The following is a 273,750-nucleotide window of genomic DNA, read 5'->3' as shown; positions in this document are numbered from 1 at the left end:
ACATGGTACCGACTTCGAAGGTGGCCTCCTCTGTTCTGTCCTGTTTCCCGAGTCCCCTCTGCAGAAGCAGTTTCTGTTGACCTCTTGTGATGCTTTCAGATGTCATTCAAAACCTGGAAATACAGCAAGCAGATGGCTGCATGTCCTTCTCAAGTCAGACTGAGGCATTATGTAACAGGCCCATCTCAGGGCTCCCTAATTCTCTAGGCCAGCAGTTCTCAAGAGTATAGTCTGTTGACTCCTGGGCGGTCTCCAAGATCAAAGTAATAAATGTGGTTATTTGCTTTTTCACTGTACAGACATTTGCAATGATGGTACAAAAGCAACAGTGGGTAACACTGCTGGTCTTAGCAGGAATCAACGTTGGTGGTTGTATGTACTCGGGCTGCCATAACAAAGTACCACAGACTGGGTGGCTTAAACAACAGGAATTAGTTTTCCCACAGTTCTGGAGTCTGGAGTCAGGGTTGGTGTCTGGTAAGACCTCTCTTCCTGACTCGGATGCGGCTGAAATGCTGCTGTCTGCACACGCAGCCTTTCTTCTGTGTGTATTCAGGGACACTGTACCTGTGAGTGTGTAAAAGATCCATTCTAAGCAGGACAGACCAATGGATATTGGTGTGACAAAGTAGGAAACATCTATTGATATGTTTTAAATTCCATATTGCACCTAACCTCTAAGAAACTACTACTAGCCGAATTTGGGTGTAGTTTCAAAGAATAATAAAGTTATTTGAAAAGACAATAAAAACAGTCCTCTCATTTCCAGCCGCTGACTGTGAGCTGGGCTTTCTTCATATACATCAATCCCAAGATATCGCTGCAGGGTTCTGGGCAGCAGATGTCAGATCCTGCTGTCTTCTCTTCAGCCAGACGCTGAAGAGATTGAAAACTGTAAAACTATGCTACTCTTTTCACTAAACTTTTCTTGCTTTGAAGAACATTATTTTTTCATAAAAATGTTAACATGTAATGCTTTTCATAGATTAAAAATGAATAATTTAAAATTTTGTTTTAATTTCCAATATGGTAACTATCAATAAGCATAACCCACATGAAGACTACCGGAGTCTTCAGTAGGTTTTAACAGCATAAATGGGTCCTGAGTCTAAAAAGTTTCAGAACCACTTCTCTAGGGCAATTTGAGTTTGAGTTTATTTACAATTCCTTAGAATCCATACACCATGAAGATATATGTTGTTAACTTATAGATCTGAGTCGTTGAGATGCGAGTCATTTCCTATCTACTAGAAAAGGTAACCTTCGGTTTTACCATCATGTAGGACACCAGCTAGCTTTGTATCCAACCCAACAACCTGGCTGTTTTCTCAGTAAGGACCCAGTTCCTCCCAATGCTGCGAACCAGCTTTATCACGTCACTGGTGACTTCGTTAATTAAACTGTTGAATAAAATCTTTGACAGTTTTTAACTTTTGTACTTGGACAACACGTGGGACAGGTGTATGTACACTATGCACACGCAGGTTTCCCAATGATGGCACACCAGACTGTTGCGCACCTTTTCCACGCAGCACTCGGGCACGTACGCACTCTAAGTTCTTCCTTCTACTTACGACGCCACCTTGCATTTCACCCACTGTCTGTCGTTAACGGGACACATGCCACCCGCACGCACGCACGTTCCTCCTCCCACCCATCAGCGCAAGGCTCGCGCGGTCGCGCTGGGAAACCAGGGATCGGGACACCCGGGCGGTAGCGCGACCCACAGACCACATAACAGGACCGGGCCACGTGGTGCTGCGTCCGCCGCACTCTTCCGCCCGTTTCCAACATGGCCACGAGGCGCCCTCAGTCGCGCAGCCCCTGGCCCTCTGGCGTCTAGGAGCCACTTCGGGGCCCAAGTGCACTCCTCCGCGAGGGAGCCCGGGAACAGGCGGGGCGGCGGGGGAGGGGCCAGCGGCGAGACCGCCCAAGCGCAGCGCAGCCGCCGGGGCCGAGCGAGCGCGGACCGGAAGTTTCGCGGGTGCGCCCGCGGCGGGGCCGTTACCGCGGCGCGCCGGAAGTGGCCGTGGGCCGGCGTCCGGGCCGCGCCTGCAGTGAGCGAGCTGTCCTCCTGCCGGCGACGCCATGGAGCCCGGGGCGGCCGAGCTGTACGACCAGGCCCTGCTGGGCATCCTGCAGCACGTGGGCAACGTCCAGGACTTCCTGCGCGTGCTCTTCGGCTTCCTCTACCGCAAGACCGACTTCTACCGCCTGCTGCGCCACCCGTCCGACCGCATGGGCTTCCCGCCGGGGGCCGCGCAGGCGCTGGTGCTACAGGTGACGCGCGCCGGGCGGGCGGGCGGGGTGTGGGGCGGGCGGTGGGAGCCCCGCCTCCGGGCGCCCGGATCCCCGGGAATTGCCGACCCTTGCGAGTCCGCCCTTCGCTCCGCTCCCGGCCTCAGTTCCCCCTCTGGCGCTTCCCCGGACTCTCCTCCTGGGGCCGGGGCTGCGAGTAAGCAGAGACGCTGGTCGCATATCAAGTTGCTCCTGTGTGGGAGCAGGACTGGCTCTCGACAGCCTGGCTGACACAGGGCGCACTTGGGTGTCAGAAGTAGCACACCCCCGCTCAGGGCCAGCTTGGCTTTCGCAGCCCAGGACCCCTGGAGGTGCCAGGGACTGCCAGTCAGGGAATGAAAACGAGCACCTTGACTCCCCAAACCACAGACTGGAGGAGGAAGGGAGACTGTGGCGATTGATGGGTGTGGTCCCCTTGTTGGAAATGGGTCAAAGACAGCACATTGGAGCGTACATCTGTATATCCCAGGTTACGTTTATTGTATATTTGAGGTCCCGTGAACCCTCCCTGAACCTGACTAGGTACCTTGGAGTGTAGTAAGCAAGTCCTTGCTGCTCCTGTTTACACTCAGCTGAAACAGGCAGAGGTGCACTGTGGTTTGGGTGTTTAAGTAATGGTCTCTCCTTGTGACACTTGTTATAGTTAAGAAGGAAAAGCACAGGCAGTAACAACTGTGCAAGGCCAATTGTGTGACAGCCATGGAAGGAAAGGAATAGAAAGGATGGTTTGGAAGTCAGAAAGGGGAGGTGGGACTGTGATGGGATGAAAGTGGGTCTTCAGTTGAGCATTGAGCCTTTTGGTAGGAACCTGAGAAAATTGAAACGCAGGTGGTACCTCCCACAGTCCCCTAGCACTTTACAGTTTATACAGTGCTTTCGAATGTGACCTGAAGTCTTGCTGCAACCTGTGAGTTGCTCAGGAATTTCCCTGGTGCCTGAGGAAGAAACCAAAGCTCACAATGTTTTAGTAACTAAAGATAATACAGTGTAATGAGGGGTGGAGTTGAGTGTCAGTGTCAGAACTGAAGGCTCTTCCTCATCCTTCCAGTGGCCTTGCGCCATCTGACTGAGGGTTCCTAGCAGGCCCTGTAACAGTTTGCTAGTTTCGTGGATATTCCTGTGAAGTAGATGCGGTTGATTTTTTTGGCAGGTGAGGGTGCTAGCTCAGCAAGGCTAGGTGATTGACCAGACTTGTAGAGCTGGAACTCAAAACTTCGTTTTTGTGATTCCAGATGTTTCTGCTCCATTATTTAACCATTCCACGCATGGTAGGGTGGGAATGCTGGGATGTAGGGTGAGTGCAGCTTGCAGAAAGGATGTGGAAGAGAAAGAAGCAGTTATTACGGCGGGGGTTTTACAGGCCAGGACGCTATCTTACTTAATGCTAACACAACCTGAAAGGCTGGGCTTTGCCCTTGTTTTACAGATGAACCGACAGGTAACTCATTTATCTGGTATCTATATGTAAACCTACTATGTTCACGGTTAAGACTTGGTGACCAGTTTAAGTGGAGGTGAGAGCAGAGCAGGACAGGGCAGGGATGAATCAGAGATGACCCAAGGTTTCAAACTTGGGTGGGTGGAGTAACGATAATGCATTAACTGTACTGTCACTTGAGTTTGGGGAAAAGCCTAGTTTTACACAAGTTAATTTGAAGTCGTAGACAGAAGCCCCTGCCCCCAGGCTATTGGGTTTGGGACTGGACCTCGGGGAGCCAGAGACCTGAGTGGTCTGAGGGAGCGAAGAGCTGAAGGTGGAGGGTCGGGAAGGGAGAGGAGAAGCAGGAAGCTGTAGAGTGGGAGGGGGTGGGGTAGTAAGTGTCACAGAAACTGAGGGGACAGTTTCCAGCAGAGGGTGGAGAGGGGTTCCGTTTCTGGAAGTGGTTCCCACCCGTTAATATTGCCCAGGAAGTTTACCAAAGCAGACATTCCCTGGGTGTCTTGGTTGGAGGGTCAGGGTGACTCCTGGGAGCTGTCCCTTAACTGCAGGGGCGTGTGGCAGGACATCTGTGAAGCCGGGTTCAGCACCGCACAGTTTTGTTGTGGGTGGGACACCAAGGTACTGAGTGAGGACAAGTTTCCACTTATAAAACAGCTAAACCGTGGGATGAAACGCACAGCTTAGGGTGGTAGTCAGTGCTATTGTGACAGCATGCCACGTGACAGGTCATGGCAGTGGTCGTGGGGATCACCGAGGGTCCAGCTGTCAGTCGCTGCGTATATAGCTGAAATGAATAGGACGCTGTCACCTGTGCCTCAAAAAGAAAGAAAAGATGCCGGGTCAGAGCTAGGGACTTGGTACCACTCAGTGTCACCTGCCAGTGGTATTGGATGGCCTCCTGACCTCACTGTGCTCGTCAGCCCCTGACTTGATGGCAAAAGAGTACTTCCTGTGGCCACCCCACCTGAGAGGAGGTGCTTGGGGTCTCTTCAGACCACAGGCAAAGGGGGTGTGGATGGGAGTGTTGGGGTGCTCCATTCGGGAACTCAAAAGCGTTCCCTGATAATTTGGGGGGTGGCGTAAAACTGGTCAGACTTTTCCTCCTAATTCTGAGGGCTTGCACAGCCTGCATGCGCAGCCAAAGGCCCCTTATCAGGAAAGATGCAGGCGAAAAGTGCGTTTCTCTCCGTGATATGTTAGTGTGTTCTAAGAAAATAGTTCAGAATGACATTTTTGTTTGTTTTCGTTGATGCTGTTTATCTGGAAGTCTCTGGCCAGCCTGCGTGGGAGAAGCCCGCCCAAGAGAGTCAGGAAAACTGGCTCCATTTGTCCCTCACGGAGCTCGTGGGGAGATCTTGGGCCAGTAACTCTCCCCTGTCAGTTGAGAAGGTTGGTTGGAGGTCATAGGTGGCTCTTCCGGCCCTGTGGTCCGCGATTCTAGAATGAGTGAGAGCTGGGGGTGCTGGTGAGCAGAGGCAGGGCTGCCGTGGGACCATCAGGCAGGGTCCGCGGGGTCCCGGCTGTTAGAGGAGCCCTGCTGTTGCTGTTTTTGTGGAGTTAAGATGAAGGTCTGGGGTGTCACGAGCATGAGCAGCTCCAAGGGCAGAGGGTCAGGGTTACAAATGAGGTTTCGGAAGGAGGAGCAGGTCGGCATCGTCTCCTGTCTTCAGCCTCAGGCCTTTGTCTCCCCGCTGCGTCTATCAGTGGTTTCCTCTCTCAATGCAGGACCTCTGGCAGGCAGCTGCCCTCGGAGCCCGACTCCATTGCCTTTGAAACAGTAGTGTTCCTTTTCTCGGCACTGTCATGGGTCTTGAGAGACTTTGCCAAACATTTGGCGTGGCTCGGTGTGTTCGTACCTTCTTCAGTCTGTCCTCTGCTCGGTGCACAGGACACGATTATTTAATGTCAGGGTATGTCCTGCCCTTTGGAAATGGACTCCTGCCCACTGGTAAAACATTTGTGGTTTTTCTTTTATCATAAGACAACTTTTTTTAAGAGCAGTTTTAGGTTTACAGCAAAATTGAGGGGAAGGCCCAGAGTCCCCACAGCCCCTCCCACATGTAGCCCCCCCCAGAGTCATGACCTTTGATACAGTTGATGAACCCACACTGACATGTCATTGTCACCCCAACCAGCAGCTTTAGAGTCACTCTGGGTTGTGTACGTTCTGTGGGTTTGGACAAACGTATTGTGTCACGTGTCCATCATTACAGTGTCACACAGAGTGGTTTCACTGCCTTGGCGTCCTCCATGCTCCCCCATTCATTTCTCCCTCCCCCCTAAACGCTGATCCTTTTACTGTCTCTATAGTTTTGCATTTTACAGAATGTCACATAGTTGGAACCATTACAGTGTGCAGCCTTTTCAGACTGGCTTCTGTCATTTAGTAACATGCACTTGAGGTTCCTGCGTGTCTTTCCGTGGCTGACAGCTCGTCTCTGTAGTGCTGTTAACGTCCTTCTGTCTGGATGGGCAGTTTGTCCACCCACCCACTGAAGGACATCTCTGCTCCTAGTTTGGAGAGTAGTGAATAAAGCTGCTCTAAACATTCGTGTGTGGGGTTTTGTGTGGGGTTAGTGTTCAGTGCTATTGGCAAATACCAAGGGGCACGGTCGCTGGGTAACTGGCAGGTCTGCTCCCACCGTGCTCCTAGGTGAGGTCTCCCAGCCTCCTGCCTTCAGCAGCCACAGGGACTTTTTCTTGAGGACCTCGCCTCTGGAGGCTGTGGTTTCCCGAGGAACACGGGCCTGCCTTTCGTTGAAGGTCTGACCAGACCCCTTCCTTCCAGGAAACCCCTCCATGTTTCTCTCATCAGCAATGCTCGCTTGCCTCATTGTGAAGGCCTGGTGGGTGTGACCTCAGCCTCTGCCGTCAGGTCGTCATGTGTGGGTCTGTCCTGGCTGCACTTCCAGGGTTATGTGTGCCCTTGGACATGTTTGGGCTATGTTTCATGTGCACTTCCTGGGGGTACAGTCCCAGCACTTTTATGGGCGTGACTGTGTCCCAGGAGAGACGGAGGCAGGGCTGGTTTACCTTCTGCGTTTGGAGAGGGTGGGAGCTGTCAGTAGGAGGCCGTGCTTTGCGCACTGCCAGCACATCCTAGAGGTTTGTTGGGCTGAACTCCCAGCCTTCGGAGACCCAGGCCGCCGAGCCAGAGAGGCCGCTGCCAGCCGCGCACGGTGCCTGCTGCCGTCCTGCGAGTGAACTTCAGCTCCATCTCCTCTGCCATCTGCCGTCTGAGCTGTGGGCCTGAGCAGCGCTCAGTACCTGGGCAGCGAGTGCTTTGCACGGCCGCGCAGCTGGATGGCAGCTGGACAGACAGGCTGAGGGTGATGGCGGCAGGGCCGTTCAGTCTTGCATCGTGAGGCGACAAGTGGGGCTTCTGCGGCCGTGGCTTGTGAGGCCTCCCTGGTCGGGCTGGAACTCCCGCAGGAGGGGACACTGCCTGGCAGCGGTCGGCCCAGCCGAGTGCGTGTCCCTCCGGCCGGCGGCGGTGCTGTCCCCCTTGCTGCCGTGCCTTCTTACTGCGTGTTGCTGCACCCGCCCTTTTGTGGTGCATTCTGGGAGGTGAGCTCATTGGTGCGTGGCTGTTTGATTTCAGGTGTTCAGAACCTTTGACCACATGGCCCGTCAGGACGATGACAAGAGGAGGAAAGAGTTGGAGGAGAAGACGAGGCGGGAGGACGAGGCAGCTGCAGAGCAGGAGCTGGAGGCTGGCCCCACTGCGGACGCGGACACGGACCCCGCCGGCCCCGAGCAGGAGGAGGCGGAGCCACCGGGCGCAGACGCGGGCGCTGTGGAGGCCCCGAGGGAGCCCCCAGCCCGCCCCAAGTAAGAGCTGCTGCTTTCTCGCTGGGCCCGGCAGCAGTGGGTGTGAGTGGGCCTCCCTGGTACAATGCCGACCTGGCTCAGCGTTGCCTGAGCTCTTCTTGTGTGCAGCCACGTGACAAGGCTTTGTGGCACAGGGTGGCAGGCCAGTGGCCTCAGTGCCCTTTTTCTCCTGGTCGGGTCAGGCCAGGCCTGCCTGTCACACAGCCTTGAATACCTGCCATTGGGAGACTTGCCCCAGTCCTGTTGCCGCCCTTCCTGCGGGGGCATGTGCCCACGGTCCTCTCCGCCTCAGGGACCCCTGGAGAGGCCGTCTGATATGGGGGACTGCGCACCCAGAGCCCGTAGACACTGCCACCTGGGAAGTGTCTTCCCTTGGGCGAGCCATGTCACCTTCCCGCGTCTACTGTGAAGCGGAGGTGGTCACAGCATCTCCCCCATGGGTTTTGGGGTGACAGTGAACCTGGCCGAGAGCTGAGTGCCCATCCGGTCAGGCTCGGAGCCGTGCTCGTGCTCCTCACTCTCCAGCTTCATCTCCTGTCCGGGGTGGGGGTGAGGGTAGGGGGGGCAGCCCACGGTCCTTGTGTATGAGTGTTGGCGTCGGAAAGGCAGTGCTCCTCTTGGCCGGCAGGTGTCGCTGTAGCTGGACTGGGCTGCCTCTGGCTTTGCCTTTATAATCACGAACAGAATTTCTTTAAAAAGAAGAGAAAAGGAAGAAGGTAGCACCGAGAGTAATTGTGTTGTGGAACAAGTGTTTCTTCCCTGGGAGCTGGGCCTGGATGAGGGACACAGTGCTCCCGCACTGACCTACTCAGTGGCTGTGTGACCTGGGTGCAGCCCGGCTGTCCCTCTGCCGCCCAGGGAAGGGGCCCACAGAGCCGCGGAGGCTGTCAGACTCGCGGCTGCGCCGGCCCATCTGGGAAAGACCGGGGAACAAGGCTGCTTAGGAAGCTGCTCCCTGCTGTCCCCCCCTAAAGTCCCAGTCAGAGGTAGGGCCAGAGCTGTTGGGAGCTGAGGCGGTAGGCGGCGGGCTCAGTGAGCTAGATGGGGTTCCAGGAAGGGCAGCCACTCCTAGTGCCATTAGGACTGACACCACCAGCTTCTAGGTGAGTGAGTGTTTTCTGTAACACTAAAGAAGCGTGACTTTTATGCCAGCTTATTTTTTTCCATTGAAAAACGGGTATGCATCTCACAGAGGATGAATTAGGAAGAATCTAAACACAACGCGAGAGCAGACAGAATATATCGAGCCTGCGTGTTCTCATCACCAGCCCGTACCAGCTGCCTCTCCCCCACGTTGTTTCATCAGTGTTTAAACTTCCAGCTTTCACTTAATAGCCTAATGAACAAACCATAAGAGGTTTGTTTACATCTACAAATAAGGCTCCACTACACATCGCTTGTTGTTGACCCTCAATTTCTCTCCTTTTCTTTCCTCAAAATTGATCTGTCAGAAAACTCAAGTTGTTTGTGGGCTGAGTCCCTGCGCTCATGACTGCTGACTTGTCGTGGGGCAGTGACTGACTGACAGCGGGTTTAGGGTGTACGCTGTGGAAAGCTGCAGTGTGTAATGGGAGTGAGTCTCCCTAAGGACAACCACTGCCTGTGTTTTCTTCTGGAAAATGTTTCATATTGTATGTATTTTTCTTGCTGCATGTGCTGCGCCCTCTGTGTGGACTGTTAGTCCGTGCTGGGTCCGCTTCCGACAGGGACGGTCTTCCTGTGGCCAGCGCCCTCCTCCTGGTGGGCGTGGTGGCGCTGTGCCCAGGGGTGGGTTGCAGTCAGGTCTGGCCCACGCCCGAGCTGGAGGGGAGCAGGTGCTCTGCCTGCAATTCTGGGCTTTAAAATGCTGATTCCTGGGCCCGCCCCAGGAGAGCCGATTCTCCTGGCCTCGGTGCGGCCGTGGGAGGGTCTTCAGAAGCTTTCCAGGTGACCGACTGTAGCTGAGCCATGTCTTGATGGCCTCAGAGCTTTCCACCATGTGGTGTCACTTCATGTGGTGTCACTTCTCATGAGCCCCTGTGGGGAGTGTAATGGGGTTGTCCCCAGTCTGCTGCTGTCACAGTGGTGCTGCTGTGGGAGTGGCACGTGTGCTTCTCGGAACATGTGCTCGGATATCTGCTGGACCTGTTCCAAGACAAGGATTGCTGGGGCAGGGGTCTGGCAGTGTCGTTTGGTGGCAGTGGCTAACTTGGCCCCAGACAGCCCGGCAGTCTGAGCCATCCAGGTGCCCGCTGGCATCCCTGACCCACTTCTTGGCTGTTGTTAAAACACTGTCGCCTCGTTGGTTATATTTGAAATGCCGCTCACTGTGTGTATGTTGGAGTCCGACTGGCTTTGTGATGTTTCTGTGTTTTTCCTTTTTGTTCTGTGTGTTCGCAGATACTAAAGCATTTGTGCCATTTGTCTCTGTGTGCCATTCTTTCCCATAATGCATCTGACACCTGAGGACAAAGGCTTCATCTCCCCTCCCCCAGGCTTTTCTTGAACATTAATTTTTCCAAATGAAAATTCTGTTGAAACTTTCACTGGGAATACATTAAGTTCATGTTTGGAGTTAGAGAAAATTGGTATCTTCACATCCTCGAGTCTTTCTGTCCAAGAATGCGATGACTTACTTTTTCGAGGCTGGTATGTTCTGTAGAATTTGAACGTTTGTACGTTTGTGTTTGATAGGGCCGGCACACCAATACCAAATTCTCTTCCTGGTTCCTAGTAGTTCCTCAGTTGATTTTCTGAGGTTTTCTAGAAATAGAGGCTATTTAGTATTTATCATACAGTTTTAGTAACTACATTTAGTAGTAAACTACATCCATTTTTAACATGCAGAATCTTGAGTATGTAACTGCATGTATTCTCCCCGTCAAGCTCGGTGCCTTGAGCTCCTGGAAGGGTGGAGCTGACAGCTGAGGAGGGAGGGGTGAGGAGGGGTGGGATTTGCCAGCCTTGGCCACAGGGGGTCTGAGAAGTGGAGGAGCCAGTGGGTGGAGTCCCAGAGGCAGCCTGTGTCCGCAGGTGAGCATTTGCAGCCATGGACTGGATGAGCTCACCTAGGCCGGGCTGCAAATGGGGAAGAGGCCCAAAGATTGAGAGCTGGGGTGTCTGACTGCCCAGGGGGCCGGGAGAGCAGGGCACGTGAGTGAGGGGGTGCAGCCCGGAGCACGTCACCAGGGCAGGAAGCCCGCTGCATCACACTTGCCGCTGTAGCGCTCTCGGCCCGTCCCCCCGCCGCCCCTGGGCTCTGCCTCTGGCCCCTGGGTGGCGGCCCCCTCCAGCCTGTCCGTCCTTGTGTCTTTTCCTCCCTGCCGGTTCCTTCCCCAGGAGTCAGGAGCAGGTCGATTGGCAGGAAGTGATGGAGGGCAGAGCTGAGTCCATCTCGCCCATGTCCCGGTGCCGGGAGCATGCCTGGCATGCAGTGGCAGTGAGTAACCAGCTGAACAAAAGTGACTAGTTAAAAGTCACGTTCAAGGATGACAGACCTTTGAGTTTAACGTAGCTGACCATGCCCTTATCCAGGAGCGCTGAGCTTTCTTGCACCTTCTGACTCTAAGGTCTTCGCACTGTTGGCTGTCGCCTTTCATGGCACCTCAGTGTTCTTTACGCTGCCTCGTGGTCTCCCCTCTCTGTGCTGAGAGGTTGGCACTTGGGCGCCCGAGGCTGTGAGCATTGCTGTGAGGGAGCTGCAGGAACCCCGAGTCCCACGTCTCTTTAGGGAGCAGTGAGCTCACGCGGCAATGGGCTCCTGAGAAGCCCCGCGGGGGGTGAGGGTGGGGGCTGAGTCACCGGCCGACCTGGGGCTGGGGCCTCAAGCACAGCGGCTTCCTCTCCGGGTTTGCTTTGGGGACCCTGGCATGGGTCGTCCGGGGTGTCTGCTTGCTTGTGAGCTGAGGGTCAGACATGGAAGCGTGCGTGCTGAAGGTCAGGTGTGAGGCTTTGATGCTCGATGGAGTGGAACCTGTGATGTCTGTTTACTTTGTGGGCTTTAAAAGACTTCCCGTTTTAGATAACTCAGATCTACAAAAGGGAGTCGCAAAAATCATTCCGAGAATGCCCAGCGTCCCCGGCTGCACCCAGAGGGCCTTCCTCCCGGCCCTGCGTCTGTTTCACCTCTCACGACCTTGACACTTACCGTGCCGACCTTCTTGGTAGACTGTCACTCAGTGTGTCTCGTGTGTCTGGCTTCTCGCTGAGGTTCTGTCCCCTCTGTAACTGCTCAGTGTCTTGGGGGGGGGGGACACTGAGACTACCGGCATCTGCTTCTTGTGCTTGCGCAGTGACCTTATCTACGTCATGCACTCGGGCGGGGGGGGGGGCGCCCCTCCCCACACTCCCTGGGCTGTGCTGTGAGAGATGCACCCTCACTCATTCTGCATGCAAGTGTGTGTGTGTCGGTGCTCAGTTACGACCCACCATCCTGTCCTGTCATTCGGTGTCCCTTCAAGGGAACATGTCCTGTGACATCGGCACCATTCCCCAAGCACTTCTCTGCGTTCTGGTGGCCCAGGCTGCTCCTGTCTCCCGCATGTGGCCGTCCTGCCTGAACAGCCTTGGCTCTGGCTGGAGAGCCGTCTGAGCCAGGAGCCAGCTGTGCTGTCATTTTGGCGTGTCACCTGCCAGGCCTGTTGGAAGCCCGTGTCCCCTGCAGCTGTTTTCATTGTCCCCTTTTCTCTCCTGCCTTCCCCTTTGGAGTCAGACACCCTGGTTGAGATGCCAGCTCTGGCACTACTCAGCTGTGTGAGAGGTCATGGCTCTCAGAGGGGGCTGCGGGGTCAGTGAGTGCTGAGTGATGGGTACAGGTGAGCGTTTCTGGGGTGTGTGGACCTGCTGTGGGGCCCGACAGGTGTCATTCAGGATGGCCTGTGCAGCCTCTGCTTCCCCCACGCTGCTCACCAGAGCTGGGTGGGGATGGGCGTGGGCAGTCCAGGCCTGTGGTGGCCTGAGCTGTTCAGGATCTGGGGGAACCTCTGTGCTGACTGCTCCGTGGGGGGGATGGCTCGCAGCAGGCACAGCCTGGGGGCCGGCGAGGGGCCATTTGGAAGGAGACTAGCCGGTGCCCCTCAGGTTTGCGCTGTGGTGGCCCCGAGCCTGGACGCTGGACAGAATCTCCTCCTCGTGCAGAGGTGCAGTGTTCCTGGCCCTGCAGGGGCGGGAGACAGGTCTGGGCCAGCCCCTGTGAGGCTCTGCCCTGGCCAGAGTCCTGTGCAGGCCGGCGGGCTCCCCAGACCTCCCCGTCTGCTGCTGTCAGCCATGCAGTGAGCGCGCAGGTGCGACTAGCTGTGACCTACAAACACTGGAGCGTTTTCTGGGGAGGGCTGAACAGTGGAGGGGGAGCGTCATTCCAGGTGCCTATGTTCCCCAGGGGGACAGACTTCCAGGTCATTTCCTCTCATTTCTGAAGGTGCCCACGGCATGGCAGGACGGGTGTTGCACAGAGCGGGTATAGCGACACCTCCCCTGCTCCCTGAGGCCTTGGGGCTCCCTGTGCTCACACTGGGCACCGTGGTGCAGCCTCCCCAAGGGCCTGTCCATTCCATGACAAGCAGGGTGTCTGTCCATTAGCGGTTTCTATCTGGGCATCTTTCTGGAGACGTGGTCAGTGGGGGATTCTAGGTGTCAGTTACATGGGTGTCCATCTGTCACAGGTCATCACACAGTGGGCATGCTGATGACACAAGAGGGCTGCGTTCATTTAGTCACTGTGACTAGAGCCCTGGGAATTATGCCTTTTCTGTGCCATTTCACAGCAATTCATGAAATGTTTGTGAGCAAAATGTGTCTAGATCTCTGCCCAAGTTACCTGAATGTCCGTCAGGGACACGGGTCATGTTCACTTCTCCCAGTGTCATGCACCTTCTGGAAGATTCCTGTTTCGGAGTGACGGACACCACCCAACGTGCTCTGTGCTTCTGGAAAACCCCAGGGTCGTCTGCCTGCCCAGCTGACCGGCCTGAGCACGGCGCTGTTGGCTGTCAGCGGTTCCCATGGTCACCTGCTCATCACACATGTGGTCCTGGGCTTGGGCGACTGCAGAGCAGGGTGGCAGTGCCCCAGGAGCTGCCACGTCACCGCTGTCTGCTGGTGGTTGCGAGGCTTCCCTCCTCGGTGCCCTCCATCTCGTTGCTGGGCTGAGGGCGTGGCAGGTTGCGTTCACGGCTGGTGCTGCTGGCCCAGCAGTGCTCACAGGCTTCGTTCCCGGGTTCCAGTGACGTCACTGGTGCCTGCCCTCTGCTCGCACTGGCTGGAGGGGCCGTTGCGGGGGCCGGGGGCTGACACAGAGACTGTGAACAGGAGGCGTGTTCTCAGCCTGCCCTGTTCTGTCACAGCTGCCATTCCTGACAGCCTGCCACGGACAAGAACAGAGAGTACTGTCTGCAGAGACCGGGGCTGCAGCAGCCTTAGCACCTCCCTGGAGTGTCATTACTGCCTGTTGCTTTGGCCGTTCCCTGCTGGGCGTGCCTCCCAGGTTGAGCTGTGGTCCAGCGCGCAGACGGCCACACTCTGACCAAGGCCCCGCTGTGTCCTGGAAGCTCTCCGTCGGCACGAGTGTGAGCGTGCACATGTGGAGTCGTGCAGGCAGGTGGCGCCCAGCGGTCACAGCTGGGCCTGAGCAGTCCAGCCACGTGTACAAATCAGGGCTGAGGCCAGACCACCTGAGCCTGAGGTGGGTGCTACGTGTCACCCACTGCCTGTCAGTTCCCCGAGTGAGGGCTGTGTCCCCATGGCACCAGTAGCTGGCTTTGGGGACCTGGGGCAGGAAGTCCTCTATGACTTGATGTGGGTGACGTGCTTCGTGGGACCGGCAGGTTGGCGATGAAGACACGGGGCCTGATTCCCCACCAATCGTGTGACTTGTGCTGGAAGTCCTGCCGGGAACTATTATGCAGGAGGACTCGTTGGAATGACTGAGCCAGAGTCCTAAGGCCGCCGTTTCGTCACTGTGGGGGAGGTGTGGCCAGCACCGTGCGCCCACACATGCAGACTGTTGTGAAATACACCTTGGCACTGGTGGAAAGCCCTCCGCTCGCTAATGTTTGCCCCAAAGCAGCAGGAGCAGGAAGTGATGACCCTCCAGATAAAGCAGGTGGGCAAACATCGCCAGGATCTGCTGTGCCGGGCTGTGAGCGCTGCAGCCAGCGGGGAAATTACACAGAGGGAAAAGGCCCTTCCATTTGCTTTTCAAAATTGGGGGGTTGGGGAAATAGGGGCAATGGGGAGGAGGAGAGAACGCAGACGCAGAATTTGACCAGAAAATGTTCAGGCCGCCAAGTGTTCAGTGGCATGTCCTCGTTGCAGCCCTGGCTGACTTTCTGCCTCTGCTGCCGATTGTAGAAATGGCTTCTGTGCCGCAAATACTAGCTCTGGTCCCTCCTCCCTGGAGCCGCCCCACACGCAAGCATTACATTGAGTTTAGGTTTTAACCATCGGTCTTTTCCTCTGATGGGACGCATCTGGTTATTGCTTCTCTACCTTGATATAGTAAAGATACTTCCCCGGAAAAATGTAAAGTACAGTGTGCTTTTCTCATTTAGGTTTAGTTTTGTGCATTGGCCCCGTTTGTCGGGCAGCCCTCCTCTCCCCGTTGCCACCCTGGTCAGGACTGGGGCAGTTTGCTACCTGAGTGCCTGCTATCTGCAGGGGCTGTGTCCCCTCCCCTCGTTTTTCTTCCCCCTCACAATCCTCGTGGCCATTCTTGACGTTCCGTTTGGTCTCCATTTAATTCTGGGCTTGTGTCTTTCCTGGACTTCCCCTCCCCCTGCTGCCGTCTGGAGGCTGTCCCGCGCTGCCCCTGCCCAGGGCGGGATGGAGGCGGCCAGTCCCAGGTGCCCTGCCTGTCCCGAGCCTCCTCCAGTGGCAGGAGTGGCAGTGGCCCAGTGGCAGGAGCCCCTCTCATTGCAGATGTTTTATTGATTAAAACTGATTTCAGAAGATTTTCTTTTTTTACTTAAAAATATTCTCTTTAAAAGATGCCAAATAAAACAAAACAGCTAACCCCCAAATTTCCAAAACTACGTAAGTTAATTTGAAGCCCAGCTGGTAAATATTTCAGGCTTTGCAGCCCGCTTGTCCTGGAGCCAAGAGCAGCTGGAGATGCTTTATAAATGGATCGCCGCTGCTGTGTTCCAATAAAGCTTTATTTACACAACGGGCTGGGCTGTATTGGCCAACCCCTGGCCCACAGTGTTTCAGGCAGTACCTTAGTAACACTTCTAGAACAGAACAGGTAAGCCTTACATCCACTTGAAAACAGTCGGCTTTCTCAGCCCTCAATACAGAGCCATTCCTTCCGGCTCAAGACCTTTTATCACCTCGAGCTCCCCGGTGACCTGGCCTGGTCCCCTGGTCTGCTTGCCACACTGCCTCTTGCAGTGCTGGTCAGCGTGCTGCTGGCGCAGTGACCACACTGCCCCTGCCCAGGTTTCTCCTTCCCAAAGCCCCTCACGCTGGCAGTGCAGGCAGCCTGGCACTGACAGATGACACTTTGCACCTTTCTGCTTGGGCTAGGCGCACATATTTCCCAGCTGGTGGTAGACTGACGGCGGCCCGAGCCTCCACCAACTCCTGTCCCTGGGCCCAGGGAAGGCCCACCACCCCTTTCGTTCCCTCCTTTCCCGTTTTTCCCATTTTTACTTTTATTGATCTCTCTGTTCAGATGTTGAACTTTGTCAAACCCTGGTCATCTGAAGCAGGATTTGAACTTTACTTATCAAGGCTGTTTTGTTTTCTGATGTCAGTGTCAGAGATACAGACCGGGTGGCTTCAGAGCCACCTGCTGTGTCCCAAGGTGCGTGTGGCAGGCCCAGAAACCACAGTGGGCCTTGCTGATAAGACACGGTGTCACACTCACCTCGTGTAGGACAGTCTCAGAGGTTCCATGAGGCCACAGCCTGTGAGTCACAAGTGTGATGTGAGGTGGGTCTTTCAAAGTGAGAGTGGGGGGGCCCTGATAGGATGGGGTGAGGACAGCGGCGTTGGTGGCACTGAAGCTGGCTGGGCGTGGAGGTCAGTCGACGCCAGTGGCGCAGTTGAGCGTTCTTTGGGGAAGCTGCTGGCTAGGGAGGGTAGGGGACGGGAGCGGGGGCGTGGATGTAGCTTCCGGCACGTGCCTGCTGAGTGGGGTTCTGTTTCACCTCGACTGGACCTCCTGGCCGTGTGCGGCTGTCCCTGGTAGGCAGACACTGCACTTCTGAGTGCTGGTTTCTCTGCGCTTATAGTTCAATTCGAAAGTCAGCTGGGCATAACTTTTCTGATTTTGAATGACTAGGAATAGAAAATTGAGTTAGAGGCTAAGAATTCAGCATGCTTCAATGGATATATTTATGGACTAGATTATCTAATTTTTGTTTTAAAATGTATATTTCACATTTATGTATTTGCAAAAATTGGAATGCCTCTTTTCCTTGTTAAAATAATTAACATGATTTAAGAAAAAGTCTCAGTATAACAGTTCCACTTTTAGTTGATTAAAGAGTTTGTAGTAAATATCGGCTGACCATCTGATGCAGATTCTCTAAGGTGCCCCTAAATTTGGATTAACACCCATCAAACTACTTCATGGTCATATTATGAGACTCCAAGTACTTTGCCTCATTTATTTGATGTAAATACAGTATTATCTCATAGTTTTAACTACAAAATTAATTTTAAAACATTGAAAGGAAGTTTTCACAGTGTACTTGTTATGAGACTTTTTTGTTAAACCAAGCCTTCCTGTTGGTTGGTGGACAGTCTCCTGGTGGAGCTGGGCCAGTGCACATGGTGACCACGGCCAGTCCTGTCCTCGGTTGGCCCTTCTGTGTCCCTCAACTGGACTTTGTATTTAGACAAAATTCTGGGATGACTGGTCAAGAGAAGAGACTACACAGGAAACCAAGGCTGAGTGCAGAGGGAGTAATAACTCCAAAAAAGAGAGATTAAAAATTTAGGAGAGAGCATTGTTAACACTTTTTTCTTTCTTTTTTTTTTTTTAAGATTTTATTGTGGAAGGGGGAACAGTGTGTACTTCCAGGACTTTTTTTCCAAGTCAAGTTGTTGTCCTTTCAATCTTAGTTGTGGAGGGTGCCGTTCAGCTACAAGTTGTTGTCCTTTCAGTCTTAGTTGTGGAGGGCGCAGCTCAGCTCCAGGTCCAGTTGCTGTTGTTCAATGTTAGTTGCAGGGGGCGCAGCCCACCATCCCTTGTGGGAGTCAAACTGGCAACCTTGAGGTTGAGAGCCCACTGGCCCATGTGGGAATCGAACCGGCAGCCTTAGGAGTTAGGAGCATGGAGCTCCAACTGCCTGAGCCACCGGGCCGGCCCCTGGAGAGAGAATTCTTGGCAGAAGGACGCACGAGTCCCCTCCAAGCTCGGGAAGGGGAGAACCTTTAAGGACCTGAGACACTTAATTATAGTGATAATCTAGCATCTTGAAGAAAGTAGGGAGACAATTTGTAATCCAGGGGAAGACCTTTGTAAACTACAACACCAACAAAGAATTCTTATCAAAAATACACAGAGCACTTATCTGAACCAGGTGAAGGACAGACGAGTGATCAGGGGTCTCAGGAATGAGTCCTGTGGCCAGTGAGCACTGACACGCAGGGGAATGTGACAGGGCCAAGCTGCCTGCTCACTCATGGTGTTTAATTGGCAAATGGCACGATGGAGCTGAGCTGCTGGGCGTCTTTGGAAGTCGGGGTCTGCCTGTCTCTTAGTATGGGCCCTGACTCACCACCCACCCAGCAGGTCCTCTCCTGGGTATGGCGCCAAAACAAGCTCTTCCAATTTCAGATGACAGAGGAGGGGACAGCCTGTCGAATGCCACCAGCTCCCCTGCTTCCTCCCATAACGTTGTGTGATTATTGTTTCAGCTCTCTCCCTACCCCAACTTCGCTTGTGTGTCTTTTTTGTTTGTTTTTTTATTTTTTTATTTTTTTAATTGGAGAATACTGGGGAACAGTGTGTTTCTCCAGGGCCCATCAGCTCCAAGTGGTCATCCTTCAATCTAGTTGTGGAGGGTGCAGCTCAGCTCCAAGTCCAGTTGCCATTTAGTTGCAGGGGGCACAGCCCACCATCCCATGTGGGAATTGAACTGGCAACCTTGTTGTTGAGAGCTCGCGCTCTAACCAACACAGCCATCCAACCAGCCCTCTGGCAGCTTGTTGCTTTCAGTCTAGTTGTGGAGGGCTCACCTTACTGACCCATGTGGGAATCAAACCAGCAACCGTGTTTTTCAGAGCTTGTGCTCTAACGAACTGAGCCATCTGGCCGCCCCTGTGTGTCTGTTTTTGACAAATCCCAGAAATCACAACATTTCACCCATCTTCAAACTTAATGTAATGACCACAGCCTCCAAATCCATCGTCCCTTTGTCATCTAGGGCCCAGTGTGAGTTCAGCTTTTCCTGATTGTCTCAGATTGTCTTTACAGTTGCTTTTCACGTTGCCGATAGGGCATTGGCTGTTGTGTCTTCTTCTTTGGAATAACCCCCTTCTTTTTTCTACGCGTCTTACTTGTAAAGAAACTTAGAACTTCAGCTGCTGTCATTTCCAAACTCTGGACTTGGCTGCTGGCATGTTGACGGCGGGGATGAACGTGGTCCCTGCCCGTCCTGCTCCCTGTAGGTGGTGGTCGGATGGGGATGGCGTGGATGTGGTGCCGCTGCAGAGGCGCCTACTCCAGGTCATTCCGTGTGCAGACTCATGTCCCATTGTGGTTGCAGATGGTGATTTTTTCACCCTGTTAGATCTTTTTCATGTATTATCTGGAACCCTCATAGAGGAACTTGGCTTTCCCGAAATTCTGGTTCCCGCAGAACCATTTTACTTACTAATTTTCAGATTGAGTTGGATGCTGGTCACCAACTTTTATGGCACATGTGCTACTGCACTTTATCTCCAACTTTAGCTTCCCGGCGGGCCTGTCTAGCTGGCTGCCCGGAGTGCGGGGTTCCCTGGGCTGTCGGCTGTCCTCCCCTGAGCTGACGGCCGGCTTGAGCAGAGGGACGCGGCGTGGCCTAGGGGAGAGCGCAGCAGCGACAGGCACCACTGACGGGCAGCTTTTATCCGCGAGGCTCTTGGCCAGGGCACTAGCCTTGCTACTAAGCTCCATGAGGACCACAGGAGCTACGCTTTTCCTGCCACGAGGGAGCTGCTCTCGGGCGCGCCTGCAGGTCTCCCCTTTGTCCCGCCCCTGGGGTTTCCCGGGAGGCCGAGTGGGTCAGAAGTCGGGCTCAGAGATGCAAATGCACGCGAGACTAGGCAGCACTTTCAGAAGAGCGGGAGACCCGTGTGTGCCCCATGTGCGTGTCATGCTGCCATCTGACCTCTGGTTCTTTCTCAGGGGACAGGAGCAGTTCCAGAGGAACCCCGACAGCTACAACGGTGCTGTGCGCGAGAACTACACCTGGTCGCAGGACTACACAGACCTGGAGCTCAAGGTGCCGGTGCCCGAGCACGTGGTGAAGGGCAGGCAGGTAACCGGGCTCTTCCCGCCGCTCGCACCGCTCTCCTCCGCACGGCTGTCGCCCGTCTTCTCCCTCCCAGGTCCCCCCTCCGCCAACACCACCTGCCGGTTGAAGCCCGTCAGGTCAGGAGTGGGGCGCGCCCGGCCGGCCCCGCCAGCTTCCTGTGCTGTGTGCATAGTGCCTGAGCTGCGTCCTAATTGCAGTGTTCTCAACTCCTGTATGACATTTCTTGTCCACGGAAGACACAACCAGTGGGCAAGGCTGCTTCACTGCAGGAGAAGTGTGGTCCCCAGGGCAGAGCAGAGACCTGCAGTTCTGTGCTCAGCTAAGCTGGCCTCTGATCAGGAGGCCATGTCCCGTGGGGGCTGTCACATTTACAGCAGGAGTGGACCTCCAGCTCACTCAAATCCTTTAGTGGGACGGAGCCAAGTCCTGGGGAACCCCGCTGAGAATGACATGATTTGTAGGTAGTTGTAAACAGGTGGGCTTCACTGTAAAGAAAAAGATCCTCGTGCAGTGTGTGAAGTGGCCTGTCGGCTTGTTGTGTCCTCAGTGTAGAACACTGGTTGTGCCACAAACTGTCCACACTTCGTCCTCCTGAGGACCTACAGCCAAGGGAGTAATCTGTCGTATTTTACGGGTGAGACGTTGAGGCCTCAGAAGTCACTCGGTCATCCGGGCTGCCGTGGCTCTTCAGCACACGTGCCAGCCTTGTGCCTGGACAGGGCGCTGTCCAAGTGAGGCGTGGTGGGTGATGGCTGAGTGAACTGGTGAAGCATGGTTCGGTTCCAGGAGTCTGCTCCCTGCGCCCCACTCCTCCCTCAAAGTGAGTACTGCTGCTCCTGTAGAAAGGCCCCGGGCACGCGACACGCAGGTTGGGCTGCATTTATGTTTTCTGATATCATCACCGCGTCATGTGGCAGCAGCTCCTGCTGGTCTGGGTACCTGTGCAGATCCAGGCTGGGCGGCCTTCGAGCCTCGCTGGTCCCCATCTTGAGGTTCCGAGCACAGGTCCCTTGCTGGCTCCCGGGCTGCCCCTGAGACAGGCCTGCCATGTGCAGCAGTGAGGTGGGACCGCCATCAGCACCACGGCTCCCTCCTTCCTCCCTCCCTTCCTCCCCCTCCCCCATCCCAGGATACGTGCCAGGGCTCGGATCCCTGGTCGCTGGACTTCAGGATCCAGTTGGACCAGGTAACTAGTGGTCATCCCCTGGGAATCGCTCCTGCTGACCATGTCCCTGCCAGTCCTGGTAGGCCGTGGTGGGGCACGTTGGTCTTCCTGCCGGGCTGCTTTGTCCAGCATCTATTAGGGTGACTGAGGGTCAGAAGTTGATTTCCACTTCATTTTTGGTTTGATTGACTTGTATGCAGGTGAATAAATTATGAAAAGTGTTGGTGACCATACTTCATACTTCATTACTGGCTGAAAAACTTGTGGCTTCCTGGTCTGTCTTCCAACTTTTCCAGGAGCTTCTGGAGCTCTCTCTAAGGACTCCATTAAAACCAGCCTAAAGCCAGCAGGAGACCCAAGTAACCTGATAGCTCTCTGTACTTGCCACAGCCACCCAGGAAAGCTGCCCAGTGAACACGGTGTGTTCCACGTACACGCCAGTGATCAGGGTGTCGGTGCCATGATCCTGCTCCGCCACAGGCAGTGTGTCCTAAGGGTCCCGACTTTAGTCCCATTGCACGCAGGGATGGCTGTCACGTGCCTCTCAAATGCATTTGCGACTGACGGCTGGAATGGTGTGCCCACTTCCACGGCAGCCCACCGCGGCACACAGCAGCCTGTGGCAGCTCACGCCGACCTCCGGCTGCTCATGGCAGCCCAGCTCCAGGGAGAGCTGTTGTTCACAATCTAAGCTGTAGAGGGCGCAGCTCACTGGCCCATGTGGGAATCGAACCGGTGACCTCGGCGTTAGGAGCACGGCGCTCCAACCACCTGAGTCACCGGGCAGCCCCAGGTTTTCTTTGTTTTTTAAAGGTTTTTATTAAGGTATAGTATTACATAATTTTCAGGGGTACTCCATAGTTATTCAACATTTATACACCTGAAGAAGTGATCACCATGATGAGTCCAGCAACCATCTGACACCGTCCCACGCTGTCACAGTATTATTGACCAAATTCCCCACGCTGTATGTTACATCCCCACGATTGATTTGTTTTATACCTGGAAATTTGAACCTCTTATTCCCGTTCCCCTTTTCCTCCCCATTTTTAAATTTTCAATTACAGTTGACATTCAGTATTGTTGTATATTAATTTCAGGTGTACAGCATAGTGGTTAGACATTTATGTAATTTACATGGTTGAATTTTTCTGTTTTTCCTTCAATAGTGTTCTTGTCCCATGGCATTCTTTTTATACTGTAATCTTCTAAGAATTCACAGTCTCTCCATTTCTTAGTGATCTAAGTGTTTCAGTCATACCTCCCTTTTTTAAAATTTGGGGAGGACTTTATTTTGCATCTCTTGGCTTTTGCTGGTCTAAGGTTTTTCTGAGTTGTCACCTTCGTTCTGGACTGGCTCCTTTGCAGCTGTCCCCTGAGGTAGCTGTCACACAGCTACCTGTCAGCAGTGTTTATTTTGGGTTTTTTCCTTGGCATCTGGTGATTGCAGCTGCTCAGTGGGTGGGCTCGCTTGCTCTGGGCTATTGGTAGCTCTTCCTGGAGGGGTGCAGGTGGGAGACACTGCCTGTTGGCGGACGGGTCCTGGCCCCCTTCTCCAGCTGCAGCCTTGCCTCTCCTTTACTCACTGATTTCTGTCGAAATGGACTTGCCTCTCAAGTGTAGTGGGGGACAGATAAGGGGAGACTGCTCTGGTGGACCTCAAGAAAGAACTTCTCAAAACTGAGCTGTGGTCTGAAGCACTAGTGGTGTGGGTAGGTCTGCCTCGGGAGCCTGGAGCAGGGGTCATGATGTAGATGTTGGTGTGATGGCTGACATCAGCTGTAAGAGTGACATCTCATTGAACCATAGGATTTTAATGCTGGAAAATTGAGGCCCAGAGATTTTTAGTCTAACCTCTCATTTTGCAGATGAGAAATCTCTTCGAGATGCAAAGTGATGAGGCCCCGGCCCCCATCCCCGCCCTGCTTGATCAGTCCTCTTTTGAGTGGAAAATGTCATATTGTTACAGAAGTCATGAGTGGATGACATTGAGTGGCAAGTGAAGTAATTTCCTCCTCAGTGTTCTCCTTCCTCTGAGAGATTGTGGGTGGTCGTTGCTGACTGGGGAGGTCCTGTGTCTGGCTGGTGGGCTCCCGGCCGTGAACTTTTGCTGCCTTATAGTTCACTTTGATCTTTTTACCCCATTAGAGAGCTTTGTCTAAATCCTAATGGTTTCTAGTTTAATTGTTATGGAAGTGAACTCATGGAAGGTCCCATCTCATGTGTCAGCAGCTGCATCCTAACAGAGTAGGGGTTTTATCACTTGAAAGTGACCTTCTGTCGTATTTGATGAGGTAGCAGCACTCCCAGGTGCAGCTCAGAAGGAACAGGTAGAACTTGAAACTGAACAAAATCAGGGAGATAGAATTGAGGCCGAAAACGGCACTAATGTTGATTTTTAAAAACTGTAATTTTAAGAAAGTGGTCTAGGGGCCGGCACGGTGGCTCAGGTGGTTAGAGCTCCATGTTCCTAACTCCAAAGGCTGCCGGTTCGATTCCCACATGGGCCAGTGGGCTCTCAACCCAATCACAAGGTTGCCAGTTCGATTCCTCGAATCCCACAAGGGATGGTGGGCAGCGCCCCCTGCAACTAAGATTGAACATGGCACCTTGAGCTGAGCTGCCACTGAGCTCCCGGATGGCTCAGTTGGTTGGAGCGCATCCTCTCAACCACAAGGTTGCTGGTTCAACTCCCGCAAGGGATGGTGGGCTGCGCCCCCTGCAACTAGCAACGGCAACTGGACCTGGAGCCGAGCTGCGCCCTCCACAACTAAGACTGAAAGGACAGCAACTTGACTTGGAAAAAAAAGTCCTGGAAGTACACACTGTTCCCCAATAAAGTCCTGTTCCCCTTCCCCAATAAAATCTTTAAAAAAAAAAAAAAGCAAAAAAAACCCGAAAGTGGTCTAGCGTGTCCTCACCATCTGCTACTGTCATATGTGGATAAGGACGGTTGGGGTGTGTTGGGGGGGTGTTCTGGGTTTGAGCCAGTTGCTACGTTTAATTACAGACGTGGTCAGTATAAATGGCTTGTAAATGTGGGTGTGTTCCTGGGGCATTTCCACACACAGTGCATTCACGGGTGTGTTTGACCTTATTTCCCGTGCAGAAGGGAACACAGCTTGCTGGCATGGTTCTTGGTCCTAGAGGGGCCTCATCAGCACATCAGGGTGACGGGCGCTGGCCCCCAACAGGACCTCTCCCTGCTCCTGAGCTCTTTCCCAGGGTGTCTGGACTTCTGCTCCTGCATTGGCACCACCGTGCTGTCCTTCGCTGGTGTCTCAGCACTTGTCATGTGGGATGAGGCCATCTCTGTGCTCCCCGTGCACCCACGTGCTCCCCAGTCTTTTCTGCTATGCCCATATGTGGGCATGTTTTCAGTTCTCATGGAATGTATTGGTGTGGGTCCTGCTCCATGGTTCACCTTGGGAGGAGTTTGCTAAACTGTATTCCAAAGTGCTTGCACCGTTTCACATATCCAGCAAAAATATGTGAGGTTCCTTTCTCCACATCCTAACATCTGCTGGGTCTGTTTTTGTTTCGTTTTGCTTTTTGTTGCCACCCTGATGACTGTCAGGTGCTGTCTCACTGCTTTTGGTTTGCGTTTCCCTGATGACTGATGATGCTGAGTGTCTTTCATGTACTTACTGGCTACCTGTGTATCTTCTTTTTTTTCTTTCCCCTCCCGCCTCCCAGCCCCCCACTCCCCCACTCCAGTTCAAGCCGTTGTTTCTCAGTCTAATTGTGTAGGCCGCAGCTCCCTGGCCCATGCTGGTATTATGAGCCTTGTGCTCTCCCCAGCTGAGGAAGTCGGTCACCGGTCGTTGGTCAGCCGCTCATGGCAGCTCTCACTGGCTGCTGGCCATTCACACTGGCTGCCGCCCGCTCACGCTGGCTACCAGCCCGCTCATGGCAGCACACAGCAGCCCACGCCCACCTCTGGCTGCTCACGGCAGCCCAGCTCCAGGGAGAGCTGTTGTTCGCAATCTTAGCTGTAGAGGGCGCAGCTCACTGGCCCCTGTGGGAATCAAACTGGGACCTCAGTGCTCCAACTACCTGAGCCACCAGGCTGGCCCTTGTATATCTTCTTGGAGAAATGTCTATTCAAGTCCTTTGCCCATTTTAAAATTGGGTTGTTTGTCTTTTTATTGTTGAGTTATTATGTTCTTTTAAACTCTTGATCTTATTATACCTTTATTAGCTAAATATTCTGCAAATATTTTCTCACAGTTTGTGAATTATCATTTCACTTTCTTGAGAAATAGTGTCTTTTGAAGAACAAAAGTTAATTTTTATAAAGTTTAATATAGTTATTTATTATTCATATATCTCTCTCTGTTTTTGGTTGCTTGTGCTTTTGGTGTCATCTACAAAACCATTGCTTCTCCAATGTCATGAAGATTTACATGAGATGTACTTAGGTTGTGTTTTCTGTTTACTTTCACTGGGTCTTTGTTTCTTCATGTGGGTTCAGGTTACCATCTAGTCGCCTTTTATTTCTACCTGATTGGCTCCCTTAAGTATTCTTATAGGGCTTATGGGAGAACATACAGACCTGTGAAGGATGAATTCTCTCTAATGAATTGTCTGGGAATGCCTTAATTTTGCCTTCATTTTTTTTTTTTTTCTCAAGGATGGGGAATTTATTCAGATAACGTTTAAGGATTCATGTATGCTACATTAGGATAATAAGAATTAAAGGCAGAAATCTCACTTGGCCTTCATGTTTGAAGAATAGAGTTGTTGGATGCAGAATTCTTGGCTGACTGACTGTTCCCTTTATTTTAGCCTTGTGAATACTTCATCCCACTGCCTTTTAGCCTTCATGGTTTCTCATGACAAATTAGCTGTTACTCTTGAATATTTCTTGTGTGTGGCATGTTGCTTTCCTCTTCCTCCTTTCAAGATTCTCTCTTTGTCTTTGACCATTTTGACCCCTTGATTTTGATGCATCTAGCTAGGACTTAATTTCTTCGAGTATATTCTACTTGGAGTTCCTATTGCTTCTTGGATCTCTAGATTAATATTTTTGGCCAAATTTGGAAAGTTTTCACCCATGGTGGTTTAAAATATTTTCTGCTCTTTCTTCCTCTCCTTCTGTGACTCCCATTGTGCGTGTGGTGGTATGTTTAGTGACGTCCCTCAGGTCTCTGAAGCTCTGGGTTTGTGCTTCTTATATAAGGTTGAAATAATAAATAAAATTGAAATAAGAAATAAGGTTGAAATAAGAAAATATTCAGTCTCTTCCTCAGACTGAATAATCTTAATTGTCCTATCTTCCAGTTTGAAGATTCTTCTAACTGCCTAAATCTGCTTAGAAGAGACCCTCTAGTGGATTTTTAACTAATTTTTTCCTTTTGAATTTCAGACTTTGCCTTTGGTTCTTTAAAAAAATTATATCCATCACTCTATTGCTCTTCTCTCCTTACGAGTATTATTCACATACTTCCCTTTAGTTTGCACGTGGTTTTCTTCAGCTCTTTGAGCATATTTACAACAGCTGATCTATAGACTTTCCACTAAGTCCATGTCTGGGCTTCCTCGGGGACAGATTTTATTGATTGCCTTTTCCCTGGTGCATGGGCTGTCTTTTCTTGCTTCTTTGTGAGTCTTGTAATTTTTTGTTGAAAACTGGGCATTTTAAATAACAGTGTCACAACTCTGGAAATCAGAGATTCCCTTCTCCCCATGGTTTGTTGTTTGGGGACTTGATGTAATTGTTCTTGTTTGTTTAGTGACTTTTCTGAACTAACTCTCTGAAGTCCGTGTTTTTTATTGTGTGTGGCCAGTGACGTCTCTGCATGGGCAGCTTAGTGGTTGGCTAATGATTGGACAGAGATGACTGGTTGGAACCGGTAAATCTCTTTGTCAAGAGGCTCCATGTCCACATTGGGGCGTGCCTTTAACGCTTGGCCTTCCAGCACAGAATTCTGCCATAGCCTTCACCACCTGCTCATGCAGAGTGTGAGTCAGCCAGTGGTGAGAGCTTAGGGCCTTCGCATGCTTTCTCTGAGCATGTGCCCTCTACACTCCCAGGAATATTCCTTTACACTCCCAGGAATATTTCCAAGTGCTTCAGCATCCCCATGGACACGTTCCCCAGCTTTTCCTTTCATTTGCCTCCATTGTCATCCATGACCTCAGTCAGCTGCACAGTTAAAACACTTGCCTGTAATTGTTTTCAGCCCGCCCTGGAAAAAGGCTTTTCTGAGTCTGCTCAAAAACAGACAGCCTTGCAAGTGGGGTCTCCCTGGGAACTGTCATATAGTCAGATAATGGTAGTTTTTTGGAACGAAGCTTTGAAAGAGTTCCATCTCCATACACTCCCTCTGGTGGCTGCCAGGTGGCACCAGGAACGTGGGCTGCCGAGAGGCTGGAGAGTGAGGATGGGTCTAGGGCAAGTAAAATGTCACAAAGCTCGCGGTTCTGGCCAAGACACAGTTTTTTTTCTTGCATAAATGCTCCCTGGGTTCCTGCAAACCTTTGGTTAGTTTCCAGAGTTCAGAAAAAGTGGATAATTGACCATTTTTGCAGTGTTCTTGTTGCTGTTTTAGAAGTCCTTACTCTACCATTTTCACTAACCCCTTTGGATGAGGAATTTCTTGTGTAGTTTTGGTTTTCTGGAGTTCCTTGCTGCCTTTCTTCGTCTCTTGTCAAAGATAGTATGCTTTTGTCCTACCCTCAGAATTACCTAGGCTCTCCTCCATGCTTTGCATCGTGTAGCAGTCACTCTCTTCCTGAGGATCCCTCTCTTGAAAGCCCGCTCACTGCTAACTCCGCTCTGTCCTGTTTATTCCTGGTTCTGTGGTATGGCTTCCATCCTGGGACGTCTGTCACTGCACTAGGTTAAGATCCCTGCTTTGTGGATCCCTATTGGATCTTCCTCTTCCCCCCTACCCCCGGCTTTGTTGAGATATAACTGACGTATAACATTGTATTAGTTTAAGGTGTACAATGTTGTGAAATGATCACCACAATAGTTTAGTTATAAGTTTTTTCTTATGATGAGATCTTTTAAGATTTACTCTTTTAGCAACTTTCAAATATACAGTGCAGCATGGTTAAGTAAGTCACACCCCAGGGCTGACTCATCTTATGACCAGAAGTTTGTACCCTTGACTCCTTTCACCCAGGATCTTCCTCTGTTTGAGTTTTTATTCTCATTTTGTTGTAATATAGTCTCACGTAACTTGCTCAAAATGATATGTGGTAAATACAGAGTTCTCGAGTGTCTTAACCTGTAGCTATTTTAACCTTCCACTTGTTTCATAGTTTGGGTGTGTGTAGAAATTCTAACGAAAAAATCCTCCCCTCAGAAGGTTGAAGGCTCTTACACCCAGTGTTACTGATCCTACAGACTCGTCCATTCAGGTTCTTGGTAAGTAAACTTTTTTACTTCTCTTTGGAACTTTTCAGACCTTTTTAAAATGCTTGGTGCTATGAAATTTCACACGTTTGTATAATTCATCTTTCACTCTGCTTATCTCTCAGTGGGTCCTTTTTGTCTGAAGACACATTTTTCTTACGCCCTGGCAATTGTCTTGTCCCCGTCCTAGATTCCGGATGCCACATTCATTGCCTGGACTGGTCTTTGTCTCTACCTAGATTTCTTTGATTTTACCTTCCAGCTTTTATATGGAAAATTTTATTGCTGGCACTGCATTTTAAGTGTTTTTTTCCTGTCTGATTCTATTTTCATGTGTTTTCTGGCTCCACCGGTGCCCCATCTTCTCAGGTCTATTGAAGGTGCACACTGGAAACATTTCAGAATATCCTTCCTTCCTAGTTAGCTCTGCAGTTTTTGTTTCATTTTCTTTACCTCAGTCTGTCTTTTCATGTTGCTGGTTTTCTTCAGAGGACACACTCCTTAGTTCCCTATCAGGTTTTTTATCGACAAGTGTGTTTTCCTCATTCTTGTGAGTACAGGCCGGTGATGACTTTCTCTGTTCTGAGTCTGGGGTCTGCTCCTCCCGGCGCCGCTGAGAGCTGAGGGTCGCTGGGCCGGCCTTGCTTCGCTGCGTGTGGGAGCTGGGCACCCAACCGGGGCCCTCAGGCTGCTGGTCACTTTGTTTGGAGCACGGCCAGCAGTGGGTTCCCGTCCCTTTCATTGGCACAGCTGTCCCGAACTGACTCAGCTGCTCCCCCTCAGGGGCCTTCTGTGCCTGCTGTCAGCTGGAAGCCCCATGAGGCCGTCCCTGTACTGTCCTGGCCTTTTCTCCTCTGGCTGTGTTCCTGTCACCTCTGGGTCACAGAGGTCAGGAGACGGCCACCTGTTCCCAGAGCGTCTCCTGGTGTTGTGAACCGGACCGCCAGGAGTTATCCCCTAGCTGGCTTCGCCTTGGAGCGTTGGTCCTTCCCATGTTCAGCTTGCCCGCATTGGGAGTGACTGACTCCCGCACGGCTGGCTGGGAGAGTTGGGCTTGTTAAAAAGAGCTTGCTCTTGGTTGAGCCTCCGCCTGCTGGCCAGGCGTGTGCTGCACACCCCCGGCCGCAGCTGGGGACACTGGTTGGCCCACGATGGTCTGGATCCTGCGGGCGTGGGGGTGAAGCTGGGCTGTGGCCCTGGCCTTGCAGAACCAGCCAAGTAAACAGTTAATCCTCCCGGAAGCTGGGTGTGTGTGGAGCCTGTGTGGACGCAGTGACATGGTCACTTACTCTGGGCAGCAGTTTTGTCCCCTCCTCTCCTCCCTCACGTCACAGCTCAGGAGAGTCGTCTCCCCCATGTCCATCTTGCTTATGGGATATTTAAGGCATCACAGAATCAGGTGCCACTGACAAATGAAAGCTTGGATCTGAAAGTCCTGTGACTTAGAGGCTTTCTTTTCAAGCTGTTTGTAAGCATTTAATGAGCAAGTGGCCTCGGGCCGTTAGAAAGGCCAGGTCCCCCTGCGGTGGCCCTCGCTTCACACACACATTATGCAAATATTATTATGAAAAGACTTCTACGTTATAAAACACAAGGATTTCAGAATTTAAAAATAGGAAGTGAAACAAATAGAAATAGGAGTCCTGTGTGCTTTCCTTGTCCTGTTACTGACCCAGTGACTCGTGGGCACACCGGCTTCGGCGCCTGCGGCCAGGTCCACACAGGACAGAACCCGTGCCCAGCAGCCCCCCAGTGTGCTTACAGAGACCAGGGAGAGGGCACCGCAGCGCGAAGTCCCAGAGAAGGGACGGAGCTGGGCTTGTGGAGTGGGTTTCCCAGGGAGCTGACAGAACCGAGCACCCGGCTCCTAGGGAAGGCTGAGCCTCAGAGGCGGCCCGGGCTCCTGCAAGGTGGCAGGTGGGACGGGTGCCTGCCTGCCCCTGGGGCTTGGTCTCTGGGACTGCAGAGGGCCTTGTGGAAAAGCAGCACTGGCACATGTCTGCGTCCCGCATGTCAGCCAGTCTCGTTACTTAGTGTGACCCTGTGCCGATTTTCTTGTTCCGAATGCCTGGTGACTCGAGGATGTCTTGCGTCTTGTCCTGTGGTCCTTGGCCAGGTGCCTTGGGAACCATCATCCCCTCCCGTTTCAGAGCGTACCTAGGTCACCACCTTCACACATGAAATGATTCTCTTCTGCTCTGTCGCAGGTCTCAGTGGCCCTTGGCAGCAGCTCCATCCGGGTGGCCGTGATGGAGGAAAATGGGGAGCGTGTCCTGATGGAGGGGAAGTTCACCCACAAGGTCAACACCGAGGGCTCTGTCTGGAGCCTGGAGCCCGGGAAGTGCATTCTGGTGAGTGCAGGCGGATGGCAGACCCGGGGGAGGGGCTTGGCCCTGCGCTTGGGGACCCCAGCCCGTGAGCTGTGGAGACCTCGCTGTTTACAAGCCGAAGGTTCCATGTGTTCCTGATTTGATGACTGCTGGTGACGTGTGGGGCCGCGCAGCTGGGTGACACTGTGCTGTGGTGTGTGGAGAGTGTATGGAACAGCTGCCGAGCCCGTGCAGCCCCGGGGGCAGAGCGTGGCGCGAGGTCGCCAGGCCTGGCTGTGTCTCGCTGTAACACCGCAAGACCTCCACTCCCGATACTGTATTCGGTGGCAGGCCCTGTGCTGGGCACCCGGTGATTGTGGGCGGAAAGGGCCCCCAGATGTCCTCGCCAGACCCCGGGACCTGCGATGGGTCTTGGCTGCAGATGTGACAAGTGCAGGTGCTCTAATGGACAGCGCATCCTGGGTTACCCAGGTGGCTCGCAGTCAGGGATGAGTGTCGAGAAAGAGATGCAGATTTGAGACAGGAGATCTGAGGAATGAAGTGAAGTGGAGGCAGGGGTTGGGGACACGTGGCCACAGCGCTGTCCCCTGGAACCTCCGGAGGGAGCACGGCCCTGCGTCACTGTGGTCTGGGACTCTGGCCTCCAGACTGTGGGAACAGATGTCTTGTTTGAAGCCCCGCGTGCAGTGTTGTATAACGGCGGCCCCGGGACATGGTACAGGCCTCACCTGGCAGGGTCTGTGGGGGCCTGTGGGACAAGGGTGGTGACTCAGGTGGCTGTCACCTCCCCAGAGTCCTTGGTCCTTGGAACCTCTGCCGCTCACTCTCAGCCGCCCCTGCTGAGCTGTGGACCCGCGTCAGCCACGCCAAGCAGGCTTTCAGTGCCAGCAGGGGCGGCAGCTAAAACCGGGTTGCAGCTCTCCCCTCCCTCCCTCCCTCCCTCCCTCCCTCCCTCCCTCCCTCCTCCTTTCCTTCCTCTCACATGCGAGTGTGTTAAACGCGGCCTCCTGGTTCCCAGCCTCCCCCGTGTGCCTTCATGCCAGAACCTGCGTTGGCTTCCGTCCTTGTTGGTTCCTCCACACAAAGCTGGCACCCTCAGCTCGTGGACGCTCTCTGGTCAAGGTGAAGCTGGTCCCCACTGATGACAGGCTCACAGGTCACTTAGAATTGGCACGGTGGCCACAGACTGTCACAGGCCTTGGCCTGCCTGCAGCTCCCTCAGGAGCATGAGTTGCTGTCCAGGCTATGCCCCCATCCCCTGGATGGTTCCTTCAGATGATTTTCTTAAGTTACAGGCTGACTGTAGCCCTTGGCCATTGGCCACGGGCTATCCCCGAAGGTGCCACAACTCGGTGGTGTCACCAGCCCCCTGTGTGCCCGCCAGCCCTGAGCCTGTTCATTTTTCCACTCCTGCTGACTTGTGTGCCCCCTTCACTCGTTCCTGGCGGTTTTCTAGTGAGCATGTGCGTTTCTCTATGAGGCTCACTGTCTTTGTTCCCTCTCGCTGGTGGCCTGGAGGCCACTGGCCCTGGGAGGCATGTCCTGTATCACTTGCCACCTTCTTCACCAATGCAGGTTGGATGGTGTTAGCATGTTGATGACAGCCCAGAGCTCTGGGTGGAAGGGAGTCCCTGGCATGGAGCGAGCCCCTGGCCCTCGGTGCCCACGCCTCCGAGACCCTCACGTTTCTCACTGTGCCCAGACCCTTGGCATCGTCCCTAGCCCTGGGTCCCAGCAGGGAAGAGCACAAGTTTGGAATTATGAGGGTGGTCGCCCGAGGCAGCACATTCTAGAGTGTTGTAGAGAAGTGGCCCAGGGAACAGAAGGGATGTGCCGGAAGAAGCGTGGGCAGGCCGCTCTTGCAGACGGTGTGCGCCCTCCCCGTGCTGCCGTGGCCATTGGGACACCTCCTGCCTTCCAGCCTGGTTTGTCTGGCTCCTGCAGTGACCTAATGTTTAAGCTTAAGAAAAGAGTTGGCAACACCAAACACCGGCTTGCTCGTCCACTGCTGCCTTGGGTGCGTCCCGAGAGGCCAGTGGTCAGATGGGTCCACTCCATCCCCCCAGCATGGGTGGGGCTGAGCGGGTTCCCTGATCTTGTCCCCTCCACAAAGTACCACCCACGACTCACGCAGGTCCCCTTGGCCCAACCTGACCCCCGGGACACTGGCTCCTTGAATAGAAACGAGGCTCCATGACTTCCAGGACGGGGAGTCACCGGCTGGGGTATTCGTTCTCATTCATGTTGAGTTCAAAGTTTCCATGAGGACGTTCTGGGAAAACTTCAGTCAGCGGCCTGGGGATTCCCCCGAGAAACCGCATCTCCTCCTGGGACCAGATGAAAGGAGCCTGGAGGAAGGCAAAAGAAGGAGGGCGTGTGTCACCAGGTCCCTGAGCACCACATAATTAGGGACAGGCATGACGGATGGCCTACGAGATGCTAGGCATCCAGGCATCGGTGCTGAGGGTAATGGGCTCCGTCGCGGAGCAGCAGGCCCTTGCTGGCTAGTGCACGGCACCTGCTGGGGCCAGAAGCAGCGTTCCCCACCATCGCCGCTGGGGCGGATGGGATCGGGCAGGAACACCCCGTGGACGCCGCCAGGTGACATGTGCCTGCAGGTGGGCCACCCAGGAGGAGCGCAGCACCACCTGTGCAGGGTTATGTTGGGGTGCTTCCCTGAGTTTAATCGTGGAGGAAACACCGGACAAACCCCAAGGGCAGAACAGTCTGGAAAAACAAAACAATAGAAGACAGAGTCTGTAGAATGTTCCAGACGAAAGGGGACGGGACCACACACACACAGGCGGCCTGGACTGGCTTCTGAGTGGGAAGGAGGCGAGCACAGTCATTAAAGTGCTTCCGTGTCGTCGGGGGGCGGAGCTCATCGAGTATTAGGGGTGAAGGGCCGAGGTGGTTCAGAAACAATGCCGGCTTCGCACCGTGTGCTGCACACTCACGCGGTGACGTGTGCACAGACAGTAGAGTGAGGCTGTGTGGGTCTAGGGAAGGGGTGTTTGTGCTGGAACAAGTCTAGTGACTTAAAGTTTGGAATTACTCCAAATGAAATGTTTTCAAGAATGAGATTGCAAAACAAACAAACGCACGCAAGGATGCCCAACATCACGTGTTGAGATGTAAGTTAAGACCCTAGCGATGTGTCACTTGACGCTAGAAAGAGCCGACAGTACCAGGTGCTGGCACCACTGCAGGTGGGAGCGCGGAATGGCGACCAGGGTGACGGAGCCATGAGGTCAGACACGCCGAGCGTGGGCCCAGCTGGGCGCCGACCAAGCACCGTCTGCAGGCACGTGGCACGGGGTCAACCTCCCTGTCGGGAGCAGAGCGGGCACGCAAGGCTGCAGCCACATGATTCCATCAGCGACAGGCCATGTGGACAGGACCAGCAAGAAGGCAAATGAGCGTCCGGCAAGGGGGCAGGGTGCCTGGGAGGGGCCTGAGCGGCTTGAGGACGCCAGGATGTGCACACGCAGGGGTGGATGGGTGCACTGTGTGCAAACTGCCTCCACCGCCCGGCCTGGAAGAAGCCACAGCGTTAAAGAGCCCAAAGCAAATGTTAAACCATCAGCCGACTTCATCAGAATCGTCTCTAGACCGGGACCCTTGAGCTTCATTCCCAGGACGTTTCCCCCGTGTCCTCCGAGCATTGTGTCCACACTGTTCAGCCTGATGTGGTGTCCCCATGAGTGTCACCTGCGTCCCCGTGTCCTCCGTCCAGCCAGTAACCCTTTCCTCAGAGGGAGTCACCTCCCTGCCCTCCTGCACGACGGGTCTCATCCCGTCAGAGTGGGGCCAGTGCGAGGGGACCGCATGCCAAGACGCCCAGTGAGCCCAGCTGCTGGCCGCCGACCACGGCAGGATGCGGCCTGGGTGCCGCCCGTGTGGTCCTGGATCAGGTGCCCTTGGCACCAACTTCAGGCAAAGCCCCAGTGTTCTGCTCCTGTCCCCACCTCTGAGTTCTTCTGTACCCCGAGCCCCCTCCCCAGGCTGTGCCGTGAGACTGGGTTTGGGCACTCCCCCTGGCCGGGAGGTGAGCCATGTGTGGTGGTCGCAGGACTGGAGGAGCCTGGCTGGGACGAAAGCAGGAAGGCGCCTGGGCATCGGGGGCGGGGGGCTCACTATGGGCTGAGCGGGCGGTGCCCGGGTCCCAGGCCCTGAGTGGGTGGGAGACGGGTGCTGGGCTTGGAAGCAGTCAAGGTGGTCTGCTCTGCAGGGGCTGTTGGAAGGATGTTGAAAAAGGCACGCTTGGGGTTGAGCCCCGTGGCAGCTCGGGGAGACTGTGATGGGGACCAGGAGTGGGCGGCGGGTGGCTCAGAGGTCTGGTCAGAGTGGGCGGGGATCCTGGCGGCGGAATGGGTGTGGGGTGACACACAAGGGAGGATCCCCAGGCGCGCCCAGATTGTAGTCCTGGGGCGTCAGAGCCAGGGCTCCGTGCTGCGCACTGACCCGTGTCTGCCTGTGCCCAGGTGAGCCTGAACAAGGCGGGGGAGTACTGGTGGAGCGCCGTGCTGGAGGGCGAGGAGCCCATCGACATCGACCAGATCAACAAGGAGCGCTCCATGGCCACCGTGGACGAGGAGGAACACGCCGTCCTGGACAGGCTCACCTTCGACTACCACCAGAAGCTGCAGGGCAAGCCGCAGAGCCACGAGCTGGTATGGCTGGGGCTGCAGTGGAGTGGGGGCCTGTGTGGGGTCTGGACGGCCTGTGAGGGAGTGGGCAGAGTGTTGGGGGCATGGGGTACGATGGGGAACCTCGCTGCAGGGCAAGACTACCGGCTGGGTCCTGACGTGGGCAGCTCCAGCCTGGTCAGCTGGTCACAGCCGGGAGAGGGCAGTGGTTTCACACCTGGACAGAGAGGCGCCTGTGTACACAACCCCAGTTGCACGGCGTGGGTTTCCCGCTCGCAGGGGCCCTGCCCCAGGCCCAGCACAGGTCGGACCCCGAGGACCAATGAGCAGGAAATCCTTCTGAGTCTCTGTGGATCGTCAGAGGCCTGAGAAGTCCGTGTGGCCAGAGGGAGGCTGTGGTGTCAGCAGGAGGTCGGTGACAGGAGAGGAGGTTCTCGCCTGAGCAGCGCAGGGAAAGGACTAGTTGGATGAGTGCAGGTGTCTCCCATATCTGTGGGGGCACATTCCAGGACCCCAGTGATTGCCTGAAACCGTGGACAGTACTGCCCCTGTTCTGCTGCACATTCAGCTTCTCGCTTACAGGAAGCACCTTAGGGCTTCTCGTTGGCAGCTCTGACTCGCCAGCATCACGGCTCTTGCACTTTGGGGCCATTATTCAGTAAAATAATGAACAGAGGTACCGTGACAGTCGATCTGATCACCGAGACGGCTGCCACGTGACTGCCGGGCAGGGAGCGTGCAGTGTGGAGACGCTGGACAAAGGGACATTCACGTCCCGGGCAGGAGGGAGGACAGCTTGAGATTTCATCATGCTGCTGACAATGGCGCACGATTTCAAACTTACAAATCGTTTCTTTCTGGACTTTTTCATTTAACATTTTTGGACTACGGTTGACCACAAGTAACAAACCACAGAAGACAGAACCTCAGATGAGTGTACATGACTCGATTCTTCCTTCCATTTTAATAAGTGGACTCGGGGAAGAAAGGACTGCTTTGCTCAGCTTGATTTTGGGTTTCCCATGAGCCGCAGTGGGGGGAGTTGCTGGGCACTGTGATTTTGTTCCTCAAACACAGGACCCCCCACCCCTAACGCTGGTCCGATTCTTGGGGGTCTCGTGCGGCTCCTGCAGCCTGGCCGATGAGTGCCCTAGGCCCACCGCCTGGGGGCCTGCAGGGCTGGCCTCCCTGTCCTCACTGCACGCAGGTCGGGTCGCGTTGGCCGGGCTCCTCTCACAGTATGAGCTCCGGGCCCTAGCAGCTGGGGCTTGAACCGTGAGCTGGCTCCAGCCCCTGTCCTCCCTCCCTGTGTGTCTGAATCTTCTCTTGGTCCAGCTCCTTGACCCACCAGGGCTGACAGGACGGGGCTGGGTTGAGGTCGGGTGTCGGGAGGGCCTCGGCCTGAGTTTAGGCTGCGCCGCATTTGCCCATGGCCACTGGACGAAGAGCAGTCTCAGCGCAGGCCCGATGGGAACGGGCCTCGTGCAGCCATTGGGGGTGCCCGTCCAGAAGTGGGTGGGCACGGAGCCCTGAGGCCCATGCAGGGAGCAGGAGGCTCCTGATGCGGAAGGATGTGAAGAGGACCTGGGAAATGCTGTGCTTTGGGTGGAAGTCGTTCTGGAGGACTTGCCGTGCACGTGCCAACAGCATGCTGACCTGGCTGAGCTCGGCGCCCCGCAGACACGAGTCTAGGACGGGTGGTGCACGTGGCCCAGGATCCTGGGTGGCCAGGGATCTCCTGCCCTTGTTCCCTCGCTGGAGAGGTGACTCCGGTGGACTGTGCTGAGGGCCTGGCCCTGTGGCAGCACTGCTGCCTGGTCCTCATGGGCTTCTTGGGGATTCCAGAAGGAGCCTACACAAAGGTGGCCCCCCCGCCTGGCGGTCCACGTGGACTGTCCTCCCCACGGTCCGGGGGGCAGCATGGCCTGGGAGCAGATTTGGGTCTCAGAGGAGATAGCGGCAGGAGAGAAGCCACAGGCGTTGTGACACTTAGTGGCGCTGAGGGCTGCACAGCCACGGATGTTTCAACCAGAGTTCTGTTCCCTGGAGGAAAGTGGGCCCCCAGGGAAAGGAAATTGGGCCACGGGTCCGCCTCAGATGGGGGCTGTGGGGAGGTGGGCGGCCTGAGGAATAGGTGGTGGCGATGATGCTGCGTCGTTTCCTGAGGGGCAGGGGCAGGACCCGTGGGGTCACGGGTGAGGGCTGCCCTTAGAATGCGAGTGACAAGGGCAGTGCCACCCGGGGACGCTGCCTGCTGGGGCTGCGGCTGTGAGTGACAGCAAGTGTGCTCAGGTGGGGTGCAGAGTGGTGGCAGGCCCAGGAGGACGATGTAGATGGAGGCCTGGCCCTCGTCCCCCCTGCCGGACACCGGCCTCTGCTGGCAGCAGATCGCCATGGGTGTCGTCTGTGCCACGCGAGCCTGGTGATGCCTGGACCCTGCGTGCCCATCGCCTTTTGGACAGCGGGAACTTTCCCTGCATTCAGTGTGTGGGTCCTAGCCCTGCGCTGGCTCTCTCCCTCGTTTCTTGGGGTCACAAGGAGGGGTGTGGCTCCAGCTGGGGTGTTCACAGAGGAGGGAGCCTACAGCTCAGGGCAGTACCTCCCTTGGGTGCAGTGTCCTGCAGTCCCCTGGCACAGTCCACACTGCCCAGGCCTCTACTGCTCTGGAGACCGCATCTCCCCGACGGGCCACCCTGGCTCCGGGACTGGCGGCTCCACAGCGGGATCTCCTGAGGTCTCCCTCTGAGTCATGGCCCAGGTCACCCTGGATTATCTGAGTGTACAGGCCTCGATGCCACCAGCCTCCTCCCTGGGCCATTGGAGTTTGGGCAGAAATCCTGGGTGAGAAGGGACAGCAGCCCTGCCATGAAGGTGGCCTGAGCTTTGCTGGTGACAAGATGGAGGTGGGATCCATGCGGGGAGCCTGTGTCACGTGTCTGCAGTCACCCCAGGCGGGTCCTCTGGAGGAGGAAGGAGTCCTGCTCAGACGTGCAGGCCTGGTGATTGGGCTTAATCTCTGTGTTTTCTGTTGTAGAAAGTCCATGAGATGCTGAAGAAGGGGTGGGACGCTGAAGGCTCTCCCTTCCGAGGCCAGCGGTTCGACCCGGCCATGTTCAACATCTCCCCGGGGGCCGTGCAGTTCTAGTGACGAGGAGAGGACGCCCTCGCCGTGCCCCTCCTGCTGGGACTCGCTGTCTGGTGGCCTTCCCTTCCCTTCTTTCAAGGGCGAGCGGCCTCCCCTGCCCGGTGTCTGCAGACTGTTCCAGAGCAGGGTGGGCCGCACGGGGTGCCCAGGACACCCGTCCCAGCAGGCGCAGCGGGGGCCTGCTGCCCATCCGCCTGCCCGCCGTCATGTGTGCGCTGCTTGCTGTTCTTGTGCTGGGCGGCGGGGGTGGGTATGCACGGCGGGGCGACCCCTGGCGGTGGGGCCTCTCGGCCTGACCTTGCTGCGTGGTCACTGCAATCTCACTCGTTGGTAATGTCTAGTGTCATGGACCAGCCGAAACCAAGGTCCTCAGTGGTTCTGGATGTTGGGAGAAAGTCTTGTGGCCACAGGCACAGCAGGACCTCTGACCTCTGACCTGCAGCCCTGCCTCCGCCCCCAGCGCTTTCCTCTTCTCAGACCTGGTTGTTGTCAAAGTGAGCTGGGCTGGGTGCCCTCGGGAGACCACGTGCGCCGGCAGCCCCTGGGTCATTCATGGAGGAGCCCGACCACACCACGGCGCTCCCAGCTCTGCTCCCAGCTGGGGCCTGCAACCTGGGCACCCATGTCCACATGGCGCGGCCCGCTGGGCTGCAGAACGAGGAACCTGTATGGCAGATGGTCCTTCCAGAGGCTTCCACCTCCAGCTGCATGGGTGGGCTGGCTCATCATTGTCACGTAGGCAGGCTGCTCGCCAGCTGGCTTCCCTGGGTCCCTGGAAAGCTTTTGGTCACTGTGATGTCATCATGGGAGCATGGACACCAGGTGGCTGGTGAGCGCGTCACGAGGGGCACGCGCCACGTCTAGTCAGGCGTCACCGAGCTGGTCCTGGGCCTTTCGGGGACCCCTGTCAGGGCCCCAGGCCTCATGTGTGCATCTGGTCTCCTTGTCCCGTCCCTTTGGGGGTCTCCCAGAGTGGCAAGGTGGGGTGCGGTGCCTGACCTCAGCGATTTGGGAAAACTTCAAGAGCTGTGGACTCTGGTCAACCGTCTTTTTGCCCGATTTTATTTTAAGTGTCGTATCTCTGCCTGCCCCGCCGGCTGTGACAGTGGCTCAAAGGTCTCTGGGAATAGCCGGTGGTCTCGGTCACGCGCCTGATGACGCTGCCCTGGGGTCTCACGGGCACCGTCTGCCGGTCGCTGCCGCTGCTTCTGCCCTGTTTTCTCTCTGCAGACGCAGCAGCAACAGATTGGCCCCTGAGCTCCGCCCGAGGATAGCGGGCGCCCGCCTGCGAAGCCGCCCGTCTGCGTGTGGGTTTGCAATAAATCTGTATTTAAGCGCTCTGCGTCTGTGACTTGTGCTGCCGAGACGCTCTCCGTGGGGTCGTTCCCGAGTTCCTAAGTCCGTCCCTAGCTCCGCACGCTGGCGGAGCCCACAGCTCCCAGAGACGGCTGTAGCCGTAGGGCTGGTGTCCATCCCCAGCAGGCGAGCGCAGAGGCCTGACGCCTCCACCCAGGGCCTCTGCACCCCGTGGGGGAGGCACCATAGGGCCGGGCGGGCCACAGGACAGGAGGACGCGACCTGTTGGCTGCTCCTGCAGACCCTCCAGGAGCCAGAGCAAGCTTGGCGTCCTCGTCCCGACTCGCACTCGCCTCCACCAGACCTTCACTTGATGCAGTTACTGGAGACCCTGACAGACAGCCCGCTCTCCTGCACGGACCCCACCCCTGAAGGGACTGTCCTGGGCCTGCTCCCTTCCCGTCTCTAGGCAGGAGGGTGACCTGGCCACACCTTCAAAATGTTACTGTGGTCAATACACGTAACAGAACTCACCATCCTTGCCGCATTCAGGTGTCCAGCCTGGTGGCATTCGGCACGTTCACGCTGATATGCAGCCATCATCCCATCAGCCCCACACCTTTTTACTCCCAAGTGAAACACACAACCATTAAGGAGTTTTTCATTCTCTGCTGGCACTGAAAACAAGCTCTTACAGAAGTTGTGGGTTCTGGGCTCCCTCGGAAGGGTGGAGCCAGGCAGTGCTGGGTGCGTCATCACTGCGTGCTGTCACTGTGCGCTGCCCCCCATAGCTCCCCCGCTCTGGGTCGTGAGGGCGGCAGGAAGAGGGCACTGTGCGGCGTACCCCCAGCCAGCAGCAGCCAGCCTGGACTGACCAGCCTGGACTGGGGCTGGAGGCAGAGCTGGGAGCCACAGATCCCTGAGGGACAAAATAGCTGGCCTGGTGGTGTAGAGAAGGGTGGGGCGTCCTGGGAGAGGGGACAGGCCAGGAGGGGTCCAGGGGCAGGGAGGTGCATGGGGCACAGGGCCAGGTGAAGGGCGTGGACAGAGTGCTGGTCGCTGGAAGGAGAGAGGCCCTCTGGAGCTCTGTGATTTGGACCCTGCACAGCGGAAGGGCTGGGCAGAGGCGGGCAGGAGGCGTGTTGGCAGGGAGGGCCCGCTGTGCACACGACAGAGGCCCAGAGCTCAGCTTTGGGTGCTTTCTGGTCTTAGGCCTCTGTCCACCCAGGTTGGACGGGGAGACATCAGGGTGAAAGGGTTGGGGGTATGGCAAGCGGAATAGTGCTCCCCAGAACCTGTGAGGGTCACCTTCCACGGTAAAGGGACTGCAAATGGGATTCAGTGAAGGAGCTTGAGATGAGGTGGTCCTGGGCTATCCCGGGGGAACCCCCATGTCACCAGGGTCCTCATAAGGGAAGCATGAGGGTCAGAGTGACAGAAGGAGTTGTGACTGTGAACCAGAGATTGGAGCTCCGAGCTTTGAAGATGGAGATGGAGCCGCGAGCCGCGGGATGCGAGCGCCTCTGGAGGCAGGAGAAGGCAGGCAGCGGGTTTGCACCTCGATTGCGGACTTTGACCTGCAGGTCAGAGAGCAGATGCTTGGGTGTTTTAAGTGACAGGCTACGCCGTTGGTTAGAGCAGCCCCAAAACTGCCCTGGGCCTCGGGGGCACAGGTGATGGAGGAGTTGCCTGATGGCAGTTACTTATGAGAAGTGACAATTAAATTCGCGAACTCATCCTAGAAAAAGTGCTGGAATATCCCTACGGTCACCTCCGAAGCACTCCCCTTGGGAAGCTCTGCACCGACACCAGTGCCTAGTCCACCCTTCAAAGCAATTTTGGAACTTTGTGGAATGGCCATCAGAGCTGTCATCGTATTACCCTTGATGTCCTGCATGGCATCAAAATGTCTTCCTTTCAGTATTTCGTTTATCTTTGGGTAAAGAAAGAAGTCATTGCGGGCCACATCAGGTGAGTAGGGAGAGTGTTCCAAAACCTTGGCTAAAAACTCCCTCACAGACAGTGCCGTGTGAGCTGGTGCATTGTCGTGATGCAAGAGCCGTGATTGTTGGCAAAAAGTTCAGGTCGTCTAACTTTTTCATGCATCCTTTTCAGCACTTCCAAATAGTAAACTCGGTTAATTGTTTGTCGAGTTGGTACAAATTCATAATGAATAATCCTTTGATACCAAAAAAAGGTTCGCAACAACATTGCAACAAGTTCATGAACTTGTCAAATCTTGTATGGCCAGCATAAGCCAGCGTGGTGATATGGTCCTCTGTACCTCTCACTGACACACCAGCTGACCCAGCCCTGGGTCCAGACCTGACCACCCTGCCCCTCCATCCCTGTGTGGCCTTGGTGAGTTCCTTCAGTGCTAGCCTTCAGTTACACTGAGCTTGGAGAACCCCCAAATTGAGCTTCCATCAGTGGGGTTCTGGCAGGAAAGGTGCCACGTGCCATTGGGTTCTGGAGGTTTGGTGGGTCAAAGGGGACTGAGTAGAGTCTGTGTTAAGGGGGCTTCTCGGGCTGCAGTCACAGAGGGCCCAACTGCTTGTCCTGCCCTCTTGCTGGCTGACCCCTTGGGTGCTGTGTACGTGGGTGAGCCTGGAGGGTACAGAGTGTGGAGCCGGGTTCGAGAAGCCCCACAGAGAGCCTGGGCTGACTTCCCCTTTGAACAAACAGTTCTAGACACGTCTCTGGCCTTGACTTTTATCTTCTTTTGAAGCTTTGAGGAGTGCTCTGTGTTCCCTGCGTGCAACTTCCCCGAGTGGTTGCAGGACATCAAAACCGGGGAATGGACGTGGTCCATTCCACTGACTAATATTAGAGTGCCCCCAGTGGGTGTGCGTGCACGTGTACGTGTAGCTCTGCTACCTGTTGGGTCGCCACGGGCTCTCTAGCCCCCTGCCCCTGACCCCTGGGAAGCACCAGTCTTTTCTGTCTAGTGTTGACGAGCCGTGCGTGTCTGTGCACACCGGCGTTTTCACTCATTAAGCTGCTCGGGGATCCAGCAGTTCTCTCCTGGATGCTGGTCTGCAGTCTGTTTAACCATCCACCATTGGGGGACATCTGGGCAGGCTCCATGTTTCCTGTCGCCGGGAGAGCCCTATGAGCGTTCTTGCCATGTTTTGTGTGAGCGTGCATCTTTGTTTCCTTGGGGTAATACCCAAGAGTTCACTCGCTGGCTCACATGTGTAAGTGCATGTTTAACTGTGTTAAGAAACAGACTGGCTTCCCGGGTGGCTGCACCATGTCACCGTCCCACCAGCAACAGAGGAGATTTGGGTCCTTCATGTCCCCAGCACCTGGTGCTGTGATAGGCAGGATGAGTGTCCCCTGTGCTTCTCAGAACTTGTCCGCAAGACGAGTGAGCGGCAGCAGGTTACAGGTGGGAGGCAGGAGTTAGTTGGTCCCAAGGTAGGATGATTCCAGATGAGCCGGACTGGCCAGGGTAATCACAGGGTCCTTTAGATGTGGAGTGGGAGCGGAGGCCTAGTGTCCCGAGTGCTGCCCTGCGGGAGCCCGACCAGCCATGGCTGCCTGCAAAGGTGGAAAACGCCAGGAACGGGATCCTCCCCACAATGTCCGACTGATTCCAGCCCCATAGGAGCTACCTTGGGCTGCTGACCTCTGGCTGTGACACAATAACTGTTGTTTTGAGCGGCTAAATGTGTGATAATGTGTTACAGCAGTAGGAAATGAACACAGACGTGTCAGTATTTGAGCTTGAACCATTCTGATGTGTGTGCTGGTATCGCAGCATGACTGAATCTGCATTTCCCCGATGGCTGACTGGATAGCCTTCTCAAGCGCATGCGCTATCCTTCTATCTCTCTGGTGAGGTGCTTGTCAAGACTTTGGCCCATTTCCTAATTGGACTGATTGTTTTAATGTTAAGTTTAAATTGTTTTTACATATTCTGCATAAAAGTTGGATATGTGATTTGCAAATGTTGTCTCCCAGTCTTTAATTAATCTTTTCATCCTTTAATATAGTCTTTCTCAGAGCAAAAGTTTTTAATATCAGTGAGGTCCAATTTATAATTTTCTTGTACGAATTATACGTCAGTGTGAAGTCTAAAATATCTTTGCCTAGTTCTAGGTCTCAAAGATTTTCTCCAATATTTTCTAGAAGTTTTATAGTTTATGTTTTACATTTGAGCTCATAATCCTTTTTGAGTTAATTTTTGTATAAAGTACCAGGTTTAGGTTTTTTTGTTTGTTTGTTTTGCCTATGGATGTCCAATTGCTCCAGCACCACCTATTAAAAAGGCTCCTTCGTCAAAGATTAATTGGACATATTTGTGCGGATGTTTTTCTGAGTTCTTGGTTCTATTCCTGGATCTCTTTGTCTACCCCTCCACCAAGACCACACTCTCTGGTCAGTGTGGCTGTATGATCAGCCTTGACATTGTGAATGTTATTCTTCTTCATAATTGTTTGGTTATTCTGGGGTCTTTCCCTGTTCATATAAATTTTAGAATAAGCCTGTCTATCTACAAAAAAAAAAAAAATCTTCTTAGATTTTGGTGAGAATGACATTAACCTATAGATCAACTTAGGAAGAACTGACATCTTTCTTTTGTCGAGTCTTCCAGTCAATGAACATGGTATGTCTCTCCAAGTATTTAGAGCTCTTTGTCAGCATTCTGTAATTTTCCTCATAGATTCTGTACATGTTTTGTTAGATTTGTACCTAAGTATTTTATGTTCTTTGGGTCAATTGTCAGTGCTATTGCATCTTTTATTTTGGTGTCCTTTTATTCATTGTCAGCATATAGAAATGACTTTTGTTGATCTTGTATCCTGTGACCTTACTAAACTCATTTATTAGTTCTAGGAGATTTTTGTTGTGTTTTTTTGCTTTGTTTTGTAAACTCCTTGGGATTTTATTTTCTATGTTGTCAGTCATGTTGTCTGCAAATAAAGACAGTTTTATTTCTTTCTTTCCAATATGGATGGCTTTTATTTATTTTTATTTCCTTATTGCAGTGGGTAGAACTTCCAGCACTATGCTGAGTAAGAGTGGTGAGAGCAGACTTCCTTCACTTGTTCCAGAACTTAGAAAATGTCCAGTTTTCACCATTAAGTGTGCTCACAGCTTAAGATTTTTGGTAGATGCTCTTTTTGAAATTTACCTCTGTTCTTAGTGTGGTGATAGTTTTATCATGAATGAGTTTAGATTTTTGTCAAATGCTTTTTCTGCATAAATTTATGTGATAATATGCTTTAGCTTGCTGATACGGTATGTTACAATGATTGATTTTTCAAATACTGAACCAGCCTTGCATTCCTGGAATAAATCCCATTGGATCTGCACATTGCTGGATTCAATTTGCTAATATTTTGTTGAGGATTTTTTGTTACAGTTCCTAAGGGAATAGTCTGTGGTTTTCGTGTGTCCATGTGCATGTGTGCTCTTTTTCGGGTTTGGTATCAGGGTGATTCCTGGCCTCATAAATGGAGTTAGGAAGTGTTTTTTCCTTTCATATTTTATAGAAGAGATTATGTAAAATTGGTGCTGATTCTTAAGTCATCTGGATTTAGAGATTTCTCTTGCTTAAATTTTTAAATGAAAATTCCAATTACTTTAATGGTTATATGACTATTCAGATTATCTATGTCATCTTGCCTGAGTTTTGGTAGTTTGTATTTTGAGAAATTGGTCCAGTTCTAAATTGTCAAATGTGTAAGTGTAAAAGTGTTCATAGCATCCTCTCATTATCCTTTCAATGGCTACAGGATCTGTTGTGATATCCCTTGTTTCATTCCTGATACTGGTGATTTGTGTCTTCTCTCTTTTCATCTTTGTCAATCTTGATAGAGTTTTATTAATTTTATTGATTTTTCTTTTTGAAAAACCAGCTTTTTGTTTCAGTAATTTTCTCTATAGTTTTCATGTTTCATTTTATTTTGTTGATTTCTGCTCTTTTGTATTTCCTTCTACTTCCTTTGGGTTTATTTTGCTCTTTTTCTTGTTTCTTGAGGTAGAAACTTAGGTAATTGATTCACAATCTTTCCTCTTTTCTCACACTTTTTTTTTTTTTTTTTAAAAGAAGGGCACAGCTCACAGTGGGCCATGTGGGGATCAAACTGGCAACCTTGGTGTTATTAGCACCACGCTCTAACCAACTGAGCTAACTGGCCACCCCGGTCTTTCCTCTTTTCTAATCTAATACTGTAAATTTCCCTCTCATGCACTGCTTTAGGTGCTTGATTATTTTATTCATTCAGTTCTATATATCTTATAAATTCTCTTTTCAGAAGTGTGTTGCTAAATTTCCAAGCAAGATTTTCCTGTTGGCTTTTCTCATAGATATGTATTTTAATTCCATTACAGTCAGAAGGTATACTCTGTGATTTTAGTTATTTTAAATCTGTTAAGGTTTGTTTTATGACTCAAGATACGGTCTGTCTTGGTGAATGGCAATGGGCACTTGCAAAGAATGTGCATTCTGCTGTTGCTGGGAAGAGAGAGTTGTAGGGATATTAATTCGATCCTGTTGGCTGATAGTGTTATTCAGTTCTTGTGTATCCTTGTCCTTTCTCACTTTAGTAGTTTTATCAGTTGCTGAGAGTGGGGTTCTTGAAGTTTCCAACTTTTATTCCAACTTTAATTCTTGAAGTTTTCAATTTTGTCTATTTCTCCTTCAGCTCCACCATTTTTCCTTCATGCACTTTGAAGCACTGTTTTTTGGTACATACATTTAGGGTTGCTGTACCTGTTTGGTAGATTGACCTTTTTATCACTATGTAATGTCCATCTCTATCCCTAGTAATTTTCGTTGCTCTGAAGTCTACTTGATCTCAGCTTAATTAGCCACTCCTACTATATTAATATAAATAATAAAGTAATTTTTTATTAACGTTTACATGATATTTCTTTTCCCATCCTTTTACTCTCATTCTGCTTTGATGTGAGTTCCTTGTAGACAGCATACAGTTGGGTTATGTTTTTTATCTGTTCTGCCATCCTGTCTTTTAATTGGTATAGTTAGACAATATACATTTAAATGAACGACTGATACATTAGGCTTTAGTCTCCATTTTATTACTTGCTTTCTGTTAGTTCCCTTTGTTTCTCATTCTTCTGTTTCTTTTTCCTTGCCTTTTTTTGGATTTCTTGAATGTTTTTTATAACTCCACTTTGATTTTTTTTTAAGGATATCATCTTAAGTAGTTTTTACTGGATGCTCTACATATTTCTATATACATGTGTAACACATCACAGCCTCCCAATATTGACAGCTTCTCACTTTGAGTGAGTGTAGAAACCTTACTCCTGTTAATGTCCCTGTATGCTCCCAGGTTCTAAAATATAATTGTTGTTAGTATTTCTTCTACATTGAGGACCACATCAAGTGGTGTAGCAGTTTTTGCTGAATAAAGAAATTAATGAAGTGAAGTAGTCTGTTACGCTCACCTTCGTTTTTACCTTTTCCATTGCTCTTTCTGTTTGTAGTTTTCTTTATCCGTTCTTTAAAAATAGGTCTGATAGCAGCAAGTTCTCTTTGTTTTTTTTTCATTTGGGAATAACTTTATTTACCCTGCACTCCTGAAGGATTGTTTCACTGGATATGGAGTTTCCAATTGACAACTCTTTTCTTTCAGTGCTTGAAAAATATTGTGCCACTCACTTCCAAATGCCATGGTTTCAGATGAGAAATCTGCTGTCATTTGAATGGTGTTTCTCTATAGAAATGTGTCATTTCTCTCTGGCTTTTTTAAAGATTTTTTTCTTGTTTGTCTTCAGTTTTCAGTAGTTTAATTGTGATGTGTCTTGGTGTGGTTCTCTTTAGGGTTTTACTCTTTGGAGTTTGTTCTGCTTCTTGAATCTATAGATTTATGTCTTTTGTTAAAAGTGGGATGTTTACAGATGTTATTTCTTTAATTTTCCAGCCCCACATTCTTTCTCCCAGCCTCTGGGACCCCAGTGGTATGAGTGTTGGATCTTATGCATGTTCCATAGGTCTCGGAGGCTCTGTTCTTTTTGTTTTTTGGTCTATTTCCTCTGTTATTCAGAATGAGTAAATTCTATTGATCTGTCTTCAACTTTACTGACTTACCTCTGTCATGTCCACTATGCTCCTGAGCTCATCTGGCAGGGCTTTGAATGTGGTTCATTTATTTTTCAGTTCTATAATGTTTATTTTATAGAAAACATTTATTTTCTTAAAAGAAACATAAAACTTCTTTGCTGATTTTCTATTTCTTCATTTGTTTCAAGAGGTTTTGCAGTGGCTAATTGAAGCATGTTTATGACGACTGCTTTAAGATCCTCCTCAGGTAATTCTGACACCTGATATATCTTGGCATTGGTATCGGTTCATTGTCTTTTCTCATTCAAGTTGTGGTTTTCCTGGTTCTTGGCATGAAGCAGGAATTTTGATTGTATCCTGGATATTTTGGTTGTTAGGTTAGGAGAGTCATAATCCTATTTATTTTAGCAAGTAGTCACCTTTCTTAGCTTCAACATATAGGTTCTGGCCTGCTTTTGTGGGTTGTGGCTCCAGTGTTTAGTTTTCAGTGTCCTTGCATGGTGGCATGGCCTGCACGGGAGGCGTGCTCCCACTGTGCCTGGGCTCATGGTACTGGGTGGAGGCAGGGAGACAGGCTCCATGGTGCTGCATCTGCTGGGGTGCACAGAGCACTGGCCCTGTCCTGTCGGCCTCCCTGATCCCGTTCTTTGGACCAAACGCCGCATTTCCTGTTGTCTGTCTGTCTGTCTGTCGATGCCAGTGGCAGTGTGGGCTGCAAGCCTTTGCCCAGCCCCGGGGTCTGTGGAGATAAAGAGTCCAGGGGCACATGGCATGTCTGCCTTCGTTCCAGCTTTCAGAGTCCTTTTAGGGAGTCTGTTGGATTATCCAGGGAGGGGGAATAGGAAAAGTGAGTCTATGCCATCCTGTTCCCGAACTGGAAGTCTAGTTCTGGGAGGTTTCACCGTCACAGTATTTTCTCTGTAGAACCATGATGGCTCCTACATGATGACTTGGCAGATGGCAGCCCACACGGGCAGCACTGGGGCTTCAGGCTGCCGGACCTTCTGATCGCTGTGTCCAGACTTCTCGCAGCTATCAAAGCCCGCTGCATGCCCGCCCACACAGAATAGGGACCCTCGGCCTCCGTCTGATGGGGCACAAAGTGCCACGGGCTGCTGCAGCACAGCACAGAAAGTGCAAAGGCTCTGACGTGGAGAAAGAGGGTGAGGAACAGGAAAGAGGCAGTGAGGGCAGGACATGCTGCCCTGGGCTGCCATTCCTGTCTGCAGGCTCTGAGGACCCTGTCCCCATCCCCAGGGCTCAGAGAAGGAAAGGCAGAGCCGGCATGGGGCCAGGAGGAGCACTGGGGGTGGGGTCCCCATTTTCTTAGCCTTTCAGCCCTGGGGATAAAAATAGCAGTTTGCAAAGTCAGCTGCTAATCTTGTTGCTGCGTAAACTCCAACCCAGAACTGCCATCTTGTGCTGACATTGGCTGAGCGGCCTTTCTGGGGAACCTTTCTCAGCCTTAGGCCCGGATCTCAGAGGACGCTCAGAGAGAGGGGGTTCTGCCCATGAGGGGACAGCCTGGCTATTATCCTCTTGCCAGCCATGCAGAATGGGACACGTGTCACTGTGGAGGGCCGCTGGCCCCTGGAGGAGTCCAGGCTCCACGGAGGATGTGTGTAGAGGCAGCACTCAGGGCCGGAGTCCTCCTGCCAGGACCTGGCGGGGTGACTGGGTGCAGGAGGACACCACGGTGAGGAGCCCTGGGGAGTCCGTCCCAGGCAGAGGTCCTAAGGCCTGAGGGACGGGGCAGACAGATGACCTGGACCCCATTGAAGGAACCTTCTGGGGAGAGTGCTCCCACCCCTGCTTGTCAGCGAGGCCTCTGCAGGGTCTGACCCCTGAAATGGTCAGGGTGGAGGTGAGCAAGCAGGGGCTGCCTGGAGCCCCAGGGGACTGAGTCCTGGGGGCGGGGGTGGGGTGCCAAGGCTGAGCTCCAAGCCCCAGACGGAAAGGCTGGGAACTGCTGACATGGCCTCAGCGAACACAGGTGTCTTGATGACAGAGCGTGATGCCAGGGCAGGTGTGAAGTGGACAGACGGCCACAGAATCCCGCTGAGGGTCTTCAAGGGCTGAGACAAGGGAATGCAGGGCCAGCCGGGCCCCTCGGTCCCTGGGCTCAACCCGGGTCCTGTGGCTGGTTTGGGGACCTCCTCTCTGAGCCTGCTTTTGCACCCAGACTCCTGCACTGCTTCCTCTGGACCCCCTCTCTGCTGGGAGGCAGGGAGCGAGAGAGGGCTCGGCCCTAGGGGCCTGGCAGGGGCAGGCTGAGCAACCCAGGCCAAGGCCACCCAGGGTTCACACAACAGTGGCACCAGCCAGACTGGCTCTGGGCCTCAGTCACACTGAGGAGGCTGGGGTATCTCCAGGGACTATGTATGCTGCCTGTCAGCCAGCCCTCACCCACTGCTGGCTGCCTTCTCCTTTCTGGCCTGTTTTCAACATCCTTTGCCCAGGATGGCCACCCAGGTCACCTCTCTAGTGCCCCTGCTTACAGTGAGGCAGGAGGATGTTGGCGCCCCTGTCCCAAACCACCTCCCCATAAATGCAGGAAGGCCATGGGCTCCCTGTGGACTCTGTCCCCAGGGGCTGCTCTGTACAGACAACTTCCCACCCACAAAGAGGCCTCAGGCAACCACCAGGGCAAATCTGGGTCCTAGAGAAGTCGCCCACGAGTACACATGCTCACACCACCCCAGATGGGACCCAAGGTGGGCTGGTCAGCAAAAGCCCGCACCCAGCCCAGGCTGGCCTGGCAGCAGGAGGACACCCAGACACCTTGCCAGGGGGCGGCCGGGGCCTGGCACCTCCCTCCACATGGAGCAGAGCTGGGCCTTGGCCTCACCCAGGGACCCTTTGGGCCCCCATGCTCCTGCCTCCCTCGGGGCTCCTCCATCTATCCCCAGGCACAGAGGTAGGTGCTGGGCTCCTGTCTGTGGCCTGCTTCACTCTTGTCACTGATTTGCCAGAATTAAGGAGCTGACAGCAGTGTTTGGGCTTGGGGCCAAAGTGGGAGAGAAGATGACGGCAGCAGGCCATTTATTACCTAAAGTGTGACACGAGGAGAAAGAATCTGGGCTGGGCTGTGCTTGATTTAGAACATTACCCTGGGGCAACCACGGGGGGTGGGGGGCAGTGTGTTTGCTCCCCTGGAAGCAGGAGGCGGGGCCGCCAGGCCTGTCCCTGTCCCACGGGCCACCAGCTGTTCTTTTTGTTGGTTTTAATAACAGCTTTATTGAGCATAAGATTCACCCTTTTAAAGTGTACAATTCAGTGATTTTTAGTGTATTCACAGCATTATGCAACCATCACCATTAAGTTTAGAATATTTTCATCACCCCAAAAAGAAGCCTTATACCCATTTACATTCACTCCCCATTCCCCCTCATGCCTAGGCCTCGTGAACCACGAGTCTACTTCCTGTCTCTATGAATGTGCTTGTTTCATAGGATGAAGTTGGACCTCTTCCTCACACCATATACAAAAATTAAAATGGATCAACAACTGAAATAGAAGACCTAAAGCATAAAACTCTTAGAAGAAAGCGTAGATCTTCATAACTTTGGATTAGATAATAGCTTCTTAGATATGACACCCAAAGCACAAGCAACCAAAAGAAAAAAATAAAATGGGCTTTATTAAAATTAAAAATTTTGTGCATCAAAAGACATTATCAAGAAAGTGAAAATACAGCTTACAGAGTAGAAGAAAGTAAGGCTTTAGTCTCCAGAATGCAGAAAGAACTACAACTCCACAACAGAAAGATAGTCCACCTAAAATACGGGCACGGGATTCAGCACACCTTTCTGCAGAGAGATGCACAGATGTCCAATGAGCTCCTGAAAGGAGCCCAGTATCACAGACAATAAGGAGATGCAACAGTCACAGTAGGAGGTGTTTCTCACATACTAGGATGGATGTAACTGTCTGTTTAAAACAGGAAGGTAAGTGTTGGCAAGGATGTGGGAAAATTGGTACTTTTGTGTATTGCTGGTGGGGATGAAAAATGGGACAGGTGCTGTGGAAATCAGTCTGGCAGGTGCTCAGAAGGTTAAACACAGAACTGTCATATGACCCAGCAGTTCCACTCCTAGGTATATAGACCCAAATGAATCGGAAACATGCTCCAAACAGACACTTGCATATCTTTGTTCACAGTAGCCTAAAGGTGGAAGTAACTGAAATGTCCACCAACTAAAAAACAGATAAACAAAATGAGGCCTATGCATGCAATGGAATATCATTCAGCTATAAAAAGGAGTGAATTTCTGACACACTACAGTATGGATGAACTTCGAAAACACTATGCTCAGGAAATAAGCCAGACATAACAGGACAAATACTGTGTAATTGCATTTATCTGAAATACCTAGAATAGGAAAATTCAGAGACAGGAAGCAGATCGAAGGTTGCTAGGGGCTGGAGTGTGGGTGGATGGGGGTTATGGCTTCACACTTACAGAGCTTCTGTTTTGGGGGGACAGTTTTGGAAATAGGTAGTAGTGATGGTTACACAAGATTGTGAATGTACTTACTGTCACTGCATTGTACACTTAAAGATGGTTGAAATGGCAAATTTTATGTTACATATATTTTATCACAATAAAAATTTCAATTTTTTTCTATGTATTTTGGCTGCAGGGGATAGAAAGATTGCCAGAACATGTTAACTTACCCCTCTAAGCCCCAGTTTCCACATCTGTAAAATGGGAATAGACACATTACCTCTCTCATGAGTTTGCTGTAAAAATCAAATAACGCATGTAACTAATACTTAGCACAACGTCTGGCACATAATATGGGCGCCATAATGTGGAGATGTCATCATTAGTTTTAATATTTTTACTTTGTCCAGACATATCCAATTTTATGCCATCTATAAAACAATCCTTCCTTGAGTTTCCACTTCCAGCTACGGTGGCCAGACCTCTGCCCCCACTGAGAACAATGAGAAAACCCAGATGAGAAAAAAAAGTGGTTTGAAGGCATCAGTAAGCTGCAGCCAACCAGGAACTGAGGAGCTGTGTTTCCCAAGAGAAAAGAACTGGAGAGAGGTAAGCCGATACTCTGCACACCAAAAAAAAATACCTGACCCCTCCAGGTATTTACCAATTCTTGACTTAGAGAGAGAGGCTAGAAAGCTGACCATAGGGTGACTACTGCTCAGAGGCTGGAAGCACAAAATTCCATTTCCCCTAAAGCATCTGTGTCTATGTTAATACACATGGTGAGAAAGTCAATGGAAAGTGAGTGGAGTTTTCAACAATCTCATGGCTATGAAGAAACAGGAATGGGAGTTCAGCATCGGAGGGTGGGGTGGGACTAGGGGCTGCACCCTAGGAATGGGCCTGAACTAAAGATAGGATGAGACGTAGGACTGCAATCCTGCCTCACGTTATTTGAGTTGCGATAGTCTGCCCACCCTCTAGCTGCCCCCAGAGGATAAGGTGAGCCCTCTCTGGACAAAGGCAATAGAATCCAGAGCCTCTCTGTTGTCATGGACAATGTCTGTTACACAAAATTTTCTGGGGTCAAGAGACTGGAGAAAGAGGCTGACAACTCCACCATTTCATTAAGAGTTGATTAAGGGAACTCACACACGCAGTATCTTGGGTGGTGGCAAGACGACGTGGACGTCCTCTGTACCTTCCATCCTCCCCCCCAACACTGTGTTTTTTAGCTAAAAGCAGTGAGTCTACATGCTGGGAAGGAATGTGTGTTTAAGGGGCCAGGGACTGCCAGGTACTGAGTCTTTGGCACCAGAGCCAGTTAAGAGACAGATAATATCAAGGGTGTGTCTCGCTGCAGAGTTCTTGTGTACATTCCCACATGGGTGGGTGGAAGTCAAGATGGTGGAATAGCTTCAAGACGAGTCAGCTCTGCCTGCACAGTGTCCAACACTCAATTATAAGTTACTAGACATACCAAGAAAAAATCAGGAAAAATCTTCATGACACAGATATTGGAATTATCAGCTCAGACTTTAACTGTTACTAATATTTTAAAGAAAATAGATAAGGTGAAGAATTTCACTTGAGAAAAAAATATATAAATTCTAGAGCTGAAAACACAATGATTGATATTTAGAATACAATTGATGTGTTTAAGATGGAACACAGAAAAGAGGATTAGTGGAAGTAGATTGATAGGATTAGTAAAAGATAGGACAGTTAAAACTGTCCATGCTGATACACAAAGATGGAGAACAGATAGAAAACACAGGCGCGTGTAAGACACACATAGGGCACACTGAAAAGTTCTAAAATATGTACAACTGGACTGAAAGAGAAAAAAATGGAGCAGAAGTAACATTAGACATAAAGATTGATAATTTTAAAAACAAATGAATGCTACCAGTCTACAGACTCAAGACACTCACTGAACCCCAAGCAGTATAAATGCAAGATAATCTTAAAAGGAGCCAGAGCAAAACGGAGCGATGACAGAGTAACTTCAATGGAGTAACAATCAGACATAGCAGACTTTTCAACACAAATGAATAATCAGAACGCAATAAAGTAACATTTTTGAGGTTCTGGAAAAAACTGCCAACCTATTAGGTTGGTGCAAAAATAATTGAGGTTTTTGCAATTTTTAACCTTTTAAACCGCAATTACTTTTGCACCAACCTAATAGAATATTATAGAATTTGGTAGCAAAAATATCCTTCAAAAGTAAAGGTGAAATGAAAGCATCTCTCTAAAAAAAAAAGTAAAAAGTAAAAAATGAGAGTCTTCATTGAGGCAGAATACCTGCACTAAAACAAAACAAAACAATACAAAAAGTACAAGAAGTTCTTTCTAAGCCCAGATAGAAACATGGCAATAAAGAGCAATGGATGGAAAGGGTGAATCTAAATGAATATTGACTCTCTAAAACATTAAATAATGCCTTCTGTGGTTTAAAATATATGTAAAAATAAAAGCTATGACAATAATAAAAGAAATGGAAAGCATGAAAATGGAAATAGAGTGTTTTTAAGGTCTGGGAAGGGGTAAAAAAAAAAAAGGGTAGTAATTTATGGTAGAACCTAACAAGTAAAGGGTGCTTGTTGCCATCAAGTGTAACTTTGAATAGCAAAAGAGTGTAAATAGTAAATAGTAAAATAGTAGTAAAGGAATGCATAACTACCAGTCTGTTAGATGGGGGAATGGAATGATGAAAAAAACTTAATCCTCCCCCCAAAAAGGCAAGAAAGGAAAGGATTAAAAGAATATAAAACAGGTGGGATAAATAGAAAACAAAAATCACCAAGTAGGTATACACTTAATACTTCAGGAAATATCTGAAATGTAAATGGACTAAATACTGCAACTATCAGACTGAGAAAGACAATCCAAACAAAACAAAAAATTAAACTGTGTCGCTACAAGAGGCACATCTTAAATGTAAGGATGCAGAGAAGTTGACAATAAAGAGATGGAAAAATATAAAGCAGGAGTGGCATGGGTCGCAAAGAGCACTGTCAGGCTCGGTTCACTAGGACTCACAGGACCCAGAAGAGTGGTTATATTCACAATTACGGAAGGAGATAGACTAAAATCAGCAAAGGGAAAGGGAAAATCCCAGGCGAAACCAGGCACCAGCTTCTGGGTGCCTCCACCCAGTGAAGCTGTATGGGACACGCTTAATTCTCCCAACCATAATATGTGATGACACAAATGAGGCACTGCCAACCTAGGAGTCACCTGAGCCTGGGTGTCAAGGGCTTTCACTGGGAGTCAGTCGCACTGTCTGCTCGACTAACCTTAGCTACTCAGTCTCCAGTCCCCAGAGGTCAAACTGAAAGAGCAGAGCCCAGGGCCTCAGACCGTCCACGACAGGCGTTCATGACGAGCCGTTAGCATCAGCTGTCCGGTCGTATCCATCAGCTGGGGCCGCCATGACTAATACCACAGGCTGGTGGCTTACACAATAGACACTTACTTTCTCACAGTTCTGGAGGCTGGAAGACCAGAATGTCAGCAGGTTTGCTTTCTCCGGAGGCCTCTCTCCAGGCTTCTCGCTGTGTCCTCACATGGCCTTTTCTCTGTGTGTGTGCATCCCTGGTATCCCCTCTGTGTGTCCTTATAAAGACATTAGTAAGATTGGATTAGGGCTCATCCAAGTGGCCTCACTTTAACTTAATCACCTCTTTAAAGGCTCAGTCTCTAAATACAGTCACATTCTGAGGGCCTGGGGATTAAGGTTTCAACATATGGATGGGGGGGGAGGGTGCAGTTAAGTTCAAAACATCGGTCAAAGTGACACAGCAGGGCCCAAGGCCTCAGGCGTACAAAAACACTTTTTGTAGGCAGGATATTCCGAGGGCTCAGAGGCTATTTCCCAGAAGCCAGTCAAGGGTCAGCCATGTCATGGAATTGGTAGAGTTTGGGCAAACCAAGTGTGATGTGTTAATCCTTCACTGCACACCATGCAAGCACTAACCAAAAGAAAGCTAATGTAGCTATACTATCAGGAGATAAAATAAACATTAAGAAAATAAGGATAACGAGAGATAAAGAGGGACATAATGATAAAAGGGTATATTCAGTAGAAATATACAAAAGTTTTAAATGTTGTATAAACCTAACAACACAACTTCAAAATATATATGGTAAAATGACAACACTAAAATGAGAAATAAAAAATTGGCAACTATAATGAAAGACTTTAACCTGCCTCCTTTAATGTCTTTGAGAACAAGCAGACAAAGCACATACACACACACACACACACACACCTCATTAAGGGGAAGATCTGAATAATTTGATTAACAAATGACATATTTGACATATATAGAATATGATACCGAATAATGACAAAATACACACAATTTCCCAGTGCATATGGAACATTACAAAACTTGATCATATGGTTGAGCCATAAGTTTTAACACATTTTAAAGGTTTAAAATTATTCAAATTATGTCCTAGGAGTAGAAGGGAACTTTCTTATTATGTTAAAGAGTATCTACAAATAACTTTCTTAATCATGAGATATTGAAAACTTTCCCCTTGAGATTTGGAATGAGACAAGGTTATTCAGATTCACCACTACCACTCATCATTGTATTGGCGAGTGTAGCCAGTGTAAAAGGCAAGTAGCGAAAGATCTAAAGTTTGAAAAGGAAGAAATAAAATAGTCATTACTTACAGATGAAATTATTGCGTACATAAAACACCCAAAAGAATGTCAGGCAACTTGTAAAAACTTAATATGTGAAATTAGCAAGTTTCCTGGCTATAATGTCACTATTTTAAAAATTGTATTTGTATATACCAGTAACAGAAATATTTTGAGAATTAGTATGTACAATAGAATTTTTAAAACATTAAAAAACTAGTAATAATCTAACAAAAGGCACGTGAAACCTGTATGCAGGAAATTATGAACTTTATTGAGATAAAGAAAACCTAAATAAATGGGAGGCTATACGTAAATTTGAAGATCTAATTGGCTTTATTACACGATTCGTGAATTGGGCATCCTCTCACCCAGCCAGCAGGGATACTCCCAGGTGTTGCACGAGATGGAAGGCTTTACAGAAAGGAGGGTGGGACCAGGAAATCACCAGCAAGAGGAAAACGAAACTTCACTGGAGGAAAGTAAGACTTCAGGTGATGATGGCTTCTAATTGGCTGAGCTGTGGAGTTTCCATTGGCTGGGATTGTTGCTGGGCAATAGGAAAACCTTGTTACCTCCCGGGGGAAGGAAGTCCTAGCACTTCCTCTTTGGGAGTGTGTTGTGGTCTGTTGGGTAGAAGGAAACCTTCTTATTAAAGAGTATCTACAAATAACCTTCTTCATCATGAGTAATTGAAAACTTACCCCTTGAGGTTAACTGAGTGGAGTGGTAGGGTGTGAGAGCTCCCTCTACAAGCCTTCTCCACTGCAGCTTTAGTTGAGATCCCTTTATGTTCACGGATGTCTCTCGTGTTTGTGGATTGGAAGACTCACTAAGGAAATGATTTCAGTTCTCTGCACCCTGAGCTATACAAGTATTTAATGCACGTCATTTCCCCAAAATAGTGGCAGGTGTGTGTGTGTGTGTGAAGTTGACAAGCTGATTCTAAAATATATTTGAAATTGCAAAGAACCAGGAGCAGACGAATTGGAGGAGGGAAGGAGCCACAGCTACAGAGCTGGAGGACATGTGCTACAGTCAGTGTGCAGGTGGGTTTGCTCAAGGACAGAAAGAACCGAGTCCAGGAACAGGCCCCCACGTCTGGGACAGAGCTAACGCTTGCTTGTAAACTGTGATTAAGAACAGTCTTTTCCAAAATTATCGCTGTGTGAATTGAACACACACACACACACACCCCTAATTCATAAGGATTATACAGCTAATTCTGAGGGATAAACAATAAAGCTATAGAAAAAACATAGGAGAATATCTTCAGCAGCTTGGGGGAAGGCAGTAATTTCTTAAATATAATATAAAAAGCACATGCCATTGAAGAAAAAACTTGATAATTTGATCACATTGAAATTAAGAATTTATATTTGTAAAAAGACATTATTAATAATGTGAAATAAGGTGAAAAAGCAAAAGCTGCTTTCAGTGCATATATGTGAGAGAGGCTCTGATCCAGAATATATAAAGAACTTCTACAAATCAATAAGGTAGAGACAACCAACCAGTAGCAAAATGGGGAGAGACGTGAGCTGCACTTCCCAAAGAGGGCCGTCCAAACTGTCCACAAGCACACGAGAAGGCACTCATCACCTCGAGGGATCAGGGGACGGAGGTTAAGGCCAAAGTAACCCCCACACCCACCTGAACAGCCCCAAGTCTTAGCACTCCAGGTCTGCACAGCTGGACTGCAATCAGCACTTCTGTATCTGTAGGTGGGAATGTCACTTGGTACAGCCACCATGGAAACCTGCAGTGGCCATTAGAGGTGAGCACACACCAATGACCCCGGAATTCCACATCGTTGCCATCAGTAGTGCCCACATGTGTCCACCGAGGTGACCGAGGGCGCTTACGGCATGATGGACACACAATGGCACAGCCCCCCCGACCAGAGCGGGCACAGCTGTGGAGACGTTGCTGTCCTGCACTCAGGTATCAGACCTAACACTGAGGGGAACCAGATACAAAGGAGGAAATGCTTCACAGGCCCAGTTCTTTTGACGTCACAAGCAGGCCCTGCTGCTCTGGGTCGGCGGAGGTGACAGTGGCCGCCACGGTGGGGTGGCCCGCGCTGGTGCTGGGTGAGGGGACGTCCACTGCATTTGCACACATGTGACCTCTGCTCTTTCCTGTGTATGACACCTCGAGGAGTGGTGATTGGAACCTGTCCTCTGGCCTTTGCTTCCCGCTTCTGCCCTCTCTCCCTCCTCCGGTCCCAATGAAGCTGCTGCTTTCTAAATGTTTTCTTTTGAAGGAGTCTGAAATTTACAGAAAAGTTGCAAAATAGTCCACAGGTCTCCTATATACTCTTGAACCGAATTCCCCGGTTGTTAACATTGCACCACATCTGCCTTACAGGTCTTTCTGTCTCCATCCTGATTTTCTCTGGCTCACTGGATAATCAGCTGGAGGTGTGGTCCCACGTTATCCCTTCGTGTCCTTGTGCCTCTCCCAGGTAAACACAGCGCAACTGTCAAAACCAGGAACTGAATCTTGCTGCAGTGTCACCATGGAAACCACAGACCCCAGGCGAGGTTTGCGGGCTGCTTTCAGGACACCCTGCAGGCTCAGTGTCCCGTCCACCCTGATGCACTTGGCGCGTGTGCTCAGTGGCGCTGGCCGAGTGAACGCGGCTCCCAGCCACCCCCTGCCTTTCGCCACTTGACGTTTTTTGCAGAGTTCTGGTCCACGGCTTTGTGAGGGTCTCTTCCGTTTTACCTGCGTTTCCTCATGGGTGATGCACAGGTGACCCTGTAATGCTGATTTGTTCCCCCCCTGGTGAGGTTCCTTCTGCCACGTGGCTCAGATGGCGCCTGCCTGGTCTGCACCATGCTCTCCGTCTGTCCTGCAGACCTGGGCTTTCCTCTGTGTCACCCCCTGACCCGAAGGACGTCCAAGCCTGCATTGTGGGTCTTCTGTCACTTCTCAGTTTCATTTGTGGGAATGTCTTCCTTTCAACCTTGTTTCTTAAGGGCATTTTTACTGCGTAAGTATTTGGGGGGTTGACAGCTTTTTTCCTTCCAAACTTTGCTGATGTCATGTTTTACTGTTTCAGGTGTGCAGACGTTATAATGCTTAAGTTGCTTTCTTGAACATAATGTGTCTTTTTATATTTATCCTGACTGGTGTTTGGTGAGATTATTGGATATGTAAATTGATGTTTTCCATCAAGTTAGGGGAGTTTTTGGCCATTGTGTCTTCAAATATTTATTCTGCCTCAATTTCATGCCCTTTCTTCTGAGACTCTGATTATACGTGTGCAAGACACTCTACAGCTGGTCCCAGGTCTCTGAGGCTCTCTCATTTCCCTTCCTCCTTTTCACACTCATTCTTCAGATTACAGCGTGTCGATTGATCTGCCTTTATACATATATATATATATATAATCTTTCATTTTGGGGCTGAGATTTTGATCCATTCACTGATTAAAACCATAGCTTTCTTTAATTCTTTGAGCATATTTATAATACTGGCCTTACAGTCTGCCAAGTCCGACACCTGGGTCATTTGGGGTTCGCTATCTCAGTGTCTGCTTTTGCCTTGCCTGGGGGGGAGGGATGTCACATTTTTCGGTTTCTTTGTATACCTAGTGGGTTTTCTTAACTGCATGCTGGACATTGTGGCTAATATATTAAGCAACTCTGGATCCTGTTACTTTCCTCTGAAGGACTCTTGTTTCTGTGGCAGGTCAGTCCCTACCTGATGACCGGGAGTTGTCTGGGTTTGTTTTGTGTGTTGTTGCACCTCCCGGAAAATCGAGGCACCCCTCTACTGCAGCTCGACCCCGTCCTGCCCTGTGTATGTGCAGCCTGGTGTCAGCAGGGACCCACAGGTCCCCACGCATGGGTCTTGGCACGCTGCACACAGCTCCCTCTTCTCTGCTGCCCCTTGTCAGGCATATGTGACCTCTGTGCACAGCCAGGAGTTGTCCCCTGGCGAGAGCGGAGCGACTGTAAGTTGCCCTTTCGGGGCCCCCAGTCCAGTACTGTCTGACAACAGTCGTCTCATACACAGTGTCCAGGTTTATGGTTCCTTACACGGGAGGGCTGGTCTGGTGCCAGCTGATCTGTAATATCTACAAGTGGAAGCCTCAGAGGAGAAGGCGATGCTCGTCCCCACTCCAGGCCCAATGCCCTCCTGACTCCTGTGCCCAGGGACCCTACTCTGCTGGATGCCCCCACCTGGGGCTTCCAGATGCCCGCATCCTGCTGGGTCACCTTGTGCTTGCTCCTTAGCTCCGTGGTTACCCTGCCCCAGACCATCTACTCGAGGTTGGCTCCCCCTAGACAGGCCACTTCTCTCCTCCTGGTGATCTTCACTAGGCTGTGGCTTCCACTCCTTCTTGGTGGCTCGGTCTGTGCTGTGAGGTCTCATCTCTGCTCTAGGTGCAGGTCTGTCTCCCCTGAGCTGCAGGTGTTGGCGCCTGGGAGCCCTGCACAGCCCTGAGCAGGACAAACGTCTTCCCCAAAACTGGACCCCTCATGTCTCCTCTGCCCTGAGGCCCTAAGCAGGGGTGCCCACCACATCCTTATTCCAAACCACTCCCCCAAGTGGAGCCCTCTGGGCCCTGCCAATATAGCAGCATCAATAGCCCAAAAGATGTGCAGTTTGTGGGTGTGGGGGTGGAAAGGTCAGGGTGGGGTGGGGCTGGGAAAGGGAGGAGGCCCAGGGAAGCCCGGGTCCTGCAGTCGCCAGCGACCCAGGAGAATGCCCTGGGTGCCTGAGGGCTGTGAGAAGGGAGCGGCCGTTGTCCCCAGGCTCAGGACCTGCCGTGGTGTGAGGGGCAGCCTGCCTTATAGCCTGCATGAGCCACTGCCCTGCACACACTGACCACTGCAAGGGTTGAGCTGACGACAAGCCCATCCAGTCGCCCCTGCCCCTGTGAGGGAGCCACTCCTGTGACTGTCCTGTGTCTGAGCCCCAAAGCAGAGATTGTGGCCCAGGTGGGGACAGGAGGCTGTGCCAGCTGTGCGAGGCTTCTGCCCCTACGGGAAAGACCAGCCCCGCTGAGGCTTGCAGTAGCCAAGGCGCCTTGGCTGGGGCCTGGGTGGGACAGCCTGGCAGGGACCAGCCACTATGCAGGGCTCAGGGGGCACCCACTGTGCTCAGGCCCCTGAGTGGAGGAGAGCCCAGAAACTGGGAGATTCTGAACATGGGGCAGCTCAGAGGAGGCCGAGGGGTCGCAGGAGGCTGGATGGGTGCATGGCATCCCCAGGGGAGTCTGAAGGGTCAGGTCCCCTCTCCTGAGACCCGCCACCTCCGTTGCCAGGGGGGGAGCTCAGAGGAGGCCGAGGGGTCGCAGGAGGCTGGATGGGTGCATGGCGTCCCCAGGGGAGTCTGAAGGGTCAGGTCCCCTCTCCTGAGACCCGCCACCTCCGTTGCCAGTGGGGGAGCTCAGAGGAGGCCGAGGGGTCGCAGGAGGCTGGATGGGTGCATGGCATCCCCAGGGGAGTCTGAAGGGTCAGGTCCCCTCTCCTGAGACCCGCCACCTCCGTTGCCAGTGGGGGAGCTCAGAGGAGGCCGAGGGGTAGCAGGAGGCTGGATGGGTGCATGGCATCCCCAGGGGAGTCTGAAGGGTCAGGTCCCCTCTCCTGAGACCCGCCACCTCCGTTGCCAGTGGGGGAGCTCAGAGGCGGCCGCGGGGGAGCAGGAGGCTGGATGGGTGCATGGCATCCCCAGGGGAGTCTGAAGGGTCAGGTCCCCTCTCCTGAGACCCGCCACCTCCGTTGCCAGTGGGGGAGCTCAGAGGAGGCCGAGGGGTCGCAGGAGGCTGGATGGGTGCATGGCGTCCCCAGGGGAGTCTGAAGGGTCAGGTCCCCTCTCCTGAGACCCGCCACCTCCGTTGCCAGTGGGGGAGCTCAGAGGCAGAGGCTCATGACCTTGATGTTCTGTTTCCCTCGTGTGGACCCCTGTGCAGGTGTCCTGCACACCCCCCTGGCTGGCCTGTCGGGGTTTGGGGGGCCAGGCACAGGGCTGGCCTCCCACCCCCTCATGGAGCCCAACGTCCCCCTTCGCAGGGCATGAAGTGACATCGTCCCTCGTGCAGGAGGGCCCGGGCAGGCTGCAGTGTCCCCTAGTTACGCGCTGTGTGCACATGGCGTGTCTGGCTCCCCCACACACGAGGCTCTTGTCTCCATGCAGCCCCCCCCCGCCCCCACTCACATTCCCGGCGTCACATGCCGGCATCTCCATCCCCTCCTCCGTGTATCTGCCAGGCCAGTCCCCGGCGGGGGCGATTTGGGTTGTTTCCAGTTTTCTCGGTTATAAATAGCACCACTGTGCATGTCTTTATTACAAATCCTTCTTTCCTCCAAAATCCTGAGTAGCTGAGTCCCGGGGGGCACCCAGGGCCCAGCAAGCTCATCCTACAAACCCTTCTTGCTTCCTGGCGCGTCCTACCACTGGCGACTGGTGACGGTCACACTGCAGGACGGCAGCTCCTTCCAGGTTCCCAGGCACGAACTGAACCAGCACCAAAGGCAAAGCTCTGTGTTTTCTGAGGTTGTGCCCCCCAGGCTCATGAAGGGCCCCAGAGGTGCCCTGCGGCCTCGGCCGATCCCCTTGTCAGGCTGGGGGATTTGTTTCCCCTTCTTTTTCCATCATTCTCCTTGACTTTTCTTAATAGTACAACTATAAGAAGTGAAAACATTCTTATTGTGTGAAGTTCACCACAGGTTTTACACTTCTTCTGTGGCATTTTACTTGTTTTGAGTCAATATGAGTAATTTATATTTTCCCAGAAAAATATCCATTTCACATTCGTTCTTCTATTTACTGGTAAAATAGTGCACATTGCGCTCTTTGATAATTTCCTCCTTTTTGTACCTACGTCCTAGGCTTGTTATTGACCAGCCTTGTCAAAGATTTGTCTGTTTTACTGTCTAAACTTTTTTTCAAAGAGCTAGCTTTTGGTATTACTGACTAGCTGGGCTGTCGAGCGTTTCCATTGCATTAATTTCTGGCCTCATCAGGGCATCCCTTTACTTTCTTGGGCTGTCTTGTCACTCTCCTCCAGCTTCTCCAGCTGCGAGCGAGTGGGCTCCCGTCTGGCTGTTTTCTCAGAGGCCTGCGGGGCCCTGGCTTCACCCATGTGTTTATAGGTTTCATTTTCGTAGTTTCCATAGTTTGTAATTTTAATTTCCTGCTGAGTGGATGTATTTGGCTTCCTGTACTTATTTATTTTTAATTTTATTGCACTGTTGTCACTGATTCCTGCTTTTTTATAATTTTCGAGATTTCCTGTGTGTCCTAAGGCTTGGCCAATCGCTGACACTGAGAAGAACATGCATTCTCCATGTGATGCCAGCGTCAGCGTACATTTCAGTGATTTTTAAAGCTGAGGTGTAATTTACACACATAATTACACATAACTGACATGTAAATTGCATTTGCATAAACATGCCCTGTTTTTAAGTTTGCTCAGGTGTTGACAAATTAATACACTTGTGTAACCACAAGAAAATGTAGAGATTCTACCATCCCCGAACCCCTGGGGCTGCTCCACGTCAGCGCCCGCCCCCACGGACCTCTGCAGGGGCAGCCTCCTTTCTGCTGCGCCCCATGGATTGGTCCTAGGGGTGTGTAGAAGTGGGGTGTGTTCTCTGTGTCTTCCTTCTTTCATTCAGCTCGGTCTGAGAGGTTCACGTGTGTTGCAATGGGCAGCAGCAGATCCTACACTGATCTGTGTTCCTGTTCATGGGCGTCCGCGGGGCTTCCAGTCTCAACTACTATGAATAGAGCTACTGTAGACATTTTTTACAAATTTCTTTTTTTTAAACATATGTTTTTAGTTTTTTGGGTAAATACCTAAAAAAGGTATTAGTAAGTCATAGTGTAGGTACTTGTTTAGCTTTATAAGAAACTGTCAACAATTCTCCCCATTTGTGCACCTTTTGTTTTACAGTGTTTTCATCTGTTAACAATAGTAAACCCTAACTTAGCTCTTGTCACAACACAGAGACTCCTAATAGGGTGAGAATTAGAACCAGGCTGGCGTGGTGCTTTCTGTTCTACTGGCCTCAGCAGACACTGGCTCCTTAGGGTCATTACCAGAGAGCGGGTGAGGCACATGGCATGGGTGAGGCAGGGAGGCCACCGTGAACCCAACACGCATTCTGTCCCTTATTCAGTGATAGAGCTCACATGTTGGGTCAAGACCTTTTCCTCAGCACCTTGGAGCTAAGTGAAGTCTTGATTAGATTCTGGCCGATGGGTGTCAGGGGAGGGTCATGTGGCCAGAAGCTGATGAGTGCCCACAGTCCATCCTCCTTTTCGCTATCCGACTCCTAGGGACCTGGACGCAATGGCTGGGTCTCTATGTTGGAACACTAGGAAGAGAGCCAGCCCTGGCAGCAGAGGTGCCCCCTCTGGGTGCTTGGGGGCAGGGAAGTCCTTGGCTGATACACACAGGTCCTCTGTGTCTGCGATGGGAACCCCAGGCCTATAGCCACTTCAGCACGCATGCCCTGTGTGCTTACGGGTAGGAGGTGAGCAGGTGGGCACAGGAGGGGCCTGAGTGCAGGTCTCCTGACTCACACCAAGATGCAGTTTCCACAACAAAACCCTGGCGTCCATGGTGAAGGAGGTACAATCTGGGAGTGGCTCCCCGGCCCCTCCTAGCTATTTGGGACACTGGTGTCATGCTGCCTGAACAGCCCTGGTCGAGGGAGACAATTGTGTGAGCCCAATACAAGGTCGGCGGAGAGATGGGTTGGGACAAAGCCTGGACTTCTGGGGCCCAGCGTCACAGGCATCTCCAGAAGAATGGTGGTGACACCAACCAGGAGGGATGCGATGGAGTTGGACCAGAACAGGCCACTGGCCTGGGGCTTGGGGAGGGGGTCCCAGTCAACCAGAGGCCGGGGAGGGGTTCAGGAGAGGTGGCAGGAGCAGGGCTGAGCCCCTGCCCGCGAGCGGGCCCAGCAGGGACGCCTGTACGCTGAGCGTATGGTCTTTTGCATACAGTGCTGCCCACCTTGGGCTTGGATTCCTAGTGAAAAAGAGGAGGTCTGCAGGTCTGTCCCCTCATGTCCTTCATGCCGGACACTCGCTGTGTCCCAGGCTAACTGGTTAGCTTTGTCACTTTGTTTGTTAGTGTTTAGGTGGCTCAGACTCCCTTGGGGGACTCAGGTACCAAGCAGAACGCGCAGATGAACAAATGATAGAGCATGGCGGTGCCTTGCAGGCCCTCTCTTCCCCCCTTCTTCTTTCCCAACACACCAGCCAGCTCCAGCCACAGAGCCCTTGCATCATGGCTGCTTCTGCCTGCAGTGCCCTTCCCCTATCCTAGTGTCTCTGTCATTCAGATCTCAGCTTAAATGTCACCTCCTCAGAGGGGCTTCCCCTGGCACGTACTCTGAAGTTATCACCCTGTCACTCTCCAGCAAATCACTACTCAGTGTTTTTACATTTGTTTCTTGTTGGTCTTCGGCATGAGCCCACCTCATTCCCAAGTGTGACTCGGTGCTGGGCAGAGCCAGGCACAAATGGCACACAGTAACCACATGAACAAGGCCAGTAGTCACCCTTGAGCAGACACAGTGGCTAAAGGTAGCAGATATAAAGTCAGGCAGATCTGGGTGCCAATACTGGTTTTGTCACAAACTGGCTTTGTGACCTGAGCCCAGTTACAGTCTTTCTGTGCCTCAGTTTCCTCATTTGTAAAAGGAGGCTAACGATAGCCCCTATCTTGCAAGGTTGCTATAACGTTTACATGAGGTGGTGGGTGTTAGACCTTCAGATTTTCCAGTATGTAGTGAGTACATTGTAAATTATAGCTTGGCCACCATCACCTTCGCTGTCACCTCCATCACCACCATTATCACCCCATCACCACCACATCACCACCACCATCACCACCACCACCACCACCACCACCATCACCACCACCACCACCACCACCACCACCACCATCACCACCACCACCACCACCACCACCACCATCACCACCACCACCACCACCACCACCATCACCACCATCACCATCACCACCATCATCACCACCACACCACCATCACCATCACCACCACCATCACCACCACCACCACCATCACCATCACCACCATCACCACCACATCACCACCACCATCACCTCCACCACCACCACCACCATCACCACCATCACCACCATCACCATCATCATCACCATCACTACCAAATCGTCCTCCCACATGTTTGCCACAGCATCCTGCATGGGCTGCCACATCATGGGCCAGGTGATTGGACATGGATGACTGGGATCTTTGTGCTCTAGGGAACTGCAGCATGCTCGTCCAGGCAGATGACTGTGCCTGAGAGAGGTGGTGGCAGTGACATCCCTCCCATAACAGCAGCCCCTGGGGGTGAGGGGACAGAGGATGCCATGGCTTTCCTTGGGGGACTGAGCCCCAGTGCAGCACTTTTGGCTCTGCAGATGTGATGCTCGTTGCCATGGGGACCATCCTAACAATAACCTCCCAGAACTGAGAGCTGATATTCCCCACACCCGCCCCAGCTGCCACCTGGGAGGGAGAGCCCTCCTCACTGATGAAAGCCAGCTAGAAAGGATAAGGGGGGAGGCGGAGATGACATGGGGGTGCGGGTGGAAGAGGTCCCTTCCAAAAGGAGGGATGGGAAGCAAAACCCAGATGAGAGGCCTTCTGGGCAGCCCCAGAAAGAGTTATGGCTGGCAGCCCCTCACTCTTCTAGCTTTTCCACTCTGCGGGGGAGGAGCCCTCTGGGCCTGGAGGTGGGGAGCGAGTTGCTCTGTGAGTGGGGTGAGGGGCTGGGCTGTGTAGGACTGTCAGGGTCTCTGGAGGCTCAGCCGTTCCCCATAATGGTGCTCTGCCCTCAAGGTTGCTCTGCGTCGCACCTTTAATGTTTCAGCCCAGGGGAGGGACTGCGCAGGGAACTTCAGGTCCTAACAGGAGAAAAGGGGGCTCAAACTGCACCCCTTTGGTGACCCTGACTTCTTGTATAACCTTGGACCTGGGCAGCCTCCTCACCCAGGGAAAGGGACCTCAAAACAAAGCACCCAGAGTGCTGCTGTGGAAGCCATGCATGTGTGTTACTGTGTGTATGTGTGAGTGTGCGAGTGTGTGAAAATAAGACGAGGCGTTGTAGAGCAGTGGGGTTTCAGTCCCAAGCATGTTCTAGCTGTGTCACCTCTCTCTCTTTCTCCCTTCTAATAAAATGGGTATAGTAATAGTATAACCCTCCTAGGATTGTTTGAGGATTAAATAAGATAATTCATGTAGAATCAGGTAAGCAAATCAGCGTCGTCATGCCTTTAATGTCACTTCATCATGGCATGGACTCGCGCTGGTACGAGTGTGTGACCTTGGCAGCACCCAGAGTCTACTTGTAGCCTGGAGAGAGACTGATTTGCCCAGGGGTGCAATTTTGTTTTGTTTGCTCTTTGCATTCTATTGTGAGCTCAGAACCACGCAGATGGCCCAGCATGTTGGGGGAGAGGCTCCTGCGGGGTTGAACACAACCCCAGAGCAAGCCTCTGCTGGTCTGTGAGGGGCCTCACAGGAAAGGTGGGTATCGTCTGTCAGGACAGCTGAGGGCTCTGGTCCCAGCACCGTGGCATGGCAGTGGTCTCCCATCCTGCCAACCCTGCTGCAATCAAGGCCATGCCCCCAAAGGCCCCTCACTGCCCCCAGTCAGGACTCACCCGATTATCCTTGGCCTCTGTCTTCTGGGTGCAAATTGGGTCTGCAAAAGCACGCAGAACCTGGACTGGTCCCACCTGGTCTGCTAATCTGTCCGATATCCATGTGCCAAAGGCAACTTGGTGGAGCAGGCCCTGGCTGCCTCCACCCCAGAATCCCTTCGATGTGATCTTTTATCCAGGAAACATTTATTGTGGCCTCTGGGGCCAGCCCTGGACTGGCCACCAAGGTGAGTGATGAGCAGGAGCAGGGCAGGCCAAGTGCCCACCACTGGGAGCCTACCTGCCGTGCTGTCAGTGGCTCACGTCAGGGCAGCCAGGCAACCCAAGTCCAGAGCTAGCTGAAAATTTCCTTCCTCAGGGCCAGTCCAGGATGGGCCCTGGCCCCGGCCGCTCAGGGAGTGTGGGGGTACCAGATCCCGGTGGGTCCTCTTCTGGATCTGAAGTCCCCATTCTAGGCGGCAGCCTGGGCGTGGCCCTGGGGGAGATTCTTCTGTGGAAAATTGGGGTCAGCCAGCTTCTCCTGCCAGCCCTCGTGCTCCCTCCTCCTCCTCCCCCAGGATGGACCCTCTTCTATCAGACCAGAGGAGGTGGGGGTCAGGCAGGTGGATGACGCCTGGCACAGGGGAGAATGTGTCCTCCTACCCCAGCAGGGGCTCAGGACACGAGTTCCCCTGACTCAAGGACCCTGGGCCTGAACTCCAACCGCCCCCTTGCTGGGACCTCTAGTGCAGACACCCCAGCACCCAAGGCTAGGAGGAGTGAGGGAGGGAGCGTTTGGGACCATGGGCAGGGGGCAGCCTCCAACCTTTCACCTCCCACCCCCAGGATCTCCAGTGCGCACTCTGGTTTGGGGGTGACAGGACCATGCGGTGTGCGGACGGGTCAGTACAGAGTCTCCTCCCAGGGGTGTGAGGGATGAATCCTGTGGAACGTAGCACACGTGCCCCCATCCCCTGTGCGCCCAGTGCCCTCTCGCAGTCCTGGGCAAGGTGGGCCTTAAGGCGAGAGGGGGTTGGATTCACTGTGTGGTCTCGTTTGTGTGCGCGCGCGCAGAGGGTCGCCAGCAGACGCAGCCGGCTGTGGTTCTGTGCGTGGCCCTGAGCTCCAAGGACTTGTGTTCAGGGCACATGTGTGTGTGCGCGCGCGCGCGCGCGTGCGTGTGCAGGGCGCGGGTGCGGATGAGGGCGCGGGTGCGGGGCTCGCGCAGGGGGCGGCAGGCGGGATAGGCACGGCAGGCTCGGCGGTGACAGCAGCGCCCGCGCTCCCCGCGCGTAGGTGTGCAGCGCGCTCCTGGCGGGCACGGAGCGCGCAGATCTCGCGTGCGCTCGCAGCCCAGCTTGGCCCCCTCCTGGCGCTGCGAGCCGAGGTGTCGCCCGCGTCCGCGTCGCCGTGCCCGCGAGCGGGAGCCGGAGTCGCCGCCGCCCGAGCGCAGCAGAGCGCACGCCGAGCCCGTCCGTCTCCGCCATGGCCACCACGGTGACCTGCACCCGCTTCACTGACGAGTACCAGCTCTACGAGGATATTGGCAAGTAAGAGCCGCGGCGCGTGCGTGCGGGGCCGGGACCCCGGACACCCGGACCTCCGCGCCGCCAGCTCCGGGCGCACTGCGGCCCGGCGCGCCCCCGGCTCCCACCGGCTCCGGGCCCGGAACGCACCGGCTCCGAGGCCCGGACCCCTGGGCTCCTGGCCAGGTCGCCGGACCTCCGCGTGCTCGGCCCTGCCTGGTCCTGCTCAGCGAGGTCGCCCAGCCAGAAGCCCCGGCTCGGGACGTGGGGATCAGTGCGGCGGGGGCGGCAGCAGGTGTCCCCCGAGCGCCCCGCAGACGTGACGCATTTGGCGGCGGGAGGTCAGAGAGGAGGGGCGCGCCTGGGCAGCTCTGGGTCCTGGAGCGTGAGGGAGGGGGCAGCCGGGGCCGAGGGTCATCCCTGGTGTGGGCCGTGCTGTCCCCACCCCCACTGAGCGGCTGGGCGCGGGGGCGGCAGGACCTGCTTGGGCGCCTGCTCCTCCTCGTGGCTCCATCCGCGCGGGTGTCGTGGGGCGGGGGTGCTCGCTGCGCTTTGGGCCGCGTGAGAACAACCTATGCCGCGGGTCCCCCAGGGAATCTGTTCTGGGGGATTTTCCCGAGATCCTTCCGGAAGGAGGAGTCTGGAGAGCTGGAAACCGAGGTCAGGGAACTGGGGTTAGGTCACTGGGCTGGAGATAAGGCGGTCAGGTGGGGAGCCTGCGGGGGCTCCTGATTTCAGAGTCCTAGAGGTAGGTGGGGGCCGGTGGGGAGGTGTTTGAAGGCTCCTTTCAGGTAAGGCCACATCTGGGAACAGGTGGCTCCCGGCTCTACTCGCCAATGTGAAGGGTGTAGGGCCTGAGCCCTGGCTTTGCGGGGGGGGTTGCATCACGAAGCCCGTCAGGCGCTTCTCTGTGGCCGGGGCTGCTGGCGCCGTGAATCGGGGGGCTTTACCCCAGCCTGCTGCCAATGAGCCCCGTCCTCCTCCATCGTCCTCCATCCCAGCTGCGGAGGTTTCCTCTTACACACCCAGCGGCGGATCCTTTCTTTCTCTTTCTAAACAAATGTCTGTGTTGACACCTTGTTTGGGGTGCATGCTGACCATTGATGATTGTGGGTGCGGAGTTGGGAGGAGGCTGGGGTGCAAATACCCAGGCCTAGGGGCTGCGGGGTGACCTGCAGGGGCCCATGGTGGGGCCAAGGCTGGGCGGCGTACCCACAAACTCCCTGCCCTTGAGTGGGGTTGGTTGGGTGTCGGGCCCCAAGGCGGCTGGACCTGGAAACAGAGCAGAGGTAAGGGCAGGGTCTGCTTTCCCCGGTTCCCACCCACGACACCAGCTGGGGGCGGCAGTGGGAGGAAGGGCATCCCTTCCAGGGGACTTCACATTGTTCTTCACCCTCAGGGCTGCCTCTCTGTGAGCCCCCATTTCCTTGCTGGATGACCCTGGCTTCACATTCCTGTGAAGCTCTGGTCCCAGCAGTGAGTGCTGAGCATGGCAGCTGCCACCCACAGCCACACTGGGAAGTGGGGTCCTTGGGGCTGTCCTGGGGAGCCAGAGCGGGTGGCAGCCCCCACAGTGCAGGTGCACCCCTACCCCGGCCTGAGTGGGTGAAGAGGCCTAGTGTGTGTGTGGGGGGAGGGGCAGGGCCTGAGAGGAAGGGAGGGGAACAGGGATTCAGCTAGGCCTGGAGCCCTTTGTGGAGCGCCCCCAGGTGTGAGGCTCAGCCCTGCTGGGTGACTGCAGGAACTGGGCATTCAGCCACCCCACCCAGGGCTGGGGTCCTCAGTGGCCATGTTGGCTGGTTGTTGACAGTGCCTGGCCTCCCAGAGACACAGTTGGTGTTGCTTCCTGGCCCAGGTGGATGTGTCCAAGTTTATTTAAAGCTGCAGCCCCTGGCACCAGTCAGATGACGCTGAGCGCCCTGCCTGGGAAGGCCAGGCCACTGGCCCACAGCTGCCCCTGTGACGTGGCTGCCAGCTTCTCCGGTCTCCCTCATCCCTTTCTCTACCCCCGCCAACTGCCAGGCATTGTCCACTGGGGCCTGGACTACAGGGTCCGAGGGCCAAAGGAGCTGTTTTCTGGGGCCCTGCCTTTGTCCGGCTGGGCCGGGCTGACGTGACCCATGTCCTGGGTTAAGAGCCACCTCGAGCTGGGGGTCCCCAGACAGGACAGAGCTGGGTAGGACACTCAGCCCAGCACAGAGCCTCCCGCAGTGTGGTTTTAATGTGATTTCTCTTGATTTTAATCTGGGTGGATTTTTAATTTTATTTTTTAAATTTATTGGGGTGACAATTGTTAGTAAAATTACATAGATTTCAGGTGTGCAATTCTGTATCACATCATCCATAAATCACACTGTGTGTTCACCACCCAGAGTCAGCTCCCCTTCCATCACCATACATTTGATCCCCCTCACCCTCATCCCCCACCCCCCAACCCCCTTACCCTCTGGTAACCACCAAATTATGTTCCCCATGGGTGGATTTTTAAAATTGAGAACACTTCCCGGAGTAGTGTGTCTGTTCTGCCCAGAACTTAAAACTGTCCCTCCTCGATTGCCCTTTTGGCTTTAAGTTGTTTTTATAAGTTATAAGCCGTGAAGCATCACAGATCAGTGTGAAGCGCCATTTCCTCCAGCTGCTGTCATGCTCGTGGCGTTTGTCCTCCTTTTTTGGTTAATTTACACACAGATGGAAGTGTCCATAACTAATATATAGGATTCTTGGTGTGTTTTCTTTTAACTTTACGTAAAAATCCTGAAGCTTGTGTTTTCACTCAGCTCCGTGTTGTCGGCACCTGTGTGAGGTGACACGCTTGTGCATAGTGGCCGTGACGCGGACAGGTTGTACCACCCGATGGCAGCTTAGGTTGCTCCCCGCTGGACACCTCCAGCCCCGGCCTGTGTGCTGGGCACCAGTGGGCCGTGTCCTCGCGCGCTCCTGGGTCCCTGTGTGCCCAGGCCCCTTGGTCTTGTGCAGAGGTGTTTGTGCTCAGTCTCCCGCGCCTTCTACTTTTGGGGTGATCTCCATTAAACTATGGGTGCTCTACATAGAAGAGAGCTGTTCCCAGGAGGTTCTGAATGTAGTTCAGGGTCCCCTCCCCTTGGGGCATGTGGCCCCCCAATGACCTGGAAGGAACATGCCACTTTGAACCTGTGATTTTATTGGATTCCACTTGACCAGGAAGTCCCCACCGCCTGCGTGTAACAGACACAGACCCGCTGCCCAGGGAGGGTGGGCCACCTGTGTCAGCAGTACCCCAATGTCCAGTCCAGGGCACCCCCATCCCTCCCAGCTCCCCCAATCTCAAGAGGCCAGAGCTGACCTTGGTGTGTCCTTGGCTCCGTCTAATGTGCCCCAGTGGCGGAGAGCAGGCCCTCACTGGCCAGTAAGTGTGCTGTCACTTTGCCAGTGGCTGGCTAGGTGGCTGATAAACTTGGGACATTCCGAGCAGGTGAGGTGCTGAGCCCCTGGGCTGTGGGTGCCTGGAGAAAGGGTTTGGGTGGAGGAGGAACCATCCCATTTGCTCCCTCCCACCCACTAGCACTTCCTGCCACAAGGCCTTTGCTCATTCCTCTGGCTGCTCAGCGAGGTCACATTCAGGTCTCAGCACCCGGTCCCCTCCCTGGGCACCCTGTCCCCCTCTGTCTTCCCCGACACTGGGCAGCCTCTGACACAAAGGCTTGGCTTGGGGCCCCTGCCTTCAGCTCTGTCCCCTCCAGCACCATCTCTGCACGTTTGAATGAGGGGGGGCGGGGTGACAGGCCCCTGCGGCTGCGACTGGATTGTGATGCAGGTATTCAGACGCACTCGCAGGCTGAGCTGCTGCAGCGTGCACACCACGGTGGTGCCGGCTTATTACTATCGAATGGTATTTTTATACCATAACCTACTTTGTTGAGAGCTAAGAATATATCTTGTGCTTGGCCTCGGTGTTCTTTCTCCTTGGGTGGCAGTCGCTAGCAGTTAAATGCCGCTCATTATATTAGCTTGGTCTGCAATCATCGCCCCTTGATGGAAGAGGTGGTTAGGCCCTGACACGCCCTCCAGGACCAGGACCGAGGCCACAGGGGCCAGGGTTTGCTGCAGGCAGTCGACTCTGGAATCCATCTCTGCTCCTCCCAGGAGCTCCTGACCTTACTTTTCTGAGTTTTAAAACTGCTGCTGTTCCACGCTGACACGTGCCGCCTGTGGTCCACTCTGACCCTCAGCTCCTCAGGGTCTCACCTGCCTTAGTGCTGTTCATGTTGTGCTTTTCCATCACAAAGCGCTGCCCTGTGGCTCCCTCACCTCATCTCTCCATGGCAGTGAGCACTCGGCCCCCATGTGGGACCAGCGAGGCTTGACATTTTAGTTTATTAATTAAACAAACTACAAGGACAATGTTGTCTCATAAAAAAAGCAACACACACGTATGTGTGGTAAACTTGACTTTTACACTCACGTTTCCTCGCTCCCCAGAGGACCCTGGACTGTGATTTAATGTCAGTGTACGCTACCTATTTGTACACAAATACGTGTGCACGTCTAACACACACGACTAAAAACGCAGACAGAATCACCATATACAGACTCTGTGATTTGTTTGCCCCCAGCCTTCTTCATGACCATCCCTCCACATCTGTCCTTTCTTACAGCCAAAGCCTGCCAGCAAGCTCAGAAGCAGGGAGATGTGTGTATATGTGGTGGCCATGTTTTAAAAACCAAATTGGGGACCCATCCTCTGACAGACGTGTCAGAAGAAGGAGAGGGCCCCGTGTGTGCGATGGGGCCCCCGGGTCATCTGGGGGGCAGGACTGGTATATGAGCGACTGGGCCGCGTGTTCCTGGCGGGGCCACAGGGACGGCACAGAGATCTTGTTCAAAAAGCCCGACACTGTGTTCCTCTCTCTTCTGGTTTGGGGGATCCCTCCAGAGTAAGAGAGAGAGAGATGCAATGTCGGATCTTCTTTCTTCTGCTGAAAATAAAGTTCTAACAGAGATGGTTCCCTTAGTGAGTCCACACAGCTGCCTGGAATCTAAGCGCTTTAGAGGACAGACCAAGCCGAGGTGACAGGAGCAGTTCTGATCCTTAGACACATCTCATCCTCCCTGAGGCCACCTGGTCCAAGAAAGGTGGCCTTTCTGGAGATTTGAGATGTATTTTCAAAAATTTGGTTCCCTGTCTCTGACGAAAATTGGATCTGATTTGATGATTTGTAAAGCATCTTTACGGCAGCACGTCACTAGTAGTCAGTGCAGAAACATGCCCCCGTCACATTGTAGTATCACGTAGGGATGTGTATTTTATTCGTGTAAAGCTCTGGGTCTGTTTAAAACAAAAACAGCCGCTTCTGTCAGAGTGCTGTTGCTAGCTGCCCCGCCTCTGGGTGGCCTTGCCTCCCAGGTCGGAGGGTCACTGGCTTTTGCATTGGCACATGATCCTGGAAGAACTGAAGTTAGGATTCTCTGTTAAGCCACATACAAGCTTTTGTTGAATTCTGGAGCAGATTGGTGATAGCCGGGCAAAGTGTAAGGACATCCTATGAGGATGCATAAAGCGCTGCTGTGTGGGGCAGGGTGAGAAGCACCGGGCGCCCAGCTGCGGAGCAGACAGTGAGGCCCGGGCAGCCAGGCGCTGACCTTCATGAGCCTGTCCATCTTCTGACGCAATGCCCCGGGGTGTCCAGCTGTCCACATTGGTTTCTAGTATCTTGAAAAAGTAAAAAGAAACAGGTGAAAAGAACTTTAATAATGCATGTGTTTAACCCAGTATATCTAAAATATTATTTCAACATGTAATCAATACAAAAGTTATTGTTAAGCTATTTTATGTTTAAAAAAATATTATGTCTTTGACATTTGTTGTGTATTTTACACTTACTGCACATTGTGGTTCTGTGGCTACATGTGGTCACTGTGCTGGACAGAGCTGGTCTAGACCTTCAAGGTCATTCCTAATATTATCGTGATTTTGCAGTTTTCCTGGTGTCTTTGGCTCTTCTGCAGACTCCTTCATTCGCTCAGCTAGTCTGCCCTCACACTTACCACTTGCCCGGCTTTTCCTAGGCACTGGGGAGCCAGGGTGAGCGAAGTGGAGGGTGCCTGCACTCGTGGGCCTCACGATGGGAGGCGGTGTGAACACTGAGAAGCCCATGTGTGAGGGGGACGCACCAGCACCTCTGCTCCAGGAGTAACTGCGGCAGCTCCGGAGGCTGCAGTGGTGAGAAGGGCAGTGAGGCTACAATGCAGCTGGGAAGCCTCAAATTGCTGAACTCAGAGTGAAAGAAGGGGACATTGTAACTGACCTTTCAGAAATAAAAGGGTGATAAGGTAGTTCTGTGAACAACTGAGCACCAAGAAGTTAGAAAACGTACATGAAACAGTCACATTCTTAGAGAGACACAAATGACTGAAATTGACTCAAAAAGAAATAGAAAATCTGAATAGACCTACAACAACTAAAGAGAGTCATTAATAAATGTAAAAGTTTTAAATGCCCCAGAAAGAAAGCCCCAGGCTTAGATCACGTCACTGGTAAACGCTATCAAACATTTAAAGAATTAATACCAGCCCTTCACAAAGTCTTCCAAAACCTAGAATAGGAGAGAGTTCTTCTCAACTCATTCTATGAAGCCAGTGTTACCCTGATACCAAAACCAGACAAAGACATCAGAAGAAAGAAAACTACAGACCGAGGTCCCTGATGAATACAGATGCAACGTCCTCCACAAAATACCAGCGAAACGAATCCAGCAGCGTGTGACCACGGCTATACGTTATGACAAGTAGGATTCACCCAGGAGTGAAAGGGGGGTTCAGTATATCAGATTCACACAATGGAACACATCATGTTAACAGAATAAACGAAGAACAAGCCGGAGGAGTCACACTTCCCGACTTCACAACTAAGTGGACAGAAGACAGAGGGGAGCAGCTGGCACGAGCGTGGGCAGTGCAGCCGAGCTGGACACCTGAGCCAGTGGACTCGGAGAGTCTGGAACAGAACCCTACATCGGTGGTCAGTGGTTTTTGACAGGGGTGACAAGACACTTCAGTGGGGAAGGAATAAAGGTCCACTCATCCAATGCACAGTGGGGGATCCACAAGCAAAGCAAATGAAGTTGGAACCCTCTCTAACACTGAATATAAAAGTGACCTCAAAATGGGTCATAGACCTAATTGTAGGAGCTAACACTGTAAAATTCTTAGAAGAAACATGACTAATTTGGATTTGGCCGTGGTTTCTTAGATACGACACTAAAAGCACAAGCAACAAACGAGAAATAGATACATCGGACTTCATCACAATTAAAATATTGTGCTTCAAGGGAAGCCATCAGGAAAGGGGACAGACAGCCTGCAGAGTAGGAGGAAATACTTGCAAATCACAATCTGATGAGAAACTTGTATGTAGAACATTTTAAGCACTTACTATTAACAGTAAAAAGACATAAATGACCCAATTAAAAATGGGCAAAGAACCTGAGCAGATGTTTCTACAAAGAAGTTACAAGGTGCTCAGCGTCCTTAGTCATCAGGGAAACGCACATCAAAGTCACGGGAGGCCACTTCAGGCCCACTGGGATGGCGACAGTAAAACCATGACTGCTCGTGAGGACATGGTGTGGAGACCCTCATCCTGTGCTGAGGGGGTGGGATGGTGCAGTGCTGTGGGGGCGGTTTGCCAGTTCCTCAGTGTCCCTTCCTAGACGTGTCCCTAAGAGAGGGACACAGATGTTCGCACAGCACTTCTCACAGCGGCGACACCCACACAGCGAAAAGGTGGACACACCCACATGGCCATCAACTGACACGTGGATAAAGAAAACATGTCGTGTCCGTGCAATGGGACATTTCAGGCATGAAAACACGTGAAGTACCACCAAGCAGGAGACGCAGCAGCGTGGAGCTCAGTGACAGGCCAGGCACAAAAGCCGCGTGTTGCATGACTCCATCCACACGGGGCGTCTGGGACCCCAGAGAGCCTGGGCTCAGCAGGCAGAGAGGGTGGGGAGTGACTGCTGCTGGGCAGAGGTGTGTTTTTGGGGTGAAGAAAATCTTGCAAACTTAGACGGTGGCGATGGACACAGTGAGAACCACTGAGCGGCCTTACGTAGGTGAACTGTTTGGCATGGGAATTACATCTCACCGCAGATGTTTAAAATAAATGAAACCTGTGTAGCAAAAGCCAAACCTCTAGGACCTGGATCTCAGGTTCGAATGCCGAGAAGTGACTTTAACAGAAGTGAGCTCTCGGCTGCAGCGTCCCCTCACCTTTGCTGAGGAGCAGATGTGTCACCAGAACTTGGCCTCGTGGTGCCTGAGGACAGGCTCCAGAGCATGTCCCCTGGCTCACTTCATCGCAGCCACAGCCTTCGCTCTGTCCCACGCTGGGGCATCTGTCACCACGCAAGGAAGAAGCTGAGAGCCTCCTGCGAGCTGGAGGGTGGAGGCTGGTGTGGAACAGATAGCGGGGGGGTGTGCACATGTGTGCATGCGTGTGTGTGTGTGTGTGTGTGTGTGTGTGTGTGAGAGAGAGAGAGAGAGAAAGGCTGGAAGCTGAGACCCGCCCCTCACCCCCACCCCCAGGCTCCAGCCTGCCTCTTATCCCCCAAATCTCGGTATTTCGGACACCACGGCCGGGGAATCTTGGGTCCAGCAGGGTCTCAGAGCAGAGGGAGGGCATGACTCCTGAAGGAACCACACGGGGCAGGCGGCCTCCTCTCCTGGCTCTGCTGGGCCAGGTGCTGGAGGGTGAGGTTCACTGGGAGCAGGGAAGGTGAGTCCCCAGTGGGTGTGGTGACAGATGCGGGTGGTGGGGGAGGACATGTTGTCAGCAGGATTGGCAGTGACGGGAAGGGCTGGAGTGGGGCCCATGGGGGCGCCCAAACTCCAGGCTCCATCATTCCAGAACCTCTGGCCGCCTCCTTCACGTCCTCAGCTGGGGTTCTCTCCCTTCTTTGTCCCTCTTCTCTCTCTGCCCCTTCTCCAGGTTCGGGTACCCCCGTTGTTCCAGTGTGGGTGGGCCTCAGGGACCCTCGCCTGTCCTCGTCCCATCCTTGGAGGGTCTCAGGTCTGAGTGGAGCCCTGGTGGCAGCAGGGAGAGGTGTAGGGCGCAGACTGTGGTGGCCTGAGATGGGCTGCGTGTTTTCTTCACACTATAATTCTCTGATCGACACGCATGAACACTGATCTGCAGAGCTGCACGTGTGACGCCTGCCAGGCGGTCCATCTGGTGGGGTGTCATCCAGGCACTTGCCAGTGTGGTGACCAATGGGCGACCCCTCACTTTGTTGGGTGGACACCTTCGGGCAGAGGACTTGGGCGGCTGGGTCTGTCCCCTCCAGTTCCCTCCTCTCCTATCTCCCTCACTTAAAGGGTCCTTAGGGGTCTGTCCAGATGCCGTCTTGGGGACCAGTCCTTCCCCGCCTGCTCGTCCTCAGTGGCTCCTCAGAAGGGAGCGCTGGGCTTTGAGGCCCCTGCAGTCGCAGACATCGCCACTGATTTGCAGCAGGTGACCCTCCCTCTGGGCTGAGCCATCCTGATTCCGGTCACCTGTGCCCGGAGACTTCAGTGCTGTCCCATCTCAGGGCACGTGGGGTCTTCGGCCTCTGTCCCCACTGGGGCATCAGCCAAGGCCTCTGCCCGGGCACTGTCAAGGAGACAATGTGGCCTGAGCCCAGTTGCTTTCTCTGTGCAGTGGGGGCGGTGAGGCGGGTCCTTCCCAGCAGTGGAGGGGGTGGGCAAGTGTGTGACTATGGTGATGGTGGGTTATACCGCAGGGGCCGTCTCTCAGAGCTTCATCATCGTAGGGCCAGCCCCACAGTGTGTGGGGGGAGGGCACAGCCCTGTGCCGCCCCTCCTGCGGCCCCTCCCAGGGGCTGCGCCTTTCCCTGCACTGTCACTGGGGCAGGGCCAAGAGGGACCAGTAAGGAGGACACAGCTCAGAACCGATGGCGCCCCCAGTTCTCCCAGCTCGTCCATCGATGGACAGGCCGCCTTCCTGTGCTCAGACTGAGCAGAGAGCCCGGGGCTGTGGGCCGGGCAGCCCCGCCTGTGCCCAGCCCATCACAGCGGCTTGCTCCTCTTAGTTCGTGGGTTCCTGTCTGGTACTGTGGATTTTTTTTCTCTCTAAATTTCTCTTGTCAATAGAGGTCCAAGTTTGATATGTCACATGATACTAAAGGAGCGCTTGAAAAACACGATTTTAAAGGCAGGTACCAGTTTCTTTCATCCTTAATGACTTCCCAGAGATAGGGCTGCCAACCTGACCCCGACGGACATTTTTGGTGGCAAAATGTACGTAACCTCGGTTTACTGTCTGGACCATTTTAGCTTTGTGGTCTCACGTCCACCCCCACCGTTGTGCAGCCACCCCCATCGTCCATCCCCGGAACTTTCTCATTGTCCCAAATTGACACTCTGTCCCCATCAGACTCCAACTCCCCACACCCCAGCCCTGTCTCTGCATTGAGTCCTGGGGACTGTGCACACGTGGACGCACAGTGTCCTTGTCCTTCTGTGGTGGGCTCGTTGTGCTCAGTGCCGTGTCCCGGTCCACCCTCACTCAGCAGGTGTCAGACTCCCTTCCTGCTTCGGGCTGAGCCATAGGACATTGCATGGATGGACACGTTGTGTCTCCCCACTCACGTGCCAATGGACCCTGGCTTGCTCTCACCTTTTGGCTCCTGGAACAGTGCTTCAGTGAACATGGGTGTGCAAAGGACACTTTTAAAGGACACAGTTGTGGTTTGCCCCCGCAGGCCACAACTTCTCAGCACCAGCCTTGTGGCTGTGTGGTTGTAGTTCCCCCCGGAAAGCAGGAGGACTGGGTCAGTGGCTTTTTGGGGCCCCCGTGTCTCTGTGTGTTGTTTCTGTGGAAGCCACACTTCCTTCACCTGAGACCTCACAGCGCTGAGGTGTCTGTGAGCTGACCACAGTGACGTCCACATTCCTGGGGATAAGACTGAAGAAGGACAAGTGCTCATGGCTCTGAAACAAACAGAAACTAACCCCTAGAACTTGCATGGACACACACCTGGCAGGAAGAAAAAAGCGAGGCCACAGAGACCATCAGGTTCATCCCGGGGCACTGCTGTCTGGCTGTCAGGTCTGTCTGTGTGCACAAGGTGGGCCAGCCGCCTCCTCTGTGGGCTGCGGGGACTGACCAGTCCCCTCCCAGCTGGTGACTGCCTGGCACTGATGAGGGGGCGCCGTCCCTCACAGGCGGCAGGGAGTGACTCTGTGTGGGTCCAGCCGTCCTGTTCCTGCTGACTCGGCTTTGGGATGCCACACTAACAACGAGGGACACAGGCTGCTTTCCAGGGCGCATCAGCCCTTCCCACCTTGCAGGGACCATCCCAGGTGTGCAGACGTGGAGCTGGGTCAGTCACCACCCAGGGTGGCACTGAGCATTCTGGGAGGGGGTGCAGGAGGGTGGGCCTGTCTCTGTGGGTCCCGGGCTCAGGTTCTGGGGGCTATCTTGAGAGCACAGTGGCCTAGATGTGACACCAGTGTCCCCAGGCCAGGCGGCCTTGGTCTGAGGCGGCCGGGCAGGTGTGAGTGGCTCCTTGTGGGAGCCTCCCACTCTGGGGAGAATTGAGCCCCTGCAGTGAGGCCCTCCACTTGTGGGCCTGGCCTGGTGGTGCCTCTGTGGGACAGCGTGCAGCATAGAGGGGAGGCTGGACAGTGCACTGGAGGCATGAGCCTGTGGGGAGAGCAGGGCGGGGCCGGGCCAGCCCCTACACTGCCCCTGGCGCCTTTGCTGAACCCTCCTGGGCCCCCGGCCTGGCATCGATGAGGGCAGCTGGCCTTGGGGAGAAGCGGGGTGGGGCTCACGTGCACCACTCCCCAGACACCCCTGTGCAGAGGCACCGGGCGGGGGGTGGGGGGCAAGGCCCACGGGCAGCTCCCAGAATCCCCAGACAGGGTAACACCTCCACAGACGCAGTTCTGTCATCTTCATAATGAAGGTGACGTGATTTCTTCCCATACTCTCATTTTTAACAATATAAAAGTGTTCACAGTTATTTGTCAGGAAGGTACTTGGTGCTCCCTGTTGGAGCACGAGTAAGATGGATGTCCTGAGTGCCCCAGCTGGTCAGAGCGAGGGCAGGGCAGGCGTCCAGGACGGGCCAGGACCCTGTCTGAGCCAGCTCTTCCCCACGGAAAGCAGATTAAAAAGTCAGCAACGGTTCTGGGAATGGCTGTCACTGGTCTCTGGTCATTCAGATGAAGTGACTTCTGCTGGGATGGGCCAGGAAGGGCTGCCCAGGAAATGTGCTTCACACTGCGGTGCCTGGGGTCTCGTGAAGACCTCGTGTGCGGGGCTGGTGACCGCAGGGGCATCTTCTCTGCCTCTCACCCCACCCTGTGCACTGATCCTGGGCTAGCGGTCACCTGCGTCCCCTGGCACAGCCAGGCCTCACCCTTGGGACACAGGCAGGGTTTGGGGGCCCTGCCTCCCCCTTCTCAGCAGTCTCCCTCCCACCCTGCTCCTCCCACAGGATGTGACATCAGTGTCACACAGGGGCATTCGAGGGAGAAGTATGGGCACCCTCTCTCAGGTGACAGTTGGGGCGAGGGGTGGAGGGGCACACATACAGCTGCCACCTGCAGGCAGGTATGGGGGACACTCTGGCTGTGTCTGTGACGGGCTGGGTCCTGGGGACAGAGAGGAGTGTCCAGGTTCACTGTCCAGACAGAACAGAACCCACCTTGCTCCTCGCCTTGTGGGCAGGGCCTCCGGGCTACACGTGACAAAGGGCTGACTCCTCACATACAAAGAGCTCTGACAAGCTGATAAGAAAATAGCCGCAGGGGCCAGCCAGGTTGGGGCTCCATGCTCCTAATTCCAAAGGCTGCCCGTTCGATTCCCACATGGGCCAGTGGGCTCTCAACCTCAAGGTTGCCAGTTCAATTCCTCAAGTCTCGCAAGGGATGGTGGGCAGCACCCCCTGCAACTAAGATTGAACACAGCACCTCGAGCTGAGCTGCCTCCCGGATGGCTCAGTTGGTTGGAGCGTGTGCTCTCAACCACAAGGTTGCCGGGTTCGACTCCAGCAAGGGATGGTGGGCTGCGCCCCCTGCAACTAAGTTTGAACACAGCACCTCGAGCTGAGCTGCCTCCCGGATGGCTCAGTTGGTTGGAGCGTGTGCTCTCAACCACAAGGTTGCCGGGTTCGACTCCAGCAAGGGATGGTGGGCTGCGCCCCCTGCAACTAGAAAATGGCAACTGGACCTGGAGCTGAGCTGCACCCTCCCCAACTAAGACTGAAAGGACAACAACTTGACTTGGATAAAAGTCCTGGAAATACACACTGTTCCCCAATAAAGTCCTGTACCCCTTCCCCAATAAAAAAAAAAAATGTTCGTGGCAACACTTTAAAAAAAAAAAAAAGCCACAGATCCAAGAGAGATATGGGGAGCTCCGTGAGCCTGTTCACGGACAGGAGATGGAAATTCAGCTGTGAAAATGCAAAGACCACAGATGAACTAGAGCCACCACTGCCCCGTCCCCAAGCTCACCTGGCTTCAGACACTTGGATGGCTCTTCCCGGTGGCCCAGATGCTGATGAGGCCACACAGCCGGTCTCCTGCCCCTCCTTCCTGCAGCCGGTGAACTGAGGCCCTGGGAGTGGGTGGCCCTGGACGGGCCTGAGACCTGTGCATGGGCAGAGGGAATTCCAGATGTGCCTGCTCCTCCTCCGGGCAGAGCTGTCCAAGTGCAGGAGGCCCACTGGTCGTCCTCCAAAGGGCCCGGGGGCCTTAGTGCTCCCATCCAGGCTCTGCAGAGGCCACCACAGCCTGCACTCCGGCCTGGTGGCAGGAGGAGGTGCCAGGCACCGAGGGGTCCAGGGTGGTGCTGGCACTCTCCAGCCCCATCCCACGTCTGTCCTCATCGAGGTCTTTGTGTAATGTCAACCTGCCGTTCGGGTCACCACCATGGCTTCTGGGGGATGGGGCCCAGTGTGGTTGTTGCCGAGGTTTCCTGCAGAATGTGGGTCACCCGAGAGAAAGGGGGAGAAGAAGAGAGACAGAGAGCAACACGGAACTGGGGCGGGGTGTGAAGCACATAGGCCTGTCAGCCTGACCCCCCAGGAGCCAGGGGTGGCGTGTGTCCACTGGTCAGGCCGGATGGAAGTGAGCCCTCAGCAGGGCTAGCCCTGCCCTCGGCCCCTCCTGCCCTCCTGCCAAGGGTGTCCCCTCTCCTCTGTCCTGTCCTCAGGGGCAGCTGGACTGCCTGTCCCGAGAAGGTCTTTGTCCTGCTCAGGACCTCGTCCACCCTCTGCCCCATCACAGTGTGTGTGTGTGGGAACTGGTGACATTTGGGGTGTGCAGAAGGAGGCCACACTGTTCCCTGGTGTATTCCCTATCTAGTGGGAACTGGTAAGTGTTAACAACTGGGGCGGAGGGAGTGCTGACAGATGGTGCTTGCACTTCCCTGTGGTGTAAATACAACCCCCCCATGGCCAACCTGCCTGAAAATTTTGTTCTCTAGCTGGTATGAGCTGGCCTGTGCGCCAGACCAGGGGGACCGCGGCCTGGCCCCTTCTCTCTGCACTGCAGTGGGACCCTCCTCCTCAGCTTGGCTGGAGAGCTGAGGGAGGAGACATTGCAAACGGGGGCAGCCATCCTCACGGTGGCTGGGCGCTGTGGGCCTCAGTGAAGCTCTGACACCTGCAGTGATGCAGTCCTCGGTCATGGGGGAGTTTTGAGGTTTCAGTGTAAGTTTAATACGTCCGTTCTTCTTACGGCATTTGCTTTTCTGCATGGGGTTCAGCTCTCATCATGAAGATACTTTGTGTTTTCTTGCTACTTAAAAAACAACAACAATGCACTTGATTTGTTAGGGCTATTTTATGTTTACAGAAAAATTGGACAGAAAGTAGCGAGTTGCCCTATTCCAGCTCCCAACCTGCCCCAGTGCCCTTCACTGTTACATCTGGTGTCTGGGTGTGGTTACAGTGGCGGCCAATATTGCTACCTTGTCACCGACGGAAGCCCACTGTTTCCATGGGATCCTCTTTATGTTGTGTGGTTCACACCACAGGCTCACAAAGGCCACTTTTGCATTTGCAGCATTTCAGATCCCGCTGCTGCCTGTACATCCCTCCTCCCGGAGTCACAGACAACCCCTGACCTTCTCACTGTCTCCATGGTTTGCCTTTTCCAGAATGTCACACAGGTGGAACCATACAGCATGCAGCTGTTCCAGACTAGCTTTTGTCACTTACTTATATGCATTTAAGGTTCCTCTGTGTCTTTTCATGGCTGAGAGCTCATTTCTTTTTATCACTGAATAATGTTCCATTGTCTGGATGGACAGTTTATCCACCCACCCACTGAAGGACGTCTCAGTTGCTCCAAGTTTTGGCAATGGTGAATAAAGCTGCTGTGCTTACAAGTGGCACATTTTGATGGGGACACGTTTTCAGCTCCTTTGGGTAAATACCAAGGAGCACGATTGCTGGGTCGATGAACGATTACAGTGAGCTTAGTTTTGTAAGAAACCGCTACGCCGTCTTCCGAAATGGCCGCACCACCTGCACCCACCAGCCCTGAGTGGGAGCTGCTGGTGCCCACGTCCTCCCGGCAGGTGGTGTCGTCAGCATCTGGATTTTGGCCAGTCTAATGGGTGAGCAGTGGTACCTCGTTGCTGCTTTAATTCATTTCCGTGGTGACATGTACTGTGGAGCATCTTTTCATTGCTTATGGTCTTTAGCCCATTTTAAATTGGGTTTTTTATTTTCTTATTGTGAATTTTAATGGTTCTTTTTGTATTCTGGATACAAGTCCACTAGTAGATGTGTGTTTTGCAGACATTTTCTCCCATCTGTGGCTTGTCTTCTGGTTCTCTTACCCCATCTTCACGGAGCGGAAGTTTTTGTTCTAATGAAGCCCAGCTTATCAATTATTCTGTGGATCCTGCCTTTGGTGTTGTATCAGAAAAAGTCACTGCCGAAACTCAAGGTTACCTAGCGTTCCTCCTAGGTGTTTTGTAGGTCTTTTTAGTTTTTGTTTTACATTTAGAGCTGTGACCTGTTTTGAGTTGATTTTTGCGAAAGATGTAAGGTCTGTGTCTACATTATTTTTTTTTTTTCATCTAGATGTCCAGTAGTTCCTGTACTGCCTTTGTTTGGGCAGCTATAGCCAAAATGCCATAAACAAGGCAGTTTATAAACAACAGACATTTATTTCTCACAGTTCCAGAGGTTGGAAGGCCAAGGTCAACGCTCTGGCAGATTCAGTGTCTGATGAGCCCGCTTCCTGGATGGAGGTCTTTTCCCTGTGTCCTCGCCTGGTGGAAGGGGCAGAGAGATCTCTTGGGGTCTCTTTAAATAGGCATTAGTCCCATTAATGAGGGCTCTGTCCCCACAACCTCATCACATCCCAAAGGCCCCACCTCTTAATACCATCACCTTGGTGGTTAGGATTCCAACTTAGGAACTTTGGGGGACACACACATTTAGTCCATAGCAAGCACCGTTTGTTGAAAAGACCATCTTTGCTCCATTGACTTGCCTCTGCTCCTTTGTCAAAGGTCAGTTGACTGTACTTGTGGGGTCTGTTCCTGGGTCTCTATTCTGTCCCACTGATCTGTTTGTCTGTTTCGTCACCAGCACCACACTGTCTTGATCATCACAGCTTCATAGTCAGTCTTGACGTCGGGCAGTGTCAGCCCCCGACTTCGTTCTTCTCCTATATTGTGTTGGCTCTTCTGGGTCTTTTGCCTCCACACCAACTTTAGAATTAGTTTGTCGATAGTCGCACAGTAACCTCCTGGAATTTTGATTGAGATGACATTGAATCTGTAGATAAGTTGGGAAAAACTGACATTTTGACCATATTGAGTCTTCCTGTCCATGAACATGGAATATCTGTCCATTTATTTAGTTTTGATTTTGTTCATCAGAGTTTTCCCCATATAGGTCTTGTGCATATTTTGTTACCTAAGTATTTCATTGTTGCTGCTAATATAAATGGTGTGTTTTTAAGTTCCAGTTCCACTGGTTCATTGCTGGTTTATAGGAAAGTGGTTGACTTTCGTGTATTAATCTTGTATTCTGCAACCTTGCTGTCATAGCTCATTAGTTCCAGGAGTTCTTGTTGTTGATGATTCTTTGGGACTTTCTACATAGATAATCATATCATTTGCGAAGAAAGACACTTGTATTTCTTGCTTCCTGATCTGTGTACTTTTTCTTTTCTAATACCATCAGCTAGGACTTCCAGTGTGATGTGGTGAGAGGGGAAATCCTTGCCTTGTTCTGACCTTAGAAGAAAAGCATCTACTTTCTCACCAAAAGTGTGATGTTGGTTGAAGGTGTCTTTGTAGATGTTTGCTGGGGACTGAATTGCGTCCCCCCACAATGTAAGGTTGAAGGCTTACCTGCCACAGGGACTGTGTTTGGTGATAGGCTCTTCAGGACGTAATTAAGGTTAAATGAGCTCATGAGTGTGGGGCCTGATCTGATAGGATTAGTGTCCTTATAGCAAGAGCTACCAGAGGTCACTGCTCTGTCCCCACGTACCCCCACTGAAGAAAGGCCAGGTCAGCACGTAGTGAGATGGTGGCCACCAAGTCAAGAGAAGAGAGCTCACGTGAGGAACCACCCTGCCGGACTGTGGTGTCGGACATCCTGCCTCCAGAACAGTGAGAAAATCCATTTCTGTTGCTTAAGCCCCAGGCCGTGATGTTTTGTTACAACAGCCAGAGCTGAGTAACACCGGGCTCTTTATCAACTTGGGAACGTTCCCCTCCATTCCTAGTTGACTGAAGGTTTTTGTCATGAATGGGTTTGGATTTTGTCAAAAGGTTTTTTTGCATCTTTTGATATGATCGTATGGTTTTCTTTTAAGTCAGTTGATGTGACGATCACGTGAATTGGATTTCAAATGTCAAGCCGGGCGGCCTTGCTCACCTGTGCATATTGACGTCCATATCCCATGAAGGTGCACAGTGTATTTTGTCAGAAGCCTCATTTGGGCACAAATCACCCCACGCTGCTTGCCTGGTTCCATCTGCTCCCAGTGTTGTCAGAAATGTAAAGAAAACATCTCTGAAATTACATTCTTGGCTTGTCTGGGAGGACAGTTGCAGGACCTCACAGCACATGTGATTAGGGGAGGCGTCCCGGAGGGGAGGGCTGTCTGGGGGGGCTCGGGTGTCCTGTTCAAAGGGGCGGAGAGACGAGGACGCTCTGCCGGTGTTTCCTCTGTCTGAGATGCGCCCACAGGACTCCCCGGCAGTGGCTGCTGTCGTGTGTGGGTGGGTGGGTGTCCTCAGGGGGCCTGTGGACGTCCCGTGGGTGAGCCGTCTCTGTCCCGCCCTCTCCACGTGGTTCTTTGCTGAAGGATTCAGTCTCTCAGAGGACGTCTGTTGCTGTCTCCAGTGGGTCACATGGGGTTTCAGAGGGACATCCGTACTGAGGCCTTAGACGAGAAGGCCCTTGGCCCTAATGAGACTTTTTAGAATAGAGATTTTGTGGTCAGATAACTAGGGAGAGGCTGTGCCTCGTGCTCCCTATTTGGAAATTTATGGCACAGATGACTGTATGAAAGGCCCTGAGAAATCCCGCAGTAAAGAAGGAAGGACAGAGGAAAGGAAGACAGTTTCACTTTCTGGTTCCCAAACTTGCCCACAGAACCCCTTCGCACCTAACATCTGTTACTATTCTGTGGAACTAATACTTCAGGAACATCGTTTGGGAAAAGAGTGCTGCTCCTTAAGGCACAGCTGGGGGTCAGCATGTGTTGTGGGTCAAAACTCGTGGGATGGAATCCCAACCCCAGGACCTCAGGATGGGAGCTGATCTGGAAAGAGGGTAGCTACAGACGTAATTAGTCAGGATGAGGTTTAGGGCGGGCCTCATTGAGTGTGGCTGTGTCCTTACAAAAAGGGCATTTGGGCAGAGACAGGGAGAACGCAATGTGAGAGTGAAGGCAAAGACGGGGTACTGCTTCTAGACGCCAGGGAACATCGAGGGATGCTGGCAAAGCCCCAGAAGCTGGAGAGAGGCCTGGAACAGATTCTCCCTTGTGACCTCAGAAGAAACCAGCCCTGCCAGCACCTTGATGTTGGTTCTCTGGCCTCCAGAGCTGGGAGATGATCATGTCTCTTATTTAAGCCACTCGGCCTGTGGGGCTTTGCTACAGTGGCCCCAGGACACTAGCATAGCGCAGGCTCAGAGGTTGGGGTTGGGGGCTGCCGGGGTCCCCAGGGAGGACCTGGGAATGGCCAGGGTGGGATGCTAGGCAGTGGTGAGAGCAGGCACCCACCGCTGATGGCGTCAGTTGTAAGTCACCCAGCAATTGTGCCTTTGGAATGAAAGTCTATGGAAAGAGCTGAGCTCACAGCGGCCGTTTCTGAGAAGGGCAACTGGAAACACCCCCGATACCTGCCATCGAGGAAGCACTCAGCCAGCCATGGAAGGATGCTTTCTGCGTGAAGTGCTGTTAAATGCGAAAGATGACACACAAAGACACAAAGCAGGATTTGCACGTGGATGGGGAGTGCCAGGTGCTGGCAAAGACGGCAGGAACCTGGGTGCTCACCAATGGAATTAAAGGTTCTCTGGTGCTGTCTCTAGTTGGGCCATCTCAGACCCTGTTTCTGGAACCCAGGCTGTTTGGGGACATGGTCCCCTGAGCTCCTGTGCCACCATCCGTCCGTGGGTGATGGGCAGCTGTCCCTCCCTGGGACCTGTGGCTCCCACCAGCACAGCCGCCCACCATCAGGGCAGCACGCTCTCCTTCCCTGTGCATGGACGGCCCCCGATTGTTCAGCAGTCAAGTGTGTCCGCCACTGAGCTGCAGGGGCAGCTGGCAGCCCAAGTGGGGTTGGAGACGTTGGAGGTGCGACCACAGAAGAAGGAGCTCCCTCGGTCACGCCTGTCAGGACCTTCCCGGTGCAGCATGTCCCACGCAGAAGCCGGCAGCCCCAGTCCCAGGTGCAGGGTCCTGAGAGCAGTGTCACACTTGCTGGCCGCTGCCCCCTGTAGGCGGTGCCTGGCTGTGCAAAGGGGAGTGGGGTGGGAGCCTCACCACACCAGCCTGTGGGTGGGCCAGTCACCGCCTCACTGGCTGCTCCACACTGAGGTGTGCTGTTGGCGCTGCCTGGCCCTGCATCCCCACAGCGATGAGATTCAGTCCCCAAACGCTGCCTGTGACAGGAGGGCGAGGCCCGCAGGTGACCCTGTGACAGGAGGTATGCAGGTGCCCACAGGCAGACTGGGGGTGGGGGTGGGGGTAGCTCTTTCTAGAACTTTCCGTTAGGCCAGGCAGCAGGACAAGCAGAAGCCTTAGGGGGGCTTCTGAGGGTGCTCACCCACCCCTGGCAGGAGCTGGCCTGCGTCCAAGACCAGGGCCTGTCCACCCCGGGCTTCCCGTGAGCCCATTGCTGAGCGTGTCTGCCAGATGCCGGCGCTGTGCCTCCCCCATCCTCATTCCCTCCAGCATCTGGCTCTGCCCTCGTCACCCACACTTACCCGGCTCCCCAGCCCCGGAGGAGAATGCAAGATCTGCCGTGGAGCAGTGGGCAGCCCGGGGTAGGTGTCTGCAGAGCCATCCGGCCAGGCTCTGAGTCGGCTTATTTATGCGCACGCAGCCGCAGCCAGCCCACTGCCACTGACTCCTTTACTCACCCGTCTGGGTCCCTCCTCGTTCCGCTCCGGGCACTAGCGCACTTTTGGGGCCTCTTGGAGCCGTGCACTGCACCTGCCATGCTGTAAGTTCCCCATAAATGGGCAGGCTGGACCTTCCAGCTGAGGATCAGACGAGCCCTGAGGTCGCATTCTGGCCCCAGAAGACCTGACCATCCAGCGACGCCTGTGGAGCCCGTGCTAGGATATCCCAGGCATTTGGGGGCCGGAGCGTGACAGATGGCACCCCAGACCCATAAATGTGGTCCTCTCCACTGTGCTGGGGGTGGGGGGTACAGACCAGACCAAACTCTGAACCGGAGTAGCACAAAACGTGTGGCCTCCGCTCACTACAGTCTCACCAAAGTTCCAAGCTCATGTGTGAAAAGTACCATCTTTTCTTTATGTTTTCACTTCAATAAAATAGAGTATTTTGAGAACGTAGCCCATGTGCCTAGTGAGAAAACCACACAGGGCAGAGGAGGTGTGTTGGATAGAGTGCGCCCCCATGTTCAGCCCCAGCCGGCCGCTGCGCGTTCCCCACTGACTCTGGAAAAGGGAAGACACAGCTCTAAGAACAACCATTGATCTTAACGCCCTGGGTCGTTAAGAAAATGTTGAATGACATTTAGTGCAACGTATCTTTTTTCCAAGGAAGTGACTAGTACATTTTACTGAACTTCTGTCTCCAAACAGTATTATAGCAAGAAAGTGTTTCCTACTTAAGACGCTGACTGCTTTTCTGTCACCCCGAGCCCTGAGTGTCTCGGCTGTGCGGGCAGCTGGAGGCTGTGTCCTGATGGGACCTCTGGGGACAGAAGACAGAGCAGGGGCGTGTGCTCAGCTGAGCAGCCCCTGCGCCCTCGCCCAGCTTCCTGGCTAGACTAAGACCCTCCTGAGATATTTCCTGTTCTGGCCTCGTCTTGCGTGTGCTGGGTCTGATGTTCTTGGAAATGATCTGAAATCAAATGACACCCATGCCCTGCGCCCTGTCCCTCCTCTTGGGGGTCAGTGCTTGTGAGCAAGGCCTGGGCAGTGGTACCCCACTCTCGTGTCTTTCCTTCTCTTGGCCCTGGAGTGGGGGCATAACCCTCCGGCTGCTCCCTCGGAAGCTCTGGCTATGGGACTTGCAGTGTCCACTCTGAGGGGCAGTGGAGGTGGGGGTGGGTGGACCCACTGTTTTGGCTTTGCAGCCCCTCCGTCCCTGCCCCCTCCCACTGCCTTCAGTGATTCGCTGGGTCTCCTGGGCCTGGCACCAGGGGGCATACTCAGAGGCTGCGCTCAGGCCCTCGGTCCAGCTGACCCACAGGGACACAGGGCCAGTGGTCTCGCTGGAGCAAGCGCACCAAGGAGGTGGAGGGCAGGGCCTGGCAGGAGCGTGCTGTGCGGCCTCAGAGCTCTGCTTGTGCTGTGGGAGGGCCAGTCGGGCTGGTGCTGAGCGGGGCGGCCGAGCTGTTTGGGGAGGGCCCTGTCCTCCCTCAGGCCTCTGCCCAGGGCCTGCCGTGCACAGCGACTTAATGAGCTCTCTCTCTGTCCCCATTTGACCCCCAGGGGGGCTTTCTCTGTGGTCCGACGCTGTGTCAAGCTTTGCACCGGCCATGAGTACGCAGCCAAGATCATCAACACCAAGAAGCTGTCAGCCAGAGGTAGGGGGGCTGTGCACAGTGGGCGGGGTGGGGCGGCACCCAGGGCGCAGGGTTGTGGCTGCCCTGGGACCTGAATGTGGCAGGAGAGACAGGGACCCCCTCTCAGAGCTGGGGTCGCAGCTTTGCACTAATTTGGGAGCCTCCCTGGGGTTGGGGGGACAGAGGCCTAGTGGCCAGATCCTGCCGTCTGTCAGTAGCCTGTGGACCGGAGGGCTTTGGGTGACAGGTGACACTGCAGGGTTTTCTCACTCAGCCCCATGCTGTGTGGGAGGCTCGTGGGCCTGCAGGGGGAGCAGGTGCTGGCCTGAGGGGGGCCTGGGCACGTGTGGGGACGGAGCGGGAGGGACATGGGGCAGGGCACGTGAGTGAGTGACGGTGACACGTGGTGGAAGTGCTGTCCTGAGCGGGGGACAGCAGAGGGGCGTAGGGGCCGGGATTTGGGAGGCGGTGGGGCAGGGTCCCCAGGGTGGGTGCGGAGGGTGGGCCATCTCAGCGAGGAGCCAGTGCTGTGGGGGTTCCATGTGTCCTCTGTGCCCAGGGCTCGGCAGGAGTGGCCAAGCTAAGCCCCTGGCCTGGTGAGGTCCTGTGCCCCCGGTGCCCGTGAGCTAATTGAGAGGCCTGGTGCAGGCATCCGGACCCCTCCCTCATCAGTGCTGGGAACATGTCTGTCTGTGGGAGGTCTGAGGTCTGCAGTTACAGCACAGCGACCCCACCCAGCAACTCACTGAGCTGTGTGCCGGCACCTGCTGTGTAGCCAGCAGGCCTCAGGCTGAGTTTCCAGGGGCCACACTCCTGTACCAGCCCAGGTCGAGGGCTGCTGGTGCTGTGGCAGGGTCAGTCCTCGTCCTCCTGCTGCTTCCTCCTGTGTATATGACATTTCGGGTGCTGTGGGGCCTGTGGGCTGGGCTGGGCTGCCCGTGTGACCCCCAGGCCAGTCTCTGGGGCCTGGACTCCACCAGCCCTGGGGCATGTGCTGACCCAGGATCGCTCACTGAAGCCCACTGTGTACAGCAGTGCCACCAGCGGCTGTTCCCTGACAGTGGGTGGCCCGCACTGGTGGGACAGGTATTAGATGTTTTGGGGGGGGAGGGTGCGTGCACACATATGGCATCAGGAGGAACTTTCCGTCTCATTCCGTAGGCTTGTGCCAGGCCCCAGGAGGAGACAGCCCACCCTCCCAGTTGCCCAGGTGCCCAGGTCAGTGAGGGAGCCCCTCACTCATCCAGCCCCTCCCACGTCAACGTGGTGGGGAGCAAGCACTCCAACCCCGAGTGCAGTGGGAGCCCAGGGGAGGGTCTTGAAGGATGAATAGGAGTTCATAGACGTGAAGCAGGAACCACCTGGGTACGTTTCTGCGGAATCACACCCCACTTACACCCCTATGTGTTCTACCAGTTGGGGCAGTCAGAGCAGTGGACGTCTGAAGTTGCAGGCGTGTTCCCTGTCACCACCTGTCCTTCCTTCTGCCCCCGAGCAACCACCTGCCCGCTGCCTCTGAGTCCTGAGGACACCACACGAAGGTGCGGTGCACACCTGGGGCTCTGCCCAGCCCTGTTCCAGCCTGTTTCCTTGCTGGGCACAGCCTGGGCCACTCTGGAGTAGAAGCCAGCACCCTGAGGTCTCCATGCTGTCCAGCCCTGTGAGGTCTTTGGCATTTTGTTTTCCTGCTTACTTCCTTGTTACAGAAAGTCTCACATGTCCCTAAATACGAGAAAAATGACAGAATGAGCCCCCCACCCAGCTTCAACAGTTATCATCCTGCCCCCATCCCACCCCATATCTTGCAGGGGATCCCAGACCACCTGTCACTTCGCCCAGGCTGTTCAGCATGTTTCTCTAACAGAAAAGGTTCCAAAAACAATCCGTCGCCCCGCCTCAACAGTGTCCTGGGGGCCTCCCAACCCTTCCCCCTTTCCTAGCCTAGGTGGCAGCAGGAGGGCGAGGGGAGGGTCTGCGAACCCCACCTGTCAGCCCTGTGCTGAGCGTGGGCCAGGGATGGGCAGCCTGCCTGGTGGCTTTGGTCTCGTCACCACACAGCCCTGACTCTGCCCTGCTGGGTGGCCTTGTTACTTAGCACCCTGTGCCTTGGTTTCCCCAGCAGTCACATAGGGATGAAGCTATGTGAGGGGCGCTGTGAGGTGCGAGATGCTGCCCGAGACTGCCCCCCCACCTGGCTCCCAGTCCCAGGTCAGGACTCTGGCCTGCCCAGCCTGCAATGCCCAGGATCCCGCCTCCAGGAACTGGCTAGGGTCCCCCACCTAGCTTGGAAACCCCCAGGCCCTGAAGGCATTTCTCCACTGCTCCTTGTGACCACACGCAGCCTGGCAGTTGACTCTACAGCTCCCCAGCTCGAGCCCAGAGCCTGTGGCGGCTGCCCCTCCGTAAACATCTTCTGGAGCTGAGAAAGTAAAACCTGTTCTTAGCTGGCCCTGCCCCCCCACTTCCCCACCCACCCCAGGACTTGGCCTCTTCCTGTTCTTCACACCCCAGGCCCCTGGACATGCTTGTCCCCAACTTTGTATCTGCTGAGCTCCTGCTGATGACACGGCCTCAGAGGGGTCTCCCGGCCTCCAGTGGGAATCTGCAAGCCCAGCACCCGGTCTCTCCAGCAGACCCCCAGGCCATGCGGGCGCGGACTTCATCTGTGTCGTTCACACTGGGTCTCCCACACCTGCCCAGGGCCTGGCAGGTGCTGAGCTCTCCATAAATGCTTTCAGAAGATGAGTGTGGTGCGCAGGTGCAGTCTGTGCTGGAGGCAGGTTAGTGTCCCAGGTGTGAGGCCCAGTGGGCAGTGGGAGGAGGGCGTCTGGGAGGGGGTTTGCTGCCAGGAGGCCCCTGGTCTCTGGACACCTGGGCATCAGGGAGACCCACCTTCAGGAGCGTTTCTGTGGTTAAGGTGCCGGGGGCTCATGAAGCAGGAGGGGGGGCCTGGAACTTCCCGCTCCTCCCTGAGGCCTGGCAGTCACCTGCAGCCTGCACCTGTCCCACGGGGTCAGACATAGTTCCAGCAGAGAACGTGTCCTGAGCCAGGGCTCCCAGCCTGGCTGCCTCTGGGGCATGCACCAGACCAGCTGCTTCCCCAGGAAGCCATTTCAGAGGCCTGCCCCAGCTATGTCCTGGGAGATGGGGACCAGGGTGCTGGGTGCCCTCAATAGAGGGAGAGTGGGGAAGTGGCCTCCCTCCAGCGGCCAGAGGGGACGCTGTCCCCGCCACACCTTCTTTTGCACCCATTACTTGAATCCAGTACAACTGGAGGAGACTCACCCCAGCAGGGAGCTGTGGTCTACCCACCCCCAGGCCGAGGAGACAGCCTTGGTCCTTCCAGGCTTTGGATGGTCGGGCAGTGGCCAGAGGAGCACACACGAGTAGCACCAGGGACAGAAAACTGCCTGCCCCGTCACTGGCAGCTCTTGGTCCGAGAGGACACTGCCCATCATCTCCAGCTTGTGCCAGAGGCTGTGCGAGTGAGATTTTTAAATTTTAATAATTAAGTAGAGGATTGTGAGACATTCAGAATCTGCGAATGTACTGAATAATTAGAGATTATTAAACCACTGTTCACAAAAGCAGAGGAAAATTAACTGGGATAAGATTTCTGGGCGCCTGGGTCTGCCAAGCATTTCTTGTTCTCGCTGCCCACCCCCAGCTCATTGTTGGCACTAAGCAGCTGTTTGGAGGCGATTTCTTGCCTCTGTGAGCTGGGTCAGTGCTCACTGGCTGAGTGCCCAGAAAGCAGGTGTCACACAAGGGACCCACAGCCAGTGGCCGCACATGGGGGGCCTGCAGGGGACCTGGGACCCGACCCTCACAGCCTCACGTCTTCACGTTGCTTCTCAGGGACCCCCACGCCCGCAGACGTCCACAGCCCGGGAAACCAAGTTCCACAGAAACAGAGACGCTCAGCCACAGTCCCAGGGCAGAGCCTGGGCCTCAGGCCCCGGACCTGACTCAGCTGGGGAGGGCTGAGGGTCCGTCAGGTGTGGGGCTGACCTGGGGGCTGGGGGGCAGTCCCCACAGATGGGGGTGACCTTACAGTGCAGGCTGACCTCACGGGTGTGGAGACTGAGAGGGCCGGTGAGAGGATCTGGGAGGGTCCCACCCCCCAAGGCTGATGCCCAGCTCACCCCAAGCCCCCTTCCTGGGCCACGCCCTCCCCAGGGCCTGTGTGGTCCTTTCTGCCTGGGGGGGACGGCGGCACCCCTGCCTGAAGTCGTGATGGGACGGAGCTTCGTGCCACCTCTGGGGTCGGGCTGAGCCTGCCCCCTCCGACACCTGCCGGGTTTGCGCAGCGGAAGGGGCACCACTGCTTCCTGTCGGCCCACGACCCACAGCCCGCTCCGGAGGAAAGCGCCGGGAATCGCGCTGTATTGCGGGGCGGCTGAGCATGCGCGGTGGGCACCTTTCCCCGCCCCTCCCCGCCCCTCCCCTCCTCCCCTGCTCAGAACCCCTTCCCACCTCGACCCCCCCCACTTCTACTCTCCCCTCCTCTGCTCAGAACCACCCCCTCCTCTCCTCTCCCCAGCTGGGGGACACCTCCCAATTCCCTCCTCCCCTCCCCTCCCCTTCTCTGACACCCCCTCCCCATCTGGGCACCCCATCTCCTCCACTCCTTGGCGCCTTCCGGGCAGCTCCTAGCACCCCGTGGGCGAATCCAGGCTTCAGTATAAACACGCACCAACATCAGATAAGCAATAATTTTTTAGAAAATGTCCCAGACCCCCAACCAAATTTTTATCGTCCCTGCCCTCAAGTCAGGGCTCCAGGGGACCCTGCGCAGTGGGAGGGGTCTCCCTAGGGACTTGGAGGTGTGAGGGCGTGTGGGCCCCTAATCCTAACCCAATGCCAGGGTCAGCCTTTCATGGATGCGACCCCTCTCAGATTCTGTTGCCAGCAGTTCGGTTTATGAGGAGTTGGGGAGTGCTCTCTGTGCAGGTGGGGAGGGAGTAAGAAGGGGAGCTGGGGGCCTGGGGCGGGACCCCCATTCCCATCCCAGGGAGAGGAGGGGGGCACCTTGCCAGATTTAGCAGCTAAATTGGAAGTTCAGAGAGACAATGAAAAAGATTTGAATACAAATATGTCCCAAACTGCAAAAGACACACTCATATTAGTAAATTATTTGTCGTTCAGGTGAATTTGGGACATACTTATACCAAAAAAATTCTTGTTGCTTGTCTGAAATTCCAATTAACCGGACGATTTGTGTTTTATCATGTTTCTAAGCAATTCATCCACCAGGTGCATGAGGACGACGCTGGGGGCAAGGGAGGTGACTTTGCAGTGACCGAGGGTGGGTGCCTGTCCCCAGAGGGGGATGTGCTCAGCTTGCTTGAACAGTTCCTTGCTAGGGAGAACTGAGGCCACCACTTGGGGACAGGCGGGCAGTGTACCTGGCTTGCCTGGTGAGCAGGGACGTCATCCTGGAGCCCACAGCTAGGCCACTGGAGGCACATCTTACAGAACCTCTATTACAGGACTGACATCACTAGATGCCACCAAGCTGAGCTGTGCCTGTGTTGGGCGATGCTCTGAGCCTGTAGAGGGGCTGGGAAGGCCTGTGTTCCCTTAGAGGACCACCTGAATGGCCACGGACCCCATGGAGAGAAGGCTCTGGGGACCCAGCTGCCACGTGGCCTGTGGTGGTCCAGCTGGTCCCCATGTACCTGGCAAGTAGCCCAGAGGGCTCAGCACCAGGCGTGGCAAGGGGCAGGGCGCCGGCGACCTCACTGTGTGCCTGGCGGCTGGTCAGTGCCCCTCCGCCCCCCTGAGCCCTTTCTTTGTTCCAGCGAAGTGGAGAAAGGACAGACGTCTTGCGGGTGGTGTAGGGCCAGGTGACACAGGAGCTGTGATCGCTCTTGTCTTTTGAAGCAAAACACACGTAGGAGCGTTTGCATCATTGGCATCAATGCTGGTGCCCAGCCAGGGGCTGCAGTGTGATTGGACGTTCCGGGGACCCCAGAGCCGGACAGGGTGCCCCAGGCCCGAGGTATGCTGTGGGGAGCAGGCTGGAGTCAGGCACTCTGTTCACCCGAGGCTCAGGCAGTCCGCCCTCCCATGGCCCAGCTCACAGCCCTGTCTCCCCACGCCCACCTGTCCCCTGTATGAAAGCTGGGGATGACAATAACAGCTCGACCTCGTGGGGAGCCCTTGGCTGCTCAGAGCCAGGGCTGCAAACTGCAGCCACTAGTCCAGGTGGACCCACGATCGCCTCTGTGCTCAGAGTAGAGGGACCACAGCATTGCGCGGCACCCCAGACAGTGGCCCCGTGGCCAGGCTGCGTGCAGACCCTGCACTGCCCCTGGGGTCCAGCAGGCTTGTCCCACATTTTCCAGCCCTGTGAGCCTGCCAGGCCAGGAGTGAGGGCCATGGGACCCCACTGGGCGACTCCTTCCTGAAAGCCAGATTCTTCCTGCAGCCGGTCACCCTGTGCCCAGATGGGGCACAGGGACAGGATGAGCCACCTCTGTCTGCCCTGCCGCTCCCTCCCCCATCCAGCCTACCCCTTTCCTGGGACCTAAAGGGCAGGATTGCACAGGGGGCCATGGACTCGTCAGCCTGGTGTGAAGGTCCCATGTTCTATCAGGCTCTGACCAGTGGCCGCAAAGGGCTGCCAGACTGGGTTCCCATGCTCAGTCCCTAGGGGCTCGGTGACGTGGGGTCGTAAGTTAAGGAGTTGGTGCTGACAGTGCTTAGCTTTTGCCAGAGTGGCAGAAGTCAGAGGAGGAAGCCGCAAAAAAAGCACGGGTAGCAGAGCAGGTGCGGGCGGACATGGGGGCTCCTCTCTGCGGTGGCCTCTCTGGCAACCCTCCACCCTTTCACAGGTGGGAAGCTGAGACTCATAAAGGAGGCTCCATTCAGCGTCCCACTTGCAGTGTCCCCATGGCCCTGAGGCCCACACACAAGCCGTCCCCCAGCTTGATGTTGGGTGGGGTTTGCTGCCGATTTAGCCTAGAGGAATCAGGAGCCTGGGCAGGCCCAGCCCTGCAGAGCCAACAACTGGACACCCCAGACTGGACGTGGGAACTGGCTCCCCTGAACACCGCTCCTCCGAGGTGGTCAGCGTCAGCATCGGGCCTCCTTCTCCCCAGGGGGACTCTGTCTCTGGTTGGCGCATGGCCCCCAGGCTCTGACCACAATGACAAGTGAAGCAGCACGGACAGGGTGCTTCCAGCCCCCCACCCCCAAGACCACAGCCCAAGGGCTGGCCAGCACTGCTCACCCTTCCTTGTGGGTACCCTTCAGTGTAGAAGTGGGCGGTGACCCCAGGGCAGGGGCCTGACCCCAACATGACGGTCAGATCCCCACCAGCTCTGTGACCCGGAGCTGCTGGGTTTGGTGGGCGCTCTGGGCAGCAGCCACAGTGGCCCATGACCACATCCAGTCCCCTGCTGTCCCTGTGTCCTCCAGGCATGGTGGGGAGTGGAGGAAGTGGGGAGACCCTCCTGCTGGCAGGTCCCCAGGGGCCTGTGGTGTCCAGCAGCTGCGCCGGGAGGAGAGAGTATTCCTGAAACATGGTGCTGCACAGGTTTCTTATTCGAGAGGTGGCCTCACTTGTCCCTGGCTGAGCCTGGGGAGCGGGGACGGGGGAGCCTCCTGTCTTCCCCTCCCATCCCCCCTCCGCCCCCACCCAGCGCCTTGAGCTGTCCTCCTGCCTGTGACAGCACTGCTGCTGCTTGATAGCTGGCAAGGGGCCAGACACCCACCCACGTCTCTCCCGTCCCTCTTCCCCCCCCCCCTCCGCACAACACTGCTGCCAGGCAGCGTGTGGGAGCTGGGAGGGCAGGGGTGAGCGATGGTGTGGGCACCAGACGGGTCACCCCTGGGGGTCCAGCCTCCAGGAGTCCTGGCCTGAGGACTCCCCCTGGCACTGCCTCCCTCAGTGTGTGCAGTGCCCAGACTCTCCTCTCCCGCCTCTCCTGCCACCCTCACAGCTTTCTCTTCATTCTTGACTCAGCTCAGGGTGCCCCCACCTGGGGGACCTACACAGAAACATGCCCCTTCCCCCAGTGACGGGTTGGGCCACAGCACAGTGACAACCCCCAGCAGGGGCATGCAGGGCTCCACTGGGGCCACCTCCCGGGTCCCCTGCCCCGATCCTGTGGGCCCACACCTCGGGGCACCTAGAGTGAAGAGATCATGGTGGAATTACCCAGCAAAGCTGGCAGGCCTGGAGTTGCCGCAGGAGCTGCAGGTGGAGCGCAGGATGGAGGGGTTCAGGGGGTCACCCGGCCTGTGGGGACGCTGCTGGGGAATCTTAGGTCCAGTGTAGCTGGAGTTTCTGAGTAAAGCTGTTGTGTTTGATAAGCATTTTTACGGGTATGAATGATGGGGTGTTTTATATGTGGGTGTTTCTATGGCAGGAAAAGTAAACAGCTTGTTTTATGCTTTCACCAGCCCCCCTGGCAGGAGCAGGTGTGTAAGTGTGTCACGTGCGTGTCACATGCGTGTATGCAAGATTCGTCCAGACCTCTGGCTTCCGTGTGGGCCATGTACACTAAGACTTATCTGCATGTGGGGCGTGGGATTGTAACGTGCCAAGCATTTAAGAGGTGCCTAATTCCCTTTTGGGGTCTTTCTCCCCACGAACAGCAAATCCCTCCAAAACCCCACTCTCTGTCCCTGCTGAGTGTCCGACAGGCAGCATCAGGGTCGCTGACTCCGCTGTTCTGGGGCTCACAGCACTGCCACACCCTGTGACCCAGGACCTGTGTCTCCTGGTCCCCTGGACCCCGGCAGTGCTGCCTCAGGTCTGCAGATGAGAAGGGCGGGGGGCCTCTCTTTGGCCTGTGCCCTCACTCCCTACCCCCACTTGTATGCACATCCTGTTTCAGAGGTGGCCCTCAGACCCCTCCGTGGAAAACTTGAGGTGGCAGATGCAGTCCTGGAGTCAGCACACGCCTGGGGTGACGCAGGCGGGTCTGACACGTACCCGCCAGGGAGAGGGGAGCCAACACCGTCTGGGAATAGCACACAGCGGGTGTCGGGCGGGGTGGATTCTCGGGGTCCACAACCTGTACAGGTGTTTACGGGTCCTATGACATGACCACCGTGACCGTGGCAGCGAGGCCATGAGTGGGCAGGCGCCTGGTCCTCGGAGTCCCTGGGTGTCGCGGCCACACCGCCAGGAGGGCCCTTTTGACCTTATGGCTGGGCTTAAGGCCAGCCTGATCAGTCGGCCGCTGCAGCTCCCACAGCCCTGGCAGGTGCCTGTGGAACCCCTCCTGCAGTAGCTCACTGCCTGCCCAGACAGGGCATCACTGCGCTGGCCATGGCAGGCTCTGGCCACGCGGGAGGACTTTTGGGACCTCCCGCAGGAGGAGGTGCAGCGCTGGGGTCCCGCGGCTCTGACGGGCTCTGGGCAGGGTGGACAGCATTCTGGCCATGCCCTCTGTCTCCCGAGTGCAGCAGGTCCCAGGTGGGCCTGCAGGTCCGAGGGTGTGTTTGGGGTCGCAGCCCATGCCGCGTCCTGCTGCCTACCAGCTGATGATTTAGAGCTGGGACACACTTCATGTGAACTGGGCTGGGTTAACTTCAACTGACAACCATGTCCGTCACGGCGTTTATGGTTTTGGAATTTCAGAACTAACCTCTGACTTTGGGCGAAGTCATAAGATGTTGGTGGGGTTGGGAAGCTGGGTTCTTCCTCCCACGCCACGCGCCTGTCCCAGGATGGGCCTCTCCCCCCAACCCCTCCTGTCCCTCCGAGGTCATGTAATGACCTTATTCCTAATTTCAGGGCTCATGTCACCATAGCAGGTTTCACAACATACCCTCACATAGCTTCACAATGTGCCCATTGGAGACAGGATCCAACTATTTTTTAAAAACATTTTGCCTAATTATAAAAGTAACACAAGATCATTGTCAAAGTTGGGGAAAAAATACAAAGAATAAAATAAAACGACCCGTAAGTCTGCCCCCGCCCCCGGAGTGAAGCACTGTTACCATGGAGATGGGACATGCGCAGAGCGGTGCCCCTGTGCTGGACAGACAGGTGACGGCGGGAGGGCCAGTGAAGCCCTGGCGGGGTGGACACCGGCGCCCTTCTGCCCCACACAAATAATTTATCTCCCCAAACACACTCAGGAGCAGGTGGAGGCCTCTGGATGGGGCTCTGCCCTCGGTGACAGATTTCAATAATAAAATACAGTCCTTTAAGTTATGTGCTTTTCCAAGACAGGCTCCCACATGCATTTTTCTCCTGGTTTTTATTTATGACGGAAATCAGGCAATTTTTCTCAAGAAAACCACCCCCGTACCGTCCTGGCTCCCTCTGACCCCAGCCTCACTCTGGCCCCGTCCACGCACAGGCGGGCGTCCCAGCTGCCACCCACATGGGGGAATCAGCGATGACATTGCTGGGACAGTTGGCAAAATTGGGATATGGGCTGTAGGTTGGGTTCGAGTGTCCTATCTGCCTAGGGTGACTGCACTGAGAATGTCCTTGTCATTGCGACCCACCAAGCAGCCCCCTGGACAAAGGCCGAGGCGTGTGTGTGTGTGTGGCAGGAGAGCGACTGCACAAAAGTGCTGCCCGAGTACCGCGCTGCTCTTGCAGCTTTGTCTGTTTGAAACACGTTCAGAACAATATTTAAAAACACTACGATAGAGAAAAACTGCCCTGTGATGCCCCCACGCTGCACCTCTGAGGGAGGGGCAGGCAGGATGTGAGACACCGGGCTCTGCCGCCTCTGGAGTTGGGCCTCATGTAGACGGACCGCCCCCTCCAGTTGTGTTCGTGTTGGGAAAGCAGACCCACGCTGTGTTCGGTGGCGACTGCCGGCTGTTATCTGTCCTGGCGGGGAGCCTAGGCTGTTTCCGGTGCCGTGTCTGCTGCTGCCCTGGCTCCCACCACAGCCGGACGCGACAACGCCACGCCACACCGCGCCGCCCTGCGGTTTGCTGCGTGGGGTGTGCAGGTGCAGCGCGAAGGCCAGAGCTCTCCCAGTGCCAGGGCGGCGCCAGGTGAGCAGCGCAGGAGGAGGGCCAGCCACCCGGACGCCCCCGGCGTCCCCGGAGCCGGTCCTGCCCAGGTCTGACTTCCCCGCTCAGGAAAGGGACATGCGTGTTTGCAAGTAGATGTACGTTCAGGACTGCGACCCGCCCAGCCCGCCAGCGCACACATGTGCGTGCGTGGGGTGTGTGTGCGCGCGTGTCTGCGTGCCCGTGGGGGCGTCTGCGTGCGTCTGCGTGTGTGTGAGTGCGGCCTGTGGCTCTCCCTGCGAGCCGCTCTTCCCACTCGGCTTCCGTGGGTGTCGGGCGATGCGCACAGTTTGATGGGCGTGTCCTGTTGTGTGCGTAGAGCCGCGTTTACTTCTGCGCGCGGGTCAGTGGAAACGCGGGCTCTTTCAGGTTTTTGCTATTACAGTGTCCATTAGCTTTTAAAGTCCTCCTGGCACTCGGTTTCAAATACTACATTTTTCGCTGATAATCGCTTAGTCCTTGGGCGCCCTGTGGAACGGAGGCCCTGCGCCCGGGGGCGAGACCTTCGTCCTCCTCCTGCCACCGCTGCATAAACACCGCCCAACTCGGCCCCGGTCTGTGGATTTGTGCGTGGGGTGGGGGTTCAGGTCCCAGCCCTTTCCTAGATGGCCAGCCACGGTCCACCTGAGGCCCGTGCTGACAAAACAGCCACCTCTGAGAACAAATGAGGCGTCAGCAGAAGCTCCGGAGTGTGGAGTTAGCATGAGCGAGTGAAGGACTAAACCGGTGCTGCTGTCAATTCTGCGTAATACAAAGCAGCTCGTCCTCCTGAACCACCTGGGGAGACTCTGCCCCGACTCAGCTGACCTTCCCCTTCCCTTGTGGGCCTCGCTCCCAACGGCTTCCTGCCCCAGCTCTGCTCCCGGGGCCCTGGACACGTCCCCTCTGCAGGTTGTTAGCAGGTGAAAGCTGCAGGTGGCGGTGGGTCCCCCTGGCTGAGTCTCGTGATTGGCGACCTGCCAGCATACGGTGACCTGGGTGGCGCTGCGCATGGGGGGTGATGGGCTGCTGGGGCAAGAGGTAACGCCTGTCCCTTTCTGTCCCCAGATCACCAGAAGCTGGAGAGAGAGGCTCGAATCTGCCGCCTTCTGAAGCACTCCAACATCGGTGAGTGGGTGGGCAGGGGGGGCCCTTCCCAGGAACGGCAGCCTGTCCCTTCCAGAGATGCCAGCGCCTTCCTTTCCCTCTGCATTGAAGTCCCGCCCTCCTCCTGGAGGGGTCGTTGGGGTCAGCAGCCCCTGCCGGAGACCAAGGCCGGGCTGCCAAAGTGGGTACCTACTCACCACCCCATAACTCTAAGCTGTGACTTTCCTAGAAACATTCAGGAGCCTGCACATCCTGTGGCTCTAGAAAAGCCACAAGATGCTCAATTACAAAGAAAAAAAGTTGGAAACTGAGGACAACACCAGGCGCGGCCCTGGCCTGAAGTCAGAGGTCTGGTTCTGCAGAACCTCTGCCATCCCCACCAGGCCAGGCCCCCAGAACTGCAGTCTGGGGGGGTCACACCGGTCAGCTGCCCCTCAGGGACGAGCACAGCCTCAGGAGCCAGGCCATGGCCTCGGGGTGTGACCGCCCTGCCCGGTGGGTCCCTTCTTTCTGAACCCCCAGAGCAAGTCTGTGTGTGGTACAGTGTAGCTGCTGCTTGGACCCCAGGCCATGCTGACCCCTCTGGGCCTCCCTGCGGGCCCTTTGCCCCTGCAGCTCTGTGTTGGTCCCTACCTGCCACCCTGTGGAGTGTAGCACGCACGTGTCCTCCACCCCTGGTCCCTCAAAGGACTTCTGGGCATTGCCTATGCTGGGACGCAGCCAGGAGGCCTGAGGGGACACAGCCCTCGGCACCAGGGAGCATCTCCCACCAAAGAGCCAGTTGTGCCAGAAGGGGCCAGGACTGTTTCAAACGAATGTCAGGCAATACTGAGTGGCTGGTTTGGGAGCCCTTGTCCCTCTGGCGGTGCCCCTCCAGGACCCTGGGTCCTCTCCTGCTGTCCCGGCCCAGACCCCAGACGATGCAGGCAGAGGGCGGGGAGGCCAGTCTCCTGTGTGCTGGGTACCTGGGGCTGTTCCAGCCCTTGGGCCTGGGCCCACGCCTTCTTAATCTCAAGGCTGAGTCTGTTGGCGTCACTAGCGTGAAAATTCCTGACCTGCCCCCAGAAAGCCTGACTCAGTCCTGGGGGCCCAAGAATCTGAGTCTTGCCTGTGCTCCTGGTATTCTGGCACAGGATCCACAGGCACCCAGCCCCCACTTCACTGGCTGGGGGATGTTCTAACAGACGGTCGGCTCCAATCTGACCTCTTCCACCAGGCGCCTGCTGACCCTCCTCCCCTGTGTCCCCTGAGCACCAACCAGGTGGGCCCCATTCTGAGCTATTTCAGGCGAAGACCCAGGTGTTCCTTGAGTTGGTGTTTTTGGACAGTTCTTTAACAAGACGCCTCCTGCCCGACCTGGATGCTTAGTGTGGTTCTGGGTCAGTCCTCATCGGTCCCTCAAGTCTTTGTATCGGCTTCATTCCAGAGCACAGGAGAGATAGAGGAGACTGTGGGGTTCAGACGGAATGTTCCAGAACGTGGGGGGAGGACGAGACTGGGTTCAGACAGAACATTCTTTGTGAATTCTGAGGAGTGGATAGCAGTGAGACCTCTAGGGGGATGTGAGGGGAGCCACTCGCTCTGTGACTGGTGTCCGCCCAGCCCCACCTCTGAACAGAAGTGCTCCTGGGCCCCCCTTCTGGTCCTGGCTGACTCAGGAAGCAGTTGTGTTCAGGGTGAGGGGAGTGGAAGACTCTCAGTTCCACTTTCTGCAAAGTGGGACGTCCTTGGAGGAACCGAGATGACACCCGTGGAGAGCAGGGCGTAGCTGCCAAGCCCCCTCTTTTGCCAGGTGACTTGCTTGGGTCGGCGGGCACAGACCTGGCTTTAGAGCCCGGCCTCCTCACTCACAGCTGCTGGACTCTGAGACTCAGCCTCCTTATTTTGAGGGTGTGAATGCCCCCCACGTCCTGGGCTGTTTCATGAGTGTGTTGTGTGCATGGGCCCCACTTGGCTTATCCGCCAGCCGTTGTTGGCATCTGGCTTTCTCGGTCTGCTGGCTGCTGTGACGGGTGCAGTCTTGCACATGCTGTCCAGGTGTGTGAATCCCGCCCCACGCCCTGGGTGTGTGGCCAGCACCGGAGCTGCTGGGCCATGTGCTGGCTCTGTTAGCTTTTGAAGGAACCACCATGCCTTTTTCTGATCTAGTCGGGTCACCATCCTGCCTCATTTGAAGGCCACACACGGGTAGCAGAGAGTCAGGCTCTTACAGGAGGAACAGCAGAAGCTTTGGGTGCATTTCATAACCAAGGGTCGGCACGGGGTGTCTGCTGGGCTGAGCTGTTACGTTGGGAGTGGGGTACACGGACTGAGCCCAAGTGGCAGCTGCACAGGCAGAGCCTCCCATCCCAGTGGTTTAGTTTCTCTTCAGAGACCAGGTGGGACCTGGGCAGAGGAGGCAGCCATGTGGCCCTCCGTCTGCAGTGCCTCGTGTGGGTACATGGTGGGTCAGGCTGGGCCTTCCTGGGCGTCAGGGCAGGCATGACCCACAGGGGCCCTTCCTGCACATCCGTGTTACATCCGAGTGCCCAAGAGACCTCAGGTGGCACCTTCGCAGCCTCCAGAATTCCCACCACAGGGTCGTCTGCAGCGGCGGCAGCAGTGGGCAGGGCAGCCTCAGCCCTCGCCTCACTGTGCTCTGTAATCCTGTAACCGGGGCTCAAGACGTTGCCGCTCAGCATGCTAGCAAGCCCCAAACCTGCCTTGCTGCCTCCAGGGGCCCTGGGGTGACAGAAATTAAGCAGAGCAGGGCAGACAGAATCTTCCATAGCCTTGTTAAATTGGGCCCAACACCCCGTGGGACCAAGCAGAGCCATAAGCCTCGATTCAGAGCGGCCCCCCCAGCCCCCCAGCCACCTCCCAGCCTCTCCCTCAGCCCCCCGTCAGCCCCCCACCCCCCAGCCTCCCCTCTGCACACCAACCCTCTCTCCCCCAGCCTGGATCAGGGATGGTGTATCCCCACCTCCTGGTTTCTGGGACTGGACCTGCCCGTCCTCACTGGGTGGTTCACCCATGAGCTGGGCAGGTGGGCACCACGAAGGACGGTGGCCCTGGAAGACCAGTGTGGGAGGGGGAGAGGACAGAGGTTTCCAGCCATCCATCCCACAGCTCTGACCGCAGCTGGTCATTTGTCACCTCATTGGGACCTGGCCTCCCGATGGGGTCCAAGAGGGACCCCTGCCCGCATAGCCCCTGGCACAGGCCCTCGAGGTGCTGTGGCCCCAGCAGAGTGGGGGTGTCCCTAGGCGCCCTCTCCCCATCCTGTGCTGTGCCACGTCCTCACCCAGGGCTTCCCCACTGGCCTCTTGCAGGACTGGGCCACACTATTTGCATGCCACCCGCACATTATTTACTTAGTTTTTATTTAAATAGATCCTGTGACGATTCATTCTTTACTTAGCTCTGTCTGTGAAATCGTGGGTCTGATGTGCTAGGTAGGTTTTTTCTAAACCATTCAAATAATATGCAACTATCTTTTAAATGTTAAAAATATATTTTTTTAAATGTGTCCATGTGCACAGGGCCTCAAGTCCCACGCAGACCCCAGTGTCTTCCTTGGCGAGGACGGGGGCCCGCTGTCTGCCAGCAGGTGCTGCCTGGGGGCCCGACCCCTGTCACCTGCACTCTGGGGTCAGGACCACCAGGAAGGAGGCTCTCAGCACCCCAGCTTACGGACCCAGGGAGTTGGGTTCCCTGCACAGGAGGAGGGGCCCACAGGAGTGTCCCTGGGTGGGTGCTGCCTGCCACACTTTGGCCCGAGGTCAGGGGTCACTGCAGCCAGATTGGGGGTACTGGCACTGGGCGGCTGGGCCCTGGGAGGAGGAGGGCACTGGAGCCAGAGGGGCCGGCTGCCCCGTGTGCCCTCCGTTGGGGTCTTAGCCCTGGTGTGCACTGCCGCTCGACCCCTCTGGGCACCAGCCTCCTCACCTGCAAGCGCTCAGGATGTTTGGCACCCATGCCGGCCGCTCCGGACACGAAGGGCAGAGTCCGCTCCCAGAGTGGACGTCTACTGTTCAGGGCTGGACGTCTCCAGCTCAGGGAAGGAGGCGCTGGGCTTGTCTGCTTTGTGCTGAGGTCGAGTCCCCCCCACCCCCCGCCCCCCAGCTGTTCACTCACCTGTCACCCAGAAAGCAGCAGCTGATGACTCTGGGCGGGCGTGGTTCCAGGCTGGGGACGAGAGGAGACAGACTAGGCCCAGGCCAAGAGGAGCGGGTGTGTGGCTCCGCTGCCGTTGTGCTGACTCTCAGGTCCGAGGCTTTGGAAGTGATGCCTCAGGGGGCGGGGGGGTCCCCGCTAGGGGTCCTGCCCCTCAGCCTGTCCCTGCTGTGCTCCGGTGCACGGAGGCTCCTCGTGGTTCCTTTCCGGGGCCTGGTGTGTGAACCGTGGTGCCCTGGGTCTCGCTCTGGCAGAGCAAAGGGGTGTCTGGACGCCCCATGGACATCTGCCTGGGATGTGCTGGCCTGCAGCCCGCCCACCAGGACCCCTGCCCTGGCTGTGGGAAGCCCAGGCCCCTGGCAGGCCGGACTCCCCGGGAGCTCGCCCAGCTGCCCGCGTCCCAGGCTTACGGTGTCTTCTGTCCCCACAGTACGCCTGCATGACAGCATCTCCGAGGAAGGCTTCCACTACCTGGTCTTCGATCTGTAAGTGCTTGGCTTGGGCCTGGGGGGTCCGTGGTGGGCAGTCCCCTGATTCCGGGTCAGCTTGCCCAGCTGCCCCGCCGAGCCCCTCCCTCCCTGTTTGCTGTGTGGGTCCACAGGCCAAGCTGGGCCCTCTGCGCCTCCAGAACATGCTGGAGGCCGTGGGGAGAGGAAGGGGAGGACCCAGGAGCAGGTCACCGGCCTCCCTCCCTCTCTCCCCCTCAGTGTCCTCATCACAGCGGGACTGGGGCGCCACTGGCTGGCACGAGCGTGTGCGTGCCTATGATAGCATGTGTGTATGTGTGCACACGTGTGTCTGGTTTCTGGGGTGTTACACGTGTGTGCGTGTGCGGGGGTGGAGTGAGAAGGCATCTGGGGCCTCTGCCACCTCTCACTTCCTGCTGGATTTGGAAGCGGTGATGTCATCCCTGTCGCCCCCTGACAGCTCCTGTCAGCAGCACTATATTTAGCTGTCTGTGAGTCAGTGCCATTGGGGACATGGGGTGGAAGGGGCCACAGGCTGTGGACAGCCCCCTGTGGCCTCCAGGCTGCTATAGAGCCAGGGAAGTGCTGGGGTGCCATTGCCATGGTGACGAGACTGCCTGCATGGGGTCTCTTCCTTTAAAGGACAGCTGCCTCGGGCTACTTGGGTTCCTGTGGTGAAGAAAGGCTGGGACTGTCCCTGTGAGGGCTTGGCCACCTCCCAGTACCCCTGTGTCCCACAAGACACTACTTGGAATCGCCAGCCAGGTGGCCATGGCTGGAGGCCCAGAACTGGGGAGACCGTCTCTGGCCTGGGTTGGTATCACCTTCAGGAGGCAGCAGGCCCCTTGGCAGTTTGGAGCCAGTGGATTTGGGGTCTGAAGGGTTTCCCCGTTCCCTACACCTGGGAATGTTACAGGGCCTTGGAGAGCAGGCCTGGGAACAGAGGAAGGGCTCCTCTGTGGGCCGTGGCTATAGCCCAGAGCTGCCCACATTGGCCAGCGTCTGAGGACAGGGAGAGCGGGAGGAGACACTGACACTGGCCCTGAGAGTGGCCAGGCCCCCAGCAGTGAACCCCACTCTGCTGCTCTGGACCACAGGCCCAGCTGCCCAGCACGGGCTGTAGCCTCCTGTGGGTGCAGCACCAAGGGGGATCCCAGTCCCAGGCAAGGCCTCCAGGTTCCTGGATCCCTGCCCTGTGCTTGGACTCAGCGCCAGCAGGGCCCCGCCTGTGCGCTGTGTATGCAGAACTGTGTCCTGGGCTGGACCTGGGACTGCCTCCTCCTGCTCCCCATGCATGCGTGCGTGCGCGCGCGCACACACACACACACACGTGTGCACACAGCTACACAGACGTGTGCAGTTGTGGAGCTGTGCCTCCCTCGGCAGTTTGCCTGCTCTGAGCCTCAGCTGTCACCAGTGGCAAAGTGGGACCCGAAGCTCCTCATTCCCAGGGTTGTTGGGGGTCCCACGGGATCACAGGGCGGGCGTTTAGCCTAGAGTCGGGTCACGCTGACCCAACACACCCTCGGTTTTGTTTCTTCTCCAACACTAAGAGCCCGCCCGCACCGGGGTCGCGCATCCAACAGTGCCCACACCAGGGTCGCCTGTTAGCAGTGCCCACACCCAGGGCCATCCTCGCCATGCGCCTGCCAGCCCTGAGTTCTGGGCACAAATATGAGACTGACACGTGCCCCCCTTAGAGGATTGACGGGAACTGGATATAGATGGGGGAACCACAGCACATGGGGCCAGCATAGCTGGAGACGGGGTTCTGAAGGAGGGCACAGCTGCAGTGGGCAGGGTCCCCGCAGCACAGGAGAAGTCTCTGGACCCCTCAGGGCAGGAAGCTCAAGGCGATCCAGCGTTTGCCGGACTGGGCGAGGGCCTGGTCAGGCCCAGGATGTCCCTTGCTGCTTTGTGCCACTCCCTGGCCCCTGCTTGCCATCTGTGGACACCCACATTTTCCAGCCCGGGGACTCTGAACAGCCCAGACCCTTTCTGGGCTGCCAGAGGCCCTCCAGGCAGTGGCTCCTGGATCTGCAGCAGCAAGAGGGGGTGTGGACGGAGATCCCCTGTCCTGGTGGCGGGACTCTGAACACCCACGGCCTTGGCCGCCAGCAAAGCCGGATCTGGCCCCTTTGCTGTGGCCCTGGGCGCTGGGGGTGGGGCAGACCTTCTCAGCCTGGAACTAGAGTCCCAAGGCCCGGGGAACAGTGCAGGGGCCCCAACCAACGTCCTGTGCAACCGGCTCTGGGCACGTCACTGAGACCATGAAAGCTGCTCTCTGAGCTCGAGGGCCCGTGTTGTGGAGTGGGTGTCATATGCCGCTGTATGTGAGCAAGTATTCGGCAGTCATCGGTCCTGGGGGACAGTGCAATAGGGCAGAGGTGCTGCTGGCCGAGATGGGGGTGGTGGTGACACGGGCCTCTGGAATCTGACTCCGGTGTGTGTTTCCCACAGGGTCACTGGTGGGGAGCTCTTTGAGGACATTGTGGCGAGAGAATACTACAGCGAGGCAGATGCCAGGTGGGTGCACCCTCCTGCCCCCTTCTCCCGCCCGCCCCTCACTCAGCCTCACGCCTGGCCCTGCAGCCCACATCTGCTGTGCACATGGTCCCTGACATGGCCAGTGGGCAGTCAGCGTCAGAGGTGTCAGTCTGCCCCCCAGCCCTGCTGGCAGCCCTCCGAGCAGGTCAAAGAGCAGAGGGCAGCTCTTGTGTCCTCGACCAGCACGGAGGTGCAGCCCAAGTCGGGCAGGACCCTCCTCAGTTTCCCCAGAGTGGGAGCAGCCCGCAGAGGGGTGCTCTCCTTGGGGTGGCTGGTGGCAAGAGGAGAGCGGTGTGGCCCTGGGTGTCCTCCTGCCCTGCCTTTGGACATCTGTCCATGGTCCACAGCCTCAGAAGCAGGCAGGGAAGGCAGCTGTCCTTCCTGCAACCTGGGCCCAGGCTCCCAGGTGGGGCCTGGAGGGACAAGGGCTCCCTCCATTGGGGCTTTCCCTGCGGCCCCCTGGGCAGCCCTCCTGCTGGGGTCAGCCCTCCCCAGGGGATGAAGGGGACTGACGGCCTCAGAGGTGTTCTGCAGCATGGCTGCTGGGGGACGGCAGGACGCCTCGCTGGAAGGGGAGGCCTCGGTGGCCTGCTGCGCCCCATGCCTGTGGGCCCGGTCCCCGTAACCTGTGAGGAATGTCACTCCTGACATCCATCTCAGCTTGGGGACAGCGGAGGGCCGTCAGTCCCTGCCCTGCCCACCTGGTGCCAGGGGACATGCGTTTAAAAACGAAGGCTGACAGTGGCTCTCTCTATGCCTTGGTATTATGGATGCGGTTTAATTTTTTTATCTTCTTTGTCTATTTTTAAAGGTTTCTTTAATGAATATGTATTACTTTTCTAATCAAGAAAAATGAATGTAATTTTAAAAAGTAGCTTTTTGTGACTTGCTTCTGCACCCACAGGCGACCTTGCCTGTCAATGATGGTGGTGGCCTGAGTCCCTGAGAGCTGTGAACTAGAAGCTGTGCCGGGTCCTGGGGTGGGGGGGGTCCGGGATGGGGAAGGGAGGGGGTGCAGCTCCCCCGCACCCAGCCGGACGCAGGGACACTGACTGGTTTTCTGAGGCTCCTTGAGGAAGGACTTTGACTTTGCAAACAGCCTGAGAGTGCCCTGTTCCCTTCTAGAGAAGGAGGACGCTGGTTTTATTTCCTGCTTCCAAGGAGGGTTGAAAGGATCAGAGCCAGGGCAACCTGCTCTGCCAGGCCAGGCTGGAAAGGTTCAGGTGCGGGAGCCTGCCTGCTGGCAGGCGCGACTCCTGGGCTCTGGCCATCCTGACAGCTGCCAGGGCAGGGTGCTCTGGGCTGCCAGATGCAAGCCAGGCCAGGAGAGCAGTGTCCCGCTGTCCACCCCTAGATCAGACCTCATGGCCACTGGCCAGTGGTGCCTGAACTGAACTCAGTCGGAGGAGGAGGGCTGCTTTCTAGTTCCACCTGCAGCGCCACCTGGGCGCCAGGGAAGGTTGCTTACTCTCACTGCCCTATTTCCCTATCTGGAGCCTCAGCACCCACTGGGCACTGCCCGGGGGCTGGCGCCCTCCCTGCGGTCTGCAGTGCACGATCTCCGGGGAGGGGGCACAGCCCGCAGCCTTAGCCCCCCTCTGGGCCTGGAGCCCCTGGGCGCTTCCTATGGAGCCCCAAGCCGGCCCACACCCCACCACATCCCCCAGACCACGCCCCCCACTCAGCCCCCACCATACCCCACGTCCAGACCACGCCCCACGTTCCGACCACGCCCCCAAACACCTGAGGTCTCAGCTCCTCCCTTGCTCACCTGCTCCTCCCGTCCCCAGCTCCACCCCTTCTCTCCGGGGATCCCTCCTGCCAGCATCTGGCCTTCCCTGGGGGGCGGCGGGGTGGGGGGGGGCTCTTGGAACTGGCTCAGAAGAGTGGGGGATGGGGACGGCCTCTGTGGTGGAGCCCACTGCCAACACCTAGTTATCTCACAGCTAGACCATGAGGAGGGGTGACAGGGAGGGAGGGACACTCCTGGGGGCCTGTCACTGGCCCCGCTGAGAAGCTGAGAAAACACTCGGTGTGTGTGTCTTCGTGCGGATTCTGGAACCTCCGCGGAGTTGGAGACTTGCGTTTGACCACTGTGTTGGTGCTTTGCGTGGGACATGGGAGCCTCACAGGTCGCCACTGGCGTCGTGGGGAACTGCAGGGAGAAGCCCATCCTGGGAGGGCAGGTGCTCCTGTGTTTCCCCTGGGAACCTCCGCTGAAGGGCTCCGGGCTGTGCTGAGGCCAGAACCCCACCCCAAGACCTAGGGGGGCACTTCCTAGCCAGCAGCCCTCTCACGTGGGGTCCCTGGGGCACAGGAAGCCAGGCAGGGGCTGCTTGTCTGCCCCAGGACACTAAGTGGGGACTTTATTCTGGATTTGGTCAGGAACTGAGGGGTCTTTTATCAAACTTGGGAAAGCAAAGTTCAAAATACTTAGAACCCTTTTCTTGAATCCATAAAAAGCAATGTGGCTCATGAGTGCTGGGGAAAGGGGCTGTGAGAATGCTGGCTGCCCCGGGAGGAGGGCAGGAGGGGCACATGTGCCTGACATTGGAGCCGTGAGGACGTGTCCAGGACCCACGTAGATACAGCCAGCCACCTGGAAGCATTTCTGACCATGAAAGTGACTTTCTCATTTGTTTGTAACATGAAAAATGGCCACATGAGGAAGATGGTAGGATGACACAGAAGACAGAAGGCAGGCAGGACCTCCGACTGGCCAGGCGGCCTCATGTGCTCAGGCTGTGGTCTCAGCATGCAGGAGGGTCCCCAGAGCTGTCCCCAGAGGGTGGGGCTGCCCAGAATGCGCTACTTCCAGGCAGGTGGGTGTCCCCTCCACCTGCAGGATGTAAGGCCACTCCCACGTGGGCCCAGAGACCGCCAGCCCTGCCGTGGGGGAAGGGCAGCCTGCAGTGTTCTGTTGAGGAACCTGGTTTGCTTAGCCAGCTCTTTGGGGCACGGGGCCGAAGCCACCAGGGTTGGACAGGACAGAGTTGCAGGATTGGATGGCAGCGACATGGGACAGATGCAGACCACGGACTGACTCAGCAGGTGCAGGCGCCATCTCAGGGGCTCGTTTGGGGCTCTGGGGACACGGAGGAGGGCGGAGGGTACAGCCCCCTCCCACCCACCCCCCGCGGGGCCCCTGGTGAGTGGCGCTACAGCAGCCGGATCCATGGGGCCAGCAGACATTTGGGGAACACCCTCCTGCAAAGTGGGGGCTGAGGACACAGTCGAGAGGTGAGTGGACATGTCCTGTGGTGTCAGAGGCCAGTCCAGTGCAGAGGTGGATGCTGCCCAGACACCCACACAGAGGGGACAGTGTTTGAGGGTGCGGAGGGCGACCTGGAGGGCAAGGCCTCCAGGGGAAGACAGAACCGCTTGACCCACAGCTGCAACCTGTGTTGGCAACGTCTGGGCAGGTCTGAGGTCGCAGCCAGGTCACTGTTCCTTCAGCGTTTGGCGAGCAGCCAGAGGCACAGGGCCCACTGGCCAGGGTGTGAAGGCTGCTGGTGCACAGAGAGGGCAGGGGCTCCACAGGGCCCGCCCCCTCCCCTGGGCAAGGCCAGGGTCTGGCTGTAGCAGTGCAGGAAGGGGCTGGTCATCCAGGGCTCACGCAGCCCAGTGTGGGGTCTGGGTGGCTGGACTCTATGAGTGAGAGCTGACAGCCCCAGCACTCAGACTGGGTCTGCGAGGCAGAGCGCCCTGACGGCTGGGAGAGCCCATGGCCGCCCTGGGCCCCGGTCAGCGGCCTGTGTGGCAAGTACTTGGGCTGGGCCTGGTCTCCGTCCATCGGCCTATCCTGACCTCAGCTGAGCTCTGCCCACCTGAGCTAGGCCCCTGAGGGGTCAGCTGCTGGGAGCCGCACCATGCCTGCAGTAACAGAGCTGGGCGGTAGTGCAGCATATGTGCTGGGGACAGACGGACAGGGCTGCCCCAGGCAGACGAGGGCCTTGGGAGGGGGTCTGGCAGGAGAGCCCAGGGCAGGGGCCGCCGAGGGCTGTCCTCTCCCACAGGTGCAGGCCTGGCTACTGACCCCGCAGCACTAGGTCACCACTGGATCCTGAAGTCTGGCTTCCACGAGGCATTCAGGTTTCCTCTTCCTGCGGTGGCGGGCAGCCTCCAGATGTGGCCACCGCTTTCTGAGGAAGAGGGCTGGTCACTCCCTTCTCTGTGCCCACCCCTCCAGCTGACCCTCAGTCACTCCACAGGGTCAGGCAGTGGCTGAGGGGTCCTGAGGGAATCTGCTGTCCTCCCTCGCCCTGTCCAGAGGGGCTGGGACGGAGACCCCAGGTGGTGGGCTCCAGGCAGCCTGAGGCCCTCCCGTCTCCCACAGCTGGCAATGCCGCATGGGTGGTGTGGAACCCCAGGCACCTCTGCCTGGCTCTGGGGGCTGCTGGAACCTGGACACCTGGGGTCACCTGGGGAGGCAGGCTCAGGCCACCGGCTCCCGTGTGTGCAGGGGACGTGTGCAGCACATGTGGGAGGTGCCTGCCTGGGGGCATCCTGGACCCCTCTCTCCGATTCAAACTCTGGAATGTGGGACTGCTCCCACCCTGGAGGGAGCCCCTGGTTAAGGGCCCGCGCGGTGCCAGGCTGCCCCTGCCAGGAGAGCTGCTGCAGAGCTGGGCTGTCCAGTGTGGCAGCCGGCGACCAGTGTGGATGCTCGGTTATTAAAGTGAACTGACACATGCTCTGGCACATGAGTGACGGGGCTACAGCATCAGCACTGCCCAGACCCAGGTGTCCGCCTGCCCACCCTCTCCTGTTCCTGCCTGGGAACCCCCAGCCTGGCTTGCGGGGCTCAGCACTGGCCTCCCTCCCAGAGGGCGTCCAGCTCAGGGTCACGCTTGGCCAGCAGGAGCCTGGGGAGGGGCCCTAGGGGAGCAGGGGTTCTCCTGTGAGTGTCATCGGGTGAGCCTGGCAGCGGGGAAGGCAGGGGGCCAGGGGGCCTGGCCGTGCCTGTGCTGACCTGGGGTGAGGGAGGGCCCCTGCAGCCCCTCCTGGCCAGCGCTCTGCTCCCATGGGCCCCACGCCTGCACCCGTGTGGCCACCTCCCCCCCTCCCCGTACTAACGCACGTGCTGTCCACTGCAGTCACTGCATCCAGCAGATCCTGGAGGCGGTTCTCCACTGCCACCAGATGGGGGTCGTCCACAGGGACCTCAAGGTGAGTCCCCAGCCCGCTGTCTGCCTGGCGTCTGGCGTCTGTCCCTGCATGTCCTGTAAAAGGAGGGCTGGGCGGGGCAGCGGCAGCGCGAGCCCCAGGGCGAAGGCTCACACGTGCTATGTGCACGTGGCTGTCTGCACACGTCCTTCACAGTGCCCCCAGGCTCCAGGGCCGAGGGGGCATTTGTCAAAACTCAGTCTGTGAGCACATGTGCACGCAGGGTCTCACCTTCTGGGCTCCTGCTGAGACGCAGGCAGGCAGGTGGGACCCAGGTGCTATGCAGGTGGGGCTGATGTCACCGGAGCCGAGGGTGAGGGGCCAGCCTCCAGGGTCCCTGCCAACTGCCAGCTTCTTCCCCAAGGTGGCACTCGGCTCAGCTCTGGGCAAAGTGGTTACAGACCTTTCAGAAGAAGGGTTTGTCACCCCCAGGGCACAGGCCCTCCCTTTGACTCCAGCTTTGTCCAAGCGGGGTTGGGTCGAATGCTCGTCTGGGGTGCTGGAGTCCTGGGCCTGTCATTCCTGCTGAGACACCCACGGGGTGGGGCCTCCCCACGGTGCGAGCGCTGAATGGGGTCCCATCCTCCATGGGCATTGAGGGGTGTTCACGTACAAGTTGATCTTTGTGGGACTGCCCTGGGGATGATGGCACGTCAGGATCAGGCCCAGGACCCTCACCTGTGCCCTTCACGTGTCCCTGCCCCCTCTGTGCATGGCTGTGTGGTCCACCCAGGCCCGCCCCATCCACCTGTCCCACCCTCTGTCACTGTCCTGTCTGAATGGGCCTCACGTGGGGGCCTCAGGGATGTGGGGCCACAGGGGATTGGGCACAAGCCCCAGCTCGTTGCTGGACCGTGGTTGGCTGCTGGCTTTGAGGCCACGGCACAGACATGGAGCTGGGTGGTCACCCCGCCCACCAGGGGCCTGGGGGCTAACGCAGTGCTTGCTGACCTCCTGCCTCTTGCCAGGTGTGGGAAGGCAGACAGCCCAGAGGACTCCATGCTGACTGAGGGCCCCAGAAGTAGTTCGTGCTGTGCTGGGCTTGTTCTCTGCCAAAGCAGGAGGGTGGGGACAGCAGATAGGTGGTCACCTCCTCAGGGGCTGGAGGGAGGCAGGTGGACGCAGGGCCCAGCTGGCTTCTTTCGTCTGGAAGGGGCGTGCGATCTGTAGAATTAGGTCAAGCCCCCAGTTTCAGTCCTGCCCCTGCTATTTCAGACTGCTTGATATGGGGTGCCCGGAGGTTGGGGCCCCCTGCCCCACTCACACTGGCAAAATCAAGCCATCCAGGGGTACGCAGGCCGTGCTGAGTGGGCAGGGCTGCGTGGCGCAGTGTGTGTCAGAGGCTCTGGTTTCTGCTGCAGGGGGCTGGCCACTTACTTGGCTGGAAGGGCCGCTCGCTGCCTTCCGGTGCATGCGGCGTTTGTCTTTCTTGGAGCCACTAATGTGTGTCCATGTAAGAAACGCCCAAACCTTAAGGAGTTTTCACAAGTTCATTTGAGACAAACTGACGATATTGCTGGAAAGGAAGAACTCAGATGCTCCGGAGAGTGACAGTTTTGCAGCTTTTATGCATTTGGAATTGGGGAGGGGACAAGGAAGATGACGAGGAGGTGAGGAAGCGAGGCGGGGATGCAGTACAGACTCCTTGCTCTCTTGACAGTGGTGACGCTTGTTTCAAAGGTGCGCGTGAGCCTAGATGCACGTGAACAATGGACAGGGCTGCTTAAGGCAAAGATACCCTTTTACTAAAGGTTACGGGCCTGGGGTCCACAAGTGGTACTGTGTTCTCAGGGGGCCTGTCTGTCGAGAGGGTGGCCTGACCAAGGCGCTGAGCGTCCGGGGAGCGGTCAGGGAGCAGGAGTGCTGCTGGCTGAGAGGTGATGAGACCGGTGGGACAGTCCAGGATGGGAGAGGCACAGAGCACAGGACTCTGCACACAGGGCCTCCTCAGGGCCTGGGGCCCAATCAGAGTGCAGCATCCTTCTGGAGCTCCCACGGTTTGGGACAAATGCCCTTCCAGCTCTAGCAAGGGCCCTGCTCCTCCAGGCAGGAGGTCAGAGCAGGTCCCTTCCACCCAGCCCCGAGCCCACGGGCATGGTGGGTGGACGCCCACACTGCCCATGCCTCAGTGCCCTAGGTCATTCCTCCCTGCCCTTGGGGTCACGACCTATAGGAAGTGCCTGAGCCCCCAGTAGGCAGCCCCTCACCGTGTAGGGAGGGGAGGGAAGCCCGTCTGCCGAAGGGGCAGCCAGGACTTGTAGGGCGGCGCACTCAGTTTTCATTTCAGCACCCGGGTCCCCTGTCCTGGGTCTGAGGGATCCCAGTGTCACCGTGAGAGTCGACTTTTCCCCGCAAAGCTGGGACTCCTGGGGGGTGGGCTGAGGGGTACAAGCTCAGCCGTGCGAGGGACACCCACATGGTGGTGTCAGACCTGTGCACCCATCTGCAAACTGCCGTCATTTCTGTTTTGTCCCCCTCCTGGGACCCCTGGATGTAAACCACACACCTCGCCATCACCATGCCTGCAGCCCGAGAACCTGCTCCTGGCCAGCAAGTGCAAGGGCGCCGCGGTGAAGCTGGCGGACTTTGGCCTGGCCATCGAGGTGCAGGGGGACCAGCAGGCGTGGTTTGGTGAGCCTGGACAGGGGGAGGGGCGGGGCTCGGCTGCCCCCCAGGCTGGTCACACCACCCTTCTCTCTGGCTAGGGTTCGCTGGCACGCCAGGCTACCTGTCCCCAGAGGTCCTGCGCAAGGAGGCATATGGCAAGCCAGTGGACATCTGGGCATGTGGTAAGGCGGGGGGCGGGGGGCGGGGGGGCGCAGACAGGGCTGGGCGCTCCTCACCTGCTTGTCGCTGAGCTCACCCCCCTGCACTCAGCAGTGTCTGCGCCAGAAGCAGCAGCAGGTGCTGGGGGTGTGCAGACCCCCCTGGCAGGGGCGTCCTGCAGGGGAGGGGCCGGCCTCAAGCCCCCCCTGTGAGGCAGGGTGAGGGGGCAGACAATGGGGCTGTGCGTAGGCTTCTGCCCACGTGAGCGTCTCGCTGACACTTGCCGACACTGGCTGCGCGTCCCCAGTGCCCTCGGGCTCACTGGCTTCAGGCCAGTCCTCATCTTAGCCGCTGCCAAGGCCCTGGGTGAGGGCCTCACAGCTGCTGGGTGCTGCAGCTGGACATCTGACCCCTGGGGTCACACACTTGACACCTCCTGATAGTGTCCCCTGCACTGGCGTGTGGCTGCACTTGTGGGCTCCGCAGGAACAGGCCGGCTGCTCTGGGGGACAGTGGGGTGAGCCTGTGCCCTTGGCTCCCCCAGGGGTGATCCTGTACATCCTGCTCGTGGGGTACCCACCCTTCTGGGACGAGGACCAGCATAAGCTGTACCAGCAGATCAAGGCTGGGGCCTACGACGTGAGTGCTGGGCCCTCCTGACCCAGAGGCCTGCTTCCTGGGACACGGCTGGGATGGGACCCCTCGGGGAATTCTGGCTTCTGAGTCCGTTGTGCCCTGGCTCCTCTCCAGTTCCCATCCCCCGAGTGGGACACCGTGACACCTGAAGCCAAGAACCTCATCAACCAGATGCTCACCATCAACCCCGCCAAGCGCATCACGGCACACGAGGCACTGAAGCACCCGTGGGTCTGCGTAAGTGGCCCTGACCCCGACCCCACCTGGCGGGCTGGCCTGGGCTCCTCCCCTCACCCCTGACGGGTGCCCCGGTGTCCTGGATGCTGCGTGGCCTGGGGCTTGGGACCTGCTGGTAGGTTTTTGAGTCCTCAGTCCCTGTTGCCCTGAGTCTGCCCCTGAGCCCTCCAACCTCCCTTGGGGACAAAGCTGCGTCGTGCGACTCCTGGCAGGGTGTGACAGTCCTTCTCCCCACAGCAACGCTCCACAGTGGCTTCCATGATGCACAGACAGGAGACCGTGGAGTGCCTGAAAAAGTTTAACGCCCGGAGGAAGCTCAAGGTGAGACCTGCCATAGCGCCGGCCGGTACCCCATGGCCCATGTGTGCTCGCCTGCCTGGGGCCCCCGAGTTGGGACGGGGAGGGGAGGCTGCGGGGGTCCCAGCGTCCCAGCAGAGGCTGCTTGTCGGCATGACCCAGGCCAGACCTGTCAGATGGACTCAGTGCCCCCATGGCAACGATACACAGGTCCCCCGATGTGGGCCTGGCCCCCAGGTGCAGAGCTGGCCCCCTGCAGCTGCTCACACCACCCCTGAAGTGTTCCTGGGGTGCACACCTGGGCCCTCTGCTCTGCCATGCTCTCCTAGTGTGAGCAGGCTGCCAAGCTTCCGGCCCAGGCCAGGTGTGGTAAGGACGGCGGCCTTAGTGCTCATATGGCAGGGGGACAGGAGGGAGGTGGCACTGGGCAGGGCGGCTGCCCGACAGAGGCTGTGACCTGTGCTCTGAAGGCTGCTCCAGGCAGGGAGCACCTGGCCCCGCTCTGGGCTGAGAGCACGTGCACATGCCTGTCAGGGAGAGGCCCCCGGGGTCTTGAAGCTTTAGAAGCTGTGATTCGTGGGCAGCTTTGGGCCCAGGTTGTGTCACTGGTGTAATTCTGGAATTACACCCAGGCCTGTCTGGGTACAGCTGCTGAGGCCTGGCAGAGTGTCCTGGCCCTCGCCTCAGCTGTGTGTCTCTCCCCAGGGAGCCATCCTCACCACCATGCTGGCCACGCGGAATTTCTCAGGTGAGAACACCTCGTCCAGGAAGGCTCAGAATGACTCGCCAGCAGCCACCTGCCCTTCTCACCCCCTCAGCCCCTCTCCTGTGCCGCTGGCCCCCCAAGGGCAGCACTGCAGGGTCCGCCGCCCGGCACACACCCCGGCCCTGCGTGTCGGGCCTGTGTCCCCACCTGACACCCGTGTCTGTATTGCCTGCCGCAGCTGCGTGTCTGTCCAGGTGTTGGCCGGCAGCTGCGTGGCCTGTTGCTGTCCTGAAAGTTCTGACCACTGTATGTGGGGGAGGTGACAGGAGGGCTGAGGGCCCGTGCTGAGCTCTGGACATGCTGGTAGCTGCCGCCCAGGTCACTGAGGGTGGGCAGGTCTGGGAGCATGCGGCCGCGCAGGGCGGGGGTTGTCAGTGACCCTGAGACCAAGGGCCCTGGCAGGCCCACCAAGGGTAGCGTCACCTGGGTGGGGCCGGCCTCCCACTCACTGTCCTGTGGCTTGTCTATCACCTGTGACCCTGACGCAGGCGTCTGTGATCGTCCTCACTGTTCGTTTGCATCCGGCACCCTCCTGTTCCTTTTGCTGTGCTGCCAGACGGGGGCGTGCTGTCCCACCAACACTAATAGGACGAGTCCTGTCCTCACACCCTGCCCTCCACTGCCGGCACCGCCGGGCACCCAGAAGCCCTGCCGGGTTTTCTAAGGAGAAAGGAGGCAAATGCTTTCAAGTGTCAATGGTCTCCACCTTGTTTTCACCTTCCTGTGAAAGGGGTTCTGGAACCACTATCACCTAGGCCTTGAATCTAATCTTCTTCTGCTTCCTTTGTCTCTTCTCTTCCCTCACCTTGCCCCTCCCCCGTCTGTGTCCGCCCCTCCCTCGTCTCTAACCCGGTGCTAACAGTGGGCAGACAGACCACCGCTCCGGCCACAATGTCCACAGCGGCCTGCGGCACCACCGTGGGGCTGGTGGAACAAGGTAGATGTTCGGACCAGTGCCCGCCTGTCGGCATGCAGCTCCCCTCACTGCCCACAGCCGCCAGCCAGGCCTGCAGACATGTCCCAGAGGCCCTGGGAGCCCCTGCAGAGTGCACCCCGAGGCCAGGGAGGTAGCTCCCACTGTCCCAGGGCCTCAGGCCCCACCTTTTAAAGGAGGGACAAGCTAGGTGACCCATAAACTGTGCTTTGCCCCCCGTGCATTTGACTGAAACCACCCCCAGCCCTGTCCTGGCCCCTTAGTCTACGGTCAGGAGACTCCTCTGGTCAGAGCCCTTTGCTTTCTGAAGCTCTTCCCACTTGTCCATCACAATCCTCATTCTGAATGACCTTGACCACCCACAGGAAGCCTCGGGGCTGCTCCTGGGGGTCCAAGTCCTGACTGGGGGATCCCAGGGGGAAGGGCACAGAGGCAGACACCCTGTCCCCCAGAGCTGCTTGCCAATCCCATCCACCCGGCCTGGCCTGCTCCCGCCCCTCACCCTTTCTCTGCGCCCCTCGCGGAGCCAGCAGTCAGTGTCAAGTCCCATACGTGCATGTCTGCCCTGCAAGCACCAGGCCGGGGGCCTTCGGCAGCCCTGAAAATGACTTTGAAGGTCTCTTGGTTCTTTCTACCAGGAGCCCCTCACCTCGTCCTAAATCCATGAGGGGAGACGCTGGTTCTGCCAGCCTGTTCTGCTGGGCCATGAGGGGCTGGTCTCCCAGGAGGTCCAGGCCAGTTCCTGCCCACCTGACCAGACCCCCACGAGGGCTGTCGGACCCCCATTCCTCCCCAAGAGCCCAGGCCCCAGCCCATGCCGAGGGCGGGCAGACACAGCTGAGGACTGGCCCTGCTGTTCCCAGGGCTGCAGGGCCTGGGTGAAGCCCTGTGTCCTCCCAGGCCTAGCCCTTTCATTCCTGCACGTCTACCCCAGCTCCCATCCCACCCCACAGGCTGCCCAACCAGGGGAGCCAGCGTTCCCAGCCACCTCCTCCTGGGCACACAGGGCAGGACCATCCTTGGGGCAGACGTGTCTGGCAGGCAGGCAGGTCCCAGAGGGCAGTCCTGAGTCTGCTTCATTTTCCAGGCCTTTCTAAAGCACCTGAGGGGAGGCAGGGACAGGGGTCAGGGGACGTGAGCCCAGGGGCTCCGGGTGAAGCCCTGCCAGCGGGCACAGGGACCGAAGCAGGTGCCTGAGCAGCTTCCTGCCAGGCTCCGGCCTCCGAGGGGTTGTGGGCGTCGCTGCATGAGGCCGGTGCATGTGTGGCTCCGCCTGGGCGCCGTTCTGTTCTGGGGGTGGTCGGTGCATGCACACGGAGCCAGCATGGCTGTTCCTGGTGACCAGCTATGGGATGAGGCAAAGGCTGGCCCTTTCAGCCGAGAGACCTCCTCAGCCGGCCGCGCCACACGGGTGGGGGTCTCAGTTCCGAGGCCATGGCTTCTTCGTGGGCAACGCAGCACCCCTTGGCCAGCACAAGACCGACGTTTGTAGAGATGTGGCAGCAGCAGTGGCCTGGCCCTGAGGACCCCTGGTGGGTGGGGTGGGGTGGCCGGTCTTTCCTTGTGTCCAAGGGGCCTGGGGCGGATGTGCCTCTTTGGTCCACCTCGGCTCCTGCTGGGTAGTAATGCATCTGGCTTGAGAAGGCTCCCCGTGCCAGCTAGTGTAGACAGGTGCCGGCTAGTGTAGATGGGAGTCAGAGGATTCTGGAGTCACTCCAGGACCGGGATGCAAATTTTCAGGAAATAAGGCAGCCAGGAGCTGGGCTCAGATGTGTGGTGCAGGTTGAAAGGAGTGTCTGGGAAATTGAGCGAAAGGATAGGTGTCTGCCCGCCTGGGCCAGGGTGCTGGCTGTCTGTTTCTGGGGGTCGGGCGGCGGCTGGTTAGGGAGCAGAACTGTTACTATCTCAGGTAGCACGATTTGAAATGCAGGTTTTTATAGAATCAGGGACTGAGGGGACCCTCCTGAGACCTAGGACTGTCCCACAGCCCCCTACCTTCCTCCACCGGGACCAGACCCAGGTGCTTCCTTTCCTGCCAAGGGGAGAACCAGGCAGAACCGACTCCATCTCTGCCAGGGACACTGCGCTGGACCTATCAGACCAACATGGGCCTTGCTGATTCTAACTCAGGGCCAGCTGGGTCTGCCACTGGCCAAGGCCACGTGGCATTGGGGGACAACCCTCCCCAAACCTGCCCGTCTTGAATTGGAGGGTGGCAGTCATTGGGGGTCACTGCCTGCCTGATCCACCTCTAGGTCAAGAGAATTCAAAACGAGCTGGATGCCTCTTTCCTTCAGGCCCTGGGTCTGGCCAGCTGCTCAGCCAACACAGACAGGGGCCTGGGCTCCACGACCTCACACGACTCCCACTTGAGGGAAGGTGGGACTGTCCTTGTGTTCTGGAGCTGGGGACAAGCAGAGGCGAAGTCGGTGGGGAGGTGAGGGGCCGTGCTCGTCAGAGAGCCGCTGGCCGGGGAGACCCCAGTGCACATCTGCAGGGCTGGCCTGTCCCCTGTGGTGAGTGACAGAGGGAACGATTTTAGCTGCCACCAGGGAGGTTTCACGTGGCCCCAGGAAGGTGGTGTTTCTGGTCCTGGGATGCAGAGGGCAGGGCCGCCAGGGTGTCAGGGTCTGGTCCTGAGTCTGGCTGCCCAGGGGGCCTCACCCTTGGATGGTCTGAGGGACACGGAGAGGCACGGCTTGTGGTCCCTTCCCTCTCTGGGGTCCTGTGACTCTTCTCACGGCGTGAGGCCCTTGGGGGCTTGGGGGGGTGGGGGGTGACGACGAAGGCCAGGATTCAGGCTGCTGGTTCAGCTCTGCCTGATGGATCCTGGGAGGGAAACTTGAGAGATTGACAGGTTCCTGAGGAGGCAGGAGGCTGGGGCTGAAACCATGCTCAGTGTGGCAGCGCCCGATGGCCCCGCAGGGCCTCTGACCAAGTGCAGCCATCATGTCCCCTGCAAAGCCCCGAGGTAGCGATGGGTGCCTGCCTGCACGGGGGGCAGCGGTCAGCAGGCAGCAGCCCCGTGGCCCAAGCCTGGTCACTGCATCAGGGGTCCTGACCAGAGCTTTTCACACTGAAGCAGCGTCAGGACCCCCTCGGAGGGCTCATGGAGGAGTTGGCAGCACAGCCCAAGTCTCTGCCCCAGGAGGTCTGAGGGCCAGACCGTGCTCATGCTGCCGGCAGGGGACCCCACACCTCTGGATCTAGGTGCCCACTGTGCCCACTGTCTGCTGCGCCGACCTGAGGCAGTGGCCTCCAGGGCTGCTCCCGCTGGGGCCACCCTGTCCCTCTGCGCAGGCACACCCCACTTCAGGGCTGCCCAGCTGGAGCCTCTGGGGCTGGGGGAGGGGCTGTGCCGGCTTCCTTCCCTCCCGGCCTGGGGCCTGGGGCCTGGGGCCTGGGCTCGCGTCCTCCACCGCGTCTCTAACCCGCACCGCTTGCCTGCTGAGTGGGGGGGGCGGGCGGGACCCGAGCGCAGAGTCACTTTCTGCCTGAACTGACACAAGCCTTGTCTTCTCTCTCTCCCCTCGTCACCTTACATTTTTGTAAGGTAAGCTGACTTCCTTTTTTCTCCAGTTCTGTAATTAAAACGAACCTCTGTGGAGGGCACAGGTGCTGGGGGAGCTAGGGGTGGTGGGGGTTGCAAGCCCGGGGCGGGGGCAGACTGCCCTGTCATCTGCCAGGGGCTGGGTGGGCAACCTGTGTCCGAGGGGTGGTGACAGCCTGGGATGCAGGTGGCCCTGTGGACCCTCCCCCACATGTGCCATCCTGCTGACCCCACTCAGAGCTCAGGCTCCTCAGCGGGTGGGCAGAGAGGCCTGCATTACCCCCACCAGTGGTGCCAGAGTAAGGCCAAGAAATGCCCCCCCGGTCCTATTGGGGGACGGGGGCTGCCCCTCAGGACTCAGAGCCAGGGGCACAGCTCTGAGTCCTGTAGACCAAGGGAGGGCCAGGAGACCGAGAGCAGGCAGGCATTTGTGGTTGGGACAAGCCCCTCCCTGCGTGGGTGGCCAGCTGCAGCCCACCCACCCGGCCGAGAGCACGGAAGATTAGGAGGGAGCCTCAGCACCCAGCCTGGTGCCCCATCCAGTGTCCCCACCTGCCTCTCCCAGAAGCTGAGGGTCACAAGTGGGAGGAGAAGCCTTGGTGTCGTCCAGGTCAGGAGAAGGTCCTATCTCAGGGCCCAGGGTCCTGGAGCAGGCCTGGACGGACCTCCCCAATGGGTCCACTGAGGACAGCCCTGCCCAGAACAGGGTACAGAAGCCAGCCCTGCTTCAGGACCCTGGGACACCACCTCGCTCCGTCTTGGGGTGCCCACTGCCTTGCCGGCCCCCAGAGCCACCTCACACTGGGGTTGGGGCTGCAGTGGGACGGCCACTCACTCAGAAAGCCTGTTTCCTCCCAATGCAGCAGCCAAGAGTCTACTCAACAAGAAAGCAGATGGAGTCAAGGTGAGGCCCCAGCTTGGCAGAGCCCAGGAAGGTCTGTGCTCCCCACTCTCCCCCTAATGGCTCCTCTCTCTGTCTGTCCCTTCCAGCCCCAGACGAATAGCACCAAGAACAGTGCAGCCACCAGCCCCAAGGGGACACTTCCTCCGGCCGCCCTGGTACTGAACCCCTCAGCCCCCTACTCTCTGGCCCTCCTGCACCCCGCTTGTCAGGAGGCTTGGGGTGAAGGTGGGGTCCGGCTCCCAGCCCGCCTCTGACGGGCACCCCTTCAGCCTTGGGTGGCCTTGGGGTGGGGTCAGCCTCTGGGGGTTGTGTCCGAGCCCCTCTCAGCAGCAGGAGACAGGGCAGCCTCCCGCCATGCTGACTGGTGGGTCCTCAGGAGGCCCAGAGCCCACAGTCAGGCTGCAAGGGAGATGGGCAGTGGGAGTCTTGCCCGCAGCCACTTCCTGAGGGCCGTGTCTGAGAAGTGGGGCTTTGGTTTCTGTCCAGGAAGAAGGGTGAGCTGGTCTTAGCTTCTGAGCCCACACAGTGATCTGGAGGGAGACAGCGACCCCCTTGGCAGTTTCCCCTCAAAGACGCGTGTGGCAGGCCTGGTGGGCGTGGGCTGTGCTGGCCTGTGGCTGCCCAGAGGGAGGGGTGGGCAGACACAAGGCCAGAGAGACCCTTGGCTCTGGGCCTCGCCTGGGGAGCTCTGGGTCGTGGCTGGTGGACGCTGGCCCTTCTGCCCAGGTAGTGTGTGGAGCAGGCTATCCCAAGAGGTTGGGGTTTGCTGGTCCACGGGTTCTGAGTTTGCTGGAAGCATGTCTGGTGACCCCATGAGCCCAGGCCCCGTTTCTGGAAGCCAACCCCAAACAGCCCACGAGAAGGCGGGATTTGCCAAATGGCCATCCAGTGTGTTGGTGGGGCGGCCCCGGCCCAGGAAGCCAGGGTCCTACAGGGGACCTTGCAGAAAGCCACATCTCAGACTCGTCCATCCCATGTGCTGCCGTTCCCATGTCATCTTCAAACCGGGGCCCCACCCATGCCATCCTGCACCTTCCCACTCCGCCTCGGGCCTTCGCATCCCCCCGCTGCTGCCGCCCTCCCCTCCTGCCCGGGCTCCTGCTGTGGGGCCAGCGCCCGTCTTCTCACCTCCCTCTCTCCATCCTCTGTGCTTCCTTCTCCTGTAGGAACCTCAAACTACCGTCATTCATAACCCAGTGGACGGGATCAAGGTACTGCTGCCCCTCGGCCTCTGGGGGCAGATCCCTGCCCCCAGGGGAGGTCTGGGACGTTGACCCTGTGGGAGCATTTGTGCCAAGACCCCTCCCAAGGCAGGACAGAGCCCCACAGTCCGTGGAGAAAGGCCCCAGGCACTGCCCTTGGAGGTGGGGACCAAGCCCCCTGTGGACTCAGAAGCCAGGGTTCCCATGGAGCTGTCCAATTCTCAGGACGCTTCTGGCTTCCCCCCGCCCCCCCCCCCCCCACTCAGCCCAGTGCAGCCAGGAGTAGCTGAGTGCAGGGCCCTCTCTGAGGGTCCCAGGGAGACGGGCTGTGGCATTCCCATGGGGCAGCACACACCCCACCCATTGCTCTCTGCCTCCCCAGCGCTTTCTGCTGAGCTGACCTCCCCTCTGCTCCTCCCCTCTGCTCATCAGCTCCCACCCACTGGCATCTCACCAGGGAGGGGGCTGGGAGGGAAGGGCGGGCAGAGCTGGGTTTCTAGGACCAGCACTCACCCTTACCCAGGACTGCAGCTGGACTTGCCCTGGGCCCGGGCCCCTCAAAGGGCCCCCCACCCTAGCCTTCGGCTGGGACCAGGGGACCGCGGCCACTGCCTCTCAGCTGACCCAGAGCCAAGGGGTGCAGGCCAGGCATGGGTGTTGCCTGGACCCTGAGCCTGGGGTCAGGGTCCCGTTTTCCCAGCAAGGGCCCTCCAGACAACCTTCTGGGGCTGTGGTGTGAGCCCTGATCCTACAACCTACAGACCCCCTTCCCCTCTTCTGGCCCAGGGCCCAGAGCCCTGTGTCCAGTCAGGGCGTCCCTTGGGGACCCTGTGAAGATTTTCCTTCTGAGGAGCAAACAGGCAGGCGGCCCCTTCTGGGGAAGGCGCTGTGGGTACAGCCGGCCCTCCGCTCCTGGGAAGGAACAGAATGCACAGGCCGAGGGTTCCTTCCTGCTTCTCCAGGGGCCCTGACATTTCAAAGGCCTGGTTTCCTCTCCTGTTAGAGACGCATCTGAGCTCACAGGCCTCCCACTGGGCGCCTCTTGTTGGGAAGACTGGGGGACCCTTGCCTTGGGGCTGTATTCTGCCTGTGGGTCCCTGTGGGAAGGAGGGGCCCTGATCCCCTGAGTGCTGGGCCCCAGGGGGGTGGCTGAGGCAGCGGCCATGTGCTTACCTGCCGCCTCCCTGTGTCTCCCCAGGAGTCATCCGACAGCACCCACACCACCATAGAGGACGAGGACACAAAAGGTATCGTGTGCTTGTGGTGGCAGCAGGTGGGCCAGCCGTGGGCGGGGTCCCATGTTTGGTCTGTGACGGACGTGTCCGCTATGTGTACGCTGGGGCCGACCGCGTTCGGAGCTGCAGCCCCACGGTGCTGTGGCCTGACCTGCGAGAAAGCCTCGGCCCTGCATCGTCCGCACCAGTGCCCAGTTCCCACAGGGGAATGAGTTCACATCTGAATTTGCTCAGTTTCTTCTCTTCAAGTTTCTTAAACTTGTGACTGCCAGGCTGGCAGTTGGTGAGAGGACAGGCAGCAAGGGGGGCATTTCTGCGGCCTCACTGTGGGAGGGCGGGGTGTGAAGAACCCTCTGAATCCCCACACTCAGGCTCCCACGTGGAGCTCGGCCAAACGGGCCCCAAGCGCTCCGCACACGGCCCCTCTTCTGCCCTCGGCTTTCTGGGCCTCTGGGGAGGGAACCTGGCACCCACTGTCCCAGCCCACATGGGCTGCCTGGTCCTCTGACCACACACAAGCGCCCTCAGGGTTGCCCAGGGCACCACAGCCAGCCCCCTCTACCAGTTTGGTGTGGGGGGGCGAAGGCCATGCCCACCCTGCCTGAGCGTCCCCCACACCCAGAGCAGATGTGAGCACAGGGCTCTGGCCACTGGACCCACATGGTCCCCCAAACAGATTGAAACAGGCCAGAGCCATCAGCACAGAGGCTCGCCCTGTGGTCGCCCTCCCCCCACAGCCTGCAAGAGGATGGGGGAGAAGGCCAGCCTCTCCCCAAACCTGGCCCCAGCCCGCCGGGAGGCTGGGAGCTGGTGGGACGGCACCTGGTGGTGATGCTGAGCAGGGCAGGCCGGACCTCCCTGGCCCCGCGTTTGTTCCTACAGCCCTCCCACCGGTCTAGTCCTGCACGGGGTCCTGTCGGCCTCACGCACCTGCTGTGATCAGACAGCCCCCCAGGAGCTCCAAGATCCCACCGTGTGATCTTGGGGCAGCCGTGAGCTGTGTCACTGTGTCTCCAGCTTAACCTTCACCTCATTTTTCTCCTGCCCCCTTCTGCGTACCCCTCATCTGTCTACCCAGCCCCCAAGGTCCCTGACATCCTGAGCTCTGTGAGGAGGGGCTCAGGAACCCCGGAAGCCGAGGGCCCCCTGCCTTGCCTGTCTCTGGTTCCCATTAGCCCCCTGCCTACCCGATGTAAGTAGCCGGGCCCTTTCTGCTGCGAGGGTCTCCTTAAGGGCCTGCAGCCTCATCTGAGGGTGCCCTTGAGAGCCAAAGGCTGACTGGGCTGGAGCTGCTGCTGCCCCCCTGCAGCCCCTGCAGACCCCCCTCCGTGTGGCCATGTCCACTGGCTCCAGCCTCACTCCAGTCTTGGGGGGCCTCCTGCTACTGAGACATCTCCAGGGGCGGGAGACAGCAGCCTCCCGGTCCCCTCTTCATGTGTCCCCTCCTATGCCAGCCCCCAGGACCTCTGACGTCCTGAGCTCCGGGAGGAGGGGCTCAGGGACCCCGGAAGCTGAGGGCCCCCCACCCGCCCTGTGTAAGTAGTGCCCCAGGCCTGCAGCCTCTGCTGGGAAGCTGCTCGCTGTGCCCTGCCCTGCACGGCCTCTGCTGTCTCCAGGCCCACCAAGCCTGGCCTAAGTGTCGGCAGCAGCGCGTGCTAACTGCAGCCCGGCCCCCCACGCTCAGCCCTCCTCCCATCTCCCATCCCCACTGCCATCCAGCCCAGGCCTCTCTGGGCCTGTCCTCCCTGCCTCCTTCAGGCCGTCTGCAGGCACACTGGCTTTACATGGACCCCACATCCTGAGCCTCCCACCAGGGCCCCAGGGAGCCTCGGATGAGCTGTGCTTGTCGGAAATCCCTTCACATCCTTGTTCCCGTCCACTGCACAGGCACCCTCTCGTAGCAGACTCTGCCTCCTCCATCTACCCTCCATGTCCCCCACGACACCCCTTTTGTCTCCCCACATCCACAGTGTCCCCCCACGACCCCCGTGACCCCCTGTCTCCCCACATTCCCCCAAACCCAATGGTCCCCATGACCCCCTCTGTCCCCCCACATTCCCCCAAACCCCCATGGTCCCCATGACCCCCTCTGTCTCCCCACATTCCCCCAAACCCCCATGACCCCCTTTGTCCCCCCACATTCCCACAAACCCCCATGGTCCCCATGACCCCCTCTGTCCCCCCACATTCCCCCAAACCCCCATGGTCCCCATGACCCCCTCTGTCCCCCCACATTCCCCCAAACCCCCGTGGACCCCATGACCCCCTCTGTCCCCCCACATTCCCCCAAACCCCCTGGACCCCATGACCCCCTGTCTCCCCACATTCCCCCAAACCCCCATGACCCCCTCTGTCTCCCCACATTCCCCCAAACCCCCATGACCCCCTCTGTCTCCCCACATTCCCCCAAACCCCCATGACCCCCTCTGTCCCCCCACATTCCCCCAAACCCCCCATGGTCCCCATGACCCCCTCTGTCCCCCCACATTCCCCCAAACCCCCGTGGACCCCATGACCCCCTCTTCCCCCCACATTCCCCCAAACCCCCGTGGACCCCATGACCCCCTCTGTCCCCCACATTCCCCCAAACCCCCATGACCCCCCCTGTCCCCCCACATTCCCCCAAACCCCCATGACCCCCTCTGTCCCCCCACATTCTCCCAACCCCCATGGACCCCATGACCCCCTCTGTCCCCCACATTCTCCCAACCCCCGTGGTCCCCCATGACCCCCTCTGTCCCCCCACATTCCCCCAAACCCCCGTGGACCCCATGACCCCCTCTTCCCCCCACATTCCCCCAAACCCCCGTGGACCCCATGACCCCCTCTGTCCCCCACATTCCCCCAAACCCCCATGACCCCCTCTGTCCCCCCACATTCCCCCAAACCCCCATGACCCCCTCTGTCTCCCCACATTCCCCCAAATCCCCATGACCCCCTCTGTCCCCCCACATTCTCCCAAACCCCCGTGGACCCCCTGACCCCCTCTGTCCCCCACATTCCCCCAAACCCCCATGACCCCCTCTGTCCCCCCACATTCCCCCAAACCCCCGTGGACCCCCTGACCCCCTCTGTCCCCCACATTCTCCCAACCCCCATGGACCCCCGACCCCCTCTGTCCCCCACATTCTCCCAACCCCCATGGACCCCATGACCCCTCTGTCCCCCACATTCTCCCAACCCCCGTGGACCCCCTGACCCCCTCTGTCCCCCACATTCTCCCAACCCCCATGGACCCCATGACCCCCTCTGTCCCCCACATTCTCCCAACCCCCATGGACCCCCTGACCCCCTCTGTCCCCCACATTCTCCCAACCCCCGTGGACCCCCTGACCCCTCTGTCCCCCACATTCTCCCAAACCCCCGTGGACCCCATGACCCCCTCTGTCCCCCACATTCTCCCAACCCCCATGGACCCCCTGACCCCCTCTGTCCCCCACATTCTCCCAACCCCCATGGACCCCCTGACCCCCTCTGTCCCCCACATTCTCCCAAACCCCCGTGGACCCCCTGACCCCCTCTGTCCCCCCACATTCTCCCAACCCCCGTGGTCCCCCATGACCCCCTCATGACCTCTGTGCACGACCCCTGCTTGGCTGCTCAGCCCATTGGTTTCGCTCTTGTGTGTCCCGCACCCTCGTGTTCATGCCTGTTCTGTTCCACCCCAGCCCCCAGGATCTCTGACATCCTGAACACGGTGAGGAGGGGCTCGGGGACCCCGGAATCCCAGGGCCCCCCACCCTGCGCGTCTCCGGTTCTCCCAGGGCCCCCACCTGCCCCGTGTAAGTAACACCTTGAGTGGCCCTGCTGCTTCCGGCCCACAGACCTGGTGGTATCTAGACCCCAGCTGCAGTGCACTGCCCCGCCCTCTGGAAAGGAGACGGGGGAGGGGGAGGGAGAAGGACGCAGGAAGGGGTTTCACAGTTTGTCCTCGGAGAATGGAGTTGGTGGTTAAAGTCGTGGGTGTGGACGCCTGTATGTTGGAAAAGAGCCAGGCCGTGGGTTCTCTGCCACGGGACAGGCTGTGCTTGGGAGCTAGCGGGACAGCCGGGCAGGGGCGGTGCTGGGGGCGGTGCCGGGCAGGGCGCTCCAGCCACTGCCCGCGAGCCGGTGTGGTATCGCTTACAGGGATGGATGACACCCCAGGGCCGCAGCCACCCCCACCTCTCGGGAGACGCCAGGGCTCTCAGAGGAGAGGCTGCAGGGCCGGGCATGGCAGGGGAGTGGCTGGGTGAGTGCCGACCCCCGCCCGCCCTGGGGCCAGGCCTGGAGGCCTGGGCAGGGGGAGGGGCGCCTGGAGGAGGGGGGTTCTGCGGCCTGCCGGTAATGACTGGGAGGGAGGACAGGGTTGCCTCTTGGGGAGCAGGGACTCACCTAAAAGGCGTCTTGCTCTGCTTAAGGGGTGAGGACCAGTGTAAAGGCCGCTGGACCCCTAGCTTGGCTGAGGGGATTGAGTTGTGGCAGTGAGACCAGAGTGGTTGGTGATGAAAATGGGGGGCCACGCAGTGGTGGGAACCACCATCTGTGCAGTGTCTTACCCTAGTTTAGAGGTCTCCACGGCCAAGGGCTTGGAGACCTGGAGGGGCGGGGATGTGCCCAGCAGCCTGGGTGGGGGCTCTGAAGCGGGGTGCACAACAGGTCTGCCCTGAGCTAGACTGTGGGGGTGGGGGCCACAAGAACGGCTGGTGAGAAGGATGAAATGGAGGAGCCTGGGAATCTGGAGCCAGCAGATGTGGGGAGGGCATTGGGGTGCAGACAGCAGGGGCAGCCCCCGCCAGGCTCCCTCAGGAGTGGGGTCCTTGCTCCTGGACCCTGGCATCCCCGCTTCTTGAGTATTAAGGGGTACACAGGTGAAGGAAGGGGGATGGGCTCAGCCTGGAGAAGGGACTTCTGAGGGGCTGTCTGGGATTGAGAGCTGGCGCTCAGTGGGTCTGAGCGGGGGGAGTACCAGAGCCAGGGTGCCGCCCTCTCCAACTTGGGGACCCCACCACAGGCGTCTTTCCTGGGGAGGCCTTCCTGGGGAGGCTGTGGGCCTCCTCCTTTCTCACAGTGCCTGCCAGCTGTCTCGGTGTGTGCTCCATAATCGGGGATTACACACCATCCAGCCTGATCCTGCTGCCTGCCTCTGGCGGCTGGAGGGTTCCTGTCGCCCCGCAGCTGCCAAGGAACAGGGCTTGGGGCCAGCAAAGGGGTCCCCCACGGCCCTTTGCCAATGGCTGGGCCTCGTGGCCTGTCAGCTTGGCCCAAGAAAGCTGAGGGCAGTGGGGCTGTCATTCAGCTCTGGGGGGGGCGGGACTGCGTGCAGGTGACGAGTGTCGTCACCTACCCCCCAACCCGCAGGGACGTCTGACCCAGTGGGGCTACAGCTGTGTCCCAAACAGGAGGCTTGAGACTTATGCTGTGACCATGGATTGCCCTTGGGTTTACTTAACACTTCTTTTTATACTGACTCTCATTTTTAATTACAATTCATTTACAAAGACTCAGAATTTCACCTGTAAGTGGAACATTGGGTTCCTTTACCACAGTCCAGAGTGACTGTACAGTCAGTGTACGCTGGAAACAACACAAAGGTGTCAGTCAGCACGGCTGCAAGGCTGTGGCTGAGGACTCCTGGGAGGTGGGGGCAGCTCGCAGCCTGAGAGGAAGGGGGATGGATGGGCGGGCAGGAGGGGGGGGGCCTCGCTTGCCCTGGGGGAGGCGTCTGGTGGGGAAGCTGAGCTGCAGCTGGAGGACCACGAAGCCTGAAGCTGGAAGCCACCTCCATGAAGGTGACAGGAGAACCGGGAGGGGTGGAATGAGGTACCAGAGAACAGGGGGGTGCTCAGAACTGGGAACCAGGCAGCACCGCGGTGGAGAGCTGGGCTAGCTCCTGGGCAGGGCACTGTGACTGTTGGTCTTGGTCGGTGTGGCACCTGAAGTGGCAGGTGCCGCCCTGCTGGGGTCCAGAGGGTGGTCAGGACAGAGCTCTGCAGGTGAGCCTGGGCCTTGGGGAGTTGGAGCCCAGAGCCCACCCTCCTGGAGGCCCACGTCCAGGGCCACCCATACCCGGGGCCTTGGTTTCTGCAGAGAGAGCCCCCAGCCGACACGGTGCGAGTTCCAGGCACCAAGCTCAGCTGTAATGGGAGCGGGACAGGGAGGGTGTTGTCAAGACAGGCCCGACGCGTGCTTACAGGTCGGCGCACGCACACCGTGACACAGGCACTGCATGTGCCCATCCCCTCGGGTGCCGTGGAGCTCCTCCTGTGGGCACCGTCCAGAGCCCCTGCAGCAGACACACAGGCACACCTGGGCTCACGCAGCCCTCCTCCCAGGGGGCGCCTGGAGAGAGCACAGCCCAACAGCTGGTGGGAGGTGCCGGGGGCAAGTGTGCCCCTTTAGAGAGGATTAGGGGTGAGCCCACAGATCAGCTCAATGGGAGCCATTCCCGGCAGCGTGGCAGCTGCAGTGGGGACCTGCGGCCACCATCCCACAGAGCAGTTGGTGGCCTCGATGTGCTGCTGGGGCGGGGGCACGTGTGCAGACACACACAGCTGGTGTGGCCGTGACCTGGGGGCAGGGGGAGAGGTCCTGAGATCCTGTTTTCAGGGCACTTCTTGGGGCTGTGTTTACCACTGGCCCACTATTGCCTTAAGAAATCACCATGATGTGTGTGAGCCTGTGTGCACACACGTGTGTGTGCTGGTATGTCTGTATCTGCACGAAAATGGTTAAGCACCTCAGCCAGGACGGTATTTCTCTAGAGGGGGAGAGTAAGTGACAGACAAGATGCTGGGGCTGGGGGTCGGGGGGCACAGCCATCAGCAGCGGCCTGCGGAATGCCCAGGGCCAGGTTTGACCCCTGAGTGTGGGCCAGATTATCTGCTCTGCTGCCTTCATGTTTAAGTTTTGCATGAAAACAAGTTGTAGTTACAGAGATGAAGGGGTCCCAGGGGGCCACCCTGTGTAGGGAGCAGAGGCCAGTGGGCAGGAGCCAGGGACGGGGTGCAGTGTGCAGGATGGGCAGTGGTGCTGGCAGTGGGCTGAGGGCTGCAAACGGGTGGGAACTGGAAGAGGCGGGGCCAGCAAGCAGGCTGCAGGCTTTCAGGGAGCGAGGGCTGAGGCTCAGCCTTCACTGTCCACTCTGCCTGGACCCTGCCGCCCTTAGGAAGTGCAGGCCCGGGAAGGCTGGTGTGGGGTCTGGGACCTCCAGGTGGGTCATGACAGGTTCTGTTTCCCATTTCTGCGTTTTCCAGACATTTTCTTCCATGGATGGAATATTTCTCATTTAGAGACGTTGTATTGAAGACAGATTGGGCAGAGGGACCCAGTCTGTCTTCAGTAAGGGGCTTCCTCCTCGGGCCCCTGGAGAGAAGCTGGGGGCTGGGCCCTGGGTCACAGTGCCTCTCCCCGCAGCTCGGAAGCAGGACATCATCAAGATAACAGAGCAGCTCATTGAGGCCGTGAACAACGGAGACTTCGAGGCCTACGCGTGAGTCGGGCAGCCTGGGGGGCTGGGGCCCTGGGGGGCTGGGGCGACTGCGTCCTCAGGGGGGGTTGGGCCGAGGCGGAGGGCCCTCCTCACGTGGGTCTGCCCCCAGGAAAATCTGCGACCCAGGCCTGACCTCATTCGAGCCCGAAGCTTTGGGCAACCTGGTCGAAGGGATGGACTTCCACAGGTTCTACTTCGAGAACTGTGAGTGAGGGTACCAGGCGGAGGGGGCGGGGCCGGGGGCGGGGCGTGGGGGGCCGCTGCGATGGCCCGGTCCCGCCCGCCCGCCCGCAGTGCTCGCCAAGAACAGCAAGCCCATCCACACGACCATCCTGAACCCGCACGTGCACGTCATCGGCGAGGACGCCGCCTGCATCGCCTACATCCGCCTCACGCAGTACATCGACGGGCAGGGCCGGCCCCGCACTAGCCAGTCAGAGGAGACCCGCGTGTGGCACCGCCGTGACGGCAAGTGGCAGAACGTGCACTTCCACTGCTCGGGAGCGCCCGTGGCCCCACTGCAGTGACGGTGAGCGCCAGGGTGCGGGCTGGGCCCGCCTTGCACACCGCCTGGTGGGGGGCTGGTGGGACGGCGGCTGCAGGGAACTGACCCTCCGCCCTCACCCGTTTCAGAGCTGACAGACTGGTGTTCGGAGCCCAGACGCCTCCCGGCGCGCGGCCTGCCTGTCGCATGTTTGTGTCCGCCTCGTCCCTCCCCCGGTGACTGTGTCTGCAGAAAAACAAGACCAGATGTGATTTCTTTTTAAAAACAAGATGACAGTGACAACCACACAAAAAAATTGATGTCGGATGAAAGGGAAAAAAAAACTAAACCAAGGAAAAAGCTGTAAAAATGACTGGCATTTGTGGGGCTTTGAACCGACTGGCCACTCCCCACCCCAGCTCCACGTGTCTGTCTGCTCCTGGCCTCAGGGACTGAGGGCCCTGTGCCTTTGCACAGGCCTGTTGCCCCAAGGGGTTTGTTCAGTGGCACCCACCCCCAGGCGCTGTCTAGGCCTGCGGCTGATTGCCAGGAGTGTCAGGTGTCACCTGGGCAGGGAGCACAGCTGCTTCTTTCCCTTCCTCTTCTCCCCGCATGGATGGCAGTGCAGAGGCCCCTGCCCACCCTGGGCCGGCCGAGCTGCAAGGGGCACACTGTACCCTGACTCACGACCTGCCTAGAGGACATCCCAGGGCTGGCCTCCCTGCTGTTGGCGGGGCCTCCCCCCACCAAAAGGGCGTGGGTTTGAGGCCCCAGGGCTCTGTCCTGATGTCCTGATGCAGGAAGGAGAGGGGTCAGAAGGCGGGGGTGGCTCCCCAGCCCCCAGGACACAGCAAGGATCCAGGCCTGTGTCGGCTCAAGTGGCAGTGCTGGGCCTGGAGCACAAAGAAGAGGGGGCAGAGCTGACCACCCGCCAGGCCGCTGTGTGTGACGGGGGACCCAGAGGTAGGAAGGAGGCGGGCTGGGCTCACCTCCGGGTCCCCCTGCATGGTAGTGGGGGGCGGGTCGGACCAGGCCCGATCAGAGGTGTAGACCCTCCAGCCCCAACACCTGCCCCCTTCAATTCACATTGTTTTCAACAAGGATTTTCTTTATCTTCTCCCACAAATCAAGCCGAGGGAGGGGCATAGAGGGGGAACAGGACACAGGATGCTATCTGCAGGGACTGTCCATCAAGAGACACTGGCGTGGACACTCACCTGCCTGTCCACAGCTGTGCTCAGCACAGTTGTCCCCACCTAGGGAAAAGGGTGAACACCTGCCAGGCTCCCTGGGCCTCGGCAGCGAACAGCAGGGCTGGCCGTGGACAGTGTGGCCTGGCCAGCTCCCCTCCTGGGACCTCCTCCCTGCCTCCCCCTCTCCCGCCATCTCCACAGAGCTGCCTGTCTGGGTTAATTTGGGGATTTTTTTTCTGGGGGATAGTTCTTTTGCATGACCCCCCACGAGCAAGCCACACCGGCTCTTCTAGCTAAATGTCGGGTAGGGCCACCCTGCCGAGGGTCGCTGCCCGCGGTGCTGGCCGGCCTTTCCTTCTCTCTCTTTTTGCTGAGTTTCATTGTCTTTTCTTTCTGAGCCTTGTAAGTGTACAAAAAATTATTTTGTTCTGTCTCGGGAAGCTGCAAATAAAAAAAACAGGACAAACTAGTTCAAGTGCAGAGGGCTGCTTTATGCCGGGACCTCCACCCACCTCCCAGCCCAGGCGCCTCTGCCACGTGGCCCCCAGCTGCCTGGCTGGCTGCCGCAGCCTGAGTCCACATCTGAGCCTGTTGGGGCAGACAGCAGTCTCAGGTCACAGCTCCAGCAGCTGCCCCATGTGGCCCCACTGGTCCCTCCGCTGTGTTCACAGGACACGGGAACCAAAACCAGCCCCCAACCCCAAAGCCCCCAATAACTCCAGTCACCACTGTGGCCTCTGCAGATGAAGCTGGGAGGGCAGTTCTAGGGGGGAATGCCCCAGGACCAGACTCCGACTGTCCTGTTGTCTGTCCCTCCACCCATCTGTTCCACCTGCCTATTTTTGTACCAAGTGGCCACAGATGCCTGGGCCTGTGCAGACAGCACACAGGCCAGCATGAATGCCAGACATCAACATCAGGGACAGCAGACTGGTGACCTCTGGGATGCAACGATGGCACGACAGGCAATGACGACGGCCAGTGAGGCCAAATGACAGGAGCCCAGAGTGAAGATCTGGGGACAGGGACAGAGGGCGCCCCCACCAGGCCCTCCCTCTGCAGCTGCCAGGCACCGCATTCCTGCGAGACACCCTGGCCTTTCCTGCCCTGGGACTCTGCCCCTGGCCTGCCCTCCGGGGGGGTACATCACCCAGCTGCCACTGTAGCCGCCAACATGGGGACACACAGACTGCCGGAACACCTTCGGCCTGTCCTGGCTGTTAGCACTGACCTCATGGCCACATGACCACGTAGCCACCTGATGGCATGGCTGTGTGACCTGTCTGACCACTTGGAAACACAGCCACCAGGCCCTGAAGCCATTTAATCTCCTGGCTGCACACACTCAGGCCCTGCTGGGCGAGGACAGTACCCTGCTGGCACTCCACCCTCCCAGACGGACGGAGCAGCCCTGCTGACGCCCCAGACACACCTGCACATGGACATGGCGGCCTGCCCTCCCCCGCCCCAGGCCCTGCTGCCTGTGGGCGCCTTACTTGCCTGGTGCTTTCCTGGGAGACACGCCCACCACAGGATGAGACACTGCTAAGGCAGGCCTCCTCCCCCAGCCTCGGCCCCTGGTGGCAGACACTTTCGCACAGACTGCATTTGGCAGGTGTTCTCAGGTGTGTGGGCAGGAGGGGGGGCTTCGCCAGGCAGCACTGAGAATCTAGGACAGACGCCTATCGGCTGTAATCAGAGGAGACTCCTGGCCAGGCCTCCCCTGGGCAGCCCCCCTGTCAAGCTTGAGCCAAAGTGGGACATTACTTACCCTGCCACTTACCCTGGCACATGGGGCAGGCCCCCCAGGTAGGGCCAGGAGCCACAGGCAGGTGGTCAACGAGGGCCATCGTTCCTTTTTTTTTTTTTTTAAAGGTTTTATTGGGGAAGGGGCACAGGACTTTATTGGGGAACAGTGTGTACTTCTGGGACTTTTCCAAGTTAAGTTGTTGTCTTTTCAGTTTTAGTTGTGGAGGGTGCAGCTCAGCTCCAGGTCCAGTTGCCGTTGTTAGTTGCAGGGGGCACAGCCCACCATCTCTTGCGGGAGTCAAACCGGCAACCTTGAGGATGAAAGGACGCGCTCCAACCAACTGAGCCATCCGGGAGCTCAGCGGCAGCTCATTGACTTCATTCTAGTTGCGGAGAATGCAGCTCGCTGGTCCATGTGGGAATCAAACTGGCAGCCCCGTTGCCCAGAGCTCGCGTTCTAACCAACTGAGCCACCCGTCCACCCCCCCCCCCTTTGTCACTTCTAAGTAGCACCTGCTTTGGGCAGCGCCAGCTAAAGTCCCAGAGCTGCTTTTGATTCCGTGGTCACAGTGACAGCATGTGATGAGTCAGAGACAAACAGGCTCCCGAGTGTTTGCAGCCCCTCTAATGGCCAGAGTGAGGTCATTCCGTCAACAGGCCAGACTCCCCAGCCTGCGAGACCACCCCCACAAGCCCCAGCTCCCTCACCAGGCTCCTGCTGGAAGGTCAGAGGGACAGGAGGCAATAGGGCCCCAGAGGAAAGGGCCCCCTGGAATCCAACAAAGTGCAGGACCATTTTGGAATTTCAAAAGACAATTTTATCCAGATAGGAAGGAACCTCTCAAACAAAGTTAGGCAGCAATTAAAATACACTTTGCCCAGACTGAACATTAGAACGGGAAATGCCGCATGGGGCCTGAGCCAGCCCCGCCCCCCCACTCTGCTCCCCAAATGCACACCCCCACCTGCCCCCAGTGCCTCCCCATCACCCTGCAAAGTACGAGACCGCTGTGACCCAACCCTCTGTAAGCACGTCAAGCCATCTCAGGTGCCAGTGAGCAGGCTGGGTCTGCGCCTTATGGGGGCCTGGAAGGCACCAGAATCACACGGGTAGGCCACCTGCCAGCCAGCAGTGCCCAGAGGAAAAGGGAGGCTGGCAGGTAAACTTGTGAGTGCCAGGGGCCTTTGAAGTCGTGCAGACTCCACTGCTGGCCAAGAAAGAGGAATCAGGGCTGCTGGCACTTCCTGTCGGGGCAGTGGGACCATCCTACTGTGGCAAGAGCTAGCCCGCTCAGGGACAGAGCCCTGAGGAGGAGAGCCCCGCAGGCACTTCCTGGAGCCAGTCCCAAGGGTGCATCTTGAGCTCGTGTCTTCAGGCAGCACAGCTGGGCACAAGGAGGCAGCTTGGAACGCGGCAGCAGGACCCAAGGGGCCTGGAACCTCCTAGACCAGTTTCCAAGGCCGGGCCTCCTGCTGCGGAGCTGGGGGAGGGGACTCAGAGGCTCCAACTGGGGGTCGGGCGGGGGCGCTGACTCAGACCACAAGTGGGGTTCTGCGAGTCCTCGGGTCAGGTTGTACCTGCTCTTGGTGTCCAGACACATGGGGCCCAGGTGGTTACCGACTGTCTCATCGCCAGAGGTACAGCTGTGACCCAGATGTTCAAGGCCAACTTCCACATCAGGGCATCTTGGTGGAACTTTGTGGGTCAATTTCAGCGGAAATGCAAACCACGTCTCAAAATTTGTGAAGCCCAGTGACTGTCACCGCAGCCGTGGCCCTGAAGCACTGGCCGGTGACCTGCTTGTCCCATCCCCCACGGCGGTCCCGCGTGTGTGCTGTGGCCCCAGCCCCGTGGAGTGGGACCACCCCCTTACTGCAGTGTTAACACGGTTAATGTACGAGGAAACCCAAAGGCTGCCGAGACCAGCACAGTTGGTGCTGAGCAGCGGGGCCGCACCAGAGTGAGAAACGAGCCCATCACCATCTGCAGGACCCACGGCGAGTTTATGTGTCATCAGGCGCAAACACATCTCGGGGGGCCCTCCAACGTTTTCAAAAATTACCAGACGTGTGATACTGAATGTTCCCCACCCCCAGGTCCCGTCCATCAGCCAACATGAAGGATGAGTCTGGCCCCAGTGCGGGTCTCTATGTGGCGGGAGCTGCTGTTCTGGCAGGAATGGCGGCGACTCTGCAGTGTGGGGCCCGTGCTGGCAGCGGTCACATAACCGCACAGCACGAGTTTTGTTTCCGGGCCTTGAAAGAGAGAGGCAGGGGCTAAGGAGGGTGCCGTACAGCCAGAGCACTGAGTGGGACGGGAACTGGAACGCAAGGGGACAGGACACCTGCCTGCCCACATCCATCAGTGTGGTCAGGAGGGAGCCAGGTACACCGACAGGTACCTCCGTCAGGATGGCTGCCAGCCCTGGTGGTGTTTCTTCCGAGAACAGAGCAGGTTCATGGGGCCGTTACCTGTGCTCTCGCTTTCTGTCCAGAGGCTCCAACCCCACCGGCTCCCTCCCTCCAAGGCACACACGAAAGCAAAGGTGTGTGGACAGACCAAGTTTCCTCAGTCACCACTGTCTGAACAGGGACACACGCCAGGGCGTCCGAACCCTGAGAAAGGGCGAGCATCACTGGTGGGCAGGCAGCAGGAACGAGGGTGAACCCCAGGATCAGAACCTGAAGAGGCCTCTGCCCTCCTGTGGGGAGCCCGGAGGCAGTGGGGACAGGGCCTCTGCTTGCTTTCGCTCCAACAGCGCCTCTGCCCTCACCGCAAGATCCAGAAAGTTGTGAGGCAGACGCGGGGTGGAGGGGCGGCAAGCTGGTACGCACCGTTTTGTAGAAGGCCTTGGAGTGTATGCCCAGCACCTCGGACTTGGACACCAGGTCGTCGATCTTCTCGCCACGCTCCAGCAGAGACTCCATGGTGCTGTGCTGTAGACACACGACGCCCTGGCTTGAGCAACAGCGGCCCCTCCGGCCGCGTGGCCACCGGGAGCCCTGGGCCCTCCCCACACAGCATTCCACGTGCGGATGCAACGGGACCTAGTGACCTTCCTGGGGAACCTGGAAGGTTCTTACTGGGAGAGAGCGTTTCCCACCAACACCTGCACCGCACAGGCCTGGAGAACCGCACTCCAGGGGGAGCACTTTATGCCCCTGGACAGAACGCGTCCACATCCCTGAGAGCACCTGTGTGGAAACGCCAGAGTACCGCACTCGCAGGGAGGGGGAAGGGACGGAGGCCCCGGCCAGCAGAGCGGCAGCTCGCTTACACACTGACACGCTCACACACACACACACACATTCATCACAAGAGCCGCTGCAGGTGCACGTGTGAGAAGGTGCACAGGAGGGGCATCCCTGACGTCCACACGGCCGCGTCCCCCGATTGGCACTGGAGAAGTTAACTGGACCAGGGTACGGATGGGATGACAGGGAGTGTGACCAACCACCTGGGTCCCACTACTGCCGCCAGAATGGAGCAGGTGGCCAGGACCCGTCTCCCGCCCCCTGGAGAGCAGGGAAAGGCGGTATCCCCGCTCCGTGGGGCCCACATGCTCAGATTCTGAAGCAGCAGCAGGAAGACAGGCTTCGGGACAAAGCACAGAGACAGGCCTGACAACTTTCAGCCCCAACCACGTTATCTGCAGCGTGGACTTCGCATGGAGCCCCCAGAGGCTTTTCATAGAATACATGCTGCCCAGACCCGAGTCCAGCCCCAGGGACGCGGACAAGCACGAAAGCCGAGCCAGTGTTGGAGGAGAGCTTCACATGGGGGCGGGGTTTTTCCGGGCACCTTTTCTGGGCTTTTTAGCAGTCACATAAGGGCCATTAATTGCCAGGCGCTGGTGTTAGCGCGGCACAGTCTGTAAAGATACGTTTGCCCACGAGGGAGTCAAGGAGACGCGGAAATGAGTAGTGATGAAGCAGTGACCCCTGAAAGGGCCTGGCGTAGCCTCCAAGCACTTGAAAGGTGTGAGCGTGCGACACCCCCATGGGAGCCGAGCAGCAGAGGGCATGCGCTTGAGAGGGGACAGGGCTGTGAGAGCATGCCAGGCTCCGCATTTTCTCTGCAGTTCACTCGAGCTGCTGAAGGGCTTTACGCAGATGGCTACCGTCTCGTCTGGTGGGCAGGATGTGAGGGGACCAGTGAGAGGCACAGGCCACGAGGAGCAAACCTGAGGTGAACAAAAGCTGCTCGTGTGCCAAAGGCAGCTCAGAATGACAAAAAAAAATGTTTTTAAGTTGAAGCAGCAGTTACAAAGCAGGACACTTCTGATAAAAACGCGTGGTTCCTGACAACTCTGGGCCTGAATTTACGAAGTGGGGTGTGCGTCACCCTGCCTGGCACCCAGAGTCCACACAGAGCACCTCCCGGGTGAGACAACCTAAGATGGCACCAGGGGTGGGGGGCAGAACCCAAGAACTCAGACTGTCCCAACTGCAAGTGCCCAGGGAGCGAGGAGGGGGACAGGGCCAGGCTGATTCCCAGCTCCGTCCCTCGTCCCCAGCTGCCAGCTCTGAGGCCTCCGACGCACGGGGAGAGGGCCGCCCCACTTCCCAAAAAGCGCTGACTGCCATGAACACAGTACCGACGGAGGACTTACTCGGCAGCAAACCTTTCTGCCCCTCATTTCCGGGACTCGGGCTTACCAGGATGATCTTGGTCTCATCTAGCTCGGCCTGCACTTTACTCATGGGGTCGGCTTCTCGGGGATTCTAGGAAAAGAGCCAAAAATAAAAACGACGGCAGGACCTGAGCGGCCACCTGGAAACCAAGCTGAGCACCGAGGGTGCTAGACGCACACATCGGAGCGGAGCCTGCCTCGGAGAGCAGGGCTGTCGGGAAGACACCCAGCGCCCGGCAGGCAGGGGAGCTTCTCTGTCTCACAGGGCTCGGGGCCACACAGCCCCCCAGGCTTCCTGACTCCCTACCTGGTAGGTGCTAAGGTAACCATCCAGGGCTGTGTAGTAGATGGACGCAGGGCAGCCGTTGGGCCACTCGCTCCTGTCGACCTGCTTGGAGAATTCGTCCAGCACCTGCAGGACAAAGGAGCTTGACAAGAGCCAGCCAGGGCCCAGGGCGGAGGCGGACATGCTAACGGCAAAAGGGGCATCTGGGCTCAAGTGCCCCAGTTTCCCAGAATTAGAAACGAAGTGTGCCCAGCAGAGAACCTCAGCCGGCGAATGAGAAAAGTACCAGAATTTTAAACTAGAGCCCACTTTTCAGGTTACAAACTTCCATGAGAAAGGGGACTCGCCCTCTCACTTTTCCAAAGGAAAGTGAGACCCTTGGATTTCACACCCACCAGACTCCATGTGTTCGTAAGTGTATCAGGCCGTCGGGACAAGGCACAGCTAGCACCTCCAGGAGGTGGCAGTCACACCACGTGCAGAGACGGAGGTGCCGAGCCTGTGGTGGCACCGACCCACACCAGGAGGGTCCCGGGACAGCAGGATGCGTCCAGAGGGGGCTCCTTGAGCAGAAGCAGAGCGGGGAGGACCCGGTGTGTGGGGCATGGCTTGTGGGAGGGGAAGCAGGTCACCAGGGCATAGCTGGTCTGTGTGGCTCAGAAGGAAATGCAAGTCACACGACTAAGGTGGAGGCAGGAAGAGAGCCGCTGGAGGAGTGACCAGGGGCAAGAGCACAACCTCAACCGACCGAGAGCCCCATCCCAGAGGACAGATGCAGTGACTCGGGCAGACGGGGAGAGTCAAGGTGATACCAGGGGCATCAGCCTGGACACCGGTGGGAAGAAGGGCATTAGTCAGTGCCACGGAGGGAGCCTGGGCAGGCTGCCAGACGGTCTCAGTGTAGGGCGAGGAGGAAGCTGGAAACGGGCTGATTTGGGACACACTGCTTCCCGCCTTCTGCCTCGGGCACTGCCATCACCCCAGCCCCAGTCCACTCGTCCACCCAAGTCCAGTCCAGCCAAACTGCACACTCACCTTCTCCAGCAAGGTGAAAGCTACCCGGGACGGGTACTCACTGTCAGCAATGACCACTCCTGAAAGACTGTCGTTTCGCACGTAGACATGGCACAGATATTCTAAGGGGCACACGGAGAGGGACATGAGGGCATTAGGCTTTCCAGCCCCCAAAGCAGTCAGAGCATCACCACGCCGGCCGCCTGCCGTGTGGGTCAATGAAGCCACGGTGAGCAGGCCCAAGGAGTGGCTCTTCTCGGCGGAGCACACGCAGGACGCCAGCATGGCCCGACAGCCACCCACGGCCCAGTGTGCGAAGCCAGGCTCTGGAGACGCCAGCCGCCCCCGCCAGCCGGGCCCAGGCGCCTTCCCGCGTGCAGCCCTGAGTGCCAGGTCAGGCTCGGCAGCGTCTCGGGGACAGCAACCCACCAAGACTCTGCTCCCAAACTGAGGGGACCCTGGGCAAGCCGAGCAGCCCCCGCTTTCTACAGCCCTGTAAGAGTAGCCCCAAATCAGGAAGTCACCTCCCTGGGCCTCAGGTTTCCTTGTTACAGCAACCCTGCCTGGACCACTCCATTTTGGGGAGGGGATGGAGGCACAGGGGACAGACTCGTCGCGGAAAACATTAGCCACTGTTGGCTGGGCTCTCCGGTACTCCTGTAAGTCATCCCATTAACAGAATGTACAGTTATAAAAGGGCTTCTGCCAAATATTCCCAATCTGCGGCATTAGTTTTTGTCACTTGGCAAGGATTCAGAGATGACACAGCTAACCTCATCCCCAGGTAAAACGAACATAAGGATCAGCGCTGACGAGTAAGAACCTTCCCATAAGACTCTCACCCAGAAGATTCAGATGCTAAAGAAGGAAAACAAATTAAGGAGGAGAGGGAGACGTGACCCCGAGACAGAAAAGGGCAGATACGAGTGGGGCTGAGGGTGGCATCAGGGGCTCCTCAGCGACACTCTCCATGCTGTCCTCAACCAGACGGCAGGATGAGGTCAAAGTGCACACAGCACAGAAGCTGAGGAGCTGAGAGCATCTGTGAGAGAGGCCGCTGGGCGGCAACGGCACACATGGCCTGAAGACAACAGAGAGATCGAAACATCCACGGACCAACTGCAGTGTGGGCTGCGACCAGTATAGGCCCTCACGCAGAATACACATTCCAGACAGACGTCTGTGTCATCGCACAGCCCCTCCACGCCGCGTGACCCCAGGGCAGTGCAAGCTGCAACGGGCGGGGTTTCTGCCTGATGAAGTCGGCACACACCTTTCCCAACCTGTCCATAATATATGCGCCTGTAAAATGATTGCCTGAAAACCCGTACAGGAAAGCTGAATAATGAAGAAGAAAAACTAACACGTTTTCAGGTTCCTGCTCAAAATCTAACAATATTACCTCAACAGCACCAGCTGAAAATCTTTATCTGAGACGTCTATGGCTCTGGGGGGCAGGTCGCCATTGCTCCAAGACCCAAATCGTAAGTGAGCCTGAGCTTTGAACCAGGCAGCTCAGGGCACCACGGGAAAAGTGGGGGGAGAGAACAAGCAAGCAGAGCAGTGGGGTCCTGGTAGCCCTCCCTCCCCATCACATGGTGACAGCTCGTGCTGAGAGCCGGGCAGCCTGAGGTGTGGTGGCTGGCCCCGCACTCCCAGACTGGCAGGTCTTCTTACCTTGTTCTTTGACAGAAGCTCTGCTGCCTTTAGCTGAGCGCTCCACAATCAGTTGACTTGTGAAGGTCATGAATTCCTGAACACTAAGAAAAACAACACAGATTACCTACTCACGTCATCTAGTCCCCAACATGGAAAGTGACCTCTGAGCTTAGACACTAAAGAGACATTGCTCCTTGGTTTCTACCTTGTCCCTCCCAACTTCAGTAACAAATAATAATGCTCTGTCAATGAACACAGATACAGGTCATTACAAATCACTGCAGCCATTCCAACCACATTTGTATGCTACCCACTTCCAGACGTCTGGGCACTTTCCACAGGCTACAGTCAACGTAACATTTTGGTCAGGGTATGATTTGGGACATAGTGGCAAAGCAGAGGCCAGCTCTTGGCTCTCCAGGCCCCACCAGCTTCCAAGAAGCAGGACAAATAAAAACTGCCCTGGAAAAACACAAGTGACAAAACTGCTTGGCAGATGCACAGCCCGTTATGGCTGCGGCTACACGCCAAACCCTGCAATGCGACAGCCGCAGCAAAGGCTGGGTCATCCATGGCACGAGCCCTGGGCACTCTGGACGGAATGGACAGCAACAGGTCAGCCGAGACAAGGAAGTGGGCAACGGCTGGTGCGAAGGCCTAGGGGGAGGGCAAGATTTGTCACGGGCCACATCATGCCACTTCGGCCGACGCCAGACCACATATACAGCAGTGGTCCCATGAGAATCCCAAGAGAATTCACAGTGAAGGGTTTAGCAGAAACTTCTGCAGGTCTCAATAAGCTCCTCAAAAAGTTTGAAACCATTGGACCCAGCATAGTAAGGGTTTCGTGATGCTTTATCTGCTTATAAGCAAATCTATAAAGAAAGAAAGGGAGAAGGAGAAACTGAGCAAAGCACCACAGACACATTTGTGGAAAGACTGACAGCCCTTCAAGGAGAGCCTCAGGCAGGCCCTTCCGCCATTCCAGAAGGCAGTGCGGTCACGGTCACGGGAGGGAGATGGCAGCTCCATGCATGTCACTGCCCTGAGGCCTTCCCCAGCAGGACAAGAAGTGGAGGCAGAGACAGCAACACTGACAACCACGACTCAGTGCTGGCCGAGACTAATGTGTGCGGTTTGTCTTAGTTTTTAACAAAGAAGTTGAAAAGTAAAAAAACAATTGTTACAGAAGAAACCTTATTGAATAAAGATACAAAGAAAATACATTTTAGAGCTGTACAGTGTGTGTTTAAGGTAAGTGTGCCGAGGCGGACGGGCAGCTCAGATGGTTAGAGCGCGAGCTCCGGGCAACAGGGCTGCCGGTTCAATTTCCACCTGGGCCAGCGAGCTGCACACTCCGCAACTAGAATGAAATCAATGAGCTGCCGCTGAGCTTCCCGGTGGCCAGAGGGCTCAGTTGGTTGGAGCGCGGGCTCTCCAACTGGTTCGACTCCTCGACTCCCGCAAGGGATGGTGGGCAGCGCCCCCTGCAACTAACAACTGCAACTGGACCTGGAGCTGAGCTGTGCCCTCCACAACTAAGACTGAAAGGACAACAACTTGACTTGGAAAAAGTCCTGAAGGTACACACTGTTCCCCAGTAAAGTCCTGTTCCCCTTCCCCAATAACATCTTTCAAAAAAATACCAAAAAAAAAGGATAAGTGTTCTTATAAGAGTCAAAAAGTTTTAAAAAGTTATGTTTATAAAATAAAAAAGTTAGAATAAGCTAACGTTAATTAAAAAAAGAAAACATTTTTAAAATAAATGCAGTGTAGTGTAGGTGTCCACGGTGATAAAGTCTCCAGTCATGCAGATAATGTCCCCGGCCGTCATATCCAGTCCCCAACCCCCCACTGACCCACCCAGAGCAATGTCCAGTCCTGCAGGCTCCATTCCTCGTAAGCACCCTGTCCAGGTGTGCCGTTTTTTATCTGTTATACTATATTTGTATGGCACCTCGTCTGTGATTAGATGTGTTCAGACACACACTTACCACTGTCTGCCTCTTGCCTACAGTAACATGGTTCATAGGCTTGCATCCTAGGAACAAAGGGCTGTACCATCCAGGCCAAGTGTGCAGTAGGCTGCACCATCCAGGTGTGTGTCATTTCCTGTGATGTTTGCACCACAATAAAATCACCTAATGACACATTTCTCAGAACGTATCCCCATCGTTAAGTGACACATGACTGTAATCCCTTAGAGAAATCCTTGCAGTAAAACTAAAAGAGACAGAGCTGAGAACAGGACTGGAATTAGGCAAAAGGAGAACTGCATTCACTGTGGGAGGCTGCAGACAGGCCCAGAAAAGCTGGGGGACCATGAGGTTTTAAGCTTGGGGTCTGGTAATCATGAGGCAGGAAGCATGGACGTGAGGGGACCTTGAGAAAAACAATGAGCTCAGCAGCAGTACGTGTTGTTTTCAGACACCAGTAGCAATATCCCTATAGTACAGCAGTGGTGTCATCACCTAGAACTGGCATGGGGATCCCAAATAGTAAGGCTCAAGTCCCACAGTAGACTCTGAGGATCCTCTGCAAAAACAGGAAGGGAAAAAGAAAGAAGCGGAGTGAGCCGAGCTGGCAGAGCAGAGAATGGAGCCGTGGTATAGAAACAAAGCTGAGTGTCAAGAAGACACTTCAAGACTGACCCAAAAGCAGCACAAACTTTCAACAAAATAACAGAAATTGTGGATCCTGCCAGCAAGCCACTGCCATTACGAACGAAACAGCTCTACTGACGCAGTGCAAACAGAACCCAGATTCTGCCAACAGACGGCAGATTCCACGAGAGCTGGAGACTGGGGGACCCCAGACCTCACTCTGTAGGCTCCTTGGCCTTCTGTGCCTGAGCCACGAGTGGGCTGAAAGTGTCTGTGATGCTTCTAACCCACTTCTTGCAAGGAAGTGCCCAGAAACGTTTCAAAGCTCGAAGCCCTACAAACCCCACGCTTCCTTCCAAATCTTCGGTGCAGAACGCGTCCGCACCACTGGACCCAGCAATGAAAAGTGTCCAGTGTGGGTGTGAGTCTTGGCCGCTTGCCGTGGAATCTGAAAGCCCCACCAGGTCCCACAACCGCGGCTCTCCAGGGGTGGCGCCCAGGCTGCCTGCTCAGCCCCACGGCCCGAGGTCCTGCTTCAAAACCCACCCTGCTGGGCACCGACCTACAGGCGCAGGAGCCCGGGGGACCTGCATTCTGGTCGTTACTTGACACAGCAATGGGAAAACCGCCGAGTTCAGCGCTGTCTTCTCCAACGGCATCAGCCTGTCTGCGAGCGACAGGACGACGCCTCGGAGGCACGTCCGCGGCCCCGGGCCTGCGCGCCGCCCGCTCACCTGGACCTCTGGAAGAAGCTGAAGGACGACACGTCGTAGGCGGCTTTGAGCAGCACCGCCTTGTGCTCGGCTTTGTAGAGGACGCTCAGGCTGTACAGCTTCATGGCTCCGCGCCCCGGGACGCCCGCCCGGCCGCTCGCTCGGCCGGCCGACCGGCGAGCAGCGAGCAGCGCGGCCGCCGCCCCTCGAGACCGTCGGCTGCTGACGGGTCGGACGCCTGCTTCCTGCTCCGGGCTGGGGCCCACTTCCGGTTCCGGCCAGGGGCGGCTGCGCGCGCCACACACAGGCTTTTCTGGCCCGCGAGGCCGAAAGGAGCGACCGGAACTACGCGGCGAGGGGCGGGGCGGCGCGCGTGCGCGTAAGGCCGGCCCCGCCCCGTGGGCTGTGCCGGGCCGTCCCGCTCCCTCCCGGCCCTCGGAGGCCTCCAGGGCTTTCCTGAGTTCCGGGGCCGCCCCGCTCTTCTGTTTGAGTTGTTGAAATAATGTTTTGTCAATGGAAGGGAATGAATGAGGGCGTTCTCTAAGGGTATCACATCCTGCCCGTTTCTTGTGTCATCAGAAATCACACGCGCGGGAGCTCGAAGGACAAAGCAAATGCAGTACATTTAAGGAGTCAGGGTGAAGGGTACCCAGGAACTCTTCGTACAGTCTTTGCAACTGTTCTGTGGGTCCCAGGTTACGGTTAGGGACGACTTCAGGGAAGGGGCGAGGACGTTATTCGTGCAGCACCCACAGGAGTTGGGCAGCTCTCCGGAGCCCAGGCCCCACTCCTGCGCTGAGCCCTGGAAACACTCCTCTGCAGACGTAACCAGAGCAGCTCTACGCGTGACAAACGGCCTGGGCACTCCAAGTTCACCCATGCTGGGCAGCATAGGCCCCACCCACCTCCCAGGCTTGGCTCAGTTCAAATGCTTACTTTGGTTGCACAGTGGGACTCCCCAGGGAGCTGGACAAAAGCCGGCTGAGGGGCATACCCCAGGAGGCCCTACCTAGGGGCCAGCCATACAGTGGCCATGGCCCCCACACCCCTTTGTCTGGTCAGCCAAGGCCAGGGCAGCAGGGCTGTTGTCACTGTAAACCTGACCTGAGCCTCCACGGTCAGCACAGACACCGACGTGGTCAGGCCTCCAAGGGTTCAGAGCACAGCAGCCCTAAACTCGCTGCTCTGAGTAGTGATTGTTTTGAGACAAAGGCATTTGAGACACAGCAGGTGCAAGAGGGCACTCTAACCCTCCTTTTTGTTCTTGAGAGCAGAGTTAACCTCTGTGGAAAGGTGCCCTTTGTACCAGGACGAAGGGAGACATCCCCGCCACCAGATGATGGAGGGCCCAGCGAAATCTGTACAAACCTTGTTCAGCTCACCCTTATCTTCCTTCTTCACAATTTACCCTTCTCCACAATTGACTGTCCCTAGCCCAAACCCTTTTGTCCTGTAAATTCTTCACAAATTTATTGTTTTTTCGTCTAAAAGGTATAAAAGCAAAAAATGGTAACGTTTTGCATCTTCATTCTCTTGTGAAGGCTTCTATGTACATGTAAAAATTTTAATAAAACATGTAGGCTTTTCTCCTGTTAATGAAAGTTTAATTCTTAGGCCCAGCTGGAGACCCAAAGAGGGCAGAGGAGAGTTTTTCCTTCCTTACACCTCCTTAACAGTTCAGCAAGCATAAGGGGCACTCACATGCTGTCGTCAACAGGCGTCCATCAGCAGACCCAGTCCCCAGGACCCCTGCTCACCACCACAACCCCTCACCAAAGTCTCCCAGACTCCCACTGGGGTCTGCAGGCCACAGGGAAGACAGATCCAGACATCACTCTGCCACCAGCCATGTGGAACAGGAGATGTCAGAGCAGAAGATGGGTTCACCTGGACACCGTGGGCGGGAAAAGACCACAGCCAAGGGAGACAGGAGGCAGTGAGCCAGCTGGGAGCTTGTGGAAATAATGAGAAGGGTGCCGGCAGAACTGCCTCCCCTGCAGGGTTTCCCAAGAGCTGTGTTTGTTGCACTAGATATCCCTCCTCAGCTCAGAGGCTAGCGATGGGTATGTAGCCCACTCCGCACACATGGGCACTTAAACTGGTGGCTTAACCTGAGGATTGCGTCCTGGCCACTCTGGGGCCAGCCTGCATAGAAATGGGAGAAAGTCTGCAGAGCAGGAAGGGGGCAAGGCAGGCCCTATGAGGAGGGCAAGGCTGGTCACCATCAAAGAGGAGTCTAGGGTCTGGGGCCCACAACAGCCAGGTCTCCAGGAACCCCACTCCCCACCCCCCATCAGGAAGCAGGGTGGGAGTCACCACAAAGGAAAACTCATCACAAAGAATCTGAAAGCTCCTGTGTGGTGGAGAGGGTGCTGCCCCCACCCTGGGTACGCCCAGGCCCCCTGAGTGCCCCTACCCATGTCCCCGCCAACCCCCACCCCCACTCAACTCCCCACCTGGCTTTGCGGTAAGTGACCAGAGGTCTGAGCCGATCAACACAAGCCCATCCCTGTTGCCCCAATGATTGGTTTGCAGATGGGCACCTGACCGGGGACTCAGCCAATCAATACAGCCCAACCCTTCCACCTCCCTGGCCTCAATGACATAATTTGAACACGGTGATAATACCACCCCTGCCGGCTGCCCCAAGACTGTCTGGGCAAATGACGGAATGAATGCAAATGTACTTTGTGCGTTATAAATGTTTTAATCAACATTAGACATAATGGCAATTTCTCATTCTTCTAATAAATATGTTACCTTTCTTTAGGAATAAGTCTAACAAGAAATGTGTGAGATCTATGTGAGAAAAACAATAATACTCACCTGAGAGACATAAAACGAGACTAAACAAATGGAGCAACATGACGTATTTCTGAATGAGAAGTCTCTACATTATAAAGATGTCAGTTCTCTAACATGAACCCCCTAACCCCCGAATTCAATGCATCTCCAATGAAATCATCAACAGCCTTATTTTGTGAAACGGGGTGAGTAGACTCTAGATTTATAGGAAAGATAAAAAGCTCACGGTAAAGAAAATTTTGTAGCGAAAAAGGAAGGGACGCTTGCCCCACCAGATAGCCACAAACTGGAAAGTTATGCCAACTGAAAGAGTGTGGTGTGGGCAGAGGGTGCACGGGAGGCGTCCAGCACACAGCAGAGCGGTGGCCACAGCAGGCAGACCAGCAAGGGCCACTTTTACCTTCAGACCGTTTGTTACTGACACAGACAGCAGAAGAAAAAGGCCACTCCCCAGGTTCCTGCACCCCAAGTCACCCTGAGTGTGCCCTGGTACCCACTGAGGGCCCGGGCAGAAAGCCTGCATCTCAGGCCCAGGACACAGTGGGAAGCTTCCCTACAGCCTCCCCAGCAGAGGGGGAAGGAGCTCCCAGCAGCTCCTCCCCGTCTTCCATCCCAGGGACCACAGCGTGTTCGTTCTGATAGGCTCAGGTTAGCTGTGGTTCCAGCGCTGGCCCTGTGGCCCGTGGGTACCCCTGCAAGGTGACCAGAGCCAAGCCGTTCCCTTACAATAGAGAATAAAGCCACGGAGTACAAGCTGTGATGCAGTCAACATCGCAAGTCTTCGGGGCGAGTGCCTACAAATATGAGATACTGGTGAGATCGTCTTGGGCTCCGCATGGTTAAGTGGACCCTGAGCCAGCAGCAGAGTCAGCTCCATTCCCAGGGTCTTCCCACACTGGGTGTGAACAAGTGTGAATGCACACGTCCCGAGCCCAGGCCCCTGGGTCTGTGGGCCTCCGTTCCGGCTGGGCCCACCAGTCCAGGTTAGGCTTTAGTGACAAAGCTTGTGCATGCTTTGGGTATTGATTGTTTTGAGATAAAGGCATTTGAGACACAGCAGGTGCAAGAGGGCACTTTAACCTCTTAGAGGGCACTGTGTGGCAATGACGGTGGCTAAGCTGCCCACTCCCTCTCCTCTGGTTCCCAGACTAACAGGGACTCTGTTCCTTAGGACGTGAGTTTGGAAGCCCCTGTGACACTGCCCTGGGAACTGGACAGGTGGTGAAGTCTGCGGTGACAAGGAGAGTAGGCTGTTGCTATGGTGATGGGAATGGAGGCTTTTTGCCATCAGCCCGTTTTCTGCATGGCAGCTCTAATGACAGGCCTGCCAGCCCTGCTGAGGCCGGAGGGCATGAGCACAGAGACCTGGCTCCAGGTTGTCATGGCAGCATAGGCCCTCTCAGGAGCACGGAGGCCCCGAGATTTCCCCTCCGCACACCTGGACCTGGTCAGAGCAGGAAGTGCTGGGTGGTGACTGAGCCAAGGGAAGCAGGTTGGGGTGTGAGAGAAACACAGTCACCTGCGGCCTAATTACCCAAACGCTGTCCCTAGCCACAGGAGGGAGAGGAGCTTTTCTGCTGAGTCTGTCTAGAGGCCGTCACGCCGGCACAGCTCAGCACAGCCTGGACAGAAAGCTGACCAGCTGAGCAGCCCCGGAGTCCAGTGATGTCGCTGCCCCAACCACACCCAGCCTGATGGTGAGAAAGGGTCCCAGCTGTGGCTCAGAAGACAAGGCTTGCCCCCAGCTTGGTGGGAACGATGAAAAGGAGGAAACTCTGTGATTGAACCTCCAGCCGGGAACCAGCTGAGGTGGACCGTACTCTCCCAGACACCCGTGCCCTGATCCCTGGTTTGGAGAAGCCTTGGGACATTTCTGCTTCGGAAACCTGTGGGGGAACGCTGAGAGGCCCCAGCTCACGCGAGCTGGCTACTGAGCCCATGCCGGATGACAGAGCCAGGATGGAGAACGCCAAGAAGGAAAAGGTAGCTCGCTGCCTCATTTGGCTCCAGAAGCCTTTGTCACATGTCCCCATCTTCAGTGGTTTGCTTAGCAAGCGATTGCTCCTCAGAGCCTGGTGTCCTGACAGGCCCTTTGGGGACGATCTGCTGAGGGCACTGCTTTTGTTGGGTAGGGAGGTTCTTCTCCCCAACAGACCAGGTCCCCTGCCACCTCTTCAGACGCCCGGCCTGTGACCCAGAGGTTAGGCAGCCAGGAGGTCCGGGAAGCGACTTCTGTGGGATGGAGGGTCTGGGAAGTTTAAAGCCCCAGCTGGGGGAGGCTTGGAGCCTTGTGGCTCAGAGGCAGAACCAGCTGCCCAGACACAAGACGATGCTCATCAGACATGGTGACAGGTCCCAGGTGCTGCACTTCCTCCAGGGACTGTCTTCATGAGTCGCTTTGTCCAAAACAAAGAAAAATGTAGACATCTTCTGAGCCAGGCCTGTGCCCACGCAGTGAGCAAGGAGAGCGTGCAGGCGACAGGCAGAGGGAGAGCAGGCTGCGCCCAGGCCGGCCACACCCAGGCCACACAGTGGGGACACAGGCAGAGGGCCAGGGTCCAGTGCCCTGGGCATAATTTCCTCCTCACCTGTCTTCTCCTTTCCCGTGAAACAGTGAGGTCAGCACAAACCCCGGCTGGTTCTGCTTCTGCAGAGCTTATGATGTCAGGAGAAAACCAGCCTGGTCAGGGCACCTACAGCCACAGGCAGCGAGACAGGCCAAAGCTGCGGCCGAGGCCTGTGTCCGCTGGTCACTGGTGCGATGGCAGGAAAAGGGTCAGGGGAGGCTGCCTGGGGACAAGTGAAGTGGTATCTTTGGCACAAGCACAGACATGACTTGACGACAGTGGGAGGTGGCCTGTGGCCTGCTGTGAGCATCCGTTCCCAGACTTTGGGGGCTGGCCCTCGTCCCTTCCCGTTTGTCCCAGCAGACACAGTGCTCCACAAGGTAAGGGGTTCTGTTCCACAGGCCGGGGCACGGCTGGTCCCAGTTCAGGAGCCAGGTTGGCTCCAGAGGGCTGGGTCATTGACACCCTGGTCAGGGCCGAGAGTATGACAAGGCACGGCTTGTAGCACACGCTTTGGGGGACTGGGTGGCACCAAAAACATCAGACATCAAGATAAATAGCATTTTAATGCACATTCTAACGAATCAAAATTAATTCCAAAAATTACAATGAACAAAATACTAACATTCTAAAGGAAGATGGGATGAGGATGACTGATTTTTTTCACTTATCTCAGCCCTGAGCTGGCTGCTTTTGCAAGGAAGATAAGGGGCTGCAATGCCCACATCCACACCCCTCCCACCTTTCATGGCCAGCACAGGGCCCACCTCTGGTCTGGGGGGCCAGCTTTGTCGCAGGTGCAGACTAGGGATGTGAGGTCCTGTCCTGCGTCCCCTAGGAAGTGCCATCCCCACTCCAGCCAGCATGTGGCCTGGAGCAATGACAGGGCCCGGCAGGACAGCTGTGGCTGTGTCTGCCACAGGCTCCAGGGAGGAGAGCGTTGAGGTTGGTTTGGAGGGAAGTTGCTCTTTCTGTCTCTAGTTCCTCTCATTTGTGCTGATCTTTCGGATCTCAGCTGTGGTCATCCCTCTGTAACCTGCAGGAGTGTGTGGCCTCAGCATCATTTTCAGTGGCTTTCCACGTAGATGTCAGCTCCATACCATCTCTAGAGCTCCTTGGGGGCATGTTCGTTCTTACTGGCACTGCCTCACCCTCCAGCCTGGAGCCCACTGGGGAGGATTCATTCCCCTGCCATGAGTGCCATCTCTCCAAGGCCACCACTTCTGGGTGGCCTAAACTTGGGCCCTAGGAACCCCTTGGAAGTTCCTGGTCTGTTCTCCCCCCTCTGTCATCTGGGCCTTGCTGCTGGGCCCTCCACCCCACATGAGGATTCCGAGGTGTGTACAGGCAGCTTTTTGTGGTGTGTTTGGGACACTTTGAAGGAAGAAAGGTGGAAGGATGACATCCCAGGTGTGTTAGTCACAAAACACCATGGACGGGTAGTAATTCCACACAGCTCTGGGCACTGGGGGTTGGAGAGCAGGGTGCCCGCATGGCCAGTCATTAAGCCGGGCCCCAGGGCTGGCTCAGCGCCTCAGTGATGTCATCGGGTCAGGCCTCAGGGCTGGCTCAGCGTCTCAGTGATGTCATCAGGCCGGGCCCCAGGGCTGGCTCAATGATGTCTTCATGGCTGGACTCCTCCGTGTCTCTTCTCTGACTTCTATAGTTTGCTGAGAGCGTTTCCCTTCAGCCTTGACTCCTCATGCTTTCAGGACAGCTGCTGCAGTGCCGGCCCGCACACAGCTGTGAACAAACTTAGACGGGCACTGACCTTCCCAGAAGGCCCTCTCCTGCTAAAAGGTGGCTTCCCTTCACGTGTCATTGGCCAGAACTGGGCCACATTTCCAACTCTAAACCAAATCACCTATGAAAGATGAGAGGACAGCTGTGCCTGGCTTAGCCCAGTCATTGGTGCTCCTTGGGCCTGGAGAGGGGCTGCCTTCCTTTAATCTGCTAAGGCCTCCCCAACAAAATGGCCATGTTCCCCCTGGCTGGATTCAGAAGGGTCCACTCTGAGTCCACATGGAAGACTGCAGCCAGAGCGTAGTTTTTGTGACAAGTCGACCCACCCCTTTTATCAGAGTAACTTTCCTTTTCCTTTTTGGTCCAAACATTCAGTGACTCAAAGTGGCCTTCTCTGCAGGAATTTGCAGTACTGTGCAAGTGGGATGGGAGCCACACCACCACCCACATGCAGAGTCAGAGCAAGGTCCCGCTCACTGGCGACACTCTGGAATAGGCAGCTGCGTTCAGGAGAGGCGAACAGCCATTCTCCTGGAAGGTTCCACAGGAGGCCACGCCCAGGCCATCTAGACCCCTGGGAAAGACGGCATCGGTGTGCACAGGCCTCCTGGCAGAACACAAAGACCCTCACGGCCTCAGAGCCTTGCACACACTACGGAAGCACAGCCGTGCCCTAGTCAGCTGTTGCCTTTGACTGGCACTGCCTTGACCGTCCCTACGCACTTGGTGCGATCCTGGAGGTGGGTTGGCCGCGTCTCGTATACAGTCATGCCGGCTGCCCTTCGCCCTGCAGACAGGCTCCCGGCCTTTGTGTCACCCAGTCCCCCAGTAAGCACCCGGAGCATATATCCGCCCTGTGCCCCTCCCACCTTCACCGGCCCGGGGGCACTGGGATGGCGCCGCTCGTGGAACTCGGCTGCTCGAAATTTTCAGCTGGTTTCAATTGGTGGTTTGACACGGTGTGTCACTAGGGTCACAGGGCAAAGGACTCGCTCGCTGTGAGTGTGGAATGGCCGGTGACGGTGCCCTCCCCCGCCCAGGCGGAGCAGATCCTGGCGGAGTTCCGGCTGCAGGACGAGGACTTGAAGAAAGTGATGCGGCGGATGCAGATGGAGATGGACCGGGGCCTCCGGCTGGAGACTCACGAGAAGGCCAGTGTGAAGATGCTGCCCACCTACGTGCGCTCCACCCCCGAAGGCTCAGGTGCCGCGCCGGGCAGCTCCGCAAGGGGGCGCTGTCCCTACCAGCTCCACACAGGTCCCCGGCAGCGGGCGGAAGGGCTGGTTCTCACCCGGTTGCCCAGCCCTGGCGCCTTCAGGCTCACCCTGGCCTCAGAAATCTGCCTTTTTCCATCTCACAATGATAATGTGGCTCCCGTGGTCCCTTGCCACACACCCTGCCCCTGCCCCCGCCCCCCTCACCACCACGTCCAGTCCTGAGTCTGGGCCATTTCACTAGTTTCCAGTTGGGCCCTGGGCTTGGGGTGAATTCAGTCCATGGCAGGGGCTTCCCACTGATTCCCCAGTTCACCTATGACCCTTTCCACAGGTGACGTCTGGCATCCAGCTCCCCTGCCCCCCATGCCTTCCCCTCCTCCTCTCCCGGTGGGCGGTGCCCCTGAGGCTGACACACTTCTCCGTGTGGCTGCAGAAGTCGGGGACTTCCTCTCCCTGGACCTGGGCGGCACCAACTTCAGGGTGATGCTGGTGAAGGTGGGCGAGGGTGAGGCTGGGCAGTGGAGCGTGAAAACCAAGCACCAGATGTATTCCATCCCCGAGGATGCCATGACGGGTACCGCTGAGATGGTGAGTGGCTCAAGGCCACCCAGGGTCTCAGAGCTCAGCCAGTCCGGGAGGGAGGGGCCCACCTGTCCTCAGAGTTGGGGGAACTGCGGGCAGGAGGGTCACCCAGCCTCAGATGGCCCAATGGAGAGGCCTGGGTAGATGGCTCCAGGCGTGGCCCCAGCAAGCCACACCCCTGCCCAGTTCCCCAGAAGGAGCAGAAATGTGACAGGGCAGCCGAGAGACACGCTGGGCCTGCTCACACAGCCCACCCCTTCCCCGTGTTGCCCCCTCACCATCCACCAGCATGGACACTAAGTGGGGTGACTGCAGTTGTAATGTCTGCCCTGGCAGCAAGGCCATCCTGACCCCGGGGAGGACTCAGAAGGGGGTACAGAGCTAGAGTGGGCCCTGGGGGGACATGCCGAGGCCAGTGCCCTGACAGGCTGGGCTTCGAGGCAGCAGGGATGGTGTGGTGCCTCACCAATCCATCCACAGGGCACTCAGTCGTGCCCAGTTCTGTGATGGGCCCATGTGAGTCCCGGTGGGCCTGGTTCTTGGTGGGGGCACGGCTGGGTGGCCAAGACACCTGGAAGCAGAAGAGGACAGTGGGTGCTGGAGACAGGAGTCATGGTTACGGCCAGGGAGGTGTGTCTGCCCAAAGCCTGAGGCCTGGTACCACCCTGTCTGTGGGCTTTCATCAGCAGGACACCAGCAGGGTCAGGAGCTGGAGCTGAGTGCAGGCCCTGGGGTGGGGGCTGCGGCCAGCTCACCACTGTGGCCCACGCCCTTCCAGCTCTTCGACTACGTGTCCGAGTGCATCTCCGACTTCCTGGAGAAGCATCACATGAAGCACAAGAAGCTGCCCTTGGGCTTCACCTTCTCCTTCCCTGTGAGGCACGAAGACATCGACAAGGTGGGGTCAGGTGGCGGGCGGGTGGCGGGCGGGCAGGCACCCAGAGAAGCTCCCAGCACCCACTTGGGAAAGACTCTTGGATTGAAACTGTGGCTGTTACTTGCCTTCTGTGAGCCTGTGGGAATAATGTCAGCTGGCTCTTTCTACTTGCCTGGAGCCTCCTCCTAACCCCAGGAGGTTGCACTGTTATTCCCCATTACAGGTTAAAAACCGCGGTCGGCAACTTGCCCGCGGTGGGAAGTGGCAGCACTGTGGCTCCGGCACGCTTGCCGGTCATCGCCGTGCTGTGCCACCGTGGTGGGGGCTGAGGTAGTGCCTTGTCTTCCAGCTGGCAAGCCAGACTGGCACAGCTGCACGCACACACGTCAGCTATACATAGATACACGCATCAGTTATGTACACACTGTAATTGTACATACATGCACATGTCAGTTACACATACACGCATGACACGAGACCTCGGGGTCAGAGGAAGCAGCTCAGGACTCAGCGCAGAGGCAGCATGTCATGCTGGCTTTTCCAGTCCCATCCCCATGGTCACGTCATCTGGGCTCTACCAGACAAACGTCCTCAAGGTGGCTGGGGCCCAGCACTGTCAGAGCTATGAGTTCAGTTAGCTGCCCCCACCCCTGTCCCCCTCTATCCTTTCAGGGTATTCTTCTCAACTGGACCAAGGGCTTCAAAGCCTCCGGGGCAGAAGGCAACAACATCGTGGGGCTCCTGCGAGACGCCATCAAGCGCAGAGGGGTGAGTGGCGCCTGCCCCAGGCTGCACTGGCCCCCCTCAGGCCAGGATGTCAGGGACGGCTTTCTGTGTGTCCCCCCAAGAAGGGGTCTTGTCTGTGTCTTGGGGCTGGACTGGCCCAGAACAGGCTGAACTGAGACCCCCAACCCCATCAGCGTGGCTTCTGTGCCCCTTGGCAGGACTTTGAGATGGATGTGGTGGCGATGGTCAATGATACCGTGGCCACAATGATCTCCTGCTACTATGAGGACCGCCGGTGCGAGGTTGGCATGATTGTGGGTAAGGACACGAGACCCCCGGTACAGAGCAGGCCATGTGGCCCTCCGTCAGCCTCCGCCCGAGGAGTGAGGCCACAGTGTTGAGCCTTGGAAAGTAGTCGGAGCCAGGCCTATGCGCCAGGCACCGGCCCCAGAGGTGCTGGGGCCCAGCAGGTCCTGGGGAGCAGCTGGAGTACCCTGAATGTACAAGCTCTTTCCTGGTAGGAAGCGTTTCCACACCTGCAAGTCCCTGCATCAGGTGGCACAGCAGCTGCACACCCCCACCCCTGTCCCATCAGGATGCAATTAGCACACCTGATCTGCTAAATTGACCGAACTGGACAGGTTTGTCCAAGTGGAAGAGGATACGCAAAAGTGGCATCACCTCTTCCCGGATGTCCCTCCAAGCACAGGGACGGCACTACCTGGAAAGGCGGTGCGCTGGCCCCGGGGGCCTTTCCATGCGCGTCTCAGGAGCCATCCCGTCAGAGGGCAGCCCGCTGGTGGTGGTGGTGTCTACTTACCCAGTTGTCTGCCTACACAGACCCTTCAGAGCCAACCCGGGCGTTGTCTGTGTTCTTAGCCGTCTCCAAGTGTGTGGCGCGCACTAAGCGGCAGCCACAACTCATGTTGTCTGCTCATTTCTCACGTCTTCTCCTCCCATTCTCACCTTTCAGAAGCCCAGCTGTCTTACAGTCCATCACCCATGCAGGGGCCCTGACGTGCTCCCCTCACTCTCCTCCAGAGCCCAGGGCCACCAAGTCAGGGTACAGCTCCCCGAGATGCCTCAACCCTCAGGCACGCCCCTCCTGGAGCAGAGATGACAGAGGGCAGCCTGTGGTGACACCTGCCCCACATTCACTCTTGGTTACTCAATTCAGTGCTTAAAAACATGTTTATGATAATTACCAAGATCTAAAAATTGGGAGAATTCACATCAAAGTCTGGATTTCTGTTTTTTTTTTCCCCACAAAAAGTTGGAGCGTCTGGCACCACTGGGCTCTGATCCCTGCCAAGCAGCCCCACTGGCCGGCTCTGCGTTGCTTTCCCTGATGGCTTTAGAGACGTGCAGCCATGCAGTCATGCTCTGCTGCCAGCATTTTGGACCTCTTAATAATTTATGAACAGAAGCCCCCATGTGTGCACTGTGCTCGGCACCCCACACAGTCCCTGGCCAGTCCCATCTGCAGTAGCACATGTGCTGCTCCCAGGGCACTTATTATACCTTACTCACGTCAGGCTGCCCCTCAAAAACAGGGCCCAGGACAGAGAAGCTAAAACACAGGCATGGAAATTGCCAGAAAATTAGGGTGGGGCAGAGACAAAATCGTAACATCCCACACCCATCTTTAATTGGCAGTCTGACACATTTCCCTAAATCCTCCCAACCACCTGATCACGGGAGGAGAAGGTATTACCAACCCCTCTTGGGGAGGAAGAACAGCTCAGAGAGGTGGGTGCAAACCCGGTCTGTGCACCTGGCAGAGCCTTCCCACAGTGGTGAGAGGGGAGGGCTCAAGGAAGTGGGACCACAGGGCCGAGGGGCTCCCTGCAGGTGGCTCTAGGTGGGCCTGACGCTGTGCCCCGCAGGCACTGGCTGTAACGCCTGCTACATGGAGGAGATGCACAACGTGGAGCTAGTGGAAGGAGAAGAGGGCCGCATGTGCGTCAACACCGAATGGGGCGCCTTTGGGGACGCGGGTGAGCTGGACGAGTTCCTGCTGGAGTACGACCGAATGGTGGACGAGAGCTCGCTGAACCCGGGCCAGCAGCTGTAAGGACCCCCTGGCCCGTCCTGCTTACGCGGATGGGGCCGACCATGCGGATAACGGGCTTGTTGTTAAACGGGTCTGGGGGAAAGCAAACTGACGGTCCCTTGTAAGCTGGCTGTCTCTTCCTCCAGCTCACACAGGTATTGTGCCTCTCTGAACCGGAAACAGTCAGATGTGGACATCAGTCCTCAGAAAGAGGGTCTGGGATAGATAAGCCGGGACCTCCCATTCCGATGGGCACAGGAGGTCCCCAAGCTGCCCCCAGCCATGTTAACTGGGTTTAACCTGAAGTACATATGTGCCTACGTTCACAAAATGGTTCTAGCAGTTTGCGGAAGGCTGCGGGTTTGCAGGACACAGCTTGAGAACCAGCCCTCCCAGAGCTCATGGGGGAATCGTGGCTGTCCCCTGCCAGCCCCGCTGCACCCTGCTAGTGTCACATCAGCTTTGTCCCTGGCTCCCAGAATCCTCTGCTGGGTGTGTAGTAGTGTGCTATAAGATGAAATGCGGAGGCTCACAGTGGGCACCAACGCGTCAAAGCCAGCATTCCAGGGTGGCCCAGGAGCACTCCCCAGCCTGATTACCAGCCCCTCTGAGCCTTAACTTCCCCAACTGTGACTGGGCAATCAGCACAGCACCCCATCACATAGCTCTGGGAGGATCCAAGTGGACTCAGCGCAGGGCCCATCACAGGAAGGTCTCAGAGGGACTGGCCCGAGGCCCTGAGTGAGCCCGTTGCGGCGCGTGGTTCCTAATGCCCCAGGTTTGGCAAGGGGGTGTCACAGCGCCCCCTCATGGCCGAGACGGGGGCGGTGGGGTGGCCCCGGTCTCCGCCTGCGCCCAGGGACGTCCCTGCGGGGGATGACACGGCCGCCTTTTGTCCAGGTACGAGAAACTCATCGGCGGCAAGTACATGGGCGAGCTGGTGCGGCTCGTGCTGCTGAAGCTGGTGGACGAAAACCTGCTCTTCCACGGGGAGGCCTCGGAGCAGCTGCGCACGCGCGGCGCCTTCGAGACGCGCTTCGTGTCGCAGGTGGAGAGGTGCGGGCAGGGGTGGTCTCCGGTCCCTAGTGGTGAGTCCCCTCCGTCGCTCCGGCCCCCGACCCCCGGCATGGACATCGTCTCACTTCATCCATGCAACGGGCCGGAGGCGCGGCAGTGTCGCCCAAGTTAGAGCGGAGGCCCTGGGCTCAGAGAGGAGTAACGAGCAGGTTACTGCTGGTCTCCGGCGGAATCCGATCCGCTCCCCCCTCCCCAGAGCCCGAGTCCCTAGTGCTTAGCCTGGATGAAGTGGGCAGGGCTGAAGAGGCCTCCGCTGGGGAGAAGAGGCTGGCTGAGGCGAGCGGCCTCCAGCAACGGCCTCCCCCTCCCGCCCCGCAGCGACTCGGGCGACCGCAAGCAGATCTACAACATCCTGAGCAGATTGGGACTGAGGCCCTCGGCCACTGATTGCGACATCGTGCGCCGCGCCTGCGAGAGCGTGTCCACGCGCGCCGCGCACATGTGCGCAGCGGGGCTGGCGGGCGTCATCAACCGCATGCGCGAGAGCCGCAGCGAGGACGTGATGCGCATCACCGTGGGCGTGGACGGCTCGGTGTACAAGCTGCACCCCAGGTGACCGGGCGCTGCCCGAGCCCAGCCCCGCTCGAGTCTTGAGGGCAGCTCCCCAGCATCAGTCTCCACCGACGAAACCCGAGGGGACGCGCCCCCGGCCCCCTCGCTGCTCACAGTCCCAGGGATTCCCTCTTCCCCTCTCGGCCCGCACGCAGGGAGGGGTCCTCTAGGCTTACCCCCAGCGCTGCGATCAGTGCGCGGTAACGTCTGTGGAGGGTGGGCCAGGGGAGGTCGGTGGGAGAGCCGGGCCAAAGGATGGCAGCCCTGCTCTCCCCCACCCCAGCTTCAAGGAGCGCTTCCACGCCAGCGTGCGTAGGCTGACGCCCAACTGCGAGATCACCTTCATCCAGTCGGAGGAGGGCAGCGGCCGGGGCGCGGCTCTGGTCTCTGCGGTGGCCTGTAAGAAGGCCTGTATGCTGGGCCAGTGACAACAGCGGCCTAGAGGCAAGGAGGAGGCTGTGGCCGTCGCTATACCTGGGCTCCAGGGGTCAGCGCTTCCCACAGGTGCACCCATTCTGGCCTACCTCCCATTCCCGCTGCCTCCTGGAGATGGGGCAAGGGCGGCAGGGGAATGAGGCTGTCCCGGGCAGGCCAGGTCTTCCTGAGTCAGTCGTGGGACATCCCTAGGGCCCTAACTGGGTTGGGGGCTGAGATGAGCAGGAATGGAGACCCCCAAGTCTTTCTCCTTTCTGCCGGAATCAACCCCCCAGAAGGGAAATGCTCGCTCAGGACTTTGTCGCATCTCTGCATGGCTGCATCTTGGGTCGGCCATGCCCACCCCTACCCAGTTCAGGGACGGGGTGCCTTCTGGACCCTGCTGTGGCCTGGCGTCCGTGGGAACTCAGCCCACATGGGGCGGTAGCCCCAGGGACCTGGCCAGGCCTAGGCCTGGGCTCCACCAGGGGCAGGACTGCTGACCACCCAGGCCTGGGAGTGGGGGTGTGAAATGGGAGGGGACTGGCCTAGTGGGGAGGCTGCAGTACTGGAGTCCTGAAGATGGCGGTCTTTTCCCTCCCATGCTGCCTTCCCTGAGTGGTTTGGGGTTCTGGGATGGACCCTCACAGGAAGCACATGAGACAGAGAGCCCGTTGCCGCTGCCAGGAAGAGGAGGACCCCCATGGGGCTGCCACACACTGGCCAAGCAGAACTGAGCACAGCCCAAGGCACTACCCAGGCCTCTCTCTTCTCACCAGACCTCTATGTGCCACACCAACCTCTTCATACCCAATCTGGGACTGTGTGGTTTTTTTTAATTAAAAGTTTTAAACGTTTAGAACTTGGCCATGCCCACTGTTCTTTGACCTCTGTGCATAAGGACTGTGGGTATGTAGATGTGGCCACATTGCACACTCTGTGGGCCTACGAACATCTGGCCAGCTATGCCAGGAGTATGAAGAGTGACAGACCAGGCAGTAGGAATGGGTGTCATTTGGGTGACGGTGGTGGTCTCGGACTTACCCAGGCCCCGCCCACCAGTGGGCTTTGGAGCGTGGATGCACCAGTCTCTAACCTCGAAGCAGCTCTGAGATTTTTGAGGGCCCAAGGGAGTGCCCAGGAAGGGTGTGGGCTGGTCTTGGGTGGGGGGGCCTGTCCCTGCTCCTTGTCAGGCTCAGCAGGGGGCCCTCCGTGCCTCTTGGGATACAAGACGTGATTTCTGAGGTCTTTCCGGGTACTCCTGGGCCAAATGCCTGTTTTGAGTTAGCCAAGCCTGGGGCCTCATGCCATCTTACACAGAAAGCCAGTGACATACAAACTCACATTTGTCTGGTTTTAACATACTCACTTTTCAGTGAGTAATGACTTGTTTCATTCAGAACTTAACCCCAAATTGTGGTTTTAAGCAGGCTATCCCCCTTGAGATGTCTTCACTCTCCCGTGTCTCCCGTGGAATTTCTCCTCCCAATCTCTAGGCCTCTCCAGTCTAAATTATGCACCAGCAGCTCTGCCAGCAGCGTCTGATTCTGTTATTATCCCACTAACGTTTTCACATTGCAGTGTTGCCCACTGGGTCTCATTGTGATACTACACTTGATCATAGCCAAAAGGCTGAGAAGCGATGGGTCTCATTGTGATACACATTACTTCCTAGTTGCCCTTATGTTACAGTTCAGGGCATTGTGGTGATTTTTTTAAATCCTTTGTGGGTAGGTTATCCTATGAATTGCATTTCCAGAGCGTAAAGGAGGTATTATAAAAGACTTATTTGTACAAAAGGGACGTTGGGTCTGCCGTTCTCGGCTGAGAACCACTGCTTCATCAGCTGGGCTGTCTGTATTGTCACCCCATCCAGCAGGGGTACAGCCGGGGGCCTAATCCTTGTGCTTCGAAGGGCCCCTGCTTCCCATGTCTTCTGTGCCCTGTGTCCTCTGAGGAGCTGGAGGCACAGCAGAGGGGCACCCGGTCCCTTCACTCAGCATTGAGCCCCTCACCAGAGGCTTGGGACTCACGTTCAGGGGAGTCCAAGGGAATGTTTGGGGTCCAGGCAGTGCTCCAGCTCCACAAGCCTCACCTTGCACGCCACTTGTTCGGGGTCCCAGCCAGCTCAGGGCCAGTTTCTGCCTTTGGTCAAGGGCCAGAAGCCAGCTCCAAGCGTCTTCACCCAAACTTCTGGGAATTCCTGGTGGTCCCAGCTCAGAGACCACCCTCAAGGCCACCCACTGCCCTCCCAAGACCAGTGAGGCCAGGGCCAGCCCTCCCCCCTGCTGTCCTCTTGAACTGGGCAGGTTCTGGCTGGCCCTGCAGGAGAGACAGTCAGACGAAGGTGCATGTTGAGTAGTGAGGGCTGTGAGCCTGCTCTGTTCTCTGCTCGGGAGGCCGTGTGCCCACGCTGCCAGTTGTAACACCGGATGTTACACATTACACGTCAGAGGTCTAAAGGTCATCAGGAATGTGGCTGGAATCCACTTGGGGCCCTATCCGCCCCCAGCCCAGGCAGGGGCTGCCAAGTTTGGGTCTGTTCTCTCCTCCTTTCCTTATTTGGTGTTTCAGGTGATAAGGGTGACACATAAAGGGGGCTGTGGGCCTCTCACAGCAACCACGCTGCCACAGAGAGAGGATGGTGAGTGCCAGGTTTGGGGGCTGGAGGGCCAACTTTGGGGTGGGGAAGCAGAGCAGCTTCTGTGCCTGGAGTGATATAGTCTCCAGGGTAGGAAGAGGACCTGACCGGCTCTCCTGGGAATGCTCTGGGGTGCACATGGGGGCTTCTTCGGGGAGCCCTGGAGAGGACCCCTCCCCACCCACAGTGTTGCAGGCCAGCAGGAAGGCGGGGACCCGGGGCAAGGCCGCGGCCACCAAGCAGGCACGAGGCTCTTCCAACGTCTTTTCCATGTTCGAGCAAGCCCAGATCCAGGAGTTCAAAGAAGTGAGTGCCCTACCCCCAAAAGCACCCTGCCCCCCATACACCCTCTCTCCTGTGGAGGTCAGTGGTCCTTGCTCCTCCCCCCACCTCCCATCGTCACTGCGGTGGGGCCTGCTCCCACCTGAGACTGTGCCCCCCCCCCCCACTTCACAGGCATTCAGCTGCATTGACCAGAACCGTGATGGCGTCATCTGTAAGTCAGACCTTCGGGAGACCTACTCCCAGCTCGGTGAGTACACCCAGCCAGCCCCTTCCCACCCAGGGGCCCTGCCCGGAGCGCTGGACAGGCCCCTTCCCTCATCGCACCCTCACACCTCCCTCCCTGCTGCTGCTCCCCACCCACCGCGGCCTCTGACTCTCTACCCACTAAGGTTGGGAAGGAGGGGAGGGTAGCCTGAGCCCTGCTGGGGACACCGTGCATCCGTGTCCACCTCATGCCCCACACCCACCAGGGAAGGTGAGTGTCCCAGAAGAGGAGCTGGACGCCATGCTGCAGGAGGGGAAGGGTCCCATCAACTTCACTGTCTTCCTCACACTCTTCGGAGAGAAGCTCAATGGTGAGCCTGGGGCAGGTCTGGCCACCCCTGGCCGGGTAGCGAGTTTGAACCCCACCTGGGCTCCACCTGGCCTTTGCCCACCCAGAAGATGTGGGGCTCACTCCTGCATTCCAAACCCAAAGGCACTAGTCACCGCAAGTCCCAACTCAGTGTTGGGAAACGTGCCTTCAGCCTCCCTTCCCAAGTCCCAAATCCCAATCTCCTGGTCAGGCCTGCCCACCTCAGGACAGCAGTCGTGGCTGGAGCCCCGAGGGACACTGTGTATGGGGGAACACCGTCCTGCCTCTTCTGGGACATGGAGGGATCCCCCTGCACCCTGGGCTCCTCCTGGTGGGGCCTTGGAAGATGGGGTATGGGTGCTCACCTCCTTCCTCGGCCTCCCAGGGACAGATCCCGAGGAAGCCATCCTGAGCGCCTTCCGAATGTTTGACCCCAGTGGCAAGGGCGTTGTGGATAAGGATGAGTAAGTGTCCGCTGGCTGGCGAGGGACGCCGTGCTGGGAGCAGGCCCAGGGGTGCGGCCCTTGGGGGTGGCCACCCGGACCCTGGGGGCCTTCATCCCCCTCCCCACTGCTCCCACCCCCCAGGTTCAAGCAGCTTCTCCTGACCCAGGCAGACAAGTTCTCGCTGGCTGAGGTGAGGGTTCCTGGCTCCTTTGTGGGGCGCTCACCCCGCAGGGCCCTGGGAGACCTCAGGGAGCTGCTGCCCTCTGGGGCGGAGAGCCCAGCTCTCCGGAGGACAGGACGGTGAAGAAGTGGAGTCAGAAAGGGAGGAGGGTGTGCCCAGCTGGGAGAGCTGTGTGTGCAGAGACCCAGGGGGAGGGCGGCACAGAGAAGAGAGCATGTCCCTGTGGCCACGTTGTACCCTTTGACTCATGGCCCCCTCTGGGGCCCCATACCCCCAGTCTGCCCAGAGTCAGACAACAGAGAAACATTAACTCGGAGTTTAGGGTTTGGGCCTGAAAAGGCTGAGCACCACAGCACAGCCCCGAGGCAGAGTGAAGGGCCCCGGCTCTCACGGCGCCTCCCCAGGTGGAGCAGATGTTCGCACTGACGCCCATGGACCTGGCCGGGAATATCGACTACAAGTCCCTGTGCTACATCATCACCCATGGGGACGAGAAGGAGGAGTGAGCCCGGCTCCGCGTAACTCAGGGCCATGGCCGGCCCACCTCAATAAATGCATTTCCCATGAACCCCGCTGTGGTGGCCTGTGTGTGACCAAGGGGGTGGGGGTGGCCCAGGGGAGCTGAGGGCCAGGAGCAGGGACCACTAAGAAGAAAGCAGACCTCTCGCTGCCCAGTGATGGATGAGGACACTGCAGCCTGACAGGGTGACCATCTTGCCTGAGGCCGTGACTCTGGGAGAGGAAACTGGGCCTTTACGTGCCCCTCGGCAGGTGGGCCCCCCACTCAAGCTGGGCTCAGCAACCGGAGGCTGCCTGCCGGGCACTCAGCGGAGGTTCTGCCAACGGCCCTGGGCCTCTGCCCTCCTGGGACCTCTGACCACCCAGCCCCATCTCTGCATACTGGCTCCGGTAGGCCTCCCTGCACACATGTGTGGGGCGCTGGGCCCTGTGTGAAGGGCACAGAGGAACCCATTTGAAAACAGCCAGACTACGTCAGAAATGTAGGCGAGACCACGACACCAAAGGACAGGCAAGCTCAGGAACTGGCTGCAGGCCTGCCAGGGAGCAGGGCCAGGTGGCTGGAGGTGGGGGCTTCTCTGGAGAGGACTCTTAGTGCCCCCTCCCCCACCTCACCTGCAGAAACCAGGGGCTGGAGGGGGACACGCACCCATCCTGGACACTGGAAGGCAGCTGGAACCTCCAGAGTGCCAAGGGGGAGAGGAGATGGGGGGAGGCTGGCCAGTTTGTAGTATTTTCTGACTTTTATGCTGAGATGGGGTCCCAGTCCCAGTTCTGCCCTCCTGCCCCCGAGAAGAGCCCTCTGGGCAGGGGCCGACATTCTTTAGATGACTGTTAACACCACTGATAAAAGACAGCTCTTAAACTTTGCCTGGCCCCAGAAATCTGTGCTCTGCATACTCCTCTATGAGTCATGGACTGTTCTGAGCTTCTCTGGAGGTGTCAGATGGCTGTCACCGTCCTCACCACCCACACTGCCCACCATCCAGTGCAGACCCTCTGCCACACAGGCTGAGGGGTCCAGTGCCTCAGTTCTGGTGGGATGGTAGCGCTGGCTTCTTGCTGTGACTTCACTCAGCAAGAATGCAGGAGTGTCGCGTTAAGCTGGGGAGACTAGGGAATAGCAGGTCTGAACACACTCGCCCCTTCTCTACTGTGAGTCGGAAAGGCTGGGGGCGTGGAGATACAGAGGGAGGCCCTGGGCTAGGGTGGTCTTTTTAGAGAGAGGCACAGAGCAGGCCTGGGAGTCAGCTGTCCTGGGGTCCAGCTCCACTCCCTGCTTACGTGAGTGACCTTCAACGACCCCTGCTCCTTCTCCGGGACTCAGTTTCCTCGTCTCTGAAGGAGACACGGGACTGGGTGCTGGCAGCAACTGCCATTCACTGAAGCCGCACGTGGCAGTCAGTGCTTTCCTGAGCCCCATGTGTGTCACAGCCCTTGGCGCGCCTTCCCAGCCCCCACTTCTGAGGTCAGCCCTGAGTGGCCACCAGAGAACCACCAGACACATCCACAGGCAGAGCCACGGCAGCACTTGATTTCATTTTCCTGATTAATTGTGCAGATGGAGGGACGTGCAGACAGATTGGGGGCTGACATGGTACCCCCAGCAGTCTTCAGATGCTGTCTGGTGACCTGACAATTTCCAGCAGAAAGGGGAGTGCCTTGAAAATGTGGCAAAGCCAAAGGACTTGCAGTCCGTCTTGAGGTGGCAGAGCCCCTGGGAGCCGGCACAGAGGAAAGGGGCAGGAGGGGTGGCTGCAGCCCCAGGGAGGGGAGCCCCTGCTGGCTCCCCTCCCTCTCCGCCGCCCCTCCATCCTTCCTGGCACAGCCTCTGAGCCCTACCTCTCCCTCTGGCCCTCCTGCCATCTGCGGCACATCCCCACAGGGACCAGCTGCTGAATGTGCAGAGCCACACCGCTCCAAAATAGAACCTTATCGCCCTGCCCGCCTGCTGTGCCGTCAGCAGCACCTCCCCACCCTTCTCCCAGGACCCCTCCTTAACTCTCTGCTTCCTTCTCCCCTGCCCCTCCCCAGTGCGGCCCAGCACCCACCAAGTCGGCCTTCCCAAGTGCCCACAGCCAGCCCCGGCCTGGTCCTTTGGCCCCTTCCTGGCACTGCCTGGTCGGAGCCACCCCAGCGGCCATGCACCATTCTCAGCCCGCCTTGTGGCCGCCCCCTCCCACAACACGTACAAGGTCAAGCAGTGGCAGCCTTGGGAGGTCAGGGCCCCTGCCTTGGGAGACAGGTAAACGCACTGGGGTGGCCACTGCTCCCAGAGGGACGCAGAGCAGAGGCAGAGGTCTGTGGGAGAGAGAAGCAGGGAGTACAGGGGAGCAGAGGCACGGGCCCTGAGACCAGCGACAAACAGGAGAGGAGCCGTCTTTCCCATCCATGGTCCCAAAAGGCTATACCGGTGTGTAAAAGCCATGTTTGCCTAAGTTACCTCCAGCTGGTTTCTGTGATTGTCCTATGACCTCCCACCAGTTCTGTGAGTCGCTGAAACCCAACTAATCAACTATCTTTGGTTTAAGTTGGCCAACACCAAGTGGTGCTGTTGCCCGTCACCCACCAATGAACTGCAGCTGGGCCCGCCCACGAGAGCACCCCATCCTACAGCCATGACAATGGCACCATCTCGGGCCTATGCCCTCTGTGTCCTGAGATCAAAGAGTAGCTTTCAGAGGCCTCACCCTGCCTCCCAGACCTCCCCGCACAGGCCTCCACCTGCAAACCTGCCAGCCCGGGCCCATTCCCCCACCCTCACCGTCTTGCTCCACTGTGGCTCCTGGACTGCCCCCCACCTCCCACCGGTGATGTGACCTCATCCTGCCTGCCACGAGGCTCAGACGGTTCTAACCAGCCTATTCCCCGCTATGGCCTGTCGTGTCATCTAAGTGACACTCCTGACTCTGGAAGGCAAGGGCCACCTTATTTGCCTCTTCCCACATCCAGCTCTCCTACATCACACCACAGATGTACAATAAATGTTCAAGACAATGCTGATTAAGTTTTCCTCATTTTACACTGATTTATAAGTTTATCATTAGGCCTGTGGAAGAAACACTAAGCATCCACATGCAAAAGCATAAAGTTGGACCCTTATCTCAAACCATATACAAAAATGAACTCAAAATAGATCAAAAAGCTAAAACTACCAGACTCTCAGCAGAACCTGGGGAAAGCTTCGTGACAATGGATTTGGCAATGAGTTCTTGGATATGACGAGCAGTTAAAAGACAACCCATAGAACGCAAGAAGGTATTTGCAAATCACATTTCTTATAGGGGATTAATATCTGGAATATATAAAGAACTCCTAAAACTCAATAACAAAAACACAACCCGATGAAAAAATGGGCAAAGCACTTACATGAAAATTTCTTCAGTCACACAAACAGCCAACAAGCCATGCAAAAGTGCTCAGCGTCACGAATCACCAAGGAAACGCTGGTCCGCACCCTGGTGAGAGACCACCATGCACTCACGAGGACAAACAGCAGGTGCCAGGGAGGTGCACAGGTGGTGAGAACCCCGTAAGACGGTGCAGCCGCTGTGGGAGAAGCATCGCAGCTCCTCAAAAAACTAACACAGTATTACTGTTTCCCCCAGCACTTCCTATTCTGGGTACAAATGTGAAAGGATTGAAAGCAGGGCCTTGGACAGCTATTTGCACAGCTGTGTTCACAGCAGCAGGATGCTTCACAGTCGCCAAGAGGTGGACGCAGCCCGTGTCCATGGACAGAAGGATGAACTGCAGTGCACACGCACAGTGGAATATTATTCATCCATCAAAGGGAATGAAATTTCTCTCACATGCTACCACAGGGATACCTCGGAGATATTAAGTGAATTAAGCCAGATACAAAAAGACAAAGATTGTATGATCCCACTTACATGAGGCTCTGAGAAGAGACACATTCAGGGACAGAAAGTACATTTAATGGGCAAGGGCTGGGGAGGGGGAGCGGGGAGTGAGCGTCTAATGGGTAGAGATTCCGTTGGGAAGACGAAAAAGATTTGGAGATGATGCTGGTGATGAATGCGCTTAATGCCAGCAAACCATATACTTCAAAATGTTTAAAATGGTGAATCTTATGTTACATAGATTTTACCACAAAGAAAATCTGTTTCAATAAAACACATCAGTGAGCACCACAGAGCCCCTCCCTGTGGTGCCTGCACACCAGCCCTTGCTTCCCCTGGAACCTAGCACTTATTTTGAGGGCCCAATCCCAACAGCGCCGCTTGTTAAGCCTGCTGGGGCCTCGGCCCTGTTATCCTCATTTCATTTAAGAGCAGCTTTGGCTTCACATTCAGAAAGCCCAACATGGAGAAAACAAACAGGTTCGTTTTTTGCTTTAAGTAAGAAGCAGTTGCTAGGCTTGGTGTGGCTAAGTGGTACCCGGGTGGGCATCTCTGGGATTTTTTCAGGGCTGCAGGGCACTGCCAAGTACTGTATTCACAACAGAGGAGGTGGGAGGGCACAGGCTGTGCCCCTCGCTTGTATCACAAAAGCATATTCCCCAGAAGCCCAAACCCCCAGCCCTGCCAGAATCCTCCTCCTGTTTCTGCCAGATCTGAGCTCATCGCCACCATGGCTGCCAGGGAAGCTGGGAAAGTCAACACGTAGACTCTCCATCCTGGCCGACAGCAGGAAGAGAGTCGCGGAAGGTGTCGTGTGAGCCCCCAGCGGTGCCTGTGCCGCATGGAGCACGCCCGCTGCCCTGTCCCTGCCCTCTCAGCCCCCACCTTTCCCTCCATGGCTGTTGCGGAGGGCTCCGTCCCAGACCCCTCAGCTGCCCCACCGGTGTGCCTGACGCAAGCCTGCCAGTGGGGAGGCTCAGGACTCAGACCGGGCGCTCAGATTCTGGCGCCTGGCTTCCTGGCAGTGAGACCGCGGAGTGATGAATCGTTCCGCACAACGCAGACGCTAACAACCCCTGCCTCGCGGGGCTCCGGTGCGAGCCCGCGCGCCAGCACGCTCACCACAATTAGTTCACCGCCCCATCAACGGCAAACGCGCCGTTAACGGCAGGGGCGGCGGCGGACAGGAGACGGCGCTGCTGGGTGACACCGGCCCGGGGGCGTGTGTCCTACGGGAGGCCCCGCGCCCACGGACGGTACACTCTCAGGCGCCGTGGCACGAGTCCAGCTCTTACTCACAAGCTGTCTGACCTCTCTCTGCCTCAGTGTCCTCATCGTCAAAGCGTTATTTGAGGATTAGATGAATTACTACGGCAAGAACTTAGGACAGCGGCAGGTCCAGAACAAGGGCTTCTACATGTCATCCATTGTTACCCACTTTCTTGTGGAGACGAGACGGGGATTCGGGCGGCACAAGCGCGATGAATGAGCGGGAGTGGCGCCCCGCGCGCTTAGGAAGGGGTGTGGTGGACGCGGGCGGTGAGGACAGACCGGGCAGTGCAGGGGGGGGCGGGCAGCAAGGACCCTGGTCGGCCCTGAACCCCAGCGCCCGCCCCGCCCCGGCCTTCCGCGGGGCGTGTAGCCCTCGGTCTCCGTCCTGCCACCAAGCGGTCACCACGGGCGGTCACCGCAGCCTGGCGTCCAGCAGGGTCCTGGGGTACAGCGAGGGGCGCCAACTACCCTGAAGGCCCGGGGACGTCACGGAAGGGAGAGGCCACCATCAGAGCGACGCGAAGCACAGGCGCAAACACCGATCCCGCGGAGCCAGCCCCGCCCGTGTTGCGCAGGGAACGGGTGCGTGGCTCCGCGCACGCGCAGCGTCCAGGGGCCAGGAGCGCGGCGATAGGTGGGGCTGGGCGCGCGGATTGGCGGGAAGCGGCGCGCGGCGGTGGGCGAGCCCCGAGGAGATGGACAAGGCGGGGCGCACGGCGATTGGCGGGATGAGGCGATGGGCGGGCGGGGCGCGCAGATTGGCGGATGCGGCTCGTGGCGGTGGGCGGGCCGCGGCGCGCAGCGAGGTGAGTGAGGTCCAGCGTCGCCCGGGCGGCGTGGGCCTGGGGTTGTGGGTGTCCACGCGGGACCGCGGGCTGAGCGTCGTCTCGCGGGGTCTCTGCTGTTTCCCACCCCCCCTCCCGAACCTACCCCAGAGCGCGGACCAGGGACCGGCGGGGCTCTTTCTCCCACCCCAGTCTGCAAGTTTGGGCGGAAAGTTAATTCAGATTCCGCCCCAGCCCAGAGCTGTACGATAGAAATAGGGTACAGGCCACCTAATAGATGACGGAAAAGGAAAGGGAAGTCGGTTTGGTGCCACATCTTGTGTGAGCCACCGCATGCAAACCTGTGATCCCAGCCTGTGACGTGGCTGAGCCCGTCCTGGCAGGGCTCCTGGAAGCCCCTCTGGGCCGTGGCTGCTGCTAGAAAGGGGTCAGGCGCTGATCCCTCTCTCCTGGAGCTTACGTGTAGTCAGAGGAGGCACGCAATACACTTAGAATGTATGTTTGTTAGAAGGTCAATGCCTTGAGAAACCGTCAACATTGAAGAAGCACAAGTGGCAGTTGGAGAAGGTGAGATGTAAGCAGACTTGAAGGAGAGGAGTGAGGGCCCCACCTGTGTCTGGAGGGCTCCAGGTGGGAGAAATGGCTTTCATGAGGGTGACAGGGTGCGACACTGGTGCCCAGCCTGTTTGCAGGTGCAGCCCCACCCTCGTCTGCTGGGGCCACAGCTCTTCGGCTCCTTTCCCTGGGGCCCTGTGGGTGCAGTGGGGGTGCTGCAGGGAAGCCACCGCCGTCAGGGGGCAGGGGTTGCAGGAATGCATTTGTGTTCTCACAGTGACCACGTCCTCCTCGGCCCGGGCACAGCGGTGTAGACCCATCGATCAACATGTTTTCTGAGCAGGCTGCCCAGAGGGCCCACACTCTGCTGTCCCCACCGTCCGCCAACAGCGCCACCTTTGCCCGGGTGCCCATACTGACTTACGCCAACTGCTCCCAGCCGTTCAGGCTGGGGGAGCGCAGCTTCAGCAGACAGTACGCCCACATCTATGCCACCCGCCTCATCCACATGAGGCCCTTCCTGGTGAGCCGGGCCCAGCAGCGCTGGGGTGAGTGCCGGGAGGTGCCTCGCCCGCCAGCACAGAGGGGACCCGGATAGGAATCTGTGAGCGACTGGCAGAATTGGAACCCCTCTTGGATTTATCCCACTGCCCGGTAACCCGGGGAGATTAGCCTCTCTGTGCCTCAGCCTCTGCTTCAGGTCGTTGTCAGGGTTAAATGAAGGGACTTGTGCGTTTAAAGTTAGGTTCCGTTCAGTGGTGGGGACAGGGTAGGGCTCAGTAACAGCGATACAGAGAAATATTTTCCCTTATCTTCAGTGCTGACTGTCTGCGCATTTAGCCATGCTGTGGCAGGCCCGGAGCCAGGCCCCGGGAGCGCAGGTCGTTGGGGACACCCACCTGCTCCCGAGGGAACTGCCTGTCTTCACCGATGTGTGTGCTTCCCCACTGGTCTCCCCTGCTTATTGGGCGTCAGCGTCTTACCCCTTGGGCTCTTCTGTCTGGCCTAAGTACATGGCCTGCTGCCTCGTTTAACGCAAACCTTTTTCCCCATTTCTCCGTTGGTGACCTCTCATGCAGCTGTTATTCTTGGTTGAAGCAGGACCCCGCGTTCAACTTTTGGGTGGCACTGCATTGCCCCATAGATACAAGTGGCTTTCTATGTATTTTTCAATTCATCTGTTAATGTTTCGGAACTAAAATTTTGTAGGTGAGCCCATGTCTCACTTGTTTTTAGTGCCCCCAGCACCAGGTTGCACACTAGAACCCCTTGCAAAGCTTCAGGTACTTGGGCCCACCCCATCTCACCCGGCCAGCTGGATTGGCGCTGGTTGTATCATCGTTGGCCCAGATCTGCTGGCTCCATGGTCATGTTCATCAAAGACATTCTGTTTTCTTTACTGCTGGCAATAGCGTGTTTCGCCTTTCTTCTGCCACATGATAAGGGTCTCCCTCTGACTCCCATGACCTTATCCCCATTTCCCTCAAAGCCCCCTGGGAACACCGTCCTCAGGCCCAATGTCACTGCCGCTGTTTAGGTTCTTTACAGCAGCACCCCTGTCTGGTACCAGGCTTTTCTTCCAGTCACTATTGCTGCTAACAAAAGTCTCAGAGATGGCAAACAGCCACTTCACTCTGCTGACAGATGGGTCAGGAACTCAGACAGCAGCCATGATGACGAGGTGGGGCAGATTGTACCCTCACCGCCTGGCAGTGCTGGCTTCACCCAGAGCACCCCCTTCTGATAGGAGGTCTCTCCAGAGCTCAGTCTCCACTGCCATGTTCCCTGAAAACTCCAGGCCCTTTCTCGCCCTTGGCTTTCTCTTCACCTGGCATGCTCCTTCCCCAGGTTCCCTCAGGACCTCAACTTAAATGTCATATGCTTCACGAGGCCACCTCAACCACCAGGGCCTTCTCCATATCTTCTTAGTCCCCGTTTGTGGCACTTCTCACAGCGGCTGATCCCTCGTTTGCTGCTGCTGTCTATGTCCCTCGAGACCATGGGCTCAGCAAGGGTGAGTGCAGGCCTTGTTCACGCTGGTGCCTGCACACCGCCCAGACACATGGGTGTCCTGCCTTGGGCACAGGGACGCATGGCTCTGCCTGGTGCTCAGGAGCATGCGTTGGGTCCCAGCTGTGCAACCTTGGATTGTCTTAGCCTGTCTGTGCCTCAGTCTCCTCAGCTACACGGTGGGGTGCTAGTTCTACTTTGGTGTGTTGGGGCTGGATGAGCTCCACCCACCATGCTCGGCTCTGCCGCCTGGGGCTGCATGAAGGCTCAGCTATCTGAGGCTCCGAGAAGGCTCAGATTTTGGGGCTTCATGAGGGCTCAGATGCCTGGGGCTCAATGAGGACGCAGACAGACGGTGGGGTTTAGAGATCTGGTTTCTGTTAGCATCTGGTGTTTCTATCCTACGCTGGCACTCTCCTTATCTTGTTTTGAGTTACTCTCCTCCGCTCCCCGAGGTGTGAAATGTTCTTGGTTATTCCAGGCAGGGGAGGCTCACGCTGGAGTCAGCTGGGCTAAGGAAGGGGCTGGTCCCATGTCCACATTATCTGTCATCTCCCGACTGCGTTTTCTCCAGGCTTGGGATCTGTGTGGACAAATCGTTCTGAAACCTCCACCCCTTTCTGCCGCTCTCCCGAGTGACCCCTGAGGACCAAGCCTGATGCCACCCATGTGCTGTCCCCAGGGTCCCAGGCACTCAGACTGCATGGAACAGAACAGGAGTGGGGATACGAAGTTTGAATTGGGGGCATCTCTGTTTTCAAAGGATAAGGCATTTGTGGGCAGGTGAAGAATCCAAACCCTTAAAGGAACTTGTAGTATTTTTAGGACAGCTATGTTGGGACTTGGTATACCTCTTTCTAAGAACAGTTATAATTTAGGTATCTGTGAGGTAATACAGAATTTCCCGTGGCTGCCGAAACACAACAAAGCCACAAACTGGGCGGCTTCAAACAATGGGAATTGGTTCTCTCCCAGTTCTGGAGACCACAAGTCTGAGATCCAGGTGTGGGCAGGGCTGCGCTCCCTCCGGAGGCTCCACACCTGCCTCTTCCAGCTTCTAGGGGCAGCCCTGACCCTCTTGGGCTTGTGGCTGCCTCCCTGCAGTCTCTGCCCCGTTGTCACCAGGCAGGTCTGTCTCTCTTACAAGGACCCATCCAGGGCCCAGACACATCGAGTCCCTCTGTCCTCCGGGAGCCAAGTGACCCTTTAGGTCCAGGGGTCCTTGCACTTGGTGGTCTGTCCCCCCCGCCCTGGACAGAGGCCGGGCAGCTGGGTTGCCATGCTCGGTGCTCTGGGGTGCCTGGAGGGCCCCCTGGTCTCTGAGCTCATGTCCGCTGTGCCTAGGCAGTGGAGTCCAGACAAAGAAGCTGTGTGAGCTGCAGCCTGGGGAGAAGTGCTGTGTGGTGGGGACCCTCTTCAAATCCATGTCGCTGCAGCCGTCCATCCTGCGTGAGGTCAGCGAGGAGGTGAGGCTGGCCTGCTCATGCGGGCCTCCCCAGCATGCTGCCCAGGGGACACCCATGGGGCAACGTGCCTCGGAGCCATGGGGGGCCGGGCTGCAGGGCCATGTCACGGATGTGGCGCGGGAGCCATGGGCCCTGGCCCTGAGACCAGCGCACACGTCCATTCCAGCACAACCTGGCCCCCCAGCCCCCTCGCAGCAAGTACATCCACCCCGATGATGAGCTTGTCTTAGAAGATGAGCTGCAGCGCATCAAACTGGAAGGCAGCATCGACGTGTCCCAGCTGGTCACAGGTGAGCAGTGGGAGGGCACGGCCTGTACCCCGCTCCTGGCTCGTGTGAATTCCTGCAGCGGTGGGTGAGACCAGGTCGGGTCAGCCCTTCTGCAGCCACCTGAAGGCAGTGACCCTAGGAAGCAGGTCCTGAGTGGCCTGTGCCATTGGGTGACTGGAAGGAGGTAGCCCCTGGGCTGCCCTGCTGGGGTGACACTGTATTCCTCAGGGACGGTGCTGGCTGTGCTGGGCTCTGCGGGGGACGATGGCAGGTTCCTGGTGGAGGACCACTGCTTCGCAGGGCTGGCTCCTCAGATGCCCGCACCCCCCCTTGACCTGGACAGGTGAGGAGCAGGTGCTGGGGTCCCAGGGGAATTACGGTCACTGGGCTCCATCTCCCTGCTCACCTATGACAGTGACGGAGCGCCACAAGTGGCTCCTTGTAGCCCACCTTGGGGGTCTGCCTGCTTTTGTGGCCCCCAGGAGGACCCCGACTTCTCCTGTAGGTTTGTGCTGCTGGTGTCCGGTCTGGGCCTGGGTGGCGGCGGTGGGGAGAGCCTGCTGGGCACCCAGCTGCTGGTGGACGTGGTGACGGGGCAGCTCGGGGACGAGGGGGAGCAGTGCAGCGCCGCCCAAGTCTCCCGGGTCATCCTTGCTGGGAACCTCCTCAGCCATAGTACCCAGAGCAGAGACTCCATCAACAAGGTACGGTCCCGCGGCCTGCGCAGCCCCTCCTTCCCCTCTGCTTGAGGGCTGGTTTGTCCCCCTGTGCGTGGGGCTGAGCGGGGGCGTCCCTGTGAGCTCAGCCACGCTTGGGGCCTCACAGCCTCCACTCCTAGGCCAAGTACCTAACCAAGAAAACCCAGGCGGCCAGTGTGGAAGCTGTCAAGATGCTGGACGAGATCCTTCTGCAGCTGAGCGTGAGTGCCGGCGGGGGCATGTTGGAGACTGGGCTGCCCTTGGGCACCAGAAGGCTACAGGGACACGGGTGGGCTCCGTGGGGCTGCCTGAGGAGGGTGCTGGAAACTACGAGCTCCCTGCCCTGTGTCCTCCAGGTCTCAGTGCCCGTGGACGTGATGCCAGGCGAGTTTGACCCCACCAACTACACGCTCCCCCAGCAGCCCCTGCACCCTTGCATGTTCCCACTGGCTACCGCCTACTCAACGCTCCAGCTGGTCACCAACCCCTACCAGGCCACCATCGATGGAGTCAGGTAGCCAGCACGGAGCCCTGGGTTTGTGCCTCTGACCCCGGAAGGGGAGGGCTGGGTCCAGGACCACAGAGGGCCCACCTGAATTGGGCTCTTTCTCCAGGGTGGCTTGGGGCACCCCCATGAGTGCCGGGCGAACTCCAGGCCGGCCCCCAGGGTGGGCTCAGCTGAGCCTTGCCTCGCAGGTTCCTGGGTACAGCGGGCCAGAACATCAGTGACATTTTCCGGTACAGCAGCATGGAGGATCACTTGGAGATCCTGGAGTGGACCCTGCGAGTCCGTCACATCAGCCCCACAGCTCCTGACACTCTAGGTAACTAGTGGAACTCAGCCACATGGAGTGGGACCTAAGACCAGGGAAGGCCCGCTGCTTGGAGTGGTTCTGGTGTGGATTTGCACTCACTGGCCTTGACATGTAGTTCTGGAAGCTCCCGTGGAACCTTACCTGTGCATGGTCAGCAGTCTAAGCCCCGCCCTCAGCTACAAGGCCCTCTTCTCTAGGTTGCTACCCTTTCTACAAAACGGACCCGTTTATCTTCCTGGAGTGCCCGCATGTCTACTTTTGTGGCAACACTCCCAGCTTTGGCTCCAAAATCATTCGAGGTAAGTTTCATCTGGGAGCCCTGGGCCTGGGCTGTCACTAGGGACTCGCTCTCCACTGGGGACAAGGCTCACAGAGAACAAAACCTACACTGGAGCCCGGCCCCGTGGGGTGGACGGCACAGGTCCACGTGTGCCCAGCAGGGCTGAAACTGCCCATGCTGTGTGGTGCTATCCCATCTCATCTCAGGTCAGCCTGATTCAGCCTTGGACCTTTATGGGGTCCTCGTCCCTTTCCATTTCTGGTCCAAAGGAGCTTCTGTGGGCAGCACTTCCTCGGTGCTGACGGGGGACTCCTGTTTGCTTGTGGTGACTTCCCTTTGAGACAAGTCTCGCCCAGAACCTGAAGGTTTCCCATGTGGTTTCTCTGCAGGCCCTGAGGGCCAGACAGTGCTGTTGGTGGCTGTTCCGGACTTCAGTGCCACGCACACAGCCTGCCTCGTGAACCTGCGCAGCCTGGCCTGCCAGCCCATCAGTTTCTCGGGCTTTGGGGCAGAGGATGAGGACCTGGGAGGCCTGGGTCTGGGCCCCTGAGTCAGCCGGCAGGCTGTCCTAAGGCCCCAACCATGCGTGCCTGCAAAGTCAGCTGTTCTTTGTAAATAAAGCCTGACCGGTTAGTGGTTACTGGTGCTGGTTACGTGTACTGGTGCTGGGCCGGGCCCTCCTGCGCAGGGAGCACACGTGGAATGTGAGTCTCCCTCCTCCCCTCTCCCCAAGTCGGTGTGACGGGGAGTGGTCAGTGACACATCTGCCATAAGCTTGATTTATTGGTGTGGCCTGGGCAGGTGGTTGAGAGTCTGCCCTGGACTCACCTGGCCTGCCCCCACCCTGCCTACAGCCGACTGTCCTCTCTCCCCTGAGCCTGCGGCAGACCCAAGCTTTTAGGTGTTGGTCACACTCGTGGCGCCCAGGTGACATGACCACTGGGGGGGCTCTGCTCTGGCCCTGGCAGATCTGTTCTCAGAAGTCCCCAAAGTTCACCGTATAGGTCTCTACAGTGGTGAAAGGGAACTCGGGGCCAGCAACTGTCACCTCCTCGTCCTCCTCTTCCTCCTCCGGCCCCAGCTCGGTCCCAAACTCCGTCACCACCTCTGTGTAGGTCTCAGTCTCAGACCCCTCCCAGGCAGCCGTGGTCTCAGGTAGAAAGCGCCAGGGCCCCAGGGTGGAGATGGGGTCTGCAGAGGGGGCCAGGGAGGGGGCTGGGAGCAGCGTGGGGGTGGTGGGGGGCGGGGTGGAGGACGTGGCCGGGCCCGCGGTGGCATTGAGGCGGCGGAGCCGCATCTGTTCGCGCATGCGCAGCCGGTACTGCAGGCGGCGGTGCTGCAGGCGCCGCTGCTGGGGGGTCATGGGCCGCGAAGGGTCGATGTGGAGTATGGGCCGGTTCCTGTTCATGGCCAAGATTTCCCGGATGCGTTTCCAGTTGGAGCGAGCCAGGATGAAATTGCACTGGGTGGCCCCGATGTCGTAATCCACGTTGCAGGTCTTGGAGCTCGGTGTGTAGCCCTCCGCCTGGGCCGTCACACGGTATTCACCCGGGTTCAGGATGCGCCAGTAATCACCACCACTGGCTGCAAAGGGAGGACTGCTTCAGCTGCTCAAGAGACACCCCCCACCAGGCCCCAGCCTCCTCTCTCAGATCCCCCCAGCTCTCCTCTCTGAGGTGCCCCAGCCCCCCAGTCCTCTGAGAGTCCCCAGTAACACCCAGCTCTCCCTCTGTCTGCTTGGGGCAGACCCTCTTTGGAGACATCCAGGGGAGTGGGACCTCCGGGGCAAGCCTGGACCTGCCTGCAAATCCCACACATATTTGGGCCCCCAACAGGGAAAGTGGGTTAGGTGCGCACACAGGTACCTGTTTTCACACCGTGGTTAATGCCACTCACGGAGATGGTGGCATTGGCAATAGGGATGCCCTGTTCATCCGTGACAACCCCCTTGATACCACGGTGAACCTGCAGGAGGCAGGGGCCGGTGTCCACATGCTGGCCCTGGTGGCCTGCTACGCCCCTGCCCTTCTGGGCGGGAGTCCCCCAAGACCCCGCACAGGTGCCCCCAGTGCTGCCCCACCCCACCTGCTCCATGAAGGTGAGCAGGGCTTCCTTGTTGTTCTCCCACTCTCGGGGCAGCTCGCTCTGGTGAGGGAACTTGTCGCAGCCCAGGTAGATGGACAGCTCCAGGCAGTTGGTGTGCAGGTAACTGAAGTCATTGATGGCTGGGTAGGGCAGACACAGCCAAAGTCAGCCCCGCCCCGCACCAAGCACCCCAGCAGGGCCCCTCCCCAGGCAACTCACTCCCAGATCGGGGATTCCACTTGGCCCCATTGACGATGCCCATGCCGCCAGTGTGGTCCTGCGCTTGGCATCCTCCCCTGTAGGGCTCGGTCATGGTGAGGTGGGTGGAGGCGAAGGAGATGGCCAGCCAGCGGAAGATGGCATGGTCTGGGGTCTCCTGAGCCTCAGACACCTCGTCCTCGTCCTCCCCGCGGGCGGCCGCCAGGGCCGCAGCCAGCAGCTGCTCCTGACTGGGCGTGCGTGCCATGTCGTAGGGATAGGATACGAGCCGCTCACCACCGTTAAGGTTCGCCCCTAGCACGAATGGGTTCTTCTCCATCCAGGCAATGATGGCCCGGACCTCTGTGGACACCTGGGGGCGGCCCTTGCGTGAGGTCTGGGCTGCAGCTCCCACCACCCTCCATGCAGACCCCATGCAGGTTTTCATGCCCCTGCCCCTCCAAAGCCCTGCAGTCTCAGCGCCCAGAGCTCCAGGACACCTGGGCCCAGCTGCTCCCCAGGCTATGCAGGCCAGGCGGCGGCCTCACCGTGGCGTCTGGGGAGAGGTAGCGCTCAGGTATAGGCAGGTTGTTGTTGGGGACCCGGTAAGGGACCCATTTCCTCTCCTCCGCTCCCCAGAGCACAGAGTTGAGATCGGGGAAATCCTCATATATGTCGAAGCCCTCCTCGGTCCACAGCCCCAGCGCCCAATTTCCAAACTCTGAGCCCTGGGGAGTCGGGTGTGTGTCAGCTTTGGGGCCCATCCAGCCCCACCTCGGCCCCGCCCCACTCGAGCGCCAGCCCCGCCCCACCCTAGCCCCGCCCCATCTGCCCCCACACCCTGCCTCGCCACCACCGCACTCTGGCCTGCCTCCTGCCCAAACCCCTCTCCCCTACACCCACCATCTGCGCTGCCACCTCGTAGCCATCGGGGTTCAGCGAGGGCACCAGGTGAATGCGCGTGTCGTGCACCAGGCTGCGCACACGGGGGTTCCCATCGCGGTACTCCCGGCACAAGTACTGCATGAGCAGCAGCAGCAGCTCACGGCCCAAGACCTCATTCCCGTGGATTCCAGCTGTATAGCGGAACTCGGGCTCCCCTGCAAGAGCAGAAGCTTCAGCAAACACTCAGCCTCCCAAGGCTGCGGGATCTAAGAACCCAAACTGGCCTCACTCCCAGAGAGCTGGGGGCAGCTGAAGCTTGGAGGGCCCCGCAAGGCACACTGGGACCCCAGAAGGGTTCCCAGGACAGGCAGGAGGGGGTGAGCTGCAGCACCAGGGCCTTTGCCTCTAACCTGTGGAGGACTGTGGGGGGTCTCACCCAACTCGTGGTCCCCGGGGTTGTCTGAGATCTCCATGGCGTAGATCTTAAGTCCGCGTGAGCTCTTTCCCAGACTGTATGTGCGGGTGATAGTGGGGCATTCCTCGTTCACCACCTTCATCAGCTGGGCACAGGAGAGGATACCAGTTACGCTGACCCCAGCTCAGAGGCAGCCCAGGTACAGGGGACCCCAGCCCTTCTCAGGCACTAGTACAGGATGGAGAGGCTGAGGGTTCCTCCTTCTGAGCCCCACATGTCTGGGATGGGAGCAGAGCTCATGGAGCGTGAGAAAGCTCACGCCAGCCTGGTGCCAAGCCCAGGATGGGACCCCACCTGGCGCATGTCCCTGTAGTTGTGGTGCCGGAAGTCCAGGTCATCGGTGGTGACCACCTCATTCCGTGCATAGTAACTGTGGACAGCTGTGGGAGTGCAGGGGTCAGGCAGGGTCCTGAGCTGGCCAGCGGCCAGCCTGCCCCGCCACCCCTCAAGTCTGGGCTAGCCTCCCACACTCACGGGACACAGGGCACCCCAGCACCTCCAGGCGCATGCACAGGCTGCCATTCCAGGTGAGGGGATAGATGCGGATGAAGCGGGCCACCACCGGCTCCGGGAGCTCGCTCAGCACTGGTGTGTCCTTGTCCACGTTCCCGTGGAAGGTCTGTGGAGAAGCAGGTCTCAGAGCAGCACCCACCCAGGCCTGGCGGTGGGAGCAGTGCCGAGGGCTGTTACCCACCATCTCCTCATAGCCGTTGGTATACATCGCCCACGTCTGGCTGTCATTGCTGAAGCCCACGAAGAAGGAGGTCACAAAGTCGTCACTGGGGAGCAGACGGCGGTCAGGGCAGGACTGCTCTGCCAGCCCAGGTCCCAGGTCCTCAGGCTGCCGAGCCGTCCGCCTGGGCCCAAGAACTTAAGAGCTAGCAGGGTGCGTGGTGCTCGGCCTGGCAGCAGGAGCAGCTTGCATGCCTACTGTGTGACCTGGGTGTGTGGCCTGCTCATCTTGTCACTGCCATGGCCGAGGAGTGGGCTGGGGCCCTGGAGGGCCCCCAGCAGTGTCTCAGATGGGACTGAAAGCTGGGCATGGAGCTCCCCTCCCCACCGAGTGCCTGTGAAACAACGTACTGGACACTGGAGTCCCGGCCCTGAGTGATGACACCCGTGAACCTGGTGGTCCTTCTGGTGTCCACCTCAATCCACTGGGTCTGAGTGTCGTCCTCGGCGCACCAAGCCCCATCGTAGTAGTCGTCCTCGGTGGCACCAGCCTGTGGGGTGGTGGGGCTGAGCGGGTGGAGGGGCCCCCGTGTAGCTGGGAGACCGGCCCCTCCAGACACCCACCTGCATGTTGAGCCGGCCACGCTGGGCCCCCAGGCCGTGACGCAGCATGGAGGAGGCCCGGATCTGGTTGTCCTCGATGCGGTGTGACTCCATCCCAATGGGGGGGCACTCTGGGGACACGGCACCCCAGGCTGCTGGCCCACTGGCTCTACCCCTCCCGCCACCCAACTGCGAACCGAGGATCCTGGCACCCAGTCCCCTCATGTCGGGGTGCCAGTCAGGGCAGCCACACCCAGCCTGTGCTCCCCTTCCTGGGGCAGCCATCTGCACAGCTGCCTTGTGTCATGAGCTCTGTCCCCTGGGGTCAGACCCAGGGCAGAGACACTCCAGGCCCCCTTCCTTCTGGACTCCAAGAACTTAAGAACAGAAAATGGTACTGGAGGCCAGGAATGCCATCAGGAAGTCCAGATTCGGGACCCACGTGTGGCTCTGGGTGGGTCACTTGTTCCAGTACCCTCACCCCACACACCCCCAGCCCCCAGACTCCCTGACCCCTCACTCACTGACTCTCTCTGCTGGAGCCCACTTCTCCTCTACCTCCTCGCCCTTCCGGGTCCCTGTGGGCAACAAAGGGAGGCAGCGGTGACCAGGGCCCTGAAGCAGCCAGCAGTCCAGCTGCTCCAGCCTCGGGGACCCAGGCCGTGGGGCCCAACCGCAGCCCACACCTCTGTGGTCCTTGCCCTCCTCCAGCGTCCATTTGTCATCTGTCTCCTCCTCCTTAGGCCTACTGTCCACCTTTTTGGGCTTCTCTGCAGGGTGGAAGGTGGGAGGGGCCTGTCAGCTTAGCTGCAGGCTTCGAGGGGCAGGTGGGGTCATGCTGCGCTGGGGGCAGGTGGGTTCCACTCACTCAGCTCCTCCTTCTCTTGGTCAGTCTCCAGCTCCGTGTCAGGCTTCCGAGGGCTGGGAGGCCGGAAGTAATAGTCCACTAGGGGAGGGAGAGCAGTGCTAAGGGGGCCCCCATGCTGCTCCCAGGGCCCCACAGGCAGGAGGGGGCGCTAGACAAGCGGTGTGTCGGGTCAGCCTTGAAGAACAAACAGGCCCAAAGGAAGAGGTGGGTCCTCCCAGAGGGGGACTGCCTGCAAGACCCCAGGGAAGTCAGCAACCTGGCCCTGCAGAAGGGCTTCGCCTGGGGAAAGGTGGGAGAGGCTGGGCAGGGAGTGGGACATGGCAAGGACACGCCTTGAGTGACAACTGGCACCAGTGTCCTGGGGGGCGGGGTGTCTTACAGGCTGAGCTGGGGCCAAGGGTTGGAGTGGTTGATAGGGCAGAGAAAGGCAAGGACCTGTTCGGTCCTGCAGCCCTGGAAGGGGAGGAGGGTGGGGAAGGCATGGGCCTCCCAGCAGGCCAGGGGCGGCCGGCCGGGGTCACAGGAGCCAGAGGAGCCCACTGGGACTCAGAAAGAAAAGTCCAGAAAGAGGGCGAGATCAGGAAACAGGAAAGGGTCAAGGGCTGGCCCGACATGAGTGAGGACAGCGAAGAGAAGGGCAAGGCTGGAGGCACACGGGGCGGCGGGGCCACTGCCACCACACTGGAGTTACAAGGGGGTCAGGCCCGGGCCCTGGGATGTGGGCACTCACTGTTGTCGTAGTCGGGGATCACGGAGCCATCTCCGTAGTCGGGGGGCAGCGGGGGTGGCATGGGCTTCAAAGGCAGCTCTGGGGAGATGGGAGGCAGGTGTGGACCCAGAGCTCCCCCTGCCCCCATCCCACAACTGGTGTCCCACGTCCCCTCTTCTCCCAACCTACCAGTCCTCTCCTTCCTCTCCTCTGGGGCATCAAGCCTCCGCCCGGGGGGCTCGGCCTTCTCCTCAGGGTGCTCGGGCCAGGGCCTCTCGGGCCTCCTCCTGCTGGGGGGCGGTCTGGGCTGCTTCTGGCGCCGGATGTACTCAACTGAAAGGAGGGCAGGCTCTGAGCGGGCCAAGGACCCTCCTAGGAGGCAGCGGTCTGGGAGTGTGGGGCCCCCCGGGGTCCTACTCACAATCCTCGTAGTCCTCCCTCTCGATCTGGTCATTGTAGTCCAGTGTGGGCTGCTCGCTCCTGTCCTCCGGCTCTGGGGGGAAACACTGTGGCTGCCTCATGGCAGACACTCACCGATGCCACCACCCAGGCCCGCCAGGGAAACCCAGCAAGCCGGTGGTTATTGGATCCCTGGCCAGCTGGATGGCACCCACTCACCAGACTGGCGCTCCACATGGGTCTCTCCTCCTGGACCCTGCCAGGTACTTGGGAAGGCACCACCTGCAATACAAATCCCAGCGCAGGGAGATGGGGGGCCTCCCCCTCATCTGGGCCCAGCTGGTACCCCTTGAAGCCTCAGCTCACTCCCAGGAGGCCTGGGGCTGCTGTGCCCTCATCACCCGGAGACCAGATAGCTGGTCAACTATCCGGGGAGCCCAGGCCCTGCTCTCTGGGAGGCAGCTCCAGGCTTGGAGCCCAGCAACACACGAGGGGTGGCTCTGGGTGGGGTCCAGGGGACAGATCCCAGGACAGTGGAGAGGAAACCTCCCAGCGAGGCTGCCAAGCACCCCCAACCCAGCGGACCTGAGGGAGCTCCAGACAAACTGCTGTGGTTATGACAACATGGGGGCCCTGAGAGTCTGCAGAAAACGGGCCCAGGGGCCCAGCCTCACCCCTCACTCCCTGCAGCAGGCAGATAAGAGCCCCCCCACCTAGAAGAGCTGGCACACACCTCCCTCCTGCAGTAGCTTCCCGGGGCTGGGGCTGAAGGGTGGTGGCAGTGGCCACCATGGTGCTTCTGAGGGGGTCGGAGTGGGGGGCCTCTTCCCAGCCAGAGGCCTCTTGGTGGCCTTGGGCCTCTTGGTGGCCTTGGGCGGCTTCTCCTTAGGCCTCTTGGTGGCCTTGGGTGGCTTCTCTTTGGGCCTCTTGGTGGCCTTGGGTGGCTTCTCCTTGGGCTTCTTGGGTGGCCTGGGGGACGCCTCCAGTGGCTGCTTCTCCTTCTTGGGGCTTTTGTCCTTCTTGCTTTTCTTCCCTTTGTCTTTGGCCTTTTCTCGGAGCGCTGTCCAAGAGGCAGATTTAGGTCAGATCAATGGAGAGCCCACTCTGTGCCCCATGTCCTCCTGCCGCAGGGGCCTACAGCCTGGAACCCAGGCTTTCTGTATCGCATCTATGCTGTCACCACGTCTTGGCCTGGGTGGCTCAGTTCCCATGGAGCTGGCCCTTGTCTTCCCACCTGCCAAAAACTCAACAGGGGCCCCTCACAATACCCTCTTCCCCACATGTCCACTCGGCCAGTCAGAGAGTGCCAATGTGTGCTGGACTTGGAAGGTGCAGAGGTGACTAAGCCATGGCGGGGGGCACGCAAGTCTCAAGGGGGAGGCAGTGTCATTCCTGCCAAATGCCACACAAAGTACAGGGCACAGCAGGGGGGGTTCACAGCCAGGCCTCCCTAAAGCTCCCTGCAGGGGCAAGGAAAGTTTCGGAGGACAGGGCACTGGTGGGCCATCCCGAGAAGTCAGGGTCTGGGCCTGTTGGAAGCCATAGCCCACAGAGGGCCCTGGGGCCAGGGAGAACAAAGGCACAGGGCAGGCAGCAGCTGCTCACCCATCTCAGAGTCTGGGGGAGGACGCAGGGGCAGGTCACTGAGCAAATACTACTGAGAATTTAAAGGCGGGTGGGGGCTGCGAGGCAGAAACAGGAAAACTGACAAACTGCAGACCACCAGCAGACAGGGCTGCCCAGCAGCACGCAAGGGTCCAGAGCAGCAAGCTTGGAATGCGAGCAAGAAGTGAGGGCGGCCCACGGGGTCGCAGTGCCCACCCCCAGGGTGGGGGAGGAACCAGGAAAGATCTAGAGTAGGGGCAGGGACTGCTGACCGCAGGAATGGGGGATGGTGGCTGGAAGTCCTGGGGGGGGGGCAGATCAAGACCCTTGCCATCCCTGAAGGCACAATAAGCCGTAAGATTTATCGACAACTGATTACGTAAGAGGATGGATGAAATGCTTTCCTGATGCATCAGCTCACTGAGTTCTCACAATAACTAGGACTGTCCACTGCCCCAGCTCCTGGAAGCCTTGAGGGAGGGGTCTTCTGCCTCAGTGCTCTGGGTGGAGGTGGCCAGGCAGGGTGGCCCCCTAAGGAGGGTGCTGGGGACCCTTCCAGGGAAGGACTGAGGCTGGAAGTCTGGCAGTGCCTTCAGCACTGGCAGTGTGTGCCCCAAACAGGCTGAGTGGCCCCATTAGGACAGCAGGCTGTTCACAGCACAGACCTGGGGAGAGGACAGCAAAGTCCCCAGTTGGCTGAAGCCTAGCCTCCCTAGGGGGCTGGTGCTGGGGATGAGGGGCTGGCTCGGAGGACTGGAGCTATCGAGCAGTGGACCTGCTGGATGTGCTTCCATGCCCGAAGGGCTACAAGCCAGCACTGACCGCAGCCTGGCACAGTGTCCGCCAGACATCTGGGCTGTCCCATGCTTTACAGGGCCATTCCTCACGCCTGGCAGCCTGGACGGCTGCCAAACCGTTCCGGGTCCGCCATTCTCACCTTTGGCGCAGGGCGCCCCGAGGCCCCCCGTCACGCCCTGGCCACCCCTGCCCGCGCTCTTACCCTCTCTGGCCACCCCCGGGCGTGCCCCCGACTTGCCCTCGGTTGGGGCTTTGCGGACGTGCAGGGTGGGCTCAGGGGGCGGCAGGTCCTCCACGTCGTCCTCCCGGGGCTCCGACTCTAGCTCCGAAAGGAAGCCCTCGAGGAACTCCTCGATCTCGTCGTCCGTCAGCACCGTCTGCGGGCGCCCCCCGGGGCACAGCGCCAGCAGCGCCAGGAGGCAGCCAAGCAGGGGCACCCCGCGCACGGCCGCCATGGCCGCAGCACTCGTGGGGGGCGGGGGCTTGGGGAGGGGCTCGGGGGTCGGTGGGGACGCCGGGGTGGTCGGGCGTTCCTAGGCGCTGGCGGCAGCTCCGAGCTCCGGCCCCGCGTGGCGCGCTCTGGTGCGGACCGCCCTCTCCTAAGCTCCAGGCGGCGGCCGGGGCGGGGGCGTCGGGGCTTCCGGAGCCGGCTCCCCAACCCCCGGGGTAGGAGGAGGAGCCGGGCATGGATGGAGGGGCTGCGGGGGGGCCGAGCAATCCCGGGCTCCATGCACTTGGCCGTTCCCGAAGCGGGGACTGGGGGCGATGTTCCGGGCTGGAGGCCTGCGCCTAGGCTGGAGGGCCCGGAGGGACAGAGGGTCCCAGTGGATGGGAGGTCCTTACAGTGTGGGTGCCAGGGAGCTGACCCTTCTGCCTGGCTCTGTATGCAGCACCACCCTCAAGTTAGCCGGGACCAGGAGGCAAGATGCCAGGGAGCCCACTAGAGATGACGGGAAACCTGGTAGCAGAGCCCAACCATGGACTCAGGCCCCCAGAAGGGTGGTCTGGGGCACCTGGCCAAGCCACCCTTCCCTGTCTCTGGAGCCTTGTCCTGGGTGCGCTGCACTGTGCCCAGCTGCCACTCAGACATCCAGCTCATCTCCCAGGTGCATGATCAGCCCACCTGTGCTACCTCCCAGGGGAGGCACTGCACTTGGCAACCCACACTTTAATGGGGGCAGGTGCAAACTGCCTCAGGGCAGGCCTACTGCTCTTCGGGAGGCAGGAGCCCCAGGTAAGGTCTCTGCTCCCCACCGCTGCCCGGACCTGGCATGCAAGGCAGAGACAGAGGAGGAGGGACACTCGTTTTATTAAATTGTGCATGTAGTTCGTAGAAATGGTTTGTCAAGGGTGTGGAGGGACTCAGAACTGACACAGCTATTTCCACACAAGTTCAAGGCTCTCTAGCCCTCCCACGCACTGCCTGCCACCAAGGGAGGGTGCCTGGACCTGGCAAGGAGGTAGGAGGCAGCAGCCCCCTTATCTGGCCTCTCGAGCAGATGGCACAGCCTTGGGTGAAGCCAGGTCAGATCAAGGGATGGTTTTAAGGGCAGCGCCTGTGAGCCTAGTTCCATGTGGAAGAAGTGGGGTTTCAAAGGCAGAGGAGACCAGAAACTGCCCCTTAGGACGTGGACCAGCTGGGGAGAGAGACAGGTGCCTCCAGCCCAGCGAAGCTGCATGCTACGATTCCAGTCACTCACTGCCCAGACAGGAGGCACAAATTTCTGGGGTCAGGTCCCCCTCCCCCCACAGTTCCTTTACTATTTCCCACAGTGAACACGGCCTCACCTCTAGGGACCCACTGCTTTCCCACCAGCTGAGGTTGCAATAGACAGTCATTCTCTCCTCTTACCAGAGCCCAGTTTTTAAAACAGCAGCCACCATGTGGGCCCAGGGGCACACAGAATCCAGGATCTATCAGTAATGTCTGCATGGGTGAAGCATGGAACAGAAATTCCCAGGATCAGTTAGTAATGTCTGTATGTGTACTAGCAATGGCAGTTATGACCATGTGCTCAGTGTTTCCAGAAGTCCACTTGAGGGGCAAATGTTGGCTGGCCCCAGATGGGCATCACGCCTAAGGCCAGAGCTCGCAGAACATTTTCCCTTGAAGGAATGAGAAGCAAGAAAAAGCAAACCACGGGTCAAATTTAGCGGTGGTCCGCCCTGAGCCAAGGTCTGTGAGAGTTCGGCCAGTGAAGTGGTCGGGTAGGAACCCCAGGAGCACCTGGGGTGACTCACAGGCAAATGTGGAGCTTGGTTCGTTAAAGGTAACGAGGAAAGGCAGGTCAGGAAGCACCATGGGGGATGCTGGCTCAGCCCCGGGACCAGGGGGCAGGACCCAGGAAGGCTTGGCCTCTCATGTCTCCCTTTAAAGGCCCTGCTTTAGCTTCTCAGTGGCTCATCCTTGTACATACCTCAAAGGCAGTGGGACTGTGTCAGGAGCGAGGCGCTGGGGTCAAATCCCAGGTATGCCCCCTGGCCATCTGATCACAGCGTCGCCTCACTGCTCTCCCCACCTGTCTCCCCAGCCCTCGCAGTGCAGGTCACATGGGTCCCGCGTGCTGTGCCTAGCCCGGTTCCAGCACCCATTCCCCTCAGAGGCCAAGTCCACCCACTGGGCTCTCGGAGTCTCCCCCCACCTCAGGCCTCCTTGTTCCACGCCCTGTCATGTGTTCCCAGGCTGGTCCTGGCAGCAGTAGGATGGAGCTAGCTCTTACCCATGAGTGTCCTCTGCGAGCCTCTGAATCATCTTTCTCGAGACTGTCTTGGAATTTGCTCTGTTGCCCCCAGTTGAGTGTGTCAAGCAGGGAGGCCCAAGGCTGGGGGCAGCTGTGAAGCGTCACTTCCTGCAGAGGCGAGTTCAGCCAGCTCACACATGGATCGGATTTGGGCCCAACATCCTCTGCCAGGGAAAATAGAAGCCATAAAAGAATTCAAAAGGAATAGAAAGAACCCTTTTCCTCAGCCACAGTGAGTCACCAACAGGAACATGACCAAAGGCCTCTTGGGGCACTAGACTCCGGGGGCAGGGAGTGAGGGGCCCTTCCCCCAAGGGTCTGGGCAGATAGAGAGAAGGGGTGACTCTTCTCCATGCCAGGCCTTATCCTTCCTCGGTGGGTGGGGCTGGGACTCCACTTAGCCTTAAGACCCACGCCCAGGAAGTCCCTTAAACCTGGGCCTGGGGCTCTGCCTGGGGGAAGGGAGGCAGCCAAGGGCCTGTTGAACTGGGGGATGTGTGGAGCTCACCTGCAGCTGTGTGAGGGCAAGGCCGTGGAGCCCACAGAGGGGGTGTGGCCCTGGCTGGGCTCATGGGCCAAAAGCACCTTTGAGGTCCAGGAGGGTTGCCTGCCAGGGTGCTGTAAGAGGAGGGGAGGCTCCGCGACAGGCAGCAAGTTGGCCCTCCGCCCCTGATAAGGGCGGTCTCCCACTCGTCCCTCCCGGCTCAGCATCTGTCTTTGCTGCTCAGACAGAGCTCAAGGCAATGCTGGCCTGGGCCTGGGATGTATGAGGGTCAGTCCCATCAGCCTTCAGCTCCCTGGGGACCACACCTCTCCGCGAGGTGCAGACACAGAAATGACCCACACCCAGGGGTGGCAGGGGCCCCTCAAGGACTATGTCTCCAGCCCTGGGTGGCCCCACACCATTAGAGCCATCATGCTCCGGGCCTCTCGGGGAACTCATCCATGTTAAAGGTTTCAGCAGAAATCTCTGCACCCGGGGCACCATTTCCCAGCTTCCTGAGTGCTGGAAGATGTCCCCAGGCCGTCCTGCCAGGAGTTACCATCCATTTCATGTCCTGTGGCTGGAAAGTCCTCGATCTCATCACCCTAGTCCCCAACTCCCATCCCTCCAATGGTACCTGCCTCCTTGCCTCTGGGTCCCCAGGCCATTTGCACATGCTTCTGAGTGTGTGTCCGACAGAGCTGTCAACACGGTGCCATCTGAGCTATGCCCAGAGGTCCAACCCTCCCCTGAAGACAAGTCAGAGGGAACAGGAAGTCAGCAACTGGACCCCTGGGACAGAGGGCACAGGGGAGGGCACTGACCCCCTGGGAAGTGGAGTCCTGCCCTGTGGGGGACTCTGACTCCCAGCCTGAGACTCCTCACGTCAGTCTCCCGAGCTGGGTCCTGGCTTGTGGACGGCAGGTTGTGCAGTGACTAATACTCGCTGAGTACGTGCGCCATCTTCCCCCAATTCTAACTGAGGAGACTGAGGCCCAGGGAGAAGTGACGGGTCCAAGTCACAGCATGTCAGAGACACGGAAAGTTTAGGCGTGGACTTCGAGGCCAGACCGAATGCTCTTGACATCCAGGCTGCCCAGACTCTGGCCACGAGGCCACAGGACTATGGGGCACCAGCCAACAGGACCAATGTGCCTGAGTTCTAGCTGGGGCAGGACACAGGGACAGGAACGAGCAGGAGTGGCAGGGCCTGGGAAGCCCCAGATGAGACCCTTCTGGATGCTCAGGGCCTCTGAGGCAGCAGCTCAGTCACTAGAGGCCAGGCCACCGGGGAGGGAAGCTAAGATACCTAGATGGCCAAGTGGGCTCTGCTGAGGGACCTACCTCCACAGCCCAGTTGGCCAGCACGAGTGTGGGGTGGCCTATCCGGAAGCCCCAGAAAGCCTGGGCTCTGGACAGCAGGCTCCAAGATCAGGCACCAGCCCCTCCAGTCCCCTGGAGTCCTGAGTCCACCTCCAAGGGAGAAGGACCCAGGCCTGGCCTGTCCCTCTGCTCCGCCCTCTCGTGGGGGCGTGGGGTGGTAAAACAACACTTTGTCTGCAGTCTGGACATTACCAGGAGGTGGTTCCCAGAGCTGTGAGACCTGGGTCTCCCAGACAGTGTCTGGCCGTGTGCACAACTGGCAACAAGTTTCTTGGTTTCCAACAACGTGAAAACCACATGTGATTTTCCATAGTCTGGTGTCCCCGCCCAGCTCCCCAGGCTGGGACTGCTGAGCGAGCAGAGTTCACCCAAATTCCTTCCACTCACCACAGGACCCAGCCCCTGGGGAGACTGGGGGGTCACCACAGCCGTGGGGAGTAGGGCTGACAGGCCGAGGGGGTGGGAGGCGGGCTTCCAGGGCCATGAGTAATTCTGCAGCCCCAGATGGGAGGGCGTGTAGAAGCCCAGTGAGACAGCCAGCCAGCGTCAAGTCCATGGGGAAAGGAGGGTTGTTCAGTTGCAAACAGGGGCCCAGTGGAGAAAAGCACCCCACGTGGTCTCAGTGCACTCCCGGGCAGTTAGACGTGGGTGCTGAAACGGACCATCACAATATTAACAGGAAACGGGACCCATGTTTACATTCTTCACTGGGGAAGTTTTTCTAACAGAGACTAGAAGAAAACATTGAGAAATTTGGTTGCATAAAAGTTGTAGCTTTCTGTTCAAAATATACTGAAAATGAAATGAAAAGGCAAAGAAAAACACTGGGAAAAGAGCTGCAACCTGAGGTCAGAAAGTGGACATTTTAGGAACCTCTCTCTGAGCCTCAGTTTCCTTCTTCTGAACAATGGGTAATGATGACACGATCACTACCTTGTGAAGGGGCGCAGGGATGCATCAAGAGAAATCTGGAAAGTTGTGCCTGAAAAATAGTAAGTCTTACATAAACGGAAGCTGTTAAACACAGCTCTTTGCAGTTTTCAAGCCAATTTGACTTTGTTTCCATTTTTAAAAAGTGAGTTGTGAGACCTATCCAGGCGATTCACAAAAGAAGAAACTTAAGTGGCCAATAAACATGCAAAAATGTTGACCTTACTACAAATTATAAAAATGCAAATTAAAATATAACGAGCACTGGTTTCCTATGTTAGGGGCTCAGAGATGAAAACTGTCCTGGTGTGGGTGGAGCTGGGGAGCTACTGTCACTCGGGGCCACTCAGCTGCAGAGAACAACGCACTGTGGTGGCTGATGCGTGTCCACTGGCTGGGCCCCGGGCAGCCCGGGTGACTGCTGAAACTATTTCTGGGTTAAGTCCAAAAGGGAGTTCCTGATCTGAGTCGGTAGACTGAGAAAAGCAGGCGGCCCTCCCCAGCGTGGGTGGGCCCCGGTCCCCACGTGAGCAGAGACTTCCATCTTCCCTGCCCTCAGACCTTCCTGGTTCCTAAGCCTCTGGGTTTGGACCACCACATTTCTGGGGCCACCAGCTTGCAGACACAGATGGTGGCACTGGGCCTTCCTAACCCTGTGAGCTGACCTCCTAACAAATCTCTCTGTGCGTTCCCTGTGGGTTGGGTTTCTCTGCAGAAGGCCACTAACTCACCCTCCAAGGCGGCCAAGCCTCGACAGGCCGTCCCACAGCTGCCTGGTGGGGCAGGGGCCTCTTCCCTCCTCTCTCTCCTGTGCACTCAGGCCCTCCACCCCAGGAACCGCAGCCATGTTTCCCAGAGAGCTTGGCCTGGCACCTGGACTCGGCCTCAGCTCATTTGGTCAGCTGCAGCTGAGGGTCGCTGGGGTCACAGATGAGGCTGCAGTAGCCATCTCCCCAGGAGCTGCAAGAGGAGCCGAGGGCCGGGAAACGGGACGCCACCTTCTAAAGGAGCATGTGCCCCAGGCCCCCCGCTCCCCCCAGGACAGACTTTCCTTCCCTGAGGGTTGTTGTGGGAGAAGCGTGTGGCTCTGGGGATGACAAGCCTGGGATGTCCAGCCTGTCCACAGGGACCTCCAGGAGCGAGGTGCTGTGTTGGCCCCTGGGAAGGCCTTCACCAGCCCACCCCGAGTAATACAACACGTCTGATGTTCACGGGAGGAGATCCCACCAACACGGGGCAGCACCCTCTCCTCAGACAACTCAGGCCTTTACCTGAAGCCACCTTCCCGCCGAGCCTTCCCCAACACCCTGAGGAAAACGGCAGCCCTCCCCTATATATGCTGAAAGGGTCCCTCCCACTCCCCGCGTCTCTGACATATTGGGGTACACTGACGGCATCAGTGTCTCCAGTAAAGCGCCCTCCCTGTGCCCACACCCTTGGCCCTGGGCCCTTTAACTTTGTAGCCGCCCCCTCCCCCCTCCCTCCCCCTCCCCCCCTCCTCCCCCTCCCACTGACTGCAGGCTTGGCCACGTGAGTGCTTTGACCAGGGGAATAAGCTGGGTTCAAGCAGAGGCTTGAAAACACTTGCGGCATCCCCAATCCTGTCCACCCCCTTCCAGAACCACGAGAGCACACCTGGGAGGACAAAGCCCCAGGGGCAAAGCCAAGGCCATTCAAGACCGCTGTCCCTCCAGTGGGACACATGAGGGAGGCCAGCGGGACCAGCTGCACCTGACCAGACAGGCCGAGCTGCCCGGATGCACGACGGGCAGGTGTGTGGCTAATAAAGGTGATTGCCTCAATCGGCCGAGTCGGGAGGCTGGTTATTCAGCGATGGCTGACACTCATCTCGCGTTTATCACGTCTCCCCACCAGCAGTGACATGTTGGGGTACACTGACGGCATCAGTGTCTCCAGTAAAGCTTCACAGGGCTAAAGGACGGGGGGCTGTGATATTTATGACACACCCCCCACATCAGAGGCATGCCTGGCACATAGATGCCCTGAGTAAATACCTGTTAAATGGCCAAATATGGGATAAATACCGTCACAGCATCTCATGAGATTGACAACAGTCCTGGAACTGTAAGAACTGGGTGGAGGACAACAGCGTGGCAGTGGGGGTAGGACAGGGGCTCCGGCACAGCCAGCCCCGAGACAGCAACACTTAAAGACCACATCATTTCTGGAAAGGACACAAAATCTCCCAACTTTAAAATCTACTTGAAAGATAGGACTTCAGAGCTCCATCACCTAGCAAGTAAAACTTGAATGGAAAAAGAAATTCGAGATCAGGTTTGAATCATCTCAGAGAGGTCGTGTGTCCCAATTAAAGGACAATTGATTTACAACCCAGAACCTGCGAACTTCCACTTACCTGAAATGGCTTCTCAGGATCAGCTGTGAGAGATGGAAAACCCAATGTAGCAATGCTCAAAATAAAACGGAAACTTGTACTCTTATGTAAAATAAACGCAGAGGTAAGCAGTCCAGCCTGGTCTGGCAGCCTCACAATCCAGATGCTGGCTTCCTTCATTTTGTTGCTCCCTTGTTCTCAACACACGGCTTCTACCTCATGGTGCAAAACAGCTGCTTGAGATCCAGCCATCATTACTTCACACCAGCCAGCAGAAAGGAGGAAAAGCAACAGCAGAGCACAATCTCTTCCCTTAAGAACACTTTCTAGAAGCTCACACAGAGCTGCAAGTGCATTTTGTTGGCCTTTGCCAGAACTCAGTCACAGACCACTACAAGGGGAGCAACAAGGGGAGCTGAGAAGTGCAGTCTCTTTCCGATGGACTTGTGCCAGCTAAATATCAGGAGCTCTGTTACTAAAGCAGGAGGTGATAGATACTGAGGAATAATTAAGTCTTTCTTACAGATGACATTCTTTTTACTTTTATGTCTGGTAAGATTACTGAAATCTTAGCAAGATGTAAAAAAAGAAAAACTGGTACCTGGTAGTGGAAGGTGTAAAAAACCGAAATCCAAAAAAACTGTAAGCATGAGAAACAAATTGTGGTATAGGCAATTTTATACTCAGTTTGTGTGTCAGGTATTCACATGCTTGTGTGTTTGTTCGCAAACCTGAGCCAGAAGCTCAGCCAACAAAAATAAGGGACGTCCCCAGCCGCATCCTCCTGCCATTGGAGAGGGGTACCAGGATGCACCTGAGGCCACTGCGGGGCCCAGGGTTGTCAGTGCTAACGCCTGCAGCGCCCTCTTTATCTCTACCCTCCTCTTAGTAGCCAAGCTTCTCGAAGATGTTCGTACTCATCCTTCCTCATTGGCAGTCCCTCTCACCAGGCCCCAGGGATCACCTAGGGCCTCCAAGCTCCATCATGACCCCTTTCTCCTGCACAGGATTCCAGTGACCCGGAATTCTGGGCTCGATCCTTCTCCTCCCCCACTTCCATGGTGGGGGCTTTGGCCCCTCCCAGTCCATATTGCAGAGACCCTCACCTGCCGTCAGCTCAGGCCCCTGCCCCACTAAATCACACACTTCGAGTCCTGTGTACAAACACCATCCCTAAGGATGCAGGGTCACACTCAGTGTCTTTTTCTTTTTTTTAAGGAGGGCGCAGCTCACAGTGCCCCATGCAGGGATGGAACGGGCAACGGTGGTAGTATTAGCACCACGCTCTAACCAACTGAGCTAACCAGCCACCCCCCACACTCAGTGTCTGGAGCTGCAAAGACCTAGAATTCTGGGCGACCGCCACCCACGTGTCCCCAAGGCCTGCCCTTAGGGTCCCCTGTGGGGATGTGAGCAGGCTGTCCAGCCCCAGGCTCACCAGCTTGGCTCATCAAGGGCACAGGGTGTGTCCTGCTAAGACGCACGTGCTGAGGGCATGACAGCCACATGCAACATGAAGGTAGTGCTAGGACGGCTTGCCCAGTCATAGACTGTCTCCAAGCCTATGCAGGGAGGACCCCTATCCCCGGGAACCTTCCCTTCAGCAGAGGACACAGCTACTATAGCCCAGGGGGGGGTCTTAGTTACTGGCATCTTGATTATCAATTGAAGGATCTTTGCAGATCATGGAAGGTTGACACCTGGCTGGGGTCATGTGGCCTGTCACGGAGTCCAGAGCTGAGCCCGGGTCACCGCTGTGGACTCAGGGTAGTGGGGTGAATGATGGCCCCCCCAATTCATGTCCACCTGGAACCTTAGAATGTGACCTTATTTTGAATAAAGGTCTTTGCAGATGCAATTAACATAAGATTTTCAAGATGAGGTCATCCTGAATTAGGGTGGGCCCAACATGCAATGCCTGGTGCCTTTGTAAGAAAAGAAGGTTCAGAGGAAAGGTAGCCATCGGAACTGGGGCAGAGACTGGAGGCCTGTGGCCACGAGGGCAGGACAGCAGGAGCCACAGACTCTAGAAGAGGCAGGAAGGCCCCCCCAAAGCTTTCAGAGGGGGCGCAGCCCAGCTGACACTGTAATTTTAGACGTCTGGCCTCCAGCACAAGGAGAGAATAAATTTCTGTTGTTTTAAGCTACCTAGCGTGTGGTCATTTGTTACAGCAGCCACAGGACACTAATACACCAGGCACTATGGACTGAATTGTGTCCTCCTAAATTCATATGTTGAACCTTTACCCCTAAAGTGACTGTATTTGGAGATGGGGCTTTTAGAAGGTAAAAGGTTATATGGGGTCATAAGGGTAGGGTCCTAATTTGACAGGACTGGTGGCCTTATAAGAAGAAGAGGTCTCTCTCCATGTGTCTGTCTCTTTGCATGCACAAAGAGGTCATGTGAGCACATAGTAAGATGGCAGCCACCTACAAACCAAGAGAGTTGGCCTCAGAATAAAACACACCTTGAGCCTTGACTTCCAGCCTGCAAAACGGTAAGAAATAAGTTTCTGTTGCTGAAGCTGCCCAGTCTGTGGTTTCTTGTTTTGTCAGCCTGCGTGGACTGATACACCAGGTAATCCAAAGCCGCCGTGTGGTGGGTAGCTCAGGAAGGCCCAAGGCCAGCGGCCCTGAGGTGCTCAGGCCAACAACATCAGCAGTCTGACTGTGTGCTCACAGCGCACTGCTGGCAAGCTGCCCACAGGAGCCGGAACCGACAGCAGTGGCGGCCCAAGAGGCAGCACACAGTCCTGGCCCCACAGGCCAGGGACAGGTCCCCAGGACACTGAAGTGACCTTCATCACAGGAGCTCCACAAAGGTCATGAGGATTGCAAGACGACCACCAGGGACCTCTCCGAGCTGGAAGTGGGACCAGGAAATAGCTAGCTAGATGAGATTAATCTTGGGAAAATGCAAGCTCATACATCTGGATAAAACGAATCCAGAACACATATGAGAACAGAGCAGGGAGGCAGACTCCACCCTCAGAGCAGCTTAAAGGGCCCAGCCTGGAGGTCATCCGTGTGGTCTCTCTGACTTTTTGGGGGGTGTTCTCAGTGTGGGGAGCAGGAAGCTGGGGACTTAGGAATCTGGGAACCCTGAGCCAGGTGTACTGGAAATAGAGGGCTGAGTTCTCCACTTTCCAGCTGGAGGGACAGCGACCTGGTGGTCTGGGGAGGGGAGGAGAGGAGCATGCCACCCACAACATGGCATCAACGGCTGGTACCCAGGCTTCCGCTCATTGGGCACCGAGGGTCACCCTCCCCGTCACAAAACCTCCCTGCACCTGTGGGAGGCCCTGTGTTCCTCATTCTGGCAAGCTGCCCAGTGTTTTAGGTGTTCAGGTATGATGGGTCATGAAAAGCTGCTTCTGCCCTGGTCAGAGACAGAGGACATTCAAAGGAAATGGTTCCAGGGGGTAGAGGTCTGCTCCCTGAGGAGAGATGGGACCCACAGATGGGGAAGTAGGGTTCCACGCTTTACAGAGACCCTGGGAGAGCCCCTTTCCATGCTGACAGGAGGAGAAATGAGAGGTGGTGAGCACAGGGCCACAAGCCCCATCCTGGAGTGTGTGCCCTGGGGTTGCAGAGGACAGGCTGGGAGCAGGCTGGGAGCTGGCTTGGGAGGCTAAGGCACCTGCCTCCCTCAGCTCTGTACCCCTGCAAGTTGGGAGAAGATGGAGGAGAGGGGTGGGGCAGGGGTCACACCTGGCCTGTCCTATCCATTCATCGGAGTACGGCTACACTGCTGTAAGGAGATTCCAAAACATAGTGCCTGAAAATGAGAGAAACACACAGTGACCGTCAATATTTTCCAGGTGTCAGCTTTTCCAACCTGATCTGTAGATTCAACATAATCCCAACCTTAGAAACCGAATTGTTGGGTGTGATTTTTTGTGTTTTTTTGTTTGATATAGTTGCCGAACTGATTTTCATAAAGTCCTTCCTACAAACTGCCAATTCCCTCACACTTTCAACACATGTGGTCAATTTTTTAAACGTTTGACAATGCAACAGGTAGATTTCTCACTTATATTTGTACTTCTCTAATAATTGCACAGCGCAGCCAACTTGGTATAAGTTTACGAATATCATTTCTTTCCTGAATTGCCTATTGGTGTTCTTGACAATTTCTCCATTAGATCATTCCCTTTTCCTTATTTATCTGTGGACAATTTCATAATGACACGAATTAGACTTAACTTCAAAATATGTCAGATACTTTTTCTCTGGTTTGCCTTTTAATTTTAAAATACATTTTAAAATTTCTATGTAGTCAAGTGTGTCATTCTTTTCCTTTCAGATTTATTGTGATACTTAGGCTATAAAAACATTTATCAACTTTCCAGTGCATTGTTTTAGATTTGAATGTTTGATCCATCTGGATTTTACTGTAATGTTAAGGAGTGAGGGAGGGAGCTAACTTCTATTTTTCCAAATGGCCGGCCAGTAGTCCAACGCCATTCGACTAAAAAACATTTCCCGGTTTGAAGTGGCCGCTCCATCAGCACGTTCCAGGCTAGCGCATCTGCCCCACAGCGCCGTCCCAGGACCCCGCGCCGCCAGGTCTCCGAGGCCACCGGCTCTGCCTCTGCCCCTGCCCCTGCCCGCAGCCCCTCCGGGCTCGCCGATATCTCACGCCAGACTCAGCCAAGGGCCGATTCCGCCCCCTCCCCCGGGCCGATAATGGGCCCCCACCACCCTGACCAAACCCCGCTACGCCGGGTCTCTTGACCCAGGTGGTCCCAGGAGCCCGACGCGGCTTTCCTTGAGATTAATCAAAAGGAAGGCGCGCCCTCTGCTTCATTTGCATAGAGGCGGGGCCTCTGGCGCCCAGCGGCCGGGACACCCAATCCGGTGGGAGCCCGGGACCTCCACAGCGCCCTGTTGCGCAATTTGCATGGGGCGGGGCTTGTCCGCGGGGTGGAGCCCCGCGCCACCTCCCCTTCCACTCGGCTTCCGTCCGCATAATTTCCGGCTTCCTGCCGGCCCCCGTCCGCCTTCCCGCTACCTTCGCCCAGTGTCGCTCCAGTCCCGGGGGGCCCCTATGCTCCCGAAACGGCGGCGGTCTCGGGTCGGGACCCCCGGCGCTATCTCCTCCGCGGCATGCTTCCCCGGCGTCACCATCTACCTGGCGGAGCCGCGCATGGGCCGCAGCCGCCGGGCCTTCCTCACACGCCTGGCGCTGTCTAAGGGCTTCCGCGTGCTGGACGTTTACAGGTGCTCCGCTCTCGGCCAGGCGGGGCCTCCTACCTGAGAGCGGGGCCTCCTACCTGGAGGCGGGGCCGCCTACCTGAGGGCGGGGCCGCCTACCTGAGAGCGGAGCCGCCTACCTGAAGGTGGGGCCTCCTACCTGGAGGCGGGGCCACCTACCTGAGGGTGGGGGCTTCCTACCTGAGGGCGGGGCCGCCTACCTGAGAGCGGGGCCGCCTTCCCAGGCAGCCTACCTGAGGGCTCCGGGCGGGTGCGGCGCCCAGGGTCCGGCATCACAGCGCTGTCGCGCCCGGTGGACGGGAGGACACCGCTGCGTGGTGTGACGGCCTAAGCACAGAATGCCGGTGCTCGGGACTTGGCAGCTGCCCGGCCTCTTTCACATGCCATGTTTCTGAACAACTGAAGCGGCTGAGAGAAGTTGCACGCGGCCACCCGACGATTTTGGATTCCAAGTTAGCCCTTGGACGTCATGGCCCGGGGGTCTTCTCTCAGTTTCCTCTTCTGTAAAAGGGTGCTGCCAGCAGTTAGGGCCATGATCTGTAGGTCACGGGACAGTGTGTACCAGAGGGTTCTAAAACAACCGCGTGGGTGTAGGCAGCCGGAACAGTGTCACTGGCTAACAGCCCCTCTGCGTTAGTTCTTCCTGCCATCACCTCTCTGCTGGGACTGACAAAGTGAGTCTCAAGTGGCTCCAGGACGACCAAAACATAGTGGCTGCGGAGGCAACAGGGAGAGGAAGGTAGCTGGTTCCCATAGGTGTGAAGTGGAAAGAGCCCCCAGTCCACCTGCAGCTCTTTCTTACCTTAACTGTTCCCAGGGGTGTTGCCTACCTGCTGGGAGGAGGAGGATGACAGCAGCTCAGTGTGCTGGGCACTGGCTGAGCCCTTTGGCCCATTAGCTCCTTCACTCTTTACAACAACCCCACAAGGGACAGTCATTATCTCTGGTTTACAGAGGAGGAAATGAGGTGCCCAGGCGTACCCAGCAAGGGTGTGGCAGAGCTGAGGTTCAAGCCCAAGCTGTCTGGCTCCAGTGCTTAGATGAAGCCCCCTGGTCCTTGCCCCTGAGGAACTCCGTTCTCTGGGGTGGGAGGACAACACAAAATCAGGCTGGGCTTGTGATCATAGCTGGAGCAGAGGGCTGCTAGGAATAGGGCTGAGAAGTCCTTCTGAGACGATGCCATCTGGAGAACCAACAGGTGCCCACCAGGCAGAGCAAAGCCTTGGACGTGTGGAGTGAAGCCTGAAGGATGGCAAGCCTGGGAAAGGCCCGGGCCTCACCCCTCCCCCCTCTCTCTGCCCAGCTCCGAGGTGACACATGTGGTGATGGAGCAGACCTCAGCTGAGGACGCCGTCTGCTGGCTGGAGAGCAGGACGGCGCCACTTCCCCCAGGTTGTGCCCACCCAGCACTACTGGACATAAGCTGGTTCACAGAGAGCATGGCAGCTGGGCAGCCTGTACCTGTGGAGTGCCGGCACCGCCTGGAGGTGAGCTGGGCGGTGGATTCCTGTGGGGCCAAAGGGAGAGCCCCAATGCAGGCTGTAGTCCAGCTGGGACAGCTGACATGGCAGCAGTGCCTCTGTCCAGATGAGGTGGGCAGTGAAGGTTCTGCCCACACCAGCAAGCCAGTCCATCCCAGCTTCTGCTGTCACCACTGGTGCAGACTCTTGGGGTCTACTTATTGGCGTTTCTTGTGCACCAAGTCGCTGACTGTGACCCCTAAGTGAGATGACACGAGGGCCAACAGGAGGCTGTCCTTGAGTGGTTTTGAGGTTCATGGCCGCTGCCGACCTCCGTGCTTCCTGGCTAAGCAGAGGTGGGCATGCAGCTGGGGGCTCGGAGCAGGCTGCCTACGTTCAAATCCTGGCTCTGCCTGTGAGCCATGAGGCCTCAATGTCCCCATCTGAGGTGGGGATGACAGGCTTTTGGGAGGTGGGGCACATGCAGGAAATGTGTCCATGAGGGTTAGCAGGTGGTGTCACTACTGCCACTCGGGCCTGCTCTGCAGGGCGGCGCCACCTTTGCCCCACACTCCTGGTCCTTTTGCCTTCTCAGAGTTGGCTCTTGTCCTGTCAGCTCCCCGGTGGCCTGTTCATTGCCCATCCCGAGGTGGCTGTGTCCAGACAGGGGCTGCCAAGCCCAGTGTGGGTGCTGCCCTACGCCTGCCAGCGTCCCACGCCCGTCACACACCACAACACCAGCTTCTCGGTGAGCTGTGGGTTCCTGGTCTCCCTGAGAGGACTCCCCACTCTGCCCTTCCCGGACATGGGAACAGGTGGGTGGCAGCTGGAGGGCTGGGCGAGTCTCCCCGAAGCCCGCCCTCACCCAGGGCCCCTCTCTGCAGGAGGCTCTGGAGACGCTGGCAGAGGCAGCGGCCTTCGAAGGCAGCGAGGGCCGCCTCCTGTCCTTCTGCAGATCAGCCTCCGTACTCAAGGCCCTTCCCAGCCCGGTCACAGCCCTGAGCCAGCTGCAGGGCCTGCCCCACTTTGGAGAGCATTCCTGCAGGGTCGTCCAGGTAGGTGCCCAGCACACTTTTCAAGGCAGAGTTGTGAACGCCAGTGGAGTGAGGCGTCCTTGAAGCCTGGGGACAGCAGGTGGCAAGGTAGGTCAGAGCCCAGATGTTGATGCTGGCTCCCAGGCGGTGACAAGCCACCCTCCGCTCAGATTCCTCATATGTAAAGTAGGACCACACCACGTGCCTCAGGGTTGCTGACAGGACTCAACACAAGGGGCTCCCCTGGGCCTGGGGTGGCTGGCACTGTTAGCATCTGCCCTGACTGACCAGGATGGTGGCAGAGAAGCCCTGAGTACAAGCCCGTCTCTTAAAGTGCAGAATATTTGAGGAATTTCCTTCTGTACACATCACTAGCACACTACATCATGACAAAGGTACTTTTGAATTCAGTTATGCTTTTAAATGAAGTCGCACTGAATTCTTCACCTGTTTTGAGAGTGGTTTCCATACGTTGGGGCTTGTTCCTCTTCTGACAGACCAGCTATGTTCCCGGGCCTGAAGCTCTGGGTGCCTCCGGGGCAGTGTCCATTTCCAGGTCCCTCGGGGCCTGCCACCACAGAGTCTGCCACTGAGTGTGGGGTCTGCCGGGCCCGGCCCCAGCTCAGAGCTTTGCGTCCCCCGCAGGAGCTGCTGGAACGCGGTGTGTGTGACGAGGTGGAGAGAGTCCGGCTCTCAGAGAGGTACCAGAGCATGAAGGTGCGCATGGGGGGCCCGCGGGACACAGCCCTCTTCCCCAGGGGACAGCACGTTCATGCAGCGGAGCAGTGGCCCCGCCCGGGGTCATAGAAGGTTTCTGAGGAAGTGGCAGCCGACACCTGATATTCACAGGCAGCCACAGGCAAGGAGAAGCTGCTTTTCCAAGATGGCTCTGTCAGCACTGTGTGTCCTTACTGGGCACTGACATTAAGTGCTCTGCACCTGAAACAGCACGTGGGCCCAGCGTGCCCCGGGCGGAGGGCCTGCGGGCCGCACACTTTTGCTCTGTGTCCACCTGACACCTTGGTGTCTTCCTGGCCATGTCCACAGCGTCCCTTCCCTCTGCTCCTCCTCACCTCCCATTGAACAGATGTGCAGCTGCCTGGTGCCTCAGGGGTGCGCTCTGACGCCCTGCTTTTGTGGCTGGCGGCCGGCAGATCTGTGACCCGTGGGGCCGTGGGGCAGGCCTGGCAGGGTGGGTCATTGCTGTTGTGGAGGGTTGCACAGAATCTTGTGAGGATCCACGGGGGCTTCAAGGTGGACGAGCCATGTGGAGGGCAGAGGGGCTCAGGCACGCAGAGAGCGGAGAGAGCGGGGGTGTGGGGGCCACACAGGAGCTGGAGGGCAGAGGTGTCTGCCTCCTCATGGGCACTGGAGTCCTGAAGGCATCCAAGTGGGCAGACAAGTACGTCAACAATCAGAAGTTTAGTTTTGTAAACCATATGATCGGGTTCTCAACGTATTTCCTCTCAGGACTCTGTTGGTGACAGTGACCCAGCTCATGCTCTTGGTTATGGGGATCAAGGGGAGGATGGCAGCACAACCCAGAAAAGGGTGCAGTGGGTCTGCAGGAAGTGGGGCTCTGCTGTTCCTCCTCGTGCTGACCAGCGGCCTCCCAGGTCAGACGTGGCCAGAGAAAGTGCTCCTGCCAGACGCTGCCGCCTCCACCCTGACCTGTTTTAGTGCCAGAAATTCCTGCAGGGGCTCTGACTGGCGAGCCTAGGACAGGTGCCTACCCCGACCAATGGGTCGTAAGGCACAGGTGACTTGCTTGGGCTGGGGTCACAGTCCACCGTGTGAGGACGGCCAGCCACCCCGTGAGAGGTCAGCTCCAGTCATGTCGTCTGCACTGGCCTGGGTGTGTGTGCTGACCACTGGCTGGGCAGTGACAGCTGCTGTGTGAGCCTGGAGCGCAGCCCAGCCAGCCCCAGCTTCATCTCCGCCAGCTCCTACTACACCCGCCCTCGAGTTGTTAGGGGGCTGCTCTTGGTTAAGGAGAACTGCACTCATGAGCCTCAGCTGCCGTTAGGTGGCTGTTGTGGTGATGGAATCACAAGCTGGAAGTGCACAAGTTTTGGGGACAGACCTTTCCTAGAGGAGGAGACCAAGGTGCCTGGAGCCTTCCCCTGCCGTCCCCTGGAGGGGGCGCTGCATAGGCCAGGCTCGGGGTTGGCATCCTGCCAGTGCACCGCTGTGTGGCCTTGGGCAGGTCGCTTAAACTCAAAAAATAGCAGTGGGGCAGCACTGGGCATGCAGCATGATGACAGTGAGGCCACTGGCGACCCCTTTGCACCTCAGTGTCGCCACCTGCATGTTGCTGTAGGAGCTCTGCCCCTGGCCCCTGACCTGGCTGTGCTCATCCCAACAGCTCTTCACCGGGATTTTTGGGGTTGGAGTCAGGACTGCTGACCAGTGGTACCGGGAAGGGCTGCGGACGCTGGACGATGTCCGGGAGCAGGTGCAGAGACTGACCCGGCAGCAGAAAGCAGGTGAGCTTCAGAGAGGCCCACAAGGAGGCTCTCCGGAGGGCGCGAAGGGGGTCGGCGCGGGGGTCCATGGCAAGGCCCTGTGGGCCTCCCGGGCCTCCACCCAGTGCAGGACCCCCTGCAGCCCTTTCTCAGTGAACGACGATGGTCACAGTAGCTAACGTGACATTCAGAACCTTCTGGTTAGACTTGGACTGGACCAGGCCTGGGCCCTTCCTCCTGATTCCGGGGAGGGCCTGTCTGAACAGCCTGGGCCTGGCAGGCCTGACTGCTGACCGATGGCCGGGGTACCTGTGCGTTAGGAGAGGCTCAGGGAGGGGCCTGCTCTTCGGAGGTGGCACTGTGAGGTGGAAAAAACATGAACTTGAAAGTTGGCTTGGCTGGGTTTGAGTCCCATCTCTGCCACTTACTAGGTAGGTGGCCATGGCCCTGAGACTAAAATTCTCCGTGCCTCTGTTCCATCCTCTGTGAAGTGTGGGACGCCATGGACACCTGTCTGAGGGTAGCAGGTGTTGAGCAGATAGTCCGTTCTGCCTCTGTGGCCTGATATAGCCCCACAGCCCAGCACCCACCGCCTCTGAGTGTCTTCCCAGGGGCTGCAGGAGGGGCGCCATCCGTGGTCGGGGGCCGGGTGGGATCCTAGGAGACCTGCCTCGTCGATCAGCAGGGAGTCAGACCCACAAAGCTGTGTGACACCCGCTGGCTCACTGAGCCACCTCTCCCAGGACATGGTAAAGCCAGAGGTGGCAGCAGCACTGAGCTGGCTCTGCCAGGTGCTGTCGCTGCTGCACTTCCCGTTCCCGTCTCCTAAGTGGAAGGTACAGAGTCCTGACAGGTGAGCAGATGTACTTGGGCTACAGTAAGCTGCTCCCAAGTGCTATGGACATCCTCTTCCGTGTCTTTTTACCAACTGCTGGTCCCATTTATGGATGGGAAAGCTGAGGCACTGAAAGGAGCCTGTATTTTGGCTGTGTCGGCCTCGGCATCTGGGTGGGTATGACGCAGATGTCACACGGGGGGGCTGGGTAGAGGGCACAGAGGACCTGGTATTTCTTTCAACTGTATGTGGATGTAGTTATCTCAAAATAGAAGTTCCATGTTGAGAAGGCAGGAGAGGACTGGGGAGAGCTGGGCTGGGAGCTCAGGAGAGCCTGCTGCCCACAGGACTCCAGCACTACGGGGACCTGAGCCGTCCGGTCCAGCGGTCCGACGCGGAGGCCCTGCAGCTGGTGGTGGAGGCAGCCGTGAGCCAGGCCCTCCCTGGGGCCACCGTCACGCTGGCTGGGAGCTTCCGGAGGTAATGGCCTGAGGTGGGCCTTCCCCCACTGCAGGTCTCTCAGAGAGAGACCGTGCACTGGATGGCAGAGTCACGCTTGCCCCTTCAGGGGGAGGTCGCAGGGCCACGATGTGGACTTCCTCATCACCCACCCCCAGGAGGGCCAGGAGGCGGGGCTGCTGCCCAGAGTGTTGAGCTACCTGAAGAAGCAGGTGAACACTGGGACCCGCTGGGACCTGGGCCTGCCCGCCCGGCCGCAGGGGCAGTGCCGGTTACACCTGCTGTCCCCCGCCCAGGGCCTCGTCCTGTACCAGCAGCACCGCCGCTGCAGAGACCCCGCTCACCGGATGCGACAGAGCCACAACATGGACACCTTTGAGAGCAGCTTCTGCATTTTCCGCCTGCTGAGAACCTCAGGGGCTGCTGTGGAGGGGCCCCAGAGGCCCGGCCCCCCCTGGAAGGCTGTGCGTGTGGACCTGGTGGTCGTCCCCATTGGCCAGTACCCCTTTGCCCTGCTTGGCTGGACTGGCTCCAAGGTAGGGTGTGCTGTGGGGTGGGGCGTCTGGCCTGACGGGGCCAGGGGTCCTGGGGCCTACTGACACTGTCACCCCTCCACTCCAGCATTTTGAGCGTGAGCTTCGCCGCTTCAGCCGGACCGAGAGGGGGCTGTGGCTGAATAGCCGGGGGCTGTATGACCCGGAGCAGGTGTGTTGCTGGGCGGGGGTGGGGCCGTCTGTCCCACGGCCCACAGGCTGGAATCCACAGGCAGGGCCTTGAGACACAGCCACTCCGGCTGCGCTCTGCCCCTCCCCGCCTCCCCCCCACCTTTCCTCAGGGAAGCCGCTACAGGTTGGGGGGGAGTGCTCAAGCACCAAGGTCCCCGCTCCCCCTCGCAGAAGGCGTTTGTCCATGTGGCTGCAGAGGAAGACATCTTCAGACACCTGGGTCTTGCATACCTCCCCCCAGAGCAGAGAAACGCCTGATCCTGTCTGCCACTCTTCAGAAACCCTGGGGGCCGCTCAGCCAGCCAAACCCCATGGATGCCCTTGGCCATAGAACATCTCCAGGCAGAAACTGCACTGCCGTCCAAGTTCTCACCCTCTGGAGTGGACCCTCGTCCGGTGTGCCACACACCCTGCCCACACCCGTCCTACCCAATCCCGGGGTAGGGAGTTGGAAGAGAACTTTCAACTGACCCACTGCCTGGGTTTGCCTCTCGCCCCCAACCAGGCTTCCTTTTAGGGTCAGTTGGAAGCAGCTTTTTAAAAGCAGGTCACGGGGCGTCACTCCTTGCTCAAAGCCCCCAGCAGTGGCCCCCCCTTGCGCAGTAAACCCGAAGTCCTCACTGCGGCCCCCACGGCCCCAGCATTTCTGCTCCTTCTCTCCCAGTGAGGCCCCCCCCAGCCCCTGCTCTGTGACTGAGTGCCGCTCATTCCCACTTGCATTGCCCCAGACACCCACGTGGCCAGGGGCTGTGTCACTCTCCCCCCAGGGGCCTGGCTTCATGGTGTCCTGTTCCTCAAATCCCCAAGGGCGCCTTCACCCAACCGCCCAGCTGGAATTACTCTTCTGTCCCAAAAGTATCTGTCAAGTAAAGACTTCCCTGACCCCTCACATTAAAACACATTTTTTAAACTAAGATGCAATAAAACGAATTCTTGCCATATACAGTTTTCTGAGTGTTAACACGCGTACACCTGTGCACCTCCACCAAAATCAGGACACCCCCTCATGCTGTCCCATTGTGGTCACATGTTCCCCATCCCTAACCCACTCATCTGGCCCCCCAGTTTTGCCTTCTCCAGAATGTCACATAAATGGAACAAGACTATACATAACCCTTCAGGCCTGGCCTGTCTGCTGAAACGCACGCTTGTCCCCAGTTGTGTTGAGTGGCTGGGAAGAGGGTAAGGGGGGTGGGGGGTGGGAGATGAGGGTAAGGGGGATCAAATATATGGTGATGGAAGGAGAACTGACTCCGGGTGGTGAACACACAATGGGATTTATAAATGGTGTAATACAGAATTGTCCACCTGAAATCTATGTAATTTTACTAACAATTGTCACCCCAATAAATTTAAAAAAAAAAAAAGTGGGAGAAAGCGGGTGGGATTTTTGCACGTCTGCCTGAGTACGTCAGGCCCCTGGGAGCAGGGAGGGGTTGACAGGGCTGGGAGCCCTGAGCTCATGGGGAGGCTTTCGCTGGAGAAGCACTGTGCCTGCTAGCGCCCCCTCTCAAGCTTGCCCTCATGCCCAGCCTGGGCTCCGGGAGCATGGGGACTGCTGGCTGCTGGGGCTATTTTAAGTCCAGTTCCTGGCCTACCCTCCCCCAGAGCTTTGCTGCTGGCCACCTGCCACTGCCTGTAGGGCCCGGAATGCCCATTGGCAGTTGGCTGGGATGGGGGCTGGGGACGGACTGTTATAAAGCTGGTGGCACAGGGAGGCAGCTGTCCCTGTCCAGAGCCTGCCGCGGTGCCCAGTGTTGCCACCATGCCCAATCACCGCCTCGTGATGGTTCGGCATGGCGAGAGTACCTGGAACCAGGAGAACCGTTTCTGCGGCTGGTTTGATGCGGAGCTGAGTGAGAAGGGGGCCGAGGAGGCGAGGAGGGGCGCCCAGGCTGTCAAGGACGCCAAGATGGAGTTCGACATCTGCTACACGTCAGTGCTGAAGCGGGCCATCCGCACCCTCTGGACCATCCTGGACGGCACGGACCAGATGTGGCTGCCCGTGGTGCGCACCTGGCGCCTGAACGAGCGGCACTACGGGGGCCTGACGGGCCTCAACAAGGCGGAGACCGCTGCCAAGCACGGGGAGGAGCAGGTCAAGATCTGGAGACGCTCCTTTGACATCCCACCGCCCCCCATGGATGAGAAGCACCCCTACTACGCCTCCATCAGCAAGGTACGCTGCGGGAGTGTTGCAGGGAGGCCTGGGGCAGCGCCTTGGGAAGGGAGCCCGGGTGGGGGGGGGGCACGGGGACTGCACAGCCGTGTGGTGCCCTAGGAACGGCGGTACGCAGGCCTGAAGCCCGGGGAGCTGCCTACTTGTGAGAGTCTCAAGGACACCATCGCCCGGGCCCTGCCCTTCTGGAATGAAGAGATCGCCCCGCAGATCAAGGCCGGCAAGAGAGTGCTCATCGCAGCCCACGGCAATAGCCTGCGCGGCATTGTCAAGCACCTGGAAGGTGAGGCACAACCCACTGGGGCATGGGGGGACGGGGGGGGGGGGGGACACAGGCCTGGCACCCAGCCAGCCTCTCATTTCATGGCCTGCTGCCCGGCTGAGGGTGCTTTGCCTACGTCGGTGCCCAGGGGACGGTTTCAAACTGAATGGAACTGGGCGGGTTAGAGAAAACATTTAAAAAACAGCATTGTGAAGTTTTGGTTTCATTTCTGTGTATGTAGTGGGACACTATGTGAAGTTTCTTTCTAAAGACTGTGGGTGAAAACATTTGCCACCCCTGACCCAGGGCCCAGGTCCTCCCTGCACAGGTCCTAAGAAACCTGGGACTGGCCCAGCTTCCCGAGCACGAGCCCTGGGAAGGGGTTAGGGAAGGCTCAGGGTGGCATCCTGCCAAGGACACCCAGCCAGGAAAAGGCAGGGCTATCTGGCTTCACGCCCTGCTTTGCTGTGTGTCCCTGCTCAAGTCACATCACTTGCTGGGCCTCAAGCACCCTATGGGGCAACTCCTGGTACTGCTGGCCACTGGTACACCCAGCACCCCAGCTCCACCCACTCCAGGCATAGATAACACCAGTCACAAGGATTCAGGGAGTGGGCGGCTGTTTCAGGGGCTCCCATTGGAAACCTGCAGACATCAGGACAGTCTGTGAGCATCTGAATGGTCTGCCAGCTGTGGGATCAGGGTGGGAGGAGGAAAGTGGGGTGGTAGGCATCTGGCCAGAGCAGATAGGCAGGCCCGGGGCCTGGCCAGCCCGTCTGTCTGCCCCAGGATGCCAGGTCCATGCAGACACCTGACACCTGGCGCTGAGCCCAGCAGATGGGGACCACCTGCCCCTCCCCCAGGGCTTCACACCCCCACAGGCCTCTCTGCCCGCTGGGAGGACAGGGCGCAGCCAGGCCACGTGGGCTAGACTTCCACTGCCCAGAACGTCCCTCCCTGGACAGTGGGGTGGCGGAAATACCAAAGGGCGAGCTGCTATTCCAGGCGGCGATTGCAGGACGCTGGCAGGGTCAGGTTTCTTCAGAAAATGCTGCCCTGTGCACCTGGCAGAGCCTCCCGTACATCCATTTCTTAGGATCACCCCCTGCTCCTTTGCTCAGTATGCCCAGAATTTAGAACTCTCTGGAAACTGAACGGCTGGTGTCCTAACTGAACGCAAACACCCATCTGTCCAGCCAGAGTTTGTGCTGGGCCAAGAGCCTGGCGCCGCCCAACACACAGCACAGGGGTGGGGAAGGTCCATGGTTTAGCGTGGCTATTTCTGGAGGCCACCAGCTCACTCAGTTTTGCCTTGACCTTCTCCGGGCCTTGCTGTCAGGGTGGGAGGGGGCTCTTAAAGGTCACAGAGCCTGCCAGATGTGACAGCAGGCGGATGGCTGCCTGGTGGACAGGTCAGGAGGGGCTAAGGGCCTCTGGTTCCTCGGCCCAGGGATGTCAGACCAGGCCATCATGGAGCTGAACCTGCCCACGGGAATCCCCATCGTGTACGAGCTGGACGAGGGACTGAAGCCCACCAAGCCCATGCGGTTCCTGGGTGACGAGGAGACCGTCCGCAAGGCCATGGAGGCTGTGGCCGCCCAGGGCAAGGCCAAGTGAAGGGGGGGCTCTGCCAATAAAAGCGCCTCCTCCCACTGCCTGAGTCCACGGCCCCACGTGCCTGGCTCCCAGTGCTCGCTCAGCTGGCTCACAGCCCATAGCCTGAGATTCCACAAATGCTGCCCTGGGGGGCCTGGCCATTAGGTGTGGGGACCCCGGGACCAGGGGCAGGAGCCTGGTCCCCACCCCTGGCTATCAGGTGACTTCTTAACAGCCCCTTGCTCTAGAATCGGGGTGCTTGGGGTCACTTAGGGGTCCAAGGGACCCAGCCCTCCCCACAGTGAGCAAGGGCAGTGGCCAGGACACTGCTTTGTGGCCAGCTTCCGTTAGATGGGTTGTCTTCCACTGTCCCGACAGCCCCAGGGTAGGCGTGGCGTGGTGGCACCGAGCCCCGCCTCCTGGGTGTCCCCTGGTTTGGAGAGAGACAAGCCCACAGACAACCTCAAAGCTGGGGACACTTGACTCATAAGGCCTCCACAGCTGGCAGGGGGCCCTGTCGTCCCATCTTAGGGGAGAGAAATCAGGACAGTGACACCTGTCTACTGCATGGCCTGTCCAAGGGACACACAGGGTGGGCCACCTGCCACCAGGCAGGCTCGGGGCACTGGGCTTGGCCGCCACCTGGGACCCTCCTCAGTGCAGCCTTCACCCCAGGCTGCTTCCGCCTCACAGCTCCCGGGGTACAAGATGACGCGTAATGTCCCCAATGTTCTCCAGGCACACACCCACACACGCCTCCCACAAATGCAGAGGCCCCTGGGGAGGGAACAAGGCCCTCGGTTCCTCCCAGAGAACTGAAACACAGAGGCCAACTTCACTCACATCCTAACATTTATGCTCCTGGCAGGCGGCTGCGGCCAGCTGGCCCAAGGTACACGCACGTGCCACAGTCCCCAGGAAGGGCTCGTCCCACACAGGCAGTCAGGTCACAAGAGGGCGGTCAGAGCTGGGGCCTGTGGGAGCAGTTCCCACTCCAAGAGCAGACATGGGGCCAGCAGGCAAGAGCAAGCCGCATGAAGGACAGATGCGTCTGCGATGTTTCCACACCTTCCTTCACCTACTGAGATGAGGGCTTGGTTGTCCTCGACCCCACTGCCCACAGCTCAGGCAGAATGACAGAAACGGAGCAGACAGCAGACACACAGATAAGCCACGGCTGCCAGGTGCCATGACCCACTCTGCCTCTGGTCAGCAACTGCTAAGTCCACAGGCCCCAGGGTCACTGACAGCTGCAGCCCCCACCCCCAGGGCCCAGAGGAAAAGGAAGAAGGTGAGTATAGGCCTCCCAAGGCTCTGGCTCAGACCCCCAGGGGCTGGCATGGCTGGGACTCGGCTCAGTGGTCCCTGTTGGGGTCAGGGTCAGACTGACCAGAGGGTCTGGGAGGCTGCTGGAAGCGTGTGTGGGAACCACCAGGTTATTGCTGCATTTGGGGTGACGGACTGAGCCACCCAAGCCAGAGGGAGCCTGAGGGCTTGTCCTACCCGGAGTCCCACTCCTGGAGGACCTCACACCACCTTCTCCAGCAATGGGACCGAGTATGGGCGGGGAAGGAAGGACGGCTCAAGCCTGGGCCAGCAGCCAGGCTCCTCACTCGATGAGCTCCACATAATTGGCAGGAAACATGCCAAAGTGGCCGTCTGGCCCGTAGCCGCGCCACCAGCCCTCGTCGATCACCTCGATGCCCGTGATGAGGTTCTCAGGGTCAAAGGAGATTTCGGTGTCGTCAGCTGCAAGATGAACCCAGACACTGTGCGGGGGCTCCGGGTTCTGGGCACCAGTCCCCCGACACCTTGCTCAGGGCGGGCGCTGGGCCACCATTCCCGCAAAAGGCACACCAGTCTGCTCCAGTGACCCAGGCCACTACTTTAGGTCACCTCTCTGGTCACCTTCAGGCTCTACAACTAGGCTGGCAACTGGGATTCATGCCAGGGGACAGCAAGTGGCTGCCTGAAGCCTCTGGGAGGTCCGGGCTGTGTGCGGCATCCACCCATCCCCTCACCCTTCTGCCTTCTCTTCCGACAGCCGGAGGGAGCCCCCAGCGAGCTCCTGACCAGGGCCTGTGGCCAGGAGCAGCTGGCCGCAGTGCGTACCTGCCTGGTAGTCGTACAGGGCCCGGGCACAGAGCCCCTTCCCACTTAGTCCCGGATAGCGGTCCATGCCCTCGGCGCCTGCGTCCGGCTGCTGCACCTGCTCATGGGTGGGAAAGAAGTTGGGGGTCTTGGTGACCTCGGCTCTGCCCACGGCCGGGGCTCACGCCAGGCCTGAGGGAAGAGGGTGCCCACCCAGCTCCCCACCCAGCACAGTAGCGCTTGTCAGATGACTTATCGCACAGGCTGCCCCGACTTGAAGGAAGACAACACACACGCAGTGACAGCAGAGGGGCGGCCCCTCACAACCCTGCCCCCACCGCATGGCACCCACCACTGGGGGCTCCTCGTAGAGCGTGTCCTGCTCTGGGGGCTCCTCGTACACGGCCTCCCCTTCCTCCTGCACTGGACAGGGAGGGGAGCTGTGTGTCGGCTCCTCGCAGAGACCTGCATGGGAGGACGTGGCCCGCTCTGACCCTGGGGAGGGGAGGCACGCTGCCCCGTCTCCCCCCATGGGGCGGCCAGGAGCCTTGCCTGCCCTGGGTTGTGAGGCGGCGTGAGGCAAGTCTCTGCCGAGGGTGGTCTCTGGCTGGGGGAGCTGCTTCTGCAGGAAGGGGCTCCTCAGTTTGCCTGCAAAGCCACAGCACACAGGACATCACGCAGCCGGCAGGGGGAGGCAAGGGAAGGCCTCTGCTTTCTGTGCCCTACACGGCCCAGAGGCAGGGCCTGTCCTAGGGCAGTGGCTGTCACACACACTAGTGTACTGCTCCAGGCAGCCCCTCGGGGCCACAGGCAGTGTGGGGAAGCTGTGTCCTTGGGGCCTGAGAGGTGACTGATGCAGGCCTCCTGAGACCCAGCTGACAGCCCAATGTGTGAGCTGTGCGGGGTTACAGGGCTGGGGCCAGAGGGTCCCCAGTCTGGAGGCACACGGTAGCCCCTCATTTCCCACCAGAATTTCCCATCTCTCTGCAGAACGAGGTGCAGGGCAGGAAGGGGACACCCTCCCAGAATCTGCCCTCCTGAGCACAGGCTCTCCTTGCTCACTCATCCCTGTCACCTACTGACACATGGGGGCCTGCCCCTGCCTCATGGCAAGTCCCAGAGGGACGTCTCACCTGGCTGGGGGCTGGAGACAGACGTGGCGGACAGGGCTCTCTCCTTCTGCTTGAAAACCTCCCGTGGGTGTGCCGACTGCTGACAGACGGGTACCTGGGGAGCAGGTTGCCTGGCTCCCCACAGCTGTGGGCGTCAGGAAGCAAAACACAGCTCACAGCCTCCTCCCTGCCCAGGCTGAGGCCCGTGCTGGGCGCTTCTGCCTTTGCTCACCCTCCCCCACCACCATCTGCAATGCACCCCAGCTGGCCGCAGGACCGTCGGTGACCTCTCAGGCCTGCTGCTGGGCCTGTGGACTCCCAGAGGGGTGACATTGTCACCGGCCCTCTGCTGGGGGCCCGAGTCTCACCTGCTCCTCACTGTCCCTCGGAACCATTTCCTGCTGGTCACACTGCCTGCTGGGAGGGGCAGAGGGAAGAGCTGCAGCCCAGCACCGGCTGGCCCTGTCCCCCGGCCGCCAGTCACCTCTGGGGCTCACCTCTGGGGGCCGGCCCCACTGCCCCACTCTTGACAGCGCTGTTCCCGGAGGGCGGCCTCGCGCAGCTCCCGCTCCCGCCGCTCCTGCTCCCACTCCCGCCGCTCCTGCTCTGCCCGCCGCTTCTCCTCCAGCCGGCGGTTCTCCTCCTCCTTCTGCAGGGAAGGGAGCAGGCTCAGCCCCTGGCCACACGCGCCCCAGCCCACCTTGCAGCCTGCACTGCTTGAGTGACACTAGGCCCCTGAAGCGACCGGACCCTCTGTACACGGGCACTAGCAAAATCGTTTGCTCCAGGGGAGGCCCAATGGCTGTTGGTTAGAGCGCGAGCTCTCAACAACAGGGTTGCCGGTTGAATTCCTGCATGGGATGGTGGGCTGCACCCCATGCAACTAAAGATTGAAAACGGCAACTGAATGGACTTGGAGCTGAGCTGCGCCCTCCACAACTAGATTGAAGGACGGCTACTTGGAGCTGATGGGCCCTGGAGAAACACACTGTTCCCCAATATTCCTCAATAAAATTTAAAAATAATAAGAATCTTAAAAAAAAACCACGTTTGATCCAAGAGCATACAGTGCAGAAAATGGAAGCATTGAGCACATGCCTGGCACACACGAGACAGCTCCACAGTCCAGCCACCGTTCACGCCCAGGTAGCACTCACCTCTGCTTTGGCCCAGAAGCTGTCTTTGCCAACCCTTTTGATCTCAGACACTGCATTGGTCTTCTGGTACACAGATCCCTGTGGGGACAGAGGGTCCACTGCAGGGCCATTGGCAGGAGCAGACAGCGCAGGCTACACCTGTGAGGGTGGTACCTGGCAGAGGCACTGGCGCCTGGCCCACTGACCCTGAATGGCCCTGGATACCACCGAGCGGGGAAGCACCCCCAGACAACACTGGAGGGTCTCTGGCGGGCGGAGGCCTGTGCAGGAATGACCCTGGCCTGCCTGAGAGTCCTGGGGTCCAGGCAGCTGTGAGGCAGAGCAGCCTCAGACAGCTGACCACCATGGCAGTGCCCACCAAATCTCTGCTATGCTTTGGGGTACTTGGCTGCCCACCCAGCACCAGGGCCACGGGCCTGCAGGTGTCTGCCCACGATTCGGAAGGGCCTGCCCTGTCTGCCACCACCCAGGGCCGCAGAGGACACACTGGTGCCGTGGCCTAGAGGGTGACGGCACGGGCATGCAGACAGTCTCCAACCACACACAGCCGGCATAAGAGGCTTGGGAACAGCTGTCCACCCAGCGGTCAGGGTCAGGGCTGCTCCTTGTGCCGACTGACACCGGCCTCACTGGGGAGCAGCTCCTGCTTTCAGACATGGGGTCACCATCCGCACCTCCACCTGGCTCAGGACTTGAAGCCAGGCATGCGGGAGCCCAGCCCCACGAGGCGTTTAAGGCGCTGAGGGCAGGCCCTGCCACCCTGCCCTCACCCGGCAGCACTCACCACTGGGGCCTGCGGGCCCACGTCCTGGAAGCGGCCGCTCTCCCTGTGGAAGGCGTAGTTGGCACCTGAGGCCCGGGCCACCTTCTCCATGACACACTCAGGTTCCACATCCTCCTCCGCCCGCGCATTGATGGTCACGTGGGCCCCCTGCAGCCGGACCAGCACTTAGTGAGGGCGTGGGGGCCGCGGGCCACACAGGCGCACACCTGGCCGCATGGGAACAAGGCACAGCCTTGGCCCTGGTGGCCCTGGTGGCCTGGCGGCCCCAGCCTGCTCTGCGCTTCAGGCAGTGGAGGGTTTCTTTCTAATCAACGAAAGCTAACCTTGAAAGACATCTGTAAATAAGCCCATTTTCTAGCAAGTCACTGATTTCCACCTGAGAGGTCAGGCCCATGACCTCACTCACTAACACCCAATAAGCCTGGGACCCTCTTGTTTAGCTGACAAGCGAATGACAAACGCCCCGGCAAGTAAACAGGGCACCATTCTGTCATGGACACACTGGAAAGGGAATATGCCTGTTGGGGCAGTGGGCATAAGCAACTCTCCCTCTCCTCCAAATCCTGACAACACTGCTCGAAAATCGGGTGGGAGCCAGCCCAGCCGGCCTCAGGCCCGCTCCAGGACGGTCCTCCCGGCTGAGCCCAGCCTGCACACCCTGCCTCTCGCACACTTGCTGAGCAGGAGGAGCAGCCTCTAGCCACACCCTGCCGTCCAGACAGAGTTATGGGGTATCCCGCTCGCTCCCGGGGGGAACCGGGCCGGGCAGGCTCTGTGAGGCCCAGTGGCAGCAGCACGCACCTTCAGGAAGCCGGCCATGGTGCTGACGTGTCTGGCGCACGCTCCCTTCCGCACGTCATTCACGCCCTCGCCCGTCTGCAACACAACACACCCAGCATGACCCAATTCCCCAAGGCCACCACCCTCCCAGGGACCCAGGCAGGGAAGCCGGCCACCACAGCAGAGGGCAGGGAGGATCCCAGGGCAGCTTCCACGGGGGCTCAGAAGCCCTCATCCCCACCCGGCCTCCACTCCGCGCTCCAGAGCGTCCCAGCCTTTCTCTACACCCTCTGCTCCCTCGGACAACTACCCTGAAGGGGACAAGTTAAGCGTGTCCTGTGACTGTATTATATTTTGCATGAGCAGTTCTGGGCTGGGAGAGTATACTGTGCACTAGCGAGGCCGCAGGTGCTCCTTGGGCCACAGTGGGTCCATCTACCGCTGCTCATTCACCAGCTACGAGCTATCCTCAAGTCCAGTCCTCCTCTGCTCCAAGCACAGAGGGCGGAGAAGGAAAGAAGCAAAGGGAGCTTTTCCAGTCACACCTGGATACCACGCCGAGTCCTCACGTGTCACCTACCCAGTTGATGAGCACAAACTTGGGCAGGCCGGAGTTGGGGTCCTTCACCCTGCAGAAAGCGTACATCACCTTCCCGCTGTTGAGCTCCTCGACCATCTCCTCCAGGCCCCCCTCTGCAGCAGTCACAGGAGGGTCAGTGGTGGCCCAGGCACCCCACCCAGCCCTGCACCTGGTCCACCAGGACAGGAAGCCCAGGCTGCCTCTAATCCAGAGCCTCAGTGGCACCTGCACGGGAAGGGGACGCTGGGCCCAGCCCACTGGGGTGACGTACGAGCTGGTGGGACACAAGACCTTTATGACAGTGTTTATGACAAGCCCCTCGGCGATTTTCCCCACACAAATCTAAAAACTCCTTTTGTAAACCCACGGGTAGTGTCATTTACGTCACAAACCTGACACCACTTATGAAAGGAAAGCACTCTGCACCTTTCGTCTTGCCTGGACCCCACCAAGGGCCCTGGAATAACAGGACTTGCTCCGAGTCAACCACCTTCATCCACGTGTCTGCTCTGACTCCGGGGCCAACCAGAGGGTCCCGAGCACATTGGATCGTCCCGCAGCCGTGCACGGACTCAGTTCTTAGATGCTCAGAGGGAGTGAGGGGGGCACAGGGGCCACCCTAAGCCATTCTCTCCTGACACTGAGGCGGTGGGCCCCGGTGCTTAGCAGCCCCCCAAACCTTCCCAGATTGCAAGGAGCAACTCAGCTGCTGACCTCTGTCTCTGTGCCCTACACCATCAGAGTGCACGTGGACCAACTCAGGCAGTCCTTGCAGAGAGAGGCCCATCAGGGGAAAGGTCTCTAGCAGTCACCAGAAGTACTCTGATGACAAGGGGGGCAGTCCTGATGACGAAGCTGTGCCTGGCTCAGCTCAGGCGAGCTGGCCTTGAGCATAGGAGAGCTGGGGTGGCAACTGGGTACCCACAGTTCACACCCCGTCTCTGGCCTGGCACTGGCCGAGCCTGTGCTTCCCGAGGGACTTCCCGCCTCCCTGTACGGGAATACAGGGCACCCGTCTTCCCAGTGCCCTGTATTCTGGCGGCACTGTCCCAGGTCACCCTGTCCCAGCTGACCATGTGCACTGCTGCTACCTCCCCTCAGTGAGGGTGGGCCCTGCGTACACTTGGCTACCAGGAGGGCAGAGGAGTCTGCACCTTCTCATCCTGGCTGCCCGTGATCTGGAGGTGGCCTGTGTCCCATCTCAGCTACCCCCGCCACCACGGAGAGCAGCATTGTCCCCACCCCGGGGCCACAACAGCAAGGAGGACCTATTTTCAGTTGGCAACACCTGAACTCAAAGCGGCCAGAAGCGGGTGTGAGTGCTGGGGGCCATCCTGCTCCGTGCAGTACCCATCCTGCCTGGCTGGCTGTAGCCCGAGCCTGGCCCACACCGCAATCAGGGGGCCAGGGAACGTCCAAACACCGATGCTGACATGGGTGGTTCCGTCCTTAGCCGAGGGAGGTATCACTGCGGTCGCATAACAGGCAGGGGACACCGGTGTGCTCTGAGTCCCCTTCCTCCTGCGGTGATGGCTGAAATGCCAGCTGAGATGGGGCACTGACGTCCCAACTGTCTCCCCTTCACACACTCACCCTCCCTCCGCGAGCCCATGCGACTCCTCCCGTGGCCATACTCACCCCCAGTGCCAGCCACACGGATGTCATTGCTGTTGCCCTCGTAGGTGAAGAGAGCCCTGAAACAGAACAGAAGTGGGCTCTGTAGCCAGTGTGGTGACGCCGTCTGCCCTCAGCCAGAGCTCGGCACCGTGGTGACCCTGGGCCAGTACAGCCTTCTCAGCTCTGACGCTGACCCGACTGGCTACAGGGGCTTGGGAGGGACAAATCTAAGAAGACAGGGAGCATTCATCTCTTTGAAGGAACACTAGCTGTTTTGTTTTATGGCAACACTTTACATGCCCATGTGTGAACTGCTCACCCGGCTACTAGGAATGTGAATGTGGAAAAACAGATCCCTGCATGTTCCTGAACCCAAAGCACCCCAAGGAGACGCAGGGAGGAACGTGCATCGGGCCCCGGGCAGGCCGGCCCGTCTTCCGGGGCCGGGACTCTCTCCCTGCAAACACGAGCTTGCCCAGTGTGTGCGGTGTCCGACAACACAGGGCCAGGCTTCACAGGGCAGGTTCCTGGGGGGGCAGGTTTTAGATCAAGGAGAGCCTAAACTCTCCACAGGTGACCCTGGACCACACCTTTCTTCTCCCGTAGGATTCAGGCGTAAAAACTTGCACCCCAGAGGAGGTTAGGAAATACGGTGCATTTTATTAAATGTGGGCTTACTCAGAGCACAGGCCGGCTGAAGGAGCCAGACAGGGGTCAACAGTCTGACAGGAACCAAAATTGGCTGCCACTCGCCTTGCTAACGCCACTGTGCAGAACTGCTAGTGCCCGAGAAAGTCCGAAGAAGAGAAATCCAACCCAGGCCTAGAGGATCTGGTTGACAGGGGGACAAGCTGCCAGGAAAGAACCACGCTTCCCAGGAGAGGAGAGAGAATGAGGGAGAGAAAACACTGAAGGGAGCACTCAGAGAAACAGGGAAAAGATGTGGGAGGTGGCGGATACCCAGGGGGGACATTGTAGAAGAGGTGGCTTCCGGAAGTCCAGCCACCAACACCGACTCGCAGCTCAGCTCCAGGCAATGTGGGCTGACCACCGCACAGCAAGTCAAAGGGAAAAGTGGGTCTAGCCTGTCAGCATGCACTCTGGTGGTGGGTGTCCTGGCCCGTCATCCTCCCAGACAAGCAGCAGGGGATCGAGATGGCCACTCGGCCCAGCTCTTCCACCACAAAGGGACCCCGCAGCTAGTCAGAGCCATGCTCCATGCCTGCCACCTAACCATCTGACTTCCTGCCCCTTCTCCCTGGGTCGTCTCAGCCACTTTCTCAGATGTTCCAGTTCAGAGGCTCATTTCCACTTTCAATCCAGTTCCGCTCTTCTTTCACATCAACATGGAAAGAAATGGAGCGCTGGCCTGTGCAGGGCACGAGCATGGGTGCTGAGCACCTTATAACTTGGTCATTCCTTCCCAAAACACGTGGCAGTGGGGCTGCAGCTACGAATAATCCCCAAGAAACCCTGCCAATGGGACTTACTTCCTATCGCAAGACAAAGCAGCACACACGTCAACACGAACGTGCTGTCAGGTGCTGGAGCAGGAGCAGGAAGAAGACACATGTGCTGCTACTACCACGTGGGGAGGGAGAACTGGGAGAACTAAGAGAAAGAGCAGGACGCAGAGCGGACGTGGTGGCGGCTGCCCACCCCACCGGCCTTCGAGCCCAGCCTGATGCCACCCACTCTGCATGTGAAGTCTTCCACGGCCTCCCGCACCGCAGACCCCTGCTCCAATATCCTCTATCTCCTTTTGCGCCGAGTCCGGCCTTCACCTGAGCTCCCACCACACATTACAGTCCTGCACTAGGGACAGTGCCCACCCCACCCCTTCTGGTAAAGGCAGAAAGGCGACAGGTGAGGCTGTCTGGCAGAAGCCAAACAGGGAGCCGGGAATTGAGGAAGGGCCCTCCAAGAGGGCAGCCACGGGGCTGAGAACTGAGGTTTGGGGAGCCCCGTGGGATGAGGTGGAAGGGCGCTCCAGGCAGAGGAAGCAGCCACGCACAAGGGCTCTGAGGAGAAACCGGCTTGCAAGGTGAGGAAGGGGAGGAGGCCAGTGGTGGTAAGCAGGTGTGGTCAGTGTGGTGAGCGGCAGGGCGGCAGGAGTGGAGGTCAGGAGCTGGTGTGCAGGGTGTCAGCCGGGGCGAGGCGTCGGGGCTTTATGTAAGGTACAGCCAAAGCCCCTGCAGTTATAATCAGGGAAGTGACGTGGTCTAGATGTTTTTCAGCTAATGAGTGGGGACCTGCCACACCATATCTGTTGACAATGAAGACAGAGGCCAGGACTTCAAGCTGCTCAGTGGTTCAGCCCCCAAGTGCCATGGGAGCCTGGGGGTAGGTGAGGAGGCTCGGCACCCTGAGTGGCAGAGAGGGGATGGGGCAGATCAGCTGCAGACCTCGGGGGTAGCAGGCAGCTCTGGTTAGAAGCCCAAGGGAGGCCTGAGAAGACTGAGGACAGAGAGACATGGAAGGAAGGCCCATTAGTACGCCCAGGAGTCTTCTAGGTAAGTCAGAAAGGATTACACGTAAAGGAGCAGAACCCTAACTGGGCTGGACTGCAGAGGGGCAAACACGCTTCTGGGTTCCAAAGCAGGTGGCCTCATGTGGGTGTGAGAACTGGGCACTCAGGTGGAGGCACTTTCCCCAGGGTTTGGAACACCAGCAAAGGTCCTCTGAGGACAGGAGACAGAGAGGTAGGGGGCTGACATCCCCCAAGTCTCCTTACGGAAATAACCGTACCTAGACAGGTGGGCGAACTTCCTATAGGATTATGAAGAAGAGAAGGCAAAGAAACAGTACTAGTTACTAGACACCTTTCCCTATTTAGAAGAGATGCTTTCCAAACAGAAACCGTGCTGCTTGTCTCCCCTGGAAAACTGTGCACACGTCCCACACAGGGCGCCCACCTCCACTTCGCCCCAGGCAGCTCCTCCCCAAAAGGCCTGGGGCTGACGGACAGGAAAGGCTATGACATGCTCAGTGGCCAGTAGTACACTGTGTGAAAGCCAGTCCGCGCTGGGCACCAGGGAAGGCAGAGATGGGAAAGCAGCAGCATTGACAAGTAGAGACCAGTCCCAGTAGCAGCCCCACCCAGTGGGCCCTGCTCCCAAAAGCTGGTCATCTTAGTCCACCAAACTCAGCATTTCTTAGAACTGGAAGTGAAAACGAAGCAAACGGGACGGTGACAGAGAATTACCATCCACAGCTACCACCGCGTGCAGAAGAGAGCTGACCCTCTGCGTGGCTGTCCAGGGCCATCGCAGAGCTTGCAGATCCGGGCTTCCAGTATTACCAAACCCCATGAACCCCAGGAGGAGACCTGAATGTTGCCAGCTTAGCAGAGGACGGTATAGGGAGGTGGAAGAAAGAGGGTGGCCATCATCGTTGTTTCATTCATCTCCTCATGGCTGAGGCACAGGGAGGAGCATTGTTGGAGAAAGGGAGGTTCTGAAATCCGCATTCACAGAGAACCAGGGACCCAACCCCCCGAGCTCCCTGTGTAACGCCTCCGGGGCAAGCCTCCCAGTGCCAGCCGGGCTGCCACACCGCTCTCAGAGGCCATCCCTGAACACAGCGTTGGCAAGGAGCCGGGCGTGGCTTCCTCTTTCTCAGGGAGGGCTGTGAAGTCCCCGGGCAGAAAAGGAGAAGCTGGCGAAGCCACCAAGCGCAGCCCGGCACGGAGTCCAACAGGCCGAGGCCGGCGGCCGGAGGGACGGGGAGGGCCCGGGGACTCACGCACGGCGGGGGACGGGGTGACAAGGGTGGGGGACAGCACCTCCGGAGTGCGGCTCCGAACCACCAGGCGTGGGGCACAGCCGCGCCCCCAGGCTCCCCCCGGTCCGGCCCGCCCACGGCCCCGGCCCGCCTCGGCGCCCACCAGTTGGTCGGGGACTTCTCGGTGACCACCCGCACGTAGGCCTCCTGCAGTGCCGGCCCGTTCCGGCTCAGGTTCGCAGCCATGGCCAGCTCCTCGGTCCCCGCGCCGCCGCCGCCGCTTCCGGGCCCACCCCGCCCCCGACGGCCGGAAGCCCCGCCCCGACGCCGGAAGCGGAAGCACTGCGAGAGGGCGCCGCGGTGAGCGGAGCGCCAGGGCCGCGTTGAGGGCTGCGAGGAGGCGGCGGGCGCTCGCCGTGTGCGCAGGGCCCTCGCGGGCCCAGCCCGTTGGCTGCTGCGCGGAGCGCTGTGCCTGTCGTCTTCTAAGTCTCCTCACAGCGAATGCGCTTATTGAGAACTTGGATGCATGAGAGCCTCCCTCCACCCGGACTCTTCCAGGAAGTCGGAGCTATGAAGGAAGCAAGCACAAGTTAACGAGGACATGGATGGGAACGAAGGCTAAGTGACGACCACACCGCCACAAACCGAACTCAAGAGGCTGTTGTGCTTCCTCGCCCTCACCGGCCTTCCCCGCTGGTTCTTGGCAGGTCCTGCCCGGAAGGAGGCCAGTTCCTTTGTGCACAGATGTCCCTGCGGCCGTGACCTCCCCGAGGGAAAATGGGGGCCAGGGGCCAGGCCGCTCACAACTCCCTTTCCTGCCCTGGGGAACTCACACCTCCCTAAACTACAGAACCCCGTTCGCGCCGCCCTCCGTCTTCTGATTGCTGGTCCTCTGAGGCGTGGAGGACTTGGCTGCAGCCCTCAGCCAGCCTCACTGTTCTGCCTTCTCCTTGGCTCCTCTTCCAGTGCTCTTCTGTCTCTGGGAATGTGCCTATTTAAACAGCTAGTGACCAGTTTCCTCTGTCCACTTGGCTGCCAGTCGCGAGCCTGGGGTCCCTGGACCCTTAAGAAGTCTAGGAGGACTTTTCAACATTCAGTCAACTTGGGGAGAGCCCATCTTGCCTGAATCAGGCTGTGCGGGCCACAGTCCGATCTCTGTGCTGGAAGCAGACGAGGTCAGTGGTGACCAGGTCCGTGCACACTGCTGAGGGAGCCGCAGGCAGACCCAGGCTCCGCTGACAAGGCTGTGAGGATGGTCCCTGGTGGGGAGTTGGGGACGCCAGGATTCCGCTTCCTGTTCTAGCCCGCGAGTCTGTCGGCCTGACAGGCTAGGGAAGGCCTTTCTGAGGAGGGTCACACTGGAGCAGAGAGTGAATGTGGGGCTGGGGGCAGCTGAGGAAGCTTGGGCAGAAGTGCTCCAGGCAGAGGGAACGAGATGTGTTGGGGCTCTGAGGTGGGAGCACGAGGAGGAGAGGGAAGGAGCCGGGGCGGAGGCTAGATCCTGTAGGACCCTGTGGGTGGGGAAGGGCTTTGGGTTTTATTCTAGGTGTAGCAGAATCTCTGGGGAGCTTTAGAGAGCACGTGATTGGAAAGAGCCCTCTGACTGCCACGTGTGGACCATCTCTACGCCCCCTCCCTCCCTCCCACTCCTGCTTTTGACTTTGTCTCCTTTCAGCGTCCTTCTCTTTTTGCTCGGCTGTTCCTCAGTTTGATAGAGATGTCTCCAGAGGTCATTCCTGGGACTCCTCTCTCTTCTCCCTAACTTCTCTGCCATTCACACAGCCTCTTTACTTGCATGTGGATAAACTCAGATCTGCTTTACTTCCTGATGCTCTCCTTGTAGATTAGATGGCAGATTCAGGGCAAAAAACCAGAGCCCTGAATGTGTGTCCTCCACATTTTGAGGGTACTTGACCGTGTCCTAAATACACCTGGGTCCAAGTGTGGAGGGAAGATCTTGCTGATAGGCTCCCTCTGGAGCCCACAGGATAGAGGGAACCAATGGCATTAAGAAAAAGAACTGTCTGACAAGAACAGCAAGACCAGTACTTCAGTCTGTTCGGGCTGTTATCACCAAATACTAGAGCGGGCGGCTTATAAACAACAGGAATTTCTCACAGTCCTGGAGGCTGGAAGTCCATCATGGCACCAGTAGATTCTGTGTCTGGTGAGGGCCTTCTTCTTAGTTTATAGATGGCCATCTTTTTGCTGTGTCCTTACGTGGTGGAAGGGGCAAAGGAGCTCTCTGGGGTCTCTCTTAAAAGTGTACAAATGCCATTCATGAGGCACCACCTTTATAAGCTAGTCACTTCCCGAAGGCCCCACCTCCTAATATTATCACCTTGGGGGTAAGATTGAAATATAGGAAATTTTGGGGTGGGTCACAGTCATTCAGACCATAGCAATCAGTAAAAAATGATAGCTATTCAAAATCCTCATCAACAGAAGTGTCAATTAGCAGAAAAATCATTTTCTTAAAACCACCAGGATTACATCTCTCTGCTCCAGCCTCACATGGCCACAGTTAAGAGACAGTTAGAGAAATGGAATTACTGTTTTTCCTGCCCTAAAATCTTGTTTATGCTGCATGGTAAGTAGTGTGCAGTAAACAAATACTTCGTATCTTGAGACGTTAAAAAAACAAAAACTTACATAGTTGAGTCCATGTTATGATGTGAACAGAGAGTAACAGTCAGTCAATGGCAGGGAGGTGAGAGGGCTACAGCCCTGACCCTGGTCTGGGTTGTAGGCCTGCCAGTAGGCAGTGACCTTGGGCTGGGCTCTGAGGGGGGCAGCCAGAAGTCAGTTTGAGGTGGCTCCCAGGAGGAGGGGCGCTGGTTCCTGCCACCCTAACAATTCACAGAGGCTCAGCTGCACTCTTGCTGCTCACACAGCTCTTGCCGTGAGGCTGTCTGCTCAGGTCTTGCCTGAAGCCTCAGCCATGCTTCCTGCTGCCAGGGGCCTGCAGCACCCCCGACAGGACAGGTTCAAAGAGCCGGAGTCATGGGCAAGATGATTCTACAGGTTCACTGCACCTTTGCTGACATTTTAACCCAAAGATGTTGACAGACTGTCAGTCCCTTCTGGGTCAGGGTGACTCCCAAGACTGCACTGCTGTGCCTTTGACACTAAATGCAGAAATGGCCAACTTCCCCCAGAGGGTAGAGAGTGGGGTCCTGGGAGACGTGGTGGGGGGTGAAGGAGACGTTTTAAGGAAAATTAAGAATCCACTATCTGGTCTGATAGGTTTTGCAGGTTCTTTATGGTTTTGTGATTTTATTATTAATAAAATCTATCAATGGGAGAAACCTGGGTGGTGGCAACAATGAAACCAACAGACTGAAGACGGAGAACGACGAGTCCTTCCTCCTCTTGCTAAAGGACAGCAGGCAAGGGAGCGCTCCTACCTTCACGGGTGCTGGCAGCCATGTCCTCCATTCCTCCATTCCTGGACTAGATCTAATCCAGGCCCAGCCCTTACCAGCATTGCCAGGGTAGGAGTGTGGTCAGTGAGAAGAGGTGCAGGAGGGAGGGGCTGGCAGGGTGGGAGAGACTAGGGGCCCATGTTGACCTTGAGGCTTCTGCTCTGCCTCCCTTTGCATACCAGGGACAGACCTCAGGCCAGGAGTGCTGGAGACCTGTCCCACCAGCACCTCCCTGGCATTTAAAGAGACCTTGAATGTCAGAAACAGAAACATGCCCATCCCTGAGCACCTGAGTGAGCTGCTGTGGGCTCTCTCAGCATTGACATACTGCTCAGCTGTGAGCTGCTAGGCCTGGACTGTTTGCATTCTTGCATTTTATCTCTAGTAAGATTTTGACCCTTTGCCATATCCTTGGAACTCCTGGTTCTTCCGGGAGCCTGACAAAGGATAAAGATCTCAGAGCTATGCAGAAAACCCAGATGCTTCTGGGTGTAGTTAACAGTCATTTGTTCACAGTGGATCAATTGCTTAAGATCTTATGTCTCCCTGCCTTCTCTGGTCCACAGAGTAAAAAACCACCTCACCCCACAGCTGGCTTTTTGGATCTGTTGTCCAGCTGCCTACCTGGGACTTGCCTAGGACACGTAACAGCTGCTCATGTGGGTTATAGGGAAGCTGCCCACACCAGAGTGCATCCTAAAATAAGCTTTTCAACCTAAGAAACCTTTTCTTCAGGCTGACCTGAGCCCTGAAAAATGTAACAAGCAGATGTGTTTCCTAGGGGGTGAGTCCAAGCAGACTGCTGGGGCACGCCTATCTGAGGGGTCTGGCAGGTATACATCACCACTCAGGCTTGCAAAGGGTGAATGATAATTTCTGCGGGGAATCCCAAAGGACTGATTTCACTTTCTCTACCATGCATCTCCAACAGAGAGCAGGCATGGGGGAATTTTGACTGGACTCAGGAAACTCAGCTTCTTGGGAGTCATAAGCTAATATTCTTGAAAGGCACCCACGGTCTCAACACCAATTTGGGTCTGGATTTTCCCTCTCAGCCTCTGACTTGTCTCTGACATGTGAGCCTATTCCACCTTCCCTTGCTTTGTGACACCTGGCTGCAAGGAGCATTGTGACTGTCTAAAGTGGCACAGCCTTCCCAGGGGACACCACAGTGATGGTATTCTCCCCATCTATGAAGATTTAACATTTTGTTTAAGCAAAGACCAAAGGAGTCTTATATTATTTTTTAAATATATTAATAATATAATAAAAATTAGTATAATCAACAATTTTAATAATAATTTAATACAATTAATTTTATTATATTTTTTAATATTAACTTTTGCTCCAGAGAACGCATTAGAGCTGATTGTCCGGCTAGGTCTTATTTTCAGGGAAACATGGTAGGAAAGCTCTCAACCCTTAACATGTTGCCTCAGAGCCCCAAGGTCTGAGTCAAGGACCTGCAGAGCCTGTTCTGCCTGCAAAAAAGGAGACTTAAGTGCCAGTTATCGTTTAGGGTTCTGAGCGAATGACATTCTAATTTACATTTACAAGTCACTCCCTCTCCCTGTGCTCTGGTCTGTGGTTGGCTCACACTGGACTTAGCATAGGTGCCAAGGGAGGGAGATGGGATGGTGAAAAATCTCATCGCATAGAAAACCACAACCCAAATCTCTCCAGGTTTCATAATTCTGCTCTTGCTTCAAAAAAGATAGTCATCTCTCCAGGGTGTTCTGTGCTTTGTACCATGACATTCTTTTGCTGCTTCTCGGTGTGAGGGGTGATGCCAGCATGTGGCACTGCAGGGAAAGTGGTGGTATCCATGGGATCAGGCCCCCACTTCCCAGTGACACTGTTTACAACTCCCAGGAGACTCCTAGGATGAGCTGACTCCTCGGGACATGGTTTGCTGCAGATGAGATGTGACAAAAGCCAGCCGGCTCTTTCCTGGGCACTCAGTTTCAAGAAATGAGGGGCGAGGCTGAGGGCCGTGTGGTGCCAAAGGAAAGTGACACCATCCCGAGAGAGGCCCGGCAGGCGAGGCATAAAGTGCACTGTACCCCCAATAGATCAGCAGTGAGTGGGGTGGAGAAACTCATTCCAGTATCGCTAGGAAGGCAGCAAATTCTAACAGTGACTACTGATTTGTCATCCAAGATATGCTACGGTCAAAGCCACGTGGCTGAGAGTGGCACCAATCTGCTGAGGTTGGAGAAAAGGGGAGACCAGCATTTGTTCATAGAAGAGAAGGCATTCTGTGAGCGGCTCAGCCAGCAGCTCGAAGGGTCACCGAGAACCTCTAACTGGCTAGCTTCTCTTGGACGTCTCCCGCAAAATTTCCGAGGCTCTTACGCAGCATTTCTGTGATCAGTCTCTCGCTAGTCTGTTGTACCTGGAAGAAAAAGGCAGAGACACCCTCTCCTACCGACACCCTGTCCTAGCACCAAGGTCCAGAGCGCCCCAGTCTCTTTACCTACAGAGTTCCCACTCACCCCGGAAGACCCAGCACCAACCACGATTCTTCTGCCCAACCCTCCAGACACCTCACAAGAGAAGGCCCTCCTTCCTCAGGAGCCTGGCGCCACCCCGCGGCCACCGCCACCCAAGTACAGGAACCCAGGCGATGCAGAACGCGCGTCGCAGCAGCAGACGCTGCTAAGAGGCCCGTCATTCCGCGTAGCCCTGCCCAGACGGACCCCTCCCGAGAGACGCCAGCCCCACGTGACGCCAGCCCCGCCCCTCACGACGCAAACACACGTGACGCCGGCCCCACCCCGTAGGTCGCAACCCCCATGTGACGCCAGCCCCGCCCTTAGGTCTCAATCCCACGTGATGCCGACCCTGCCCCTCCGGACGCAACCCCGCGTGACACCGGCCTCGGTCCGCAGGACGCAAGCATTACGAGACGCCAGCCGCTCGCCGCGCCCTTCTTAGGCTGCGCCAGGGGCGCTTCCGCCTCCCTCCTGGCAGGTGTCGCCGTGCTCGGCCGCACCTCAGCCGCCTTTCGGTTGGCGGCCGTGACGACCCCGCTTGCTGATCGACGCACTCGCACGGAGCCCGAGGGCGGGAGGGATCCTTACTTTCTAGATCCGCTTCTGCGTCTTCCCATCCCGCTGCTGGGGACGGGGCGTCCGCTTGCGCGTGCGCGCCGCGGGGCACTGTGGGGCCGGCGTCCCGCGCGAGGCGCGTCCCTGCGCGGGCGAGAGGAGGGGTCAGCGAGGGCCTGGGGAAGCAGGCGGGAGAGGCGCTGGTGGTTCAACAGGGCCTCGCCGAGCGCCTAGGAGGTGCGACGGTCGAGCTCTGGCCCCGCCGCCTGGGCTCCCTCCCCGGCTGTCACGCACTCCTGAAAGTAGTGGTTTTCAGCTCTGCTTTGAACTGAAGTGTGTAAGTATAGACACTCTCGTGTGTCATGTCAGACGTGGTAGTCTGCCCACAGACGTGCACATAGCACAGCTGGACGTGCAGTCGGCCTGGAGAGGTGCATTTTCAGTCAGGCTTCGGTATTTCCATGCATTGCCAAGGCTGGAAAGCGCGGCCTGAAACTGAGCAGATGCAAGCTTAACTTTCTGTCTCCTTCTCCTTTTCCCAAGACCTGGCAGGCATCTCGGTCTGAGTTTTTCAAACTGGGTTAGGAACAATGAGTGTGTCACGAAATAAGTTAATGGGTTGCAGCCAACATTAAAAAAATAAGGTAGAGTACAAAATGATTAGTGCGTTTCACATAGTAAACATTGTGAAAGTTTTATGGTGTGTGTGTGTAGACCGTATTTATCCTCCAAACTCAGACACTTTGAGACTGAAATGGGGTGCCATACAATTAGGAGCAAAGATGTAATCAGGGCTGTGTCTGGCAAACCATGATATATGGTCACCTGTATATGTGTACCTAGAATGTAAAATGCAGCACAGACATTTCCATGGTCCCCCAGCCAAGTCCCTGGCTTCCACTCTCTCATTCCTCTAATCTGTCTTCCACACAACTTCATAAATTCTAAAATGTAAATGTCATCACGATGCATTCTTGCCCAAAACTCTGCAAGGATGCCCTGTGGCCTACAAGGGTCACATCCATGGTCATCTAAGGCCCTTAAGAATCCAGGATTGTTCTGCCTATCTCGCTATAAGCAGTTTTCATCACTGCATCCATTATATTCCTTTCTTCTTGGCTGCCGTCTGTCCTGAAAGCCCGCTCTCTCTTCCCCTAAAGCAGAACCATCACCTTACAAAGCTGGTTCAAGCATCAGCCCTGTTAGTTCATGAGTCATCCGTCCCCCACACTGTTTACTTGGTTCTCCCCCACAGCACAAGTAATCCTAAATTCTTACAAATGTTTATATATTCCTGTAAGAATAGAAACCTCAAGTACAATGATAATTATCTCTGGATAGAGAGTTTACTAATGATGTTAATTTCCAAAATTTCCTCAGAATTTGCACACTGTAATTCAAGAAAAGGAAAAGAAAAAATAGTTGTGTTGAATAGCAACTGACAATTTCATTTCTATTTCCTGTTAGTAGATGAGTGCATAGTCTTCTATACCATTTTACATACATTTTGTATACACAGCTTTTCATTTTGAAGTAATTTCAGATGTATAGAAGTGTTGCAAATATAAAAAAATTGAAATCGATAAATTGGACTTAATAAAAATTTAAAACTTGTGTTTTAAACAGCACCATCAAGGAAGCAAAAAGTAACCCATAAAATGGGAGAAAATATATACAAATCATGTATTTGATAAGGGTTCAATATCCAGATAAAGGAACTTTTACAACTCTAAAAGAGACAAACTATTAAAAACTGGGCAAAGGATTTGAATAGAAATTTCTTCAAAGAAGATACAGAAATGGCCATTAAGCACATAAAACATAAAAGCTGAACATTTTTAGTCATTAGGGAAATGCAAATCAAAGCCACAATGAGATACCACTTCACGTCCTCTAGGATGGCTATACTTAAAAGGACAGACGACAACAAGTGTTGGTGAGGATGTGGAGAAGTTGGAACCCTCACACTTTCACTGGTGGGTATGTAAAATGGTGCAGCTACTTTGGAAAACAGTTTGGAATTTCCTTAAAAAGTGAAACAATTATATGACCCAGCAATTCCATTCTTAGATATATATACCCAAGAGAAATTAAAACATGTCCACAGAGAAACTTTTATACATGTGTTTATAGCAGCATTCTTCATATTAGCCAAAAGGTCAAAACAACCCAAATGTTGAATGGATAAACAAAATGTGATAATATCCACAATGGAATATTTTTAGCAACAAGAAGGAAGTACTGATACATGCTACAACATGGATATATTAAATTGCTTGAGTTGTCACAAACTGGGTGCCTTAACAAATTTATTGTCTCAGCTTTGGAGGCTAGAAGTATGAAATCAAGGTTATCGACAGGTTTGTTCCTTCTAAGAGCTGTGAGAGAGAAGCTTTTCCAGGGCCTCCTCAACTTCTGGTAGCCTCGGGCTTTCCTTGGCTTGTAGATAGTGTTCTTCCTGTGTCTTGACACCGTCTTTCATTTATGTGTGTTTATCTCTGTGTCCAGATTTCCCCATTTTATAAGGACTCAGTCATACTGGATTAGGGCCCACCCTAATGACCTCATCTTAGCTTCACATCTCCAAAGACCCACTTTAAAGTTACATTCATAGGTGCTGGGGGTTAGGACTTCAAAATCTTTTTGGGGGACACAATTCAACATACTCATATAACAATGGATGAACCTTGAAACTGTATGCTGAGTGAAAAGAAGCCAGTCACAAAAGGCCCCATAGTATATAATTCCATTTAAATGAAATATTCAGAATAGGCAACTCTATTAAGACAGAAAATAGTTTAGTGCTCACTTGGGCTGAGGAAAGGGGGAATGGGGAGTGATTGCTAATGGGAAAATTATATCTGTAAAACTGTTTAAAATACAACAATACACAGAATTCTTGTATACCCTTTACCCAGCTTTCTCTCACAGCGTATTACATAACTAATTCAGTTATCTAATCCAGAAAACACCTATATAATACTATTAACTAATTTACAGACTTTATTCAAATTTCACTAATTGTACAACTAATGTCCTTTTTCTGGTTCAGGGTCTGATCTACGGTCCTGTGTTGTATTTGTGCATCCTGTCACTAGCCTCCTGCAATCTTATTTCTTTAGTATTTGTCTTTCATGATCTTGACACTTTTGAAGAGAATGGCAAAGTTATTTTGTAGAGAGATTGTCCCTCAATTTGGGTTTTATGATTGATGAGATTAAAGTTATGCATTTACAGAAGACTGTTACAGAAGTGACGCTGTGCCTCTCAGTGCATCACATCACATCAGAGGGTACATGACATTGATAAGTATGACCGGTTAAGTCTGGTCACTCTGTTGATATTGTCAGATTTCTCCACTGGAAAGTTAGAAAAAAAATTCTTTTTAAATAAGTAACATGTGGGGAGAAACTTTTTTCCTTCATTGTATTAATGCAACATATTACATTGATCGATTTTCATATGTTGAACCATCCTTGCATTCCAGGAATAAATCCCACTTGATCATTGTGTATAATCCCTTTTTTATGTTTTTGGATTCTTTGTACTAGTATTTGGTTGAGGATTTTTATATCAATATTCATAAGGGATATTGGTCTGTAGTTTTCTTGTCGCATCTTTGGCTTTGGTATCAGGGTAATGTTGACCTCATAAAGTGAGAAGTGCTCTGTAGATTTTGGAAGAGTCAGAGAAGGATTGGTGTTAACTCCTTAAATGTTTGGTACAATTACCATTGAAGCCATCTGGTCTAGTTTTCTTTGTTGTGAGGTTCTTTAATTACAAATTCAATGTCTTTTATACATCTATTCAGATTTTCTATTTCTTCATTAGTTAATTATGGTTGATTGTATGTTTCCAGGATTTTTTTTTCATGGAGGTTGTTGGTGCACCACCACTGTTCATAGTATTCCCTTACAAATTTTTTTTTTTTTTTAATTTTATTGGGGAATATTGGGAACAGTGTTTCTCGAGGGCCCATCAGCTTCAAGTCGTCCTTCAATCTAGTGGAGGGCTCAGCTCAGCTCCAAGTCCAGTTGCTGTTTTCAGTCTTTAGTTGCAGGGGGTGCAGCCCACCATCCCATGCGGGAATTGAACCAGCAACCTTGTTGTTGAGAGCTCGCTCTCTAACCAACTGAGCCATCCAGCCGCCCCTCTGGAAGCTCAGTGGCAGCTCATTGTCTTCAATCTAATTGTGGAGGGCGCAGCTCACCAGCCCATGTGGGAATCGAACCAGCAACCGTGTTGTTCAGAGCTCGCTCTCTAACCAACTGAGCCATCTGGCCGCAAACAATTCTTTCTATTTCTGTAAAATCAGTAGACTGTCCCCCCATTATTTCTGATGTTAGTAATTTGTGTCTTCCCTCCTGTTTCTTTTTAAGGGAGTGTAGGAAAAAGTTTGTTAATTTTGATTTTTTCAAAGAACAAACTTTTTATTTCACCGATTTTTCTACTTTATCTTTTTCTGCTTCAATGTTTAATATTTCTTTCCTTTTGCTAACTTTAGATTTGGTTTGCTCTTCAATCTTTTTCGTTCTTTAAAGCATAGAGTATTGATCTGATATCTTTCTGTTTTAACATTTTAAAAAATTGAATCTATTGGGGTAACATTGGTTAATAGCATTATGTAAGTTTCATGTGTACAACTTTATAATATATTGTCTATACATTCCATTATGTACTCACCACCCACAGTCTAGTCTCCTTCCATAACCATGTATTTGACACCCTTTACCCTCTTCATCATCCCCTCACCCCCTTCCTCTTGGGTAACCACCATATGTTGTCTCTGCCTATGAGTTTGCTGCTTTTTGTTTTGTATCTCACATATGAATGAAATCATGTGGTTATTGTCCTTTCCCATCTAACTTATTTCACTTAGCTTGATACTCTCAATATGTATCCATGTTGTCACAAAGGCAATATTTCATCTTTTTTATGGCTGTTATATATACTGTGTTTCCCCGAAAATAAGATCTAGCTGGACAATCAGCTATAATGCGTCTTTTGGAGCAAAGATTAATATAAGACCTAGTCTTATTTTACTATAAGATCAGGTCTTATATAAGATGCGGTCTTATTTTACTATAAGATTGGGTCTTTATAATACCTGGTCTTATATAAAACCAGGTCTTATATTAAATTTTGCTCCAAAAGACGTAGTAGAGCTGATTGTGTGGCTAGGTCCTATTTTCAGAGAAACACAGTATGTACCACATCTTTTTCATCCAGTCATCGGTTGAAGGACATTTAGGTTGTTTCAATGTCCTGGCTATTGTGAATAATGCCGCAGTGAACATGGTGGTGCAGATAGCTTTATAAATCAGTATATTCTAATTTTGGGGGTAGATCCCCAGAAAAGGGATTGCTGGGTCATATGGTAGCTCTGTTCTTCATTTTTTGAGAAACCTCCACACTGTTTTCCATAGTGTCTGTACCAATTTACATTCCTCCCAGCAGTGTATGAGGGTTCCTTTTTCTCTGCAACCTCTCCAACACTTATTTCTTGTCTTAACTGAGAATAGTCATTCTAACAGGTGTAGTGTGTTATCTCATTGTGGTTCTAATTTGCATTTCCCTTATAGCTAGTGAAGTTGAGCATCTTTTCAGATACCTGTTGGCAGTCTGTTTGTCTTCTTGGGAAAAGTGTCCAGGTCCTCTGCCCATTTTTTAATTGAATTATTTTTTTACGTTTGTTGAGTTGTATGAGTCCTTTGTATATTTTGGATATTAGCCCTTATTGGAGGTATCATTTGCAGATATTTTCTCCCATTCAGTTGGTTGCCTTTTAGTTTTATTGGTGGTTTCTTGTGCTGTGCAGAAGCTTTTGAGTTTGATGTAGTCCCATTCATTTATTTTTGCTTTACTTCCCTTGCCTTTGGTTTCAAGTTCACAAAAACCCCTGTCAAGCCAAGGTCCATAAGTTGAGTACCTATGTTTTCTTCTCTGTATTTTTTTTCTTCAGGTCTTATACTCAAGTCTTTAATCCCCTTTGAATTAATTTTTTTGTATGGTGTCAGGTAGTCTAGTTTCATTCTTCTTATGTTACTTTAAAATATATCTTAAAACCAACAGTTTCTTTTTAAAAACTATCTTGCCTGCCTCACTGCAGTGTTAAACATTACTGCCTTGGACCAAGCAGTGGTTGCCCACTCCCAAAACTCTTCCAAACCCTGGATTCATAACCTACTTGGGGGTCTCAGAAGGCCCTGAGGCGTTACACATGAGCTCACATTTACTAGCATTGACTATCTTCTGCACTCACAGCAGCGATTGTGAGCTTCCGGTTTACTAAAGGGAACAGGCTCCAAACACTGGAGAGGTTCACAGGAAGGGAAAGAGACCGTGTGCCAGGCATGCATCAGTCACTTTAAAAATATTAACTCATTAAAAAATTACTAAGTCATTCAATACTCACAGAGGAAGGGACCTATTATTCTCATTTTTTAAATGAGGAAACTACGGCCCTGGGGGAGGTTCTATCTTGCCCCAGGTTCCAGATTTCAACCCAGGTATTCTGGCTACAGAGCCAAGATTTCGGTCACTTCTTTGCTATCTCTTGTTCTTACTAGTAGTAAAAAATAAAGTGATTAGCAATAATATTTAATATAACACAGGAATGTGACTAGCAATGTCCAGAGCTTTTGATTAACCGTTTACAGTTACAAGAGCTCATTTATTTCTGAAAACTCATTTGCTGAGAAGGGAACTGAGGCTCAAGTACCCACTGCAGGAATTCCAGACTCATTATTGCTTAATAACACCGTGCAAAGAATAAAAGTGCCCCACAATCCTCAGAGCTTCACGGTGGGGTTTTACACACATTTTACAAGGGGTAACTGGCTCAGAGAGGCCAGCAACTGTGCACGACACCGCAGCAAGTAAGAAAAGACATTATTTTGCTTCATAACAAATTCTTGAACTCCTGGGCTAAAGGAAAGGCTTTTCTTACGGAATTTAAACTCATATCGCGGGAGATGTAGACTTCACCCGGTCCTGCAGCTGCTTCGTGGCCCAGGGGCATGTTCTCGGCTGGGTCCGCACCAGAGCCTCCTCCCGGCGAGTACCGGCCCGCGGGCACCTGGGCAGGTGGGCGGGTCGCGGGCCGTGGCCCTTCCGCCCCCAGGCCGCACCCTCATCCGACTCTGGACTCACTCATACCCCTTCTCCGGCCGACCTGGGCCCCCCCTTCCCCGGTCCCTTCCCCGCCCTCCTGGAGCGCCCGGCGGGCAGCGGGTGGCCGGCGCGAGGCCCCTCCCCGAGTCGCGCAGCGCGGAGGAAGCGGAGGCGGCGGCAGCGCCGAGACCTCGCCGCGCTCATGGCGTCGCCTGGGTGAGTGCGGTGCTTGGGCCGCGCAAGCGGGGGCTGCGGCGGGGGCGAGGGCGGGGTGAGGCCTCCCCCAGCCCGGGCTCGCCAGGCCCCGCGGCCCTCTCGGGCCGACCTTGGGCGGACGCGGAGGGCTGGGCCGGGGTCGGGGGCCGCGCGGGGGAGGGGAGCGCGCCCCTGGTCGTCGTGTCCGCTTGTCCGCTCGCGGCGCCGCGGGGACGCGGCCGGGACGCCGGAGTGTCAGCCGCGAGAGCGGGGAGACCCCCCGCGCCCGGTGCCTCCTGGGTTCCTGGTGGGGCTGCGGGCCTGCGGGGCTGGCCCTGTTCTGACATCACCCCCGTCTGTCTCGGTGTTAAAATGCTCTTTCCTCTACGAAGTGATGGGACATATAGAGTTTGTAATTTCTTTTTAAATCCTTACTTGAAAAATAAAACCACCGATTCATTGTGATTACTTTCTGTTTTAGTAATTGAACTAGTCGTGAAAGCTGGGAATGACAGTATTCCAACACCACGGAGGAGGAAAATTAGTCCCAAGGTCATTGCTGTAGTTGGTAAAATTCTTCATTTGACTGCTGTCCACCACTCAGAGAGTCTTAGCCCTGACGGGTTTGCCAACCATTCAAGTTGTACATCTTTGCACTTCCCAACGGCCCCTTACAGCTGCAGGGCCTGCGGGCGCGTTGTTGAGGCTGGAGCCGGCCATGCACTGCCCTGGCTCAGTGCAGACAAGAGCAAGCTGGGTCTGACTCGAACCAAGCCCGGCGTTTTCCTCCTACCCGCCGTCTTTCCAGGTTTGGGGAGCAGTGGTCTTTACCCAGTACTTTGAGTTCATAAATAGAATAAACGAGGGCCGGTCCCTCTGAAGGCCTGGCTGATTCACCCAGAGGGTCAAGGTCCCACTGCATTCCTGCCCATCTTGTCAGGAAAGGGTGAGGCGGGAGGGCTGCCGGCAGCAGTCAGGTGGCTGAGCCTGTGCGTGGTTGCACCGAGGCCCTTTAAAAAGTGATGGTGCATTTGGCGTCCAAGCTCACCACTTTGCAGACGTGCCCTTCTGTGAGCCAACAGGACCTAAACTGCATCCTTGTAGAAAGTGGCATTAGTGCAGATTTGATATTTGCAGTTCCGTTTATGAGTGACACCATGAGTCTGCAGTTGGTACTAATCTGTAATTTTCTGAGGGGTGCTGATTGCAGAGCTGAGGTCACAAAATTTTTAGTATACTTGATTTCACTTTATAGAGAGAACTATGCACTTCTTATGGTATGTATAAATTGGGACAACCCACGTGTCCAGATGTGTTTACTCTGTAGGCTTTGCAGCTAGTTCAGAGCCCAGCCAGGGAGACCTGGCTTCCTGCGATCCTGTGGCCTGCCTCAGTCAGCTGGCTGGCAGACACTCATTCTAGTGGACCAGGTAGGTGCTGTGGGGACAAGTGCAGACATTCAGGGCAAGGATGGGAGGGGAGCCGTGGGTTCTGCTGGGCTATTCATGGATGGGCCTCCAAATCCCGTGTTCTTCCTGTGTGGCAGTCCTATTTCCAAGAAGTGTGTTGTGGGGCCTGCTCTAAGTGCTTTTGTGCAGAATAAGTTAATCTGCACAATAACGCTATCAGTAAGCACTGTTTTTATCCCCATTATACAGATAGGGAAATGAGGCCCAGCTAAGTTGTTTTAAGTTAAAACTTGATGTAAAACGACCCCATTAAGGATGGTTGGTTTAAATGTGGTTACTGAGGCACAAACAGAAATGTTGGATTCTGAATTTTGTTCTGACCAGGAGCATAGGGGGCGACTGTCGTCCAGCACTGTCTGCTCCGCTTGAAGCTGCTGCCCGGTTTGTTGGAGTAAGAAGCTCGCTGGAGCCTTTGTGCCTTTGCTTATGGTTTTACAACACATGGCTGGCACGGAAATAACTTAGAAGCGGCCTTCCATAGGTCGTGCTTTCCCAGACCCGCCTGCTTGTCAGGAGGCCTTTCTGCTGCCCTGGTTCTATTGTGGATTCTGCACATTGTAGCATTTTTATAAAATTGTTAGCTGCCTTACTTTAAAAAAGGAAGTACCACAGGTACCGGGTACCCATTTCAAAAGGTATAAAGGGACTCTTGCACCCTGTTCCTTATCTAGTCTGGTCTCACAGGGTGGAAAGCACAGTGGAGTTCGGTGTCTTCCTCCTCCTTTTGTTTAGAGCCCAAAATGCATTTTAGGGATGTCCTGGGCCCTTTCTCCTGAATTTATAGATCTTTGTACGTTGAGAAAATGAGCCTTTTGTCATTTGTATCACAAACACTTTTTTTCCATCTGTCATGTGCCTTTTGACTGTATGAAGCCTTCCCCACTCTGAGATTTCTTTTTTTAAAGTCTTTAATATTTTCTTTCAGTATTTTTTGTTTGTTTGTTTGTTTCATTTTCTAATTTGACTCAGATCCATTTGGTATTCATTTTGGTGAAAGGAGGACTAGGGATTATTGTTACTTTTCCAGGCTGCTGTAAAGGAATAATCACGATACTCAGCTACCTTCATCAGAGATGAAATTCCCAGCTATATTGGCCTTTTCTGGGCTGTCCATGAACCAGAACTGTGGCTTGGACCATGTTTTACTCACTGGCAGGTTTTGTCTTCCTTTGTTACTGTTCTTTTTCAGAATTTTCCTGATATTTATTGTACAAATATTTTTCCATAGAATAAGCTTATCTAGTGTTGAACCTTACAAGTTCAAAAAATTCACTTACAGGTTAATTTAGGGAGAACTGACTTTAAAAATTATACTAAGCCTTCCTTTGCCCAAACAGGATATACCTTTTCATTTGTTTTAGTCTTTTATATTCTTTAGTATTTAGAGATTCTTTTCATATAGATGTTGCACATTTATTACATCTATTCCTAAATTTCCTCTTGTTGGTACTGGAAATGGGAGTTTCCTTTTCCATATTTCTAAATTTTTGTATACAGGAAGGCAGTTGAGTTTTTAAAAAGATTTCTGTTTGTCCTCAGCTTACTACTCTCTCATTGTTTGTAGTTGTTTTCCAGTTGGTCTCTTGGGTTTTACGGTCTCCTGGCACCATAATTTCTTCCCATTGTCATGGGTAAATAGCAAGGTGATTCTGCCTTTGTTGTGGGTAGACGAGTGTCTTTAGGGAAGGCACTGACAGTGGTCTTTGCGGTGCCTGGAGGAGGGCTGGCTTCTCGAGCCCCGCCAAGCCCCTTCTAGCCCTGATTCATGCTCAGCATTTCCACGGAGGTCTACCCTGTGTGCCCAGCTGGCATGTGGGCATTGACTTACTCATGGTCCCTGCCAGCCTGCTCACCCCATGTTTTCCCACCAGAGACAGCAGCAGCTCTCTGGAGCCTGAACACTTGGAGGTTTCCTGGGCTTTTTTTCACACGCTCTATCCAGTCTGTTGAAATCCTTCACAGAGACTTTCAGAGTTCAACCCAGTGTTGTCACCTCAGGTGCTGCCATCTCTCATCTGCTCTCAACATGAGACAGGAATATTGCCTGGGGTTCTGAGGAAGCTGGTTCTGACTAGAGCTCTCCTACTGCTGTGCGCTGTGCACTCCGTACCCGCCACAATGGCATCCTGTGTGTCCCCTGCACCTTCGGACCATTGCTGCAGCAGCCATACATCTGCCTGGACCACTCACTGCCCAGGGAGCTCCCGCTCGCGTCCTCACCTCCTGCCAAGCCTGGACTCGCATGTCCCTTCTCCCACCCTGCCCTCCCTTGGAACAACAGCAGCCGTCCACCCCATTCCCCGCACGCTGGTGCCCTGAGCCTAGTCTACTGCTCTTTCTTCCCCAGCACCTCACACCTCCTGGTGCAGCCCCTGTTTAAAATTTTCTGGTTGCTGGCCAGTCTCTCCACCTCGTTCAGTGTAAGCTAAGAGCAGGGATATCTGTGTTCTTCACGGACGTGCCCCCAACTTTTAGAAAAGTTTCTAGCTGCAAATAAGTATATGGATTAATCCAGGAGAACCGTGGCCACTTTCTGCAGATAAGCGTCCCGGACGTGAGTCCCCCCCGGCCCTGGGAGCAACCCGATGCCGGGACGGATGGCCACCTGGCTTTGCAGGTTGCCACGTGTGTGCTGTGTAGACTTTGTATAACGAGTGTTTGTAACCTCTTTACAGCCTGATTCTGGTGTAAGTTTCTGCAGGGTCAAAGCTGCATTTTAGAGCTGTTTCCTCCCACTCGGCGAGCCTGCAAGGCATGAACCCAGTACAAACACTAGCTGCTCAGTCCACCGGTTCTGTCCGTGGAGCCCCCTCAGGTCGTGGTGTTGCAGTAGTATCTCCCCATGACCCTGCTGAAGGGTCACTGCCAGCAGGCAGGACACCGCTGTCTGATGGGAGGGGCCTGCCTGTCTCCTGTGCAAGAGCATGGCAGTGGCACCTCTGTCATGCTGTCCATCCAGTCCAGCGTGTTTCAGGGACTAAAGTCCTGGGATGCACAGCGATTGGCTTTTACCCGTGTGGTAATATCTGACGTCTTTGTTCTCATGAGCTGTTCCGAGGAACTTTTTCATGGACGTTTTCTCAGCCCCACTGCTGAATGATGACTTTTAAACCTTTCAAACGGTGTTGTCACCTTGCAGAAGTGGGATGACCCCTAGTTTTGACTCGAATGTTGTTGTGGGTTGAATTGTGTCCCCCTGAAACATATGTTAAAGTCCTAACCCCTAGTTCCTGTGAGTGGGACTCTTTGGAACTGGGCTCTTTGCAGGTATAATTAGTTAAGATGAGGTCGCCTTGGGTAAGGTTGGGCCTTAATCCAATGACGGGTGTCCTTATAAGAAGCAGAGAAGAAACACAGACACACAAGGGACAACCCACCTCAGGACAGGCAGAAGCCAACATCTCTGATCACAGCCACACATGCACCATGTCTGCTCGAGTGCTGTGACCCAGCAGCACGAACTGGGGCTTAGAGAAAACAGAAACTTCTTCTCACATTCTGGCTGCCCGGAGTCTCGGACTAAGGTGTTGGCAGGTGGTTTTCCTCTGGTCTCTGAGGGAGTGTCTGTCCTAGGCCTCACCACGCTTCTAGTGGCCGGCTGCTGTCTGTCCCTGGTGTTCCTTGGCTCATACCGGCCTACTGCAATGTCACCTCCGTCTCCACATTTTTCTCCCTGTGTGTCCAGGTTCCCCTTGTAAGGACACCAGCCATTGCACTGGGGTCCCATTCTGCCCCAGCAGGACCTCATCTTAATGTAACTCATTAGATCTGCAAAGACCCTGTTTCCAGTCGCAGACTTGGGGGCAGGATTTGAATGTGTCTTTTCAGGGGACAGTCCCACCCACAGCATACACCAAGAGCATTTGAAAAGGTTTACACTAATTGAGTGAGGCTTTCTGGCTTTGGGTTTTGTTTTGTTTTGGGGCCCAGATGTTGAACAGAGGGGAAGTGGTAGGTCTTGAAAGCTGTCAGCATCAAGGAGCAAAAATTGAGTCAGAATCTTTGTATCCAACGCAGTTAATAATAATATGTTGTTGCCCCCACGACAGTGAGTGTGGGCCCCTGGACTGACCTGGCCGACTGTGTGGGGTGGTTTTCTGTGCCATCTTGGTTTATTGGCAGCATCAGTGAAGGAGCTGGGTTTGTTGCTAGGAACTGGCCCAGGTCCTGAGGCTTGGACACGGTTCTGGGCACTGAGGGACCCTGTCCAAGGAGTGCTGGACTCTGAGTGGCAGCAGGCATCTGTGTTCAGAGTTGGGCGGTCTCCTGAGCCAGAGTCTCCAGGTGTAAGTAGAAAGGCTCCTCAGGTAACTCCTCGGAGAGACAACCCGTGAGGCAGACGGCCTAGTTGTCAGGGTCTTGACTCCACCGCCAGACTTGAAGGAAGCCCTGGGTACAAACCAGGATGTGCGCTTGCTGGCTGACCCATCAGGGTGGCAGGCAGGTCACCCCTTGCCCGGGAGAGAAGTCTGTGGGAGGTGCCCCAGGATGGTAAGGGAGCCCACGCGGCCCCAGGCAGTGCCTGAACTGAGCTCCACTTGTGACTCTCTGCCCCAGGTGTCTTGTGAGGACCAGGAGAAGTCTGAAACCTAAAGAGCCCTAATAGGGAGTAAAACGGGCAGTCCTGTGTATCAGTTAATAGAATGACCTATGGCAACATGAAAACATTAAAAGGAGAAGAGAATCGTTTAATACACTGAGTATTTTTCAAAAGGGCAAAGGCATTTCTTTGTACTTCTCTGTATATTTGTCTTATTTTTGTAATCAGTAAAGCATATTAATGATATTAGTAATTTTCAAAAGCTGCTTTGCAGAACGCCCCCTTGCCCGTGTCTGGGACCATTGCAAACGCTGTTGGTTTTCTCTCTGGGTCTGGCTGCCTGCGATGGGCAGGGGGAGGCCCTGCACGTGTGCTCGCAGGAGGGCTGCACTGTGACTCGGCAGATGGGCTGGCTTCTGTGATTTTTCATTAGTTATAATTATACGTTACAAAAACCTATCTGAGCCTGAAAAATAAAGAGCCAGGAGGGAACCATCAGCCTCCCATTTGGGTTCTGGCCTGGCCTACTGGCTTGGTGATGTTGGCCTGTCCTTTGAGCCCCATTTCCACCTGCAGGATGGTTTGAGGTGTTAGCTCAATCAGCTCAGGTGGCTTAAACAACAGAGAGTATTTCTCTCTGTTCTGGAGGCTGATGTCCAGAGCCCATGCAGGTCAGTTCAGTCCTTCTGGGCCTCTGTCCCTGTCCCTGGCTGGTAGGTGACCACCCACGAGCTGTGTCCTCACAGGTTCTTCTCTGTGCCTGCAGACAGAGAGTGAACCCCCAGGTGTCGCCTCCTCTCACGGGACACCAGTCCCAGCAGATCAGGGCCTCACCCTCACAAACGCCCTCAAACGTCCCAGTCTCTGCATAGTCACGTTGGGGGTTAGGGTTTCGACTTAGGAGTTTGAGGGGGCACAACTCAGGCCACAACTTTATTGAAAGCAGAGTTGTGAATTAGAAGTAGTGGACACAAGTGAGGTTTGGCTGCTGTTCTGTCCTGCAAGGCTTGGCCCTCCCCCATTTTACAACACAGGGATGCAGGTGTGAAGTGTGTTGACAGACTGAAGTCCTCAATCATATGTGTATTTTCATAGATTAGCACAAACTCTAGGTCATTACTGTGATGATGTCGCGCTACTGCCCTGTCTTCTTGTGTGGGAAAGAAAGGGTCGAAGTTAAGCTCCATCCTGGAAAGATCTGAGAGGATCCCGAGAGCCCCTGGGAGGCAGTGGGCAAGGCCTTACAGGCGGAAGCACCTGTGCCCCCAGGCCAGCTTCTTTCCCTCTGAGGAACTATTTGCAACCTGTTCTATTGTCCCCCTCCTCTTTTTTCTTTAAGATTGCATTTTTTCACTTATTGCGAAAGCAGTGTATGTTCTTTGCTGATAAGTGGAGACAGTGAAAACTCCCATTTTTATCAGCCGCAGGGTCCATCAAGTCAGAGTTGCTTAGTGCTCTGTCTGTAAAAGGGCTAAAACAGCCATGGACAGCCAGTGACCGTTGTCACTGGAACTCTCCTCAGACAGGGCAGAGGGTGAAACCCCCAAAGAACATGCTGGAATAACTACCAAGGGTCCTGGAATATCCCCTGGGGGTGACTTGGGTGAACATAAAACCTTCGTTTTGCCGGTTTTGCTGGTGAATTAAGTGGTGCTGTTTTGCTGGTTTCAGGGGCTGCCACACATAACGTGTCAGCACTTACTGCAAGAGGCCTGGTTGGAAGGGGCTCCGGGTTATCTCGTCTTCTTGGGGCACCCACAAACCTTCTTCTGGCCATGACCCCCGCTGGCCATGACAGCGTCGTTTTAATAGCTCTTCTAGTTTCATTAAATCAATACATGCTTGTTCTATTTAAAAGAATTCAGATAAGACAGAATAAACTGATATCATACTACCCAGAAGTAATTAACCACTGTTAAGTTTTTAAACTGTTTGTTTGGAAATAATTTCTGCTTAGAGATAAATTACAGAAAGAAAACGTCCTCTTATCCAGAGTGTGCTATTCTTAACATTTTACTCCTTACCATTCTCATTTATCATTCTCTGTCTCTCTTGCTGTCTCTCTGTGTGTCTGAGTATAAATGCACATGTATATGGTTTTTTCTTAACCACTAGAGATTAAGTTGCACATGTCACCACACTGTGTGCCTGAATCCTTTGGTGTCTGTTTCCTAGGAATAAAGATGTTTTCTTACACGAGCACAGCACAGTCGTCATCACCAGTAAATGTGACATTGACGACACCCGTATTTCAGTTATGTCAGTAGGTACCCAGATTTCTCCTTCTCCTTCACGATCCAGTCTAGGGGTAGGTGTTGCCTTTTGTCTTCACGTCACTTTACTCAGATCTTCACTCAGATCTGGAACATTTCCTTAATCTTTTTTTTTGTCTTTTGTGACATTCTTACTGTGGGGTAATACAGTTTCCCCCTCTAGCGTGGTTAACTTTTGGTTTGTCCATGTGATTAGCTCAGGTCTCTACATCTCAGCCATGTGTCCTTCCTCAGAGTACCACAGCTCTGGGCACACAGTGGCCTGTCCCCATTGTCTCTGACTGTGATCACACAGCTGGGTAGAATTACTGGATTTTTCTCCCTGGCACCTAGTAAGCACTCTGTGAGGCGCATTGTAAGACTGGGAAGGTATCTTTCCACATTGACATTTCGTCCAAGAGTCGGCATTCGTTGGCATTTCTTGCCTGCACCAATCTTGGGACGCAGCTCCTAGGGCAGCATCCTTCACAGCAGCTCTCTGCTGTCAGCAGGAGCCCTCTTCCTCCCGTTTGCTTATCTCTTATCTCCGGGGACTCTTTAAGTCACATTTTCATAGTTTCTAGATAATCACCATATTCAATTTTGTTCATGTGCACACTGCCCCAGACTTGGCAGCTGCAGCCCCGTCAAACTGTCTGCTGTGTCCTGTGACACGCCCCTTTTTTTGAGCCCTTCCTTGTTTTCTGAAATTAGATGCGTAGGCTTGTGTGTGCTTCCCAGGCCGCTGGCCCTGGAATGAGCCGTCTCGCCCAAGAGTGAGCAACGACACAACTGGCACTGGTGTGCTCGCTGCTGTGATGAGGTCTTCGCTTCTCGGGCCTTTCAGTGGACAGAGCTAGGAAATATAAGTGTCTGCACACAATGGTGTGTACACACGCACGCACGAGCAGGCATGTAGGAATCACAAGTGCACACTGCTGTGTCCGATTCCCGTCTGCCTCTGAGGGTTCCTCCATTCCTATCTGTGTGTCCTTCCGCCAACACCAGGACCCTGGCTCCCGACAAGATCAGCACGTGATGTTCCTAAAGTAGTTTATTCTTGAGTGGACTGTACCCATCAAACCCACTTGAAAGATTGAGGATTGCGGCCCCGCCCACATTGTCAGCTTCCAGTGACCATCCCGCACATCTCACCACATGTCCCTACAGAGCAATGTATGCAGTTGTATGAAATTGTCAGCACACTCTGCAGACTGTTCTGGAACCCGATTTCCCCACTGATGAGCAGTCATTAACTCCATTCCACAACATATTATCCAACATCAGAAAGTCCACAAAATGAGATGCATAGAATATTTGTAACGGATGCAGAATAAAACTGCTCCAGAATTGTTATTGGACTTTGATTTTAGAAGGTGTCCAATTTTTTGCTGAGATATATAAAACTGGCGTCAACACCTTTGTAACTAAATCTTTATTTCCTTAGGGTAGAAGTGGAGTTACTGGTCAGAGGGTATGTATACTTTTATGTCTTTCTGAACAGCTGTGTTTGTGCTCTGGCTCCCAGTTCCTGAGAGTGCCGGTTTTTCTAGACCAGTGTTTCTCGGCGGGGGGGCCGCACATCAGAATCCCGGGGGTACCTTCAGAAGCAGCAACGCCCAGGCACGGACTCAGAACCTCTGAGATTCTGGTTTCAAGGATCTGGGGCGTGACCAGGATTTTTAGTTTTTAGAGGATCCCCAAGAGATTCTGACATGCCAATTGGAAAGGTGAAAGTAGTATTTCATTATTTTAATTATAATTTTCTTCTGAAATTGTTTTAGGCATTCAGATGTGGGAGAAGTGGCCCGAGAAGTGAAAGCATCTGAGAGAGGAACAGCTGTGGCCATTGCAGGTAAAGCTGGGCGTGGGCCCCCTCCAAAGCAGGTGTTTTTTCTGTCCCATTGGGGTTCTGGGTTCCAGCACCACCCAGAGACCATGGTCCTCAAAAATAAACAAGCATATGGCTTTGTTTTTCCTTTTACGAGAAGATTCTATCCAATCGTCTTTTAAGCTTTCCTTATATATTCAGAATAGGATCCAAGTTTTAAACAGGTGGTTATCACACAGTTTAATGGGAACACCACAATTTGATCACTGCCACCTGAGTCATGTGTAGGGTGACAGACCAGTTTCTAAACTGGAGACTTGTGAGCATGAAAGTGTGTTTTTCTGGAAGAACAGGTGTAACTGGGACTGTCCTGGTAGAAGGGGGTTGCAGTTTTTGTTCATGGTGCACAGAAGCCGGTCGTTCTTTCTTTGGAGGTTTGGCGGTGGGGCTGTTGCTGCCCCTCGTGACGTCAGCTGGCAGGAGTGGCTGCACACCGGGGACCTTAATTTCTCTTAGTCACTCATTGTCCATTGGCCTTACATTAATGTGGTGCTTGTCGAGATGAATGTGTTCTGTTGGGTAGTAATAGTGTTATGCAAAAATAACCACACAAAACATGCAAATAAGTTTGGGTTAATTGCATTGTTTTATTTTATTCATTCAAACAAATATTTAGTCAATGAGCTATGACCTCATAGTAGTTTTCTGAGCTACTACCAGAAAACCAGAAAAGAATGCGTGTTGGCAAGGACGTGGAGAAATGAGAACCTTGGGCGCTGTGGTGGAAACGTAGTGGGGCTGCTGCTGTGGAAACAGTGTGGAGAGTCCTCAAAATTTCAACAATAGAACTACCTTATGACCCCGCAATCCCACATCTGGGTATCTACCCCCAAAAATCAAAAGCAAGGTCTCGAGGGGATACCTGTGCACTCCTGTGTTCACAGCAGCAGCATTACTCACAGCAGCTGAAACAGAAGCAACGTGAGTGTGCATCGGCAGGTACACAGCTAGACAAAATGTGGTATGTGCCTATGATGGCATATTATTCAGCATTTAAAAAGGAGATTCTGCAAAGTACCGCAGCAGAAAGGAAAACTTCTAAGTGCAATAAGCCTGTCACAGAAAGACAAACGCTATGTGAGTCCACGTATGCGGTGCCTAGCGCAGTTAAATTGTAAAGACAGGAAGGACAGTGGTGGGGCGGGGAATGGGGAGTTACTATTGTTTTAATAGGAATAGAATTTCTTCTTTACAAGATCAGTAAAATTATGGGATGGAGGGTGCCAAAGGCTGCACAACATTGTGAATGTATTTAATACCACTGAATTGTGCACTTAAAACATGGTTAAGATGGTACATTTTATGTTTCATGTATTGTAACAATAAAAAAGGAAAAACATTGGGAAAACAACATTTAGAGTCAATAATTCTGTGGCATTTAGTACACTCACGAAGTTTTGTGAGCTTATCTATTTAGATAAGATCTTCTTATCTATTTAGTTTCAAAACATTTCCATTGCTTAAAAGCAAAACTCTGGACTCCAAATAGCCACGGCAATCCTGGGAAATAAGAACAAAGTGGGAGGTATCACGCTACCTGATATCAAGCTATACTACTACAAGGCTATAGTAATCAAAACAGCATGGTGTTGGCATAAAAACAGACACAGGTCAATGAAACAGAATAGAGAGCCCAGAAATAAATCCATGCCTATGTGATCATTTAATGTATGACAAAGGAAGCAAGCATTTACACTGGGGTAAAACTGTTTAATAATTGGTGCTGGTCAAACGTGATAGATGCATGCAAAAAAAGTGAAATGGGATCACCTTCTTAGTCCACATACAAGAATAAACTCAAAATGGATTAAATACTTAAATGTAAGATCTGAATCCATAAAGCTTCTAGAAGAAAATATAGGAAGTAAACTCTCAGACATTACCCTTGGAAATATCTTTACTGATATAGCCCCTTGGGCAAGGGAAACAGAATAAAAAATAAACAAATGGGACTACGTCAAAGTAAAAAGGTTTTTCACAGCAAAGGAAACCATCTATAAAACAAAAAGACATCCTACTGAATGGGAGAAGATATTTGCCAATGATTCATCTGATAAGGGGTTAACATTTCCAAAATTTATAAAAAACTCATAAACTCAACACCAAACAACCACAAACAATCCAATTAAAAAATGGGCAGAGGATATGAAGAGCCATTTCTCCAAAGAGGACATACAGATGGCCAATAGACATATGAAAAGATGCTCAATGTCACTAATCATCAGAGAAATGCAAATAAAAGCCACAATGAGATACCACCTCACTCCTGTCAGAATGACCATGATCAGTAAATCAACAGCAAGTGTTGGCAAGGATGTGGAGAAAAGGGAACCCTCATGCACTGTTGGTGGGAATGTACATGGCACATCCACTATGGAAAACAGTATAGAGGTCTCAAAAAATTAAAAATAGAACCGCCTAATGACCTAGCAATTCCACTCCTGTGTATTTATCCAAAGAAATCCAAAACACTAACTCGAAAAATATACGCACCCCTGTATTTACTGCATCGCTATTCACAATGGCCAAGATATGGAAACAACTGAAATGCCCGTCAGTAGATGATTGTATAAAGAAATTGTGGTACATTTATATAATTGAGTATTACTCTGCCATAAAAAGAATGAAATCTTAATCATTTACAACAACATGGATGGACCTAGAGAATATTATGCTCAGTGAAATAAGTCAGACTGAGAAAGACAAATACCATACGATTTTACTTATATGTGGAATCTAAAGAACAGAATAAACAAGCAAACAAAACAGAAATAGACACATAGATACAGAGAAAAAACTGATGGTTGCTAGATGTGAGAGGGGTTGAGGATGGGGCAGAAGGTGAAGGGATTAGAAAGTACAAATTGATAGTCACAAAATAGTCACGGCAATGTGAAATACAGTATGGGAATATAGTCAATAAGGTTGAAAAGAGAAACCTGGTATCTAGTAAGGTGCCAGATGGGCACTGGACTTATCAGGGGGATCACTCATAGACTGTGTAGATGCCTGACCAATATGCTATACACCTGAAGCTGATGTAGAATAAGATTGAATGTCAACTATAATTAAATGTATACAGAGGGTGCCAAAAAAATGTGTATACATTTTAAGAAAGGAAAAAAACTATTAAAATTGTAATAATATATACTGATAACAAAACATGAATACAAGTCACACTTGACTTCTGCAATTATAAGAGGTGCTCAAAGTGGTTCCCATCAGCGTCCAGCCACTTCTGATTATGGCGAAGTACTTCTTGAGCAACGTTGACCAAAGGGTACACTTGTATAGTTTTTTTGGCACCCCCAGTGGGTGTGTGTGTATGTATGTATGTATATAAAAATATATATATGTGTGTGTGTACATATATACATATATATATATATATATATATATATATATATAACCATGTATATATGGTCACGGGATGTAAGTACAGCATAGGGAACATGGTATTGTAATAAATGTGTATGATGTCAGAGAGGTAGTAGACTTGGGGGTGTTATCACCTTGTGAGGGGTGTAAATGTCTAATCATTGTGGCGTTTTGTACACCTGAAACTAAAGAAAGAAAAAATTATTCAAAAATACATTTAAAAAATGAGAAACAAAAGTAAAACTCTGTATCCATTAGGCAGTGTTTCCCCGTCTGTCCCCCCTTCAGTCCCTATAGTGACTGCCAGTCTGTCCCTCTTTCCAGCCCCTGTAGTCACTGCCAGTCTGTTCCTGCTTCCAGATCCTGTAGTCACCACCAGTCTATGTTAAGTGTCTCTGTCCTCTGTTTTTCCTGTAAATGGAAGCATACACGTGTGCCCTTTTGTGTTCCTTTTCTTTCAACGAGCATAATGTTTGGGGTTCACGCATGTTCTTTTTAAGGTTGAATAATGTTCCATTGTGTGGATGGACTACATTCTGTGTGTGCGTTCCCCTGCTGAGGGACACTCGCCTGTTTCCACCTTCTGCCCCTTGTATTCCCACTGGGCTGTAGCCTACACCCATCCCCTCCTAACCAGCTCGTGTGCAAAAGGAGCTCAGGTGGAGACTCTGGCCCCGGAGCCCAGCCCTCCCGGCCCATATTGGCTGCTGCCTTGTGCCCTGCAGCCCCGCTGCCTCCGGTGTCCTCCCCATCGTCTGCTGCCGGCCGACATCTATCTTGGCTTCCAGAGTTCTCTGCCTGCATCACATGAGGCTCTCCTACCCTGGTCAGTGCTTTCCGTGGTTTGACAGCCCAACCCTCTGGCCACTTTGCATTCTTCCCTCATCAACCTGCTACCTCTCCACTCCAAGCCAGAGCTGTTGCCCATCCATAAAAAGCAAGACCCTGTCTTCTCTGGGCCTGAAGTTTACTTGATTCCAGCTCAGCTGACCCTAAGGACCACCTCGCCCCATCTCGGGTTTCTCAAGGTGCCCTGTTCTCTAACCATGACCATTGGCATCTGGATTCCTTGGGGAAATTCTTCTGATTTTTTTTCCCCACGTTGTTCAGCATTGCTGCTTGGTCCACGTGCATCACCCATCTGTGTCTCCTCTGATACTCTCCTGCTTTCTGAACTCCCTTTCCTTCTTCTCTCATTTTTCTCCCTCGTACTCTTCATCACATTGACACCCAGGCAGAGCATCAAAGAAGGCTGTTTGAAATGCCTTGCTTATCTATCTGCTTATATAGAATTCATGAGAGAATGAATAAATCTGAGAATGTCAGAATCTTTTCTTGATTCATAAGCTTTTGCAAATATAATTTTAATTTTGGAATAGGTGATACTTTTAGTTGGATCAAAAGGCAAAATCTGGCCGGCCCAGTGGCTCAGGTGGTTGGAGCTCCATGCTCCTAACGCCGAAGGCTGCCGATTCAATACCTACATGGGCCAGTGGGCTCTCAACCACAAGGTTGCCAGTTCGACTCCTCGACTCCCACAAGGGATGGTGGGCAGCGCTCCCTGCAACTAAGATTGAACATGGCACCTTGAGCTGAGCTGCTGCTGAGCTCCCGGATGGCTCAGTTGGTTGGAGCACGTCCTCTCAACCACAAGGTTGCCGGGAGCCGCAAGGGATGGTGGGCTGTGCCCCCTGCAACTAACAATGGCAACTGGACCTGGGGCTGAACTGCACCCTCCACAACTATGACTGAAAGGACAACAACTTGACTTGGAAAAAAATCCTGGATGTACACACTGTTCCCCAATAAAGTCCTGTTCCCCTTCCCCAATAAAATCTTTAAAAACAAAAAAAGGCAAAACCATTAAAACCATGCGTGGGGAAGTAATGTTGCCACACAGTCCCACATTTGCAAGCAAATCTATAAGGTTTTAAGGGCTTGTATCACAGTGTAAGTATCTGAATAACACTGAATGAAGTACCTTCTGTTATTAAAATATCAGTGTTGGGTAGACCGTAGTGTTATAGGCTTTGGAAAAGTGACTGTTTACTTGAAAGTCGTAACTGTTCCCCTCTGTGCCCTTCCCCCATGTACGTGTATCGTGTTAAGTGATTAAAAAACTCCTTAAGACAGAATAAAAATGATGTTCATAGGAGCCGAGGAGTTTATATCAACTTATATTTTAAATAGTTTCTAAAATCAAAGATCGGTTGATGTGTTTGATGTAGTTATTTGTATTTTATTTTCACAAAGTTTAGTAAATTCTATAAAGGATATATACTAGACCAAATCCCTATCTTGTGTTTAGCTATTACTACTTTGTGTCTTCTACAAAATGAAATTTACTTGGAAAAACTGAAAGCAATAATAGCACTAACAATAAATTAGCTGATATATCCTCACTTCTACTTGTTGGTAGACAATTTCTAACTTGCTGATGAAACTAAGTGTGTGTGTGTGTTTCCTTCCAGATTTGGAATGGAGAGAAATGGAAGGAGATGATTGCGAGTTTCATTATGGAGGTAAAAACTACAGGATTTGATAACATTGGATTGTGGAAAGAGGGATGGAATGGATATAGTGAAAATTAACTGGGATTTTTTATTTTGAACAATTGGGAGAAGTTGCTGTCTTAATAAGAAGAGGAGAGGGTTCTGAGTTCAGCCTAAGTTGGCTGGTGTCAGGCACCTGATTTGATTGACACTTTATTTTTGCTGTTTTAGATGGTACGAATGAGGCTCAGGACAGTGACTTTCCTACAGGTATGTGTTTTCTCTCGTTTCTTCCTGTCCCAGAGAAGGAAGACGTCATCTAGGCTCGTGGTTCCCACACCTGACTGCATCAAAATCACCTCCAGTCCATTATCCCTTTGTGTGCCAGTAATAATGTTGCCAGAAAAACAACCCCCTGGGAGCTGTTACAGATAGGGTCACAGCGAGCTGGTGTCTGCGGATGTCATGTTACCAACTGCGCAAAGTGATCCTAGGGCAGTCAGGCTTGGGGACCACTCCTCTGGTTGTGTGGTTTATTTATAGATCCATGGAGGACCACGCACCAGGCATGAGTGCATATACAAATGGGCTTCTTTGCTCTGCCTTTCCCATCACACGGAACTACTATGCCACGTAAAACATAACAACAATTGTTCCATGTCTGGATGAGGAAAATAATGTCCCTGGTTTCACTGAGGCAAAACCCAGAAACCTGAGTAACACCTGTGAAGAATTTCTTGGGCGTGTCTTTCTCCACTAGGGCTTGTGTTCCTGCAGCAAGGTCATCAGCTACACTGCCCTAGGCTCTCGGCGCCTTTGGAGAAGTCAGCGGCAGGTGGACCCCTGCGGGGACGTGAGACAGCTGTAGCTCTGCCCCAGTGTTTAGAGTGCTGCTGTCACCCAGCAGTGGTCCTGAGCCATCCTGGTGCCTCCCCTCGTGGCTTAGTGAGAGTCTGAGGTGGCATCACAGGTGTTACTTCCTCTTTTGAGACAAGACACAGAATCCTGGAGCGCAGCAGGATCGGTGTTGATTTATTTAACATGCAGTTTCTGAGTTTTTCTTTTTCCCTTTCTTCCACCTGCCCGCTCCCCACTCCAGTTCAAACTGTTGTTTCTCAGTCTAGTTGTGTAGGACACAGCTCCCTGGCCCACGCTGGTATTATGAGCCATGCGCTTCCCCGGCTGAGGCAGTTGGTCGCCGGTCGTCGGTTGGCTGCTCACAGCAGCTCACGCCAGCTGCCGGCTACTCACGCTGGCCGCTGGCCACTCCTGGCAGCACACAGCAGCCCACGGCCGCTTATGCCAAGCTCCGGCTGCCCATGGCAGCCGATCTCCAGGGAGAGCCGTTGTTCACAATCGTAGCTGTAGCGGGTGCAGCTCACTGGCCCCTGTGGGAATCGAACCGGTGACCTCGCATTAGGAGCACGGTGCTCCAACCACCTGAGCCACTGGGCCGGCCCTCTAATTTTTTTCTAGTATGAAAACTGGTAAGAAAACCTGCACTGCAGAGGTAACATGTAAAGACCTGCATAAATAAGTGCAGAGTTATGATGGTCTCTAGCAATTATTCCATACAATAAAAATTTGAACCCATTATTGATGTAATAACTCTATTTCCTTAAAAAATTGGCCAATATTTTGTAAAGAGAAAGGAACATTAACAAGGAAATCAGTGGCTGTGTCACCTCTGGGAAGTTCCTGGTGACAGTGTGAGGAAATCCACCACTGGGCAGAGTGTGGGGCAGAAGCACAGTAGCAGATTGGAAGGTTGGGGTGTGGTTGCACATCTGGGGTGTGTAGCCGGTCACTCCAGTCAGTTAATCTGGGCGTGGTTCTGCTAGATCCTGTAGGTTTCAAGCGAAAGCAGACACGCAGATGTTAATATGAAATCTCCCGATTCTTAAATGTGGCCCCTGGCTGCCCTGCCCTCTTCCCTCTCGAGCATCTGACATGTCTGCCTGTGTTCGGGCCTGGCTAGTGTGCTGTCGTGTGTCCTGCTCTGAAGGAGGCCACCCCACCCGTGCTGGTACCCCCTCCCCACTGCTGACATGATGCGTGGTACGCACCTCACATCTTCCTTTCCCTCCACAGTGGAGAGGAGCCGCCTGCAGGACATGCTGTCGCTTCTGGGCCTGGAGACATACCAGGTCCAGAAGCTCAGCCTTCAGGATGCCCTGCAGATCAGCAGTGACAGCGTGAGGAACTGGGCCCCTCAGGCACCAAGGGACTTGCCCTGGACCTTCCTCAGGAAGCTGCAGGCTCTCAATGCTGAGGCCAGGAACAGCACCACCGTGGTGCCGGACACGCCTCTGGACGCCCGGCCTGTGGAGAAGGAGAGCCAGGTGGAGGAGATCGTGTACTGGGACACGGCCGACGACATCTCGGCCGACATCTACTCCTTCTCCGAGCTGCCCACCCCCGACACGCCCGTGAACCCCTTGGACCTTCTGTGCGCCCTGCTGCTCTCCTCTGACAGTTTCCTGCAACAGGAAATTGTTCTGAAAATGTCCCTCTGCCAGTTCGCACTCCCTCTCATTCTGCCTGACTCAGAAAACCATGGCCACACCTTCCTGCTCTGGGCCCTGAGGGGTGTCATGCGGACGTGGTGGGCCCAGCCCCCGAGGGGTGTGGGTAGCCTCCGGGAGGACAGCGTGGTCCTGCCGCGGGCTCCCACCTTTGCCTTCGTGCGCATGGAGGTTAGCAGCAACTCGAAGTCCCAGCTGCTCAACGCTCTGCTCAGCCCTGGCCACAGGCAGCGCGATTGCTTCTGGCACCGCGACCTGAGTGTGGGCACCAGCTCTCGGGAGATCGCGGACGGGCTGGTGGAGATCTCCTGGTTCCTGCCCAGCGGCCGGGAGGACCTGGACCTTTTCCCCGAGCCCGTGGCCTTTCTGAACCTCCGGGGTGACATCGGGTCTCACTGGCTGCAGTTCAAACTGCTGACAGAAGTGTCTTCGGCTGTGTTCATCCTGACCGACAACATCAGCAGGAAGGAGTACAAATTGCTGTCCTCCATGAAGGGGTCAGCCACCAAGTGCTACTTCATCCTGAGCCCCTGCCGCGGGAAGCGGAACACGAACCTGCGGCTCCTGGGCCGGCTGCTGCCCGTGCTGCGGGTGGACCACTCGCACGTGCTCGTGAAGGTCAGCAGCACGGACAGTGCTCGCTTTGTGCACAGGCTCCGCTCTATCGTGGCGCATGTGGCCCGTTCTCCCTGCAGGAGGCTGTCGCTGGAGGACATGGCCCATGCAGCCCGCAAGCTGGGGCTGAGGGTCGACGAGGACTGCGAGGAGTGCCAGCGGGCCAAGGGCCGGATGGAGCGGGTCACCGGGGCCACCAGGGGTGCGCTGCGGCTGCAGGGGGACCCTGGGGGTACAGCGGCCCAGGTGGAGAGGGAGCTCCGCCAGGCTCCGTGGGCCGGGGGCCCCGCCGGGGTGCTGCAGGACTTCATTACCGGCCTCGGCAGCCCCTCCCCGGCAGAGAAGCAGTATTTCCTGCGTTGGATGGAGTGGGGGCTGGCCTGGGCAGTCCAGCTGAGGCCCAGGCAGCCCCCGGAGCCGGCTGCTGCCCTGAGAGCAAAGCCGGGGGGTGCTGCGGACGCCAGCGAGCCGTCCAGGCCAGAGCCTCTGGGGCTGGAGCACTTCCTGCGGGAGATGGGGCAGCTGTACGAGGCCGAGAGCTGCCTCGTGGAGGCCGGGAAGCTGCCCGCAGGCCAGAGGCGCTTCGCCCACTTCCCGGGCCTGGCTTTGGAGCTGCTGCGGACGGGGCTGCCCCTGGAGCTGGTGGACGGGACCACCCTGAGCGCCCCGCTGCGCTGGGTCACGGGGCTGCTGAAGGAGCTTCACGCCCACCTGGGGAGGCGGTCGCGGCTGGTGGTGCTGTCAGCGCTGGGTGTGCCGGGCACAGGCAAGTCCACTCTGCTCAACACCATGTTCGGGCTGCGCTTTGCCACCGGGAGAGCTCGTGGTCCTCGGGGGGCCTTCATGCAGCTGGTCACTGTGGCCGAGAGCTTCAGCCAGGACCTGGGCTGTGACCACATCCTGGTGATAGACTCTGGGGGCTTGATCGCCGGGGCCCTGGCCACGGTGGCGGGGCGCTTCGAGCTGGAGGTCTCCCTGGCCACTTTGATTATGGGGCTGAGCAATGTCACCGTGGTCACTCTGGCTGACACCAGGGACATCCCGCCAGCCATTCTGCAAGCGTTTCTGAGGCTGGAAAAAGCAGGCCACATGCCCAGCTACCAGTTTGTGCACCAGAACCTTCATGATGTGCCTGTCCCCGGCCCCAAGCCCAGAGACAGGTGGTGGCTCCTAGAGCAGCCGGGTGACAAGAGCAGGGCCACAGTACAGGCGGACAAGCAGGCCGACGGCCTCCGGACGCTGGCCGATCTGGCCTTCTGTGACCCAGAGAAGCTGCACGTCTGGCACATCCCCAGCCTGTGGCACGGAGTGCCACCCATGGCCGCTGTGAGCCTGGGGTACAGCGAAGCCATCTTCGAGTTGAAGAGGTGCCTGCTGGAAAACATCCGGAACGGCCTGTCCAACCCCAACAGGAGTGTCCAGCAGCTCATTGAGCTGGTCAGACGGCTGTGAGTACAGCTGCCCCGAGGGGCGTGTCACGTCCCAAGGCGTCCGGGGTCTCCTGAACACTGTTACGGAAGGCAGTAGCCTCCAGAGCACTGCCAGGGACCCTCGGGCGGGCCATGAGTTGCGTCTCCAAGCTGCAGTGGAGGCCCTGGGATGTGGCTTTCCCACAGCGGCTCTTTCATTGCCCCTGGAGTGCAAAGCTGTGGTCCGTCACTGCAGTCGGAGCACTCGGCTGCCCAGTAGAGGGGTCAGGAAGGCGTCCCAGAAAGCAGAGCTAGGTGACTACCCATAGCTGGTTAGTGAGTGCCCATGGCGGGTAGGTCTGTTTACTGACTGACTGCAGCGGCCCCGACCCCACCTGAGGCTGGCTCTGTCTCCCCACAGCACTGACTTCCTCTGGTCCTTGCCCAGGGCTCTGAGCCCCTCCAGGGCAGGGCTTGGCTGCCCAGCACTGTTGGCGCTTAATAAAAGTTTGTGAAATGAATGAATACACAAATGAGTCATAGGCAAGTTCCTCTCTTGCCTTAACTTCCCTGCTTCCTCAACCAGGATCAGTGTCTGTGTGAGGGAGGGGTGCACGATGCTGTTTCCTCTCTAAGCAGGTGCCCAGGTTCGAGCTCCTTCTGGGACACTGAACTCACTGTCCTTGCATTGATTCCAAGTGTCTCCATCATCATCCCATTTTGCAGCTGAGGAAACGGCCTAGAGCCATGAAGCCGCACGTCCCAGACACGCTTCTGCACGGTGCCCTTGGCCCTGAGCACTCATTGTCCCCAAACTCCCACAGCTACCAGGCTCACCCCAGCCCGGCCCTTGGTGTCAGCCCTTCATTTCACTTCCATGCCTCTGGGGCCATGCTTCCTCTCACTTGCCACCATCCGGGCCAGAACTTGGGGCTCTCCCCTGTCAGTTCTCCAACTGAAATCCTTGCCTGCGCTGGCCCTTCTTGAGGGCCAGGGTCACCTCACTGAGTCCTGGAAACCAGTCCCAGCTGTGTCACTAGCTCTGAGAATGTCTGTATGTTGTGGCTTCAGGAAAACTAGGCCCTGAGGTGGTGTCCCTTGCAGTCCTGCTGACTCGGTAGGTGAGTGACCTGCATTTTGCCTTGGGCCCTTGCTTGAACGCAGGCTCCTGGGCCCTTGTCTGGAGTCCCTGTGGTGTCCAGAGACTTGCCCATGATCTGTGAGCCTCAGATGTTGTGACAGGTGGGAAGCTGTACTGGGACTCGGGAAAGCCGAGCTTCTGCTAATAAATGTAGGAAAACCTTTTTTCTTCTGAAACTTCAAAGAATCTCCAATCCTCAGGCACTCTAAACTCATCTCTTCCTGGGTCATCAACACAAATTTTAACATGTTGGTTCACCTGGAAGTACCCAAAGCTCTCATTAGTTTCCGCCAGCACCATGGAAGCCCCCCAGGTGCTTTTTCAGCAGGACTCCCCCCAGGGCCCCAAGTTCAGTCTCTGGAAACCACTCTTAGAATTGTTGACTATCAATCAGTCTCTTCAAAACTGCTTCTAGCTATTCCTTAACTGGAGAACAGGGAGGCCAGGCCTACTGGTTCCTGCTGACCAAGGGTTCTTTACCTGGGTCATTGTCCAAAGTTAAGGTTCAATCACTGAGTTCCTGAAACTTAGACAACTGTGATTTTTTTTTTTTCCTGGGGAATGAGTTCATAGCTTCCAACAGATTTTCAAAAGGATGCATGATCCAAAAAATAACTGCTTAGTAATCAGGAAAATATTCCATCGATCCGTAGGACCTAAGATACTATGAAATTACATGTAGCATTTGCCCAAAGTATTTAAAGTTTTGCAAACAGAAGGAGTTTGCCCTGGGAGGCCTGGAGCAGGACTGCCATGGAGGACTCGCCGTCCAGCATCCGTGAGCGACCCTGAACCTGCCTGGCCGGGGAAGAGGGGAGTGACCATCGTTTCTCAGGGGCAGGAATAGGAGGGGTTGCCCTGGAGCCTGGATGATTTCTCCAGAAAGGATCAACTAGGGTAGTCCTCACTCTGTCAGGGGTTGGTGTTTCAGTTCCATGACCGGCTCAAGGGGCTGCCGGCAGACCCTGAATTCGGTGCCACCCTGATTCCAATTCCCACAAAACACAGATCTTGCCAATCGGCCCCAAAGCTCAAATTAGTAAGGAAGCATCAGCCTGCCCTACCTGTTCCTGGGTTCACAGCCGGAGGCTCCCCACATCAGACCTGAAGACATCTTCAGGGTCGGAGGCCCCAGAACTGGCCATGGGGCTGGCTACTGGGCAGTGATATCCTTGGAGCCAAGCATACTGACGTGACGGCCACTCAGGTGGAAGGGCGGCCAGGCCTGCTCACAGGGACATGGGGATGAGGTGAGAGTGGGAAGCACGTCCGTGATCATGCAGCAAATGAGCCTGGGGGTCTAAGACGAGGGCCAGAGTGCCTGCCCCTCTCCTGGAGACTGGACGTAGCTCACAGGATGCTGGCGCCTGGTCAGGCCCTTAACCTCGGCCCTGCTTCCTGCCAGTTTCATGGCCTTTGTGCAAAGTCTCAGCTTCTCCGAGCCTTAGTCCCCTCCTAGTACCTACTCTGTGGGAAGTGCACAAAGACCAGTTTGGGAGGAGCTCGTTTGGGTACCAACAAACTGAGTCAATCCCACTGTGCACACCCATACGGCTCGTGTGAAGGAAACGGCCTGCCTTCTAAGTCAGTCTCGAACATCTGAACATGCCAGACTCATCTTGTAATCAGCCAAACACCGGTATCTTAGAATTAATTTGCAGCCATTTCCTTTTCTCAACAATACATAAAGCAATGTCTTGTCATGGATGTTATTAGTTTTACTGGCACAGAACCGAGCAGGACTGCTGTTAGAAATCCGTTACAATGTAAACCGGCTATGGTAGCTCTCCCAGGCTCCTCAGGTGTTGGTTAGCCAAGTAAAGAAAAGGCCTTTCTCTTTGTTTGGGTCAGTAATCAAAAACATGATTTTTGGCTATAAAACTATCCTGAGTTCCCAAGACTTCCAATGAAACAAATTCAGAGTGTAGCCTCACAAGCACTAATGAGTCAGGATCGCAGAGGAGGAAGCTGAGGGGTTCTTGATCTGGTTTTGGCTGCTTTCAGCCCCTCACCCCACAGCACTCACACTCGGGACTCATGGCCTCATTCATGCTGCTGGCCGCCTGGGTCTCTCACCTGTCCTGGGCCCTGGCTAGCCCCAGTGGGCACTCCTTCCTCAGAACAGCTTGTGATGGCAGCCCCACCTCCAATCCCACCTGTTATGGTCTTTATCTTACCCCTTTGGTCTGCCTTTCTGCCCACCCCATCCGAGCTCCCTGTGAAGACAGTGTCAGATCTAGCATGCCGTCTAAGGCCAGTACCCTCCGAGTGACAGCTACTGTCACCTTCCAGCACTGGTGGTAGAGAGGGGTGTAGGGGACGTCCAACAGCCCTCTCCCCAAAGGGGTCTCTACAAATCAGGGTCTGGGAGTCTCCCACTTAAATGTGGAGTCTAGGACACCAGTTTTCAAGCCTGGCTGCAAACCTGGATCCCCTAGGGAGCGCTGAGAAAGCGGGTGTCCCCCAGTCCTGTGATGGCAGGGTGGGGTCAGTGCATGTTGACATGCAGCCAGGGAGAGAGCCTGTGTTCTCAGAGCATGAAAGCGACTGACTCCTCCTGGTTATCCTGAGGAAAGCGAAAGGGCTCCTGTCTGAAAAAAAAAACAACAGCTGGATATCCTGTCTCCCCAGGATTCTGTCTGGACCCTACCCCCCCCCCCCCCCCCCCGCCCCGCAGCGCTCTTCCCAGAGGTCACTTGTTCCTAGATGTGGCTGCTCCTTATCCAGGAAGTGGTCTGTGCTCAGCCACAGAAACCGGGGCCATTCCCCCATCCTGCAAGGTTTTGGAGGCCCCCTCAAACTGGCGATGGAGCACGTGTTCTGGAACAAGGAGACTCACTCCATTTGCTAGTTCTAACCTCGAGTGAGTCTTGGACCTCATCTTCTGATCTGCAAAACCTGGACAATATTGCCTCTTAAGAATTGACAGGAAGTAAAGTGCATCAAAACACAAAATGGAAATTACAGAAAAATAAAATACCCTATTAAATTTTCCTACTGGCAATTTAAAACAATAACAATTCATACTACTGTATGTATTAAAATGTCATTTTTAAGTTATTTTAATCATGCAAACACTCACAGGACCACCATTAAGGAACCAGCTACAACCCTGTTTGCTACAAGGTCCAGTATAAACAAAGAGAAAAGAAAGGTAGGTAACAGGATACTTGAACTATGAAGGACAGAGGTCAGTTTAGAATTCATGGGAGACATCTCAGGCTTAAGGAAGAGTGGCCTGAATACAGAAAACCACTAGTTTAACTGTGGTGCTGCCTCCTGCTCCAGGGCCAACCTTGAACCCAGCACAGCAGTCCTTGCTCAGTGGCCAGCAGAAGTCAGTGCCCCTGTCACCTGTGCTGGAAAACCAGTCTCTTTTCTCTTGTTAGGGTGGTGTCCATGTGAGTTCTCATGGACCCTCAACAGCTGGTTCGTCTATCCAAGAGGAGGTAGATATCAGGGGCTACATTCTTTAAAAAAAAAAAGAAAATTAACTGCTCACTCTCACAGGCATTTTTACAGTGTAATTTTCACAAGAACCATTACTGTCTCCATTTTACACTGAGGGAAACACGCTCAGGAAGGTGAAGTCACTTGCGTAAATTGCACATCCAAGAAGCAGTAATTCAGATCCCGAGTCCCTCACCACTTTGGCTTATAAAAGGCTTATAAAACATCAAATTCTAAAATCATCATACTTCATGGAAAAAAAATACTATCAGTTTAAAAGGTCCTCCAGGAAAAAGTGAAAATTCTTACACTTGGAAAGTGTTGTCATTTGACAATACTTGTTCTGTCCCCTTATCCAACATGCAGAGCAGTTGGTGGCCACAGGGACAATTAGAAATAAAACATTCCTAGTTCCGTGGGCATGAAAGACACTGTCCTTTTCTGAATGTTTCTTTATTGTTTTTTGGGGGACGTAGCTTCAGGTAGGCAAAGGAATCTTGATCATGGAAAATGCACTGGACTGAAGCCAAGAAATGGGTGTCATGGTCCTTCTGTGTCCCTCCCCGCTGTGATCTTAGGCAACTTACCCTCCACCCTTGGCCTCCATTTATCCTCCACATACATGAGAATCTATGTGGTTCCCTCCCACGGGAACCACAGCAGCACGCAAGCAGCATCACGTTGAATGATGTGGGTAAAAAATGGCTAAACATTGGGGACTTCACATGACAACCTAACATATCAATGACTGCTATTTATTCTAACAGCTCTATGAGGTAGTACAATCAACAAATCCATGTTATAGATAATGGACTGAAGCTCAACTGTACAAAGACTATTACACCTGGGTCAACTCCAGAGCTCATGGGTTTTTTCCATTACTGTGCTGAGTTCTGAAATAAGATATCCAGTGTTGTTGCTTTTCCCTCTGACATTAATAATTACTGGATACCGATTACAGTGGTCATGTTCTGGCTTGAGCATTCCAGGCCCTGAGATGGGCCCATGGTTTCCCGTACGGTCCCGCCCTTTCTCCTTTACTTAAAATGTTCCTCCCCCAGGCCAGATACTAGGGTACGGTCACATGAGAAACCCTACCCTCTGTATAACTCATCCTTAAGAACTGGGTGAAGACTTTACCAGAACATATTTCTTCTTCGTCCTGCAGACATGGCCTGTCTGTAAGTCAAGGTCTCCGAGACCTGACACCAAGCCCAGCAACAGGGCAGGCATCTGATCTCGCAGGGTCCCGACCCCACTGAGGCGGGGCGGCGCGACCAGAGGCTCCGCCCCCAACTAGACGCTCCGCCCCCAACTAGACGCTCCGCCCCCGACGCAGAGGCTCCGCCCCAAGCAGAGGCTCCGCCCCAAGCAGAGGCTCCGCCCCAAGCAGAGGCTCCCCGCCGACCGAGAGGCTCCCCCCAAGCAGAGGCTCCGCCCCAGCCAGAGGCTCCGCCCCAGCCAGAGGCTCCGCCCCAAGCAGAGGCTACTCACTCACTTGCACCGGCTTCAAACGCGCTTGCTTCGCTTTGGTTTCGTCCCCGGTCGCGGCCTCCCACTGTTGACCTTTGCCCCCGCGGCGCGGCTTTACGTCCCGCGCACTGCGCCCGGCCCAAGATGGCGGCGCCCGTGTGCAGGCGGGGACTGGGACCACGGGTGAGTGGGCCACGCGGGGGGCCTGGCGTGTCGGGGTGGGGGCCCTGGTTTCCGTCTCACGCCGCTTCCCCCACAGGTTCTGTCCTGGAGCCGACAGCTGCCGTGTACTTGGAGCGCCCTGCACACCTCCGCGGTCCGCGCCAAGGTGAGCGCGGTCGGGCCCAGAGGCGGGGGAACGGAGGGGCGCGGGGCCGGGGAGCCTGGAGGGCGGGGCGGGGGGAGCGGGGGGTGGCGGGCGCGCGGACTCACGGCTTCTCTCTGCTGCTAGAATCGCGCGGCCAGAGTCCGTGTGGGCAAGGGGGACAAGCCAGTGACCTACGAGGAGGCGCACGCGCCTCACCACATCGCCCATCGCAAGGGCTGGCTGTCGTTGCACACAGGTGAGGGGACGATGGCCATTTCGGTGGCCGGAGAGGACGACGACAGGCTAGAGAGTGGGCGATACGACCCCAGGCCCTGCCCGTGGCGGTCTCAATTGTGGCTGTCAACACAGACGCGAAATGAACACGTGTCAGAGGTTTTATTCTGCTCAGTAAATCAACGCGAGTGTGAGAAACCAGTCAGACACACCCAAAGAATTAAAACCGCAGACACCTGTAGGTCAGGGATGCTGAAATGTATTTGACAGGGATACAGAACTGGACTTTTGGGGAGCAAGGACTCGATAGAACCTCCACAGAAATTACTTGCATGACTACAGACAAGAATTGTTTTGTATTGCTGTCGGTCATTTTTGGTTTACAAAGATGCAAAATAGCTCAGAGGCAGTGAGAGGAGTGAACCCCATGGACTGCACCGCGACCTGGGGACAGTGCTCTGAATATTGTAGCTTTCCACTAAAGTACAGGTTTTTCTTTACAACTGTGCAGCCTACCATTATTCACAGATCGCGCAATTGGTAATTAGCTGACTCTTGGTGCTGTCTCATTCTTCGATGTGGTCAGCGACCCCACGTGCACCTTCCCAGCCATGGTTGAACAGGGCTCTGCCTTCTTGCTTCAGCTTTCACACAGTACACATGTGCTGTTTGAGCTCTATAATGACATCTTTTTGCAATATTGTGCATTTTGTTGGTGCCTCTACTACTTCACATAGCTGGTCGTGCTGAAGTGCTGTGTAGTGTCCGAAGCACAAGAAAGCAGCATCTCATGCACAAAATGTGCCTGTCACTTAAGCTTCCTTCAGGCACGAGTTGCAGTGAGGTTAGGAGAGAGTTCATTGTGAATCAGCACATGCAATAAGCAGTGTCTTTAAATAGAAATCTAAAACATGGTTCTGCATTGATCTCTTGACAAAAATATTGTGACCAAAGGCTTTCAGAGCCTAACCCTGCATTTCCCCAGGAGCAGGTGTTCAGTATTTGCTAATTCATTGTTCACAGTGACTTTTTAGAGCAGAACTAACTGCTAGTTAACATTAACTGTATTTTGTTCAGTATGAGGGCTCTGGACCTGGATGTTTGCAGTGCATACATATGTCTAGAGCAGTTAGTTAAAGGTTCCTGTCCCCACCCTTTGCAGATTCTGGTTCTAAGGTCTGGAGGTGGGTGTGCAGACTCAGCAAATATTTAAGAGGTGCAGGGGACCCAGGGTCCACTGAGAATCCATTGGCTGGTGACAGAGCTCATATCCCAAACCCCAGAAGGAGCTGGTGACCTCATCCCTGGCCTGTGGGATGACCAGTGCTTCTATAGGGCAGTCAGACACGAGTGGGAAAGGAGTCATCTGCACTTTGTCCTTGTTAAGGCCGCGTTCTTCCCTACGGTGAAACGATGGTCATGATGGTACCAACTTTACGGGATTAGTTCCGGAGATAAAGGAACATTGCTCTTTGAACCTTAAAGTGTTACTCCACTAAGAGAGGAAAGGAGAAGAGCTGGGGTTGGGGGTGGAATTGAGTGCCCTCTGGTACTTTGGCTGACCCCCCTTCTCCTTAGGTAATCTGGATGGGGAGGACCACGCCGCAGAGCGAATGGTGGAGGATGTTTTTCTCCGCAAGTTCATGCTGGGCACCTTCCCAGGCTGCCTGGCTGACCAGCTTGTCCTGAAACGCCGGGCTAACCAGGTAGACATCTGTGCCCTGGTCCTGAGGCTGCTACCCGCACACAAGTTCTACTTCCTTGTGGGCTACAGCGAGACCCTGCTGTCCCACTTTTACAAGTGTCGCGTGCGTCTGCACCTCCAAACTGTGCCCTCAAAGGTCGTGTATAAGTACATCTAGGATAGTGGCCTTTTGGCCATGAATCTCTAGCCTGCAAAGGACAAATGTGTGAGAAAGGGGTGAACTAGAAATGGGGAGAACCCCTCTCCCCCAGAGTCCCGACACTTTGCTTTCAAAGCTGCTGTTGAATAAATGGACTTTCCATGTTGTCTGTTGTCCTGGTCAGTCTCTATACTTTAGGTGAAGGAACTAGGACAGGGTTTCTTTGGGGCACTCCAGGGGTCCCATGGAGGCTGCGAGTTAGGATTTACCCTCTTGGCAAGTGGTGGGTATGTAATAAAGTTGTGAACTGTGGTGGCATTGTTGCATCTTAGGTTCTCAGTACTTAACCATCTTGCATAACTAACATTTTGTGTCCTTGCACCAAATCTCCCCAGTTCCCTTTCCTCAGCCCCTGGGAACCACCTTTCTACTCTGCTTCCATTTCAACTGGTTTTAATTCCACATAAAAGTGAGATCGAGCACTATTGGTCCTTCTGGGTCTGGCTTGTCTCACTCAGCTAATGTCCTCCAGGTCTGTCCACGTCCCAGATGGCAGGATGTTCTTTCTCATGGCTGAACTATGTTCCACCTCACATAGGTGCTGCATCTTTATAAGTGTCCGTCTTTCCAGGGACACCCAGGTTGTCTGCACAGGTTGAGTACGTCAGAGTGCAGGTGTCTGAGGTACTGATTTCATTGCCCTCAGATAAATACCCAGAAGAAAGATTGCTGGATCGGATGGTAGCTCTAGTTTTAATTTTATGAGGAGGACATGAGGTTTCCCTTTCTCTGAAGTGAGTATGTTTTAAGTAAACTTTTTAATGAGAATTGTACACGAGTATATACATTGAAAACGTTTTCCACGTGTCTGAATTTGAAACTGTACAGTTTTGCTATCTCATTTGATGAAAATTCATTGAATGCCTAGACCCTTTCCACATGGAGAAAATAATGAAACACTAATTATAATTACTGAACATAGATTTATCAACTTTTTTCTTTTATTATAGAGTAACTAAATATATTTGGGTGTATTAGTGATAAAAGTGAACTGGCATCTTAAGATGCTTAACCATAGAGCAGGGAGGACTATGGGTGGAGCTGGGCCCCTTTTTAACTTTTAGCCCTGACTTCCTGTTAAAACTTTGTGGTAACTTCTGGGGGACAGGGATGCTAGTACAGTGGTACCTCAGTTTTTGAATGTCTCCGTTGACAAACATTTCGGTTTATGAACGCCATAAATTTTATGGATGTATGGTATCGTTAGATAGTAAAATTCATGCTAAATTTGCAGTTTTAGGGGTTTATTTTAAAGGTCTGGAATGGATTAATCCATTTTGCATTACTTTCTATGGGGAAACTGCACCTGGGTTTTTGAACGTTTCAGAACTCGAACGGTCTTCTGGACTGGATTACGTTTGAAAACTGAGGTACCACTGTAAATAGAATAGCCACCTAGGATAGGAATTGGGGCCTTTTTCTTCACATTAGTAGTGGGTTGGAGTGACGGTCAGAGTGTGCATTTGCACACTCCTGAGGTGACTTCCTGAATAAACTGTTCTTTTCGTGGATTTTCTGGAGAGTTATTTTTGCCAGTCGATATTAGTAAACGTGTTCTGCCACATTAAAATTTTTTGTGTGCTATGAGGAAGTATACTTCTAGAAGTTATTAAATATGTTCACAATCTAAAGAATCCTGTAACACTGCACAATTGCTTACTTAGTTTTCACTGCTGATTAAGATGGACATTTGCATTGTTTATGACTCTGCTATTGTGAACAGTGCTGGTATGGATTTACGTATCAGCTTATTTGTAACATCTGTTTTCAATTTGGGGGGTGTTATTTCTAGAAGTGGATTTGTTAAACCAAATGGGAATTTTTTGCGTGATGGAAGTTTCAAACTATTGTGCACAGAGACCACACCATTATACATTTTCACAAGCAATGTTTAAGAGTTCCAATTTCTCTGCATTGTTGCTGCCATTTGTTAGTTTTAGTTTTCTTGATTACAGCCATTCTGGTATGTGTGAAGGGGTATCACATTGTGGTTTTCTAATTTTCATTCCCATCATGACTAATGATGTTTGACATCTTAGCGTGCTTGTTGACCATTTGAATGTCTACTCTGGAGAAGAGTCTATTCAAGTCCATTTTAAAATTTTAGGTGTCTTGTTGATGAGTTTTAAACATTCTTTGAGTTAATTTTTTTTATTGGGGGAATTTTGGGGAATAGTTTGTTTCTCCAGAGCCCATCAGCTCCAAGTCATTCTCCTTCAATCTAGTTGTGGAGGGTGCAGCTCAGATCGAAGTCCAGTCACCGTTTTCAATCTTTAGTTGCAGGGGTGCAGCCCACCATCCCATGCGGGAATTGAACCGGCAACCTTGTTGTTAAGAGCTCAGGCTCTAACTAACTGAGTCAACCGGCTGCCCTTCAACATTCTTTAATATGGATAAAACTTATTACAGATATAATTGGCAAGTATTTTCTTCCATTCTATGGGCTGTCTTTTCACTATCTGGATAATTTCTTTTCACTCAAGTAAGTTTTTAATTTTGAGGAATTCCAATTTATCTTTTTTTATGGTTGTTGCTCGTATGTGGTATCGTATTTAAGAAACCATTGCTAAATCCAAGGTCCTGAAAATGGTCACGAAAGCTCTTCTGATGCCATGTAGTGTGTATCTTGGGAATAACACCCTAGTGGAGGAGACCAGGAGATGCTCTTCTCTGCTGCCATCTGGTGTGCATCATGGGAATAACATAAAAGTGGAGGTCACCAGGAAAAGCTCTCCAAAGGTTTCAGAGCCACTGAAACGTGTCCGACTCAGTGCCCCAGCTGCAGTCATCTGTGCCTTGGAAACTGCCTGCTGGAATGTGAAGACTTCAAGGTGAAACCCAGCACAAGGCTTGGCACACCTGAATTAACTGCCTTCTTGCCTCGCTCTTACCTATAATGCCTTATGCCACCCTCCCCTCCTGGCCCCCTACCTTCCCCAGGGCCATTTCTGAATTAACAGTGTGCTTAGAGAGCTTCTGTAAGTCGACACATCTGGGGGATGTGGGTTGCAAACCAAAGATTCATTTTGCATGTAAAAGTTGCTATCCAGGAGGACCAGACC

The 273,750-nt window shown here is 55.9% G+C and overlaps 12 protein-coding genes and 2 long non-coding RNA genes across 40 annotated transcripts; 10 read left to right on the top strand and 4 right to left on the bottom strand.

Annotated features, from left to right (window-relative positions):
• The first annotated feature begins 1,954 nt into the window (after positions 1–1,954).
• NUDCD3 (NudC domain containing 3) lies at positions 1,955–40,006 on the top strand. Its single transcript, XM_033088093.1, has 6 exons — positions 1,955–2,280; positions 7,341–7,570; positions 19,884–20,016; positions 30,752–30,895; positions 35,359–35,547; positions 38,558–40,006. Exons 1-6 carry the CDS (start codon positions 2,089–2,091, stop codon positions 38,666–38,668), a joined length of 999 nt encoding a protein of 332 aa, XP_032943984.1. The 5' UTR covers positions 1,955–2,088; the 3' UTR covers positions 38,669–40,006.
• A 29,983-nt stretch (positions 40,007–69,989) lies between these two features.
• On the top strand, positions 69,990–138,319 carry CAMK2B (calcium/calmodulin dependent protein kinase II beta). Of its 13 annotated transcripts, none has more exons than XM_033088341.1 (24): positions 69,990–70,309; positions 92,458–92,552; positions 104,580–104,639; positions 109,204–109,258; positions 111,701–111,766; positions 116,884–116,956; positions 119,482–119,584; positions 119,659–119,742; positions 120,264–120,358; positions 120,470–120,592; positions 120,830–120,913; positions 121,595–121,637; positions 122,518–122,592; positions 127,003–127,043; positions 127,130–127,198; positions 128,210–128,254; positions 129,444–129,492; positions 130,559–130,672; positions 130,935–131,015; positions 133,149–133,262; positions 136,876–136,951; positions 137,061–137,155; positions 137,246–137,480; positions 137,585–138,319. In XM_033088341.1, the coding sequence occupies exons 1-23, from the start codon at positions 70,245–70,247 to the stop codon at positions 137,476–137,478; spliced, it is 1,938 nt and encodes a 645-aa protein (XP_032944232.1). In that variant the 5' UTR covers positions 69,990–70,244; the 3' UTR covers positions 137,479–137,480; positions 137,585–138,319. The 13 variants fall into 13 exon arrangements, with proteins under 13 accessions (XP_032944232.1, XP_032944236.1, XP_032944245.1 ...); XM_033088342.1 differs by having other exon boundaries at positions 70,245–70,309; positions 127,006–127,043; XM_033088346.1 differs by having other exon boundaries at positions 70,245–70,309; positions 137,139–137,155.
• LOC117012278 (uncharacterized) lies at positions 74,200–84,210 on the bottom strand. Its single transcript, XR_004421148.1, has 3 exons — positions 83,792–84,210; positions 80,943–81,256; positions 74,200–75,974 (listed from the first exon to the last, which is right to left on the bottom strand). It is a non-coding gene; the product is annotated as an uncharacterized LOC117012278 (long non-coding RNA).
• LOC117012279 (uncharacterized) lies at positions 93,453–94,082 on the top strand. The gene is made up of 3 exons (XR_004421149.1): positions 93,453–93,617; positions 93,693–93,749; positions 93,948–94,082. It is a non-coding gene; the product is annotated as an uncharacterized LOC117012279 (long non-coding RNA).
• Positions 138,320–140,986: 2,667 nt separating the features above from the next.
• Positions 140,987–151,545, bottom strand: YKT6 (YKT6 v-SNARE homolog). Its single transcript, XM_033088514.1, has 7 exons — positions 151,308–151,545; positions 147,989–148,071; positions 146,333–146,433; positions 145,319–145,423; positions 145,037–145,102; positions 143,213–143,314; positions 140,987–142,633 (listed from the first exon to the last, which is right to left on the bottom strand). The coding sequence occupies exons 1-7, from the start codon at positions 151,409–151,411 to the stop codon at positions 142,598–142,600; spliced, it is 597 nt and encodes a 198-aa protein (XP_032944405.1). The 5' UTR covers positions 151,412–151,545; the 3' UTR covers positions 140,987–142,597.
• Positions 151,546–155,539: 3,994 nt separating this feature from the next.
• GCK (glucokinase) lies at positions 155,540–168,389 on the top strand. Of its 4 annotated transcripts, XM_033088659.1 has the most exons (11): positions 155,540–156,074; positions 159,442–159,604; positions 159,950–160,206; positions 160,979–161,098; positions 161,750–161,845; positions 162,022–162,121; positions 163,690–163,873; positions 164,757–164,912; positions 165,252–165,485; positions 165,769–165,923; positions 167,689–168,389. In XM_033088659.1, exons 1-10 carry the CDS (start codon positions 156,030–156,032, stop codon positions 165,911–165,913), a joined length of 1,500 nt encoding a protein of 499 aa, XP_032944550.1. In that variant the 5' UTR covers positions 155,540–156,029; the 3' UTR covers positions 165,914–165,923; positions 167,689–168,389. The 4 variants fall into 4 exon arrangements, with proteins under 4 accessions (XP_032944550.1, XP_032944549.1, XP_032944551.1 ...); XM_033088658.1 differs by lacking the exon at positions 167,689–168,389 and having other exon boundaries at positions 165,769–167,663; XM_033088660.1 differs by lacking the exon at positions 167,689–168,389 and having other exon boundaries at positions 160,052–160,206; positions 165,769–166,005.
• A 62-nt stretch (positions 168,390–168,451) lies between these two features.
• Positions 168,452–172,439, top strand: MYL7 (myosin light chain 7). Its single transcript, XM_033088662.1, has 7 exons — positions 168,452–168,543; positions 168,736–168,846; positions 168,997–169,072; positions 169,296–169,400; positions 169,785–169,863; positions 169,987–170,035; positions 170,431–172,439. The coding sequence occupies exons 1-7, from the start codon at positions 168,541–168,543 to the stop codon at positions 170,530–170,532; spliced, it is 525 nt and encodes a 174-aa protein (XP_032944553.1). The 5' UTR covers positions 168,452–168,540; the 3' UTR covers positions 170,533–172,439.
• Positions 172,440–175,285: 2,846 nt separating this feature from the next.
• POLD2 (DNA polymerase delta 2, accessory subunit) lies at positions 175,286–183,198 on the top strand. Of its 3 annotated transcripts, none has more exons than XM_033088657.1 (11): positions 175,286–176,314; positions 177,298–177,568; positions 180,375–180,496; positions 180,663–180,786; positions 180,994–181,108; positions 181,271–181,469; positions 181,604–181,684; positions 181,820–181,977; positions 182,160–182,287; positions 182,476–182,577; positions 182,948–183,198. In XM_033088657.1, exons 2-11 carry the CDS (start codon positions 177,349–177,351, stop codon positions 183,106–183,108), a joined length of 1,410 nt encoding a protein of 469 aa, XP_032944548.1. In that variant the 5' UTR covers positions 175,286–176,314; positions 177,298–177,348; the 3' UTR covers positions 183,109–183,198. The 3 variants fall into 3 exon arrangements, with proteins under 3 accessions (XP_032944548.1, XP_032944546.1, XP_032944547.1); XM_033088655.1 differs by lacking the exon at positions 175,286–176,314 and adding an exon at positions 176,427–176,486; XM_033088656.1 differs by lacking the exon at positions 175,286–176,314 and adding an exon at positions 176,974–177,032.
• Positions 183,199–183,323: 125 nt separating this feature from the next.
• AEBP1 (AE binding protein 1) lies at positions 183,324–200,860 on the bottom strand. Of its 3 annotated transcripts, XM_033088648.1 has the most exons (25): positions 199,771–200,858; positions 195,105–195,214; positions 194,576–194,760; positions 193,708–193,782; positions 192,058–192,795; positions 190,186–190,512; positions 189,672–189,734; positions 189,475–189,546; positions 189,243–189,386; positions 189,075–189,152; positions 188,345–188,422; positions 188,163–188,246; positions 188,001–188,054; positions 187,498–187,607; positions 187,285–187,424; positions 186,896–186,980; positions 186,676–186,820; positions 186,496–186,581; positions 186,163–186,286; positions 185,745–185,941; positions 185,390–185,569; positions 184,863–185,214; positions 184,644–184,783; positions 184,424–184,523; positions 183,324–184,142 (listed from the first exon to the last, which is right to left on the bottom strand). In XM_033088648.1, exons 5-25 carry the CDS (start codon positions 192,308–192,310, stop codon positions 183,535–183,537), a joined length of 3,420 nt encoding a protein of 1,139 aa, XP_032944539.1. In that variant the 5' UTR covers positions 192,311–192,795; positions 193,708–193,782; positions 194,576–194,760; positions 195,105–195,214; positions 199,771–200,858; the 3' UTR covers positions 183,324–183,534. The 3 variants fall into 3 exon arrangements, with proteins under 3 accessions (XP_032944539.1, XP_032944538.1, XP_032944540.1); XM_033088647.1 differs by having other exon boundaries at positions 192,058–194,760; XM_033088649.1 differs by lacking the exon at positions 188,163–188,246 and having other exon boundaries at positions 192,058–194,760; positions 199,771–200,860.
• Positions 200,861–204,638: 3,778 nt separating this feature from the next.
• Positions 204,639–212,858, top strand: POLM (DNA polymerase mu). 4 transcript variants are annotated; one of them, XM_033088652.1, is made up of 11 exons: positions 204,686–204,972; positions 206,270–206,453; positions 207,022–207,174; positions 207,311–207,481; positions 208,106–208,177; positions 209,826–209,946; positions 211,108–211,240; positions 211,329–211,431; positions 211,516–211,755; positions 211,841–211,924; positions 212,116–212,858. In XM_033088652.1, the coding sequence occupies exons 1-11, from the start codon at positions 204,800–204,802 to the stop codon at positions 212,200–212,202; spliced, it is 1,521 nt and encodes a 506-aa protein (XP_032944543.1). In that variant the 5' UTR covers positions 204,686–204,799; the 3' UTR covers positions 212,203–212,858. The 4 variants fall into 4 exon arrangements, with proteins under 4 accessions (XP_032944541.1, XP_032944542.1, XP_032944543.1 ...); XM_033088650.1 differs by having other exon boundaries at positions 204,639–204,972; positions 211,329–211,755; XM_033088651.1 differs by having other exon boundaries at positions 204,650–204,972; positions 207,043–207,174; positions 211,329–211,755.
• A 777-nt stretch (positions 212,859–213,635) lies between these two features.
• Positions 213,636–216,040, top strand: PGAM2 (phosphoglycerate mutase 2). Its single transcript, XM_033088309.1, has 3 exons — positions 213,636–214,123; positions 214,226–214,406; positions 215,836–216,040. The coding sequence occupies exons 1-3, from the start codon at positions 213,710–213,712 to the stop codon at positions 216,000–216,002; spliced, it is 762 nt and encodes a 253-aa protein (XP_032944200.1). The 5' UTR covers positions 213,636–213,709; the 3' UTR covers positions 216,003–216,040.
• A 775-nt stretch (positions 216,041–216,815) lies between these two features.
• DBNL (drebrin like) lies at positions 216,816–228,141 on the bottom strand. Of its 2 annotated transcripts, none has more exons than XM_033088307.1 (13): positions 227,989–228,141; positions 224,124–224,179; positions 222,486–222,598; positions 221,927–222,001; positions 221,126–221,272; positions 220,342–220,419; positions 219,682–219,833; positions 219,553–219,601; positions 219,206–219,329; positions 218,625–218,720; positions 218,425–218,537; positions 218,094–218,190; positions 216,816–217,730 (listed from the first exon to the last, which is right to left on the bottom strand). In XM_033088307.1, the coding sequence occupies exons 1-13, from the start codon at positions 228,069–228,071 to the stop codon at positions 217,591–217,593; spliced, it is 1,323 nt and encodes a 440-aa protein (XP_032944198.1). In that variant the 5' UTR covers positions 228,072–228,141; the 3' UTR covers positions 216,816–217,590. The 2 variants fall into 2 exon arrangements, with proteins under 2 accessions (XP_032944198.1, XP_032944199.1); XM_033088308.1 differs by having other exon boundaries at positions 219,553–219,598.
• A 12,866-nt stretch (positions 228,142–241,007) lies between these two features.
• URGCP (upregulator of cell proliferation) lies at positions 241,008–263,592 on the top strand. Of its 4 annotated transcripts, none has more exons than XR_004421139.1 (6): positions 241,008–241,629; positions 242,090–243,038; positions 251,322–251,343; positions 251,654–251,724; positions 257,610–257,660; positions 257,862–258,771. XR_004421139.1 is itself a non-coding variant. In XM_033088142.1 (6 exons), the coding sequence occupies exons 4-6, from the start codon at positions 257,627–257,629 to the stop codon at positions 262,220–262,222; spliced, it is 2,574 nt and encodes an 857-aa protein (XP_032944033.1). In that variant the 5' UTR covers positions 243,015–243,038; positions 251,322–251,343; positions 251,654–251,724; positions 257,610–257,626; the 3' UTR covers positions 262,223–263,592. The 4 variants fall into 4 exon arrangements, 1 of the variants encoding a protein (XP_032944033.1); XR_004421137.1 differs by having other exon boundaries at positions 241,010–241,629; positions 251,317–251,343; XM_033088142.1 differs by lacking the exon at positions 241,008–241,629 and adding an exon at positions 259,722–263,592 and having other exon boundaries at positions 243,015–243,038; positions 257,862–257,900.
• A 4,592-nt stretch (positions 263,593–268,184) lies between these two features.
• On the top strand, positions 268,185–270,797 carry MRPS24 (mitochondrial ribosomal protein S24). Its single transcript, XM_033088141.1, has 4 exons — positions 268,185–268,426; positions 268,503–268,571; positions 268,695–268,806; positions 270,363–270,797. The coding sequence occupies exons 1-4, from the start codon at positions 268,388–268,390 to the stop codon at positions 270,644–270,646; spliced, it is 504 nt and encodes a 167-aa protein (XP_032944032.1). The 5' UTR covers positions 268,185–268,387; the 3' UTR covers positions 270,647–270,797.
• Positions 270,798–273,750: the final 2,953 nt, after the last annotated feature.

This window comes from Rhinolophus ferrumequinum, chromosome 20, assembly GCF_004115265.2.
Source record: "Rhinolophus ferrumequinum isolate MPI-CBG mRhiFer1 chromosome 20, mRhiFer1_v1.p, whole genome shotgun sequence".
Lineage (NCBI taxonomy): Eukaryota > Metazoa > Chordata > Mammalia > Chiroptera > Rhinolophidae > Rhinolophus > Rhinolophus ferrumequinum.
This window is presented reverse-complemented; position numbering and strand designations above follow the sequence as displayed.

Excerpts from the sequence above, each read along its gene's own strand:
- NUDCD3 (XM_033088093.1), top strand. The coding sequence starts at position 2,089 with ATGGAGCCCGGGGCGGCCGAGCTGTACGACCAGGCCCTGCTGGGCATC. Across the intron at positions 20,017-30,751 it reads ACGTGGTGAAGGGCAGGCAG|GTCTCAGTGGCCCTTGGCAG; the intron begins GTAACCGGGCTC and ends GCTCTGTCGCAG. Across the intron at positions 35,548-38,557 it reads AGCCGCAGAGCCACGAGCTG|AAAGTCCATGAGATGCTGAA; the intron begins GTATGGCTGGGG and ends TTTCTGTTGTAG.
- CAMK2B (XM_033088341.1), top strand. The coding sequence starts at position 70,245 with ATGGCCACCACGGTGACCTGCACCCGCTTCACTGACGAGTACCAGCTC. Across the intron at positions 120,593-120,829 it reads TGAAGCACCCGTGGGTCTGC|CAACGCTCCACAGTGGCTTC; the intron begins GTAAGTGGCCCT and ends TTCTCCCCACAG. Across the intron at positions 131,016-133,148 it reads GGGCCCCCCACCCGCCCTGT|CCCCCAGGATCTCTGACATC; the intron begins GTAAGTAGTGCC and ends GTTCCACCCCAG.
- YKT6 (XM_033088514.1), bottom strand. The coding sequence starts at position 151,411 with ATGAAGCTGTACAGCCTGAGCGTCCTCTACAAAGCCGAGCACAAGGCG. Across the intron at positions 146,434-147,988 it reads AGCTTCTGTCAAAGAACAAG|AATATCTGTGCCATGTCTAC; the intron begins GTAAGAAGACCT and ends TGTGCCCCTTAG. Across the intron at positions 143,315-145,036 it reads ATGAGACCAAGATCATCCTG|CACAGCACCATGGAGTCTCT; the intron begins GTAAGCCCGAGT and ends GTGTGTCTACAG.
- GCK (XM_033088659.1), top strand. The coding sequence starts at position 156,030 with ATGCCGGATGACAGAGCCAGGATGGAGAACGCCAAGAAGGAAAAG. Across the intron at positions 162,122-163,689 it reads CGAGGTTGGCATGATTGTGG|GCACTGGCTGTAACGCCTGC; the intron begins GTAAGGACACGA and ends TGTGCCCCGCAG. Across the intron at positions 163,874-164,756 it reads CTGAACCCGGGCCAGCAGCT|GTACGAGAAACTCATCGGCG; the intron begins GTAAGGACCCCC and ends CCTTTTGTCCAG.
- MYL7 (XM_033088662.1), top strand. Across the intron at positions 169,401-169,784 it reads CTTCGGAGAGAAGCTCAATG|GGACAGATCCCGAGGAAGCC; the intron begins GTGAGCCTGGGG and ends TCGGCCTCCCAG. Across the intron at positions 170,036-170,430 it reads ACAAGTTCTCGCTGGCTGAG|GTGGAGCAGATGTTCGCACT; the intron begins GTGAGGGTTCCT and ends GCGCCTCCCCAG.
- POLD2 (XM_033088657.1), top strand. The coding sequence starts at position 177,349 with ATGTTTTCTGAGCAGGCTGCCCAGAGGGCCCACACTCTGCTGTCCCCA. Across the intron at positions 180,497-180,662 it reads TGCGTGAGGTCAGCGAGGAG|CACAACCTGGCCCCCCAGCC; the intron begins GTGAGGCTGGCC and ends CGTCCATTCCAG. Across the intron at positions 182,288-182,475 it reads CACAGCTCCTGACACTCTAG|GTTGCTACCCTTTCTACAAA; the intron begins GTAACTAGTGGA and ends CCTCTTCTCTAG.
- AEBP1 (XM_033088647.1), bottom strand. The coding sequence starts at position 192,310 with ATGGCGGCCGTGCGCGGGGTGCCCCTGCTTGGCTGCCTCCTGGCGCTG. Across the intron at positions 189,547-189,671 it reads CCATGTGGAGCGCCAGTCTG|AGCCGGAGGACAGGAGCGAG; the intron begins GTGAGTGGGTGC and ends GTTTCCCCCCAG. Across the intron at positions 186,287-186,495 it reads ACTACAGGGACATGCGCCAG|CTGATGAAGGTGGTGAACGA; the intron begins GTGGGGTCCCAT and ends TCCTGTGCCCAG.
- POLM (XM_033088650.1), top strand. The coding sequence starts at position 204,653 with ATGGGGCGGGGCTTGTCCGCGGGGTGGAGCCCCGCGCCACCTCCCCTT. Across the intron at positions 207,175-207,310 it reads ACCACAACACCAGCTTCTCG|GAGGCTCTGGAGACGCTGGC; the intron begins GTGAGCTGTGGG and ends CCCTCTCTGCAG. Across the intron at positions 211,241-211,328 it reads CTGGCTGGGAGCTTCCGGAG|GGGGAGGTCGCAGGGCCACG; the intron begins GTAATGGCCTGA and ends TTGCCCCTTCAG.
- PGAM2 (XM_033088309.1), top strand. The coding sequence starts at position 213,710 with ATGCCCAATCACCGCCTCGTGATGGTTCGGCATGGCGAGAGTACCTGG. Across the intron at positions 214,124-214,225 it reads ACTACGCCTCCATCAGCAAG|GAACGGCGGTACGCAGGCCT; the intron begins GTACGCTGCGGG and ends GTGGTGCCCTAG. Across the intron at positions 214,407-215,835 it reads CATTGTCAAGCACCTGGAAG|GGATGTCAGACCAGGCCATC; the intron begins GTGAGGCACAAC and ends TCCTCGGCCCAG.
- DBNL (XM_033088307.1), bottom strand. The coding sequence starts at position 228,071 with ATGGCTGCGAACCTGAGCCGGAACGGGCCGGCACTGCAGGAGGCCTAC. Across the intron at positions 219,330-219,552 it reads CGAGGGACAGTGAGGAGCAG|CTGTGGGGAGCCAGGCAACC; the intron begins GTGAGACTCGGG and ends TGACGCCCACAG. Across the intron at positions 217,731-218,093 it reads CCTGTACGACTACCAGGCAG|CTGACGACACCGAAATCTCC; the intron begins GTACGCACTGCG and ends TTCATCTTGCAG.
- URGCP (XM_033088142.1), top strand. The coding sequence starts at position 257,627 with ATGGAAGGAGATGATTGCGAGTTTCATTATGGAG. Across the intron at positions 257,661-257,861 it reads TTGCGAGTTTCATTATGGAG|ATGGTACGAATGAGGCTCAG; the intron begins GTAAAAACTACA and ends TTGCTGTTTTAG. Across the intron at positions 257,901-259,721 it reads GGACAGTGACTTTCCTACAG|TGGAGAGGAGCCGCCTGCAG; the intron begins GTATGTGTTTTC and ends TTCCCTCCACAG.
- MRPS24 (XM_033088141.1), top strand. The coding sequence starts at position 268,388 with ATGGCGGCGCCCGTGTGCAGGCGGGGACTGGGACCACGG. Across the intron at positions 268,572-268,694 it reads CCTCCGCGGTCCGCGCCAAG|AATCGCGCGGCCAGAGTCCG; the intron begins GTGAGCGCGGTC and ends CTCTGCTGCTAG. Across the intron at positions 268,807-270,362 it reads CTGGCTGTCGTTGCACACAG|GTAATCTGGATGGGGAGGAC; the intron begins GTGAGGGGACGA and ends CCTTCTCCTTAG.